Source organism: Rhinoderma darwinii, chromosome 13, assembly GCF_050947455.1.
Source record: "Rhinoderma darwinii isolate aRhiDar2 chromosome 13, aRhiDar2.hap1, whole genome shotgun sequence".
Taxonomy (NCBI): Eukaryota; Metazoa; Chordata; class Amphibia; order Anura; family Rhinodermatidae; genus Rhinoderma; species Rhinoderma darwinii.
This window is the reverse complement of record NC_134699.1, coordinates 50032233-50297156: the sequence shown is the minus strand read 5'-3', so window position 1 is coordinate 50297156 and position 264924 is coordinate 50032233. Positions and strand designations below refer to the sequence as shown.

At 44.0% G+C, this 264924-nt stretch overlaps 3 protein-coding genes across 9 annotated transcripts; 1 reads left to right on the top strand and 2 right to left on the bottom strand.

Moving 5' to 3' along the window:
• Positions 1–27669: 27669 nt before the first annotated feature.
• On the bottom strand, positions 27670–196360 carry NAT9 (N-acetyltransferase 9). 4 transcript variants are annotated; one of them, XM_075846501.1, is made up of 8 exons: positions 196174–196360; positions 93141–93269; positions 64825–64934; positions 64241–64378; positions 34551–34610; positions 34378–34472; positions 30294–30440; positions 27670–28167 (listed from the first exon to the last, which is right to left on the bottom strand). In XM_075846501.1, exons 2-7 carry the CDS (start codon positions 93260–93262, stop codon positions 30294–30296), a joined length of 672 nt encoding a protein of 223 aa, XP_075702616.1. In that variant the 5' UTR covers positions 93263–93269; positions 196174–196360; the 3' UTR covers positions 27670–28167. The 4 variants fall into 4 exon arrangements, with proteins under 4 accessions (XP_075702616.1, XP_075702617.1, XP_075702619.1 ...); XM_075846502.1 differs by lacking the exons at positions 93141–93269; positions 196174–196360 and adding exons at positions 69883–69963; positions 70052–70118; XM_075846504.1 differs by lacking the exons at positions 93141–93269; positions 196174–196360 and adding an exon at positions 70052–70070.
• SLC38A12 (solute carrier family 38 member 12) lies at positions 52670–90343 on the top strand. 4 transcript variants are annotated; one of them, XM_075846500.1, is made up of 10 exons: positions 52670–52729; positions 75326–75417; positions 77465–77586; positions 81487–81565; positions 83380–83467; positions 83568–83648; positions 85032–85131; positions 85751–85853; positions 86838–86931; positions 88682–90343. In XM_075846500.1, exons 2-10 carry the CDS (start codon positions 75373–75375, stop codon positions 89440–89442), a joined length of 1473 nt encoding a protein of 490 aa, XP_075702615.1. In that variant the 5' UTR covers positions 52670–52729; positions 75326–75372; the 3' UTR covers positions 89443–90343. The 4 variants fall into 4 exon arrangements, with proteins under 4 accessions (XP_075702615.1, XP_075702613.1, XP_075702612.1 ...); XM_075846498.1 differs by lacking the exon at positions 52670–52729 and adding an exon at positions 70108–70259; XM_075846497.1 differs by lacking the exon at positions 52670–52729 and adding an exon at positions 70108–70298.
• Positions 196361–225845: 29485 nt separating the features above from the next.
• GRIN2C (glutamate ionotropic receptor NMDA type subunit 2C) lies at positions 225846–252217 on the bottom strand. Its single transcript, XM_075846401.1, has 12 exons — positions 251816–252217; positions 248645–249231; positions 248341–248455; positions 248035–248246; positions 247715–247874; positions 247452–247605; positions 246801–246926; positions 245170–245399; positions 238728–238888; positions 238169–238356; positions 228209–228441; positions 225846–227158 (listed from the first exon to the last, which is right to left on the bottom strand). Exons 1-12 carry the CDS (start codon positions 252215–252217, stop codon positions 226115–226117), a joined length of 3612 nt encoding a protein of 1203 aa, XP_075702516.1. The 3' UTR covers positions 225846–226114.
• Positions 252218–264924: the final 12707 nt, after the last annotated feature.

Here is a 264924-nt window from a genome sequence, read left to right as displayed (position 1 = left end):
CGTCTAAGGCTGGGTTCACAGGAGCACATTAACGTCTGTAATGGACAGACGTATTTCGGCCGGAAGTCCCGGACCAAACTCAGTGCAGGGAGCCGGGCTCCTAGCATCATACTTATGTACGACGCTAGGAGTCCCTGCCTCTCTGCAGGACAACTGTCCCGTACTGTAATCATGTTTTCAGTACGGGACAGTAGTTCCACGGAGAGGCAGGGACTCCTAGCGTCGTACATAACTATGATGCTAGGAGCCCGGCTCCCTGCACTGAGTTCGTCCGGGACTTCCGGCCGAAATACGTCCGTCCATTACGGACGTTAATGTGCTCGTTAGTCAATACAAATGTTATTAGGAATTGGGAATTCAATGCTCCATATTCTGCGCAGCCACGTGTGAGATATCGGAGGCTGACTAATTAGATGACATAAAAAAGGAGCCCATGATGAACAACAATGGAGAAGTACTAATCACTTTCTGGGCTCTATGCTTTAAGATACAAGCCGCGCCGGCGTTTGACACATACAGATCTTTTGGAGATCGGAATGTGTCACGTTTACTAGAACTGATTGATACGACCGAGAGGAAGCACAATGGCTGCTGTTCCCCCAGCACTGGAGCGAGGATAACTAGATAACGAAGTACTTGCTGCTTTTTCAACAATTCAGGATTGGCAATGGCAGTAGAAGGTTTAACACATGATGTCTCCCTGGCAGGTTTGTAATGTAAAAAAGCTGCTTAAGGGGACAATTTGGGGCCTATAATTTCTTCCTGTTACACACTGAAGCACTGTTTCTGATATGGGGCTCAATGTTTTTAAGCAACACGTGCATTCAGCAGTCAAGGCTAAGGGCCTGTTCACATCACCGTTCGCTTTCCGTTCCGGGGTTCCGTCTGAGGTTTTTGTCGCGCGAACCCCGCAACGGAAAGTGAAAGTAATATCAATGGTGACTGAAACAGAAGCTGTGGTTTCAATGGTGACGGAAACATCGCTAATGGTTTCCGTTCGTCACCATTCCGTCAGATTTCCGTTTTAACGACTGAATCAATAGCAGAGTCGACTGCGCTATTGATTCCGTCGGAAAACCGGTTACCTGCCGGAATGGTGATGAACAAACCATTAGCGATGTTTCCGTCACCATTGATATCAATGGTGACTGAAACGGAAGCTGTGGTTTCACTTTCCTTGCGGGGTTCACCCGACGGAAACTTCTGACTGAACCCTGGAACGGAAAGCGAATGGTGATGTGAACAGGCCCTTACGCTGCGTTGTGGCTTCCGTTCTTGTGGTCCTCTAACTTCAGTTCTAGCGTATCTGTCAAAGTTTTTGTCAAAAAACCCATTGATTTCAGTGGGTTTTATTTTTGCATCAGTTGTGCGCAGTCCGGCTCCGTTCCATCAGATTTCTGTTTTTGACCGAAGGAATACCGTAGTCTGCTGCTCTATTGTTTCCGCCAGAAATGGCTAAAACCGAAAAGCTCCTTTCCGTCAGGTTTCAAACCGTGAAGTCAATGGATGACTGATACAAACTGATATGTATTACGTTTAACTGATACAAGCGGATGTCATAATGGATCTGGTTTCGTTTTTTTTTTTTGCACATGCGCAGACTAAAAATGAAAGCAAGAAAGATGCAAAGATAAAAACCGGATCTGTTATAACTGATGACAAACTGACACAAACAAAGTCCAGTTTACCGGGTCAATCAAAATGTTTGTTTTTGACATAGTTTTTCTACCTTCCATGGCATTCAGTCTGGCATCAGTGTCTGTTTTTAAAAATAAATAATTCAACAGATCCGCTAAAACTGATGCCACAACGCAGATGTGAACGAAGCCTTAGCCATAACCTCGGCTTTTTTGTTCAACTGCGAACACCAACCCTAATGTTCATGCAACCATACATGACAGATATGACAATCTCTGTATATTCCGTGTTAACTTACAGGTAAACCACTTTTTTTTTTTTTTTTATTTATTTTTAAAAAAAATCAGATTTTTTTTAAATTGAAGTTTCAAAGTTAAACAATGCAGAACCTAGAATACAAAACCTTTCCCTAACCCTCCCCCCATGCACCATCAGATATTACAAAAATAAAAGACATATGTGGTGAGACATATTCCAAACATCGAATAATCAATTCACCTGAGAGCAAGTACAATACAGATGTAAGACAGACATAGAACTCCCTTATCCCCCCCCCCACTCTCATCCCTTCCAGTATAAAAATGTACTCAAAATACAGTACAGAAAGCTTCAACCAGAGAAAAGCCATGAGCACAGTTTATGATACAGATTCCGATACACACAACCATGATCCCCATATGGAATCAAATTTTTTAAGAGCTTTACGCTTTACGTACACAGGTTTTTCCAACACAATTATTTTATTCACTTTAGCAATGAATTCGCTCCTAGTCGGCGGGGCGCCTTGTATCCAGTGTAATGCAATAAGATTTCTAGCTATGTATAGAAGCCTTGCAATAGCAAGCTGCCCCAGGACAGAAGTCTCAATATGTGTAACACAACCCAAAACACACTCCATAGGAGTCCCCTGAAGCGTAATCCTATAAGCATCCTGAATCGGCTTCAGCACGTCTGACCAATATGATGTTAAATGTGGACAGGACCACAACCTATGCAGATGATCAGCCTCATCTTCCGAGCATCTGGGACACGTAGAGTCACCCCCCGTACACCAATGTTGAAAAATAAATTTAGGGGTCTTATATACTCAATGAATAATGTATAATTGGGAGGGGCACCCAGATTCACTAAGAGAAACATTCGGGACTGCTTTCATGATATCTGACCATTGTTCCTCAGAGATGGGACCCATATCCTGCTCCCATTTTCGAGAAGCAATCCAGGGATATTTAACCATTTATCAGCTGTTGCGCGGTAAATTTTTGGATAGCCCCCGAGGTACCACTCCAAGTATGCAAGACAGCCAACAACCCATCTGTATGTATATTCAAATCAACAACCTTCTTTTGGGCATCATATGCATGTCTTAACTAAATATTGGTAAAAAGAACTTCGAGGCAACCCAAATTCCTCCTGAAGCTGTTGATCAGTTTTAAATATATCATCATGGAGCAGCTGCGAGGTAAACCACCTTTCAGTAATCTCGCAGGACTCTCCATAGGAGGTTAATAAATATATATAGCTATCACTTCCACTGTGGAGAAGTCATCTGAAAACCGCCAACATGATCTCAGAGGTTCAGTCACTTGTGCGCTCAGTTGCCCATAGCAACAGATCTGTCATGGAAACAATGAATAAAGATGCCAGATTTTCTAGAGCAGGATCTGCTCTTACAGTTGCTCTCCGTACTGGCACAAAGAGGGGGGTTCACAAGTGGGGGACACCCCTCTGACATTCATTTGTCCTGATGGGAAGCCAACTGATGTGCTTGAAATTGTAATACTAAAGGCTCCAAAATCCAATAGGTGGTCCTTAATTTCTGGGGCCTGTGTTCTGGCAGCCTAGGGCACATACAGGGTATAGGTAAAAGTAGTAAAAGCATAAAAAATAAAATGTTCACTACCGCTTTGCACACGTCTGTACACCTCTACTGAAATATTGGTAGGGAGCACATATATATTTGTTCCTAATAACACTTTGGAAAAAAAATGATTGAGAAACTTATGCAAAAGTTGTCACGTATTATTGAGGTCAATGCGTGACAAATTGAAGTGCAAATGCAATTGGATTTGTTGTCCGAATTTCAAATTGTTTAGGTCAGTGGTAGAGCAACCAAGCCTTGACTTTTGACTGCAATGAAGCAATAGGCCACTAGAGGGAGATGTAAACACAGATTTATTTATTTATTTAACCACTTGCAGACCGCCCATTGATGAGACGATCGGACGGACAGACGGACACTCGCTCGGACAGACGGACACTCGCTCGGACAGACGGACACTCGCTCGGACAGACGGACACTCGCTCGGACAGACGGACACTCGATCCGACAGACGGACACTCGATCCGACAGACGGACACTCGATCCGACAGACGGACACTCGATCCGACAGACGGACACTCGATCCGACAGACGGACACTCGATCCGACAGACGGACACTCGATCCGACAGACGGACACTCGCTCGGACAGACGGACCCTCGCTCGGACAGACGGACCCTCGCTCGGACAGACGACGGACACTCGCTCCGACAGACGGACACTCGATCCGACAGACGGACACTCGATCCGACAGACGGACACTCGCTCGGACAGACGGACACTCGCTCGGACAGACGGACACTCGATCCGACAGACGGACACTCGATCCGACAGACGGACACTCGATCCGACAGACGGACACTCGATCCGACAGACGGACACTCGCTCGGACAGACGACGGACACTCGATCCGACAGACGGACACTCGATCCGACAGACGGACACTCGCTCGGACAGACGACGGACACTCGATCCGACAGAGGGACACTCGATCCGACAGACGGACACTCGCTCGGACAGACGACGGACACTCGATCTGACAGACGGACACTCGATCCGACAGACGGACACTCGATCCGACAGACGGACACTAGCTCGGACAGACGGACACTCGATCCGACAGACGGACACTCGATCCGACAGACGGACACTCGATCCGACAGACGGACGCTCGCTCGGACAGACGACGGACGCTCGATCCGACAGAGGGACACTCGATCCGACAGACGGACACTCGCTCGGACAGACGACGGACACTCGATCCGACAGACGGACACTCGATCCGACAGACGGACACTCGCTCGGACAGACGGACACTCGCTCGGACAGACGGACACTCTATCCGACAGACGGACACTCGATCCGACAGACGGACACTCGCTCGGACAGACGACGGACACTCGATCCGACAGACGGACACTCGATCCGACAGACGGACACTCGATCCGACAGACGGACACTCGATCCGACAGACGGACACTCGATCCGACAGACGGACACTCGCTCGGACAGACGGACACTCGATCCGACAGACGGACCCTCGCTCGGACAGACGGACCCTCGCTCGGACAGACGGACACTCGTTCGGACAGACGGACACTCGCTCGGACAGACGACGGACACTCGCTCGGACAGACGGACACTCGATCCGACAGACGGACACTCGATCCGACAGACGGACACTCGCTCGGACAGACGGACACTCGATCCGACAAACGGCCACTCGCTCGGACAGACGGACACTCGATCCGACAGACGGACACTCGATCCGACAGACGGACACTCGCTCGGACAGACGACGGACACTCGATCCGACAGACGGACACTCGATCCGACAGACGGACACTCGATCCGACAGACGGACACTCGCTCGGACAGACGACGGACACTCGATCCGACAGAGGGACACTCGATCCGACAGACGGACACTCGCTCGGACAGACGACGGACACTCGATCCGACAGACGGACACTCGATCCGACAGACGGACACTCGATCCGACAGACGGACACTCGCTCGGACAGACGGACACTCGATCCGACAGACGGATACTCGATCCGACAGACGGACACTCGATCCGACAGACGGACACTCGCTCGGACAGACGACGGACACTCGATCCGACAGAGGGACACTCGATCCGACAGACGGACACTCGCTCGGACAGACGACGGACACTCGATCCGACAGACGGACACTCGATCCGACAGACGGACACTCGATCCGACAGACGGACAATCGATCCGACAGACGGACACTCGCTCGGACAGACGGACACTCGATCCGACAGACGGACACTCGATCCGACAGACGGACACTCGCTCGGACAGACGACGGACACTCGATTCGACAGACGGACACTCGATCCGACAGACGGACACTCGATCCGACAGACGGACACTTGCTCGGACAGACGACGGACACTCGATCGGACAGACGGACACTCGCTCGGACAGACGGACACTCGCTCGGACAGACGGACACTCGATCCGACATACGGACACTCGATCCGACAGACGGACACTCGCTCGGACAGACGACGGACACTCGATCCGACAGACGGACACTCGATCCGACAGACGGACACTCGATCCGACAGACGGACACTCGATCCGACAGACGGACACTCGCTCGGACAGACGACGGACACTCGATCCGACAGACGGACACTCGCTCCGACAGGCGGACACTCGCTCCGACAGACGGACACTCGATCCGACAGACGGACACTCGCTCGGACAGACGACGGACACTCGATCCGACATACGGACACTCGATCCGACAGACGGACACTCGATCCGACAGACGGACACTCGATCCGACAGACGGACACTCGCTCGGACAGACGACGGACACTCGATCCGACAGACGGACACTCGATCCGACAGACGGACACTCGCTCGGACAGACGACGGACACTCGCTCGGACAGACGACGGACACTCGATCCGACAGACGGACACCCGATCCGTCAGACGGACACTCGCTCGGACAGACGGACACTCGATCCGACAGACGGACACTCGATCCGACAGACGGACACTCGCTCGGACAGACGACGGACACTCGATCCGACAGACGGACACTCGATCCGACAGACGGACACTCGCTCGGACAGACGACGGACACTCGATCCGACAGACGGACACTCGATCCGACAGACGGACACTCGATCCGACAGACGGACACTCGCTCGGACAGACGACGGACACTCGATCCGACAGACGGACACTCGATCCGACAGACGGACACTCGATCCGACAGACGGACACTCACTCGGACAGACGGACACTCGCTCGGACAGACGACGGACACTCGATCCGACAGACGGACACTCGATCCGACAGACGGACACTCGCTCGGACAGACGGACACTCGCTCGGACAGACGGACACTCGTTCCGACAGAGGGACACTCGATCCGACAGAGGGACACTCGATCCGACAGACGGACACTCGATCGGACAGACGGACACTCGATCGGACAGACGGACACTCGCTCGGACAGACGGACACTCGATCCGACAGACGGACACTCGATCCGACAGACGGACACTCGATCCGACAGACGGACACTCGCTCGGACAGACGACGGACACTCGATCCGACAGACGGACACTCGCTCGGACAGACGGACACTCGCTCGGACAGACGGACACTCGATCCGACATACGGACACTCGATCCGACAGACGGACACTCGATCCGACAGACGGACACTCGATCCGACAGGCGGACACTCGCTCGGACAGACGACGGACACTCGATCCGACAGACGGACACTCGATCCGACAGACGGACTCTCGCTCGGACAGACGACGGACACTCGCTCGGACAGACGACGGACACTCGATCCGACAGACGGACACCCGATCCGTCAGACGGACACTCGCTCGGACAGACGGACACTCGATCCGACAGACGGACACTCGCTCGGACAGACGGACACTCGCTCGGACAGACGGCGGACACTCGTTCCGACAGACGGACACTCGATCCGACAGAGGGACACTCGATCCGACAGATGGACACTCGATCGGACAGACGGACACTCGATCCGACAGACGGACACTCGCTCGGACAGACGGACACTCGCTCGGACAGACGGACACTCGATCCGACAGACGGACACTCGATCCGACAGACGGACACTCGATCCGACAGACGGACACTCGCTCGGACAGACGACGGACACTCGATCCGACAGACGGACACTCGATCGGACAGCAGACGGACACTCGATCCGACAGAGGGACACTCGATCCGACAGATGGACACTCGATCGGACAGACGGACACTCGATCCGACAGACGGACACTCGCTCGGACAGACGGACACTCGCTCGGACAGACGGACACTCGATCCGACAGACGGACACTCGATCCGACAGACGGACACTCGATCCGACAGACGGACACTCGCTCGGACAGACGACGGACACTCGATCCGACAGACGGACACTCGATCCGACAGACGGACACTCGCTCGGACAGACGACGGACACTCGATCCGACAGAGGGACACTCGATCCGACAGACGGACACTCGCTCGGACAGACGACGGACACTCGATCCGACAGACGGACACTCGATCCGACAGACGGACACTCGCTCGGACAGACGGACACTCGATCCGACAGACGGACACTCGCTCGGACAGACGACGGACACTCGATCCGACAGACGGACACTCGATCCGACAGACGGACACTCGCTCGGACAGACGACGGACACTCAATCCGACAGACGGACACTCGCTCGGACAGACGGACACTCGCTCGGACAGACGGACACTCGATCCGACAGACGGACACTCGATCCGACAGACGGACACTCGATCCGACAGACGGACACTCGATCCGACAGGCGGACACTTGCTCGGACAGACGACGGACACTCGATCCGACAGACGGACACTCGATCCGACAGACGGATACTCGATCCGACAGACACTCGATCCGACAGACGGACACTCGATCCGACAGACGGACACTCGCTCGGACAGACGGACACTCGCTCGGACAGACGACGGACACTCAATCCGACAGACGGACACTCGATCCGACAGACGGACACTCGCTCGGACAGACGACGGACACTCGATCCGACAGACGGACACTCGATCCGACAGACGGACAATCGATCTGACAGACGGACACTCGATCCGACAGACGGACACTCGCTCGGACAGACGACGGACACTCGCTCCGACAGACGGACACTCGATCCGACAGACGGACACTCGCTCGGACAGACGACGGACACTCGCTCCGACAGACGGACACTCGATCCGACAGATGGACACTCGATCCGACAGACGGACACTCGCTCGGACAGACGACGGACACTCGCTCCGACAGACGGACACTCGATCCGACAGATGGACACTCGATCCGACAGACGGACACTCGCTCGGACAGACGGACACTCGATCCGACAGACGGACAGTCGATCCGACAGACGGACACTCGATCCGACAGACGGACACTCGCTCGGACAGACGACGGACACTCGATCCGACAGACGGACACTCGCTCCGACAGACGGACACTCGCTCGGACAGACGGACACTCGATCCGACAGACGGACACTCGATCCGACAGACGGACACTCGCTCGGACAGACGACGGACACTCGATCCGACAGACGGACACTCGAACCGACAGACGGACACTCGCTCGGACAGACGACGGACACTCGATCCGACAGACGGACACTCGATCCGACAGACGGACAATCAATCCGACAGACGGACACTCGATCCGACAGACGGACACTCGCTCGGACAGACGACGGACACTCGCTCCGACAGACGGACACTCGATACTACAGATGGACACTCGATCCGACAGACGGACACTCGCTCGGACAGACGCACACTCGATCCGACAGACGGACACTCGATCCGACAGACGGACACTCGCTCGGACAGACGGACACTCGATCCGACAGACGGACACTCGATCCGACAGACGGACACTCGCTCGGACAGACGCACACTCGATCCGACAGACGGACACTCGCTCGGACAGACGACGGACACTCGATCCGACAGACGGACACTCGATCCGACAGACGGACAATCGATCTGACAGACGGACACTCGATCCGACAGACGGACACTCGCTCGGACAGACGACGGACACTCGCTCCGACAGACGGACACTCGATCCGACAGACGGACACTCGATCCGACAGACGGACACTCGCTCGGACAGACGCACACTCGATCCGACAGACGGACACTCGATCCGACAGACGGACACTCGCTCGGACAGACGACGGACACTCGATACGACAGACGGACACTCGATCCGACAGACGGACACTCGATCCGACAGACGGACACTCGCTCGGACAGACGACGGACACTCGATCCGACAGACGGACACTCGCTCCGACAGACGGACACTCGCTCCGACAGACGGACACTCGATCCGACAGACGGACACTCGATCCGACAGACGGACACTCGCTCGGACAGACGACGGACACTCGATCCGACAGACGGACACTCGATCCCACAGACGGACACTCGCTCGGACAGACGACGGACACTCGATCCGACAGACGGACACTCGATCCGACAGACGGACAATCGATCCGACAGACGGACACTCGATCCGACAGACGGACACTCGCTCGGACAGACGACGGACACTCGCTCCGACAGACGGACACTCGATCCGACAGATGGACACTCGATCCGACAGACGGACACTCGCTCGGACAGACGCACACTCGATCCGACAGACGGACACTCGATCCGACAGACGGACACTCGCTCGGACAGACGGACACTCGATCCGACAGATGGACACTCGATCCGACAGACGGACACTCGCTCGGACAGACGCACACTCGATCCGACAGACGGACACTCGCTCGGACAGACGACGGACACTCGATCCGACAGACGGACACTCGATCCGACAGACGAACAATCGATCTGACAGACGGACACTCGATCCGACAGACGGACACTCGCTCGGACAGACGACGGACACTCGCTCCGACAGACGGACACTCGATTTGACAGATGGACACTCGATCCGACAGACGGACACTCGATCCGACAGACGGACACTCGATCCGACAGACGGACACTCGATCCGACAGACGGACACTCGCTCGGACAGACGACGGACACTCGATCCGACAGACGGACACTCGATCCGACAGACGGACACTCGATCCGACAGACGGACACTCGCTCGGACAGACGACGGACACTCGATCTGACAGACGGACACTCGCTCCGACAGACGGACACTCGCTCCGACAGACGGACACTCGCTCCGACAGACGGACACTCGATCCGACAGACGGACACTCGCTCGGACAGACGACGGACACTCGATCCGACAGACGGACACTCGATCCGACAGACGGACACTCGCTCGGACAGACGACGGACACTCGATCCGACAGACGGACACTCGATCCGACAGACGGACAATCGATCCGACAGACGGGCACTCGATCCGACAGACGGACACTCGCTCGGACAGACGACGGACACTCGATCCGACAGATGGACACTCGATCCGACAGACGGACACTCGCTCGGACAGACGGACACTCGATCCGACAGACGGACACTCGCTCGGACAGACGGACACTCGATCCGACAGACGGACACTCGATCCGACAGACGGACACTCGATCCGACAGACGGACACTCGCTCGGACAGACGACGGACACTCGATCCGACAGACGGACACTCGCTCCGACAGACGGACACTCGCTCCGACAGACAGACGGACACTCGATCCGACAGACGGACACTCGCTCGGACAGACGACGGACACTCGATCCAACATATGGACACTCGATCCGACAGACGGACACTCGATCCGACAGACGGACACTCGCTCGGACAGACGACGGACACTCGATCCGACAGACGGACACTCGATCCGACAGACGGACACTCGATCCGACAGACGACGGACACTCGCTCGGACAGACGACGGACACACGCTCGGACAGACGACGGACACTCGATCCGACAGACGACGGACACTCGATCCGACAGACACTCGATCCGACAGACGACGGACACTCGATCCGACAGACACTCGATCCGACAGACGACGGACACTCGATCCGACAGACGACGGACATTCGATCGGACAGACGGACACTCGCTCGGACAGACGGACACTCGCTCGGACAGACGGACACTCGCTCGGACAGACACTCGCTCGGACAGACGGACACTCGATCCGACAGACGGACACTCGAACCGACAGGCGGACACTCGATCCGACAGACGGACACTCGCTCCGACAGACGGACACTCGATCCGACAGATGGACACTCGATCCGACAGACACTCGATCCGACAGACGGACACTCGATCCGACAGACGGACACTCGATCCGAGAGACACTCGATCCGACAGACGACGGACACTCGATCCGACAGACGACGGACACTCGATCCGACAGACACTCGATAAGACAGACGGACACTCAGCTAGACGGACGGATTGCGTGTCTGTCCGAGTATCCGTCCGTCTGTCTGATTGAGTGTCTGACACTCAATAAGACAGACAGACAGACTCACTCTCAATCCGGCGGACACTCAGACAGATGGACACACAGACAGACGGACACACAGACATACACTCAGTCAGACAGACACACACTCAGACACTCAATTCGGCAGACACTCAGACAGACAGACACTCACTCAGACAGACATTCAATCAGACACTCAGACATACAGATACTCAATCCGGCAGACACTCACTCAGACAATCAATCAATCAATCAGACAGACACACAGACAGACACTCAGACACACACTCAGACAGACAGACAGACACTTAGACACACAGACAGAAACACACTCAATCAGACAGACACACAGACAGACACTCAATCAGACAGACACTCAATCAGACACACTCAGACAGACACTCAGACAGACATTCAATCAGACACTCAGACATACAGATACTCAATCCGGCAGACACTCACTCAGACAATCAATCAATCAATCAGACAGACACACAGACACTCAGACAGACAGACAGACACTCACTCAGACAGACACACAGACAGACACTTAGACACACAGACAGAGACACACTCAATCAGACACTCAGACACACAATCAATCAGACAGACACTCAGACACACTCAATCAGACGGACACTCAGACACACACTCAGACATTCAATCAGACACTCAGACATACAGACACTCAATCCGGCAGACACTCACTCAGAAAATCAATCAATCAGACACTCAGACAGACACACAGACACTCAATCAGGCAGACACTCAATCAGACACACTCACAGACACTCAGACATACAGATACTCAATCCGGCAGACACTCACTCAGACAATCAATCAATCAGACAGACACTCAATCAGACAGACACTCAATCAGACAGACACTTAGACACACAGACACTCAGACAGAGACACACTCAGACAGACACTCAATCAGACACTTAGACAGACACTCAGACAGACACTCAGACATTCAATCAGACACTCAATCTGGCAGACACTCACTCAATCAATCAATCAATCAATCAGACAGACACTCAGACAGACACTCAATCCGGCAGACACTCACTCAGACAGACACTCAATCAGACACAGACAGACATTCAATCAGACACTCAATCCGGCAGACACTCACTCAGAAAATCAATCAATCAGACAGACACTCAGACAGACACAGACACTCAATCAGACAGACACTCAGACATTCAATCAGACATACATACACTCAATCCGGCAGACACTCACTCAGACAATCAATCAATCAGACAGACACTCAGACAGACATTCAATCAGACACTCAGACATACAGATACTCAATCCGGCAGACACTCACTCAGAAAATCAATCAATCAATCAGACAGACAGACACTCAGACAGACATTCAATCAGACATACAGATACTCAATGATGACTGTATGTATTGGCCTGATGAGCAGCGCCGTTTTGGTCCCTTTTTTCTCTGTGGATTTGCAATACAGATACTCAATCCGGCAGACACTCACTCAGACAATCAATCAGACACACAGACACTCAATCCGGCAGACACTCAGACAGACACTCAGACAGACAGACACTCAGACAGACACTTAGACAGACACTCAGACAGAGACACACTCAATCAGACAGACACTCAGACACACACACTCAGACAGACACACTCAATCAGACAGACACTCAGACAGACACTCAATCAGACACTCAGACATACAGACACTCAATCCGGCAGACACTCACTCAGACAGACACTCAGACAGACACTCAATCCGGCAGACAATCAATCAATCAGACACACTCAGACAGACAGACACGCAGACAGATCCTCAGATGGAACCTCAGACAGGCACTCAATCAGACAGACAGGCAATCAGACAGACACTCAATCCGACAGACACTCAATCCGACAGACAGACACTCAATCCGGCAGGCAGACACTCAATCCGGCAGGCAGACACTCAATCCGACAGGCAGACACTCAATCCGACAGGCAGACACTCAATCCAGCAGGCAGACACTCAATCCGGCTGACAGACACTCAGAGAATCACTCAGACAATCACAGACAGACACTCAATCAGACAGACAGACTCAGTCACTCAATCAGACAGACAGACCCTCAATCAATCAATCAATCAATCAATCAATCAATCAATCAATCAATCAGACAGACAGACACTCAATCAATCTTCCCATGTCCTCTCTGATGCCCAATGTGAGGTTCTTCGTAAGAGACTGACATTTTCACCCACAAATTCTTTCGATTTTTTTACAGCTCTAAAAGACCTACATTTATTTTCGCTTAGGGGTTCTGGATCTTTGGAGATTACTAATGAGATGGAAAGGGAGGCCCTATATGACCTAGAGGAATTATCGCGTGAACAGACTGCCGAGACAACAGGTATGTTTCCAACATCTGTTTTATCCAGGTCCACAAGGTTACAGTAGAAGGACAATTCGGTCTGGATATAATAGGGCTAAACAAACATCACGCAATGACCTATTAAGAAATAAAGTCCACCGAACCGGAGAAACTGGGGTACGGTTTATAACAACATTTAATAGGAGAGGATGTGGACGATCCTAGAGCGACACTGGTCTCTTGAGATCCGAACCATCTTTGGCTCTTTGTCTGGCTGAGACCCCTGATGACGGCTAAGAGAAGTAGGAATCTCAGGGATCTCTTAGTCAAAAGCCATTATATACCGAAAAATAAAAACCCCTTTGGATCACAGGGACCGAGAGTGGGGTGCTACCCCTGTGGCGACTGCATAGCATGTCCTAATGTGAGCAGAGCAACGGATTTCACATCAGTGGATGGGAAAAGATCCTTCGCAATAAGAGATTATGTCAGGGTAAAACTTCCTTTTCCGTTATTTCACACCGAATAAGCACATCTGTAAATTGAAAACTGAGAGCATGCATGCATGGAAAAAGTACACCAGACAGACAAGTTGGTACACGTCCTCCCTCAGACAAGTAGGAAGTAAGAACTGAACTTTTTTATTGAACAAAGAAAGAAACACAAAACTCCTCCCTAGAGATGTGGGACATGCTTAAGCCCCATTGGCTCTATTCAGCTGTAAATTCTTCTGTACACTCCTCTTGCATTCCAGGGGCGGTGTCTCCATAGGCGTGCCCCTGATACAGGTTCCATCTTGTTTCATTTACAAATCTTTGTGTAATATACACACACATATATATATATATATATATACACATACATACATATATATGTAAGAATATTTGTGCAAACAATATACATGGTAATGATCCCTGACAGTCCCCCCTAAAAATATTATTATTCTATCCCCGAGTCTTGCCTAGCAATCTACCACTGACCACTCGAGCCAGACGGGTAGGGATTTTGGATTTCTTCACCAGCTTGAGACGAGCTACTCCTTATGAGTAACCCCCCTTTGTACCTGGACTTCCAAGGTTTCGGAGTGGTCCTAACTTTCCCTATTCTCCTCAGGATACAGGATGGTTGTCTTGGTATAATCTACAAACCGCTGCTGGTTGTAATATATATAATTAATCCAGTCCACATTTTTATTAATGGTAATAATTGTCGCACTATCACTTACTGTCCTAATGGGACTTTTACCCCTGCAGATATAACAGATCATGGGCGGCGTCTTCCCCAAACCTAAAGACACCCAGGTAACATAACCTCCGGGCTGTCATTGCTGCCATGTACTTCTTACATATGAGTGACAACAACCAGTGACCTTCACCTCACACCTCCACATAAAACTCCTCAGATTGTAATTTGCAGCACTGCAGCATATTTACATATATTATAATTATAAACCTCAGACAATATAAACAATAGGGCCTCAACTAATAATATAATGCTATCACCAATCTCATGCCATCACCCTCAGGTTTTGGGTCCCATCAATTAATTGCCAGTCCTGTACATCATCGTCCTCTTCTTCTCCTGTCTTCTATGGAGTCAGACTGCACAGTGGTGTCCAGTGGGGGATTTATTACTATCCTCCACCTGGTCACTGACTTATTAAAACACTTGATACTGCTGACTGATTCACTCAGGTCTTTACTTTGATCTTTGCTGATGTCATCGGGACTTGGTTTGGTCCTTCTCATCTGTCAGACACCGTCTCTCTTAGTATACGTCACCGGGCTGTACATAGCACCTCATGCTGTGAGCCTGGGGTGAGATCCCACGTAGACGGATTAGTGGAGTTTTATTGTGACTACCACAAACCCTCCGCATCTGTTCTCTTCCTCTGGCAAGTTACTTGTCTGTACGGCTGCTTAGAATTGTGACACTACCGTCAGTTCATGACAAACGCGTTGTACTGGCTCAGGCTGCACCTGCCGCATCTCAGTGATGGAGTTCATCATATTAAAAGTCTTTTAGTTCATGTTTACTGGCACTTGCCGGGGACCCCCAACCGTTAATTGTTAAAATAAATACTAATCTGGTGATATCATCATCCACATACACTATAAACGTTGTTCTAAGTACATACAGTAATAATGACAGGCCCTTAAACGACATCAAACAAACACCTTTATTTAAGAAAAACTTCTCTGTTCCACTGGACAGGGCACCTAGAAGATGTGTGATTACTGGGTACATTATATTTGAACTTGGTGTTTACACTTTCCAGCAGGATTTATACCTTATTCTCAGCTGATTACCTGGAACATCTCCTATTCACAGAAATATACACAGATTCCACATGTTTATCTGACAAGTGTCTCAAGCCAATTTTTCTCCCCCTACTCTGGTTTGTTTTACCCGGGAAGGCCTCTCAAGGTCTGTTCTCTTCGTGGGAGGCGGGTATGATAAGGTTGGCACCGGTCTGCCAGGACTGTTCTGTAGGCAAATCAAACAGCTCTAACAGAATTTAGCAGCATCAGCTGTAAAACCTGGGGCATACCAATTAGATCTTACCACATCGAACCTTGCAGTCTTGGGGCATATGTGAGGTCATACACCATCAATGCAAGTGCCATCAAGAGTGCCTTGGGTGGTACCGGTTTACCTTCCTTTATCCGTCCACATTCTGTCAGAATCTGGTTCTCACGCCTTCCGCTCCCAGTTGGACTCTTCCTGTGGAGAACAAGCTTTTCATTGTATAATCAGTAATTGATCTTAATCAGATAATTTGAAGAAAAACATTAACAAATAACATCTTTACATTAAACGTTCACATTGAGCAGTAACTAGAAGTGATACATGCAAACTCATTTTACTTCTTTATATATATCTATACATACACATATACTGCACAGAATTCTCTGCTCTAAAATGTTCCTTTCACAACAAAAATATTTTCAAATGGGAATCTACTTGCACTGTGAAGTTATCATTTACACAAACATAATACTGACGCCTCCAATAGTCCAATGCTAAGGCTGGTCCAGAACTTTGCATAAAACTTAACCTCAGTATTTAATATTCCCACAACACTTCTTGAATATCGTTATTAAACAAACTAACTTTGGGACAACATCTGGAGATCTGCTGACATCTTAGCATTGTACAAACACCAGCTCAATACTTGGGATAACCCTGTCACTACACACAACGTCTGCAGTGGGGAAGATACCGGCTGGGCTTCAGGCCCCCATGAGAACAGGTCTACACATACGAGCACATTGTCATACACTTCTACCTCGGGTAGTTGTATGTTCTGCAGTCGCTGGGACGGGTAATCTAGCCGGGCTGCACTTTTCACAGGTACCTTTGCTGTTTTACCTATGTGATGCCATGCGCACATCATGCCGGCTGCTACAAACCTAGTGGTGGCATTATTGTATCCAGGGACAAGCCAATTTACTGACACCTGGCCGCACATACCCTTGTTGTCAGTTCTGTCTTCTCTTGCTCTCTCAATTGGCTTACCCGATGATCCAATAAAGTTCCTACTACCAATGGGCCCATAATTGTGGGCGATGCCAAAAGCGTACCTAGAGTCAGTGTAAATGTCGGCCGTCTTACCTTCTGCCAGGTTACAGCCTCAGCGAGCACCTCCAGCTCCGCTCCTTGAGATGAAAAAGAAGGCGAGTGGTTTCTGGATGATTTACCTGGTGCCTCGTATCCTGTCTTGTACATACTGTATATGATGAAGTATTTCTACATTACAAATTTACATTAAAAACCCATGTCACATATAGATAGAACATTTCAAAGGGGGGCATCTTCATTCTCTAAAATAAAAACAAATGTTATACACTTCTCCACACTCATCTGATAATCCAGAACACTTTGAGAATCTCACTTTTATCAGGTTCTGTAAATACTTGATTAATACAAAAACAACTAAAAATTACTAAAATCTTTGCATTAAATTAACAATGTTCAGATAATTTTCACCTCCTTCCCCCCTAAATCTGTAAAGACTCATCTGTGAGTGACCTCGACCTCTTGTGTAAATTTGCTGGAGGGGGATGGTCTCTTACACCTTTTGTAGATCTCCTGGAACCAAATTCATTAATTCAAAACAAACCAAAATTGTACCTGATCAGTCTCTTCACCATTCCCCCCTTTGTGGACTCTGCGAAAGTAATGTAGCAGGGTTCAAAACTACATCTCAACATAACAAGGTCTGGCACTCTATCTGGGGGCTGCTAGTTTAACCCCTTGTAATACACAACAGCCTGGAACAAAAATGACTTTCTCCTGACAAAAATACATTTTATCTTTAAAATGACTTGCAACCATTTACCTGGAAAACATCTCCCATTTTCCAAAATCACATTTAGGTCGCACTATAGCACGTGCCTCATGTGTGAAAACAAAAACAAAACAATTGTAATTAGTTATTCAATAAAACGGAAAATATTATATCTGGTAATATTAATTACTGCAAACCAATAAACTGTATATAAAAATAGGGAACAGTGGGGGCACATACATTTTCAAGACCCTGTGTCTCACAATATCTGTAGTTTAATACATTTGAATTAACATCAAAACACATTAAATCTCATCACATCATAACACATAAATATGCAGCGTAACTTTTATCAACAACAGCGCATGCGCAAAGATAAGAAACTTTCCTGTACACAGAAAAAATAAACAGATTTTAACCCCATACACAAAACACTAAGAATTTTTGTTTTTAGACATTACTGCTGTTAAAAATAAGAGCATACAATATAGATCTAAAATCAGTGCAATATTGTAATCCCTTGTCTCAGTCCACGCCCTGTACAGCAGTCTGCTTTGCACACAGCCCCCCCTCCCCTCCCAACCGCATTCTACAGGAGGGGGTCACACACTCACTCCTCACAGCTTCTATTCTCACAATCTTAAAGGGAATGTGACGCTAGAAAAAAATGTATTTTTTTTTGTAGTTAAACAATTAGTGTGTAGGTGATTAAACATTGTTCTCATTTTTTTAATTTTTTTCACGAGTCAGGAAATATTATAAATTAGATTCTAATTTAGAATATTTCCCAGTGCTGGTCACTAGATGGAGCAATTCCCAAAATTGCAGCATTGCATGTGGTAAAGCAACCACATTGCTTTATGATGCAAAATTTGAGAAAACTCACTCGCTCTAGTGAGCTCTCAGAATCCCCCCTCCTTTATCCTGGCTAGTGCCGGGAGAAACGAGGGGATTGATCGGTCAAACCTCCTACACTGTGTGTCGCCATTTTTTTAGCTAACACACAGTGAAGTAGGTTAACATACACTAGTAAACACACAGTAAAACACTTACATACACAAAAATAACTTACCTGCTCCAGCCGCCGCCGCTCCCTCCGGTCCGTCTGCTACCTCCGCTCCAAGTGCACAAGTCCGGAAGCCGCGACCGGAAGTAGTAATCTTACTGTCCGGCCGCGACTTCTGGTCCACAGGAAAATGGCGCCGGACGTCGCACAGTTCAACTTGGACTGTGTGGGAGCGGCGCATGCGCCGTTCCCACACAGACGGCGTACAGCATAGTGGATGGAACGGGCCCCGTTCGCATTCACTATGGGACTGTATGTGCCGTATTCCATGTCTGTATGTGTCGTTAATCGACACATACAGAAATGGAAAAAAAAATGGCAGCCCCCATAGGGAAGAAAAAGTTCAAAAATAAAAAAAAGTAAAACACAAACACACAAATAAATATAAAAGTTTTTAGTAAAACACTAAAATCAAATTGATGTAAAAAAAATTTTTTTCGTGACACTGTTCCTTTAACAATTTCAATGCCGGCAAAACAACGTACGTATCTGCAATCATTCATCACACTATTGTATTGGAATTTTCCACGTTCAAAACATCAAACACATAATCTGTAACAGTGTCCAATCTGTCGGCCACATCTCTATATTATGATGACGTGTCTTCTCACCAGTGCACAGCGTGCAGGATGGAATCTAGAATAGAAGAAACACTGCAGCATATGTTACTGAGGGAAATTACAAAATTAACAAGGCTATCATTTCATACTGATTTGGTTGGGCCGGGCGTGACCTCAGCAGGGGTGGGGGGCAGCCTCTCCCACAGGAAGCACATTGCTCAGCTGTGAGGGAGGTTTTGCTGCCCACAATGAGGACACACTCATCATGAGGTACGGACGCCATTACAGGGCGGCGGCGGCTGGTCCTGTGTTTTCTAATACATATAACATACAATACCTTTCTTATTCCTAACTTCCATTCGCTTCACCAAATCATACGAATAGGATCGTCCGGGTACGGGTGATCCTGATGATTTGAATATGGACCGTAAACCATCCATTCTAACAGTCTATATTATAAACGTAATTTATATAACAATTTTCGGTCTACAACTCTCTAGGTCTAGCCGGAAATATTACAATTTCGCAGTCTGCAACTCTCTCTAGGTCTCACCAAAATATTACAATCTCCCAGTCTGCAATGTATTACATCTCGCTGGAATATTACAATCCCCCACTCTGCAATTTTATTAAATCTCCCAGTCTGCAACTCACAGGTCTTGCTGGAAAATTACTCACGACTTATCGTGCCCCTGTATAAAACAGGTTATATTTTCTATCTAGTCTTTAATTACCCCGAGGATGGTTAGTTGGGCGCGACTAATTTCTTACGGGTTTGTGACTTACCGTGTTATTGTAGAGGTGATCAGGCTCCTTCGGTGGGCAGTCCTGGGTCGTCTGTTTCACCCTGTGATTGTCGGTTGTCCGGATTCCGACATCCCCTCAAGTGTGGCCCCACGTTGGGCGCCAAATGTCAGGGTAAAACTTCCTTTTCCCTGTTATTTCACACCGAATAACCACCTCTGTAAATTGAAAACTGAGAGCATGGAAAAAGTACACCAGACAGACAAGTTGGTACATGTCCTCCCTCAGACAAGTAGGAAGTAAGAACTGAACTTTTTTATTGAAGAAAGAAACACAAAACTCCTCCCTAGAGATGTGGGACGTGCTTAAGCCCCATTGGCTCTATTCAGCTGTAAGTTATTCTGTACACTCCTCTTGCATTCCAGGGGCGGTGTCTCCATAGGCGCGCCCCTGATACAGGTTCCATCTTGTTTCATTTACAAATCTTTGTGTAATATACACATATGTATGTAAGGATAATATTTTTGCAAACAATATACATGGTAATGATCCCTGACACTTACAGCTCTTGCAGTACCACACGTGATTTACTACGCACTATGTGGATGTCCGAAAGTCTACATAGGTTTGACATCTAGAGACAGACACTCAGACACTCAATCCGACAGACAGACACTCAATCCGACAGACACTCAATCCGACAGACAATCAGACTGTCTGTCTGATTGAGTGTCTGTCTGGTTGATATTGCTTGTCTGATTGATTGCCTGTCTGAGACAGACAATCAGACAGACAGACCGACCGACACACACAATCCGACCGACACACACAATCCGACCGACACACACAATCCGACAGACACACACAATCCGACAGACGGGCACACAATCCGACAGACGGGCACTCAATCCGACAGACGGGCCCTCAATCCGACAGACGGGCCTTCAATCCGACAGACGGGAACTCAATCCGACAGACGGGCACTCAATCCGACAGACTGGCACTCAATCCGACAGACAGGCACTCAATCCGACAGACAGGCACTCAATCCGACAGACAGGCACTCAATCCGACAGACAGGCACTCAATCCGACAGACAGGCACTCAGACAGACAATCAGACAGACAATCAAACAGACAATCAGACAGACAAACAATCAATCACATTAAGACATCCCAGAAACTGACAATTTACCAGTCTACAGAGAGAGAATACAAACTGGTGCTATATCTGGAGAAACTGACAAACCCCAGAGAAAGACAGATCCTGAGCTCTACAGACTATGCGCCCACAACCTGGTCATCGAATCCAGGCGCCACAGAGATATCTGCAAGCCCAGGGAGAACAGACTGTGCCAATAGTGTGACCAGGAGGCTGTGGAGAATGAGGCCCACTTCCTGCTACCCTGCACCAAATAATCAGCAGTGAGGGACACTCACTTCAGGAGACTCTCTGATCTCTTACCGGACTTCAGCTCCATGGAAGAGGAAAAGAATCTATACATCCAGCTGGGTGAAAAGGAAAACACAGTGGGTATAGCGGCACAATGTCACTGCATGCCATAGACTGAGAAACATGATATGCTATGAACTTGTATACCCCGACCCTAGATGTGCCCCTTCGTCCCAACTCCTCAGTTCCTATCCCTAATTTCCTTATTCTTACTTGCTTTGGCAATGCTAATGTGTATTTGGTCCTGCCAATAAAGCTTCTTTGAATATATAGATATGAGAGATAGATAGATAGATAGATAGATAGATAGATATGGGAAAACTTATGACGTCATCAGAAGCTCCTACACAGAGAACAGATGCAGCGTGAAGGTGAACGGGAGCAGAACGGCTGATTTCCAGCAGAGCCGAGGAGTCAGACAAACCTGCAGCCTCAGTCCAACGCTCTTCAACATCTACATCAATGAACTGGCTACAGCTCTGGAATCCTCCTCAGCACCAGGTCTCTCCCTCAATGGCACCCAGGTGAAATTTCTGTTGTATGCAGATGACCTTCTGCTGCCATCACCAACCGAGAAAGGTCTCCAAAACAACCTGCAAATTCTGGAAAAATTCAGCTCCACGTGGGCACTACCCATCAATGCAAAGAAAATCAACATCATGGTGTTCCAGAGGAGAAACTCAAAATCCCCCAGGCACCCGACCTTCACACTAAATAACGCCACACTTACAGTGACCGACCGGTACACCTACCTGGGAATAGAAATCGACCAATCAGGAAGCTTTAAACAAGCTATTGAGATGCTGAAAGAAAAGGCGTGCAAAACCTTCTATGCCATCAGAAGAAAACTCTACCACCTCAAACCACCAGTGACGGCCTGGCTTAAAATCTTTGACTCCATAATTTCCCCAATGCTCCTGTATGCCGGTGAAGTCTGGGGTCCGGACACATACCCAGACTGGTCAGGGTGGGATTCCAGCCCAACAGAAATTTTCTGGACCTTCTCCAAGTCCATCGGAGTACCTCATTCTGGGCCCACCTACATAGCAGCAGGCAAAGTTTCTATCACCATAAAGCCTTGCTGTAAACCAGGAACATTTCATCCTGACGAAAATGTCACTCAGCGTGGCCTCACAAAAGCTGAAATCAAGAAGACAATAAACAAGGGCCAAGAGGAATATATTAGTGACTGGAGGAATGACATAAAGACATCCCAGAAACTGACAATATACCGGAGTCTACAAAGAGAACACAAACTGGCGCCATATCTGGAGAAACTGCTAAACCCCAGAGACCAACAGATCCTGAGCCGCTACAGACTGAGCGCCCACAACCTGCTCATACAGACAGACCTGCCAGCCCAGGGAAAAAACACTGTCAACAGTGCGACGAGAAGGCCGTGGAGAATGAGGCCCACTTCCTGCTACACTGCTCCAAATACTCAGCAGTGAGGGGCTTGCACTTCAGGAGACTCTCTGATCTCTTACCGGACTTCAGCTCCATGGAAGAGAAATTATATATCCTGCTGGGTGAAGAGGAAAACACAGTGGGCATACCGGCACAATATGTCACTGCATGCCATAGACAGAGAGACATGATATGCCATGGACTTGTATAACCCCGACCCTAGATGTGTCCTTATCCCCCAACCCCTCTTTCTTACTTGCTTTGGCAATGCTAATGTGTATTTGGTCCTGCCAAAAAATCTTCTTTGAATTGAATTGATAGATATGAGATAGATAGATAGATAGATATGAGATAGATAGATATGAGATAGATAGATATGAGATAGATAGATAGATAGATAGATAGATAGATATGCGATAGATAGATAGATAAGATAAGATAAGATGAGATGATTAGATAGATAGATATGAGATAGATAGATAGATAGATATGAGATAGATAGATAGATAGATAGATAGATAGATGAGATGATTAGATAGATATTAGATAGATGATAGATCGATAGATGAATAGATAGATAGATAGATATGTGATAGATAGATAGATGAGATGATTAGATAGATATTAGATAGATGATAGATAGATAGATAGATAGATAGATAGATAGATAGATAGATAGATAGATAGATAGATAGATAGATAGATAGATAGATAGATGATAGATAGATGATAGATAGATAGGTCAGGAAGTGGTTAATATTAATTAACAGAAGAGCAGATAGTCTCCAGATCTGCAATTTTGCGTCCTAAAACCCAACACCGTGCTATATAGTTCATTCTTTCACAAAAAAATGTGTTGTGATACGGCTCTTTGTTAACATTGCATTATAATGAACAATATGACAGCATAATCTCCAGTGCTCGTGCTTTGGTGATGGCCCAGTAGGGAGGACGGCGTAGAAACAGACAACTTGTCAATACTGATAATGGTCATTTTGATTATAACAAAATATAGTGGCGCTATATAGCGAATAGGAAATGGTGTCATTGGCAGTGAAGAAAGCGCCAGGATACCTGGTGGTGAAGTCCAAGCTTCTGTTGAAAACAGACAAGAAAAAAAGAACTTTACGGGTCAGTTCACACAACGTGTAAATACTGCGTTTTTTCCGCAACATAACCAATAGCAGCAAAGTGGATGATATAAAACAAATCTCATCCACACGCTGCATAAATACGGAGCAGAAAAAACAACGAAAATTGGTCTGTGGTGCGGAATTTTATTCCGCAGCATGTAAATCGTATTTGCGTAAACGCTACTTATTTATTGTGGGTTTTCCACATTGAACTCATTGGGGAGGTAAAACCCACAAAAAAATAGCAGTCGTTGCGTTTTTTGCGGCAGGTTCGTGGTGATTCTTCCGCAAAAAACACAACTTGGGGAAAATAACCAAAAACTCATACTTACCCAGAAGTCTGTGTTCTTCCCTCCAGCGCAACCTCCTGGAACGACGTTTCATCCCACGTGACTGCTGCAGCCAATCACAGGCTGTAGTGGCGATCACGTAGACTGTGACGTCATCCCAGGAGGCCGGCCTGCTAGCAGTCCGGCTAAGTGCTGCAGTTTTCCACAGCGGACATTTCTTTCGAAAAAATTGCCCCAGTTTGGTTCGGTTTTCCGTCCAGAATTCCCTGCGGCGCACAGGTCAGATATGCCGCGTGCTTTTACGCAGTGTATCCGCCCTGTGTGAACTCAGCCTAACACCATCTATGAATGACAATTTCTCAAGAGCACACCCGCTGAATAGTTGGATGCAGAATTATTGGAAGAAACTACAACGACATGTTAATTCCAAACAACACGAGAGACAATGAGCTAAATAAATAGTTTGCCAGGCTTTTGTTCAAATATATACTGGAGGACCATCTGCCAGCCTTGGGTCTCTTTCACACAGGCAGTATTCTGGATCCGTCTCACACGGACTCTAAATACTTTTATTTTTTCGTCATATCCCTTTTTCTAAAGTCTTCTGCACCTGAGAAACTTAATGGACGTGTGTTTTGAACCGGAGTAACTAGGCTACAGTGAAGCCACTCATCATTATGTCCTTTGAATATATCTTAGTGCAGGGGTCAGCAACCTTGGGCATTCCAGCTGTTGTAAAACTACAATTACCAGCATGCCCTCTCCAGCTGTTGTAAAACTACAATTCCCAGGATGCCCTCTCCAGCTGTTGTAAAACTACAATTCCCAGCATGCCCTGACAGCCTTTGGGTGGCATAATAAAACATTTAGCTGTCAGGGCATGCTGAGAGTTGTAGTTTCACAGCAGCTGGAGTGCTGAAGGTTGCGGACGCCTATCTTAGTGGATAAGAGTTCACTTAAAGAGGCTCTGTCTCCACATTATAAGTGCCCTATCTCCTACATAAGGAGATGGGCGCTGTAATGTAGGTGACAGTAATGCTTTTTATTTAAAAAAAACCATCTGTTTTCACCACTTTAGTAGCGATTTTAGATTTATGCTAATGAGTTGCTTAATGCCCAAGTGGGCGTGTTTTTACTTTAAACCAAGTGGACGTTGTACAGGGGAGTGTATGACGCTGACCAATCAGCATCATGCACTTCTATCCATTCATTTACTCCGCGCATAGGGATCCTTTTAGATCGCTATGCGCTGTCTTATACTAACATATTAACAATACTGAAGTGTTTAGACAGTGAATAGACATTCCACGGGATGTCTATTCACAATCTCTGCACTTCGTTACTGTTTCTGTGGTAGTTACAGCAGAGGAAGCGTAATCTCGCGAGATTACGCTGTAGATGACAGGTTACAACGAGATCACGCTTCCTCTGCTGTAACTACCACAGAAACAGTAACGAAGTGCAGAGATTGTGAATAGACATCCCGTGGAATGTCTATTCACTGTCTAAACACTTCAGTATCGTTAATGTGTTAGTATAAGACAGCACATAAGGATCTAACAGGATCCCTATTCGCTGCCTAAATGAATGGAGAGGAGTGCATGATGCAGATTGGTCAGCGTCATACACTCCTCTTTACAACGCCCACTTGGTCTAAAGTAAAAACACGCCCACTTGGGCATTAAGCTACTCATTAGCATAAATCTAAAATCGCTAATAAAGTGGTGAAAATAGATCGTTTTTTTTAAATAAAAAACACTGCTGTCACCTACATTATAGCGCCGATCTCCTTATGTAGGAGATAGGCCACTTATAATGTGGTGACAGAGCCTCTTTAGTACATCTGCATCGGAAAAAGCTTGCTCACAATGATTGGTTGCCTGGAAAAGCTAAGAGGGTGGGAAAGCCATTACATTCTGTAAAACATGTAGGGTCTGTACTCGGCAGGCTGACAGATATTAGTCACCTGTGTGCTAAAATGGATAAGAGTGAGGTAGAGGTACAAAAAAATATCACATACACCTTCAGCTCGCTGAGGAGGGATTGTTAGATGTAGCACAGCCAGAACCGTTGTGTTACCTGCAGATTTGGGGTGTTTTCCTTCCCTCTCCATCATTTCGGTTCATTTTCTCTCTGTGGGTGTGCTGGATGGACAGGCTTTTCCTGGCGTGGAGCTGGAGATCTGTGCCGAGCCCTACAGCTGAACTTTGCTGGTGAATTCCATCTTCTACTGCTGTGTGTCAAAGCACAGGTGACATTGTCCAGAAGTGTCCTAAAGCATGGTTTGTTTACACAGCCATCAATGATGGGAGTTATCCTGCTAGTAAACAGAATTACAATGAATCTAAAATACAGTGTAAAACTATTTCCAAAAACTACAAAAACGACAGCATACAATTTTTTATTTTTGTACTGCCATAAGACATAAAACTGGCATAGAACAGTTTAGTAACATGACCATATATTTCATATGCATAGCGGAAAAAAGTTTTCCAAATATTGATTTGTATAGTGCGTCCTATCCCAGCTATGCGATTCTCACGTAGAGGAGGAGTGGGTCCTGGTCCCTAACGGAAGAGGAGATGTGGCTTTCCATGTACAGTAACCTGTCCATTGAAACCAATGGGGGGCTGTGTAAACATGAGAGTCCCAGTCCATGCTAGAGGTGGCGCCACTTATCCAGTGAAATCAGAAATGCACTTGCATATTTCTTTAACCACCTCACCACTGACATCATGCAAATTTCCAGGTGAAACAAAATTCATTGTAAACCGTAAAATTGAAGATTGATTTGCTTTCTCTATGTAGCATCAGACAGATCCCCCGTATACCAGTAAGGGCACTGCCACAAGTAACCTCTTTTCTGCCTTGCAGGTTGTGCCCCCTAAAATAAAATAAAGAAATTGACTTTTACCACAGCATAATTTGCTAGAATCTTATGTATCAAGTATAAACACATGCATCTAAGAAGGATAGAGAATACCCTAATGCAGGGGTCCCCAACCCCCGGACCATGGACCAATACCGGGACGTGGATCATTTGGTACCGGGCCACGATATCATGTATCCACAGGGAATTCTGGGTGAAAAACCACACCAAACTGTGGGGCAGTTTTTCGCCCGGATTGTCTGCTGCATTTAGCAGGCCGGCCTCCTGGGATGACGTTTCATCCCATGTGACCGCCGCTATAGCCTGTGATTGGCTGCAGCGCTCACAGGGGCTGAAACGTCATCCCAGGAAGCAGGCCTGGAGGAAGAAACACAGACTTCTGGGTAAGTATAATATATTTTTTGTTTTCTTAGTTGCGTTTTTCACTGCGAACCCGCTGAAAAAAACCACAACTGCTATTTGTTGCGGGATTTACGTCCACATTGAATTCAATAGGGAAAACCTGCAACAAATGAGCAGCGTTTACGCAAATACATTTGACATGCTGCGGAATAAAATTTCCGTACCGCAGGTCAAATTTGGAGCGTGTGGATGAGATTCGTTCAAATCTCATCCACTTTGCTGCTATGGTTTTATTATGCTGCGGATTTTCTGCAACTAATTCCGTTGTGGAAAAACCGCAGTATTTACACAACGTGTGAACTGACCCTAAAAACTTTCTCATTTTTATTTCCATTTAATTGCAGTCTGCAGGGTGTTTTGTACTGCACGTGATCAGGTCTCCATAGCAATGCACTGATTTTGCCATAGAGCGCAATACTGTGATATTGCACTCTATGGCATAAGCGATCTAATGGTCGCAGGTTCAAGCCCCCTAGGGGGGCTAAGTAACAGTAAAAAAAAATCTTTAAAAAAAGTTTTTATTCAAATCACCCCCCTTCCCCTACATCACATAAAAATAAATAAACAATAAACAAACACATTAGGTATCCCCCACGTCCAAAAAATATTTATCCAATACAGTGAACGTCGTAGCAGGTTGCCACTTCAACCCCTCAAAAAATTGAATATAAAGTGATTGAAATGCCAGACATTCCCCAAAATTGTATTAATAGGTTTCCTAGTACATCGCACATAATATTAAATAGTACCATTTGAAAGTACAACTTGTCCGGTAAAAATTAAGCCCTCGTATGGCGAATGTGTCAACAAAAAATAAGAGTTATGACCTTTTGAAGGCGGGGAGGAAAAAACCAAAACATAAAAACGAAAATTAGTCCTGAAAGGGTTATTTTTGAAAAAAATATTTTTTTGTAATATAAACTAGTGCTAGGGCACTGTAATTTTATTCATATTTACAACATTCCTAAACATTTTAGATACATTACAATAGCATAAAAATGCTCTCAGATATCTCCTCTAAACCAACATCTCAAGACCCCCCCAGAAGAAAAAAAATAATAAATTATCAAAAAAATTAAAATAAAACCATAATTATACTATGTATGATATAATTAGGGTTACATTTCTACATAACAATATATCAGAGAGGAAAACTAATATTTGACTAAGAACCTGTTTATATTCTGGAGAGAGCAGATAACAAGGAGACACCTAAGGGTATGTGCACACGCTAGCTTCCTTTTACGTCTGTTCAGGAGAAAACAGCTCCGTAATTTCAGACGTAATTGCTCCTCCTCGCATTTTGCGAGGCGTCATTGACAGACGTAATTTGGAGCTGCTCTTCATTGAATTCAACGAAAAACGGCTCAAATTACGTCAAAAGAAGTGTCCTGCATATAATGTATATAAGAGTCCTGCACTTCTTTGACGAGGCAGTCATTTTACGCATCGTCGTTTGACAGCTGTCAAACGACGAGGCGTAAATGACAGGTTGTCTGCACAGTACGTCGGCAAACCCATTCAAATGAATGGGCAGATGTTTGCCGACGTATTGGAGCCGTATTTTCAGGCGTAAATCGAGGAATAATACGCCTCGTTTACGCCTGAAAATAGGTCGTGTGAACCCAGCCTTAGGTGTTTGGAAGGAAGACGTTTTGCCATCTGACTTCCAAACTTGGGTAAAAAAGTTGCCATGACTACAGTGTGCCAGCTCTCACCTAATGATGGGCATCAGATTCTCGATTCTGTTTCATTTCTCTATAAGATTCCACAGTTACTTGAAGTGAATGTAAAAGCCATTGCCGTTCTGTCTCGGTCACCTCCCAGTGCAGGGTCACCTCCTGAAATATTGAGCTACAGGACACCTGATAAAAGAGAGAACGATATACAGAATGACTGCAGATCACTGCATGTAAGCAATGTAAGTATATAAGTCCGCAGCAAATCCCGACCAAAAGTCTGCACCAAAAGGGTTTCATTTGGTGCAGATTATCGGACAAATTTGTCTCTGTAGAGAAGAAGGGAGGGGAAGGGATTAAAAAAAACAAAAACAAAAAACAAACAAAAAAAAAGCCCATATTCACCTCCCCTGGCGTTCTCATTCAGTCTCATTCAGACGCGTCCCTGCTCCCCCGTTTGGTCTGTGCTGCGGGCCTCCTGGGATGACCTTGTGTCTCATGTAACCGATGCAACGGTCACATGGGATGAAACATGATCCCAGGAGTCCTGCAGCACAGACAAGATGGGGTGGCAGGCGAGGCATGGCTATAGGAACGCCAGAAAAGGGGAATATAGGCTTTTTTAACCCCTTAAAGGGGTTGTCCAGGAAAAAACAAAAATTCTAAAAAGAGTCCCCCAGCCTTGGTTTGCCTTCCCTAATAGCCCCTATTAAACTTCTAACCAGTTTGTGTTTGATCTCCATCGTCACTGCTGCTATTGCTGTTTGTTTACATCCCTTGTTTCTGGGCCTGACTGTTTCCTGTCTTGTAACCCACCATACCCATGATCCCTTGCTGCATCTGAGGAGACAGCTTGCACCCCCCCCCAGCTATTTGCATACTGCCACGCCCCTCTATGTTCACAGGTCCTTCCCTGCTCTAATTCCAGGCAGCTCCCTCCCTGCCCACTGTCCTACACACTAATAATCATCATTATCCTTTGTGCCTCCATCTATCCCTGATCTAAGTACAGGCACCCATCTCCCTCCCCCACCCCTTTCACAGCCTGGTAAATGTAAGTCTGCCCACTCCACCTATGTCAGACATCTTGGTACACACAATCCAGCCAGCACATTTTCCTCACCTGCTGCTGGATCTGTTCCAAGAGAACCTGTATTAGGCCCTGTTCACATAGAGTTTTTTGCTGGCAGAAAATTATGCCCCAAAATTGTCTTGAAGTTTGAGGCAGATTTTGACCAGCCTGCATGCCGCTAGCCGCATTTTTTGTCCATGGCCATTGAGCGCCATGGGCAAAAACGCTCTCTCTGCTTCCCATTGATGTCAATGGGACGTCAGAGCTGTAAATGCCCAAAGAAGGGGTATGTCGCTTCTTTTTCCCGCGAACCGGTTTTACCACTCGCAGCAAAAAACCGCCTCCGCCTCACATTGAAATCAATAGGAGGCGGTTTCGGCCATTTTTTGGTGCGTTTTTCGATGTGGTTTCCGCGTCAAAACGTGTAAAAAATGTTCGAACATGCCTTCCCGAAAATGAAGCGACATGCCCTATCTTCGGGCGTTTACTCCTCTGACCTGCCATTGACATCAATGGGAGGCAGAGAGCGTTTTTCGATGCGTTTTTGCCTGCGCCGCTCAATGGCCGCGGGCAAAAAACGCTGTAAAAAACGTGGCAAACCGCGTGCAGGCAGATGAAAATCTGCCTCAAAATTCCAGACAGAATTTTTATGCTGAATTTTCTGCCTGCAGAAAACTCTTGTGTGAACAGGGCCTTACGGTGAAGCAAACACCAAACACTACTCCAAACAATGCTAAAACGTTGTTTTTTTTAAGATAGTTAACTATAAATGTATGTAAGGGTCTCTCACTATTATTTACACACACACACACACACACATATATATAAATATACTTACACACACACACACACACACACACACACACACACACACACACACACACACACACAGATCAAGCAATATAACCACATCCTGTTATTGATATGTATAGAGATTCCGTTTCGGATGAATTTTATTTGTACATTTTCTGCCACACAATGCCCTCTGTAGATAATGCCACACACTACCTTCTACAGATACTGCCACAGCCCCCCTGGGGGTTATGACAAACAGCCCCCCTGTAGGTAGTGCCACACAGACCCCCTTGTAGGTAGTGCCACACAGACCCCCTTGTAGGTAGTGCCACACAGACCCCCTTGTAGGTAGTGCCACACAGACCCCCCTATAGGCAGTGCCACACAGACCCCCCCTGTAGGCAGTGCCACACGGCCCCCCCTGTAGGCAGTGCCACACGGCCCCCCCTGTAGGCAGTGCCACACGGCCCCCCCTGTAGGCAGTGCCACACGGCCCCCTCTGTAGGCAGTGCCACACGGCCCCCTCTGTAGGCAGTGCCACACGGCCCCCCCCTGTAGGAAGTGCCACACGGCCCCCCCTGTAGGCAGTGCCACACGGCCCCCCCTGTAGGCAGTGCCACACGGCCCCCCCTGTAGGCAGTGCCACACGGCCCCCCTGTAGGCAGTGCCACACGGCCCCCCCTGTAGGAAATGCCACACGGCCCCCCCTGTAGGAAATGCCACACGGCTTCCCCTGTAGGCAATGCCACACGGCCCCCCCTGTAGGCAATGCCACACGGCCCCCCCTGTAGGCAATGCCAAACGGCCCCCCCTGTAGGCAATGCCACACGGCCCCCCCTGTAGGCAATGCCACACGGCCCCCCCTGTAGGCAGTGCCACACTGCCCCCCCTGTAGGTAATGCCACACGGCCCCCCCTGTAGGTAATGCCACATGGCCCCCTTGTACATAGTCACCTCCCTTCCTGTAGGGGACGGCTCCAGGAGAAGTCCTTCACTTCACTGTCCATATATGGACAGTGAAGTGAGGGACTTCTCCTGGATCGGAATCCTCGGCCACAGCGGTGGGGATTCCGCTTCAGAAGCAGTCCCTGACTTCACTGTGTCCATATAGTGACAGTGAAGGCAGGGATTTCTCCTGGAGCGGAATCCCTGGCCACATCGTTGGCTGCTGTGGCCAGGGATTCCACTTTAGGAAAAGTCCCTGACTTCACTGTCCATATATGGACAGTGAAGTCAGCAACTTCTCCTGAAGAGGAATCTCCGGCCGCTGTGTCCAGGGATTCCGTTTCAAGAGTAGGGGACCGCTCCAGGAAAACTCCCTGAAGTCACTGTCCATATATGGACAGTGAAGTCAGGGACTTCTCCTGGAGCATAATCCCCGGCCACAGCTTCGGCAACGCTGTGGCCGAGGATTAGGTATTCCTCCTCCTCCTTCTCACATGCGATTTTGGAGTTTTACATTTTGTTTTTTACGGCATTCATCGTGCAAATTAAATAACGCTGTATTGTAATAATTCAGACTTTTACGGACGCAGCAATACTAATTGTTTATTTTTTACATTAATTTAGAGGGAAAATGGGAAAACTTTTTTTTTTTTAACCCTACTAATAACTTTATCCATAAACTTTTTTTTTTTTTTTACACCATTTATGAGTCCCCCTAGGGTGCAGTGTGGCACTACCTACAGGTGGCTGTGTGACACTATCTACAGGGGGCATCTGTGAGTGCTGGGCTGATGGTCATTTTACTGTGAGTGGGGGGCTGATGGTCTTCAAGTGGTTTTCACCTCTGACCTTCAATTGAAATTAATAGGAGGCAGAAAAAACCTGTGGCGCTCGTTTGGAGTGCTTTTTGCCTGCGTCTTTTGCATTAGCTTCAATGGCTTAAAAAAACACAGACAAAAAAAACCCAAAAAAATAAGTCAAACAACGCTGTCAATTCAAAATCTGCGGCAGATTTTGAGGCAGATTTTTTCTGCCTTACAAAAAACGCTGTATGAACATACCCTAAGAATGTAGTGCTGCTTTTTAGCCGTTTTCTGTCTTTCTCTAAACAAATTTTGCTAGGGGTGCCCTGAGGAAATTTGTTTTTTTCCAGGGGTGCATCGAACCCGAAAAGTTTGGGAAACTCTGACTTACATAGTAGTTATACTTATAGGTGGCACTAGAGAGGCAGTTTTCTTTCTTCCAAAGGAGAGCTAATTTGCATGCAGCTCATACAAACACTCATATTACTTGCCACAGGGAAACACTCACCTCTTTGAAGTGCAATCTATTAAATAAATGAACACTTGTTAAGTTCTCTTGTCCTATTTTAGCCTGAAACGTAGAAATTCCCAGAGTAGTAGCACCTAGGACAGAAACAAGACTAGAGGTCAATTATGTTAAGTTCAAGCCTGTGACAAAACAGCAACAACTGCAGCACTCACCATAATACAACATGAGCCGAACAGACTCTACACCAAACCCTCTGCCACGGAACATGGGCTCTAGAATGTAAGAGAGGAGGGTAAGAGTTGAGACAAGACGTGGTACAATCATAACAATATAAACGCTCAATGTTGGGCCCCATGCACACGACCGTGCCCGTAATCATGGTTAGGAGTACGGGAAGACGACGGTCGGCCATAAAAATTAATGCGTCCATAATTACAGATAAAATCTACGGTCGTGGGGATGGGGCCTTACTCCTACTAAGTAATATGGAAACCTAATCTTATGAGCTTCAGACAAGTTTTATGTAGTCAAATCATTATATGTGTTTCTTGGAAGCCACCATTACAGCTCTCTGGTTTGCCACCAGCTTTCCCCGAACCCCATATTCACGAAAACAGATATAATTAATAGCTGAAAAGAATTTAGAGGTTAAAAGAAAAGTATTTGTATTCAAGGGGTTGCCCCACAATTAAATATTACATTTCTCGGTTAGATCAGGCAGGACATAATTTTTAAACTAAAAAAAAATAAAAATAAGCTTGTGTCTAGATATTGCTGTTACATACTTGTTACAGTGCCCCTGATGTTCTTAGGAGTCCTTCTTAAAAAGTCAGGAATTGTGACCTAATGTGACTAGTGTCAATAACAAAAAGCAGCTTCCTATTGGCGGACCTGCACTATAGAAGGAATCGCCAAGTCGCCCATGTCGAGTGGCACTGAGCACTTTAGGAGGACAATCTTAGATGGAATCAAAAGGGGACGCCATAACATTAAACCCACCGGCCTAATATTGTGTAGGTTCCCCTCCAGCTGCTAAAAAAAGCTCTGACCCAACAAAGGAATGGACTCCAAATGAACTCTGAAGGTGTTCTGTGGCATCTGGCATCAAGACGTTACCAACAGATCCTTCAAGTCTTGTAAGATACGAGGATTCAACTTGTTTTTCCAGCACTTCCCACAGATGCTCGACGATTGGATTGAGATCTGGGAAATTTGGTGGCCAAATCAAAACCTCTTTGTCATGTTTCTCAAACCATTCCGGAACAAGGGGGCATTATCCTGCTGAAAGATGTCATTAGGTAATACTGTTGCCAAGAAGGGGTGTACTTGGTCTTCAAAAATGGTTAGGTAGGTGGTATGTGTCAAAGTAATATCCACATAAAAGCCCCAGCAGAACATTGCCCTGAGAATCACACTGCCGCCCTCAGCTTGCCTTCTTCCCATAGTGCATCCTGGTGCCATTTTGCCAAGTAATCGACTCACCTGGCCATCCACATGATATAAAAGAAAACATGATTCAGGCCAATTTGTGGTACAGTAACTCTTCGGTGGGATTGGCCCAGATAGGCCAGCCTTCACTCCTCATGTGCATCAATGAGGTGCGCAATCTTGGGTGCCCATGAACCTGTCACTGGTTCTCTGGTTGTCCGTCCTTAGACCACTTTTGTTAGGTACTAATCATCGAAAACATCGCAATGTATCAGAGTACGGGCTCAATAGAATGTCTATGAGCGCTCACATGAGCACTTCTGCAGCTTAGTTTTAGCAATTGGTGGGGGTCTCAGTGCTCGGACCCCCACCAATCACAACTTCTGACATGTCACTATGACATGTCAGAAATTTGTCAAATGTTTAGTTACCCTTTAAGAGTGCGTTCACATATATCAGTTGTATCAGCATCAGTTTTTTTTTCTCCCTCAAGTGAATACAACCGATGCAAAAATGTATTAGCTGCCATCAGGCTTTTTCACGATTTTTACTACAAAACCATGAGTTGTCATAAATTTTTACCATCCGTTTTACCACAATGGTCCACAAAATGGTAGTCTAGGCTCTGAAAATGTGCCCCTGTACATAGTGCCACACAACCTCTGTAGGTAATACCGCAGTGCCCTCTGTAGATACTGCCACACGCCCCCCTGTATATAGTGCCACACACCCCCTGTAGTTAATGCTACATTTCCCTCTGTATATAGTGCCACACCCCCCGCTGTAGATAATGCCACGGTTCCCTTTGTAGATAGTGCCACAGCTCCTGTAAATACCACAGTGCCCTCTGTTGATAGTGCCACACCCTGTATATAGTGCCACACCACCCCCAGTATATAGTGCCACACATGCCCCTGTAGATGCCACACAGCCCTCTGTATATGCCACACAGCCCACTTGTAGGTAGCGCCACACAGCCCCCTTGTACGTAGCGCCACACAGCCCCCTTGTACGTAGCGCCACACAGCCCCCTTGTACGTAGCGCCACACAGCCCCCTTGTACGTAGCGCCACACAGCCCACTTGTAGGTAGAGCCACACAGCCCACTTGTAGGTAGCGCCACACAGCCCCCTTGTAGGTAGCTCCACACAGTCCCCTTGAAGGTAGCGCCACAGCCCACAGTCCCCTTGAAGGTAGTGCAACACAGTCCACAGCCCCCATGTAGATAGCACCCACTCCCCCTAGATAGCGCCACTATAGCTCCCTGGAGGAGCGAAATCCCCCTGGATTCTCCTGGCGAGGAATCCCGGGTCAGAGCTGTGTACGGGGATTCCGCTTCAGGAGTTGCCCCTGATGTCACTGTATATATTTGCCATATGGCCATACAGGGAATCCGCTCCTTCAGGGAGCTAGTGGCGCTAGTAGATAGCAGAGAAATGAGATACCTCCCTGCTCTGCTATAGTGGTATCGCTGCCACTGTAGCAGCCGCAGCAGCTGCTAGCGGCGCCGCCTGCCATGGGGGATCCTGTCCCCCATCCCAACGGGCGCCCTCATGCCCGGTGTCGCCGCTAGCAGCCGCTATGGCTGCTACAGCTGCAGCGACGCTACAGAGTGAAAAAGCGGCCGGGCAGAAAGGCGACTGCTGAGTCGCCGGGCCCGGGCGCTTCTGAAACAAGCAGGGGAAGGGAGCCTGCTGTGGTGATGCGCCATGTGCAACGGCACAGGTCGCACACCTCTAAGGCCGGCCCTGGGTGGGAGGGTAGTCGTCAGGGTCTCTGCCTGGAGCGGAATCCCCGGCAATGCTATAACCGGGGATTCCGCTCCTAGCTCACATCCACCTTCCCTCCGGGTGCTGCCGGAAGGTGGATGCGGCAGCACCCCACGTTCATCCCGCCACCATTAAAATAGATAGGATACGGTGCCGGACATCCCTTGGAGCCCAAAACCCTGCAGGTAACGTTTTTAGATCTGGCTCCCAGGGAGGCCACAACTGATGTCCTCCGTGCCAGAACAGATCCCATAGAAAACTATGGGATCCGTTCTAGCATCAGTTTGCCTCCGACTTTTGTTCAACACTCCGGAGGTAAACTGAAGTGGACGCCGGAGATATGAGAACGGCTCCTAAGTGAAGCAAAAAGGTTGTGACAGTTGTAGGTTATCCACAGGGTGTATAAAACTCCATGTGTTATTCCGAGCAGGTATTCGTTCTGATTCCAATTACCCGAGATCTATATCAGGAGGGGAAGACATTCTGCACTTGTAATGGAACTGCCTGATATGACATACTTACTGGTTGGTAATACTAAATTAAATTAATATGGTTTATCACGTCACAGTACCCAGAGATCAAACCGAGGAAACAGGAGAACTGGCTATTGCGCGCTTACTTTATGTAACCAGAAAATCACTTGCTATGTATTGGATTTTGAAAACCCACCAACACGTAGAAAATTTAAAGGGAGAGTAAAAACCCCCATTTAAATAGAAAAATGAGTATACGCTAAATGAGGCCGGCCACATCAGTATGAAAAAATCTGGTCTCCATTGTAACACCCTGCAGGCCTAGCATCGCCTCTCCTTTTCAAAAAGAAAATAGTTATCACTGGTTAACTGGATTATATTAAATGGATTGTGCTGGTGCGCTTAAGGGCTTACTCGGACGAGCGTGTATCACGTCCGTGTGACAGCCGTTAAAACAATGGCCGTCACACGGACTCATTTATTTCATTGGGGCCCTTCACATGACTGTTGTTTCAACGGAGTGCGTGAAGGGTCCGTGAAAAAAATAAGACATATCCTATTTTACTGCGTGTCACGCATCCCTCCATAGACTGTAGTCTATGGGGGACTCGTGACAACGTGCCCTGCACGGGTACACCTCGGATGTGAAAAACTGCAGTTTTTCAACTCCGAGGTTGTGACGCTCGTCTGAACGTAGCCTAACACTACAAATGACCTGCTTGTATTGTTTATGGTGTGCTGTCTATATGTAATAAATAAAACATGCTCTTTATAGGGAGAGTATAAACCATTTAATTCAAGGAATTGTCAATTTCCAATCTGTATGTTATGACTCACATTTGATGGTAATTTAAATATAACTTTTAGGATATGTTCACACAGAGTTTTTTGCAGGCAGAAAAATCTGCCCCAAAATTCCTTCAGGAATTTTGCCCTGCTTGCATTTTCTTTGCGGCTTTTTTTCAGCCACGGCCATTGAGCGCCGCGGGCAAAAAACGCAGTGAAAAATACTTTCTCTGCCTCCCATTGATTGAGATGGAACCACGGGAAGAAAGAGCATGTCGCTTTTTTGGGCACGGTTTCTGCGTCAAAAACAGCGCCAAAAACTCAGTGTGAACTAGCCCTTATCCACAGTAAACTACTTTGTTGCAATTGTAATTATTTTTGTTGACAATTTAGAGAGCATCTGCCATCAGAAAACCACTTCTCTGTCAGTCCCCTGGATACTGAGTTGATTGTCGAGAGAAGCTGCAATGGAAATAGAAATGGTCGCTCCGAATGTAATACATGGCTGCTCTTATCAGCTGATTTCCCCTCTGGCTAATAGATGGGGTTCCAAATGGGGACCTCCCCCCCCCTTCTATAATGTCCATATGCCAAAAGAGATCAAAGTTTGACTTATTATGTAATCTAATGATAACCACAGCAGTTTCCTGGCAATGACTAGTAGTGGGGGTGTTGGACTTAAAGGGGTTGTCCCAAGTTGACTCAAATTTTTTTTTTTAAACATTCTAAGCAGGAAATGAATTTTAAAACATTTGCTGTTAAAAAAAATTTAAAATTCATTTCCTAAGTGCCTTTTTTTTACACTTGATAACTCAGCAAGTGCTGGTTATCTTTTCTAAAAAGGGGCGTGAGCGGCTCGATGTCAATCAAGCCGCTCCGCTCTGCAGTGTGCGCGCTCCCGATGTTGCTAGATACTGTAGTTCTAGCAACATCGGGAGAATGTTCGTCTCAAGCGGGCATGGTAAGCCCGATTGAGACGAACTTACCGTGAATGTCAACAACACTACACTACACTACACTACATTCACCCCGTTTCGGCAAACAACTTCTCCCCCACCCTGTCACTACATGTAATGTTTGTAGCCGCCGTACCGGTGCTGCATCAGCACCCGGCGAACAACTAAAAATATATAAAAAAAATAAACTCACCTAAGACGTTCTAACGGCGCTCTGAACGGTCCCGTCACTTGCCATCTTCCCTCTTCTTGGCGCCGCTCGCATTCATAGTAACAATGCGTTGTGGCGCAGATGACGTAATCATATCAGGCACACGTGATTACGTCATCTGCACCCACCGCTCTGTTATTGTGAATGGGAGAAGAAAAGTGACGGGACCTTTCAGCTCTTCGTGGGAACGTCTTAGTGAGTTTATTTTTGTATGTATGTTGTCATGTATGTGTATATGTGCATGTATGTTTTCTTGTATGTATGTTGTCCTGTTTGTATGTGTATATGTGCATGTATGTATGTATGTTGTCATGTTTGTATGTGTATATGTGCATGTATGTTGTCATGTTTGTATGTGTATATGTGCATGTATGTTTCCATGTATGTATGTTGTCATGTATGTGTATATGTGTATGTATGTATGTATGTTGTCCTGTTTGTATGTGTATATGTGCATGTATGTATGTTTTCATGTATGTATGTTTGCATGTATGTTTGTTTGCTTGTATGTATGTTTGCTTGTATGCATGTATGTTTGCTTGCATGTATGTATGTTTGCTTGCATGTATGTATGTTTGCTTGCATGTATGTTTGTATGTATGTTTTCTTGTATGTATGTTGTCATGTTTGTATGTGTATATGTGCATGTATGTGTATGTATGTTTGCTTGTATGTATGTTTGCTTGTATGTATGTATGTATGCTTGTATGTATGTATGTTTGCTTGTATGTATGTTCTCATATTTGTATGTGTATATGTGCATGTATGTATGTTTTCATGTATGTATGTTTTCTTGTATGTATGTTGTCATGTTTGTATGTGTATATGTGCATGTATGTGTATATGTGCATGTATGTTTGCATGTATGTATGTTTGCTTGTATGCATGTATGTTTGCTTGTATGTATGTATGTTTGCTTGCATGTATGTATGTATGTTTGTATGTATGTTTTCTTGTATGTATGTTGTCATGTTTGTATGTGTATATGTGCATGTATGTGTGTATGTATGTATGTTTGCTTGTATGTATGTATGTATGCTTGTATGTATGTATGTATGTATGTTTGCTTGTATGTATGTTGTCATATTTGTATGTGTATATGTGCATGTATGTTTGCATGTATGTATGTTTTCATGTATGTATGTTTTCTTGTATGTATGTTGTCATGTTTGTATGTGTATATGTGCATGTATGTTTGCATGTATGTATGTTTTCATGTATGTATGTTTGTATGTATGTTTTCTTGTATGTATGTTGTCATGTTTGTATGTGTATATGTGCATGTATGTTTGCATGTATGTATGTTTTCATGTATGTATGTTTGTATGTATGTTTTCTTGTATGTATGTTGTCATGTTTGTATGTGTATATGTGCATGTATGTTTGCATGTATGTATGCTTGCATGTATGTTTGCTTGTATGTATGTTTGCTTGTATGTATGTATGCTTGTATGTATGTATGTTTGCTTGTATGTATGTATGTATGTTTGCATGTATGTATGTATGTATGCTTGCATGTATGTATGTTTGCTTGTATGTTTGCTTGCTTGTATGTTTGCTTGCTTGTATGTATGTATGCTTGTATGTATGTATGTTTGCTTGTATGTATGTATGTTTGCATGTATGTATGTATGTATGTTTGCTTGCATGTATGTATGTTTGCTTGCTTGTATGTTTGCTTGCTTGTATGTTTGCTTGCTTGTATGTATGTTTGCTTGTATGTATGTTTGCTTGTATGTATGTTTGCTTGTATGTATGTATGTATGTTTGTTTGTATAAATGTCTGTATGGCCATGTATGATACTGTCTGCCCTGTATCTAAGCCAACTTTGCCGCAGGCTTCTATACATGGTATAACAGTCAGTATCACACATGAAAGTGAAACTAAGCCTACGACATGTTTTATTTAATTTTTTTTTTTTATATTTTTGATTTTTTACAGGTTTGGTGTTTGGACTACGTCGGTTTCGAGGACTACTTAGATGACGCTTTTTTATTTCATCAATAAAATGGTTAATGAGGGTTGTGTTGGGGGTGCTTTATTTCAATAAAATATTTTATCTATATCTTTGTGTTTTATTTTCAAGTTTTATTACTATCACTTTAGTAATGGCCGCTGTCTGAGTGACAAGGTCCATTACTAAGGGGAGGCTTAGTGTTAGCCGGTGCAGAGGCTAACACTAAACACCATTATTACCCCGGTACCCACCACCACCAGGGGTGCCGGGAAGAGCTGGGTACGATCCAGTACCCGACCATCTATTGTGATGGTCGGGCTCCGGGGCGGCCGCAGGCTGGTATTATGAGGCTGGGAAGGGCCAAAAACAGTGGACCTTCCCACCCTTGTAATGCTAGGCTGCTGCTGCTGTGTTGTATCTGGCTGGTTATAAAAATGGGGGGGACCCCACGTCATTTTTTTTTTATTATTTATTATTTTTATTAAAAAGACATGGGGTTCCACCCAATTTATCATAACCAGCCACATACAACACAGTGTTATTAGCCTGGGAATGTACTAAGCCAGTGGCCCCTCCCACCCGTGTAATGCCAGACTGCTGCGGCCTTGTATATGGCTGGTTATTAAAAATGTGGGGGACCCAACGTCTATTGTTAAATTTAGAAAAAAAACGACGTGGGGGTCCCCCACATTTTTATAACCAGCCCTATACAACACAGCAGCAGCAGCCTAGCATTACAAGGGTGGGAAGGTCCACTGTTTTTGGCCCTTCCCAGCCTCATAATACCAGCCTACGGCCGCCCCAGTAGCCGACCATCACAACAGATGGTCGGGTACTGGATCGTACCAAGCTCTTCCCGGCACCCCTGGTGGTGGTGGGTACCGGGGTAATAATGGGTGGTTAGTGCTAGCCTCTGCACCGGCTAACACTAAGTACCGCCTTAATAATGGACGCTGTCAATCAGCCAACTGCCATTATCTAGGCACTAATAAAGTTTGAAAAAAAAAGACAAAGACAATTTTTTTTATTGAAATAAGAAATCCCCAACAAAACCCTCGTTAACCATTTTATTAAAATTTTCAAAAAACGTAGATCTACGCAGTAGTCCAACTAATCGAAAGACGTAGTCCAATCGGTACATCAAAATCTGCAACAACATTAAAAAAAAGTTATCAATGTGAACAATACCGATACTTATACTCACCTACACACACACACACAAACAACCACACACAAACATATACACAAACACATAAACACACACCCATATATTACACAAACACACACATAAACACATACACACAAACATGTACACACAAACACACACATACACATGTACACAAACACACCCATATATACACAAACACACATATAAACAAACACACAAATATACAAAAATACACACACATACACACAAACATGCACAAACACACCCATATATACACAAACACACACACACACACACACACACACACACACACATATATACACACACAAACACATGTACACAAACACACCCAAATATACACAAACACACACACAAACATATACACAAACACACCCATATATACACAAACACACATATACACACAAACATATACACAAACATATGTACACAAACACACCCATATATACACATACACAAACACACACATATACAAAAACACACACACACACACACACACAAACATATACACACAAACATATACACAAACACACCCATATACACACACATACACAAAAATATACACAAACATATACACATACACACAAATACACCCATATATACACTCACACATAAACACACACACACACACATATGCACAAACACATATACACAAACACACCCATATATACACAAACACACACACATATACACAAACACATGTACACAAACACACCCAAATATACACAAACACACATACAAACATATACAGAAACACACCCATATATACACAAACACACATATACACACAAACATATACACATATACACACAAACATATGTACACAAACACACCCATATATACACAAACACATACACAAACCCACACATATACAAAAACACACACACACACACACAAACATATACACACACAAACACAAAAATATACACAAACATATACACATACACACAAATACACCCATATATACACTCACACATAAACACACACACACACACACACACACACACACACATATACACAAACACACCCATATATACACAGACACACACACACACACACAAACATATACACACTTACCTTTAGCGGAGCGCAGACTTCTCCTTGCGACGGGTGCCTTTCCACTGCATCTTCTGCGCATGCGCCGAGAAGCGCCGAGATGCGCGTTCACGAGCAAATGACATCCTCTGCTCCGGACGCAGAGGATGTCATTACGCATGCGCGGCCACCGCTAAAGGTAAATAGCGGTGGCCGGGAACCTAGGCAACGAGCAGAATACAAAGAGGGACCGACCGCAACTTCAATCAAGAATAGCAAGAAAACGACATCGCTGGACGACGGACAGGTAATTAGAATTCTTCTTATTTTTACATGGGGGAGCTTTATAGCTCCATTTATCAACTTGGGACAACCCCTTTAAAGGGGGTATTTCATTTTTTTGGTGATGTATAACATGGCTGCCTGTCCTTAGGTGATGTATAACATGGCTACCTGTCTGTAGGAGATGCGGTCATGTTGTTAATGAGTTTACTTAGAAATTTTTTTAAAAATAAACTACTTTTAACCTGCTAGATACCTGGATAGTGTTGATTAAATGCCAGGGGTCACATGACTGATGCCAAGTTTACTTCTATTCAGTTAGCCCATGGATGCATTACACAGGACTAATCTTGGCTATACTATTTAAATATAATCACAGAACTGACGAATAAGCCATCAGCAGCTAGAACGTTAACCCTATTGAGGTCAATTTAAACAAGTAGTCACAGGAAGACCATCAATATAAATCGTAACCTTTAGAGCGGTCATGAGGATGTTAATCAGGTGTCTTCACCTATACAAAAGACAGCAATTCCAACAGCACTGTAAACGTAACCTAACTACATGTATAAGGGTGTGATATACCACATGCAAATTGTTACTAGAACCGTTACTACTTGCGGTTCAGGGGTAAATAGTGGGTCTGGTATGCCACTAGGGATATCCAGGTCAGGTTACCAATGCAAAAAAGAGAAGACCTGTCAACAAGGCCAAAACCCTGTCCTTTTACCCTCAACTAGTGCCACCCACCGACAGCCCTATTAGACGGGCTACAGACAGTCACCCTCACGTGCATCAATAACATGTATGTTTGAGGATCCTTCTCCTAAATTCTCTTACGGTTTTGCCAACATATCTCAAATCGGATATACACAAACAGATGTAGACAATTCCTGAAGTTTTGCAGTTAGAGAAGCCCCTGGCCACATGGACTCTCAATATACGGATCACTGTACATAGAACCAGTCTGAATAAAAGGACAAGCCTTACAGTGGCCGCATGGGAATGAGCCTTTACTTCCATTACTCTGTCACCATTACTCCTCCCTGTTCTTTAAGTTATTGTGGGCTGTTATGGTAACATGTTCTTTAAATCAGGGGCTCCCTAAACCCCGTTCTCCCTTTTTCGGCTCCCGCTGCTTCCCGGACAATTCCTAGTTAGGTGGTCGGGAGTTATGGAAACAGCCGAGTGCTCGCTGAGCTATGCTGTTTCCGTATCTTCCATAGAAGTTAATGGGAGTTACTGAAACAGCGTAGCATGGCTCAGCTGTTTCCGTAACTCCCGACCACCTAACCAGGAAGTGGCCGGGACGCAGCGGGAGCCGATTTAGGGGGCCCCGTTCCAGAGATAGGTGCAGGACTCAGAGGTGGGACCCGCATCTATCGGACATTTATGTAATATCCTGCGGATATGCCATAAATGTCAAAGATGGGAATGCCCCTTTAAGTAATGTTTAGTATTTTGTAATAATGTTCCATACACCTGAGGCCTCCGAGTCATATGTACACACTGTACGAATGACCCCATTCGGTTTTATTTGTGGTCAGCTTGATTAACCCCTTCAGGACTGAGCGTGTTTTGGCCTCGTGGACGAAGCCAATTTTTTCAAATCTGACGTGTCACTTTATGTGGTAATAACTTGGGAATGCTTTTACCTATCCAAGTGATTCTGAGATTATTTTCTCGTGACATATTGTACTGTATGTTAGTGGAAAAATGTGATCAATAAAATCACCAAAAACCACCAAACGTTAGAGAAAATTTGCAAAAATTAGCATTTTTCTTAATTTAAATGTATCTGCTTGTAAGACAGATAGTAATACCACACACAATAGTTACTAATTAACATTTCCCATATGTCTACTTACTAGATTGGCATCGTTTTTTGAACATCCTTTTATTTTTCTAGGTCGATACAAGGCTTAGAACTTTAGCAGCAATTTCTCACATTTTCAAGAAAATTTCCAAAACCTATTTTTACAGGTACCAGTTCAGTTCTGAAGTGGCTTTGGGGGCCTTATATAATGGAAACCCCAATAAGTCACCCAATTTTAAAAACTGCACCCCTTAAAATATTTAATACAGCATTTAGAAAGTTTCATAACCCTTTAGGTGTTTCACAGAAATTAAAGCAAAGTAGAAGGGGAATTTACAAATGTATTTTTTTTGTCGGAAAATCCATTTTAATCAATTTTTTTCTGTAACACAAAAGGTTTTACCAGAGAAACGCAACTCACTATTTATTGCCCAGATACTGCAGTTTTTAGAATTATCCCACACGTGGCCCTAATGTGGTAATGGACTGAAGCACAGGCCTCAGAAGCAAAGGAGCACCTAGAGGATTTTGGGGCCTCCTTTTTATTAGAATATATTTTAGGCACCATGTCAGGTTTGAAGAGGTCTTGTAGTGCCAAAACAGTGGAAACACCCCCAAAAAGACACCATTTGGCAAACTACACCCCTCAAGGAATTTATCAAGGGGTATAGTGGGCATTTTAACCCAACAGTTCTTTTGCTGAATTTAGTGGAATTAGTCCGTAAAAATGAAAATCTAAATTTTTTCCAATAAAACTTAGAAATGATCAGTTTTTTCAGGGAATAAAGAAGAAAAAACGGCCCAAGATTTGTAAAGCAATTTCTCCAGATTACGGCAATACCCCATATGTGGTAATACACGGCGGTTTGGACACACAGCGGGGCTCAGAAGGGAAGGAGTGCTATTTGGCTTTTGGAGCTCAAGTTTACTCAATTGGTTTTCGGGTGCCATGTCGCATTTGTAAAGCCCCTGAGGGACCAAAACAGTGGACACTCCCCAGAAGTGACCCTATTTTGGAAACTACAACCCTAAAAAGAATCTAGGGGTATAGTGAGCATTTTGATCCCATAGGTTTTTTGCTGAATTTAGTGTAATTAGGCCGTCAAAATTTCTATTGTTTTTTATTTTTTTAGGGTGTTCACCGTGCACTATAAATTACATTTAATTTATTCTGTGGGTCGATGCGATTATGGCGATACCATATGTATATAGGTTTTTTATGTTTTACGGTGTTTGCACGATAAAAATCACAGTTTTAAAAAAATTATTTCGTTTTTGTGTCGCCATATTCTAAGAGCCACAACGTTTTTATTTTTCTATCAGGAAAGCTGTGTGAGGGCTTGTTTTTTGCGGAACAAACTAGTTTTTATTGGTACCATTTTTGGGTACATGCGACTTTTTGATCCCTATTTATGCAATTATTTGGGAGCTGAAGTGACTAAAAATAGCGATTCCAGTATAGTTTTATTTATTTTTTTATGGCGGTCACTGTGCGGGATAAATTACATTATATTTTTATAGTTCAGGCCGTTACGGACCAAGTCCTCAAAGTCATCTTCTGTACCCGACCAGATCACCAGAATGTCATCTATATATCTCGCCCACATAGCTATGAACCTAGTCCACTCAGTATTCTCGTCCGAGAAAACAAAACTTGTCCTCCCACTAGCCCAGGATCAAATTTGCGCAGGTGGGTGCACATGGGCTTCACATAGCAGTGCCCGAGCTGGTGGAAAAATTTACCATTAAAGAGAAATTAGTTATTGGTGAGGACATATTCAATTAGTCGTAGTGCCAGAAGATTATGTTAGCTACTCCTGGTGTTTAAAGAGGCTCTGTCACCAGATTTTGCAGCCCCTATCTGCTATTGCAGCAGATCGGCGCTGCAATGTAGATTACAGTAACGTTTTTATTTTTAAAAAACGAGCATTTTTGACCAAGTTATGACCATTTTCGTATTTATGCAAATGAGGCTTGCAAAAGTCCAAGTGGGTGTGTTTAAAAGTAAAAGTCCAAGTGGGCGTGTATTATGTGTGTACATCGGGGCGTGTTTACTACTTTTACTAGCTGGGCTTTCTGATGAGAAGTATCATCCACTTCTCTTCAGAACGCCCAGCTTCTGGCAGTGCAGATCTGTGACGTCACTCACAGGTCCTGCATCGTGTCGGCACCAGAGGCTACAGTTGATTCTGCAGCAGCATCAGCATTTGCAGGTAAGTAGCTACATCGACTTACCTGCAAACGCTGATGCTGCTGCAGAATCAACTGTAGCCTCTGGTGTCGATGTGTCCTCGCTCGTCTGACACGATGCAGGACCTGTGAGTGACGTCACAGCGTGATCTCTGGAGAACACGGCTGTGTCTGCACTGCCAGAAGCTGGGCGTTCTGAAGAGAAGTGGATGATACTTCTATACACAACGCCCAGCTAGTAAAAGTAGTAAACACGCCCCGATGTACGCACATAATACACGCCCAGTTGTACTTTTACTTTTCAACACGCCCAGTTGTACTTTTGCAAGCCTCATTTGCATAAATACGAAAATGGTCATAACTTGGCCAAAAATGCTCGTTTTTTAAAAATAAAAACGTTACTGTAATCTACATTGCAGCGCCTATCTGCTGCAATAGCAGATAGGGGTTGCAAAATCTGGTGACAGAGCCTCTTTAAATAGTAAATAGCTGCTTCTAGGCCTTTATCATGTGGAATTGAACTATATAGGGCCTCCACATCTATTGAGGCCTGACATATGGTAGGTTTGTTCACAATACCATCCAATTTATTAAGAAGGTCAGTGGTGTCCCTGGTGTAAGATGGAAGTGCAAAGACAAAGGGCCACAAGTTTTGTCTATATACGTGCCTATTCTGTGTAAGATTGCCCATCCCAGATACAATCAGTCTACATTTAAGGGGTTCCAGCCCTTTGTGGACTTCTGGAAGCCCATAGAAGGCGGCAATGGATGGGAATTTATGGTACAAAAATTTTTTAATTTGTGACGATCAATCAAACCTTCCTCAAGTGCCCCTTTCAGGAGTACCAATAACTCATGTTGATATTTATCCATAGGATCTTTCGTCAAGATGTCATAGTTATTATTATGGTTTAGTAACGAAGTACACTTGATCTATATTGATCACAATTCAAAATAACTTTATTCCCCACCTTTGATGACCAATCCTCTACTGCTTGCTTTCATCTCCAAATGAGAATAATAAAGATGGTGTGGCTTGGTATTATTCTGTGCCCTCTAGTTCCTTTAGCGGAACATCTAGAAAGATGTCAATATTATGGTCTTCCCTTTTATGAGGAAGTCTCGCACTTTTTTTTTTTTTTTTACAATCTGTAAATGGGTCTCGACCAGGTACTGTATCATTATCTCCCAATAAATAGGCTAGAACCTACATTCCCTGTAAATCATCTAGAGGCCACATGTCAAACACAAGGCACGCCACCTTATTTTATGTGGTCCGCTGCATGTAAAAATCGGAATCAGGTTTTTACATGCAGCGCCACAGCCACAACAGCAGGACTTCTAAGTCCGCAAAAACAGGTGTTTTTTTTTTTGCAGTCCGGCAGAAAAAAAACACCGTCTGGAGTTTAGTTTTCCCAAAACATTGCACTGCGCATGCGCCAAAAAGGACATGCACAGAGTAAAGGGAAGAGTAGGCGGCCGCGGGCATATTTTTAATCTGAAAATATGCAGGCTGTGGCCAAGTGAATAAGTCTGAGTTAGTTCAGTGACGGAGGTGGACCACTCCAATCACTTGACCTCACGTCAGTGACGTGAGCTGACTGACTCAGGTCAGGTGACTGGACTGGTTCATTCCCGGGCCGGCACCGACCTCACTCAGACCGCCGCCGCGTACCCTGCTAAATGTGAGTTACATCTGGCAGAGCGCAAGCCTATGGGGGGCCTCCCAACCATCCCGGATTTAGCGGCACAGTTCCGGATTCCGGGTGTTGTCTTCGGCGGTCTGGGGTATGTCCCGCTGTCAACTGTATCTGCGTTCTCAGGACGCAGATACAATTAAACCCAATACTGAAGCAGGGAACCATCAGCTCCCTGCTTCAGCATTAGTTCAGAATGGAGGAGCAGAGTGAGCTCCTACACTCGCCGAGGATTCCCTGGGCACAGCGCTACTTTAAGCACTGTGCCCGGGGAAGCCCTGGACTTCACTGTCGATATATGGACAGTGACGTCAGTGGCTACTGATTGAGCAGAATCCCTGTTGCCGATGATCTGGCCAGGGATTCCGCTCCTAGAGGAAACCCATGCCGTCACTATCCACACATGGACATTGATGTCAGGGGCTTCCCTCTAGGAACGGAATCCCCGGACTATGCTCTGGCTGGGGATTCCGCTCCTAGAGGGAGTGATCTACAGGGGGGTGGCGCTATTACAAGGGGGGCAGTGGGGCACTCTGTGCAAGGGGGGGGCAGTGTGGCGCTCTGTACAAGGGGAGGCAATGCGGCGCTCTGTACAAGGGCGGGTGTTGGGCTATCTACAGGGGCCTGTGTGTGTGTGTGTGTGTGTGTGTGTGTGTGTGTGTTGGGCTATATACAGGGGGCTGTGTGGGTGTATGTGTGTGTGTGTGTGTGTGTGTGTGTGTGTGTCGGCCTATCTACAGGAAGCTGTGTGTGTGTTGGGCTATCTACAGGGGGCTGTGTGTGTGTGTGTTGGGCTATCTACAGGGCGCTCAACTGGGGCATTATTAACGTGTGGAGGCACGGTTACTGAGAGGGCACTTTTAGTGTGTCGAGCACAGGAGGATCATTATTACCATTGGGAGTACTGTGGATTAACATAAATCTAACTACTCCTTAACAGTTATGCGAGCTGTTACATTTATACAGTCTTAGGCCTCATTTACACGAGCGTAATATACGCGCGTGCGACGCGCGTGCTTTTCACGCGTGTCGTACGCACCTATATTACTCTATGGGGCAGTTTAGACGATGCGTGAATTTTGCGCAGCGTGAGTGCGTTGCGTAAAACTCACGACATGTTCTATAATCGTGCGTTTTTCACGCAACACGCACCCATTGAAGTCAATGGGTGCGTGAAAACAACGCATGCCACACGGACGCTACTGCGTTGCATGCGCGAAAATCACGCAAGAGCTGTCAAAAGGATGAATGTAAACAGAAAAGCACCACGTGCTTTTCTGTTTACAAACATCCAAACGGAGTGTCAAATTAGAGATGAGTACTGGGAAGACCCCAGCAGTTGGCAGGCACGTAATAATTACAAAAAAATCTAAGTGTACCGAGGCACACTGAAAGCCAATTTCCCAACTGCTGACTGATATTTTTTAAAAAGTAACTTTTATTAATTTTGCCACTAAGAATGTCCAGGTGGACATAAACAATAAGTACAAACAGTTAAAAGTTATAGCCGATATTGCTGCCACACACGCTCAGATTGCGCTCCGTCTGTATGTATTGCCAGACAGAGCACAGAGTACTAGAATTTGTCCAGTGACAGGTATAACAGCTAGACAGCTGCAGACTGCCGTGCTGAGACAGATGTAAGGTTAAATTCAAAGTTAGATTCGCGTGCTGGATTAGCTAGACAAATAGGGCTGTTTAAAACAATTTTAGCCCCCCCGACATGTTTCGCTGTCAACACAGCGTCCTCAGGGCTACTAGCCCCGTTTTGATCCCCTGAGGACGCTGTGTTGACAGCGAAACATGTCGGGGGGGCTAAAATTGTTTTAAACAGCCCTATTTGTCTAGCTAATCCAGCACGCGAATCTAACTTTGAATTTAACCTTACATCTGTCTCAGCACGGCAGTCTGCAGCTGTCTAGCTGTTATACCTGTCACTGGACAAATTCTAGTACTCTGTGCTCTGTCTGGCAATACATACAGACGGAGCGCAATCTGAGCGTGTGTGGCAGCAATATCGGCTATAACTTTTAACTGTTTGTACTTATTGTTTATGTCCACCTGGACATTCTTAGTGGCAAAATTAATAAAAGTTACTTTTTAAAAAATATCAGTCAGCAGTTGGGAAATTGGCTTTCAGTGTGCCTCGGTACACTTAGATTTTTTTGAAATTAGAGATGAGCGCACCGAACTTCACTGGGTTCGGCTGAACTCGTTTTGACCGAACCCGGCAAAAAATGTTCGGGTGGGTACGCGACGTCAGGAGACAGTCACTGCCCACGGTGCTGAAAGACTTAAACTGTTTCAGCACCATGGACAGTGACTTTCGATCGCCATATACATATACGTGTAAAAAAAAACAGAAGTTCTGACTTACCGATAAGTCCAGGCTCCTTCCTCCAGTCCGACCTCCCGGGATGACATTTCAGGCCAAGTGACAGCTGCAGCCAATCACAGGCCAAGCACAGGCTGCAGCCAATCACAGGCTGCAGCGGTCTCATGAACTGCCGCGTCATCCTGGGAGGTGGGGCCGGATGACAAGAGAGGGACGCGTCACCAAGGCAACGGCCGGGAGACCGGACTGGAGGAAGCAGGCAGTTCATGGTAAGTTTGAACGTCTTTTTTTATTCACAGGTTGCTGTATATTGTGATCGGCATTCACTGTCGAGGGTGCTGAAAGAGTTACTGCCGATCAGTTAGCTCTTTCAGCACCTTGGACAGTGACGGGCGTCGACTAGCCTCATCTCTATGATGGCGGCTGCGCGAAAATCACGCAGCCGCGCATCATACACGGATGACACACGGAGCTGTCAAATGCCTTTTGCGCGCGCAAAACGCAGCGTTTTTTGCGCGCGCAAAACGCACACGCTCGTGTAAATCAGGCCTTACAATTACAATAGGCCCTTTGAAGGCAACCAGAAGGCTGATGTCGCCCTCTGTGAAAATAAGTTTGACACCCCTGATCTAGAGTAACAAGTCCCTTGCATTTTCTAAGATTTACATTAGTGTATATATATTACCATTGGGGTGGGCATTGAGGCGAAACAAAAAAAAAAATTGGGCAGGCATTGAGGACCCCGTGGACCAATAAGCTGCCAGTATATGGCAGAAGTGCAGCGGACTCTGAATACTTTCGTGCTGAGCTGCTCACGGCTCAGCACTGACAGGCGCGAGTCAATGACGTCATCGCACCTGTCTGTGCTGAGCCATGAGCGACCAGCGTTATACAGTGAATAGTAGAGCAGGGAACGGACGTTAACCTGCTCTACTACAGGATTCAACTTTATCTGCGCCCTGTTCTGGAGTGACCCCCCCCCCCCATACCATTCACATAAAAACAGCTGAAAAATTTAGGTTACAGGATAACCTGCAGCTCCTTTACTCCTGTGCTCCAAGTAATAATAATTTCTGGTTGTGTTTTAGTATTTTTCAGCCTTGTCATAGGGACATTATGTATATTAAAATAACTATTCACATCAATGTATAGACATAGACACACAACTTTCAAAGCTAGTCAAGATATAAATATTAATGTTGATTTAGATGCACCAGTATGACAAGGTTGAACAAAGACTGATAAAGCAGGAAGTGTTGTCATGGGGGCAGGATTCTGCCAATTAACTTCTGAAACTAATAATTCTGCAATTTGAAATTGTCCCGTCCCCCCCCCCTACCCCCCACAATATTCATGTACACCTTTTTACATAGCTCTGGGAGTTCTCCATTATGGTGCACATAAAAGTGTCTGATGTGTGTAGGTTACACTATATAAAATGGACTTGAAATAGATAAATATGAACAGACTCTAATGATGATGTGTCCTATTTGGCATTCTATTCGCACACTGTAAAACTATTTTTCAGGAGATTGATGAGTGAAGTAAAAGCGTCTGGCAGTGACATTTATTAAGGCCGATGCTGCGCACGGTCAGGTGAAGGGAAAGCCAATTAGGAAGGTTTCGCAGTAGTCGAGACAATGCATGATCAGTGTGTGAATTGACATGGTGTGTGTTTTGTGTGATAAACGACAAGAGTCAAGACAAGTCGACAACAGAAAACAAGAAACTCTAGCCCTCGATTGCTACGTGCTATAAAGAAGAAGAGGGTAGTTACCTGTCAGTCACAAGATTCCCAGGATCATATAGTAAAAACAAGCACGTTACCTAAGAAAATCCAGATTTTTCCCTATGCTGCAGTGGATCTCAGATGAAACTAGTGCAGACAAATCGTGGAGGTATTACCCAAAACCAATTTCTATTATTTGTTCCTTTGACAACCCTAAACCATTGGAGCACAGCGGGGAAACCAGTACTGAAGTGGATATCTGCTGGGAATAGGATTCTAAATATGTTTTCTGCATTTGCAGAATCCACCCAAGGAGTTTTTTGTTTTTTTTATAGTACTTCTTTTACTTGAACTAAAGACTCAGGGAGTTTGAGGTATTTCGGTTGCGGAACAAATTTTCGAATCCTCCTCCATGTTTTTGTCTAGGTGAAATAAAGCACTCTTTTACCTCTTCATTGCCAAATTTCACTGCCCCATCCAGTCTGTGCGGTCTCCCCGTGTTCCTGATAGTCCATGAAAGTGAGGCACATTCTTGCAGCGGCTGTGTGACCTCGCGAAGCAGTCTTTTTACCCAAAGTCCTCAGAATTCTGCTGCAGCCTTCTCACAACACACGAGTGCCTCTGATGAATTTTGAACCTCCATGTGCCTCACATTAATAGTAATTAACCCCATCATGTTCCTCACAGTCATAATGGACGACATTGGGTTAATGTGTGAGGTACATGATGGGGTTAATTACTATTAAGGTGAGGCACATGGAAGCACTAAATTCATAACGCCTCGTGCCTCACATTAATAAGTTAAAGAAAGCAGTTTTTATTTTATTTTTTACAGCGTATACATCATAAATGACGCTATAAATTTGTTGTTGTGCAGGTTATTACGGTCGCCACGATACCGAATATGTGTATATTTTATGTACTGAGACTTTTATTTTAATGTTTATTGTAAAAACTGTATTTAAATAAAATAAATTAACATGAATTAAAAAAATGTTTTTTACTTTTTTATTTATAAACTTTAATGTACTGGAATATATCTATATACTGATAGGCAGTACACAGGTAGTTGTTGGGACATACCTAAGTAATGGGGAGTTGGTGACAGGGAATCAAGAGAAGGCAGAGTTACTAAATGGGTTCTGTAGCTCTGTATATACACGAGAAGAAAGAGCAGCTGATGTAGCCGGTGCCAGTGCTGTTAATATATCAGTTGATATACTGAATTGGATGAATGTAGAGATGGTCCAAGCGAAGTTAAATAAAATAAATGTGCACAAGGCCCCGGGACCAGATGTGTTACACCCTAGAATTCTTAAAGAGCTTAGTTCAGTTATTTCTATCCCCCTTTTCATAATATTTAGAGATTCTGTAGTGACTGGTATAGTGCCAAGGGACTGGCGCAGGGCAAATGTGGTGCCTATTTAAGAAAAGGGCTCTAGGCCTTCCCCGGGTAATTATAGACCAGTAAGCCATTGTGGGGAAAATATTTGAGGGGCTATTGAGGGACTATATACAGGATTATGTGACAAAAAATAGCATTATAAGTGACGGAAAGCACAGTTTTACTAAGGACAGAAGTTGTCAAACTAACCTGATTTGTTTTATTTAGAGGTGAGCAGAAGCCTAGACAGAGGGGCCGCTGTGGATATAGTGTTTTTGGACTTTGCAAAGGCATTTGACACTGTCCCCCATAGACGTCTAATGGGTAAATTAAGGACTATAGGTTCAGAAAGTATCGTTTGTAATTGGATTGAGAATTGGCTCAAGGACCGTATCCAGAGAGTTGTGGTCAATGATTCCTACTCTGAATGGTCCCCGGTAATAAGTGGTGACCCCAGGGTTCAGTGCTGGGACCACTATTATTCAACTTATTTATTAACCCCTTCGCGCTCAGGTCAGTAATAGTACGTCCTGCTAAGTAGAACGTTCGCGCTCAGGTCAGTACTATTACTGACCTGAGTAAACACGGCGCCATCTTTCCCCGGCGCGTGTCTGAGCTGTGATACCTGCTGTTTCCGACAGCAGGCTATCACAGCTTAGTGTGCAGGGACCGATCGCGGTGGTCCCCGCCGATTAACCCCTTAGAAGCCGCGTTCAATAGCGATCGCGGCTTCTTAGGGGTTAAGCTGCCATCGCCGGCCTGCTACACGATAGCGGGCCGTGATGGCTGCTATGGCAACCAGAATCCTAACAATGGACTCTGGCTACGCCATCGACGGAAGCCTAGTGGGTCCCGACAAAATCAGGACCCACTATGCTTGCTGTCAGCGAACAGCTGACAGCTCTAATACACTGCACTACGCATGTAGTGCAGTGTATTAGAATAGCGATCAGAGCCTCCTGCTCTCATGTCCCCTAGTGGGACAAAGTAAAAAAAGTGTGAAAAAGTAAAAAAAAGTTGTGTAAAAATAAGAAAATAAAAGATTTAAAAGTAATAAAAGTAAAAGTCCCCCTTTTTCCCTTATCAGTTCTTTATTATTAATAAAAATATATAAATAAACAAATAAACTATACATAATTGGTATCGCCGCGTCCGTAACGTCCTGAACTACAAAACAATGTCGTTATTTATCCCGCACGGTGAACGCCGTAAGAGAAAATAATAATAAACCGTACCACAATCACAATTGTTTGGTCACTTCACCTCCCAAAAAATGGAATAAAAAGAGATCAAAAAGTCGCATGTACCTAAAAATTGTACTGATCGAAACTACAGTTCGTTACGCAAAAAATAAGTCCTCGCACGGCTTTATTGATGGTAAAATAAAACAGTTATGGCTCTTAGAATAAGGTAACACAAAAAATTAATTATATTTTACAAAATGTATTTTATTGTGCAAACGCCATAAGACATAAAATAAAACTATAAACATCTGGTATCGCCGTAATCGTATCGCCCCGCAGAATAAAGTGAATATGTCATTTATAGCGCACGGTGAACGCTGTAAAAAAAATTGAATAAAAAACAATAGTAAAATTGCTGTTTTTTTAGTCACCACGCCACCTAAAAATAGAATAAAAACTGATCAAAAAGTCGCATGCACCCCATGAAAACTACAATGCATTCCTCAAGGGGTCTAGTTTCCAAAAAGGGGTCACTTTTGGGGGGTTTCCACTGTTTTAGCACCACAAGACCTCTTCAAACCGGACATGGTGCCTAATAAATTAAATTAAATAAATTAAATGTCACCTCTACTTTGCTCTAAATTCCTGTGAAACGCCTAAAGGGTTAATAAACTTTTTAAATGCTGTTGTGAATACTTTGAGGGGTCTAGTTTCTGAAATGGGGTGTTTGATAGGGGTTTCTAATATATGGGCCCCTCAAAGCAACTTCAGAACTGAGCTGGAAACTAAAAAATAAAATAAAAATGAGGCAATACTTCGCTTCTTACATTATACTGATAATGAGCCGTGCCCACCCCGAGATGACCCCAGTTTTGACCGTTTGTATAAACGGAGACCCCTATTAGACCGTTTCAGTGCCCGGTTTTCCCAGCATTCACCCCCGAGAAGTGTATTTCTATAGATGAGTCCTTGGTACATTTGAAAGGGAGGCTTCAATTCCGCGAGTACCTGCCGGGTAAGAGGGCAAGGTATGGCGTGAAGATGTATAAGCTGTGCGAGAGTGCATCAGGGTATACCTACAAATTTAGGATATATGAAGGGAAGGACACCAGTTCTCAGCCCCCAGAATGCCCCCCCTTACTGGGAGTTAATACAAAAATTGTGTGGGATTTGGTGCACCCACTGCTGGACCAGGGTTACCACCTCTACCTGGATAATTTTTATACCAGCGTCTCACTCTTCAACTGCCTCGCTTCCAGAAGTCCTGCGGCATGCGGCACTGCTAGAAGAAACCTGAGAGGCCTCCCTAAGACTCTGCTTGGGCAAACCCTCAGAAGGGGTGAGAGCAGGGCACAATCTAGCAGCAACATATTGTGTGTCAAGTACAAGACCAGGGAGATGCCACACCAGTACCCATGTACCTGTACGAGGTACCAATACAGGGACCCCCAAACTAGACTGCATCCTGGACTACAATAGGTACATGGGAGGGGTGGACTTGTCAGATCAAGTCCTGAAGCCTTACAGTACTTCTGGAAGCGGGGCCACAGGCATCGTACCAGGGCAACACTTTTTAGGAGAAGTTCCCCAAACTGGCAAGAAGGGAAAAAGTCAAAAGAGGTGCAGAGTCTGCTATAAGAGGGGGATAAGGAAGGACACAATATATCAATGTGACGCGTGTCCCGAAAAACCAGAGCTCTGTATGAAAGAGTGTTTTCAAATTTATCATCCATCCCTTTATTTTTAATTTACCCCAGTTTTACTCGCTCTGATCCACTTCGCACAGCTTACCCCTCCTCCTCTTTCCCCTCTGAGCCCTGCTGTGTGCCCAGGCAGCTGATAACAGCCACATGTAGGGTATTGCCGTACCCGGGAGAGCCAACATTACAGTTTATGGGGTGTAGGTCTCCGGTGGCACATGCTGGGCACAATATATCGGACACTGACATGGCATATATATAGAAAATTGCAAATCTCACTCTGCACCATCTGCTGCGCATTATCTTTTACACAATACCTGTGGGGTCAAAATGCTCACTACACCTCTAGATGAATTCCTTAAGGGGTGTCGTTTTTAAAACGGGGTCACTTCTCGGGGGTTTCAACTGTACTGATACCTCAGGGGCTTCTGCACACACGACTTAGCACCAGAAAATTCCCAGTAGGCCACATGGTGGTCCTTTCCTTCTGAGCCCTCCCATGGGCCCAAACGGCAGTTTATCACCACAAATGGGGTATTGCCGCACTCAGGACAAATTGGGCAACAAATTGGGGCATTTTATTCCTTGTGAAAATAAGAAATTTTGAGCCAAAACTACCTCTTATTGGAAAAAATTTCATTTTTTTGAATTCACAGCCCAATTCAAATAAATTCTGTGAAAAAACTGTGGGGTCTAAATGGTCACAACACCCATAAATAAATTCTTTGAGGGGTGTAGTTTCCAAAATGGGGTGAATTCTGGTGGGTTTCCATTGCTTTGATACCTTTGGGGCTCTGCAAATGCGACATGGCACCCGAAAACCAATCCAGCAAAATCTGGGCTCCAAAGAACACATAGCGCTCCTTTCCTTCTGAGGCCTCCCATGGGCCCAAACGGCAGTTTATCACCACAAATGGGGTATTGCCGCACTCAGGACAAATTGGGCAACAAATTGGGGCATTTTATTCCTTGTGAAAATAAGAAATTTTGAGCCAAAACTACCTCTTATTGGAAAAAATTTCATTTTTTTGAATTCACAGCCCAATTCAAATAAATTCTGTGAAAAAACTGTGGAGTCTAAATGGTCACAACACCCATAAATGAATTCCTTGAGGGGTGTAGTTTCCAAAATGGGGTCACTTCTGGTGGGTTTCCATTGCTTTGATACCTTTGGGGCTCTGCAAATGCGACATGGCACCCGAAAACCAATCCAGCAAAATCTCTGCTCCAAAGAACACATAGCACTCCTTTCCTTCTAATACCTCCCATGGGCCCAAACGGCAGTTTATGGCCACAAATAGGGTATTGCCGCACTCAGGACAAATTTGGCAACAAAATGGGGTATTTTATTCGTTGTGAAAATAAGACGTTTTGAGCCAAAACTACATCTTATTGGAAAAAAGTTTTTCTTTTTAAATTCACAGCCCAATTCAAATAAGTTCTGTGAAAAAACTGTGGGGTCTAAATGGTCACAACACCCATAAATAAATTCCTTGAGGGGTTTTGTTTCCAAAATGGGGTCACTTTTGGTGGGTTTCCATTGCTTTGATACCTCTGAGGCTCTGCAAATGCGACATGGCACCCGAAAACCAATACAGCAAAATCTGGACTCCAACAAACACATAGCGCTCCTTTCCTTCTGAGCCCTCCCATGGGCCCAAACGGCAGTTTATCACCACAAATGGGGTATTGCCGCACTCAGGACATATTGGGCAACAAAATGGGGCATTTTGTTCCCTGTGAAAATAAGAAATTCTGATCAAAAATGACATCTTATTGGAAAAATTGTCATTCTTTTAATTTCACAGCCCAATTCAAATACGCGCTGTGAAAAAACTACGGGGTCAAAATGGTAACAATAACCATAAATTAATTCCTTGAGGGGTGCAGTTTCCAAAATGGGGTCAGTTTTGGGGGATTCCTACTGTTTTGGCACCTCAACACCTCTCCAAACCTGGCATGCTGCCTAAAATATATTCTAATAAAAAAGAGGCACCAAAATGCACTAGGTGCTTCTTTGCTTCTGGGGCTTGTGTTTTATTCCACGAGCGCACTAGAGCCACATGTGGGACATTTCTAAAAACTGAAGAATCTGGACAATACATATTTAGTTGTGTTTCTCTGGTAAAACCTTCTTTGTTACAGAAAAAAAATAGAATAAAATTGAAATTCAGAAATAAAAACGAAATTTGCAAATTTCACCTCCACTTTGCTTTAATTCCTGTGAAATTCCTGAAGGGTTAAAAAACTTTCTAAATGCTGTTTTGAATACTTTGAGGGGTCTAGTTTTTAAAATGGGGGGTTTTATGGGGGTTTCTAATACATAGGCCCCTCAAAGCCACTTCAGAACTGAACAGGTACCTTAAAAAAAAGGCTTTTGAAATTTTCTTAAAAATATGAGAAATTGCTGTTTATGTTCTAAGCCTTGTAACGTCCAAGAAAAATAAAATAATGTTCTAAAAACGATGCTAATCTAAAGTAGACATATGGGAAATGTGAACTAGTAACTATTTTGGGTGGTATATCCGTCTGTTTTACAAGCAGATGCATTTAAATTCTGAAAAATGCTATTTTTTCTAAATTTTCTCTAAATTTTGCAATTTTTCTCAAATAAAGACTGAATATATCGACCAAATTTTACCACGAACATGAAGCCCAAAGTGTCACGAGAAAACAATCTCGGAATCGCTTGCATAGGTTTAAGCATTCCGACGTTATTACCACATAAAGTGAAATATGTCAGATTTCAAAAATGGGCTCTGAGCCTTAAGGCCCAAACTAGGCTGCGTCCTTAAGGGGTTATTGATATAGAAGATGGGATTAATAGCACTATTTCTATTTTTGCAAATGACACCAAGCTATGTAGTAATGTTCAGTCTATGGAAGATGTTCATAAATTACAAGCTGATTTGGATGCACTAAGTGTTTGGGCATCCAGTTGGCAAATTAGGTTTAATGTAGATAGATGTAAAGTTACGCATCTGGTTACCAACAATCCACATGCATCATATGTCCTAGGGGGAGCTACACTGGGAGAGTCACTTGTTGAGAAGGATCTGGGTGTACTTGTAAATCATAAACTAAATAACAGCATGCAATGTCAATCAGCAGCTTCAAAGGCCAGCAAGATGTTGTCGTGTATCAAAAGAGGCATGGACTCGCGGGACAGGGATGTAATATTGCCACTTTACAAAGCATTAGTGAGGCCTCATCTAGAATATGCAGTTCAGTTCTGGGCTCCAGTTCATAGAAAGGATGCCCTGGAGTTGGAAAAAATACAAAGAGCAACGAAGCTAATAAGGGGAATGGAGAAACTAAGTTATGAGGAAAGATTAAAATAATTAAACCTATTTAGTCCTGAAAAGAGACGACTAAGGGGGGACATGATTAACTTATATAAATATATTAATGGCACATACAAGAAATATGGTGAAATCCTGTTCCATGTAAAATCCCCTCAAAAAACAAGGGGGCACTCCCTCCGTCTGGAGAAAAAAAAGGTCCATTCTCCAGAGGCGACAAGTCTTCTTTACCGTGAGAACGGTGAATCTATGGAATAGTCACCGCAGGAGACCTCACAGCAGGGACAGGAGATGCTTTACAAAAGGCTTAGATCATTTCCTAGAACGAGAACATACCAGCTTCTATGTCAATGTGTGGAATTTTTGTTTCATCGCTTCGCTTTTTCCCATCCCTTGGTTGAACTTGATGGACATGTGTCTTTTTTCAACCGTACTATGTAACCGGAAAATGGTCATATGTGGTATGCCCTTCGATCACATCCTCCTGCTCATTTTCCTCTTGAATGCTGCGGTCAGCTTTGATTGCAGCATTCAAGTGAATAGCGGCGGAGATCAGAGGTTTTTCTGATCTCTGCTACTAGTGCTGGGATGCGGCTGTGTAATTCAGCCATTGCCCCGCACCGGACAAGTGTGCGCGCACGGCCAGCATGATGTGGCCGGTGCTGCACTAATAAGCGGCGGCGCCAGCACTGAACATAGAACATGGGGGTGTTTTGCAGTGCACCCGTCGGCCACATCACCTCATGCGCCGCACGCACACTTGTTGTTAGGAGCGGGGCAATGACTACTACACAGCCGCAGCCCCACTCTGACAACATTCATGTGTTACAATGCTTTGCTGTGCGGCCGCACAGCTTAGTATCAAAATACACTACTTAACGGTATTAAACCGTTTGAGGGTGCACGGCATTGAAATAGTATCGATATATTGACACATGGTACAACCCTACTCCATACTCGGCGGGTATTGGCTATATGATGCAGCCGACACCTCAAAGCAATGGCCGGGATTGGAGATAACTTCTATTCCAGCCGTTTAACCACTTAGAAGCCACAGTCAATAGCAACTTTGGAATCTAAGACATTAGAGAGAGGAGCAGGTCCCTCAGTCGGCCCATTGGCCCCTCTGCGACACGATCGCGGAGTGCCGATGGTTGTCATGTCAGCTTGGCTGGTCTACTGAAGGCCCCCAAGTCCGCCATCTTTGTGCTCCTCGTAAGCTGGTAAAAAACACAATATAGTGCAATACAGAAGTATTGCAGTATATTGTGCAAGCGATCCATCGTTCACTACTACAAGTCGCTTCTATTAGTTCCTTGGGGGACTATTAAAAATGTAAAATAATTGTTAAAGTATATATATATATATATATATATATATATAAAAATTCTTCATATTTTTTCCACTATAGTAATGTAAAAAAATTAACATATTTGGAATCGGCACGTCTGTTAAGGTTCAACCTATTATAATATATCATTATTTAGCACACATGGTGAACGCCGTAAAAAAAGGAGGAAAATTAAATATGCCAGAATTGCTGTTTTTTTTTGGTCCCCATGCCTCACATAAAAAATGAAATAAAAATGGATTAAAAAGTTGCACCCCAAAAAAGCACCAATAAAATCTACAGCTCATCCCGCAAAAAAAACAAGCCCTCACAAGGCTCAAATCGATGGAAAAATAAAAAGTTATGGGTCTAACATTTAGGTTTTCTTTTGTAAAAGTAGTAAAACATAAAAAAATTACAAATAGATTTGGCATCACCGTAATCGTATTAACGCGCAGAATAAAGTTAGTATTGTTTTTACCCAATGGAGAACGCCGTAAAAATGAAAAACAAATGAGAATTGGTTTTTTTACCATTCCACCCCATATAGACTTTTTTCCCCAGTTTCTTAGTATATTAAATCGGTACAACAAAAGATGTTGTGAAAGACTAGAACTTGTCCCGCAACAAACGTGCCCTTATACGGATATATCGATGGAAAAATTAAAAAGTTATGGCTTTTAGAATGCAGAGAATTTTTTTTTTAAATGGCTGCGGCAGCAAGGGGTTAATACAGAAAAGACTCTCAAGTGTACATAACCATGAAAGCGTATTTTAGTAGCTTACGTCTACATCACAGCCCCTTAGTCGTGAGAAACAGCTGTAGACCAGTGTCCCTTTATCCACCCTACTTTATACTTGGCTCTGTGAATTCAGGCAGGAAAATGTTCCTGATCATACCCAGGTTGCAGATTATTCATCGCTCCATAGAACAGGTTTCCACTGATCAAATGGCTGTTTTCTATACGCAACTGAAGACAGCGTTATCACATGCGGTTTGAGGCTTTTGTGCTGCTGCTCAGCCACGGAAACACTTTCCATGAAGCTCATAGTCAACAGTGCGGACGTGGCCTCCAGAGGTAGTCTAGAACCTAATGGTGGGGACTATGTTCACCCCTAACTCTGGCAACGTAGTTTACATACACAATTACCTGCAATCATGATCTCTATCTCCGCTAATGATGGGTTTTCAGTATCAACCATGAAGAGGTTAACATCTCCCACCATACACTCATCTTCTGGACATCCTTGATCCCATTGTTGTCTATCCAGTATGATGAAGGTGCACTCTAAAAAGTGAAACTGGATTAGGTTAGAATATCCAACTTTAGCATAAAGGTCCTCTTACGCCAGCCAATTTTGGCAGGTGAAATGAGCAATCGTTGATTGGCTTTCGTTTGCTCCTGTCACACGGAGCTATGGATGGGGACGAGCGGACGTTACTCCGATCACTCATCCCCATACATTATCATCAGGTCAGCAGCGCGTCAGGGAGATGTGTCGATAATGTTTTACTAAAACAATACGATCAGCAGATGAACGAGCGTTTGTTCGTTCATCGGCTGATCGCTGCCCTGTTTGCAAAAGGGCAATTATCGACAACGAGCGTCTTTGAACAATCGTTTGCCCGATAATTGGCCCGTGTAAAAGGGCCTTAACTCCACAAAAGATGTGAGCAAGGATGGGAGGTCAATGGGAGGTTATACATGACCTGGTAGAAGGCCTTATCCCTTACTGTCATTGTCCTCTCTCCAGCTGCGTTGCATGTCATGTTCCTGGTCCAGCGTCAGCGGATCAGAGGCTGTCAGTTTTTGCAGCTCTTCTGACTTCATCCATTCATGATACCTAAGAGCACAAGATGGAAAATTAGTTTTACAGGAAAAGAGTGCAATAGAAAAAGGTGACAGAAAAGTGAGGGGAGTATGAGGCTACATGGTAGTGATGAAGCTACACAGAAGTAAGGCTTTGTGTGGATCTATAAGTATTGCAGTGTATTATAAATGCGATCGGATAATCGCATAGTGAAGTCCCCTAGTGGGGCTAGTAAAAAAGTAAAAAAAAAAGTTTAATAAAAAGTGAAAAAATATAAAAATGAAAAACCCACTTTTCCCCCTTACAAACTGCTTTATTATTAACAAACAAAATAAAGTAAAAAAGTTACACATATTTGGTATCGCCGCGTCCGTAACGAACCCGACTATAAACTTATTACATCATTTAACCCGCACGGTGAACGTCGTAAAAAATAAAATAAAAAAACTTGCAAAAATTGCTGTTTTCTTGGAATCCAGCATTAAAAAAAATGTGATAAAAAGTGATCAAAAAGTCGCATCTACTCCAAAATGGTACCGATAAAAACTACAAGTCATCCCGCAAAAAAAAAGCCCTCCTACAACTGCATCGGCGAAAAAATAAAAACGTTACGGCTCTTCAAATATGGAGACACAAAAACAAATAATTTTGAAAAAAAAGTGTTTTCACTGTGTAAAAGTAGTAAAACATATAAAAACTATACAAATTTGGTATCGTTGCAATCGCAACAACCCGCTGAATAAAGTTATTGTGTTATTTATACCACACGGTAAACGGCGTAAATTTAGGACGCAACAAAAGTGTGGCGAAATTGCTGGTTTTTTTCTATTCCCCCAAAAAAAAGTTAATAAAAATTAATCAATAAATTCTATGTACCCCAAAATGGTGCTATTAAAAATTACAACTTGTCCCGCAAAAAAACAAGACCTTATACAGCTATGTCGACGCAAAAATGAAAAGGCTATAGCTCTTTGAATGAGACGATGGAAAAACGTAAAAAATGGCTTGGTCATCTAAAATAGGCTGATCATTAAGGGGTTAATTACGCATTCCCATTCTTCCTGCTTCCAGCACACATGGGGAATCTATTAAGCACTCTACGCCAGTTTTCTGGAGTTGAAAAGTAGCAATTTGCACAAAAATCGAGCGAGTTTTGCATTTTTATTGTGTGTTTGTAACTCCCCAAAAAGTTGGTGGAGCTTAGCGGGAGGGGCAGGGCTACCCGCGGCCCGCCAAACTTACTATCATTTACACCACAAATTGCTGTCAATTAAAGTGCAAATCTATGCCAGCTTTGACTTTCTGGCGCACAGACAGCCAGAGATGCGCCAAATTGAAAAGGAGGCGTGCACCTCCTAATAAGTTACTCCAGCGCTTTTCAGATTAGGACTGGCGTATGAAACGCCAATCTTAATAAATTCCGCCCATAAAGATCAAGAATTTTCTTCTTTTGTGCCTAATATATCCCACCCCTTGTAATAAGATAATCAATGTTATTCACTTCACCCTTCAGTGGTTTTAGGGTGCCTGTACATGATTCGGGCAAGCCGTGGTAATTGCAGTGCATCAGAGATTGGCGTGGCTAACCAGCTTTGTTTCAGGCAAGTACAGGTGAAGAACATAAAAACCATGTGCCTTACCTGTAGTTGCCGCGAGACCACAGCAATTCGCAGTAAACTGTGCGTTTTTTGCAACACGGTACTCAGTCACGCGACAATTACTGTGGCTCGCCCGTATCGTGTACTGGCACACTTAGGCTGGCCATATGCATTGGAACGATTGTTCAGCTGACAACTATTCTGAACGACTCCCCCATACACACGCGGCCGAACTTGCATGTGTTTTCAATAGAGAGAAGGAGTAAAGCCGCTGCCAATCTCCTCTTGCAGTGGCTGATCTCCTTACCAACAAAAGGATTGGACATGTTGAAATTCAACATGCCTGTCCTTTCTCTCCTCCGAAATCTGCTGTCAGGGGAGAGTTGGGATGCCGCCTTACACATTAAATGGTCGGCCGGCAGCGCAGAATTTAGTGGGTTTAGCCCATTCATCTTATGTGCATGGTCAGGCCTGGCCCTAGGATAGATGGCGCCCTGTGCGAAATGATCTTCGGCGCTCCACCCCATCATTAAAAAAATCTGCCTCAAAATTCCTTCAGCAACTGACAGCGTTGTGTGACCTTTTTTTTGTGTTTTTTCTTAAGCTGTTGAAGCGAATGCAAAAAACGCAGGAAAAAAAGCTCCAAACGAGCGCCACAGGTATTTTCTGCCTCCTATTAATTTCAATTGGAGGTCAGAGGTGGAAACCACTTGAAGACCATCAGCCCCCCACTCACAGAAAAAAAACCCACTCACAGTAAAATGACCATCAGCCCCCCACTCACAGTAAAATGACCATCAGCCCCCCACTCACAGATTCCCCTTGTAGGTAGCGCCACACAGCCCACTTGTGGGTAGCGCCACACAGCCCCCTTGCGGGTAACGCCACACAGCCCCCTTGCGGGTAGCGACACACAGCTCCCTTGTGGGTGGCGCCACACAGCCCCCTGTAAAGAGCGCCACACAGCCCCCTGTAGAGTGCGCCACACAGCCCCCTGGTAGGAAGTGCCGCACAGCCCCCTGCTATGGAGTGCCGCACAGACCCCTGGTATGGAGTGCCGCATAGACCCCTGGTATGGAGTGCCGCACAGACCCCTGGTATGGAGTGCCGCACAGAACCCTGGTAGGGAGTGCGCAAAGACCCCTGGTAGGGAGTGAACACAGCTCACAGGTAGGGAGTGCCACACAGACCCCTGGTTGGTGGTGTCCCACAGCCCCCTGGTTGGTAGTGCCACACAGCCCCCTGGTTGGTAGTGCCACACAGCCCACAGCCCCCTTGTAGGTAGTGCCGTAGTGCCACACTGCCCACATTCCCCTAGTTGGTAGTGCCACACTGCCCACAGCCCCCTGGTTGGTATTGCCACACAGCCCCCTGGTTGGTAGTGCCACACAGCCCACAGGTTGGTAGTGCCACACAGCCCACAGCCCCCTTGTAGTGCAAGGACTACAAAATGACCCTGATAGCTGGCGGGCAATAGACATTCAAAAAAGGACAACTCTGCAGGAGTACACAAAATACCCAGCTTTCCCGGCTATCAAATAAATGTGTGGAAATAAACCAAGATATAACTTTTATTTAGTCTAGCTAAAGAATTAATCCTTTTAGTTATATCTTGGTTTATTTCCACACATTTATTTGATAGCCGGGAAAGCTGGGTATTTTGTGTGCTCCTGCAGAGTTGTCCTTTTTTTGTAGGTAGTGCCACACAGCCCACAGCCCCCCTGTAGATAGCAACCCCCCCCCCCTAACCCCTTCCAGTATAGATAGCGCCACTGTAGCTCCCTGAAGGAGCGGAATCCCCATGTGGCCGGGGATTCCGCTCCTGGAGCGCTGCTTTATGTCATGTTGATGCTCTGCTATAGTGCCGTCGCTACCGCTATAGCAGCCGCAGCTAGCGGCGCCACCGCCCTCATGCCCGGTGTCACCGCTAGCAGCCGCTATGGATTTTTTTCTCTTAGAAACAGCGCCACTCTTGTCTATGGGCTGAATTGCTTGACAGGGGTTAAGCTGCAATACCAGACACAACCCATGGATTAGAGTGGCAGTGTTTCCAGAGTAGGCTATGTGCAATCCCATTTTATGGCCTGCGTTTGACTATGAGCCCCCGTTAGGCTGTGACGGATGCCCTAACAGTGGCATCCGTCACCTCCGTTTTTTTACTGCAGAAAATGGTGCATATTTTGCTTTTTTTTTTTTCCAAGTCTGTGAAACGGTGACATCTCCCCTGAAAAACGCCGCAAGTCAGTCCCCTTTCTGCACCAGGAATTGACGTGCTGCGGAATGAAAAAAACGCACAACAGGTGAATTTAGGGACGGAAATTTTACGCAGCGTGTGGATGAGATTGGTTAAACCTCGCCCACTTTGCCACTACTGCATTCCGCTGTGTATTTTCTGTCCGCCATTCCGGATGGAAAATACGCAGCAATTCCGTTACGTGTGGACAAGCCCTAATGGTATACGTATAACGGATATGTCATGTATTCTCATAACGCCCGTTCATGACACATTCCTTAAATGGACACCATTATAGTTTGTGGTGACGGATGCCGCTATTGTTTCCATTTTATGAATAGATATTGGAAATCCCACGACGTATGAATTATACTTATGCCATGCAGTGGCAGACTTCACCCATAGGCTTTCATGTTATAAAAGTATACCACGCGGGAATCCCACAGGATGGAACAGCGTGGCCTACTGCCATATTCCATACCTTAAAAAACGTAGGGCCAAAGCGCAGTATGCCCACAGCCGAAGGCTCTTTTGGACACGTTTTTACTACAGGATCCGTGGCAGAAATCCGAGGCGGACACTTGGATTTGTGTTGCGGATATTCAGTGTGTTATGCCACAAGTCCGCACTCGTTCACATCTGCGTCGGGGCTCCGTTCATTGGTTCCGTCGGAGCTTTCCATCAGGGGAAGCCATGAACAGAATACAAACTGAAACAAATGGAAACCATTGATTTCAATGGTGACGGATCCGGAGCAGGTTTTCCAACCATGACGCAGACGTGAACAAAGCCTTAGCCGAGGTCAATGGGACGAATCCAAATGGAGGGACTCCGTGAAAATGTGTGTTTGCCATGGAGAATGAAATCCATGTGATAATGTTCCCGTTGCTAGATAACAGTGTTGGGGAAACTCCATTCATTTGCATTGGAGGCAGATTTGTTGCGGATAGACAATTAAATATTTTGGTAAATCAGGAATGTGTGAACAGGGCCTAAATCAGAACCTTTTTCCTAATCATGTACAATCCCTTTGCTATAATGCAGCCAATTTTGTTATATAAAAGTTGACCACGATGTTTATTCACAGTTCCAGGCTTCAGTCATGACATTGCAGGGACCCTCATCATGTATTACAGTCACACGCTGGTACCTGGGTACGTGGTGCGTTTCATAGGGCACCAGCAGCACCCTGTGGCCCTTCAGCACGGTGTCTTTATTCACGCGCATGACTCTGTAACACACAAGAACAATGTGGTGTCAGTCACTGCTACAATGTGACAACGACATCCTGGCTACAGAAAACCGCTCGCGCCTCTCACCTGACTCCGACACCACCATTCCCTTATGCCCCACCCCCTTCACGACTTCCTCTCTCCAAACCCCGCCTCCTCCCGGCAAACAAACCCGGAAGCGTAAATATACTCCCAACTATGGTGACGTTTCTCATTCGTATTGGTCGATTCCACACGTGACCTGCTGGCAAGCCTCGCATGTGATTCAGACAGCCGGAAAACAGCAAGAGCAGCGGTAACCAGGGGCAACGGGGTACCGGAGAGGGGATGATTGGTAATTGGGGTGGTGGTATGGCTGCGCTTGTATGGGCAGTATCGATGTATTTGTATCTCATCTTTCAGCAGTAGCAGCAGGGTTTAGTGACACGTAGAAGTATCTGTGTGGATAGATTACTGCTGGGATTGGGGGATTGTTTGTTGGTGCAGATTATTACATATCTCCCAATGGCTGGCAGGGCGTTCTGGGATATGTAGTTCCCCAACAGCTGGAGATCTTGTCTCTGGCACTAAACCTCAATGTTCTCCCATATGCTTATCTTGGTAAGATCTGTATTATATATATATATATATATATACACACACACACACTTCATTCCCTTATTTGATCTGAATTGTTACATTGCTGGTGGAGATTTTTTTTAAGGGAACTTCCCTTTAATATTGGGAAATCACTGCTAAATATGAGTCTTGGATTGCCCTCTTATTTCTGAGGCCTGTCTTCTTTTGGGAAAGCTGGGTGGTAATCCATATGGCCGTCAAACCGTTTCCACAGGTGTTGTCATCCAGATTTTTACATAGTTCAGAGGTCAGCACGCCAGCTGTGGGGGAAACTACAACTCCCAGTATGCACTGACAGTCAAAGGCTTTATTATTCAGTCCATAGGCAGTCAGGGCATGATGGGAATTGTAGTCTTACGACACCTGGAGTGCCGAAGGCTGCTGATACCAGTTATTCAGCAATATCTTAGCAATGGATCTGGATATTCTGTGGTATAGGAAAGCTGGGTGACAGCCTGTGAGAGATATTATAATAGGTCATGTCATGCCGGACCTTGGCGGCAACAAGTCATGAGATCCTGATGTTACTGAAGGGGAAAGTCCTGTCGCTTTCTGCACTTTTACTAAGAGGGCTGCAAAACGTAAAGACTTTCTCAGTCAACACAAGTTACATCAGGGAAAATGATGTCTCAACCAGGAGTTTTTTTTACAAGATAAGTCCCCCATGCACACGAGCGTGATTATGGGCGCGGATGGTCACCCACATTTGCGGACCGTGCTCCCATTATAAAGTATCGGAGCACAGTCCGTAAAATAAAAAAATAGGACATGTCCTATTTTTTACATAAAACTTTCTATGGCCCGGACACCTTCCCGTAAATATAGGGGAAGGTGTCATTTGACCATAGAAATGAATGGGTGCGTAATTACGGATAAAATCTACGGTCGTGTGCATGGCGCCTAACCAAGTTGTGGGGCAAGTCCTGTAATAGAATTGTTTGCCTCAAAAAAGAACAGGAAAAAAGGGTCTTCTGTTCTCCCAACTGGTGGGACCAGACACTAGCCTGTGCTTTTTCTCCTCGTCTCTAATCCCAAAAAGGTTATCTCCAAATTGATGGCCTATACTTAGGATACGCCGTCAATATTCGATCAGTGGGGGTCCGACTCTCGGCACACACGCCGGTTAGCTAAAGGGCCCACGTGCTCTCACAAGCGCTGCAGCTTCTTCATTGTTTACATCAGTTTCGTTTCCGTTCGTACTTGCACATGCCGTTACTGTTGTCGTTGCTGCTGAGCAAGGTATTGCCGCGTTGTCCCAAGCATATGAATTGGACGGTTATACAACACCTCGCACAGCCGCTACGAAACTAGCGTCCTTAACTGTCCAAACCACTATGATAAGATGTTATTTATCCTGCAGGGTAAATGACAAAGAAAAAAACGCCTCAAAAAAAAAAGGGATCAAAAAGACTTCTGTACGCAAAAATGGTACCAAAAAACAGCTCGCCTCTCAAAAAAAACAGTCCACACACAGCTCCGTCAGCGGGAAATTAAAAACGTTATGGCTCTTAGGCTATGGCGACACACAACTACATTTCTTTTAACAAATTTTATTTGGTAAAAGTAGTAAGACATAAACTACGGTATATAAATTTGGTATCGCCATAAAAAGAGCCAGTACTTACCACACAGATCCCCGCCGTTCATGCGCCGCCGCTCCGTTCCCCCCCCCCGTTGCTGTGTATTGACATAGCTGCAGCAATGACCTGCCCGTAGACCCACGTGATCGCTGCAGCCAATCACTGGTCTCAGTGGGTATACGGCACAGGATCGCTAAGGCCAGTGCTTGGCTGCAGGGATCACGTGGGTATATGGGCACTGTCAATTCACAGCGGCGGGGAGGAGTGGAGCGGCGGTGCTGGAACGATGGAGCATCTGTGAGGTAATTGGAATTGGCCAATTTTTTTAATAACGAAAACCCCTTTAAATGGCGTCATAAAAAACTACAACTCGACCCACACAAAAAAACAAAAACCTCACACGGCTCTTTAAACTCGGGGAGAAAAAAAAACCACGAGACTGAAAAAACAAAACATTGGCTGCGGCGAGAAGCGGTTAAAGTGAACTGCACCAACTATAGACGACTGCTGGGACTTTGTACCTTTGTCTTTTCAGTATGTAAATACTCGTGAGTATATTTAGCCGCTCTCTTGTTGTGTTTTAGATATAGCTTCGGGTGATGAATAAGGCCACAACTATGCGTCCTGATGTAGGTCAATTATAAAGCAGTCATGTTATTGTTATGATGACACCGTAGTAAAGGGAATGTGAGTGGTAATAATAGAAGACGAGGCAGATGGCGATAATAAAATAACTCGTTCTACTTGTTCTGAATATTTTATATCACGAAATGAGGGGTTAGAATGAACCTGAATAATGATTATCTCGGATGCAATGGTGAGCCCTCCAGCCCGACCGCATAACCGAAGTAACCCGGGTAAGGCTTCGTTCACATCTGCATTGTGGCATCCGTTTTAGCGGATCCGTGGATATAAAAAAAACCTGACAGACTGACTGATGCCAGACTGAAGGTAAAATAGGTTTGTTTTTGACGGATCAGTTTACCGGATCAGTCAAAAAAACTTGCTCTTTTCTCTGTTTGTGTCAGTTTGTCATCGGTTATAACGGATCCGTTTTTATCTTTGCATCTTTCCTGCTTTCATTTTTAGGTTTCATTCACATCTGCGTCAGGGCTCCGTTCAGGCCTTCCGTCACATTTTTCCGTCAGAACAGAACCCTGACAAACAAACGGAAACCGTTGATTTCAATGATGATGGATGGTCTCCGTTGTGCAAGGGTTCCGTCATTTTGACGGAGGCAATACCGTAGTCTACTGTGATTTCCGTTTGTTTCAGTCAGGGTTCCGTTATGACGGAAAGCTCAGACGGAACGCCAGAACAGAACCCTGACGCAGATGCGAGCAAAGCCTTAGTCTGCGCGTGTGCAGAAAAAAACGGATCCGTTAAACGTAATGCAGAACTGATACAAACGGATGACATATCAGTTTGTATCCGTCGTCCTTTGAGTTCAATGTTAAGAAAAAAACGAAAGCTCTTTTCCGTAATTTTTGACGGAAACAATAGCGCAGCAGACTACTGTATTACTTCTGTCAAAATAACGGAAACCTTATGGAACGGAGCCTAAGGGTATGTGCACACACACTAATTACGTCCTTAATTGACGGACGTATTTCGGCCGCAAGTACCGGACCGAACACAGTGCAGGGAGCCGGGCTCCTAGCATCATAGTTATGTACGACACTAGGAGTCCCTGCCTCTCCGTGGAAAACATGATTACAGTACGGGACAGTTGTCCTGCAGAGAGGCAGGGACTCCTAGCGTCGTACATAACTACGATTCTAGGAGCCCGGCTCCCTGCACTGAGTTCGGTCCGGGACTTCCGGCCGAAATACGTCCGTCCATTACGGACGTTAATGTGCTCGTGTGAACCCAGCCTAACTGCGCACAACGGATGCAAAAATAAAACCCATTGAAATCAATGATTTTTTTTATGGGAACTTTAACTTCTGTTCTTGTGGTCCTCTGACGGATGCGCTAGAACGGAAGCCACAATGCCGATGTGAAAGAAGCCTAATCGGTTAGAACAGGAGTCGTCATCAACATACAAGAAAGGAGAGGCGCTATCGGCTATCACTTCTCTTTATTCAGAAAATACAGCCGCGGTAAACTGCAGAGAGTAAGGGTATGTTCACACGCTGAGAGGCATTTACGTGTGAAAAGACAGACTGTTTACAGCTGCCTCGTTTCACACGTAAATGCTCCTCGTAATTTACGAGGCGTCTGTGACGCTCGTAAATCTTGAGCTGTGCTTCATTGAGTTCAATGAAGAACAGCTCAAATTACGTGGCAAAGAAGTGCCCTGCACTTCTTTGCCGAGGCAGTCAATTTACGCGTCGTCGTTTGACAGCTGTCAAACGACGACGCGTAAATTACAGGTCGTCTGCACAGTACGTCGGCAAACCCATTCAAATGAATGGGCAGATGTTTGCCGACGTATTGTGGCACTATTTTCAGGCGTAAAACAAGGCATAATACGCCTCGTTTACATCTGAAAATAGGTCGTGTGAACCCAGCCTAAAGGCGCATGGTATCTGATTTACCTGCTACGGCCAGAGACACCACTGGCGGCAGCAAATCTCCTGTAGGAACAGAGGATCGGGAACGTTTAACTCTATCATGCCTATTCCCTCTTTCCTCCAATATCTGCTGTCAGGGGAAAGTAGCGAGGCCATGATACACATAATATTATCCGGTTCTGATGACTTTTATTCTATGCGTATCGTCAGCTGTAGCGCTGTGACTTCCAAGTCTTATGTTTTGTCAGATTGGACGACCTCCCAACAAGATCTTGGAGCCCCGTCTATACGATTCAGGCCGGTGTGAGATGGGCAGGTTATGGCTGTATTTTAACTTGCATATTACGGCTCCAAGACCAGGATCCCCTGTGGTTTGTGTGGACCAAACCTCGGTCACTATAGGGTTCAATGTTGGCCTTAGTCTAGTTGAGTAGAACGCAGGGGGTCCATGCTAAAATGTGTCTGAAAATTGACTAAAGGTGTATGATTTTTATGTTAGTAGGATAGTAGTCGTCCAACGTCCTTGTACAAGCCACGTGCCACCACCACATAGGAAGACATCGTCTGTAGAATCTTTTTAAAGGTGAAATCATTTTTAAACTTTTAATTCACTTTGATTTTTCTTTCCATTTTTTTATTTTGTTTAGGTTCCCCTGCCCCTTCTCCCCTACTTGACTCCTACCCCACCCCAGCCATGGCAGGTGATATCACAGATACAGGGGAGCTCTATTCTCCATTTGTAAGTATTATCATTATGCCTGTCAAAATGAATATGAATTTCTAATGACTAAAATGAAGGAGTGCAGGATTCTCACTAAACACAATGTGACGGATTATGTAATGAATAAGTTCTTAGATGTTCACATGTCGCGGTCAAACAGCATAAAAGCTTTCAAATGAGACCTGGATCGCAGCTCTAGCTGAGTTTGGGCATGTTCACACGCGTACTAAAAAACAGCTGAAAATACGGGGCTATTTTCAAGGGAAAACAGCTCCTGATTTTCAGCCGTTTTTTATTCAAACTCGCGTTGTCTAAAATGATTTGCGCCTTAGGCCAGAATTCTGGCGCAGCACCAATAGTAAATCTGACCCTATGTCTGGTGACGGGTGCTTGAAGGATAGTCGCCCAAACACCATCCACGTGACCCTTTTTGTAAATTTGCTTCAGACAGGACGCACATTTCTTTCTGGCTTGCGGTTTAACCATAGGGACACTATTTTATTTTCACTTCCTCAATTAAACAACTGTTTTCAGGACGTTTGCTCTCTCAGCTCCTTGGCCAAGGCCATTGGTTGCGTAAAGTGGCTGACTATGGCAGAACTTTATGAACGGCGTTGCTGACATCAACATTATTAATGTGCGGTGACCAATTAAACCTCATGATGTTTGGCTGCTATAGAAGTCATGCTACTGCTTGAATTGTATTCTCATCACATTTACCACTGCAGTTACCCTCTATGGACGTGTATACAGTTCCTTTAAGACTTTTTTGTTTTTTTAACTATAAGGCTGAGTTCACACGGGGCGGATACGCTGCGTAAAAGCACGCAGCATATCCGCCCTGTGCGCCGCAGGGAATTCCGGGCGAAAAAGCGCCAGCATCCTGGGATGACGTTTCATCCCGGACTGCTGCAGCCTGGGATTGGCTGCAACGGCAGTCACATGCTATGAAGCGTCATCCCAGGAGGCCGACCCTCTGACTTCATCCAGGCCGGCCTCTTGGGATGATATTTTATCCCATGTGACCGCCGCTACATCTGATGATTGGCTGCAACGGTCACATGGGATGAAACGTGCCCTTGTAGACACTGCCACAATTCCCCTGTAGATTGTGTCTACATATAATGTGCCAGTGCCCACAAAGTGCGACACATTGCCAATGTAGACAGCTCCACAATGTCCCCTGTAGATAGCGAAACACCCCCCCCCCCCCCCCCAGTAGATAGCGCCACACACCACCCACAGCAGCAAACACCTTGTGTAGACCACTACAAGTGGAATCCCCAGGCAGAGCATTGCCGACACTATGGCCTGGGGATTTCCGCGTTACAAAGCCCCTAACTTCACGGTCGTTTTTTACCGTCGTGAGAATATAGCTTAACATTTTTCTAATAAACACTTATTAAATTGTTCTTCTTGTATGCAAAACAAGAGAACATAAGGAGTCGTAAACGATCAATAATATGAAAATGAAAAAGTCTCAAACTTTATTCGTACAAAAAAGTACACAATACAAAAATACACAATTAAAAAATTGTAGATGATCCAATATGACATTGGACTGTATAAGAGCCACCCAGGACCAATGTAGTTAGCAGGTTATTTATGGGACTAATGCATAGAACAGGTATGGCCAGGAAATTTTTTAGTGTATTAGTGCCATGCACTTTTCTGGAGAATACAAGGTGTAAGGATGCTTCTATGTATATCCACTATACATAGAAGCTGCAAAGTGCCTCTGTAATCTGAAACGGTCAGTGAGCGAACAGCGGCGCTGCTTCTATGTAATGTGGATACATAAAAGCTGCAGCGCAAAAATGAAATAAGATTTTTAATAAATGTAGATTAGAAAAATGTTAAGGATCACAAAACAAATACAACACATAAAAACAGACCTAAAAAAACAAATGCTATCAAAGGTTTACATAGCCTTTCATCATTGTATGTGATTGTATCCGGTGGATATGTCATCAGTTGTCCGGTAGATCCCTTATTCACTCCAATTGTGGTGTAAAATGTTTTTTTCCTTTTCAGATTGAATTTATAAAACTTGTTTTCCATGTAGGTCGGACTGATATACATGTTTAACTTAATTGTTGGCACAGGCGCCCTCACAATGCCGAAGGCCTTTGCCAATGCTGGCTGGCTGGTGAGCCTGATCCTCATCATTTTCTTGGCATTTATGAGGTGAGTACACCGTGCTGCATCGTTCAGTTCCCTTGTGCCGCCCAAGCAGGAGCTTGTGTGACTGTTCAGTGAGTACACGAATATATACCTTGATTTGAAGAGGTTTTTTGCCATGATAGATCCTCTTTAAAGAGAACCTGTCACCAGTATTTCACCTATTAACCACTTCCTGACCTGGAGCTTTACCCCCCCTTCCTGACCAGGCCCATTCTTAAAGGGAAGGTGTCACGAAAAATGTTTTTTTTATATATATAATATTGCTTTTAGTTTGATATTAAAATAAATTGTATTTATTTGTGTTTTACTTTTTTCTTACTTTTACTTCACTATGGGGGCTGCCATTTTTTTTTTCATCTCTGTATGTGTCGATTAACGACACATACAGACATGGAATACGGCACATACAGCCCCATAGAGAATGCGAACGGGAGCCGTTCCATTCACTGCTGCGTACGCCGTCTGTGTGGGAACGGCGGATGCGCCGCTCCCACACAGTCCAAAAGGAAGGTCTTCGGCAGAGCGACATCCGGCGCCATTTTCATGTAGACCGGAAGCCGCGGCCGGACAGTAAGATGACGACTTCCGGTCGCGGCTTCCAGCGACATGTTCAAGGCAGCGAAGACACAAGGTATAGGAGCGGAGGCGGCAGGAGCAGGTAAGTTATGTTTGTGTATGTTCATGTTATACTGTCTGATTACCACTGTATCTAATCCTCCTACACTGTGCAGTCGCTCAGAAAATGGCGGCACACTGTGTAGGAGGTTTGAAGATTCAACCCCCTCCTTCTCCTGGCACTAGCCAGAATAAGGGAGGGGGGATTGTGTGAGGACACTAGAGCGAGTGTGTCTATCCCAAATTTGCAGCATAAAGCAATGAGGTTGCTTTACCACATTGCCAATGCTGCAATTTTTGGAATTTCTCCCTCTAGTGACCAGCACATGGAAAGGTTATAAATTAGGTGATCTTTTTTTTTTACATCTGGTGCATGCCACTGAGTAAACTCACCTGAATACATATTTAGCAGCTTCTACCGACTTCAACTATACCAAATATGTGTGCATTTCTTACACGCTGGGCGCAAGGTGGCGCTTACAAAGAATGGTGCGCAAACTGGCTTTTAGAGAAAAAAAATTCCAAAGCTGGTTCGCTGACACAATACGACCATTACAGATGGTGTGGCGTTTCCAGTCCACAAAAGCTGATGGCCTATCCTCAGGATAGGCCATCAATATCTAATCAGTCAGGGACCGACACCCGGGTCGATCGGCTGTTTTGAAGGGGCCACGGTGCTTATAAGAGTGCTGCTTCCACTTCATTTCCTTTACTGCTCATACTGTGAATCGCGGACACACTTGTAGCGGCGGTTCACAGAATTACAGCCTTCTACCATTCAAGTGTATACTGTAATACTGTGAACCGCCGCTACAAGTGTGACCGCGATTCACAGTGTGAGCAGTAAAGGAAATGAAGGGGAAGCGATGATGGTACACAGCCCCCCTTGTAGGTAGTGGCACACAGCCCCCCTTGTAGGTAGTGGCACACAGCCCCCCTTGTAGGTAGTGGCACACAGCCCCCCTTGTAGGTAGTGGCACACAGCCCCCCTTGTAGGTAGTGGCACACAGCCCCCCTTGTAGGTAGTGGCACACAGCCCCCCTTGTAGGTAGTGGCACACAGCCCCCCTTGTAGGTAGTGGCACACAGCCCCCCTTGTTGGTAGTGGCACACAGCCCCCCTTGTAGGTAGTGGCACACAGCCCCCCTTGTAGGTAGTGGCACACAGCCCCCCTTGTAGGTAGTGGCACACAGCCCCCCTTGTAGGTAGTGGCACACAGCCCCCCTTGTAGGTAGTGGCACACAGCCCCCCTTGTAGGTAGTGGCACACAGCCCCCCTTGTTGGTAGTGGCACACAGCCCCCCTTGTAGGTAGTGGCACACAGCCCCCACTGTAGGTAATGCCACACAGACCCCCGCCCCTGTAGGTAATGCCACACAGACCCCTCCCCTGTAGGTAATGCCACACAGACCCCCCTGTAGGTAATGCCACACAGACCCCCCTGTAGGTAATGCCACACAGACCCCCCTGTAGGTAATGCCACACAGACCCCCCTGTAGGTAATGCCACACAGACCCCCTTGTAGGTAATGCCACACTGCCCCCCTGTAGGTAATGCCACACTGCCCCCATGCAGGTAATGCTACACAGCTCCCTTGTACATAGTCACCCCCCATAGATGGCACCCCCCCCCTACCTTCCTGTAGGGGATGGCTCCAGGAGAACTCCCTCACTTCACTGTCCATATATGGAGAGTGAAGTGAGGGACTTCTCCTGGATCGGAATCCCCGGCCACAGCGTTGGGGATTCCGCTTTAGAAGTCCCTGACGTCACGGTGTCCATATATGGACAGTGAAGTCAGGGACTTCTCCTGGAGCGGAATCCCCAGTTCCCGGCCACTGTGTTGCCGAAGCTGTGGCCGGGGATTGGGGATTCCGCTCCTACAGGGAGCAACAAAATACCCTCCTCCTCACATGCACTTCGCACTATGAGGTAGAGCGAGGGACGGAAGACACGGACGTCACTCGGAACTCACTCAAATGATGGCCGTGTATTACCCGACCCCATAGACTTCTATGGGGGCCGGGAGAATGGCCGAAAATAGGGCATGACCTATATTTTAAAGGCCCAGTTTACGGGGCCATCAAAAAATCGGTCATGTGAATGGCCCCATTTAGGGTCTATTGTTCCTACTGCGGCCGTGTGACGGACGTTTTTTGAACGGCCATCACATGGCCAGGAAACACTGTCGTGTGAATAGGGCCTTATCCTGTGGATATGCCATCAATTTTTGTGGACTGGTAAACCCCTTTGACACCCCAAAAATGATTATTTTATGGAAAGCAGACCCCAAGGTATTAATTTAACGACATATCAAAGATCTTAAAATCTACCGTGTAAATTGTCTGCAGCATGCAGATGAGTTTTGTAAACTCTTATCTACTTGCCTTGTACTGTAATCCGCTGCAGACTTTTCCTGCGCAAATCCGCAGGTAAAATTTGCAGTGAATCCGCCACATCTAACGTACCCCTAAGGCCCGATTCACACAGAGCTTTTTGGTGCCGATTTTGACGTGGAAACCGCATCGGAATCAGCACCAATATACAACCGAAAGTTGTTTTTTTTCCCCGGGCGGCTGGGAGGCAGAAAAAGCGTTTTACGCCCGTGTTCCTCGATGGCCTCAGGCGAAAAACATGGCAAAAAAGTGCTGGCAGGTGAAAATCTGCCTCAAAATTCCTTCAGGAATTTTGAGGCAGATTTTTTTCTGCCTGCAAAATACTCCGTACAGGTTGTCCGACCAAAGATCGCTATGTCCCATAGCCTGCACCGCAAGTAATGAAAGTCAATGTGGTCGCGTTGCGATCTGCAAGTAACTGCGACACGACAGTTTGGATTTCTTGCAACTGTTATGTCATGGCAACTTGCGCGTTATATGTGTTCTGAGCTCCGTTTCTCTGTTACAGAGCTCCAAATCTGCTTCCCTTTACGCAGTCATAGTGTTCAATGATAAAATTCTGGCTCCACACAGCCACCACTAGTGGGCGCTTACTTCGTAGAACTTTTATTATTGAGTTTGAGAGCTGTAAAAATCCAAATGCAGTACATTTTAAAGCGATTTTCCCCCAAATATATTATCATTATGATATGCTATAACTAACTGGTGACTCGGAATCCGACTGCTGGGACCCCCAGTGCTGAGACTCCTTGGCTATAGCTCATTTTTGTCTGTTTCATATAAATGTTATTTCAACAATCACTTTTTTTGTCATTTGTCTGACTGACACAATTTTATATTTAGATGATCCCTACTCTGTTATAAATGACAACTTTGTGGTATTCCTCTGCTCTAGCTATATGACAACAACTTTTGTTGTTGAAGCTATGGCTGCTGCCAATGCCCAGCTGCGCTGGAAGAAATGGGAGAAGGAGGTGGTGAGTTCAGTCCCTGTGACCTTTCAATGTGCCTGCACATTAAATGCTAAAACTTTTCCGTATACGCTGTGCTAAAATGGTGCCACTAAGAAGAGCTACAGAAGGGGAAGCCGGGAGCCTCGTACAGCACCTGCAGGCCTGTTCTTGTGAGCGGCTGCAATGACGAGCTTTCTAAATGGAAGCAGGCGCATTCTTGCAGTCGCTTACTAAGGCCCCATGCACACAACCGTAAAAAAGCTCCGTAATCTGGTCCGCAATTACTGACACATTCAGTTCTATTGGCCGCGGACACCTTTCCGTATCGATAAAGACAGGTGTCAGGGCCGTAGAACTGTACCGCAAAAGATAGAATATGTTCTATCTTTTGCGTTTTACGGGCCATGCTCCCATACTTTGTCGGCCTTGCCTGCAATCGCGGGACGTGATTATGGGAGCGGCCGTCTGCATGAGGCCTAGCTCCCTGCTCTCCCCATTCACTCTAGCCATTCTGGATATTACAAAGTGTTAGCACTTCATATGCTGACACTTTGTAACATACATTAAAGGGTTCAACAAACTTCTGACATGTTATAGTGACATGATAGAAGTTTTGGTTGGTGGGGTCCGAGCACTGAGACCCACAACAATTGCTAAAATGAAGCGGCACAAGTGCTCGTGTGAGCGCTCAGCCGCTTAGTTTCTGTTCAGCTTTTTTTGAAAATCGATGTAGCGGTGTATGGACTCAATAGAAAGTCTATGAGCCTGTACTCCGCTACATCGGCTTTCCGGAAAAAGCAGAATAGAAACGAAGCGACTCAGCACTCACACAAGCACTTCTGATGCTTCATTTTAGCAATCGGTGGGGGTCTCAGTGCTCGGACCCCCACCAATCAAAACTTCTGACATGTCACTATGACATGTCAGAAGTTTGTTGAACGTTTAGTGACCCTTTAAGATTCGTACAGATATCTTTTTAAAGGTTATGTGCACCTTTGCAACCATTTTTGTCTTTATTCCAACGCATCTTAAAAAATAAAAAATAATAATATAAGCAGGTATGCAATTTTTCTTCTTAAAATAAAAGGTTTTCTCTAGTTTTGACCATACAGCTTATCTGCAGACCTTAAGCGCACCTCGGTTGATGCAGCTGCATCTCCATGGTTGCAGACTACAAACAAACCCTGTCTGTAGTCTGATCCTGCAGTCATGTTACTCCTCCTTACCCCCTCTGCCCCCTCCTCCTCCGCACTATAGAGGCATCTGTGTTCAGAGCAGGTTAGTGTTATTCACACAGGCTAAAGTACTGAGAGAAGGGAAGGTTAATAGTGCGAGAGGGAGCAGGCTCTGCATGAAAAACCTACGGAGCTCTGAACTTGCAGCTGCACAAGAAGGCATGTCCGAGAAAGTAGAGCTTAAATGTAGAAGACAAAATGAACTAACATGTTATAACGCAAACCTCTATCCACACAAATGCATTTCTAAAAATATTTTTTTTCAATGGCAGAGGTGCACATATTCTATAGGCCTATTACCTATGTTTATTTAACCCTGCATAATACATGTATTATATTTAATAGTGTTTTTTTGTTTGTTTTTCTCCTTCCAGAGTTCAAAGACCTTCAGTTTGGAATATGTTCAGTTACTTCATTTGGGTCTTCTTAGAGTTCTAGCAAACATCACAGGAATCTCAAGTGATCACATGAAAACCATAAGAGAAACCGGATGTGAAAATAACGGACAAAATAGGGCTAGGCAGTTATTGAAGGGTTAATGTATAAAGTCGTATATATCGGTCTTGTCTTTGACAAAGTGTTTTGTTGTTTTTTTTTCAGGAAGCAGATTCCTCTGAAAACTCTGATAATGAATCTCTGTCTACTGACGGGTATGAAAATTCTGAAATCCGGCCAATCCTGTCAGTGCGTGAGTATCTATCTGGCATATGTAGGGGCGATGTCCCTTGTTGGGAAAGTTTTAAATATTAAAGTTATATTTCTTTTTTTATTTATATATTTTTCTTCAGAGCGTCGTGGCTTGTCTGACCCTTACGAAATTATAGAGCGGGTGGAAATGGGGCAGATGGCTTCTCTGTTCTTTAATAAAGGTATGTATTTTAGTAAGAAGAGCTGACCCGTTTAATATCCCACAGATAGAACAATTTTCCGATATACTTTATCACAATATCTGCTATAACTTTTTTTTTTTTTATGCCAATAGGTGGAGCTACTTTTTTGTTAACCATATAGAAATGTATTTGCATTACTCCATTAGGGGGCAGTCACACGCGGCAGATTTTGTTGGAGAAATTTTTTATGAAAATCAGTTCCGTTCATGTGAACAGGGTCGTTTCTACAGCAGCTGCCTGGATTTCTGCAAATTCCATTCAGATGAATGCAACGGATTTTCAGTCGCAGAAAGAAAATGTCTGCGACAAAATCTGCCGCGTGTTAGGGCTTGTTCACAAAGTGCAGATTTATTGCGGATTATGCATGGATTTTCAAAACAAAACCCAGGAACGGAAGCTAAACAGAAGAAATATATAACGGAAGGCCTTATAGTGTCCCCACTCTTGGATCAAAGTCTGGTTTTGGCTTAAAAAGTGCATGCAAAATCTGCACTGTATGAACAAGGCCTTATGAACTGAATTACTGAGCAGTGAACTTTGTTTTTTTGGTTAATAGAAGTATAAACTATGTCATCTGTATTCTACTTGAAGTTAAAACAGATTTCTGAAATCCCCATTACTGAGGCTTATTTACCATAATGTGACTGTTGCTTTAGCGGCATGTGGTCTACGGTGATACGGTCCTTTCAGTAATGCCTAATATCAGTTATCTGTAGGCATGTGGGGGCCCACTGACACCAATAATACATAGGGGGTCTAGTCATTCCATTATCTATGGGAACCCAACATGTTAGGATAATCTTCATGTGAAACATTTAGTACTTCCCATTGTTAGAACTGGAAGATTCCTTGAATGGCTGAGTTTTTATCTGAGCATCTTTAAGGAATTGAAGCTTGTATTGTTATTATATACATTACATACATACTAATGCATTATGTTTATTACTGTGCTTATTAAGGGTCAGTTTTTTGGTGCAGATTTTGACGCGGAATCTGCTTGAGCGCCCAAAAAAAACGTCCCAAATCACTCCCATTTATTTCAGTTGGAGGCAGAGGCCTTTTTGAGGCAGATTTTTTTTTTCTGACTGCAAAAGAGCTCTGTGTGAACTAGGCCTAACTGTTTCATTTTTATATAACAGGGGGTTTCCTGTTACAAGAGATATTTTAAATTAAAATTCATCGAAAAATTCAGGATTAGTTAGTCTAATATACAATAATTTAGCAAAAAAAACTTTCTATAGTTTAAAGAAACACAAAATCCCAAAGACCCCTGTTAAATGACCTCTACTGAATCCATTTTGGGCATCAGGAATAGAAAATGTTACTTGAGTTTTCAGTCTTCATACTTTTTTTTTTTTACAGTTGGTGTAAACCTGTTTTATTTCTGCATCATTGTATATCTGTATGGAGACTTGGCTATATATGCAACCGCGGTACCTCTGTCTCTTGTTCAGGTCACATGGTAAGTAACAATGGAGAGGGACAAATCTTTATAAAAGTGACGAAAAAAAACTTGTAACGAAATACTCTTGTGCTCGATTCATCTTGGGAAAGAAGACCTCCAGCACCCCACCCTATGGTCTGTCAAACTTAGGACTTTGAATAGGAGCAGAGCTGCACTACTGCAGCTATTTCATGACCGGCGCTATCTGCTTCCGGCATGGACGTCCGGAGGCAGCCGGATCGGCTTAATGGTGCGGGGTCCGGGTGTCGGACCACCATAGATCATGTACTGATGACCTGTCCGGTGGATAGGTCATCAATTATCCGGTAGTGGACAACCCCTTTAATGTATTTCATTTTCCACATATTTTCTCCTTGGCGTTCACCCCGTGCTACTTGGAGTGAATGTCTGAGCAGACCTTAAATCCTCTTAGGAGCTGGTAATCCCTCTGTAAATGGTTAAGTTATACCATTTGTCTTCTATACAAGACCGTGGCAAAAATCATGGAAATGCTAGCCGCCCGTAGTCCTTGGGGCAACTGAGAAGCCTAGTGTATCAGGGCTACAGCCTTCACTCATACGTAGGTGTCTGTCGTCAGGGAAACCGTAAAATTATGTTCCTTTCTACTTTCTTTTAGTTTTTCTGGGAATGAATCTTGTGGAACTCAGGCAGGAGAAAAAAATGATACAGACCCCTGTTGGGGAAACATCAGACGGATTGATGCTTACAGGATCTATCTGGCAAGTTTTTGTTTTTTTCCCCCACTATATCAAATAATGGGCAGCAAATAATACAATCTATGGGGACATACGGCAAAATATGGTTCTAAATTGACCTTACTGTGCAAAATTGTTCTTATTCTCAGAGGGGTTTTCCCAGAAAACTGTTTCATGAGAGGTCAATAGGGCCGGCTGGACAAATCAAGCCAGGTCTAGGAGCAAACTCGAAGGCCCCACGCACACGGCCGTGCCTGTAATCACAGCCCGCGATTGTGGGCATGGCCGCCTGTCGACGGCTTCTGACAGCCACCCGGATTTGCGAGTCGTGCTCCCATATAAAGTATGGGAGCACGGTCTGTGAAAAGCAAAGGATAGGGCATGTCCTATCTTTTGCGGCGGCTTTCTATGGCCCGGACACCTTCCCGTAAATAAACGGGAAGGTGTCAGTGGACAATAGAAAGGAATGGGTCTGTAATTACGGACGATTTTTTTCGGTCGTGTGCATGGGGCCTAAGAGTTAGGAGCCAACAACAACACGCTGTAGGGCTAGGTCCACACAACCCGTATGAGCGAGCCTAGCCTTACATACGACTGGAGGTCCCCCCCAGTACTTAAAATAGTTCTCCTCTTGGTAGTTATAGCAGTGCCTCCCCTCTGGTAGTAACAATTACGTCCAACACTCCCCCCCCCCCCCCCCCCCCCAGATAGCACCTGACCCTGGCCTTGAAATCTTATGAAGTGCAGGGCAGTAAAACCCAGTTGCCAAGGCAGATTTTCTAGCTGTCATAGTGACTGGCCTTGTATTAGGGCATAATAAAGTGACCAATGGAGTCCAGACAATAGGACCTCCAAGGACTTTAGAGTGGACAGGATTTCGTCCCTGTTGCTGCATTGTCAGTCTCCATTAAAATAAATGGGGTTAATGGAACACTAGAAACGTTTAGATAAGCCTCTTAGCATAACATGGAAATCCATTGCTATTCATGTTTTTTTTGTTTTTTTTAGGCTGTGTTCACTCTGTTCCTTGGGCCTTTTACCTTCTTCAATGTGCAGAAGACAAAATACCTCCAGATTTTGACGTCCCTTATGAGATGGATAGGTAAGGGCGGAAACAGATAGTTCTACATTGTATGTGACATTATATTCTCATTTATACTATAGAAATAAATGTAGTCTGCGCCACCAAAATACCAGCTGTAATTTGTGGCATTTCTTTGTATTATCGCCTCCATTAATTAGTAAGGCAATTGTGAGTACTGAGCCTTTAACCCCTTCCCGACATTTGATGTACATGTGCGTCATCTGTGGGGGGGTTATGGAGTCGGCTCATGAATCCTCCATATGAAGCAGGTGTCTGCTGTATAATACCGCTGACACCCTGCTCTAACGATCAGGATCGGAAATCACTGATTCTGACCGTTTAACCACTTTGACGCGGTCAATAGTAGCATCTAAGCCGTTAGACAAAAGGGTTACCGCCTCTGTTAACCCATTGGGTCCCCCATGATGCAGTGAATTTTCAAGCGATCAAGCAATCCCATTTAAAAAACACAAAAAAACATAATACTTGGTATCACGGCATCCGATGTGATCTAAAATATAATGTTATTTATCCTGCACGATGGACAGTAAAAAAAAAACACTAACTGCCAGAACTTCTTCTCTTTGGTCACCTCACCTCCGCCCCCCCCCCCAAAAAAAATTTGAATATACCGACTAGTTTAATGTTATTGGGGTATCTTACTAATGTAAACGTGTTGGTCATGGCATCGGGTTTCTTTCGATTTCTCGTGTGTGTAAGATCCAATGATCACAAGCATTGGTTTTAAAGGGCCATAACGTGGTTTAGGGCTGGTTTATATTTCCTTTAAATTCTATAGTTACCTTTTATTATAAAAGAGGTTAAATAAATATAAAGGAACACTCCATCCAAAACTGATACAATATGTTATGACTAGCGCAGGGCCTGAGGGGGGTGTCTGATATGCAAATTAGGCCTTTTACTGTCAAGTGGGCGGTTACCCCTTATCTAGTGACAGGTGTTACCCGCCTACTTGACAGTCAAAGGCCTTATTTGCATATAGGGCACCAAAGCTAACGGCGCCGATATCTCAGCAACGGTGGGGGCTAGAAGAAAAAAATTAAAAGCGTCGGAATCTGTGAGGCATCTGCGATCAAACGGGGATGCCAGCTGCTGTTCTTTCGGCAGGTGACAGGTTTTCTTTAACTTTTTAAGAAATTCCTAAAATTAGGTCTCTGCTAGATCTCTAAATTGAGCTGCCAAAGATAAATAGCAACAGTTGCCTGTTCCTTTCTGAGATTGGCAAAGAAATACTGCAAAAACTCTTTCTGATCCTTCTCGTATGTTATTAAAATCCATTAACTTGCAACTTATCAATACTAAGTGCCCGCAGGCAAAAGGAGATTAAAATCCTCAAGCAAATCCATAAACCAGATCACGTTTTAAATGTCACATAACACGTCCTCCCCCACCCCACCCACTTGGAACACGCATGCCTAGGAAAATGCACATAACCCTTTATTGCTCACGCTGGTAGAGAGGGGGCTCTGTCCTTGCAACACTATGGGGAGGAGAGGTGCTAGTGTCAGGGGCCTCCTTTTCCAGTGATTTATGGAGCGGATAATGAGTTTTCACAGCTTTACTGCCACTTTGTTCTCATCTGAGTCAGTCTCATAAATCCTGAAGACAACAGTTTAACTCTTGACTGCCCATAGCACACAGTAATATCTCTGTGGGAACGTGAGCAAGGCCTCTCCAAAACCTATAGGGAACAATTTTCTCTTCTGATCCCATAACTTAACCGCTTTTATTTTATATATCACTGCAGCTTTCATCATCATGATTGTGATGGCACTCATCCGGATCGGTGAAGGCAAAGGGGAAGGTAAACCCCCTATGGCAGATGTCTCGGGGATCCAAAATCTTTTTGGAGTGTGCGTGTATTCATTCATGTGCCAACATTCTCTGCCTTCTCTGATCACGCCGGTGTCCAAGAAGAAACACCTGACCGGACTTGTCCTCCTGGACTACATCCTGGTCCTGTCTTTTTACAGCCTCCTTTGCTTCACCGCTATATTCTGCTTCTCCTCTGGGAGCCTGATGGACATGTATACTCTTAACTTCAGCGGTTGCAGTCCTTTTGTGCCTGTAGTGATCGGCTACTTCCTCGGATTGTTCCCAGTGTTTACAATCAGCACCAATTTCCCAATCATTGCCGTCACACTACGAAACAACTGGAAAACTCTTTTTCATCGGGAAGGAGGCACATATCCCTGGCTTGTGGACCGTATTGTGTTTCCTCTCATAACACTGGTGCCGCCAATCATTGTGGCACTTTGTACAAACCACCTAGAAATCCTAGTGAGCATCACAGGTTCCTATGCAGGAAACGGCATCCAGTATGTTATTCCAGCGTTTCTAGTGTTCTGCAGTCGCAAAGACTCTGCCCTGGTGTACGGACCCGATAGTAGAAATAAGCACCGATCTCCTTTTAAACAAGTGGGCTGGGTGTGGTTTGTTCTTTTCTGGGCAGTCTCATGCTTTATATATGTCACTGCCAACATAATCCTGACTGATGGTAACCTGTAAACATTACGAGTTGGGGGTCATCATGGCCTAAGCAAGGCGGCGATGTGCAGGACACAAGAACGGCCCTTGTTTAATTACATACTGCCGCAAGTTACATGGGCTGGCCCCATTCTCAATGGACATATCCTATTCTATTATAATGAACACTGTTAAGACTGTTTGTTCAGAATCTATTGCTGAAATCATCATTTGAGATAATTGTATTGAAAACAGTTTAAAGGCCCTTTTGCATGGCCCAATTATCGGGCAAACTCATAGAACGCTCGTTGCCGATAATTGTCCAGTGTCAACAGGGCAGCGATTAGCAGATGAACGAGCAAACGCTCGATCATCTGCTGATCATATCGATTTAGAAAAAGTAAAACATTATTGTTGTCGGCAGTACATCTCCCTGTAAACACGGGGACGCGCTGCCGACATGATATTAATGTATGGGGACGAGCGATCGGAGTAACGAGTGATTGTCCCCATACTAGCGCCTTGTGAAAGGAGCAAACGAGCGCCGATCAACGAGCTGTCTCATTGATCGGCACTCGTTTACGCAGCCCAGGACGGGCCGTGTAAGAGGACCTTAACAGTGCCTTGTCTTCTTTCTGGCAAATAAAGGGTTTAAAGTCATTGCCTGTCCATGAGGTGCCTATACTGCACTGTCATGTCAAAGGGACAACTCTTGCCTCTATTTATCCAAAGGGAATGCAGGCGCACCTTGTGCCTTTGACCAACGTTACAGCTGTATAGGATTCTTGTATATCGGGTGGTCTGATGCACGTGGAGCTATATTCTCTAGCACAACCTTGCTGTGCTCTGTGACTAAAGGCCGGCATTAAAGACTTGCTACACTGTGTACAGTGGTTAGCTAGTTGTTTGTAACCACAATAAAATTAAGACATTGGAGATTAAATTTGTGTATTTTATTGAAGGACTTCCTTTAAAAAAAAAACAACCTTATACGCTATACTTGCACAGCACGTGCCCATGGCATACTGATTACAGACGCTTCTGCCACTGATTAGATTCCTCGCCACCCCCCACCTTCTCATCTCCCTCCAACGGCAGAGGTGATTTATGAGTACATTACTCTCAGCCCTGATGAAATCTGTATGTGGAACAGCTTTGCTTGTTTTGTACAGAATATATACTGTGTTGCGTTGATGTTCATGGTCTTTTTATTCTTGTGGCATACAGTTGGTGATGCACAATGACAATTATTGTGTGTCATATATGAAGAATTAGTTATCATGTAGTGTTTGTGTGCGTTCTCTAACTGTACGCTGTAAAAGCTCTGCGCTCCGTGAAGACTGTTACAGGATGGTTTCTACTTAGTTGCAACAAAGAGCTGGTACTTCTATAAGACTTCGTTCACATCTGCATCAGGGCACCATTCTGACGTTCCGTCGGAGCTTCTTGTCAGAACGGAACCCTGACTGAAACAAACGGAATCCATAGGTTTCCTTTTGCACCACTATTGATTTCGATGGTGGCAAATCCGGTGCAAATGGTTTCCGTTTGTCACCGTTGTGTAAGGGTTCCGTTGTTTCGACAGAATGAATAGCGCAGTCGACTACGGTATTGATTCTGTCAAAACGACGGAACCCTTGCACAACTGAGACAAACCAAAACGATTAGCACCGGATCCGTCACCATTTCAATGGTGATGCAAACAGAAACCTATGGTTTCTGTTTGTTTCAGTCAGGGTTCCGTTCTGAAGGGAAGCTCCGCCAGGACGGAGCCGTGACGCAGATGTGAACGAAGCCTAACACATTTTATTTTTCCTGTACCAGGAAATGTATCAAGTCGGCAGATGGACGCAATCACGTGACATAGAAAAAAAATTGACAATATGCAGCATGAAATATTGTATTGTGACCTATATAAAATAATAGAAATGGGGATTTATACATTTCTATTCTACAATTTTTAAGGCCACACATTGCTGGTGTCCTATTGGGGTTTAGAATAAAGCTATGTAATAACTGAAATTTTTTGTTAGCCATGGGTAAGTTCATGGCATAGTATTGCCTTTGCCAACGTACTTCCATGCTGTTAAATGTCCAGCTCTGGACAATATTAGTGGTCTGGTGTGGCACAACCGAGCATTGAGGAGGGATCCAGTCAATCCCTACCCTTCTGTAAAGGGTTAGGGACTGGCTATGTTTTTTTTTAACCCAGTCCTGAATGTTAGATTAAAAAGGAGAAAGGATATTGTGCTGACTAGTGAAAGCACCTAAGGCCCAGTCAAGGCTCCAAGTCTGGAGTCCTAAAATGAGCAGCCCCTATGGAGGATGTTTTTATTCTTTGAGCCTAGGTAGGCCTCAGGCATGGACTGGAGTCTTGCATCCCGGCGTCTAAGAATTAAAGAAGTTGTCCCACTGTGACAATTTTGTCACCTAGCCACAGGATAGGCGATAGTGTTTGATCGTGGGGGGTCCTACCGATCACAAAAATGGGTGTCCCAAGTCCCCTGTTTGAACAGAAAAATGTGGTCACGCATGCGCACTTCTTCTCATTCACTCTATGGGACTCCTGGAGATAGCCAAGTACAGTGCTCGGCTATTTTCGGGAAACCCATAGAGTGAATGAGAAGCCGTGCACATGCGTGACCAAATTTTTCTGTTCAAACGGGGGACTTGGGACCTCCATTCTTGTGATGAATGGGACCCCCGGCGATCAAACCCTTATCACCTATTCTGTAGATGTTATGGTGGGACAACTTCTTAAACATCATATGTGTGGATACCTATATATAAATTTGATAGATATGGGTGAATAGAAAGTGTACTTTCATTGGAAGGTCTGGATTAACATGTTATTTGATCTTGGACTTTCTAATCTGGAAGCAGTGACTGGTTTGTTCTCCCAGATAGAATCCTGTAGTAGGCATTTACTAGGATTAGGTTTAACCATCGGAACCTTGGCAGGGGAATAAGTTTTTTGTTTTGCTTTTTACTTCAGGCATTATGGTAGTAGTCACGAACCGCTAAAATGGCCTGGGATCGGAGATAACTCTGATCCCGGCCGTTTAACCACTTAGATGCCGCGGTCAATAATTATTTTTATATATATATATATATATATAAGATGTATCTCTGCACTTTCAGCCACATCCGTCAGTGGACTGCTCTGATGTCTCGACTGTCAGCGCTTACTGTGTCCTTCTGATGCCTTCTATAACCCCTTTCACCAATCATAGCTAAGTTGGTCAACTTAGATATGATTGGTAACAGGGTTATAGAAGGTGTCAGAGGGACACTGAAAGCCAAGCCATCAATGCTGTCCACTGAGGCAGGGGTGGGATTTTTAACATGTTCTCGGTCTTGCCGACAAAGACATACGTGCCGGGCTGGGCATGCTGTACATAAAACATCACCTGAACCAGTCTCAGTACATAAATACAGCACCAGAACAAAGCTCTGTACATAAATACATAACCAGAACTAAGCTCAGTACATATATGTAATACCAGCACAAATACAGCTGAATACAGAGGTCATATGCAAATTCAATTGACCCCACCCATGTAAGTTTGAATGGCGTAAAACTACAGTTCCCAGTATGGCCTGAACAATGGTAACGATATGCTGGAAGTTGCTATTTCCCAAAAAAAGAATGCTACCTCCATCATCTTGCAGCAGATCATACAGCGACTACAGGACTGATACATCGCTGTCAGTGGGAGAATAAACACTTAGTGACTCACAGGTGGCGTCTTCTCAGATTGGAATCGTTCTCTCTTTTCTTGCTCATCCGGTCCAGACTTCCATGACTGTCTCCTGGCCATGACCCATTTTTGCAGACTTTGCCACTCAGTTTTTTTAACATTCTGCACCTGCGGTATAAACAAAGATAAAATTATCATGGTGCCACACCGTATGCTCCTAAATATAACAGCACCCCTGTATATAACGGTACCATACACTGTGCCCCTGAATACAATTGTGTTAAACACTGTAAAGTAAAGCACCACACACACACAGTGAGTGCCCCCTGCAGATAGTGCCACTCAGTGCCCCCTGTCAATAGCGCCACACACGGAACCCCCTGTAGATAATGCCATTCACAATGCCCGCTGTAGATAGTACCCAATATAGAGCTTCCTGTAGATAATGCCCCTCAAGAACCCCCTGTATATAGTAAAAAAGAGCGTAGCTGCAGCAGTCCAGTAGTGAAAAAGGCATTGGTATTTATTCACCAAGCATAAAAAACTTGCAATGTTTCAACCCTAATGGGGTCTTTATCAAGCTTAGTGCCCCCATTCTGCTTAATTGCCACTCACTGCCATTTTCCTGTTGCTCAGTATGGAGGGGAATGGGGGCGACCCAAGTTTTGTGAACGGTCCAGGGCCTATAGTACACTTAATTCGCCAATGGATGGTGGGGATGTGCTTCAAAAGAGGGACGCCAAAGATGTCTGGGCAGCAAACTCTACAGAGGCAGCACAAAGCTGAAAGAAGTGTTCATAGAAGTCTGGGCCGAATGAAGAGGAAATGGAGAACGACTCCAATCACAGAAGCTGTTGCCTATGAGTCACTAGATGTCATTGTTTATTCTGCCTCTGATTTCTCACTGCAGCAATATATTCTGCATTCCTGTTTGTGAAACTTCCAGAAACATGTTGCTTGTGATATGTTTCTCTTTTGAAAAAATAAAGTTAAAGACGGTTAAAAAAAATAAAAAATGACATCACCTGGCTTGCAAAAAAATTGAATAAAATGTGATCAAGAACTCGCTTGTACCCCAAAATGGTACCAATCAAAACTACAGATTGTCCCACAACAAATAACCCGCTCCAATGGAGAAAAAAGAAAAAAAAGTTCGTTCTCTCAGAATATGACGACACAAAATGTGCAGTGTTCCAAAAGTGGATAAGATCGGGCACCATTTATCAGTATGACACTGGCCACATATCTATGAATTATTATTTATTTACCCAATTATTATACCACCTGACTATGCCCCTGATGGACTCCGCACAGATTACATATGCCCCTGCATTATAAACTAAAATACCAGCAATACCCAAAACAGGACTATTACCAAGCAAAATCTGCGCTCCAAACGCCAAATGGCGCTCCCTCCCTTCTGAACCCTACAGCGTGCCCAAACAGCACGTCCACATATATGGCATCGCCATTCCTGGGAGAACCCGCTTAACATTTTATCAAGTATTTGTCTTCAGTGGCACAAACTCGGTACAACATATTATGCACTAAAATGGCATATCAGTGGAAAATTGCAATTTTTACTTTGCACCATCCGCTGCACATTAACCCCTTTACGCACTATGACTTAATAGCACGTCATGGTGCGGGGGATAATGTATGTTGCCGGCTCACGTGCTGAGCCTGCTCCATACACTGCGGGTGTCAGCTGTGTATTACAGCTGACACCCAAGACTAAAGGACAGGAACAGCGATCGTGTTGTTACAGAAACCTGTAAAAATAACAAAATACAGGCTCTGCGGTACATACGAATCTGTTCAGACAGTGATGACTGAAAACACCTGCGATCACTGAGGAATACATTCTTACAACAGGGAAACCATCCAAGGATTATAGATGATCAGATCTACAGAGCGACAAGAATTCCAAGGAGCAACCTTCTGGGGTACAAAAAGGAGGAAGACAACAGCAGGGTGCCCCTAGTGGTCCTATACGAACCCCAAATTAACATCTTGAGGAAAATTGCTGCTGATCTCCAACCTATATTTAACAAAGACCATAAACTGAACGAAATATTCCCGGATTTACCTCTCCTTGCATACAACCAGCCACCAAACCTAAGAAATCTCCTGGTCAGAAGTCCCTCTCATCACCATCAGAGACCGGCATCTTTCCTTGCAACAGTAGAAAATGCAAGACCTGTACCAACATCTGGTCATCAAACACCATCCAGATACCAAACACCATCCACATACCAAACACGCAACAGGACTATAAAATCACTGGCTCGTTCTCCTGTACATCCTCCAATGTCGTGTGCATGATCCTGTGTACAAGGTGCATAGATAAAGGAATCTACAATGGAGAAACTAAACAAAAACGACAAACCAGGATGAATCTTCACAGACATACAATAAAACAGGAGGTGGATACACCCGTGGGAAAACACTTCTCTGGACCTGATCACAGTTTGGCCGATTTAAAGAGGCTCTGTCACCAGATTTTGCAACCCCTATCTGCTATTGCAGCAGATAGGCGCTGCAATGTAGATTACAGTAACGTTTTTATTTTTAAAAAACTAGCATTTTTGGCCAAGTTATGACCATTTTTGTAGTTATGCAAATGAGGCTTGCAAAAGTCCAAGTGGGCGTGTTGAAAAGTAAAAGTACAACTGGGCGTGTATTATGTGCGTACATCGGGGCGTGTTTACTACTATTACTAGCTGGGCGTTGTGTATAGAAGTATCATCCACTTCTCTTCACAACGCCCAGCTTCTGGCAGTGCAGCACTGTGACGTCACTCACAGGTCCTGCATCGTGTCGGCACCAGAGGCTACAGATGATTCTGCAGCAGCATCAGCATTTGCAGGTAAGTAGCTACATCGACTTACCTGCAAACGCCGATGCTGCTGCAGAATCATCTGTAGCCTCTGGTGCCGACACGATGCAGGACCTGTGAGTGACGTCACAGTGCTGCACTGCCAGAAGCTGGGCGTTGTGAAGAGAAGTGGATGACACTTCTATACACAACGCCCAGCTAGTAAAAGTAGTAAACACGCCCCGATGTACGCACATAATACACGCCCAGTTGTACTTTTACTTTTCAACACGCCCAGTTGTACTTTTGCAAGCCTCATTTGCATAAATACGAAAATGGTCATAACTTGGCCAAAAATGCTCGTTTTTTAAAAATAAAAACGTTACTGTAATCTACATTGCAGCGCCTATCTGCTGCAATAGCAGATAGGGGTTGCAAAATCTGGTGACAGAGCCTCTTTAAAGGTCCTAATACTGAAGGGTCATTTTAAGAACAACAGAGAAAGAAAAATTTGGGAATTCAAGATGATGATAAAATTCCAGTCATTGACACAAGGCCTCAATCTAACACCAGGATTTATGAGCCACTACATGGACACACATCACATCCCCCATCAGACTGACTCCAGATCCCTTATCTCCTAAGACATCACCCCTATAACCTCAGTTTTATTGCCCCGGCTTATCTTAATGATGTATCACCTCATGTACTAATTGTCTTTGTGTAACATCTTAAATGTGGTGCTTTTTTCTAAGTCATTCATTTGTTAATTTGCCTGAAGAAGGAGCCTGTGCGCTCTGAAAGCCGCATATAGAACCTTTATGGTTAGCCAATAAAGATATCATACCTACTATACTTTTGTCTTTTTTGACACAAAGGTATTTAACATGGCAAAAAAATGTGTAATTTTCACCTCTGCTTTGCTTTAATTCCTGTGAAACGCCTCAAGGGTTAAAACACTTTGTGAATGCCGTTTCAAATACTTTGAGAGGTGCAGTTTTCAAAATTAAGTGATTTATGGGGACTTTCTAATATATAAGGCCCTCAAAGCCACCTCAGAACTGAACTGGTCCCTGAAAAAATAGACTTTTGAAATTTTCTTTAAAATATGAGAAATTGCTGCTAAAGTTCTAAGCCTTGTAACGTCCTAGAAAAATAAAAGGACGTTAAAAAAACAATGCAAACAAAGTCGACATCTGGGAAATGTTAATTAGTAACTATTTTGTGTGGTATTACTATCTGTTTTACAAGCAAATATGTTTAAATTTAGAAAAATGCAAATTTTCTCTAAATTTTAGTGTTTTTCAGAAATAAATAGTGAAAAAATTTGGTTGAAAAATTCAATATCATAAAGTACAATATGTCACGAGAAAATCTCAGAATCGCTTGGATAGGTAAAAGCATTCCAGAGTTATTACCACATAAATTGACACGTCAGATTTAAAAAAAAATCGGCTGTGTCCTGCAGGTGAAAACAGGCTGGATCCTGAAGGGGTTAACATAAAAACTTGATTTAAACCATAGGTCATTTTCTAATGACATATTCCCTTTAATATGTTTTTTTTTAAATGTTGTCATTGTCATTACAACCTCTTATGGTAGAGCATAGACCAATTCAATTACTCCGAGATTAAACTTGCCTATATCAATAAAAGAATTGCCTTTACTCTGCACATCAATTATGTTGTACAGTTGCAATTATTACCGAAGATATGAGTTTTTTCACAGCTAAAAAAAGGCAAATTTTTCCAGCCTTTCGTTCATAAGAGGCATTTTATCCAATTCTAGAATTTAGTTGCCCGCCTTTGAACCCTATGTTGTTTTCCTATATCCTTCTTTTTACCACGTGGAGCCCGTAATATGATGTGCATGGGACGAAGCACCATAGAAATAAGAGGATACGGTGTGTGGACTGTGGTTGAGCACATACATGGTGAATATAATTACATATTAGCGTCTTCCACTGTTCGGATGTCGATTCTGCGGAATCTAAAAAAATTTGCAACCCTGCATGCTACGTATCCGATAGCTCCTATTTGCAAAGGAAGTGGTACCCATAATCACAGCATGTTAGTATACAATTCCCTAGTATAATTAATTACAATGGCTCTAAAAGGTAGAGCTTCACTTTAATATTGTGTTACTTTTTATAATTACCAGTTAGGAAGTTAATGTGATGCACTTTATTCTTGTAGGTATTCTGTTTAGTGAACATCCTGTAGCGCACCTGCAAGCAGTCAATTTTACTTATTGTCTATACTTTATTCTCCTTTTATGCAGTAAACGCGCAGATGGCCAGAACCGCAGACACAGGAGAAGAGATTAAACTTGGCGCAGTCTCCTCACCTCACCTGCTATTGACCTGGCACACACTTTTAAAACAGAGCTGTCGCTTCGCCAGTATTGAGTGACAGGGCGACTGCTGTTTTAACTGTGTGACATCACGCAGACCTGCTGTCTCCCTCCTAGAGTTGGAAACAAAATCTAAAATGTGTTAAGTGAATCACTATTACACTTGCTAAGGTGCTGTTCTCGGATCGCCAGCATTTTTACTTAAGTGTTTGTCAAACTCATTCATTTGGTTTTACTGAAATGTGAAGTTTGGGCACTCTAGATATACTTGGCATTAGTAAGGCGTTATTATTATATATGATTAATTTGTAAATTTTTATTTAGTTTTTTAATGTATGAGTTGGACACCTGACAATCGCTATATAGGTCTTTTTTTTATGTTCAACATTTCGAATAGATTGGAATCCATTCAAAATCAGATTGGAAACTGATGAATCACCCAAGTAAGTTCAGGCTTTTGCCTGGCAACTAGTTCTACAAACAGCGAGTCAGACTAAGACTAAAAAGCAGCACTGGCACATAAGCTACTTTAGCCCACAAATGCCAGTTAGTGCCCTACATTGTCAACAGCCCAGATATACTGTGCATGTTACACATCCTAGTATCATACTTTGTCCAGTGTCATACAGTAGCTACCTAAAGGCATAATGTTTAGTAGCCAGCCCCTTCAATATACAAGTTGTAATAGAACTATAATGGACTGGTTACTGCAAAGCCCAGTGAAAAAAAAAACACCCAGACAGCACAATTCATCTTCCCATGACTGGATAATGTTTATCGTGACTGGTCCTAGAATACACAGGGATAGTTCGGAGGTAAGGCAACAGAAGTCAATACAAAAACATACCAGTGAGGGTAGTATGATGAGCTGGGGATTCAGTAGCAGGAAGACTTAGTCAGACAAGCTGAAGTCTGTAACGGAGGTCAGGCACAACCATGATGTGGAAGCGTAGTCAGGAACATTGGCAAACAATCCAGGGGTCATGTAACACATCAAGCAGATCTGGGATGTAGTTCTGTGGAATAAGCATGAAAATGAAGCCAAGACTTCCGGTTCCAGCGCTGGGATGTGAGGACGCGGAGAGAGAGTTCCGGCGCCCGTATAGCCACATACCTTACTAACAGGACACTGATCCGCAGTTTGCAACCCTGCGGCATGGCTACAGCAAGCTGCCACCCAAGCTACGCAGTTTGTCCTTCTGGCAGTCAAACATTTTTTGAGAAGCCGCAGATTCCCGGCTAGGAAGCGGACATGACGCTTATTGCAGAGTGAGATGGGACACACATGCTGAAAGTTAGCGGTTCAATAGTGCAGTATATTCCTGCACGGGAACTTTGGCGGCATCCCAAAATTTTCTTTCTGAGGCCTTGCATCCTTGGCTCCTCTGCCTCGTTTCTGTGCCCACATGACTCACTGGACTCACCAGGAACAGACTGCATTTCACTAACTGAGTCTGGGTTCCTTTTTCTGGATATGTTTGAACTTTCTAGGCTATCGCAATGCCATTTCCCCAGTGCGCTGGAGCCACCTTTGTGACTCCATAGCCCAAATAGACCCTTTGAGCATCATGGGACTTACATATCACATCTCTGGAAACACAAGTGACATCCGTTGCTGGGACACTTCCTGTGCTTTTCCCTGATCTACCCCAGGGGAACCAGCACCGCTGCAGAGAGCTTGACTTAACTCTCAACCAGCTCAATTAGACCTCTTGCCAGTGAATAGACCTTTGCTCCCGATTCATGGACTGGTACTTATTACGGAGTGCACAAAAGCCAATTCATGGTGCATGTACATAATGATCAAGACGGGCCTGAATTTCCCACTCCTGACACCCAAAGGGGGCTTCCAAGAGATATTCAGGAGTCAAGAGACGCTTTTAATACTGCACTGTTATTGAATTACAAGCTTCTGTCAAAACCGATAGCGCTGATATCTAAAAGACACTTGAAACAACAATCTAGGCTTCGCTTTCATGCATGCAATTCTACATTGACCAGCAAGCATCCTGTATAGAGAAGACGGATATCTTTATTAGAGGATGAACACGAAATGCTGTCATCGCGGGGGAAAAAAAAAGCGGTCAACCAAACTGAATGATATTTAAAACCGTTCCAGTCAGAATAACCTCAGAATGGTCGTATTCCCGAGGCGGTGAAAGTAGCCGATTTACACAAGCTGTGCGAGGAAGACCTACCAGCCATGTTAGGCCTAAGACATTGCTGTAAAGTGGAGAGAGCCCACCGCATAGGTCCGGATACAAATTTTGATAAAACCCTCAGAGGATACTTATGCCACCACGACAACCTGTCCTGACAGGACCCCAAAAAGTGATCATGCGTTACTTGGACTGGATAATGAGAAGGTTGAAATTTTGAAAGCCTTCAGGAGGCCGGGAGATGCCCCTCGACTTTAGGTATTTGAGCGTTCAACTTTTTGAGGACTACTCAGCAGAGGTGGCAAAACAGAGAAAGAACTTCAGCAAAGTCTGCACAGACAGTGGGAACAAGGCATTAAGTAATCATGAAGAAAAAATAAGTTGTGTAAAAGACAAATAAAGGCTGCAAAGATTGTTGCCAAAGAAAGTAGAAATAACCCAAAAATATTTTTCAAATACATAAATAATAAGAAATTGAAAACTGAAAGTGTCAGGCCTCTCAGAAATAATCTGGATGTAATGGTGGAGAATGAAGTAAAGTCCAATCTATTAAACACCTTTTTCTCTACTGTATTTATTCAAGAAAACCCAATGTCCGACGTCATGATTAGGGATAAAGTAAATTCTCCATTAAATGTCACCTGCTTAACCCAGCAAGAAGTTCAGCGCCTCCTTAAAAACACTAAAATAGACAAATTACCAGGTCCGGATGGTATACACCCCCGCGTTCTGCAGGAATTAAGTACCGTGATAGACAGACCCTTATTTATAATATTTAAGGATTCTATCATGACTGGGTCTGTATCATAGGACTGGCGCATAGTAAATGTGGTGCCAATATTCAAAAAGGCGTCAAAAAGTGAGCCTGGAAAATATAGGCCTGTAAGATAAACGTTCATTGTGGGTAAAATATTTCTGGGTTTTCTAAGAGATGCTATTCTCGAGTATCTCAATGAGAATAAACTTAACGCAACATCAGCACGGCTTTATGAGGGATCGGTCTGTCAAACTAATCTGATCAGCTTCTATGAGGAGGCAAGTTCTAGACTGGACCTGGGTAAGGATGTGGATATTACGTATCTAGACATTTCAAAGGTGTTTGACACTGTGCCGCATAAAAGGTTGGTATTTAAAATGAAAATGCTGGGACTGGGGGAAAATATGTGTAATTGGGTCAACAACTGGCTCAGTGATAGTAAACAGAGGGTGGTTATTAATGGTATATCCTCAAAATGGGTCACAGTTACCGGTGGGGTTCCGCAGTGGTAAGTATTGGGCCCTCTTTTTAATATGTTTATGATCTTGTAGAGGGTTTACAGAGTATAAGTTCAGTATTTGCAAATGATTCTAAGCTTGGTAAAGTAATCAACACAGAGGAGGATAATGTAATACTACAGATGAGGATAATGTAATACTACAGAGGAGGATAATGTAATACTACAGATGAGGATAATGTAATACTACAGAGGAGGATAATGTAATACTACAGAGGAGGATAATGTAATACTACAGAGGGATTTGAGGAAGTTGGAGGTTTGGGCAGAGAAATGGCAAATTAACTTTAATGTGGATAAATGTAAGGTCATGGACAATACATCTACCGTCAGCAACCAGTGCCAGGCAGCTGCTGCCAAGGCAAATAAAATCATAGGATGCATCAAAAGAGGCACAGAGGCTCATGACAAGAACATAGTTTTGCCTCTTTACAAATCACTAGTCAGACCACACATAGAATATTGTGTACAATTTTGGGCACCTGTGTATAAGAAGGACTTGGGTGAACTAGAATGGGTGCAAAGAACGGCGACCAAGAGAAATAAGGGTGGATTGTAGTACCAAGAAAGGATATCAAACATGGGGATATTCAGTTTATAAACAACATGGCTTAGGGGCGATCTAATTACAATGTACAAATATATAACTGGACACTACAGGGATCTTTCTAAAGATCTTTTTACACCTAGGCCTGTAACTACGTCTAGAGGAGAAAAGGGTTCACCATCATCAAAGACGGGGATTCTTTACTGTAAGAGCAGTGAGACTATAGAACTCTCTGCCACAGTATGTTGTGATGGTTGATTCTTTGAACAAGTTCAAGAAGGGCCTTGATGGATTTTTCTTTTTTCAACCTTGTAACTATGTAACACACCTGTGCCCACTCTGTTCAGTATGCTGTGGGTTACACTAAATGTATTATGTATCATGTGCGAACTTTGATGCAACCTACGCTTTACTCTCTCTCTTTGTAAGGTGTCATTGTTACAACACTATTAATGTAAATGTCCTCTCAGTCTTGCTCCCTCTTTTGCAGAGTGATCAATGAGGTTGGATGCAACCAAGAGCTCCACAGTTTATATGAACTAATTTTACCAAGAAATTTGGAAGAGGTTAGAGAAATTTCCATCAAACATACAAATATCAGAATAAAAAAAAAAAAAATTACAAATATTTAAATCTCAGCAAATGACGACAACAAAAAATTGGACCCTACTGCATTGCCACTTCCATCTACAGTGATGTGAAGAGGTCTGATTGGTCACAAGACATGTGTCCATGTTTGGCCATCTATGAAGATATTTTGAATGTGACCTTGAGCAAGGTGCTCACAGTTTCCTCCAAAAGCCAAATATTTCTATGGTGATGCAGAGTGTCACACAAAGAAGCAAGTTTTAGAAAGCTACGGCAGTACAAGGGAAACACAAATATTTTTCACATAACAACCAATGTCATACCTTTTCCTCCTAATACAAAAAAACTGACCATTGCGGCAGAACACTGCAGCAAACTTTTATTGCCTGCTTTTCTAGGTTGGTTTTGCGTGCCCTATCAGTGCCAGTTACTTGGCACCAATAAAATGTAAGCCATAGGGTCCCTATATTGACAACCTCCAGTAAAGCTCCCCATATACACTGACAGCCACAGCCCTCTATATACAGTGAAGTCCACAGGCCTACCCACCATATACAGTTTACTTGCCAACTTTTAGTAAGGGACCTCACTCGGAAAACATTTATAGACCCCAGACCAAACTCCCTAAACAAATAGACACCAGACCCATAAAGTAATACCAACCAAACCCCCGAATTAAATTAATACTCACCCCTGCAGTCCTCTTTTCTCCCGCCCGCCACAACAGAAAACGTCCCAGAATATGGAAGAGGACTGCAGGAACAGGGAGAGGTGAGTATACTTTAAAGAGGACGCGGTAGTCTCCCGGACAAGAGTAAGCATGTTGGAAATACAGTCAAATAAACACATGCCCGCATAGCCAGAAGAACTCACCTCCTACCTACTCTAGTCTCCTCCTACACGCAACCCACAATGAGTAGCTTCACTGACGGAGGCTGCCGGCTGCATTATTTATGTCACTTCCAAGGCAGAGTAGACATAATTAAAGTGTGGCTCCAGTGACTTAGAATGCCAGCTCTCCCCGTAGGGTTGAAAGATGCTGCAAGAGGGGCTCGGTGGGTCAGATAATAAGGCAACTATCAGACACTGAAGCCTCACAGGCAAAGCTCCTGTTGCTTCTTCAGTCATAATGGTTCTCCAGCTTTCAGAGGAAGGTGGAATGCAATATGAAAGTGTTACGTCCATTGGGTTACTCCAACAATTTGACTTGGGGCCAACCCTAAGGGCGTTATCTAAGTAGCCTTCTCGGTCTTTACCCTTTAACTCCTAAACAGGGATCTGGTCTTCACTGTGGGGAGGCTGCCAGGTCGCTTCCTCTTGAGGTGGTCACAGTGGAGTAGCTGCTGGCCCAGCGGACCAGGAACAGGCACTGACAGATAGTGGCTTGATGGATGAAATCTTCAGGCTTGTCGCCAATAGTTGGAGGCAGATTGGTAGTGGTCAGATGGATGGAAACGAATAGTGGATTGCTGGACACCGATTGATAGTGGATGACTGCACATAGGCAGGTAGCGGTAGCTGGATACAGGCCGACAAAAGATAGCCATATCGGAATGGAATCAGAAGCACGCAGGAACCTTTTCAGGATACAGCTCGGTTGTTCCAATGTTGCTTAGACACCAGGTGGATTGTGGAGGCGCCTTAAGTACTCCAAGAGCAAAAAATAATTAGTAGAGGGATTTTGAATTTCACTCGTGCTGGCCCTTTAAGAGATGGCACTAGGAACATTGCGGCCGTGAGCAGAGGAACACATCAGACGCTGTCAACCTAGACGGGGAGCAGTGCCAGGTCGCGGGAAGGGAACGCGGGCGACCCGGTGGCAGGGACCGCTGGCAGGATCAGAACCTGCTGCAGACGTTCCAGAAGGCAGCTTTTTATTTAAGTATTTTCTTTGCTATGTTGCTGTAAATACCTTTTAGATTCGTTTTAGTCTAAATGTTGCTAATTGTTATTGGTGTATTGCCATTCGGAACTCTATTTAATTGTGTTATTTTGCTTTGTACTCAAGATGCCAGTCTGTCTTTTAATTGTGCCCACACACACACACATGTGAAAGCAGGGGGCAAAACTCAGCAGGGAGCGGATAACATACCGAGGAAACCAAATTACACTAGACCTATTTCTCTTCATATGTGTCTCCGTGACAGGGAATCACAGACAGGTTCCTGCTGCTTTCCGAGTCCCACATTTAATCTCTGTCACAGACGTCTCACAACTATTTTCATCCCTCGCTCTGTCTTTGTCACCATCTGTCCTACTTCACCTTCCCCCTAGTTTATTCCTGTGCGCCTGCCTGGTGGACCGTGGAATACAGATAGTTGGAGCTCACACACTTCTACCCCAACAGTCCATCAGTCCTCGGAATCCCTAAAACCAGGTATTCTCCTAAGAAGACCGTCAGTCTGTGCTTTATGCGCTGTCACTGCATTACGGGGTCTTAATTACTGATCTGTATTCACTAATGATATGCAGGAAGAAGTCTCCATTACATAAAATGGTTCGATACCTAGCTAAAGAGATTTTAGGTAAAACCGTCACATGTCCCTGTGATTTCAAGATTTTTCAACCAATAATCAGATTGCATTCTAATGAATGCTAACAAAACCAAGAATAAAACCTGTGTTCGTGCATCCCTTCAGTGACTTACATAGAAGAGAGGGGGGCCCCAAAGATCAAATTAGGCCCCTCATTATCGTACGGAGTTCTACTGCTCAGAACAGACGGGCCTGGTATTTCTTTCCCCCTTCTCCACGGACCCCATAGCAGGCGTATAGTCTGCCTCTATGATATGTACATCCTTACATCCCCTTCCACCCTCTGTGTTACCATTGTCTGTTTTTAGGAAAACGGGAGTTGGATGAAAAGGGGAATGACTGAATACGTTTTGCCAGCTTTCCATTATGAATCAATGGTCTACTCTTTTAGTCCACACCACAAATGCATGAAAAAGTGCTATCTTTGCTGTTGATCATTCTTTTCCTTGTGGTGTCATCCATGCCTCTGGCACAACCTTATAGGCATATAGCCAGTGCAGGCCTGGGGGCCATTGTTAGGCCCCGGGGCCTTTGTTATGCCCCCAGCTGCCATGGAAACCCATTGGCGGCCCGCGATCACATTTGCGTGCCACCGATGGGTGACAGAGGGAGAAGCTTCCTTCCTTTGTAAACCACTTAGATGCCTCGGTCGCTATTGACCGCGGCATCTAAGGGGTTAAACGGTCGTGATTGAAAGAAACTTTGATCGCTACCGTTAGAGCAGGAGCCCGGCTGTCGTCATGAGGCAGCCAGCACCCACTCCAGCACCCACTAAGCAATCAATGGATCGCAGCTTCTAGCCCCCTAGTGGGACAAAAAAAAAAAAACCCTTAACTTTATAATATAATATTTTTAAAAATAGTAAAAAAATAAAACCAATAATAGATATATGGTATTACCGCAATCCTAACAATCTATTATTTTGAAAAATTATAAATCTCAAAGTGATTCTCCAGAAAATGTTTGTTTTTTTCCCCCTAAAGCATTCAGCTAAGACCGTAATTTTGATCCGCAATTACAGACCTTAATTGTGGATCCAAGTACGGATCCATTAATTTCTAGTGCCCATGGACACCTTCTTGTATATTTACGGGAACGTGTTCGGGCCGTAGAAATGACCTGCATTTGGGATTTTACGAACCGTGCTCCCAAACTTTATAATGGAAGCACGGCCCGCAAATGCGGGTGACTGTCCGTGGCTGGCCGTGCCCGTAATCACTGGCCGTGATTACGGGCACGGCCGCGTGCAGGGGCCTAAAGTAGTAAAACAGAAGAAAAAAACTACATAAATGTGGTACCACTGTAACTTATATAAAAGTTATTTAATAAATTCTATGTACCTTACAATGGTATTACTAAAAACGACAACTTGTCCCGGGAAAAACAAGCCCTCATACAACTTTATTGACCGAAAAATGAAAAAGTTACAGCTCTTGGAATGCGTCAATGAAAGCATGAAGAAAATCACTTGGTCCTGAAAGCCCATATAGGCTGTTCCTTATGGGATTAACCAGCCTTCGGTATACTATCTGCTTTGAGCGGCCCACCCGCATAAAAGATCATTTTTACGCAATTTTGGGTGGTTGCCTCAACAAGGCTTCAATGCAGTTGCTTTATGTCCAGGTCCGATTTTACATCTATGCATAGTAGGCACAGGCCATAAATGTCTGGTTTGGAAGGGGTGCATCCTACTGGCATCATGAACTTGACTCTACAAATATCTAAAACACTGGATGGATCACTGGTGCCTGAGCAGCCTCAAAGAGATACATTTAAAGGGGTTGTCTGATCACAACAGCCTCTGTTCATATGGCATATGCCATATGGACATCAAAGAAGAGGGTCACCGCTCGTAACCCCCTTCCATGAGACAGAGCGGAAAACTGATAGCAAGCAAGGTCTCCCACTGCGGCGGACTCAGACCATCCATGTATGGCAGACATTCATCTAAATGGCCACCATGTAATGCTACATTTGCCAGGGGCCTAGGCAGCTGCCATGTAGCACGTTTTGTTTTTTTGTTCTAGTTACTGGAAGTCTGCTTTAAAGGGAGTCTGTCACCAGAAATCAAAGCAGCAGCAGAGTAATATAGTGTAGCCTCGCCTGAATCGAACGCCGGTTTCATTTTTCAGTGGCTCCGTTGCGGCGATAATCACTTTATTCCTTATATGCAAATTAGCTTTTTTGGAGCAACAAGGTTGTCACCGTTGTACTGCGCATGCGCTGATTACGTCACACTACACCCGGGTGTAGTGTGACGTAATCGCGCATGCGCAGTACAGTCGAAACTTCAGACCGGTGAAACTTCAGAGATGTACTGCGCATGTGCTAATTCGGAAGCAGAAGCGCGGGCGCACTCATGCAGAAAACAGCGCCATGCGTGATCGCGGTTTCTACACTTCCTGACCCTGTCAATCATAGAAGGGAGGGAGGGCCAGGCTGGGGATAGAAGGTAGAGCAGTTTGGAGCAACGGTAACGCCCTCGTTGCTCCAAAAATCTACTTTGCATATAAGGCTGGGTTCACACGACCATGTTCGGATCGTAATGGACGGAACGTATTTCGGCCAGAAGTCCCGGACCGAACACAGTGCAGGGAGCCGGGCTCCTGGCATCATAGTCATGTACGACGCTAGGAGTCCCTGCCTCGCTGCCGGACAACTGTCCCGTACTGAAAACATGATTACAGTACGGGACAGTTGTCCGGCAGCGAGGCAGGGACTCCTAGCGTCGTACATAACTATGAAGCTAGGAGCCCGGCTCCCTGCAGTGTGTTTGGTCCGGGACTTGCGGCTGAAATACATTCCGTCCATTACGGACGTAATGTGCTCGTGTGAATCCAGCCTAAGGAATAAAGTTATCATCACTGCATTGGAGCCACTCAGCTGAAAAATGTAAAACCATGTTATAGTAGCCATTTTACATTGCATGGCACCAGGTATTTTAGAATCATGAAATATATAAAGACCAATCTAATAAAGCAAGCGGGTTCACCAGTAAAGACTCCAACTGTAATAAGCCGGCGCACTTCAGAGGATCAATACTAAACAATGGAGTATTGATCTGTGCACCGGCTTACTCTATAATGGGGCTCCCGGCTTGCTTTATTATATTGCTCTTCATACTAGATGGCCATTGTGTCAGAGACCGCTTTGTTACTCGTATGCTCTGTGTGTTTTCAGGCTGAAATGCATTTATAATGGCAACTCCGTGTTCTACATCTTTCCTCTGTATGTAGAATTTAGTCTCCCTCCACCAGCTGCCATTCAATTGTCTGTAGCTGTAAGTTCACGGTCGGATCACTCAACGTGGTATAATGAAATATATTAAATATTAGTGCATGCATTTAAGAGTCGGTGAAAATGGCAAATTGCGCCAAATGACCTTTTATCTTCCACATCATACCTGGCATACTTAATAATCATACTAATATTTTATGGCAAAAAAGGCGCACATCTTTACTAGATTTCCACACGTGAAAAGGTAAGTGGCCGTCTATGTAATTTGCCATAGTGTGTTAGATTTTTGGTACCCCTTTTATTTCTTCTCTCAAAGTCATGTGTTTTGGCTTCTTGGGGACTGAACCTCCTAAACATTGCTCCCGCCCTTTCTTATAGCAGTTTCCTGTTTTCGAGATTGGAAAGTGATTGTTTTTAGTCCATACTGTTAATAGTGACCAGCCTGCCAACTTAACCCCTTCCCCCTGCTTGCATTCTGGGCCCCAATGACCAAGCCGTTTTTTTAGTTTTCCATCGTCACATTCGAAGAGCTATAACTTTTTTGTTTTTGCGTCGGCATAGCTGTAGAAGGGCTTGTTTTTTGCGAGACGACTTGTAGTTTTTATTGGTACCATTTTGGAGTAGGTGCGATTTTTTGATCACTTTTTATCACTTTTTTTAAGTCAGGATTAACAGAAAACAGCAATTTTTCCATTGTTTTTTACGGCATTCACCGTGCGGGTTAAATAATGTAATCGCTTTATAGTCAGGGTCGTTACGGACGCGGCGATACTAAATATGTGTAACTTTTTTCCTTTATTTTGTTTTTTTTTCTAATAGTAAAGCATTTTGTAAGGGGAAAAAGTGGGTTTTTCATTTTATTTTTTCACTTTTTTTTTAAATTAACTTTATTCAACTTTTTTTTTTTTTTACTTTTGTACTAGTCCCACTAGGAGACTTTAATATGCGATCATCCAATCGCTTTTATAATACACTGCAATACTTTTGTATTGCAGTGTATTACTGCCTGTACGTTTAAAACGGACAGGCATCTGCTAGGTCATGCCTCTGGCATGGCCTAGCAGGCATTCACTACAGGCAGACCTGGGGGCCTTTATTAGGCCCCCGGCTGCCATCGGAGACACAGACACTCAGCGATCTTATCGCCGGGTGCCGGTGGGATGAGAGGGAGCTCCCTCCCTCTCTCCGAAACCACTCAGATGCGGTGCAAGCTAATTAGCGCCGCATCTGAGGGGTTAAACGGGTGAGATGGATACTAATATCGATCTCACATGTTCGAGTAGGGATGTCCCCAGCCCTCCGCTACCTTGGGTAGCTGAGAGCAGGGAGATTTAACGGCTCCCTGCTCTGTTTACTTATCCTGATGTAGCGCCGTGAAACGGCTATTGCATCAGAATAAAGCCCATTAGTGGCCGCTGTGAAAAGGCTAATCGGCGGTCATTAAGGGGTTAAGTTAAGACTTCTGGCTTACCCCCTTGCCGCCACCGCAGCCATTCAAATTTTTCATTTTTTTATTTTCGAATTTTCCTCCCCACCTTCCAAAAGCTGTAATATTTTTTGTCCTTCTGTCAACATATTCGCTTGTTTTTTGCGGAACAAGTTGTAGTTTTTAATGGCTCTGTTTAATGTACCATGTAATGTACTGGAAAATTGAAAACAATATTCTTTGTGAGGTGAAATTGGAAAACTGCAAATGCTCTGTTTTTTGTGTTCAAATGACATGTTAACTTTATTCTGTGGGTCAATACCCTTAGGGTATGTGCACACAAAATAAAAACGTCTCAAAATACGGAGCTGTTTTCAAGGGAAAACAGCTCCTGATTTTCAGACTTTTTTTAAGCCACTCGTGTTTTTCATGGCGTTTTTTGCGTCCGTTTTTCTATAGAGTCTATGAAAAACGGCTGAAGAACTGACATGCATTTCTTTTTGGCGGCTGTTTTTTTACGCGGCCGTTTTGAAAAACAGTCGGGGGAAAAACAGCCCGTCGGAACAGAACACAGTTTTTCCCATTGAAATCAATGGGCAGATGTTTGGAGGTGTTCTGCTTCCGATTTTTTAGCCGTTTTTCGGGACGTTTATGGCCCAAAAACTGGCTGAAAACACTCCGTGTGAACATACCCTAAGGGCGATGCCCAATGTATATAATCTTTTTTATGATATTCTACTTTTAAAAAAAAACAAACTATTTGAATGGGACAACTTTGCAATACTGTACCTCGCACGCCTGCTACAAAAGTAACAGCGTGTGCAAATACGAACAGAAATGATACCTATGTAAGCAATGAAGTGACTGCAGCACTCGTGCGAGCACCGCGGCGGCCCCTTCAAACAGCGGATTGGTGGGGGTGCTGAGTCGGACCCCCATGATAATATTGATGGCCTATCCTTCGGCCTACGCTTTTTTTTTGTATGGAGTAGCGTGGTAGACTATGCTAGTCCATATAACGGAATCCCTTGGAAAAACATTAACTGCGCAGTATACTTTTCGGATTCTATAGGCGACGTATGCCACATTTCACAGGCACCCGTTTAACGTATACATCGTGGAATTTTCAATATTCATACATGACGTATGCGTTAAACGGATGCCTGACATTCACATCTCTCCCTCATTGGCTATAAAATTTCTGTATACATAATCAAAAGGGTGAATGGGGCCTCAATTGGAATAAATGGTTCTCTAGTTCTCAGCTGTACTGTTAGTGCTTATTCACATGAACATTGAATACATCCTTGTGACGGCCGTTAAAACGGCCGCCACACGGACGCATGTATTTCAATGGGGCCGTTCACAGAGCCACTGTTTCTACAGGCCGTGTGAAGGGTCCATTGAAAACTAGAACATGTCCGATTTCCTTCCATTTTCACGGATCCCTCCATAGACTCAAGTCTATGGGGATCCGTGAAAACGGGTCCCACACAGGTAAAACTCGGATGTGGAAAACGGCCGTTTTTGACATCCAAGTTTCCCTACATTCGTCTTTAGGCCCTTAGGCCCCATGCACACAACCATATTTTTCATCTGTAATTACGGACCCATTAATTTCTGTTGGCCACGGTCACCTTTCAGTATTTTTACGGATGGGTGTCCGTGCTCAAAAAAATATAGAACCTGTCCTATTCTTGTCAATAATTACGGCACCTGACTCCACCATAGAAACCTACGGGCGCTTCCATAAATATATGGACGGCTATGGATGTTGATCCGTAAACCGTCCATATTTACGGAAGCATTGCTATGTAACATGTTGGTGACATCATTAGCAGCCTCCCCCTTTTTTTTTTACGGATCCATATAAACAGATCAACTATGGATGCATCACGGACGGTATTTGTGGATACCGTTCCTTGTATACGGATAAAATACGGATGATTACTGATCCGTATTAATGGACAGTATTTACGGATATATGAAAATACGGTAGTCACAATGTTTTTTATAGAGTCTCAGCAATCACCTGAAGTTACTGTATATCAAAGTAAAATAGCGTTACATTTCAAATGAAAGAAAATTAACCAGATGCAGAAATATGAATGCATTTCCCAATTAATATGCAAATCCTGTTAATGCGAAACGCGTCATAGCGAGGATATATCATTTATTGTAAAGGTGACTGTTCAGAGAGGCGTCGGAATTCAATTATACACTACAGTGAATATATATATATATATATATATATATATATATATATATATATATATATATATATATATTCTATGCATCTTCAAGGCACTGTACAATAAACCACATGGCTAATGACCTGCAGTGACACGGGTGCTGCGGCTTCCAGTCTCCTTCTGCGCCAACGCTCCGTATAATGAAGCCGCTACATGCTGTAATGATTTATTACACTAATGTATAATTAATCACCTGAACATTTAGCTGCTTGGAGGTGGCTTGATTTCCTTATATACATTTGTGTCACAAACACAGTACGTGGGGTTTTATTCACTGTCACATACAGCAGTATAAGGCCCACGTACATAATTGGATCTTTACCTGTCATACTGATATCTGCTATATCGCAGAATTGCATATTGCACCTGTATTAACTGTCCATATTACGGAAGACCGGTTTTAGGCCGGGTTCACACGGGTCGGATACGCTGCGTAAAAATCACAGAACGTATCCGACCTGGCAACCCGCAAAACCTTCTGTCCGAAAAACCGCACCACGTTGTGGTGCAATTTTTCAAATGGAATTTCCGCTGCGGAAAAAAGTGCTCATACTTACCCCCTCTGTGCGTAGTCAGGCCTCCTGGGATGACGTTGCAGGCCATGTGACGCAGCCTGTGATTGGCTGCAGCGGTCACATGGGATGAAACGTCACCCCAGGAGGCCAGACTGCAGGAAGAAGGAGAATGTTCTGGGTAAATATGTTTTGTCTTTTCTGGAGTTGCGATTTTTGCGGCTTAATCGCTGTGATTATGCCACAAAAATGGCAACACTTGGCTTCCTGTTGCGGGTTTTGCATCCCCATTGAATCCAATGCGAAAAACCCACAACAGAAAATCAACAATAACACAGCATAAATTGACATGCTGCGGAATTAAATTCCGCAGCACAAGTCAATTTATTAACGTTTATGCTTCAGGTTTTTTCCGCAGCGTGGGCATGACATTTTCTAAATCTCATCCACTTTGTTGCTACTGTAAATGCTGCGGAATTTCCACTCACAATTCTGTTGCGGAAATTCCGCAGCATTTCCACTACGTGTGAACCCGTCCTTAAAGGGAAGGTGCCACGGAATTATTTTTTTTTATATGTTATTGCTTTTAGTATGTCATTAAAATAATTTTTATTTATTTGTGTTTTGGTCTTTTACTTCTCTATGGGGGCTGCCATTTTTTTTTTTCATCTCTGTATGTGTCGATTAACGACACATACAGAGATGGAATACGGCACATACATCCCCATAGAGAATGCGAACGGGAGCCGTTCCATTCACTATAGCGTACGCCGTCTGTGTGGGAACTACGCCGTCTGTGTGGGAACGGCGCATGCGCCGCTCCCACAGAGTCCAAAAGGAAGGTCTTCGCAGAGCGACATCTGGCGCCATTTTCATGTGGACCGGAAGCTGCGGCCGGACAGTAAGATGACGACTTCCGGCCGTGTCTTCCGGCCATATGTTCAGAAGCAAGGACTAGGAGCGGAGGGAGCGGCGAGAGCGGCAGGAGCAGGTAAGTTATGTTTGTGTGTGTGTATGTTCGAGTTATACTGTGTGATTACCACTGTATCTAATGCTCCTACACTGTGCATTTGCTCAAAAAATGGCGGCACACATTGTAGGAGGTTTGAACATTCAATCCCCTCTTTTCTCCTGGCACGAGCTAAGATAAAGGAGGGGGGATTGTTTGAGGACACTAGAGCGTGTGTGTCTTCTCCAATTTTGCAGCATAAAGCAATGAGGTTGCTTTACCACATGCCAATGCTGCAATTTTGGGAATTGCTCCCTCTAGTGACCAGCACTTGGAAATGTTATAAATTAGAATCTAATTTATAATATTTCCTGACTTGTGAAAAAATTAAAAAAAATTAGAACAATGTGTAATAATTTATATACTAACAGTTTAAGGCTGGATTCACACGAGCGTGGCGTTTTTGCGCACGCAAAAACGCGGAGTTTTGCGTGCGCAAAAAACACTTACCAGCTCCGTGTGGCAGCAGCATACGATGCGCGGCTGCGTGCTTTTCGCGCAGCCGCCATCATTATGACACTCTATTTGGATGTTTGTAAACAGAAAAGCACGTGGTGCTTTTCTGTTTTCATTCATCCTTTTGACAGCTAATGCGCGAATCACGCTGACTTCAATGTGTGCGTGATTCACGCAAAACGCCCAAAGAACGGACATGTCGTGACTTTTTTTCAGCGGACTCACGCTGAGTAAAAATCACGAACATGTCTGCACGGCCACATAGACTAATATAGGTCCGTGCAAATCACGCGCGTTGCACGGACGTTTTTCCCGTTCGTCTGAATAAAGCCTAACTAAAAAAAAATTTTTTTTTTTCCTAGCGACACATTCCCTTTAAGGGGTTGCAAACTGGGCCACCTGACAAAGGGAACTCCAGCAGCAAACTAAAACCACCCAGTATTGTTCAGCATTATATGGGGTATTATTTGGGATTTGAATTGCAGCATCATGCGGGATCCACGTATATATTCCAATATTATAGACTGGACCAAGAGACTGAGGGGATCCTTCCACTAACCCTCTCCCCTACAAAGTATGAGCAGCCAGATGGATGAACAAGCATTGGGCATTCTTGCCCCAAATGGGGAACATATAATGGTACAGCTGTAGTTAAGTTTATCTTGCCTCTGACAACTTGCTGCAGCGTGATATCACACAACAAACGTCATTGAAAAAATCAAGTTAAAGTTTATTGCCACTTTGTATTTACTGCATGAAGGCTCAAGATAAAGATGGCTACATCTGTATACACCAACTCATGGAACGGGCCCCATTGCCATAGGGCCCTGTCTTCATGTATTCTCTTGGGCCAGACGCCCCATGTATTTACTGTCCCGAACTTAGACCACCATAGAATGCTATGGTAATATGGGCAGTTAATGAGGACCTGATCGTTCTCCTGTATGTTATGTATTCACCATAAAATAACAATTCTGGAATACCCTGTCTTAGAACTTTGCGTTGTGACGTTTCTCTGTTATTCTGTAATGGCAGGAAGGAGGTGATGGGAAAGTGAGCCCTAATCTACCTACCGCCCTGTCCCTGCCTACTTGCAACGACCCGCCCTAGGCGACGGGGTACAACTGGGCGGCGGTCCCTACGCTGTCTAAGTGCACAGGAAAACAAACAGGGAACACGCAAGGGAAGGGGCAGTAGCCACGGAACGCCACGAGGAAACGGAGCGGCGAACGAACAGTCAGGACCAGGACGAAGTGAGTACACCCAAGCGGCACGGAGACAGAAGCAAGCCAGGGGCAAAGCAAAGCAGGTCAAGCGGAACTGCAGCAAGGCAGAAGCACGGCCGAAGCAGGCTGGAGCAAGCAGCAGTGAGGCCAGGAATCCAGAAGAATTACAAGCACTGAGGGAGAGAACAGGGCAGGTAATAAAGGACAGGGGGCGGAGCTAACTCCGACAGACCAGGCCGCGATAGGCTCTCCCACTCCTGAGCCTGCCACCCTGGTTGGTGGGAGATGGTGTCAGTCGAACAGGTCTGGCCTCAGGTGTGGATTGATTAATCCCAGGAGTATACCTAGACGTAGTACCTGGCAGATCCCTAACATATTCCTCCTGGAAATGTTTGAATAAATCATCTGGGTGTTACCACCCCCCAGATGTCCCTATACACTCGGACACTGTCCAATTTAATGGGAGATGGGTGGCCAGGTACGGGGTTATTGAGAATAGGACATGTTTTCTGACCCAAGTTGTAATGATAGGGGTAGGGAAACGGACAAGTGAGCCCTAATCTACCCGCCACTCTGTCCCTGCCTACTTGCAACGACCCGCCCTAGGCGACGGGGTACAACTGGGCAGCGGTCCCTACGCTCAGTAAGTGCACGAGACAAACATACAAGGGAATATAAAGCAAAGGGAAAGGGGCAGTTGCCCACGGCAACACCGTGAGCAACAGAGTGGTGAAAGAGCCAAGTCAAAACCAGGAGAGCACGAGGTATCAAACGCTGAGCAGAAGAGTAGTCAGAAAGCCAGGGTCAGAATGGAGCAGGATCAAATTGTTAGGAGCTGTAGCTGGGCCAGGAAACCACACGGAAAGAATCACAAGCAAAGGAGGAACAGGAAAGGCAGGTATAAATAGACAGAGGGCGGGAGCTAGCTGAGTCTGGCCAGGCTGCGATAGGCTCTCCCACTCCTAAGCCTGCCAGCCTGAGTGGTGGAAGCTGGAGTCAGTCTCAGAGAGATAGACTCAGGTGAAGACTGATTACCTCTGGAAGTTAACCCCGCAGCTGGACCTGGCAGATCCTTTACACAAGTAGTAGAGCACGCCACCGGGCTGCTGTATAAAACACCAAGTAATACACAATAATAACGGCACTCATGCTTTGTGGCATTTATGCTACGCTCCATAACCCAATTTATAATCCTGCGCCCCCTTCACCTACACCACAGATTTTTCTAAATCTGGTCCATTTAATTTTCAATGAATGTAACTGGCATTTGAAAGATGATGATATCAAAGAAGACAAAGGAAGTGGATAATAAGATTAATGAAAGCACAAATGATCCATATTTAAGTGGATTTTATTCCTGTAGTCGGGTGAATATTATAACATACAACATAAGTGGGCGTCAAAAATAAAACTCCCTTTCAGCTCCTTCCCTGCAGGTATGTTAAATTATGGATATGAAATTATGTTGAGTTAAATAACCATCAATGATTTAATTTAATGCAGATCTGAGCATGTGATTTATTAGACTAGACAGAGTATTCTTTTACTTCTATCAAATTGTCGGTCGTCATGACTCTAAGTAAAGACATTAAATGGTCTATTACCTCATATTGCTTTTTAATTGTGTTTCCATGTATGTCATACGGTTAATGCATTGAATGCATTATAAAATTAGTAGTAAATAGTGTTCGCGGCATCGGACGGTGGGAGTCGGCACGTTTTCGCTCTTATGACCGCCCTCATGTGATGTGACCTGTTTCTTTATGTTGTTTTTGGTCGTGTTATTGCATGCAATTTTTCTGGGGTGTGTGATTTGGCTGATGGGTGCTTGTGTATTTTTTCTTTTCTTTCAGGCCAATACATGTGTTTGGTCTGGATCTTGGGGCACTCCTGGGCTGACATTAGGCCAGACTTTTGCCGGCTCAGGATAGCCCGAAAGTGCGTGATCCTGCAATTGGCTCGTATTCCGGGGCATGCTGTGGAGTTGGGTTTTGCCTGAATTCCATGCGTATATAGTGGAATTATGTAGATAGTGCCACACAGCCCTGGGAGACCCCCCCCCCGCCTTGTAGATAATGCCACACAGCCCCGGGAGCACCCCCTTCTAGATAGTGCCTCCCCCAACAAATAAAAATCTTATACTCACCTAGCCCCGTTCCCGCAATGAACGGAGCGGCTCCACAGCCTCCTCAGCAGCCTGAGACGGGACTCTTGCATAGGCCGGCGCGATGATCACGTCATCACGATGGCCTGCACAGGGATCCTGTCCCTGTATCTTATAGGCTGCAGGCCTAACGTGGCCGGGGATTCAGCTCCTAGTAGCAGCTACAGAAATGCAATCTACAAGGGAGGGGAGTTGCGCTATCTGCTAGTGGTTGTGGCTCTATCTACATGGGCACTTTATTGGGGGGCTGGCACTATGTGGGCACTCATTACATGTGGGCACTGTGGCACTGATGTGGGCACGGTCATTAAATGTGGCACTATGTCACTATATGTAGGCACTGTGGAACTATATGTGGGCAGTGTGACACTATATACCAATCACGGTCGTATGAATCCGGCCTCAGGCCGGATTCACACGAGCGTGTGCGTTTTTGCGCGCGCAAAAAAACGTGCCGTTTTGCGCGCGCAAAATGTCGATAACAGCTCCGTGTGTCAGCCGCGTATGATGCATGGCTGCGTGATTTTCACGCAGCCGCCATCATTATGAAGCTCTGTTTGTAGGTTTGTAAACAGAAAAGCACGTGGTGCTTTTCTGTTTTCATTCATAATTTTTACTGCTGTTGCGCGAATCACGCGCATCACACGGAAGTGCTTCCGCGTGCTGCGCGTTATTTTCACGCACCCATTGACTTCAATGGGTGCGTGATGTGCGAAAAACACACAAATATAGGACGTCGTGAGTTTTACACAGCGGACATACGCTGCGTGAAAATCACGGACTGTCTGAACGGCCCCATTGACTAACATAGGTCCGTGCGACGTGCGTGAAAATCACGCGCGTTGCACGGACGTATTATACGTTCGTCTGAATAAGCTCTTAATGTAATTTATTTAACACCCCATGGTGGGGCCGGTACTGCACAGGGTCCACACTTCAAACACTATAATATAATCTCACCACAGAGTGCCCGCTCAGCGCTATCTGCCTGGCCCTGCTGCATTTTACACTGCTCTCACCTGCAATGTCAGAGACCGGCTGAGGGGGTGACGGGCAGAGGTCGGATGTTAGTGTATGCAGTATATAATCGATTATAGATTCTGTTAACCGGTTCCCTGCCAGGGAACACAGAAGTTATAATCAATTAGATAGACATTTTTCCAATTATATTTCTGATAAAAAAAAGAAGAAAAAAAAAAAAGTAGTATTTGCAGAGGTTAAAAGTTGTGAAGTTACGTACAATAATTATAGCAATATATGTTAAAAAGTTATTTATATAAAGAAAATTTATTAAATTATGTCTTGGTATTACTGTTAAATAAACAGAAGAAAATAAGAAAATCGAAATTCAAATCGAAAATCGCCCAAAGTGTTGAAAAAAAAAATATCTGGATTTTATTTTTTGCCAAAATCTCCCACCCGTACCTGTAACTAAAGGTTAATAAGAGTACACGGGTGGCCTAGCTGTATTTTTACATTGCACACAGAACTGATAAATGTTCATTGTCGATGGGGATGTGGCAGTGTGGGGGTTTGTTGGTTGCGGGGTAGGGGGGCCCAGTCAAATGTTTACTATGGGGCCTAGTCTTTCCTAGTTAGACCCATGGCTGTATATACAGACTTGCAATGTCCAAGGGCACCAGACTCTCGCCGACCGATCCAAATACATCCACACAACATTAAAAAAAAACACACACACACACACACACACACACACACACACACACACACACACACACACACTGTGGCACACCTCCCTCCTCCCCCAAAAAGCTATATTATATTAGGGTGCAGAAATCGGAACACAGTGGCATCTTACGCGTCGTTAGAAGGCGGGACCCCAGAAATCTTCATTTCAGACGTCTCAATCCAAGGAGGCTATATGTTTTCAAATTTACATGAACTCTTCCTAAACATATAAAGGATTTTATAAAACGGTATATATTTGTTTACTAGACTAATCCAGTGGGACAACAATGGAGTATTACTTGTATTTCCATGCCATTATATTGAACGTATATTGAAGAATAAATCTTGCTAAAAAGTCCCTGCGTCTTATAGTCGGCAGTCAAGGGACCCGGCTGCGCAGGGCCCCCTGATCGCTTCCTTCTTTAAAGAGGCTCTGTCACCAGATTTTGCAACCCCTATCTGCTATTGCAGCAGATCGGCGCTGCAATGTAGATTACAGAACCGACAGTAACGTTTTTATTTTTAAAAAACGAGCATTTTTGGCCAATTTATGACCATTTTTGTATTTATGCAAATGAGGCTTGCAAAAGTCCAACTGGGCGTGTTTAAAAGTAAAAGTACAACTGGGCGTGTATTGTGTTCGTACATCGGGGCGTGTTTACTTATTTTACTAGCTGGGCGTTCTGACGAGAAGTATCATCCACTTCTCTACACAACGCCCAGCTTCTGGCAGTGCAGACACAGAGCGTGTTCTCGAGAGATCACGCTGTGACGTCACTCACTTCCTGCCCCAGGTCCTGCATCGTGTCGGACGAGCGAGGACACATCGGCACCAGAGGCTACAGATGATTCTGCAGCAGCATCGGCGTTTGCAGGTAAGTCGATGTAGCTACTTACCTGCAAACGCTGATGCTGCTGCAGAATCAACTGTAGCCTCTGGTGCCGATGTGGCCGACACGATGCAGGACCTGGGGCAGGAAGTGAGTGACGTCACAGCGTGATCTCTCGAGAACACGCTGTGTGTCTGCACTGCCAGAAGCTGGGCGTTCTGAAGAGAAGTGGATGATACTTCTCGTCAGAACGCCCAGCTAGTAAAAGAAGTAAACACACCCCGATGTACGCACATAATACACGCCCAGTTGGACTTTTACTTTTCAACACGCCAAGTTGGACTTTTGCAAGCCTCATTTGCATAAATACAAAAATGGTCATAACTTGGCCAAAAATGCTCGTTTTTTAAAAAATAAAAACGTTACTGTAATCTACATTGCAGCGCCGATCTGCTGCAATAGCAGATAGGGGTTGCAAAATCTGGTGACAGAGCCTCTTTAACTCCACACCGATGGTGTGCCGGCACTTCATGGAGCGTGGAGGGGATGGCGTTTGGAGCGGAGATGAGATACGCTGTTTCCGTAACTCCCATAGAACTTAATAGTAGTTACGGAAACAGAGTAGCTCGCATGCTACGCTACTTCTGTAACTGCCATTCACTACTTTGGGAGTTATGGAAACAGCGTAGCTCAGCGAGTTACGCTGTTTGCGTAACTCATCCATGTATTGCAGTGTATTGTACCAGCTGATCCCTAGGGGAACTAATAAAATGTGTAAAAAAAAAAAAAATTTATGTCGTTGCGTCCATAAAATTCCGAACTATTACAATATAGCATTATTTGACTCGCACGGTGAATGGCGTAATAAATAAATAAATTAAAACCCCAGAATCGTAATTTTTTTTTTTAGCGCTAAGGTGACCAAAAACCAAAACTAAAAAGTAATTTAAAAAAATCGTATGTACCAAAAAATGGAGTCAATAAAAACTAAAGCTCGTCCCGCAAAAAATAAGCCCTCACACTGCCCAAATCGATGAAAAAATTATAAACGTTATGGCTCTCAGAATATGGTGAAACAGAACAAATTTTATTTATTTTTTCTTTGTAAAAGCAGTAAAGTATGAAATGTTTTCCCATTTTCTGTTGTCCAAAAGCTGGGTGCATCTTAGGCTATGTTCACACGGAGTATTTTGGGGGAGGAATATCTGCCTCAAAATTCCGTTTGGAACTTTGAGGCAAATTTTCCTCTCCCTGCACGCCGTTTTTCGCGCCGTTTTTCGCCCGCGGCCATTGAGCGCCGCGGGCATAAAACAGCGCGAAATACGCTTTCTCTGCCTCCCATTGAAGTCAATGGGAGGTCAGAGGCGGAAGCGCCCGACGATAGGGCATGTCGCTTCTTTTTCCCGCAAGGCAGTTTTACTGTAATGGGAGGCATTTTCAGGCTGTTTTTGCCGAGTTTTGCGACGCAGTTTCCGCGTCAAAAAAATCGACAAAATACCCCGTGTGAACATAGCCTTATAGTCCGAAAAATACGGTACATTCCTAGTTCAAAAGAACAAAATATTTTAAAAAAAATAACCTTTTATAAGCCTCTTTCTACACTTCATGTTTACTGAGTCTTTTTTATCACAAAGTTTAGATGGCTGTTCGATTTCCGAGCCATCACTCCATCACTCAGTGCCCTCAGCTGCCACGCTACAGTGCTTGGATATGAAAGATAGTCCACTCTGGTAACACATGCCAACACTGAACTACTCCCCCCAGCCTAAAGTTAATGAACTCTGCTGAATAGATACACTGTCAGTTTAGCTCTGAGTGATTTCGACTTGAGGAATGATAACTAAATCCCTTTTTATGATTTACCCTCAGGGTCACAGCAGATTGAATGGTGACCATTAAATGATTTACTAGCTAAGGGGGGCAGCTGCCTCTTATGTGTTAGGGAGGAAATACTTTCCAAGAATGGTTACGTGTGACACCCGTCTATGATCGTTCTGTTATTATGTGCAGTAACAGACGCGGTTGTCACAATCAGATGATAATTTTGTATTCATGACTCATTTGTCATTGCAGATATCAATAACTAGTCCATACTGCATTCTCATTTCTGCCTTTTTATCTGTACAGACGACGTAGTCTTCTCTTACAAAGAAATTTGTTCTCCATTGGTCATAGCTGAACAACAAATAGATTTTTAGGTTCTATGAACGCTCATCTGCACGATCATCGCCCAGTGTAAAACCCCCTTAAAGGGGCCCTGTCACCACATTATAAGTGCCCTATCTCTTACATAATAATATTGGCGATATAATGTAGGTAACAGCAGCGTTTTTTATTTAGAAAAACGATTTTCACCAAGTTATGAGCAATTTTAGCTTTATGCTAATTACTTTCTTAATGCCCAACTGGGCGTATTTTTACTTTTGACCAAGTGGGCGTTGTGGAGAGAAGTGTATGACGCTGACCAATCAGCATCATACACGTCTCTCCATTCATTTACTCTGCACATAGTGATCCTGCGTTGTTCACTATGTGCAGTCACTTACACCCACATTAACGTTACTGAAGTGTCTTGAGAGCGAATAGACATCACCTCTAGCCAGGACGGGATGTCTATTCACAATCTCAACACTTCGGTAACGTTTGTGTGGGACTTACAGCACAGCAAGTGTAATCTCGCGAGATCTCGCTGTAAATGACACAGCACAGCAAGCGTGATCTTGCTGTAAGCTAAGTCCCACACAAACGTTACCGTAGTGTCGGGATTGTGAATAGACATCCCGTCCTGGCTGGAGATGATGTCTATTCACTCTCAAGACACTTCAGTAACATTAATGTAGGTGTAAGTGACTGCACATAGTGAACAACGCAGGATCACTATGTGCAGAGTAAATGAATGGAGAGAAGTGTATGATGCTGATTGGTCACTGATTGGTCAGCGTCATACACTTCTCTCCACAACGCCCACTTGGTTAAAAGTCAAAACAGAGTTGGGCATTAAGAAAGTCATTAGCATAAAGCTCATAACTTGGTGAAAATAGATTGTTTTTCTAAATAAAAAAACACTGCTGTTACTTACATTACAGCACCGATCTCCTTATGTAAGAGATAGGGCACTTATAATGTGGTGACAGAGCCTCTTTAACCCCTTCCCGCTCCTTGACGTACTATTACGTCATGGCAGCTGTATCGTTCGCGCTCCATGACGTAATAGTACGTCACGGGAGTAACGGCCGTTTCGGCCGTCCTCCCGACACATACAGGAGCTGTGACAGCTGCTGTCTTGTTCAGCAGCTGTCACAGCTCCTACAGCGGGGACCGATCGCTGTGTCCCCGCCGATTAACCCCTTAAAAGCCGCGTTCTATAGAGATCGCGGCTTTTTAGGGGTTAAGCTGCCATCGCCGGCCTGCTACGCGATAGCGGCCGGCGATGGTGACTATGGCAACCGGACACCAAACAATGGCGTCCGGCTATGCCATAGACGGAAGCCTAGTGGGTCCTGACAACGTCAGGACCCACTATGCTTCCTGTCAGTGAGTAGCTGACAGTTCTAATACACTGCACTACGCATGTAGTGCAGTGTATTAGAATAGCGATCAGGGCCTCCTGCCCTCAAGTCCCCTAGTGGGACAAAGTAATAAAGTAAAAAAAAAGTTAAAAAAAGATGTGTAAAAATAAGAAAATAAAAGATTTAAAAGTAATAAAAGTAAAAATCCCCCCTTTTCCCTTATCAGTCCTTTATTATTAATAAAAATATATAAACAAACAAATAAACTATACATAATTGGTATCGCCGCGTCCGTAACGGCCTGAACTACAAAACTATTTTGTTATTTATCCCGCACGATGAACGCCGTAAAAGAAAATAATAATAAACCGTACCAGAATCACAATTCTTTGGTCACTTCACCTCCCAAAAAATGGAATAAAAAGAGATCAAAAAGTCGCATGTACCGAAAAATGGTACTGATTGAAACTACAGTTCGTTACGCAAAAAAAAAGTCCTCGCACGGCTTTATTGATTGAAAAATAAAAACGTTATGGCTCTTAGAATAAGGTAACACAAAAAGTGAATGATTGTTTACAAAACGTATTTTATTGTACAAACGCCATAAGACATAAAAAAAAACTATAAACATCTGGTATCACCGTAATCGTAGCGCCCCGCAGAATAAAGTGAATGTGTCATTTATAGCGCACGGTGCACGCAGTAAAAATAAAAGAATAAAAAAACAATAGTAGAGTTGCTGTTTTTTAGTCACCACGCCACCTAAAAATAGAATAAAAACTGATCAAAAAGCCGCATCCGCCCCAAGAAAACTACAATGGATTCCTCAAGGGGTCTAGTTTCCAAATTGGGGTCACTTTTGGGGGGTTCCCAATGTTTTGGCACCACAAGACCTCTTCAAACCGGACATGGTGCCTAATAAAAAAGAGGCCTCAAAATCCACTAGGTGCTCCTTTGCTTCGGAGGCCGGTGCTTCAGTCCATTACCGCCCGAGGGCCACATGTGGGATATTTCTCAAAACTGCAGAATCTGGGCAATACGTATTAAGTTGCGTTTCACTGATAAATCCTTTTGTGTTATAAAAAAAATGGTATAAAGAGGATTTTCTGACAAAAAAAAAAATGTAAATTTCACCTCTACTTTGCTCTAAATTTTTGTGAAACACCTAAAGGGTTCATAAACTTTCTAAATGCTGTTGTGAATACTTTGAGGGGTCTAGTTTCTAAAATTGGGTATTTCATAGGGGTTTCTAATATATGGGCCCCTCAAAGCAACTTCAGAACTGAACTGGAACCTAAAAAAATAAATAAATGAGGCAATACTTCGCTTCTTACATTATACTAATAATGAGCCGTGCCCACCCTGAGATGACCCCAGTTTTGACCGTTTGTATAAACGGAGACCCCTATTAGACCGTTCCAGTGCCCGGTTTTCCCAAGCATACACCCCGAGAAGTGTATTTCTATTGCTGAGTCCTTGGTACATTTTAAAGGGAGGGTTCAATTCCGCGAGTACCTGCCGGGTAAGAGGGCAAGGTATGGCGTGAAGATGTATAAGCTGTGCGAGAGGGCATCAGGGTATACCTACAGGTTTAGGATATATGAAGGAAAGGCCACCCCCAAACCAGACTGCATCCTGGACTACAATAGGTACATGGGAGGGATGGACTTGTAAGATCAAGCCCTGAAGCCCTACAGCGCTATGCGGTGTGGTATAAGAAGCTGGCCGTGCACATCATACAGATGGCATTGTACAATGTGTACGTGCTACATCGATGTGCAGGCCAGAGGGGAACTTTCCTGGAATTTCAAGAGGTGATTATCAAGAACCTAATCTTTAGGGACCAAGAAGGGGGGGCACCCAGTACTTCTGGAAGCGGGGCCACACGCATCGTACCAGGGCGGCAACACTTTCCAGGGGAAGTTCCCCAAACTGGCAAGAAGGGAAAAAGTCAAAAGAGGTGCAAAGTCTGCTATAAGAGGGCGATAAGGGATGACACAATATATCAATGTGACACGTGTCCCGAATAACCAGAGCTCTGTATGAAAGAGTGTTTTAAAATTTATCATACATCCGTTGGTTTATAATTTACCCCAATTTTACTTACCCTGATGCACTCCGCACAGCTTATCCCCCCTCGTCTTTCCCCTCTGAGCCCTGCTGTGTGCCCAGGCAGCTGATAACAGCCACATGTAGGGTATTGCCATACCCGGGAGAACCCACATTACAGTTTATGGGGTGTAGGTCTCCGGTCAAAATGCTCACTACACCTCTAGATGAATGCCTTAAGGGTGTAGTTTTTAAAACGGGGTCACTTCTTGCGGGTTTCAACTGTACTGGTACCTCAGGTGCTTCTGCATACATGACTTCGCACTAGAAAATCCCCAGTAGGCCAAATGGTGGTCCTTTCCTTCTGAGCCCTCCCATGGGCCCAAACGGCAGTTTATCACAACAAATGGTTGCGGCCCTCAGAACAAATTGCGCAACAGAATGGGGTATTTTATTTCTTGTGAAAATAAGAATTTTTGAGCTAAAATGACATATTATTGGAAAAAATATATATTTTTTTAATTCCCAGCCCAATTCAAATAAGTTCTGTGAAGAAACTATGGGGTCTAAATGGTCACATTACCCATAAATGAATTCCTTGAGGGGTGTAGTTTCCAAAATGGGGTCACTTCTGGTGGGTTTCCATTGCTTTGATACCTCTGGGGCTCTGCAAATGCGACATGGCAGCCGAAAACCAATCCAGCAAAATCTGGACTCCAAAGAACACACAGCGCTCCTTCCCTTCTGAGGCCTCCCATGGGCCCAAACGGCAGTTTATTGCCACAAATGGATTATTGCTGCACTCAGGAGAAATTGGGCAACAAAATTGAGCATTTTGTTCCCTGTGAAAATAAGAAATTTTGCTAAAAAATTACATCTTATTGGAAAAAATTTCATTTTTTTAATGTCACAGCCCAATTGAAATAGGTGCTGTGAAAAAACTGTGTGCTCAAAATGCTAACAACAACAACCATAAATGAATTCCTTGAGGGGTGTAGTTTCCAAAATGGGGTCACTTTTGGTGGGTTTCCATTGCTTTGATACCCCTGAGGCTCTGCAAATGCGACATGGCACCCGAAAACCAATCCAGCAAAATCTGGACTCCAACAAACATATAGCGCTCCTTTCCTTCTGAGCCCTCCCATGGGCCCAAGCGGCAGTTTATCACCACAAATGGGGTATTGCCACACTAAGGACAAATTGGGCAACCAAATGGGGTATTTTGTTCCCTGTGAAAATAAGAAATTTTGATCACAAATGACATTTTATTGGAAAAAATTACATTTTTTTCATTTCACAGCCCAATTCAAATAGGTGCTGTGAAAAAACTGTGCGGTGAAAATGGTAACAACAAACATAAATGAATTCCTTGAGGGGTGTAGTTTCCAAAATGGGGTCACTATTGGGGGATTCCTACTGTTTTGGCACCTCAACACCTCTTCAAACCTGGCATGCTGCCTAAAATATATTCTAATAAAAAAGAGGACTCAAAATGCACTAGGTGCTTCTTTGCTTCTAGGGCTTGTATTTTAGTCCACGAGCGCAGTAGGGCCACATGTGGGACATTTCTAAAAACTGCAGAATCTGGACAATACATATTTAGTAGTGTTTCTCTGGTAAAACCTTCTGTGTTACAGAAAAAAAAATGAATAAAATTGAAATTCCGCAAGAAAAATGAAATTTGCAAAGTTCACCTCCACTTTGCTTTAATTCCTGTGAAATGCCTGAAGGGTTAAAAAACTTTCTAAATGCTGTTTTGAATACTTTGAGGGGTCTAGTTTTTAAAATGGGGTGTTTTATCAGGGTTTCTAATACATAGGCCCCTCAAAGCCACTTCAGAACTGAACAAGGTACCTTAAATAAAAGGCATTTGACATTTTCTTAAAAATATGAGAAATTGCTGTTTATGTTCTAAGCCTTGTAACGTCCAAGAAAAATAAAAGAACGTTCAAAAAACGATGCCAATCTAAAGTAGACATATGGGAAATGTGAACTAGTGACTATTGTGGGTGGTATAACCGTCTGTTTTACAAGCAGATGCATTTAAATTCTGAAAAATGCAATTTTTTCTAAATTTTCTCAAAATTTTGCAATTTTTCACCAATAAACACTGAATATATCTACCAAATTTTACCACGAACATGAAGCCCAATGTGTCACGAGAAAACAATCTCAGAATCGCTTGGGTAGGTTTAAGCATTCCCACGTTATTACCACATAAAGTGAAATATGTCAGATTTGAAAAATGGGCTCTGAGCCTTAAGGCCAAAACTAGGCTGCGTCCTTAAGGGGTTAAGTGTTTGTGCCAGCACGGGAACACTGGGTAGCAGCAGCATTTAGAAGTTACCTATATTATCAGCCAATGAGCGACGTCGGATGCTGCTGCTAACCAGCTTTCCTGGAGCTGGTATGGTCACTAGTTGTGCCTGTATGAAACATCATGAAATGCAGAACCCTACACACGCGCAGCACATCAAGTCATTGTTTCTCCCAGTTTTATAGTGTGCCTTTTGTGTTTCTACCCCTCTGTCCGTGCTACTTGCCTCACAGGTGCTGGTATAGCAGAGGAGAACCGAAGAGGAAGTGGTGTGCACCGTTAATGCAGTTAAGAAGCGGGAGTGTGGTTCGGGAGCTGTGCAAGAAAGTCTGGCAGCAAGGAAAGCAGCAGCTTGGTGCAGAGAGAAACAGCTGAAAGTGTATCTGTCGGAGTGATTGCAGTGCTAGGAAGCTTCTAACCATGGGGCCAATGAAGAAGCACAGAAAAGGAATCTGGCCTGCCTAATTAGAATCAAAGGAAATAATCGGAGTGAGTACTGGAATACTGTTTGGACAGGGAGCCTAAGTAAAAGCTCAAAGTGAACTTATAAGGATAGTGCCCCCAGGGTGTGGAAAAAGTGAGGATTTACAAGAAGGTGGGATACTGTGGTGCATGATAATAGGACTAATACAGAAGAGAAGACCAACGCAATAACAAAAATAAGTTATAAACTGTTGTGTGAATCCCAAATCAAGACAGCAGGTTTATTGTTAGAATACTGCTGTATGCAATAGGAAGGAGAACAGTTCTCAATCTTGGCCTCCATCAAGAATCATATTACAAGGCCATTCATTTCATTGTATGCCGTGGTTCCTGGGTGCCACATCCTTTCTTATTCTCGTCTAGGGTCTGTATTAATGCCCCTTTGCACACCACGATGCACTATTGCATCCTGGTGCAGGCTGCAGGGCGTGATGTATGGAGCTCGCTCACGCGCTGAGTGCGCTCCAAACGCGGTGTTTTACAGCTGACACCGGGACTAACGGCCAGGAACAGCGATTGCGCTGTTCCTGGCCGTTTAACCCCTCAAATGCTGCGGTCAATCGCAACCAAACTATTTGAGGTGTTTAAAAGTGGGGGGCAGCCCCCTCCGACAGCTCATCTCCCCCCTGCAACGTGATCGGGGGGGGGGGGGGTGGCAATGGTTGTCATGGCAGCCCAGGGGCCTAATGAAGGTACCAGGACTGCCGTCACTCTGCCTCTGTTAAGCCCTGCTTGTCGCTTAACAGAAGCCTGTAAAAATGACTATACACTGCAATACATTAGTATTGCAATGTATTGTACGAGCAATCACTGGTTCAAGTCCCCTAGGGGGGGGGCTAATAAAACGTGTAAAAAAAAGTTTAGTAGTAACATTTTTTTATTTCTCTTTTTAAAATTAGAAGTCCAAAAAAACAAAAACAAAAATAAAACCTTTTCCCATTTTTCCTCTAAAGTAATCTAAAAAACAAAGAAAAGTTAACAGAAATCGGTATAGCTGCATTCTTAAAAGTCTGAAATATCACAATATAGTGTTATTTAATGCGTACGGTGAACGGCATAAAAATTTAAACCGACAAAATCGCTGTTTTTTAGTCAACTTCGCACTAAAAAAATTGTATTAAAAAGTGATCAAAAGGTTGTAAGTAGCAAATAATGGTACCAATGAAAATCACAGCTCGTCCCGCAAAAAATAAGTCCTTACACCAAAGGTTTTTTTTTTTAAAGTAGTGGAATATAAAAAAAGACCACTATATAAATTTGGTATCACCGTAATCGTACTGAGCCACAGAATAAAGTTAAGTTGTCGTTACCGCATGGTAAAAGCCGTAAAAAATGAAACCCAAAAAAACAATAGAGGAATCAGTATTTTTCCATTTCAGCCCGCAAATAATTTTTTTTTCAGTTTCCCAGCACAATATTTATTTAGGAGGCCTACGGTACTTTAAATGCTAACAATAGAAACTCCAACTCCTCCCGCAAAAAATAAGCCCTCACACCACTCTATTGACAAAAAAATAAAAAAGGTATGGCTCTTGGAAGGCGAGCAGTGAAAAACGAAAATAAAAAAATGGCTCAGTCCTGAAGGGGTTAAGGAGGGATCTGGTCTGGTATTTATTTAGAAGGTCTGTTTGTCGGTTTCAAGGGGGAGTCTAGTCTGGGGTCTGTATTTTTTAGGGGGCTGGTCTGGAGTCACTAATTAGAGAGTCTGGTCTGGGATCTGTATTAATGGGGATCTGGTCTGGGGTCTGTATTTGTTTAGGGGGCCTGGTCTGGGGTGTGTATTTAGGGGGTCTGTATTTGTTAAGGTGGTCTGTTCTAAGGGTCTGTATTAGTTTAGGGGGTCTTTATTCATTGTGGGGTGTAATAAAGAGTCATATGAACTATTTGGGGTTTAAATGTAGTAGGTTTAGGCATGTCCTACGTAAATGGGTGGAACATGAAGACAAACTTTAGTGTGTATTGTATGTGTAAGCTTGCATATGAGTGCAGGTGTGTCCATATATGTTGTATCCATGTGTGTTGTTTCCATGTATGAGTGCGTCGATGTATGTGGCCAATAAATGTTTTGGAACAAGTACCAATTCACATAACTCCCCTTTTCCCAAGATGGAAAGATAGACCTTACTTTTCCAAAGATAGATCTTCTCCCTTGTTCTCCTATATGGGCAGACAGTTCGTGAAATTTCTTCCCTCCTAGATATTCCATGATTAACTATGAGTGATATTATTGCAAAGTGGAAGCATTTATGAACCACAGCAACTGGCAGACCGCGTAAAGTTACACAGTGGGGTTGCCGACTGTTGACGCGCATCATGCATAAAAGTCGCCAACGCTCTGCTGACTTACTCACTGGCATTAACATCTGCACAAAAAATGTTCGAGGGCAGCTGTATGCAAGTCTTACATCACCAAGCACAATACCAAGCGTCGGATGGAGTGGTGTAAAGCACGCCGCCACTGGACACTGAAGCAGTGGAAACGTTCTGTGGAGTGATGAATCACACTTCTTTATCTTGCAGTCTCATGGACGAGTCTGGGTTTGGCGAATGCCAGGAGAATGTTACCTGCCTGACTGCATTGTGCTGTAAATTTTGGAGTAGGAGGGACAATGATATGAGGTTGTTTTTCAGGGTTTGGCCTAGACTCCTTAGTTCCAGTGAAGGTAAATCTTAATGCTTCCGCATACCAAGACATTTTGGAAAATTATATGCTTCTAACTTTGTGGGAACAGTTTGGAAAAGGCCCTTTTCTGTTTCAGCATGACTGTGCCCCAGTTTACAAAGAAAGGTCCATAAAGGCATGGTTGGATGAGTTGGATATGGAAGAACTCTACTGGCCTGCACAAAGCCCTGACCTCAACCCTATTAAACACCTTTGGGATGAACTAGAATGAAGATTGCTAGCCAGGTCCAACATTAGTGTCTGGTCTTATTAATGCTCTTCGGAATGAATAGGCAAAAATTTCCACAAAACACATTCCAAAATCTTCTTGAAAGTCTTCCCAGAAGAGCAAAAGCGGTTTTAGCTGTAAAGGGGGGACCAACTCTATTAATGCCTATGAATTCAGAATGCGATGTAATCAAAGCTCCAGAGTGTGTAGGTTTCCCAATATTTTTGTCAATATAGTGTATATGTATTGTAAAACGGGGCCTTCCAGTCAGTCTTGTAGCCAATCAGGCAGATTTACACATACAGTTGTCCAGAGTTTATTGTGCAGTCACAGACAGTAATTAAACAGGCTTCGCTTTAGCAGGAAATGTAGAAAATAAAAGGTCCTTAGTTTCAGGATAACACACAACTCAAGTTCAGGGCTTCTCACCAAGCTTTGTAGGTTCAGTCCATATCTGCTTGTTCTTTGCACCCTGGTAAATTCAGGCTTTGCACTCCCAGTCTGGTCTTTCTGCACACACTGCTCTCTGGCAGTCTTCTTCATTAGTCTCTCTGGACACACCTGGACTCCAGGTTCAGGTAGACAACACCAGACATGGAGTATGGAGTGACCTTCTTACATATTCATTCACCCATAAAACCAGGACCCAAACTCCAGTTACTTACATTACTGAGACACGAAGCCTCAATGACACATATCTGCCATCAACTACTTTACCCACTGATTGTTTACATATCCCCCTCTGCCAAAAGCCGAGGGGCTTGGCACCTGCTGCCACCAAACAGTGGACCCTTGACAGTGCATCTGCATTTACATGTAATTTACCAAGTCCATGTTCCACTACAAAATCAAAGTTCTGTAATGCTAGGAACCAACGTGTCACCCTAGCATTATTTCCCTTATTTTGACTCATCCACTTCAATGGTGCATGGTCTGATACAAGCCTGAACTTTCTGCCAAGCAAGTAATATCTTAAAGAGTCTAGTGCCCACTTGATTGCCAGACACTCTCTTTCTACAATAGAGTAATTTTTCTCACATGAGTGGAGTTTTCTGCTCATGTACATGACTGGATGCTCTTCTCCATTAATTTCCTGAGACATGACAGACCATAACCCAACCTCGGATGCATCAGTTTGTATTATAAACTCTTTTGAAAAACCTGGTGCTGTCAACACATGTTGTCTACATAATGCCATTTTCAACTCCCTAAATGCTTTTTCTGCCTCAGCGGACCATTGTATCATAACCGACTTTTTACCTTTTCTAAGATCAGACAAAGGAGCTGCTATACCGGCAAAGTTAGGCACAAACCGTCGGTAATCGCCAACAATGCCCAAGAAAGCCTTCACTTGCTTTTTTGTAAGAGGACATGGCCAATCTTGTATTGCCTCTACCTTATTGACGAGGTTTAATCATACCTCTTCCTACAATGTAGCCCAAGTACTTCGCCTGTTCCATGCCAATGGGTTGGCAGTAAACCCCGCATTTCTAAGTGAATCTAACATGGCCTGAACCTCACTTAAATGGCTTTTCCAATCTAGGCTAAAGATCACAATGTCATCTAAGTAGGCTGCTGCAAATTCCTTGTGTGGAATTAATATTTCATCTATTGCCCTTTGAATTGTGGAAGGGGCTCCTTTCAACCCAAAAGGCATTCTGATATACTGAAAACACCCATCAGGAGTAGAAAAAGCAGTTTTTTCTCGAGCCTCTTTTTGCCAAAGGTATTTACCAATACCCTTTTGTGAGGTCTAGAGTTCTTATGTATCTAGCCGGTCCTAACCTTTCAATTAGCTTGTCCACCCGGGGCATAGGGAAGGCATCAATTTTTGACATCTCCTTAAGTTTCCGAAAATCATTACAGAAGCGCCAGCTTCCATTTGGTTTAGGGACTAATACAATTGGGCTAGACCATTCACTTTTAGATTTTTCAATTACCCGTAACGTTAACATTCTCTGGATTTCTTGTGAGATAGCCCCTCTACGGGCTTCTGGAATCCTGTAAGGTTTTACCTTCACTTTTACCTGTGGCTCAGTAATGATATCATGTTCAATAACATTAGTGCAACCCGGCAAGCTGAAGAGCATGTCCTTATTGTGTTGCAAAAATTCCTTACTCTCTTGTTTTTGAGAACAAGACAAAGTATCAGGAATTTTCACCTTATAGAATTCTGGGTCAGGACCAGGGGCAGAGCAAGCTAGTGCTGGCAGGGACTCCCTTTCTCTCCAAGGTTTAAATCGAGTTTACATGATATATTTGCACTGGTTTCCTTTTGCCAGTCTGATGCACTCTATAATTGACATCTCCAACTTTTTCCAGGATCTCAAAAGCTCGCTGCAACTTAGCCAAGAACTTGCTCTCAACGCTAGTATTAAAGGAACAGTGTCACGGAAATTTTTTTTTTTTACATCAGTTTGATTTTAGTGTTTTATTAAAAACTTTTATATTGATTTGTGTGTTTGTGTTTTACTTTTTTTTATTATTTCACTTTTTCTTCCCTATGGGGTCTGCCATTTTTTTTTCCATTTCTGTATGTGTCGATTAACGACACATACAGACATGGAATACGGCAGCTACAGTCCCATAGTGAATGCGAACAGGGCCCGTTCCATCCACTATGCTGTACGCCGTCTGTGTGGGAACGGCGAATGCGCTGCTCCCACACAGTCCAAGTTGAACTGTGCGCCGTCCGGCGCCATTTTCCTGTAGACCGGAAGTCGCGGCCGGACAGTAAGATTACTACTTCCGGTCGCGGACTGACTTGTGCACTTGGAGCGGCGGTAGCAGATGGAGCGGACGGACCGGAGGGAGCGGCGGCGGCAAGAGCAGGTAAGTTATTTCTATGTATGTTCGTGTTTTACTGTGTGTTTACTAGTGTATGTAAACCTACTACACTGTGTGTTAGCTAAAAAAAATGGCGACACACAGTGTAGGAGGTTTGACCGTTCAATCCCCTTGTTTCTCCCGGCACTAGCCAGGATAAAGGAAGGGGGGATTCTGAGAGCTCACTAGAGCGAGTGAGTTTTCTCAAATTTTGCAGCATAAAGCAATGTGGTTGCTTTACCACATGCAATGCTGCAATTTTGGGAATTGCTCCATCTAGTGACCAGCACTGGGAAATATTATAAATTAGAATCTAATTTATAATATTTCCTGACTCGTGAAAAAAATTAAAAAAAATTAGAACAATGTTTAATCACCTATACACTAATTGTTTAACTAAAAGAAAAATACATTTTTTTCTAGCGTCACATTCCCTTTAAGACCTGGTCACCTGGCTTGAACCCTCTAATTCTGGCAGAGCGATTGTATATACTTTGTTGAGCTTCTTGCGTGCTTTGTAGGTGTTCCTTCATTATTGGCATCACCTTAGAAATTCTTTCCTGCATTTGTGCAATATGATCAATTACACTTTTATATGGGGTGGCTTCAGACTCCCATGTCTCCTTAGCTACATCAAGCAGACCACGAGGGTGCCTACAATATAGCAAATCAAATGGGGAAAACCCAGTAGAGGCCTGCGGAACTTCCCTGATTGAGAATAACAAATATGGCAAAAGACAATCCCAATCTTTACCATCGTTTTCAACAGCTTTTTTTTATCATTGCTTTGTAGAAAATAAAAGGTCCTTAGTTTCAGGATAACATACAACTCAAGTTCAGGGCTTCTCACCAAGCTTTGTAGGTTCAGTCCATATCTGCTTGTTCTTTGCACCCTGGTAAATTCAGGCTTTGCACTCCCAGTCTGGTCTTTCTGCACACACTGCTCTCTGACACACCTGGACTCCAGGTTCAGGTAGACAACACCAGACATGGAGTATGGAGCGACCTTCTTACATATTCAGTCACCCATAAAACCAGGACACAAACTCCAGTTACTTACATTACTGAGACACGAAGCCTCAATGACACATATCTGCCATCAACTACTTTACCCACTGATTTTTTACAGTATATATGTCACGGGCCCCATGGACATTAGAGACTGTCACAAGGCCAAAAGGGGATGGTGTGGACCCACTTTGCCGTCAACGGATTTGCCGTGAGGTGTTCACACTTTAACCTCCGTATGGAGATGTGGACTTGGCCGCTAATATCCCCAGGTTGCTAGCCCCAAAGTAGTCTCCATTTGCAGCATAGACAGATAATGTACAATGACAGTAGACAGATGAAAGGTTCAAACTAAGGCGTAGGTCAGGGCAGGCGGCAGATGTTTACTCGTGCTTCAGAGAGCCAGAGGTCAGGGCAGGCCTCAGACAGTGATGGTCAAGTTCAAGCAGGGTCAGTAACAGTAAGGGTATGTTCACACGCAGTGAGCAAAAGCGTCTGAAAATACGGCGCTGTTTTCAGGCGAAAACCGCTTCTGATTTTCAGACGTTTTTGTAGCAACTCGCGTTTTTGGCTGCGTTTTTTACGGCCGTTTTTGGAGCTGTTTTTCAATGGAGTCAATGAAAAACACCTCCAAAAACGTCCCAAGAAGTGTCCTGCACTTCTTTTGACGAGCCGTCATTTTACGCGCCGTATTTTGCCAGCGACGCGTAAAATAAAGGCTCGTGGGAACAGAACATCGTAATTCACATTGAAAGCAATGGGCAGATGTTTGTAGTTCTTGACTGTAAAAAAATTGGGAGGAGGACATTTTATTTAGTAGATAGGAAGGATTTGGCCCCAAAGAAAAGGTCATCAGAGCCTCAGCACGGATGCGTCATGTGAATGGGGCCATACAAAAATGTGTCCACAAAAATGCGGATAAATTGCGCACACAAAAGCACGGTCGTGTGCATGAGGCCTATCAGTATAGTGGTATTATTCAGTCACTATGTGGTGGTTATATGTTGAAGGGGCGGTAATATTTGGGCTTTGTATAGTGGTATTATTGGTAATATTGGTCTTTGCATAGTGCGTTTTGTTCAGTAACAGTATGTAGGTTATATTTAATCACTGTATGATGGTAATATTTGGCCCTGGTATAGCAGCATCAATGTTATATGATAACCATATATGTATATAAATAATTTTTTAGGGAGATGGGCGACATATACCTTGGAGCTTGTGTCCCTGATCTTTTAAGACCCTAGCAAGGCCCCTGATCTATGCAAAAAGCTAATGTATTTAGTGGGTGTGGAAAAAGAATAGAAGATCTGCTTCAGCACACCACACATTGTCCTCTCACTACACACTACACACGGATTGACTACACACGGATCCTGGTCTACATCAAATTAGGTTTCGAGATATAGTCCTCTGTGTACATACTGTATATATTTATAAACTGATTGTGTGGCAAACAGTTTTAAAATTCTGGGCCGGAGTAGGCCCACACTTTTTACCCTGGTCACCATCAATCCTTGTCTCCAATCGGGCTCACAAACGAATTTCAGAGACACACATACTGTACACACTAATGCCCATTCTTACAGTAAACCCTATAAGCTGGACTCCTGCTGGGTCCATACAGAATAATACGATATTACTATTTCTTATTAGCCCTGCTCAACTTCTTTCCCCATTCTTACCACAGGTTTTCCTTTGCCATTACCTCATATACCTGATGCCTTCATACAAGATTCATTGGTTCCAACACCCACATTGCTTACCAATGCTGCAACCTTGTACCTCAATATTTATGCTTGATGATTATTTGTGTTAGATGTTATAACAACTCTTTAGTATTCTCCTTAATTGAATGCTCATGTTTTTTTTTTGTATATAGTTTTACAGCCTGATGAAGAGTTAATACCCAAAACGTTGCTATTCCATATGATGAATTAAAGTTCACCAGAGGCGACTCATGGTTCTGAGTATAAATTTGTGAAATCGCTTGAAGCATACCCCATACCTGGACTGCTGTTACCATTATACTACTTAGTATGTATAATTGGATGGGAAGTGGCCAGCCCACCCGAAACACGCACCCACACGCTGCCTGAACTCTTTGCCAATGCTGGGTATCAGTGATCCAGAGAGTGTGTGTCTATAAGGCTCTATTCACGCTGTGTTTGCAGTTTACCTCCAATGAAAGGCTGGTATACGAAAGGTATAGGCATACAGTGGGATACGTCGCTTGAACCCCTGGGCAGAGTGCTTTATGAAGTGCTGTTCCCAGGGTAAGCTCCTGAAGTCACTGTCCCTATGTGGGCAGTGATGTCAGGAGATTTGCGATGCCGGAAGTCCCTGGCCAGAGCGACGGAAAAGCTCTGGCAGGAGACTCTGGGTCCTGGGGAGGCTCCTGATGTAATTGTCCATGTATGGACACAGATGTCTGAAGCTTTACAATAACAGGGTACACGGCCAGAGCTTCGTACGCTCTCTGCCTGGGGATTTCGGCCATGGGGAAGCTCCTGTCATCACTGTCCATATATGGACAGTAACATCAGGAGCTTTTAACACCGGTTCCGGGCCAGAGCATCGGAAGCGCTCTGACTGGGACTTCGGTCCTGGGGTAGCTCCAGTACTAGCACTGTACTATCTGTAAACATAAACAGGCCTCCAGTCACAGGGCATTGGACTTGCCCACCAGGGAACGGATGGAACATTTGGTGGACCCGCCTGGGCTTTATGGCCAAGTAATACAACTATTTCTTGTTGCTACCCCCCGTTTACAAACCCTTGTGGTACTTCCAGTGAAAGTCTGAAAGTGAAGACCCCCACACCAAAATACTCCTGTGGGCAACATAAATGGGAGGAGCTCCACGGAGCAAGTGTCCGTAGAGAAAGCAGCCAACCAGTCCAGACCCTAAAGTTGGCTGGCCGACTTTTTATAATACGACTACTGGCTCGGTTTAACGTCATCCTCCATGCTGCATATGAAGGCAGCCCTGATATATCTGGGGATAGATTTTCACTCTCCCTATTGTCATGCTGCTCTCTTACTTCCCCCCACTAAATTACAGCCACTGCTCCTCTCAACATGCAGGCCCACCATATTACAATCACTGCTCCCTTTGCTGCAGTTTTAGGTGGACATATTCTTTAAAGGTCATGTAAACTTTTGATGGGCATTTTTTTATTTTATTTTTAAACTTTATAGTTACTTTATTCAAAATTTGTTTTACTTTTTGAGATACAGCTGCTCTTTATTGTCTATGCAGAGCAGCTGTATCTAGTGCTAAACCCTGCTCCCGCCAGTCCAGCAGACCTGATGGGTTCAGTGTTAGCGGGTCATGCGTATCTCTGACACACAGGATCCACCGGTTATCCATCACATCTAAGTTATGAACTCAGATTTGATAGATTACAGGTGGATCCTGCGTGTCTCTGACACGCAGGACCTGCTGACACTGAACCCGTCAGGTCCGCGGGATTGACGGATTTAGGTCAAAACAAAAGATACAGCAGCTCTATATAAAGAATACAAAGCAGCTGTATCTCAAAAAGTAAAAATAATTTTTAATAAAGACTAATTATAAAGTTACACCAAACACACTGACTGACTGACCTGTTTATATATATTTTAAAAAATGCCCATCAAAGGTTTACATAGACTTTAAGAGTTGGCCATGGATTCTTTACTAAATATGGTGTGTTCTTCCGCTTTCGGGGGAGTTCACACTGAGTTTTTTGGAAAATCGGAAACCGCACCGCAAAACGCGCCAAAAAACGGCTGAAAATGCCTCCCATTGATTTCAATGGGAGGCGGAGGCGTTTTTTCCCACGAACGGAAAAAACGGCTCGCGGGAGGAGACGGGACATGCCCTATCTTCAGGTGTTTACGTCTCTGACCTCCCAGTGACATCAATGGGAGGCAGAGAAAGCTTATTTCGCTGCGTTTTATGCCCACGGCGTGCAGGCAGAGGAAAATCTGCCTCAAAATTCCAAACAGAATTTTGAGGCAGATTTTCTGCCTGCAAAAAACTCTGTGTGAACCCAGCCTTAAACACAACGAGCTGAGGTAATTTTCTTGTGACACATTATGAAACAAAACGGCAAACTGAATAAAACAGAAGAGGGTGATGCATAACACAACTAATGAATGTCATCAGAGAAATCATGAATACACGGGGTTTCCGCGTCAAAAAACTCGGCAAAATCAAATGGGAGGCGTCGGCGTCTTTTTCCCGCGAGCAGTAAAACTGCCTCGCGGGAAAAAGAAGCAACATGCCCTATCTTCGGGCGCTTCCGCCTCTGACCTCCCATTGACTTCAATGGGAGGCAGGAGAAAGCGTATTTCTCGCTGTTTTATGCCCGCGGCGCTCAATGGCCGCGGGCGAAAAACGTCGCGATAGTCGCCGCGAAAATCGGCGTGCAGGGATAGGAATATCTGCCTCAAAGTTCCAAACTGAATTTTGAGGCAGATATTCCTCCCCCAAAATACTCCGTGTGAACATAGCCTTAGTAAACCTAAAAAACCTAAACAGAAGACAGGAAGATTAGAGAAAGAATAGAAGTTGAAATGGACTTGACAGCACAGAGGTTGTTATTATTATTGTGATTCATGGAATTGCAGACAATCTTTGCTGTGGATCTCTTGAGAGGGAAAATAAATCATGTAGGTTGGATGACCTATTGTATTGAAGATAAGCGGTGCTAGAGGTTGCCCCGCAGCGCCCCCTCCCCCCACCAATGTAACTAATCTGGCAAGCTGAACATGCATGTTAATAGGGGGGGGTTACTGATTTTCATTAATGACTGGAGATCTTTTGCTGACCACTGTGGCCGGCATTAGGGTATGTTCGCACAGCGTTTTACGCCTCGAATTACGGCTGAAAAACGCCCCAAATACGCCTACAAACATCTGCCCATTGCTTGCAATGGGTTTTACGGTGTTCTGTTCCCACGAGGTGTAATTTTATGCGTCACTCTAAAAATACAGCACGTAAAAAGACGCCCGCGAAAAAAGAGTGCATGTCACTTCTTGGGATGTTTTTGGAGCAGTTTTTCATTGACTCCATTAAAACGCACGACATGTCCGTTCTTTGTGCGTATTTCGCGCATCACGCACCCATTGAAGTCAATGGGTGCGTGAAAATCACGCACACCACACGGAAGCACGAAAGCGTGATTCGCGCAACAGCAGTAAAACTATGAATGTAAACAGAAAAGCACCACCTGCTTTTCTGTTTACAAACATCCAAACGGAGTGTCATAATGATGGCGGCTGCGTGAAAATCACGCAGTTGCACATCATACGGGGCTGACACATGGAGCTGTCAAGTGCCTTTTGTGCACGCAAAACGCCGCGTTCTTTGCGTGTGCAAAACGCACACGCTCGTGTTAATCCGGCCTTACAGTGTGTGAGTCTTTAGGGTATGTGCACACGATAGCAGGCATTTACGTCTGAAAAGGCAGACTGTTTTCAGGAGAAAACAGCTGCCTCGTTTCAGCCGTAAATGCTCCTCCTTGCATTTTGCGAGGCTTCTCTGACAGCCGTAAATTTTGAGCTGTGCTTCATTGAGTTCAATGAAGAACGGCTCAAATTACATCTGAAAGAAGTGTCCTGCACTTCTTTTGACGAGGCTGTATTTTTACGCGTCGTCGTTTGACAGCTGTCAAACGACGACGCGTAAATGACCGGTTGTCTGCACAGTACGTCGGCAAACCCATTCAAATGAATGGGCAGATGTTTGCCGACGTATTGTAGCCCTATTTTCAGACGTAAAACGAGGCATAAAACGCCTCGTTTACGTCTGAAAATAGGTCGTGTGAACCCAGCCTTAGGCCTCATGCACACTTCAGTTTTTTCCTCCAGGGTGCTATCCGTTTTTGTCACTGATAGCACCCTGAACCCATTCATTTCAATGGCCCCATGCACACTTCAGATATTTAAACGGATCCGTTGTTCTGTTCCGTGCAAAGTAGAGCATGTCCTACTTTGCTCAGTGATTCAGTGACCGTGTGGCCCATAGAAGTCAATGGGTCAGTGAAAAAACGGATGGCACACGGAAGGCTTCCGTGTGCCGTCCGTTTTTGACGGATCCGTTGCCATAGCAACAGCTGGGTGAGCAAAAGTTCACAGACTCACAGACTACAGTAAACATTCATTCCTGAAGATAGGCTCATATTTTCACTCCAAAACACCCAAAAAACCAAAGCAAGCCGAGCAGAGTAATCTCAAACTGTTTTCTATGCTCTGAAAGCTGCAGAAAACAGCACCAAAAACTTCTTGTAAACTTTCTATGGGTGTTTCCTGGGACATGTGACAGGTTCAAATGAAGTTCACATCCGTTTTTTAAACGGAAAAACGGAAGCAAAACGTCCGTGTAAAACGGAAACACGGAACGGAAACGAAGTGCACACGGAAACAAAAACGGACACACGGATCCGTCAAAAACGGCCGAGAAAACGGTGATGGAAGTGTGCACACTTCAGTTTTTTTCCTTCAGGGTGCTATCCGTTTTTGTCAATGGGGCCATGCACACTTCAGTTTTTTTGACGGTCCCGTTGCTCCGTTCCCTTCCAAAGTAGAGCATCTCCTACTTTGGTCCGAGAATCCGTGACCGTGAGGCCCATGCAAGTCAATGGGGCCGTCAAAAAAACTGAAGGCACACGGAAGGCATCCGTGTGCCGTCCGTGTGTGACGGAGCCGTTGCCTAGGAACTGCCGGGCGGGCAGAAAAACATTAGAAAAATATTACACTAATCGGCAGCCACTTGTCTCTATCAATAACTGATAGAGAAAAGAGGCTGCTGATTAAAAATAAAAAGCATTTCATACGTACCCGGTCGTTGTCTTGGTGAAGAGTCCCTCTTCTTCCTCCAGTCCAACCTTCTTTTGTGACGCGGCAGCCTGTGATTGGCTGCCGAGGCCGCGGCAGCCTGTGATTGGCTGCTGCGGCGACATGAATTGAACGCTGGAGGCTGGACAGGAGGAATGTAAGTATGAACTTATTTTTTTTATTACATTAAAATTGTATTTTCCGCGCGCCGAGCATGGTACTGTCACCCTGGACAGTACCATGCTCGGCGCACGGAAACGGAAACACGGAGTGCACACGGACACCACACAGCCGCTAAAACGGGTTCACGGGCCCGTCAAAAGCGGCCGTGAAAACGGTGACGTAAGTTTGCACGAGGCCTTAGTGTTCCAGGCTTCTTCAGTTTACTGTGAAGTTGAATCTTTATTAGCAGCTGTTTCTTCTGGTCACTTTTTTAGGTGGTCATTTTGCGGAATTTGTTTACACTAAGGGCGGATTTACACGAGCGTGTGCGTTTTGCGCACGCAAAAAACTGCGTTTATGACACTCTGTTTGGATGTTTGTAAACAGAAAAGCACGTGGTGCTTTTCTGTTTTCATTCATACTTTTGACTGCTGTTGCGCGAATAACGCGCGTCCCACGGAAGTGCTTCGGTGTGGTGCGCGTGATTTTCACGCACCCATTGACTTCAATGGGTGCGTGATGCCCGAAAAACGCAGAAATATAGGACATGTCGTGAGTTTTATGCAGCGGACTCACGCTGCGCAAAAATCACTGACAGTCTGCACTGCCCCATAGACTAGCATAGGTCCGTGCGACGCGCGTGAAAAACACGCGCGTTGCACGGACGTATTACACGTTCGTGTAAATCCGCCCTAAATGTAAGAAGAGCAAACATCTCTAGAAAATGGGCAGTCATTGAGATCGTTGCACAGTGTTTCTTTTCAGCTGCTATACAAAAATGTTACTGCTGAGCAGGTGCAAAACCCACTGGTTTGTCTTGTTAGGATCTGTTCACATCTGTGTTGGGGTCCCGTTCTGACGTTCCGTTGGAGCTTTCCGTGAGAATGGGACCCTGAACAGACACAAACTGACACGAACGGAAACCAGGAGGTTTTCGTTTCCATCACCATTGATTTCAATGGTGACGGATCTGGTGCCCATGGTTTCCGTTTGTCTCTGTTGTGCACCGGACCCTTCGTTTTGCCGGAAGCAATAGCGCAGTCGACTACGAATTAGGGCTCATGCACACTTCAGTGAAATGCTAAAATGTGCTATACGTTTTTTCCTGTCCGATAAGTTTCACTTATTCTGTTCAATGGTCCGTTAAAAAAAGGGTCTGCACACGGAAGCCATCCGTGTGTGGTCCCTTGTTTTTCTGATCCGTGTTTTGCAGCCATATAACATGTCACGGATGTGTGCAGGAGCCCTAAAGTTGCAAACACTTTGTTTTTCTTATCTTGATGATTAAAATAGGTTTCCATTTCCATAGGGAAAAAAGCTAAACAAATCATTCTGCTTGATACCGGTTATTAGTATGCAGTGCATTGTGGGAGCTCAGAAGATAGTTATCCAACCAAAGAGAAATATTAGGTAACATGTCTGACAGCAGAACTACATGAAACAAGACGAATCAGTGCCAAATAAATGGGGTGTACTCTACACTGTCTGGTAATGTTATAAGGACACTAAATATGGCTGGTAATGTTATAAGGGTGTTAAAGGTGGCTGGAATGCATGTAGTCTTGGTCTCCGATGTGTTTTCAATGCCATGTCCTTGGTGGTCAGTGGCAAATTCAACATCAGGCCCAGTGGCCTACAAAGAAGAGAAAGGGCGCCATAGCAAAGATCAAAATGGACCAAGTTTTGTCCCCAAGGACAGGGTGGCATTTTCTTCCCCATCCACATCCTTTCATAGTGGCATATTGTGTAAGGCTGAAAAAAAAGTCCATTCAGTTCATACTATTAAAGGGGTTTTCCACTTTCTGACAACTGATGGTCACCAGTATATGATCAGTGCATGTCCGACACCAGGACCCCCCACACCGATTCGCCACTCTGGCTGCCTCCGTGCATCGGGTGTTTGGTACGGTATGCAGTAGTTGGAGCTGGAAGCAGATGGCTCCGACCACTGCATAGCGGCCGTACAGCAGAGCTGCAGCTCTGCTCCTATTCACTTAAATAGGAGCAGAGCTGCAGTACAGCAGCTCGACCACTATTCTTTGGCGTGAGCCATCGCTTCCGGCAAGATCATCCGGTGCCCGGAGTGGCGGATCGGTGCGGGGTCCGGGTGCCGGACACGCACTGATCATATATTGATGAGCTATCCGGTGGATAGATCATCAGTTCTCAGAACGTGGAAAACCCCTTCAATCTGCTAATTCACATCAACTCAAGGAACAAGAGTTGCCCATTTTTGTATCTCCTCCCAATGGTTATATAAATAAAATTCACACAGAACGGAGACATTTTCCGTTTTTTTTTTTTAGAAACAAACACTACCATATACTACACTACGCTACACTACACTACACTACCATACACTACACTACCATACACTACACTACCATACACTACACTACACTACCATACACTACACTACCATACACTACACTACCATACACTACACTACCATATACTACACTACGCACCCTATCATAGCTGTGCAACATCATACTCTGGTAGACTGGTGAAATAAAATGCTTCGGTTATACGCTAGAGGGAAATGTACGCAGCACAGCTGCAGTACCAAACAATCGGGAAGCTATATTAATACTGTCTAAAACAAAACGGAAAATACATTTAGAGGAGACAGGCAGAAGATGCGCCAAATTTATCACTGTGGCGCAGGCTGTGTTATACATTTGGCACATCTACCTAGAGATTAAACGGTTTTCTATTTGGGTGGTTTACTTTATACCACTAATTTACAGAGAGGTAAACGTATACTAACGGTAGTGTGAACTTAGCCTAAGTGCTACCATATATATCACCTTTCATTTACATATTGCTCTGGACATCTAGGTCTTCTGTAGAATCAGGTCTTTATTTTGATATATAAAATGCTCACACAATTCAAATTGTAATATCCCATCAGCTACTGAATCTTTCATAGCTATCAAGGGATTGACATTGACCTTGAGGGTGAATGATAGATCATTCCTCACACACTGAATTTACAATGTCCTGAGCCTTACTCCATTAATATACAGAACTGCACTGGAGGTTTGGCCAGTCTTTCCTCTATATTTCATATCCCTGTAATATGCTACAGGCAGGTGAGGGTCAGCGAGTGATCGAGGAAAACTGCAGAAAATGAACAGATGTCTCATTCTTATGCTGGGATCAAAACTACACTGGAGAAGCATAGAGTGAAAATAGCAAGAAGAAGAAAAAGCTTATATTATAATACTTTGTGATACCACAGAAATCCCGAAGACGTTCTAGAAATGGAGACCAGTTTACCAGTTGTTGACGTAAAACCATGACAATCTTTATATATATATATACACAGCACACAAGAAAATGGCGACAGCACACTGCGAACACTAATGCCACCTAAGCCACTAAATATAAATAAATATGCATTACTGCTAAATCTACTTACAATAGGGAGATTCTTAGCGTACATTTTGATCAAATTGTGTAAGCCCATCTGCCACGACAAGGCGACCTCTGTAAGGTGGGAACCTACGCTGCACATACACCCAGAACTGGGACTAAACCTACATATTTTTGGGGATGGTAGGAACCAGCATTAATCTAATTAAAATCACCCAGGGCAGAATGGGAGGAGTGCAAGAACAAAAATATATGTATATATAAATGGCTCTCAGTGTGTATGGTGCAACTTTCTAATTACTTTTTATTAAAAATTATTTCTACTTTTTGAGATACAGCTGCTTTGTATCCTGTATACAGAGCAGCTGTATCTTGTGCGGAGACCTGAATCTGTCAGGTCCGCGGGACTGACGGGTTCAGTGTCAGCAGGAGAGACACGCAGGATCGGGTTGTTACCGTTCACATCTAAATTCATAACTTAGGTGTGATCGATTACAGTTGGATCTTGCGTGTCTCTCCTGCTAACACTGAATCCTCCTGTACAGGATACAAAGCAGCTGCATCTCAAAAAGTAGAAATAATTTTTTATAAAAAGTATTTAGAAAGCTGCACCAAACACACTGATACACATTTTTATTTAAAAAAAAAATAATAATTTCAAAGGTCTACGTACATAGCCTTTAAATACACATAAGTGGGTTTCTCTGTCTAACACAAGACTCCTCAAGTTGCCAGTTTTAGATAGTTGCTAAGATGGACCTCCTTTTGCCGGAAGAGTGCTCCTTAGTTTGTTAGTGTGTTACAAGGGCAGAAATAAGGCTAATTTAGTCTACTATGTATGTATGTATATATATATATATATATATATATATACACACATATACATATATACACATATACACAGACAGAGGGAGGTGCTGTGTTTGGTTCTGGCTGTCCACAATGCACGTGTTTGTAATACAACTGAAGAAGGAGCAGACAGTCTTGCAGAGATTCCATATGGCCTGGTGCCTAATTCTGACAGATTAATACGAGGTGACCTTCCCAGTGATAAAGAGAATACAACTTTCACAACAGGATGAGCGCAACCATCGATATCTGCCACCGGCAATGATAATCTGCCTTCACTTCCTTTATCAGGGGACTTCTTGCTGCCAAGTAAAATAATGGCATATTTTTCTGTAATCGCTGGTATAAAAATCTTGATTGTAACATTATATTACTTTCTAAGATTAAATATATATTTATCCTTAGAAGGTCTTGGGAGCTTGCTGTGATATCACCAATCTGCTCCTCATGTAAATGGCAGGTTGATATATGTTGGCAAGTGGAAGATTATGTACTATACTATAAAAACAGCTGAATCTTTACTATTATGTTCTGAACATAATGTTTATTGTTCTAAGGCCCAGGGTTAGGCTGGGTTCACACAGAGTTTTTTGACGCAGAAACCGTGCCGCAAAACTCGCCAAAAACCGTCCAAAAATGCCTCCCATTGATTTCAATGGGAGGCGGAGGCTGTTTTCTCCCGCGAGGCGGTTTTACCAGAAAGAAGGGTCATGCCCTATCTTCGGGCGTTTACGCCTCTGACCTCCCATTGACATCAATGGGAGGCAGAGAAAGCGTATTTCGTGGCGTTTTATGCCCGCGACGCTCAATGGCCGCGGGCAAAAAAACGCAGCGAAAATCTGCCTCAAACTTCCAAACGGAATTTTGAGGCAGATTTTCCGCCAGCAAAAAAAACTCTGTGTGAACCCAGCCTAAAAGAGGTTTTCCCATGAGGGATATTTATGACATATCCACAGGATATGTCATAAATGTCAGATAGATGCAGGTCCCACCTCTACCAGGGGCGTAACTAGGAAAGACTGGGCCCCATAGCAAACTTTTGACTGTTAGTTTGTCCTACAAAAGACATGTATCCCCTATCCACAGCATAGGGGATACGTGTGATCGCTGCGGGGGACTGAAAGTCCCCCGAAGTTCTCCATGAGAAATCTCAGACTTCCGGAGTCTGCGCAGTTAATAAAATTGAAAAGGAGCACTAGTCACGCATGCGCACAAGTTCTTTGGTGCACAATTCATTTCTACGGAGCTGCCGACACAGACCCCGGAAGTCCGAGATTTCTCCTGGAGAACTTCGGGGGACTTTTGGTCCCCCGTTCTCCTTATTGCTGGGCGTCTCAGCGATCACACATGTATCCCCTATCCTGTGGATAGGGGACACATGTCTTTGTAGGAACAACCCCTTTGTGTTCAGTAGCGTCGCGCTGTAATAGCCATAGCGGCTGCTAGCGGAGCCTCCGGCCATTGGGGGGGCCATGCCGGTGGGCGGCACAGGCCGCCTCATGATGCGGGCCCCGTAGCAGCTGCTATGGCTGCTACAGCGGTAGTTACGCCACTACCCGCACCTATCCCTAGAATGGGGCCCCTAAAACCCGCTCTACCTCTTTATGTTCCGGCTGATTTCCGACCATGAAGGAGAAACGTTGAGCTATGTTGCTTCTGTGGATATGTCATAAATGTCCTTCATGGGAAAACCCCTTCAAGGGAGACTTCAGATACAACATAATGAGCAAATTGCCCTGTGGTATATCAGCCAACAAAAGTTGTTGTTGACTGTGACACAATTCTGTCCTTATAAGAAATAATTGTATGCAGCAGTTACAAAATGTAAGAATAACCAGAAATATGTAAAAGTGGTGTCAAGGAGCCCACTGGCGCTGGGCATCACATACTAATAGTTATGGCTGAATGACTGGGTATGCAGTGGTTAATATTTAACAAAAGTGGTCCAAGGAAGGACAAACTGGCGACAGGGTCATGGGTTAGCAAGGCTCAATGATGCACGTGGTAAGCGTAGGCGCAGCACAAATTGCTGAAAACGTGACTGCTGGCTATGATAGAAAGGTGACAGAACACACAGTGCATCGCAGTTTGCCAAGTGCTATAAATTGGCTGAGAGATGTATAATGCTTTGCCAAGTCAGTTTGCCATTTCTACTGTAAAAGTAACCGTAGTTAGTGCCACCACTGTGTTCTTTTTTTTTTTTTTTGTATAAAAGTTTTTATTGAACATACCACATATATACAACAAAAGAATGGCATTGCCCACCCTTTGAAAAAGTGAACAGTATTACAGAGTATGTCATTTAGGTTTTATCACATTGTAACTTGCGGTTCATACAAAGTTTCCTTAAGCGTTTACATTTCAGACATTCTTAACTACATTTTCCATTAAACCTTTGCAAAATGCTGAAACATTTAACATTCCAACTTTGGCAGACAATGTGAAAATCGCTCTATTCTGATATATCTTTCCCCTCTTCTCTCTTGCCAGTGAACTATCCTCTCATTTCCATTTAGACTCTCAGCTCTACAGTCTTCAGCCTTCCTAATTGCCCTTTAATCTCTTCTGTGAGATACCATTTTGTGTACTGAAATCCCGCTACTACCTCCCCAATTTCTGAATCAGATAACTGCAAAAGAAAAGGTCTCCATTTTTTAAAGAACCCTGCCGTCTTTTTCTCTTTAGATGTAATTGCCTCATTTCTATCTGATTGGAGGCAAACTTTCAATTGTTGAATCAGCTGATCCATTGTGGGTACGCTGGATTCCAGCCACATCCTTAAGAGACACCTTTTGGCCACCACCAATATCACATGTGCCAATGGCGGCACATATGAAAGAGTCCCCTCTTCCCCTGTCTCCAGTGAAGCCACCGAATGAAAAAGAAGCAGCATGGGTGTCTTCGTTAGGGTACATTCCCAGAGTTTTCGGATATAATCAAGTATTACATCCCAGAACTCTTGTGTAATAGGGCATAACCAGATGCCGTGATATAAATCAGTGTGTTGCTGGTTACATTTGGGGCATGCATGCATTCTGCGCGGATTGTTAGCATTTGCTGGTATGTTAAAAGCGTATATAGCCGCATGCATCAGTTTGAACTGGGTCTCCCTCCATATTTCATTGATGACATGCTTTCTCACCACCTTCCATCCTTCCAACATGTGTGTGTTAATGTTTGGTATCTTAAGAATGCGTCTCCAGTATGCAAACAGGTCTTTCGAGTTAAGTCTCACATATAAATCTTTAATTGTTTTATACAGATCTGATAATGTGTTCCTAGTCTGTCTTTCCCCCACCATCTCATCAAATCGGTTATCGATCACTTCTCCTTCCAGATTCCCCACTCTGGTAATACAAAACGATTTGACCTGCAGATATTGGAGATAGTGTGTTGGTAATATACCGAATTCCTCTACAAGTTCAAGTAACGTTTTTAGTCTGGGTTCTGAGGCATGTAAGATATGACCCACTGTTGCAATGCCCTGCTGTTTCCACTTATTAAACAGGCTACTGGACTGCCCCGCCGGGAACTCTACATGTGACCATAAAGGTAAGTATTTTGACAGTCGGAAGGATAGACCCTGCTTTTTCCTCACTTCCTTCCAGCACATAATAGTGTCTCTCAGCACTACAGAACCCTTTACATGTTGCGGAAGAGCGCCCAATTTGGTATGTAAAAGAGCCACGAGGTCACATGTTCCCGCTAGCTCCGCTTCTATTGTGTAGTTAGAATAGTGATTTGTGTGGTGTATCCAGTCCAGGACATGTCTAAACAAACTAGCAATGTTGTAGCCCCTAAAATGTGGAACATTCATCCCCCCCTGCCAATGATATCCTTGCAATTTAACCAGTGAAACCCGTGAGCGTTTCCCTGACCAAATAAATTTAGATATGGCTTTGTTAAAAGCTTTGACCTCCGTATGTTTCAATAAAAGTGGCAAGGTCTGTAGCGGGTAAAGTAACCTTGCAAACGAGATCATCTTCACCAGATGACATCTGCCTAACATTGAGAGCGGCAGGGAGGCCCATCTGTCTAGTTCTGATTTTATTTTATGAAATAGTGGTCCGTAGTTTAGGCGATATAAAGATCCCGCAGTACTCCCTATCTGAATCCCCAAATATGTAATGTGGGTTTTTGCAATTTTAATTCCTGACTTTTGAATTTCCAAATCTCTTGAATGGTTATGGGGTGTTAATCCCAGCAACTCACTTTTGTTTGGATTAATTTTTAGTCCCGCAAACGTCCCGTACTCCCGAAATAATTCAAAAATGTTTTGTAAGTGCTGGGCTGGGTTCTTGAGAAACAGCAAGATGTCGTCTGCGAACACTGCAGTTTTCACTTCAACTCTTCCCACTTGTATGCCCTCAAACTTTTTCCCATGCTCCAAGGCATGAATTAAAGGTTCCAGTGCTAAGTCGAACAATAACGGTGACAAGGGGCAGCCCTGCCTCGTTCCTTTATGCAGTTTGAACACTGGTGACCTGACTCCCGGTGTGCATACCGTTGCAGTGGGATTATTATACAGAGTGTTAAGGTATGTTCTAAATCCCCCCTCGATGAAAAATGTATCCATGACCATGTTCAACCAACGCCATTTCACATTATCGAACGCCTTTTCAGCATCTAGTTGTATGAGTGCTGCCTTTTGAAATAACGATGGCCGGGCCTTAATCTCATCCATCACTCCCAGGACCTTCCTTATATTAGTAACAGCCGCTCTGCCCTTGATAAAGCCAACCTGTGATGGTCCTATCAGACACGGCATCAGCAATGCAAGCCTGGCTGCCATAATCTTAGATATTAGCTTGATGTCTTGGTTTATGAGTGAAATGGGTCTATATGCGCTTGGCTGCAATACATCTTTCCCTGCTTTCGGGATCACCTTTATATATGCCGTGTTGGCTGCGTGTGGAATATTTGCACCATTCAGCAACGAATTGAAGTAATCCAACAGTGTCGGGGCTATCTGTTCCTGCAATATTTTATAAAATTCTGCCAGGTAACCGTCAGGTCCCGGCGCCTTCCCATTTGATAAAGCCGCAATAGCCGATTGCAACTCTTCCATCTCTATTGGAGCATTTAGGTTTTCCAGCTGCTCCGCTGATAATGCAGGTAAGTTTATTTGTGTTAAAAACTGTGCCCCTGCTATATCATCTGTCGTGTTAGTAGTTTCGTATAACCTTTGGTGAAAGGAATGAAAAATTTCGTTTATCTTTCTGGGATCAGCGTGAGTAACACCTCTGCAATCTGTCAAACGTGTAATGTGCGTGTGTGGTCGGAATCCTCTGGACAATCCCGCGAGCATTTTCCCTGCTTTATTGCAGAATCGGAACAGTTTAGCCTCATAGATAGATCTACCCAATCTTTCCTTTTTTTCTAACCATGATTCGAAATGTTGTTTGGCTTCTACCCACTTCTTCTGATTTTCCGGAGTCGCATCTGCTAGGAAATTAGAATAGGCCCCCCGTAGAATGTCGCTACATTCTCTATATTTTTGAAATGTTTGCTTTTTCTTGTATGTCATATAAGATATCAGTCTCCCCCTTAGCACCGCTTTGGCCGCTTCCCAGTACAACACTTGGTCAGTTCTATGTGCTGCGTTATCAGTGTCATATTCCATTGTTTGGAAGTCTTCTTCCCCTGCTAGTGTTGATGGAAACCTCCACTGAAAATCCCCCCCTTTAGTTTGAGTGTCCATCAGCACTAACCTCACCGGTGCATGATCCGATATTACCATATTGGTGATGTCAATTTGGTCTATTCTCTGTAGTAAACTCGAACTCAAAAAAATATAATCTAACCTAGACCACGATTGATGGGTCGGTGAGAAATAAGTAAAATCCCTATCGTCTGGATGTGAGTATCGCCATCCATCACTCAACTGTGTGTCATGTGAGAGATCTGGCAAAATATCATCAGTGGCTAAGTTCGTAGTGGGGACCTTTCGTTTTCTATCTTCCGCTACATGCATGACTGAGTTGAAGTCACCTCCTACAATCTTCTGAACACAGGTGTCTGCTAGGATTGTGGCCTTTAGATTTTGAAAGTATATGCGATTGCTGGAGTTTGGTGCATACACATTATATATACTCAATTCGCCCATTTGAGTATCCAACAATACATGTAGCAATCTTCCTTCAGTATCTAAGGATTTCGAGCGTAATGTGGCTGTGAAGTTTTTGTGAACTAGCATTATTACCCCATTTTTCCTGCCTTTTGCTGGGGATCCATGAACTTCTCCCACCCAAAATTTCAGCATACGAAAAAAGTCTTTCTCCTCCAGGTGTGTCTCCTGGAGAAGAGCCAGATCCGCTTTTAGTTTGTTGAGATGTCTCAAGACCAAGGATCGTTTATGTGGGGACTGGAGTCCCTTAACGTTCCAGGTCACTACTCTCATAAAACAATAGAATGTATTGTGTTTCAATAGTTGATTTCATCCTATTTATAGAGTCTGTACTGTGGTATATTTCACCGCCTAGTTCCCTGGTAGAGAGATGTGAACGTTCATTTAAGCCTTCATATGATATGTGTATATGTCTGCCTTTAACCCAACAACCCCAACTATGGTAAACTCCCTTCCCTTTCCCCGGCTCCCCCCGGGGCCCCCCCCTTTCTCCCACCTTTACTTTTGTGACTTCTCTTTTTTCTGACATGTGTCCGTCTCGAACCTGCCGTCAGATGTGTTTATCGTATAACAAGCTTAAACCATAACAATAACAAGATACCTTTTGAGATGCATTCACCTCTTACTTGAATTGGCATTTGCAAGTATAGTGACACCCGCTTATAACTAATGTCTTCCCCATCTTGTCAGGATCTATCTGTCCACTCAACAGGAACAATTAGTAACAGTCCCGTGACATACTCACTGCACGTTCTACCCTCTTGGCCCAACATAATCTTGCCACCTCTGGGTCTCTACCCATGTCTCAGGGTTTGATGAAGTCTCTTTTCTTTGGGAGACGATCCACTTGTATGGGCTCCATGCTGTTGTGAGTTTCCTGCTGAGGCTTCTTCTGTACGTGTTAGAGGAGTAGATTCCTTTAGTAGATCTCTGAATACCGCTTCCGCTTCTTGATGTTCCGTGTAGGTCTGCAGTGTGCCACTTGGCGTGGTGACTTTCAGTATTGCCGGATATTGAAGCTGGAACTTTATTCCTTGGTTATGGAATGCCGTACAGATCTTGCTAAACAGCTTACGTTTCTTTGAAACTTCTGCCGAGTAATCTCCGAACAACATCACAGTGGCGCCATTTAATTTTGTCGGTCCCCTACGTGCTTTGTACGAACGCAATAGCGCTTCTTTATCCGAATAGTCCAGATACCGCACAATTACTTGCCTTGCTCTTTTTTGTGAGTTCTGTGTTTGTTGTGAGTTTTGCCTGTCTGGGCCCACCCTGTGCGCCCTTTCCACTTTACATGGCCCTTCCATGTTCAGTAGTTTCGGTATCTCATATTCGCAGATGCGTCTCAGCTGTAAAACAGGCACCGATTCCGGGATACCAACAATTCTGATGTTGTTCCGACGTGACCTATTTTCAAGATCGTCAATTTTAGATAGCATCCGCTGTTTTTCTGTCAGAAGCTCCTGTAACTTTCCATGCGTCAGCAGCATCATCTTCCAGCATGGATATTCGTTGTTCCGCTTCATCTAGTCGAGCTCCATGTTGGGTAATGTCGTTTTGTATCGATTGTAACGAGGCAGATATTGTAGCTGCTAAAGTGTCCTGTATGTCCGGTGTTATTCGCTTTGCTACCTCACTGGCTAATTTCTTATAATTGATCATTGCCGCTCCTGATGTCGATTCCTCTCCTTCCCCTTCAGACTCTGCTTCATCATGATCTGATGCTGACCTGTTAACCGGCTGTTTCTCCTGCTTCTCCTTTCTTGTATTCGGCGGCATGTTTTGCTCTCTGTCGTGGGGTATGTGTTCTTCAGCTATTATCCTAGCTTTTCTTGTCTCCACGCCGTCTAGCTCGGGGCGGGGCCTGTGGGGAGCAATGGCGTTTTCGGTCCTTCCACCAGCTACCACTGGGTTTGGCGCCAAAAATAGTCTCCGGTCCGGTTTCTGGTCCGAGATGGCCCTCAAATCTCGTGCTACCACCCCTGGGTTTCTGGCTTTCTCTCCCGGTTTTTATAAAGGTCGTCACCGCTCCCCTTTCTCAGACGCGTGTCGCGTTACAATGTCCGACTCCAAAATCGCTGTGTAAGTCAGCGGGATTATATCTATCAGCTCACCGCTGTCTTCTCTGCTGCCTTGTCAGTTAGGTACCTCTTTCGTTGTCTGTTTGTTGTAGTATGTTAGGCATGAATGTCGCTTTTTTGCTACGGCAGGTCCGGAGAGCTCTTTTCTCCCTCCTTACATGTCAGCGCCGGAACCGGAAGTCACCACTGTGTTCTTGGAAATCACAGGGTTCCAGGAAACCACTTATATATACTGAGATTCTAGTCACAATGTAACTAATGTTGATGTTTGGCTTGACAAATTTAATCAAATAGATCAGGTAGCATGTATTTTATGTATAGTATATACAACGTGACATATATATCCATTTTGTAGGGAGTTGTAATAGGGTTGCCATAGAGGCAGTGGCATCACGAGTACTGGGCATCCACTGGACTTTTGGCCCGCTACACCAGATCCCTGGTAGAACGCCGCCATCAACTGTTGAAATTTATAGCAGCGCAGGGAGCCATAGTCACGCTACAAACGTAAACCGTAAGCAGGTTGTGAACAGAGCCTTATCTTTCCAGTAGCAGACAGAGAACATGAACATATGATTCTGTGTATTAACCGTCCCTGCACCTTGTCACAAGTTGACTAGCCAGTAGGCATTCGTCAATTAAATTGCCCTTAACCTTTTCCCTGCCATATCTCATACGTCCTAGCAGGGAAGGACCTCCAGTAGCCAAGAATGTTTCTGATATGTCCTAGCTATTAACAGCTCTTGCTCAGGCTAGTTCGCAGCTAGAGATGAGATCTATTTATTGTTTTAATGCCAAGAATCTTAGCTTTGCAAATGATCAAACAAAGATTGCAGCTCTAGCTTTGATTTGGCCTAAATTAAAACAGTTTGAAGTGAGAGCTGCATATATTTGCATCTCTCACTTCAGCCCATGTGGAGAGGGGGGGGGGGGGGGTGCAGCAGGGTATATCCTGGCAGCATGCAGGGAAAGGAGGGGAATGTGGCATCATTCTTCCGTCCCTGTATGGCTGTAATGACCCCAGGGGGAGGGGTAACATGAACAGTTGTTTATATTATCCCCCCCCCCCTTATCATTTAGAGAGCATACTTGCTCGTCACATATGAGAGGCCTTTTTTTTCAGACAAGGAGTGAGAAGTTGATCTCATCTGCACCTTATTAGGCAGTTTATTGACTCCATATCTTGGACGTTTACCAGTCTCTGTTTCACCACGTAAAAGAAGTCCCACCAAACACTTGCACACACACAAACATCAATAAAGATTATACATTTTACTCTTCCGCTATCCTGTTCATACTCGATCTTTAGAGTAAAATCCACTGACTGCTTCTTTAGCGATACCCGTTACACGCTACAGTCATAGCGATAACCATTATCACTAGAGAGAAATGTTTAATACTTTTCTAATGAATGGAATAGTTTTCCATCAGTCAGAATTTTTTTTTAATTCACTGACGGTTGCCCAAAACCTTAGGACTCATGCACTCACACCTTAGGACTCACAAAACCTTAGGACTTGGCCATTGTACGGATCCGTGAAACACGGACCGCACACGGATGGCTTCTGTGTGCAGTCCGTTGTTTCAATGGACCAAATGAATGAAAAGGCCGAGTCTGTTCCGTCAAAAACGGATAGGAGTAGGACCTGTCCTATTTTTGTCGGAACGGCCACATGGTTCCTGACAATTTTCTAACGCGATTGTGCTACTTTGATGCAGTTTTTTTTACGCTGGTTTAGCCTGGCCGGAGATGTGCCACCAAAATCTACAGCGAAAAACTGCGGTAATTCCCACGGCAAAAAGACAGTGTCATTCGGCATGTGTGAAGCTACCCTACTTTTTTTTTTTTCTTTTTTAAATCCATTCTTGGCTGTGGCTTTAAAAAGTGCATAAAAAACGTAATTAAAATTGCACATGTGGGGCGTGGCTTAGCGGCATATGTGAAAGGACGCAGGAACCGGAGCTCCCGCTGCCGATATCCTGAAAACCATCCTGGGACTCCATTATACTAACGGAGACATACCTGTGGTGAGAGGGGAGAAGGAGGTGATCCTGCAGGCACAATTCTGGATCCATCGGAGGCTGTGATGACCCAGTCCAGGAAATCAAAGGCGGCAGAGGACGGTGAGCTGGGGCCGCAAGATGGCGCCGACATGTGCTCGTATGCAGAGAGCAGGGATGTGAGAGGGGCGGCGGCATCCAGGTTGGAGCGCTTTGCCAGGAAGGCCCCTATGAAAGCTGATGCGGGTGGAGGGATGTCGGATGGAGGGAAGGAGCAGGCTGGCCGCTCAGGGTCGAGATATGAGCCGTTGCGAGCACAGATGCAGTCAGAGGAGGAGGAAAATGGAGAAGACGCTTCAGGCGGTTCAGGAGGAGGATCGGATAGAGGCAGGGGCGTAGCTAGAGGCTCATGGGCCCCGATGCAAAAATTCTTACTGGGCCCCCCCCCCCCCGCGCAAACTTCTCATGGCTGACGGTCCGCTTTCAGCTGCATCGCTGGGTCTCCTAAGTGACCCAACAATGCAGCACTAGCAGCCGGGGCGTCACTAAGGCTGGGTTCACACACACTATTTACGGACGTAATTCGGGCGTTTTAGCATTGAATTACGTCCGAAAATGCGGCTCAAAAGCGTCGGCAAACATCTGCCCATTCATTTGAATGGGTCTTACGATGTTCTGTGCCGACGGTCATTTTTTTTTACGCGCCGCTGTCAAAAGGCGGCGCGTAAAAAAGTGCCTGTCACTTCTTCAGACGTAAATGGAGCCGTTTTCCATGGACTCCATGGAAAACCAGCTTCAATTACTTCCGTAATGGACGCAGCGAAAGACGCCTGCACATGCCATTACGGCTGAAATTACGGTGCTGTTTTCTCCTGAAAACAGCACAGTAATTTCAGCTGTAACGGACTCTGCCGTGTGAACATACCCTCAGGGCTTAACATGTCAGGGGAAATAGCCCCAATACATATGTGTCTGCCCCAAAAAAAGTGTGTATATGAGACAGCATAGCATATCTATAGCACTACGACCCTATAAACTATGGATAGGATTAGATACAGTGGCTCAGCAGACAGTATCACACATGATAGGATTAGATACAGTGGCTCAGAAGGCAGTATCACACATGATAGGATTAGATACACAGCTCAGCAGACAGTATCACACATGATAGGATTAGATACAGTGGCCCAGCAGACAGTATCACACATGATAGGATTAGATACAGTGGCTCAGCAGACAGTACCACACATGATAGGATTAGATACAGTGGCTCAGCAGACAGTACCACACATGATTGGATTAGATACAGTGGCTCAGCAGACAGTATCACACATGATCGGATTAGATATAGGGCCCAGCAGACAGTATCATACATGATTGGATTAGATACACAGCTCAGCAGACTGTATCACACATGATTGGATTAGATACAGGGCCCAGCTCGCTGACATTGCGTCTCCAGCGCTGGACCCAGGATAGGTAAGAATAATAATTTTGCTTCTTTATGTGTTACTGATTATTTTTGTGTGTTTGTGTTTTTTTTTTACAGGTTCGGTTGTTGGACTTCGGATTCGAGGACTTCAATGACGGCGTTTTTTTTATTCTCAATAAAATGGTTAATGAGGGTTGTGTTTTTTTATTTCAATAAAATATTTTTTCTATGTGCTTGTATCTTTTTAAACTTTATTATCACCGCCTTAGTAATGGCCGCCGGCTGATTGACAACCTCCATTACTAAGGCGGGCTTAATGTTAGCCGGTGCAGAGGCTACACTAACCCCCATTATTACCCCGGTACCCACCGCCACCAGGAGTACTGGGAAGAGCCGGGTACAAACCAGTACCCGACCATCTGTAGTGACGGGCAGGCACCGGGGTGGCCGCAGGCTGGTAGTATTAGGCTGGGGAAGGCCAAAAACAGTGGCCCTTCCCACCCTTGTAATGCTGCCTGCTGCTGCTGTGTTGTATCTGGCTGGTTATGAAAATTGGGGGGGACCCCACATCGTTCTTTCCAATTATTATTCTTTTTTATAAATGACGTGGGGTCACCCCCATTTTCATAACCAGCCAGATACAATAAAGCAGCAGCAGGCATTACCAGGATGGGAAGGGCCACTGTTTTTGGCCTTTCCCCTCCTGATAATACCAGCCTGCGGCCACCCTAGTGGCCGACCATCACTACAGATTGTCAGGTACTGGATCGTACCCGGCTCTTCCCAGCACCCCTGGTGGCGGTGGGTACCGGGGTAATAGAGGGGGTTAGTGTTAGCCTCTGCATCCGCTAACACTAAGCCCCGCCTTAGCAATGGATGCTGTCAATCAGCCGGCGGCCATTACTAAGGCGGTAGTAATATAGTTTAAAAAAAAAACACAAAGACATTGAAAAAATATTTTATTGAAATAAAAAAAAACCCACAACCCTCATTAACCATTTTATTGACAATAAAAAAAAAGCTGTCATCGAAGTAGTCCTTGAATCCGCCGTAGTCCAACGACCGAACCTGCAAGAAAACACACAAAAAATGATTAGTAACACGTGTGTTAGGGTATGTGCACACACACTAATTACGTCCGTAATTGACGGACGTATTTCGGCCGCAAGTACCGGACCGAACACAGTGCAGGGAGCCGGGCTCCTAGCGTCGTACTTATGTACGACGCTAGGAGTCCCTGCCTCGCTGCTGGACAACTGTCCCGTACTTAAAACATGATTACAGTATGGGACAGTTGTCCTGCAGCGAGGCAGGTACTCCTAGCATCGTACATAACTATAATGCTAGGAGCCCGGCTCCCTGCACTGTGTTCGGTCCGGGACTTACGGCCGAAATACGTCCGTCAATTACGGACGTAATTAGTGTCTGTGCACATACCCTAAGGCTTAGATACAGGGCCCATGTGTGATACTGTCTGTGGGACCCTGTATCTAAGCCTACCACAAGGTAGGCTTAGATACAGGGTCCAGCAGACAGTAATCTTATACAGTATAAGATTACTGTGTGCTGGGGCCCTGTATCTAAACCTACAGTGTGGTAGGCTTAGATACAGGGCCCAGCAGACAGGATCACACAATCTGTGATCCTGTCTCCTGGGCCCCCTAAGCCTGCTACATCGTAGGCTTAGGGGGTTGTGCAGTCCCTAAACATTGATGGCCTATCCACAGGATAGGCCATCAATAGCTGATGTGTCGCCCGGGACCCGCAAATCAGCTGTTTTGAAGGGGCCGCAGCACTCGTACGAGAGCTGCTTCCCCTTCATTTCACTACTCGCCCACACTGTGAATCGCCGACACCGATTCACAGTGTGACCGGAATGAAGGGGAGCAGCTCTCGTACGAGTGCTGCGGCCCCTTCAAAACAGCTGATTGGCGGGTCCCGGGAGTCAGACCCCGCCAGTCAGGGCTAACCTTACCTTCCTCTTCGGCCGCGGCGGGAGTTCTGTAGTCTCGATGCTGTGCGCGGCGGCATAGCGCTGTGACGTCATGCGCTGCGCACAGCGCTTGACGTCAGGACCTCCGCTGCGATCCGGAACCAGGAAGGTAAGTAAAGTATGTTACTATAGTAACAGGGGCCCGCGGCCCGAGTTACTATAGTAACTTTTTATTGATGTGGTGCGGGGGGCCGTGGGCCCCCCTGGCTTCGGGGCCCGGTCGCAATTGCGACCGCTGCGACCCCTATAGCTACGCCAGTGGATAGAGGCACACAGAGTCTGGACAAACCTGGCCCCACGCTGGCAGATGTCTTCTCGGCGGTAAGCCTGAGTAATACCACGCTTGCTAAGCTTACCTGCCAGGTGGGGGGGATTAAGGAGGATCTATCTATCATACGCCATGATTTGCATAAGGTGTCAGAGCGCACAACAGCGGTGGAGGGCCGAGTCAGCGACTTAGAGGATAGAATGCTGCCCATGAGAAGGGATGTAAATGCGGTGGAGGTGGATATTACGTATCTTCTATCTAAAGCTGATGACCTGGAGAATCGTTTAAGACGAAATAATGTGAGGATGGTGGGAATACCTGAAAAAGTGGAAGGGTCCAATCCGGACTCCTTCTTTGAAAAGTGGCTATTGGAGGTGTTTGGCAAAGAGTCGCTGACCCCACTGTTTGCGGTGGAAAGAGCTCAGAGTGCCCACGCGTCCTGGTCCACCTGGACGGCCACCGCGGCCTGTTCTGGTAAAGCTGCTTCATTATAAAGATAGAGATCTAATTCTTCGACAGGCCCGGGAACGGCAAGACATACGGGTGAACGGTGTGAAAGTGTCATTTTATCCGGATTTCTCTGCAGAAGTTCAGAAACGGAGGATGCAATTTCTGGACATTAAAAGGCGGCTGAGGAACCATCGGGTTCAGTATTCCATGCTGTAACCTGCTAAGCTTCGGGTGGCGGCGTTGGGATCCATGCAATTCTTTGAGAATCTGAAAGATGCACTAAGATGGCTGGACAGTCACGAAGATCGCCTACGGCAGGATCGAGAGGAAGCGGCGGCGTGATCAACAGGTGGATGGCTGAAGTGGGGACTCTGCTATGAAAGGAGGAAGATGAGTCGCACAAGGGAATAAGGCATTGTTTTATGCATTTTTTTTTTTTTAAATTCTTTATTTTCATGGCCGACAACCATATTTTTACATAATAAAAACAAGATTACAGCAAATACAGAAAGGAAAATGTAGCACATAACCAATAATGAAGATACATAGTGTTTAACCACATACTGAAAACCTCAAGGGAGGTATAACCACATGTAACATCTCCCACTTGATCTGATTGACATTCCCCTCTGAGAGAAAGGAGCAAGAGAGACTAAGCGAGATAAAGAAAGATAAATGAGAAGGGTAAAAGGGAGAAGGAAGGGGCAACACTCCCCACCGAGGAGATCCTGCAGCACCCAAGAAGATCCATTGCGGGTTATCAACCAACTTCAAACCCACCCAGAATGTCTTTATAGGTGTCAGTGTCCTGGAACACTATCCAAGGGGACCACGTTAGGCAAAACCTAGCGTTAGTATCATGAATGCTTGAGGTCAGATCCTCCATGTGCATTAAGTCGTTGACCTTCGAAACCCAGAGGGACAGAGTAGGTGGGGAGACGTTTTTCCATCTTAATGGAATGCAATGTCTAGTGGCCATCACTAAAAAGTGAAGCAGCGAGCTTTTGTAGATATTTGTTGGGATGTCACAGTGATTTAGGAGGAAGAAGGCCGCGTCCAAACGAGAACTGGTATCTGTTACCTCGGAGATCACTCTCTTCATTCCTTCCCAGAATTCTGCGAGCAGCGGACAAGACCAAAAGGTGTGGATGAGGGTACCATCTTCCCGCCCGCATCTCCAGCAAAGAGGTGAAACGGTTGGGAAAATACGATGTAAACGGACCGGGGTCCTGTACCATCGCGAGAGCAGTTTAAAACTGGCTTCTTGGTAACGCGAGCTGATCAAGGTTTTATGAGCCCAAGTAAGGATGCGGGTACATTGACTTGCGGTAAAGATGATGCCCAAGTCTGCTTCCCACTCCGCGATGTATCCTGGTGGGGGGAGATCCGGCGGGTTTAGAAGGAGATGGTAGATCGTGGACAGTGTGTAACGGGCTGGCTCGGAGCCAACACACATCTCCTCCAACGGGGATCTAGACTCTTGAAATAAAGCCGGAGACGATAATGAAGAGAAAAAGTGGCGGAGGTGAAATATGCGCCAATAGCCCAGAGGTTGGAGTTCAGGCAGATGCGACAGCTCCGAAAGGGAGAGCCACTCCGCGTTCTTAAGGAAGTGCGCTGCCCTAAATATACCAGACGTGAACCAAGCCCGGAAGACCGAATCTGTCAACCCTGAAGGGAAAGCAGGATTCCCCAGAATCGGAAACATGGGGGAGCAGATGGGCAAAAGGCTTGATCAGACCTTATGAAGAGAACAACATCGCAATGTGGGGCTGATAGTGGGATGTTGGTGAATGGATTTAAGAAGTCCGCTTTGCAACCACGGAACCACCTGAAGAGGGGCCTCCGTGAAGCTTTGCTCAAGACCCACCCAAGACTTGTAGGGGGCGTGTCTACACCAATCCACAACGCGCGCTAGGTGAGTTGCTATGTAGTATGAACGAATGTCAGGAAGTGCCAGTCCCCCCGACTCCCGTGTCCGACACAAGAGCGTTCGACTAAGGCGTGAGGGCTTACCATTCCATACAAAGGAAATTTGTAAAGAGTTGACTGCTTTGAAGAACGAGGGTGGAATTGCTATAGGCAGCGCTTGGAATAAGTAAAGTAATCGGGGAAGAATATTCATTTTAAAAATAGTGCAGCGACCCATCCACGTGAATGTGCCCCTCCTCCATCTGGCACAATCCGTTTTCACTTCGGTAAGAAACACTGGGAAGTTCAAATTAAAAAGCTCCTTAAGATCCGCCGGGATGCGCACTCCCAGGTATTTGAGCGCCATCGAGTTCCATTTAAAGCTAAAGGATTGTTCCAGTGTGCGTAGAAGGGAGGAGGGGATGGAGACATTCATGGCCTCGGATTTGGAAAAGTTTATTTTAAAATTGGATATACTGGAAAAGCGACGAAATTCCTGCATCAGATTCGGGAGGGAGATAGACGGGTTAGTCAGGAAAAACAACAAGTCATCTGCGTATGCTGCAACCTTGTCGACCCGAGCTCCCACCTCTAGGCCCTTAATGTCAACGTTCGCTCTGACATGCCGTAGGAATGGTTCCAAGGTCAGGATGAAAATCAAGGGGGATAAGGGGCAACCCTGTCGAGTCCCGTTGTGGATGTTGAATTCTTCCGAAAGGATCTCATTCACGCGTACCCTCGCAGACGGGCAAGAGTATAACGACATTATCCATCCCATCATTTGTGGACCAAGACCAAGCCGGAGAAGAGTTTCCTCCATATACGTCCAATTGACTCTGTCAAATGCTTTTTCAGCATCTGTTGACAAGAGCATAAGCGGAACTCGAGATAGTTTAGCCTTATGAATGAGATTGATTGCCCTTGTTGTATTATCCCGGGCCTCTCTGCCCAACATGAACCCTGCCTGGTCAAGATGTATGACACCGCTGAGTAATGGGGCCAAACGCCCTGCCAAAATCTTTGCAAAGAGTTTGACGTCTGCATTAAGAAGGGAAATCGGCCTATAACTTGCGCATTGAGAGGGATCTTTCCCTGTCTTGGGGATCACTGCAATATGTGCCCTGAGCGCATCAGGTGGGACGCGAGCAGCGGAAGAGAAAGAATTCAAGGACGCTAAGAGATGCGGACTAAGGACAGCGAGGAATTTTTTATAATAGGGAAGCGTAAACCCATCAGGTCCAGGTGCCTTACCAGAGGCGGAGTTCTTGAGAGCGTCGGATAGTTCTGGCGCGGTAATTGGGACCTCTAGTGCATTGAGAACCACCTCAGACAGGGAGGGGAGGCCCGACTCCGCAATATAGGACTTAATATTTGCACGGAAATCTCTCGAGAGCGTGGCCGGATTGGTAGAGTCGGTGTCATAGAGTGAAGCATAAAAGACACGGAATTGCGACGCTATGTCCAAAGGCAGATTAACTAGAGTGGTAGGCGAGGTTGTAATAAAAGGTACATACGTGTGCGCTTGTTGGAGGCGCAATGCTCTGGCAAGAAACTTGCTACATTTGTTTCCGTACTCATAAAAGTGCCGTTTGCATTTGGCGAGAGTTGCCTTCGCCTTGGAAAGGAGTAAGGTGCGTAGCTCCTCCCATTTTTGAATTAGCGCCACTTTGCATTCCAGTTCGTGGGACCGTTTATGCGTGAACTCCAGTGCCTTAATTTCCGTTAGGAGCCGGGTAATGGCCACCGCGCGCTCCTTTTTCAACCGGGACCCATGCTTAATGAAGGTACCCCTTACCACACACTTGTGGGCCTCCCATAGTACCCGTGGATTCGTATCTGAGGAGTTATTAGTGACGAAGTAGTCGTCAAGCGTGCGCGCCACGTCAGAAGAGGCCAGGGAATCCTGGAGAAGCGAGGGATTGAGTCTCCATTGGGATTGATGCAATATAGGAGTTTGCAAAGTCAAAGACAATGTGACAAGGGCATGGTCAGAGAAAGATATTGAGTCAATGTCGGCCGCTTGAACGGTTGGAAGAGACCGGTGTTTGACAAAGAACAAGTCCAGTCTGGAGTAGACATCATGAACAGGCGAGAAAAAGGAGAAGTCTTTGTCTGCTGGATGTAGTAAGCGCCACGTGTCCACGAAGTTGTGTTCGTGAAGCGTGCGTTTAATACGGCGCAGCTGGGAGTGTGGGATTGACGAATGTCCCGTTGAAACATCCATGGTAGGCTCTAAAGCAACATTGAAATCCCCCCCCAAAACGATGGTACCCTCTCCAAACTCCTCCAGCACATCCAAAAAGCCGATCAAGGCAGAACCTTGTCCCACATTGGGCATGTAGAAGGACGCAAAGGTATAAACCTGGGAGTCTATGTTCCCCTTGACTAAGAGCATTCGCCCCATCACATCACTGCGAGAGTCCAGGAGTTCCCATGGTAGAGAGCGGGAAAGAAGGATACTCGTCCCCCTGGATTTCGGGTCAGGGGAGAAACTATGATAAGCGTGAGGAAACCATAGATTAGACAACTTGAAGGGTTTCTGCTCACTCAGATGCGTTTCTTGAAGAAAAGCTACATGCAAGTGTCTAGCCTTCAACAAGTTAAACAGAATGGATCGTTCCCCAGGACCATGCAGACCCTTGACATTCAGAGAACCTATCCGCAGCTCTTTCTGGGATTGACTTGCCATGTCCCCGGCGGGGAGAGGGGAGGGGGAGGGGGCAAAGAGGGTAAAAGCGAAAGACCAAGGGAAGGAGGAGGGAATAGAACAGGGGCCCAAAGGCCGGCTCCTTATCGGTGTGGAAACCTGTGGAGAAAAAGTTAGTAACAGAACGGGGATAGGGAGAACCAAAGGCACAGTGGGGGGGGGGGGGAGCCCCATGCAGCAGGCAGCACAATAACATAAACAAATTCAAACTCGTCCGATACCGACCAAGAGATGAGTAAGGGAGGCAACGACACTTTATAGACCCTGGCTCTGCAAGCAGGGCCCTATGTACAATGACCAATTACCTTTTCCCCAAGAACAATAGTAAATAACCACAAAGAATACCCATTCAAAATTATCGTATACGTGTGATATCCACCAACTACCGTTGCCTACGATGAGGGCAGTAAAGCTAAAGGGACATTTGATAGGTAAAAAGGGGGAGGGAAAGGGGTACACCTAGGCGACAGACGAGTGCGGAGGAACAAGGAATGGGAGAGGCGGAAGAAGGCTGAGAAAGTCGATAGAGGCGTATACATCCCTTACCCCATTAGTGTACCCGTCAGCCAATCTTATAACCTATTAGTTAACAGGAAAAGAATTCAGCCCTAGAAAATACATTAAAACAGCCCGATATACAGTAATGGAGACTGGCGAAGTAGTGTCGACAAGGTCCAGACCACTGTGCCATTCCCCATCCGATCACCGTTAGGAGAGCGGGAGGGAGAGGGAGGGTAGGGTAAGGGAGGGGGGAGGGGATCCAGACACATATTATGCAACAAGACATGATAAAAATGAGGGGGGGTGAGGGAAGCGACGACAAGGAACAACGGAAGGTTACAATGTAAGCCAGTGTATATCTACGTTTCTGAGTATAGTTGTGGAATCAACTGCTGCATCATGAGTCCCAGGGGAGTCTCAGCGCTCCGCTGTAGTAGAAGCGAGGCAGCTCTCAAAGTTCCGCTAAAAGAGAAAAACCCCTTCTTTGGAGTGGTTGTTAAAGGCACCTGTGACAGAGAAAAAGAACCACTAGGCACTGTAGGGGGCAAAAAGATACTAGGTGCAGTCAATACGTTGCCACGTGGTCAAGGCGAAATCTCCAGAAGGGAATCCCGTCAGGCCTCTGGCGGTATCGGCAGCGACAGGTCCGGTTGAGACCCCGGTGTCTCTCGGAACGGGGGCCTGATGCGGGGTAGGCAATGGCGTCTATTGCGCCGACGTTGAGGCGGTTCAGGCCGCTCCAATGCCAACCAATCCGGTACCGGAAACGGCTCAATCTGTAGGAACCTGAATAGTGCATCCAGATCCGAGAAATGGCGAAGAAGAAAAGTAGATGCTTCTTTCCTGACGACCACGTGGAACGGGTGTCCCCATCTATAGGTGGCTCTTGTTGCTTTGATCTTTTCCAATAATGGGTGTAGGAGACGTCTCATGTAGAGTGTACGCGGGGAAACGTCCGGATAGACCGCAACCCTGCAGCCATCAATGGACACCGGCCCATGTGACCATGCTCCTCTGACAATTAGATCCTTGTCAGAATAGTAATGTAGGCGGCATAGGACGTCCCGGGGATTTGAAGGGTCGTGCGGGCTGGGACGGGAGACTCTGTGAACACGGACTAGTAAGAATGTAGCGTCTAGAGGTCTATTGGTGACCGTATTAAAGATGGCGGTAATCCTGGTCGAGAGATCTTGTTTTATGCATTTATATGTTGGTCTATAGTTGGGCTGAAGTCTCTATGTCATTGATGGCGGGAGGAGAGGAAAGTGCTGTCAGTTCAAGGGCAGAATTGGATATAGGAGTCATAAAAATGCTACTTGTTTATTGAGGAGGAGGTGGCGGGAGGTTCTTGGTTCTTAAGGTTAAAATTGTGGAAAAAGGATGTGTTTCTACAAAGTGAATGGGAAGCTGTATGGTCATAGTGGTGAAGTTTTCTTCGCCAGCCCGGGCCCTCTTGGGAGGGTATGTTTATGGAAAGTTGGGTGGGATAGGGTGGTGGGAGGGGAGCTGTTTTGGAGGGAAAGGGAGTTTGAAACGCAGTACGCTCTGATTGCCACTGGATGTAATGGAAATAGTCACTGTCAAATGCAAGAAATGTCCAGATGGGGGGTAGGGTAAATCTTTTGTCCTGGAACGTGAGAGGTATGGGGGAGGTGGCTAAAAGGCGAGCTATAGTTGACTACCTGAAAGGGCAGTCTGCTGGGGTGATGGGCTTGCAGGAAAACTCATCTTACTACTGATACGGTGCAACAGGTGCATAGGGTTTGGATCCGGCACAGCTTCCATTCCTTTCATTCTACATACTCGAGGGGGGTTAGCCTCCTGGTTCATAGGGATGTACCGTTTAGCTGTTTAGATTCCTTTAAAGATAGGGAAGGTAGATATGTCGGGGTGCATTGTAAATAGTTTAACTGGGAATGTATAATTGTGGTGCTGTATGTGCCTCCCCCGTACTCTGTGGTTCCGATAAGGGAGGTGTTGGAGAAACTGGCTGGATGGCCTATGATACCGACTATATGGATGGGAGACTTCAACAACATAATGGATAAAGGGTGGGATACATTTCCAAAAGGGGGGGGGGTGGGAGATGTCTGTCTGACGAGGTTTGCTAAATACATGACGGAAGTTGGGCTCACGGATATTTGGCGGGCAAAGTGGCCATCTACTACGCAATACTCGTGTGTATCATCTACATATGGATCACTGTCCCGAATAGACCTAATGTTTAATAATGGAATGGGGATGGAATGTGTGGAAGGGGTGGAATATCTACCACGATCGCTGTCTGATCACTCCCCGATGTTATTAAAGATCCGAACAAGTTCGCAGATGGGGGGGTTGAGAATGCACTGGAGGCTAAACCCGTTCTGGATACGCTTGGTGGGAGAGGAGACAATAAATACGAGCCTGCGAGAATACTTTGAGTTAAATAAGGGTACGGTCCCTACAGATATTCTATGGGATGCTATGAAGGCGAATACAAGGGGGGTGTATATACGGGAGATCACGCTCATAAAAACTAAGACACGACAAGTGGGTCAACATCTGACAGACAGGGTGACAACAACAGAGGAGAGCCACATTACTAATAACACTGCGGAAACGTTATCCCAATGGAAGGCTGCTCAAAAATTGCTTAGGGAACATCAGCTGGAACAAGCAGCTAATAAAAGATTGTTTTTGCAACAAAAATACTATGAGGAGGGTGAAATGACGGGCAGACTGTTAGCAAATATCGCACGGCCGATGCGGGAGAGTGCGTTCATTCACCAGTTACAGACAGCAAATGGGACTCTGGTTGGAGAAACAGGGGATATATTAGGTGTGTTGACATCATTTTATACGGAACTATATCGCACTAAGGTGGACTATCCGGAGGATCTTCTGTCAGAATATCTGGCAGAAATAAACCTGAAAGCACTCTAGTATTCCTCGATTTTCAAGAAAAAAATTTATTTATTGTATTCAATACGTGAATTCGTCATATGGTTTATGGCGATTTTGTTGGACGTTTCGGCCTAACCTAGGCCTTTATCACAATCGCTATAGATACAAAAATAATAATCATATAGTACATATACTGTACAAGGTGATACATCAAAACACAATAAACAAAATGAATAACAAAATTGCATATAAAAATAATATAATGGCAAAATCCATTTCTAGCAATGGTATAAGATATAGAAAATGGCCATAATCAACAATAAATATGTACATCATGATAACGGTAAGTATTGTGACAATATGCAATTTTGTTATTCATTTTGTTTATTGTGTTTTGTTGTATCACCTTGTACAGTATATGTACTATATGATTATTATTTTTGTATCTATAGCGATTGTGATAAAGGCCTAGGTTAGGCCGAAACGTCCAACAAAATCGCCACAAACCATATGACGAATTCACGTATTGAATACAATAAATAAAAAAAAATCTTGAAAATCGAGGAATACTAGAGTGCTTTCAGGTTTATTTCTTGGATCTTCATTGTGGGTTTTCCAGCCCGAACCTCTACAGCACCAATATAACGCAAATTTTAGGAGTGCATCCTTACATATTGATAAACATTATCTGGCAGAAATGACATGGGTTACTTTAGGGGAGGAAGAGAGGGAAGGGTTGGAGGAGTCAATTACTTTAGAGGAAATACAGGAAGCGGTGAGTTCTATGGCAAATGAAAAGGCCCTAGGGATGGATGGTATACCCACTGAATTGTATAAAACATATGGAGAGACGGTTCTGCCAGAGTTACTGGAGGTGTTCCAGGATAGTTTCGCCAGAGGGCGCTTACCGCAGACGATGTATGAAGCTGCTATAGTTGTAATTCCTAAAGATGGGAAGGACCGGACGCAACCTGACTCTTACAGACCGATATCTCTGCTGACCGTGGACATTAAAATTTTAGCTAAAGTACTGGCTAACAGGTTGTTGCGAGTAGTGACTAAAATTGTGGGGATGGATCAGTCGGGATTCATGCCATCGCGCTCTACAGCAGTTAACTTGTGTAGACTTTTCTTAAATTTGCAGACAGATGCTCCGGATGCACGGTGTAGAGCAGTGCTGTCTTTGGACGCCGCCAAGGCGTTTGATAGTGTGGAATGGGGTTACTTGAGGGCTGTATTGGACCGGATCGGCTTTGGAAGTAACTTTATAAAATGGGTACAATTACTATATAAGGAACCGGTAGCTAGGATCAGAGCAAATGGAAGGATGTCGGACTCTTTTAGGTTGGAGAGGGGGACGCGACAGGGATGCCCACTTTCCCCGCTACTATTTGCGCTGGCAATTGAACCCCTAGCAAATATGGTAAGACAACATCCGGGGATAGAAGGGTTTCGTTGTGGGGAGCTGGAGGAGCGCATAGCACTATATGCGGATGATATCTTGTTGTTCCTGGGGAGATAGATTATTCATTGCCAGTGATAATGACGGTATTGGAGCGGTTTGGCAGATTTTCAGGGTTAAAAATTAATTGGAACAAGTCGGTGTTGCTGCCACTCCAGCCAGTAGATACGCCATTGATGATTGGAGGAATTGAGGTACCGTGTGTACGGAAGTTTAAGTATCTGGGAATTACGGTATCGGCAAGGGTACAGGACTTTGTTGAGTTGAATGTGATACCATTAGTGAATAAATTAACAGATAGGACCAAAGTATGGCTTGGGTTACCACTGTCAGCGCTGGGACGAGCAAATCTCATCAAAATGATTCTGATGCCCCAGGTTCTTTATGTTGTGCATAATGCCCCAGTGTGGTTGCCTAAATATTGGTTCAGGAGAATACATAATTTGTTTAGGGACTTAGTGTGGAAAAGGGGGATCCCCAGGATTAAAATGGAAAAGCTACAACTACCAGCAGAACATGCTCCAATTATATGCCCTTATGGGATAATCCATATCTATGGGAATTTAATATTTTAGAAGGATTTCAGGATTGGGAACAAGCAGGGATCAGACATGTGCACCAGTTGTATGAAGAAGGTACTCTTAAAGAGGCTCTGTCACCAGATTTTGCAACCCCTATCTGCTATTGCAGCAGATAGGCGCTGCAATGTAGATTACAGTAACGTTTTTATTTTTAAAAAACGAGCATTTTTGGCCAAGTTATGACCATTTTTGTAGTTATGCAAATGAGGCTTGCAAAAGTCCAAGTGGGTGTGTTTAAAAGTAAAAGTCCAACTGGGCGTGTATTATGTGGGTACATCGGGGCATTTTTAATACTTTTACTAGCTGGGTGCTCTGACGAGAAGTATCATCCACTTCTCTTCAGAACGCCCAGCTTCTGGCAGATCACGCTGTGACGTCACTCACAGGTCCTGCATCATGTCAGACGAGCGAGGACACATTGGCACCAGAGGCTTCAGTTGATTCTGCAGCAGCATCGGCGTTAGCAGGTAAGTCGATGTAGCTACTTACCTGCAAACGCTGATGCTGCTGCAGAATCAACTGTAGCCTCTGGTGCCGATGTGTCCTCGCTCGTCTGACACGATGCAGGACCTGTGAGTGACGTCACAGCGTGATCTGGCAGAAGCTGGGCGTTCTGAAGAGAAGTGGATGATACTTCTCATCAGAACGCCCAGCTAGTAAAAGTAATAAAAACGGCCCCGATGTACGCACATAATACACGCCCAGTTGGACTTTTACTTTTCAACACGCCCACTTGGACTTTTGCAAGCCTCATTTGCATAACTACAAAAATGGTCATAACTTGGCCAAAAATGCTCGTTTTTTAAAAATAAAAACGTTACTGTAATCTACATTGCAGCGCCGATCTGCTGCAATAGCAGATAGGGGTTGCAAAATCTGGTGACAGAGCCTCTTTAAGCTCTTTGCACAATTACAGGAAGAGTTTGGACTCTCACATCGGCTGTTCTACCAATATCTTCAGTTAAGGCATGCGGCGCAGGCTCAAGAGAGGCTGGTGGACTTGAGTTGCTCCACTATGAGAGGGATGGAACAGGTGCTGGGGGCACAAGACACTAAAGGGATTATTTCGGTGCTATATAGTACGCTACTCTAGAAATTCCTAGGAGATCCGCTGGTGGAGATCAGACGTAAATGGGAAGAGGATGTAGGGACTATAGCAGATGAAGAATGGGAGGAAATACTTGGATCGTCCAAAATACTCTCTATTAGTGTAGTGCACAGGAGGTCACAACTCTTTCTGTTACATAGGGTGTATAGGACGCCTAAGGTGCTATGGCAAATGCGAATTAGATCAACAAAGGAGTGTCCTAGGTGTTTGTTTGATGGGGCGGACATAAAACATATGTTTTGGAGCTGTCCAATACTAAATGTCTATTGGAAAGAAGTTAAAGGAATGGTATCTAGAGTATATGGTAGAGATTTCCCACTGGAACCTAAGATCTTTTTATTGGGCTGTATGGGGGAGGAAGGAGGGGATGGAGTGGAATTGCTGGCTATTAAAAAGGTCCTGTATCACGCTAGGAAACTAATTGCAAAATATTGGCTGCAGGCGGATCCCCCGGAGGTGTCTGAGCTGGTTGGATATGTGAACCACACGGTATCACTGGAACACCGAATATATCTGAAAAGAGGGGCAATTCATAAGCATGAGAAGCAATGGGGTAAATGGGTGAACACCTATGGTAATGCAGTACACTAGATGAGATTTGGAGGTGGGCTGACACACTTATATTGTCAAGGTATCACCAGTTCCCTGTTTGATATGCAGGAAGGATGGAGGAGGTGGAGTGACGAATCAGGAGACAGAGGAGGTACTGCGAGGGGGGGGGGGGGAAGTTAGGTTGACAGGGGTAGGGACAGGGACGTATGTGAAGATACAACCAAAGATGATGGATACATATTATAATGTAACTGCAGGAATTTTGCATTAAGCACGAGATGTTATGTTGTTAGTTTTTTTCCTGTTATTTATTATCGGAAATGCAAAAGCTGTATAACGAATGTTGTATTCTCAATAAAAACTTGTTTGATTTAAAAAAATAAAATGGCACATGTGAAAATACCCTTAGGGTATGTTCACACATAGCGTAAACACTTTGGATCTTCAGCAACGGATTTCATTGTGGATAATCCGCAGCATAATACAGTAGCAGTGGAGTGGATAAAATTTGAACAAATCTCATCCACACGCTGCGTAAAAAATCTGCCCAAAAAATTTTTCATAAATTGACTCGCGGTGCGTTTTTTTTTAAGAATAAGCTTTTTTTTTTTTTTTGTAACTGCTGTTTTCTGCACCGGACATTCCGTCTGAAAAAACGCACATTTTGCGGGTTCCAGGGCAGATACGCTGTGTACTTATGGCCTAATGGTTCAACTAACAACAAATAACGATCACCAATTAATTATAAAATATCCAAGCAAAGTAAATCTCTAAGAACACTGCATAGTGCAGCCATAATGTGGGTGAATTTGTGATTTGAAGCATGTTATATGACTTTCGGTGGGCCATTAGTCATTTCTGACAGCCATGTTTGTAGAGCTTGTAGTTCCTGTCTGTGGGTTTGTTGTAATCTTTATCTCAGGCCGCTCTGTACATTTATATTTATTTGTGATAATCCTCGCTGATGTTAAAGGGGTATCATGGTTTTAGCAATTACAGATTATTCTCTGAATAATAAAGTTTAATAACAATTTTCAATATGCCTTCTGTATCAATTTGTCATTTAGTAGGAACCTTCATTATTTACTTCCAGTAGCTAAAATTCTGTCCATGGTCATGTGATGGACACAGGTGCTGGGATCGTTAGAAGATACAACTCTGATACATATACCGTAACTGTAACGAGCCGTGCACCTGTGTGTCCATCATATGACCAGGACAGATATTTTTTTCCTTGGAAATATGGGTTACTTTTGCAGGGTAATCATGTTTTTATACACTTTTATGAACAACCTATAAAAACCTCTAAGCAAACCAAAGGCGTAAAGAGGGGGTCCCTAAAATACAAGTAGACAACCTAAACGCGAACCATAAGGGAACATAGCATCCAAAGAGAAGTATGCAAAAAATATGCAAAAATTGAAAATCTTTATTAAATACAATAACATAATACAGAGTAAGGCCCCATGCACACGACCGTAAAAAATGTCTGTAATTGCGGACCCGCCCGGTTCTATTGGCCGCGGACACCTTTCCGTATCGCTACGGATACGTGTCCGTGCGGTAGAACCATGCCGGGAATTATGGAGCATGTCCTACTTTTCGATTTTTATGGGCCGTGCTCCCATACTTTGCCGTAATTACGGGCACGGCCGTGTGCATGAGGCCTAAAAGAATCGACCATACAAGGAGATATGTGACCTCACTGTTTCTGTCAAAAACCTGGTGGCCTACAGAAACAATGTACCATCAGTAGCCAAGAGCTACTCAAATAACCCAGAACAATCAGAACATACTCCGTGAGCAATAGAAATAATGACGTTCCCACATATGAAAATATATATAGTAATGCTGACTGGGGGTATAGCAAGTATTAGATCAAACTAAATGGGTAGCATAAGAGCATATAATTAAATCCAAATAATGATAAAATGACACACCAGAAATACAGCAGAAATTTAACACGTACCGTGAGACATGGTGGGCAGTGGGACAGGCAACGTCTGGTGCTAGCAGAAAAAACAAACGCCTCGACACGCGTTTCGCACTACAGACCGGCTTCGTCAGTAGGGGATGTTTTTTATATTTTTAGTTTCTTCCAAAACTATTAGGCTGGTCGTATACGTAGCGGCCGTGCGAATTGAAACCATGTGCTTCACCTATACAAGCCGTGCAGCTGGTAAAACCACGGGCAGGCTGGAAACAAATAATGCGCTTACCGCAACTCGGCCGCAGTGTGTGCATGTAGCCTAAAAGTGCACGTACGTGTTGCAGCCAGAGTTGTCGTTTTGTTAATGCGGTAAACATATTTGGAAATCACAGTAGAAAGGAAAGTTCGTGTTTCCAGTCTCCCTGTGGTTTCAATTCGCACGTCCGCTGCATATACAGGCAAATTTGCGCACAATACGCATTGTGTGCGTGTGGCAATAGGGTGTCTCCACATGTATAATGGCGAAGCAAACAGCGACAACATTCCCAAAGAATTGCTCTCTGTCTCATCATTCTGCACCCTGTGAATACACCCTTACATTGCAATTACAGAATAGTATGAGTATATAAACTGTGGTAATGATTACTAATGAGGCTAGTTAATATTATGTCTTACTTGCCATACATTACTTGATTTCACCCTGATCCTACAGGCTAATGTGGGAATCTACTAGTCCAGCTGGATTCAATGTACTATTGACCAGAATGATCTGAGCCTATGAGAATAGGAAGACCACCAACTCAAAGCAAATTGATAATGGGTGTGTTAGATAGAAGCTTGGCCTCTTTGGCTGGGTTCACATTGCGGGTTTTGTTGCATTTTTAGCATGTGACTTTTTGTTATGATTGATGAACTCCCATTGGGGGACATGGGACATCATCTACCAAAAAAACCCAAAAGCAACTGCATGCTAAAAATGCAACAAACACACACCATGTGAACGCAGCCTTGCAATACATTTACTAATCCGGATGCATATGTGGACACGTCAAAGAAATTCATTTAAAGCGTTATCTTTTTTTACCCACCGTTGGAACCCCTTTTTTATCAGGGGAGTGGTGCTGGAAACCAGAGGAACACGCATTACGCAGGGGAAATTATTAGACAGCAAACAAATCCCTCAGATCGAATTCCAGCAGCGAATCACAGGTTGTAGCGGCAGTCACATGGGATTAGACATTATCCCAGGAGGCCCGGCCTGGATGATGTCATCCCAGGGGGATGGCCTGCTAGCAGGCCGGCTAAGGGTATGTTCACACTGAGTGTTTTCAGGCGTATTTTGGGGCAGTTATGCCTCGAAAAACGCTTGAAAAAATTGAAGCACGTAAAAAGATGCCCGCGAAAAAGATGTGCATGTCACTTCTTGGGTCGTTTTTGGAGCAGTTTTTCATTGACTCTATAGAAAAATAGCTCCAAAAACGGCCGTAAAAAAACGCAGCGAAAATCGCAAGTGGCTTAAAAAGCTTCTGAAAATCAGGAGAGGTTTCCCCTTGAAAACAGCTCCATATTTTCAAACGTCTTTGATTTGGTGTGTGCACATACCCTTAGTGCTGCAGTTTTCCACAGCGGACATTCCGGGCGAAAAACTGCCCCACAGTTTGGTGCACTTTTTCACACGCAATCCCCTGTGGCGCACAGGGCTGCATGCTATCCGCGTATCCGCCCCGTGTGAACACAGCCTGAGGGTATGTTCACACGAGCTATTTTCGGCCGTTTTTCGGGCCGTGAACGGCCCGAAAAACACCTAAAGTAATCGGAAGCAAAACGCCTCCAAACATCTGCCCATTGATTTCAATGGGAAATACACCATTCGGTTCCGGCGGGGCACAGTTTATGTGGCCGTTTTTCAAAACGGCCACGTAAAAAAACACCCGCGAAAAAGAAGTGCATGTCACTTCTTGGGACGTTTTTGGAGCCGTTTTTCATTGACTATATAGAAAACCAGCCGTAAAAAACCGCAGCAAAAAAAGCGAGTTGCTAAAAAACGTCTGAAAATCAGGAGCTGTTTTTCCTTCAAAACAGCTCCATATTTTCAGATGTTTTTTGCTAAGCGTGTGAAAATACCCTTAGGGTATTATGTCTGAAATGACAGACTGTTTTCAGGAGAAAACAACTCCGTCGTTTCAGAGGTAAATGGTCCTCCTCGCATTTTGCGAGGCGTCATTGACGCCCGTAATCTTGAATGAAATCTTAAATGAATGGGCAGATGTTTGCCCACGTATTGGAGCCGTATTTTCAGACGTAAAACGAGGCATAATACGCCTCGTTTTCGTCTGAAAATAGGTAGTGTGAACCCAGCCTTAGGCCTCATGCACACGACCGTAGAGTTTTTCTGGTCCGCAAATTCCAGGACCGTGTTCCATGAAATGTCCTCCGCAGTTCAACCGTATGTAATCCGCTAAATGCGGATAAAAAAAAAAGCCTAGGTAAAACAGGATGAAGACAGAACTCATTCCCGGTTGTCGCCTAGCAACACTTCCGCAAATCCGCAAACTGCGGTTGACACACGGAGGTGTACCCGCATTTTCCACGGGCCAATTGACTTCTATGGGCATGTCCGCATCGAATTTGCGGGCCGTAATAAGACATGTCCTGAGTTTGTGCGGCACGGATTTGCGGACATGTGGGGACCCGTGAAAACACGGATAGTGTGTATGGGCCCATAGAAATGAATGGGTCCGCAATTCTCCCGTGGATTTTCGGGGGAATTGCGGACGCAAAAACACGTTCGTGTGCATGGGGCCTTAGGGTAAAATCACACACACAGAGTTTTGATAGTTTTTTTGGTGCCGTTTTTTGAAACAAAGCCAGAAGTGGATCTAAGGACGGAATCACACGAGCATGTTTGGTCCGTACACAGTGCAGGGAGCCGGGCTCCTAGCATCATAGTTATGTACGATGCTAGGAGTCCCTGCCTCTCCGTGGAACTTCTGTCCCGTACTGAAAACATGATTACAGTACGGGACAGTTGTCCCGCAGCGAGACAGCAACTCCTAGCATCGTACATAACTATGATGCTAGGAGCCCGGCTCCCTGCAGTGTGTTCAGTCCGGGACTTGCGGCCAAATTATATTCCATCCATTACGGACCGAACATGCTCGTGTGAATCCAGTCTATGGCCGGATTCACACAAGCGTGTGCGTTTTGCGTGCGCAAAAGGCACTTAAGAGCTCCGTGTGTCATCACCATATGATGCGCGGCTGCGTGATTTTTGCGCAGCCGCCATCATTATGGCACTCCATTTGGATGTTTGTAAACAGAAAAGCACGTGGTGCTTTCCTGTTTACATTCATAGTTTTTACTGCTGTTGCGTGAATCACGCGCATCCCACGGAAGTGCTTCCGTGCAGCATGCGTGGTTTTCACGCACCCATTGACTTCAATGGGTGCGTGATTCGCGCAAAACGCCGAAAGAACGGACATGTAGTGACTTTTTTTCTGCTGACTCACGCTGAGTAAAAATCACGCACATGTCCGCACGGCCCCATAGACTAATATAGGTCCGTGCGACGCGCGTGAAAATCACGCGCGTTGCACGGACGTAATTCCCGTTCGTCTGAATAAAGCCTAAAGGAAAGAAAAGGTGTAGAGAAAATTGACTGATGCGTCTCCATTCTTTGGTGTCCACTCCTGTGTTTCCCCCAAAAAACGGAACCAAAAACTGCATCAAAACTCTGTGTGTGGTGGTCCGGGCCTTAGGCCCCATGCACACGAACGTGCTTTTGCAGCTGCAGTTCCCCCGAAAATCCACGGGAGAATTGCGGACCCATTCATTCCTATGGGGCCATGCACACGACTGTGGTTTCCGCAGAAGGAACTGGCATGTCTTATTACGGCCGTGTTCTGCGGTCCAGGCTCATAGGAAATAATGCACGCGGCCATGTGCACGGCCCGCGATTTTCAGGCGGCTTGCGGGTGACACTCTGCCCCTGGCCGACCCGAAAATCACGGTCGTGCACATGGCTACGGTCCTGTGCATGAGGCCTTAGCCCTTAGGCCTCCTTTACACACAGAATTTTTCGGGCAATTTTAACTGCATCAAAAAAGGCTTCTAAAACCGCCAGCGTAATTAAAATGTAACATGCTAACATGTAACAGGTTACGTTTTTCATCTGGTGTCATATTATACATACATTTTTTAAGTCCGATAGGGAAACCTATGGAAAAAATGCCTGAAAAAACGCCATACACAGAGCATGCTGCATTTGTAAAAAACGCCACTTACCACAAAATTTCCTCAAAAACGCTACAAACCAAAACGCAGTTGTTTCTATTGCTTTTTATAATTTACTAAAGACTTTAATGTAACATCTGGCCGCACTAAAAAATATGCATTAAAAAAACGCAGCAAAAAACGCCCTTGAACACACAGCAAATGGGCGCGTACGTCAATTGCTGATTGATCCTCCTGTACACTATTTTTGTATGTAGACAACACCGAAATCCTACCTGTTTTTTTAAATATTTTATCATCTGGTAAACTGACCATAAAACAAACAGTTTAATGTAATTAAAGCATATAAATAATTCTGGGGTTTCACGCAGCAGTCTCTCACCTCTCCGCTCACCACTGTTTGTCCTTGGTCCTCTTAGAGGGAGGGGGAATGTAGACAGACGTTATGGGGGTGGGGTGACAAAATTCTATTTGCATATGTAATTTATATGCTAATTAGCGGAGGGATGGGACAATAAATGTTCAAGACAAAGATTTTAATGGCAATTAGAATTTTTCGGGCTCTCGTTCCAGTAACACGTGCAGGTTGTATATTGTACAGAAGTAACGATTGTCATGTCTAGTTAATGACCAATAATGATGATTTATCAATCATTTGTAGGTCTACAGAAACGCCAATTATAGGTTTGAATGTTTATGTGACTTAATATATGTTTTTTTTCCCCCTGCGGACAGTGGTTATCGGGATTTTATACTACGTGAACTATGTAAAAATAAAAATAAAAATAAATCTCTATATCAAGGCTGTCCAGTGTTCTTTTTTCATATTTGTAACTAGTAATGATATTATTAGCCTTGATTATAATTGCTTCTTCTGGGATCATACAGCTAAACTTAACCAGATATATTGTGCTCAGCTTGGAGTAAACATGGACACTCCTGTCTAATCACAGACTCGGGCAAGGCAGTAGCATATGAGGTCACAGTCTAACCTCAAATTCGGGCCCGGTTATGGTTAAAGTAACTATGCCAAGGAACAAGAAACACTTGTGGTAGTATAGCAGATTTATGAGCCGTGAGTGACAAAAAGTGCATTACAGAAAATAGCGCACTCTGGTTGTCACCTGCTTCCGTAGAGTTGCCTCATTAAAGGGGTTTTCCACCGCCGATCAGCTGTTTTGATGGGAGTGCAGTGCTTGTACGAGCGCTGCTTCCCCTTCATTTCTTCTTGCTCACTGTGAATTTTCGACACGCATTTAGCGGCGGTTCACAGGTCAATACAGCCTTTTTTCCCATTCACTTTAATGAGAACAGGCTGCAATACCTGTGAATCGCCGCTACATCCGTGTCGACAATGTGAGCAAGAAGAAATGAAGGGGAAGCTGCACTCGTACGAGTGCTGCGGCCCCTTCAATACAGCTGATCCGCGGTGGTCCTGGGAGTCGGACCCTAACTGATCAGCTATTGATGGCCTATCCTGAGGATAGGCCATCAATTTTTTCTGGCAGGAAAAATCCTTTAAGGGTATGTTCACACGCAGTGGTTTCAGGCGTATTTCGGGGCGTTTACGCCTTGGAAAAACGCCTGAAAAATGGAAGATGAACGCCTACAAACATCTGCCCATTGAAATCAATGGGAAAAACAGCATTTGCTTCATATGGGGCATCTTTTTACGCCTCTGTTTTAAAAAATGGAGCGTAAAAAGACACTCCGTAAAAAGAAGTAGCATGTCACTTCTTGAGGCGTTTTTTGGAGCTGATTTTCCATTGAACACTATGAAAAACGCCTCAAAAGAAGCCTGAAAAGAAGCTCCAAATTAAATGAAGCTTCATTTTCAGCTTCAAAAACACCTGAAAATCAGAGGCTGTTTTCTCTGAAAACAGCTCCGTATTTTCAGAAGTTTTTGAGTTTGCGTGTGAACATACCCTAAACCCTCAGACGCAGCCAATTTTCATTTTTTCATTTTAATTTTTTCCTCCCAGTCTTTCAAAAGCCATAACTTTTTATTTTTCTGTCAACATAGCCGAGGTTGTTTTTTTGCAGGTAGAGTTGTATTTTTTTCACATTTAATGTACTATACAATATACCGGGAAATTGAAAAGAAAATTTCTGTGATGTGAAATGGGAAAAAAACAACGATTGCACCATAGTTTTTTTGGATTTAACTTTTACGGTGTTCACCATATGGTAAAAACGACATGTTTACCTTATTTTACGGGCCGATACAATTATGGCGTACCAAATTTCTAGCGTTTTTTTTATGTTTTACTACTTTTACAAAGCAAAAACAATTTTTTTAACTGAGAGCTGGGGGTTGAGATAGATATCAGTACGATACGGGTGAGAATGGGGATGTATAAAGCAATGCCAACAACAAGGCCTTCCCTCAGGGCGCAGGAGCAGGTAAGCACCAGGTGCAGTTGTGTGCTAGCCTTTCATCACTCCTGGGCTACAAGTAAGGGTATGTGCACACACACTAATTACGTCCGTAATTGACGGACGTAATTCGGCCGCAAGTACCGGACCGAACACAGTGCAGGGAGCCGGGCTCCTAGCATCATACTTATGTACGATGCTAGGAGTCCCTGCCTCTCCGTGGAACTACTGTCCCGTACTGTAATCATGTTTTCAGTACGGGACAGTCGTCCTGCAGAGAGGCAGTGACTTCTAGCATCGTACATAACTATGATGCTAGGAGCCCGGCCCCCTGCAGTGTGTTCGGTCCGGGTCTTCCGGCCGAATTACGTCCGTCAATTACGGACGTAAATAGTGTGTGTGCACATACCCTAACAGAGTGGAGTGTTTTCCAGGACTTGGCCCTCAAAGGGGTTGTCCCAGAATCAAAAATTATCACCTATCCACAGGAGGTGATAGGTGATAATTGAATGAACTCAGGGGGCTCCACCATTGGGACCCCCACCGATTGTGACAATGGGGGTCACAAACTCCCTGTTCCTTCTAAAAAATGTGGTCGATAAATTCATTGCTTATTTGTGAAAAACACCAAAATTTAGAGAAAATTTGAAATTATGATTTTTTTAAATTCAAATGTATCTGCTTGTAAGACAGATAGTAATACCACACAAAATAGTTACTAGTTAACATCCCCCATATGTCTACTTTATATTTGCATTGTTTTTTGAAAATCCTTTTATTTTTCTAGGACGTTACAAGGCTTAGAACTTTGGCAGCAATTTCTCACATTTTTAAGAAGATTTCAAAAGGCTATATTTTCAGGGACGAGTTCAGTTCCGAAGTGGTTTTGAGGGCCTTATATATTAGAAACCCCCATAAAACTCCCCATTTTGAAAACTTCACCCCTCAAAGTATTCAATACAGCATTTAGAAAGTTTCTTAACTCTTTAGGCGTTTTACAAGAATTGAAGCAAAGCAGGGGTGAAATACAAATTTTGCCAAAATTCATTGATACTACAGTGTTGTCTGTAACACAGAAGGTTTTACCCGGGAAATGCATCTCAATATTTATTGCCCAGATTCTGCAGTTTTTAGAAATATCCCACATGTGGCCCTAGTGCGCTACTGGACTGAAGCACAGGCCCCAGAAGCAAAGGAGCACCTGGTGGATTTTGGGGCCTCCTTTTTATTAGAATATATTTTAGGCACCATGTCAGGTTTGGAGAGGTCTTCTGGTGCCAAAATAGTGGAAACCCATTAAAAGTGACCCCATTTTTGAAAATACACCCTCAGGGAATGTTTCTAGGGGTACAGTTAGCATTTTGACCTATTTTTGCTAAATTAATTCGAATTAGTCTGTGAAAATTAAAATCATTGAATTTTCGCAAGGAATAAAGGGGAAAAAGCACCCCAACATTTGTAAAGCAATTTCTCCCGATTACGCAAATACCCCATATGTGGTAATAAACTGCTGTTTGGACCCACAGCAGTGCTCAGAAGGGAACGAGGGCCATTTGGATTTTGCAGCTCAGATTTTGCTGAATTGGTTTCTGGGGGCCACGTCGCGTTTGCAGAGCCCCTGAAGTCCCAGTACAGTAGAAATTCCCCAGGTGTGATCCCATTTTGGAGACTATACCCCTCAAAGAATTAAATTAGAGGTGTAGTGAGCATTTTGATCCCTTAGGTGTTTTATAGATTTTATTAGAATTGGGCCGTGAAAATGTGTAAACATGTAGATTTAGCTAAAAAAAATTCATTTCCACAAGGAATACAGGAGAAAAGACACCCCAAACTGTGTTACACAATTTTCCTGAGTAGGGAAATACCCCATATGTGGTTGTAAACTGTTATTTGGACAGACGGCAAGGGTCTAAAAGGGAAAAAGTGCAATTTCATTTTTGGAGTGGAGATTTTACTAAATTGATTTTTGGGGCCATGTTGCATTGTGCTGAGGTACCAGTAAAGTGAAAACCCCCGAGAAGTGACCCCATTTAGGAAACTACACCCCTCAAGGAATTTATCTAGAAGTGTAGTGAGCATTTTGACCCCAAAGGTTTTGCAGAAATTAGTACACTGTAGATGTTAGATTGAAAATTGCCATTTTCCACAGATATGCTATTTTAGTGCCCAATGTGTTGTGCCCAGCTTGTACCACTAGAGACACACACCCCATAAATTGTTAAGCGCTTCTCCAGAATACAGTAATACACCATATGTGGTCATAAACTGCTGTTTGGGCACACTGCCAGGCCCAGGAGCCGCGCCATTTGGCTTTTGGAGCGCAGGGTATATGTAAGCTGTGTGGAGTACATCACGGTATATGTAAGCTGTGCGGGGTACATCAGGGTATATGTAAGCTGTGCAGAGTACATCAGGGTATATGTAATCTGTGAGGAGTACATCAGGGTATATGTAATCTGTGCGGAGTAAATCAGGGTATATGTAAGCTGTGCGGAGTAAATCAGGGTATATGTAAGCTGTGCGGAGTACATCAGGATATGTGTAAGCTGTGCGGAGTACATCAGGGTATGTGTAATCTGTGCGGAGTACATCAGGGTATGTGTAATCTGTGCGGAGTACATCAGGGTATGTGTAATCTGTGCGGAGTACATCAGGGTATGTGTAATCTGTGCGGAGTACATCAGGGTATGTGTAATCTGTGCGGAGTACATCAGGGTATGTGTAATCTGTGCGGAGTACATCAGGGTATGTGTAATCTGTGCGGAGTACATCAGGGTATATGTAAACTGGGCGGAGTACATCAGGGTATATGTAAACTGGGCGGAGTACATCAGGGTATATGTAAGCTGGGCGGAGTACATCAGGGTATATGTAAGCTGTGCGGAGTACATCAGGGTATATGTAAGCTGTGCGGAGTACATCAGGATATGTGTAAACTGTGAGGAGTACATCAGGGTATATGTAAGCTGTGAGGAGTACATCAGGGTATATGTAAGCTGTGAGGAGTACATCAGGGTATATGTAAGCTGGGCGGAGTACATCAGGGTATATGTAAGCTGTGCGGAGTACATCAGGGTATATGTAAGCTGTGCGGGGTACATCAGGGTATATGTAATCTGTGCGGAGTACATCAGGGTATATGTAAGCTGTGCGGAGTACATCAGGGTATATGTAAGCTGTGCGGAGTACATCAGGATATGTGTAAGCTGTGAGGAGTACATCAGGGTATATGTAAGCTGTGAGGAGTACATCAGGGTATATGTAAGCTGTGAGGAGTACATCAGGGTATTTGTAAGCTGGGCGGAGTACATCAGGGTATATGTAAGCGGTGCGGAGTACATCAGGGTATATGTAAGCTGGGCGAAGTACATCAGGCTATATGTAAGCTGTGCGGAGTACATCAGGCTATATGTAAGCTGTGCGGAGTACATCAGGCTATATGTAAGCTGTGTGGAGTACATCAGGCTATATGTAAACTGGGCGGAGTGCATCAGGCTATATTTAAAGAGGCTCTGTCACCAGATTTTGCAACCCCTATCTGCTATTGCAGCAGATATGGCGCTGCAATGTAGATTACAGTAACGTTTTTATTTTTAAAAAACGAGCATTTTTGGCCAAGTTATGACCATTTTTGTAGTTATGCAAATGAGGCTTGCAAAAATCCAAGTGGGTGTGTTTAAAAGTAAAAGTCCAAGTGGGCGTGTATTATGTGCGTACATCGGGGCGTTTTTAATACTTTCACTAGATGGGCGCTCTGAAGAGAAGTAACATCCTCTTCTCTTCAGAACGCCCAGCTTCTGACAGTGCAGATCTGTGACGTCACTCACAGGTCCTGCATCGTGACGGCCACATCGGCACCAGAGGCTACAGTTGATTCTGCAGCAGCATCAGCGTTTGCAGGTAAGTCGATCTTACCTGCAAACGCTGATGCTGCTGCAGAATCAACTGTAGCCTCTGGTGCCGATGTGGCCGTCACGATGCAGGACCTGTGAGTGACGTCACAGATCTGCACTGTCAGAAGCTGGGCGTTCTGAAGAGAAGAGGATGTTACTTCTCTTCAGAGCGCCCAGCTAGTGAAAGTATTAAAAACGCCCCGATGTACGCACATAATACACGCCCAGTTGGACTTTTACTTTTAAACACACCCACTTGGACTTTTGCAAGCCTCATTTGCATAATTACAAAAATGGTCATAACTTGGCCAAAAATGCTCGTTTTTTAAAAATAAAAACGTTACTGTAATCTACATTGCAGCGCCTATCTGCTGCAATAGCACATAGGGGTTGCAAAATCTGGTGACAGAGCCTCTTTAAGCTGGACGGAGTGCATCATTTCAACATAGGATGATGTAATAGTGGGGTAAATGAATAATCAAATTAATTATCCATGGATAGTGACGTACGCTTTGAACAGTGGCGGATTAAGTACACTGCAGGGAGCCGGGCTCCTAGCATCATAGTTATGTACGATGCTAGGAGTCCCTGCCTCTCCGTGGAACTTCTGTCCCGTACTGAAAACATGATTACAGTACGGGACAGTTGTCCTGCAGCGAGGCAGGGACTCCTAGCGTCGTACATAACTATGATGATAGGAGCCCGGCTCCCTGCAGTGTGTTCAGTCCGGGACTTGCGGCCGAAATACGTTCCGTCCTTTACGGACCGAACATGCTCGTGTGAATCCAGCCTTATGGCGACTTCTCCTGATGATTGCAGCGTTTCCGGATGAGAAATCTTTGCCCCTCGATTCTGCAGCCATTTTCAGCGTCTATAGCAACACAAAAATTCAGAAACTAAACACACTAAATTGTTTTATACCCCAGACCAAACTCCTAAGCAAATTAAGACCAATAAATTCAGTCCCCAAGGGGTAACTAAACTTTTAAAAAACATTTGGTGTGACATAGAGATATGTCAGAAGTTTTGATCGATGGGGGTCTGAGCACTGAGACCCCCACCGATCACTAAAGAAGTGCCTCAGTGAGGGCTGTTCCACTTAATTTCAGATAGTCTTTCCTCGGAGCGGTGTACGGACTCATAGACTTTCTATTGAGCCCGTACACCGCTTGCTCGTCTATCGGAGGAAAGACGATCAGAAACAGAGTGGCTCATCACTTACCTGACCGCTTCTGCCACTTTGTTTTAGCGATTGGTGGGGTCTCAGTGCTCAGACCCCCACCGATCAGAACTTTTGAGATGTCACTATGTCAATTTTTTAAAAAAAAGTTTAATTACCTTTTAAGCAGTCAGACACCTCCCCCCAGTGCGTCTGACTGACTGCTGAGTGCTCTATGGGAGGGTCTGACTCTTATGGCGCTGGGGGGGGGGGGGGGGGGAGGAGTTATCCCCCCATAGAACCCTCAGCAGTGACCCCCCCCCCTTGCAGTATAATAACTACCTAGGGCTCTATGGGGGAGATTATACTGAGCATCTAACTGATTGCAGAGGGCTCTATGGGTGGGAAATAATTTCACACACAAAAATTTAGAAACTAAACACCCTATATACAATTCACACTAAGGGTATGTGCACACGTAGTGACCAAAAACGTCTGAAAATACGGAGCTGTTTTCAAGGGAAAACAGCCCCTGATTTTCAGACGTTTTTTGAGCAACTCGCGTTTTTCACGGCATTTTCGCTGCGTTTTTTACGTCCCTTTTTGGAGCTGTTTTCATTGGAGTCTATGAGAAAATGGCTCCAAAAACGTCCAAAGAAGTGTCTTGCACTTCTTTGACAAGGCAGTCGTTTTACGCGTCGTCGTTTGATAGCTGTCAAACGACGACGCGTAAATTACTGGTCGTCGGCACAGTACGTCGGCAAACCCATTCAAATGAATGGGCAGATGTTTGCCGACGTATTGTAGCCTTATTTTCAGACGTAAATCGAGGCATAATACGCCTGAAAATAGGTTGTGTGAACCCAGCCTAATACTACACACTATATATTCAAACCACACACACTACACGCACACACTTACACTATATAGACTTACATTATACACACTTTAAACTCTATACACACAGCACACACTATATAGACTTACACTATATAGACTTACACTATACACACACACTATATAGACATACATTATACACACAGCACACACTACACAATATACTCACATTATATGCAATATACACTCACACACACACACACACACACATTTAAAGAGGCTCTGTCACCAGATTATAAATGCTCTATCTCCTACATAATCTGATTGGCGCTGTAATGTGGATAACAGCAGTGGTTTTTATTTTGAAAAACGATCATTTTTGAGCAAGTTATGAGCAATTTTAGATTTATGCTAATTAGTTTCTTAAAGACCAACTGGGCGTGTTTTTACTTTTGACCAAGTGGGTGTTGTAAAGAAGTGTATGAGGCTGACCAATCAGTGACCAATCAGTGTCATATACTTCTGAGGCTGGGTTCCCATGACCTATTTTCAGACGTAAACGAGGCGTATTATGCCTCGTTTTACGTCTGAAAATAGGGCTACAATACGTCTGCAAACATCTGCCCATTCATTTGAATGGGTTTGCCGACGTACTGTGCAGACAACCGGTCATTTACGCGTCGTCGTTTGACAGCTGTCAAACGACGACACGTAAAAATACAGCCTCGTCAAAAGAAGTGCAGGACACTTCTATACATTATATGCGGGACACTTCTATACATTATATGCGGGACACTTCTATACATTATATGCGGGACACTTCTATACATTATATGCGGGACACTTCTATACATTATATGCGGGACGCTTCTATACATTATATGCGGGACGCTTCTATACATTATATGCGGGACACTTCTATACATTATATGCGGGACGCTTGTATACATTATATGCGGGACGCTTCTATACATTATATGCGGGACGCTTCTATACATTATATGCGGGACGCTTCTATACATTATATGCGGGACGCTTCTATACATTATATGCGGGACGCTTCTATACATTATATGCGGGACGCTTCTATACATTATATGCGGGACGCTTCTATACATTATATGCGGGACGCTTCTATACATTATATGCGGGACGCTTGTATACATTATATGCGGGACGCTTCTATACATTATATGCGGGACGCTTGTATACATTATATGCGGGACACTTCTATACATTATATGCGGGACACTTCTATACATTATATGCGGGACGCTTCTATACATTATATGCGGGACGCTTGTATACATTATATGCGGGACGCTTCTATACATTATATGCGGGACGCTTCTATACATTATATGCGGGACGCTTCTATACATTATATGCGGGACGCTTCTATACATTATATGCGGGACGCTTCTATACATTATATGCGGGACGCTTCTATACATTATATGCGGGACGCTTCTATACATTATATGCGGGACGCTTCTATACATTATATGCGGGACGCTTCTATACATTATATGCGGGACGCTTCTATACATTATATGCGGGACACTTCTATACATTATATGCGGGACGCTTGTATACATTATATGCGGGACGCTTCTATACATTATATGCGGGACGCTTCTATACATTATATGCGGGACGCTTCTATACATTATATGCGGGACGCTTGTATACATTATATGCGGGACGCTTCTATACATTATATGCGGGACGCTTGTATACATTATATGCGGGACGCTTCTATACATTATATGCGGGACGCTTCTATACATTATATGCGGGACGCTTGTATACATTATATGCGGGACGCTTCTATACATTATATGCGGGACGCTTGTATACATTATATGCGGGACACTTATATACATTATATGCGGGACACTTATATACATTATATGCGGGACACTTATATACATTATATGCGGGACACTTATATACATTATATGCGGGACACTTATATACATTATATGCGGGACACTTATATACATTATATGCGGGACACTTATATACATTATATGCGGGACACTTATATACATTATATGCGGGACACTTATATACGGGACACTTATATACATTATATGCGGGACACTTATATACATTATATACGGGACACTTATATACATTATATGCAGGACACTTATATACATTATATGCAGGACACTTCTTTCAGACGTAATTTGAGCCGTTCTTCATTGAACTCAAGGAAGCACAGCTCAAAATTTACGGCTGTCAGAGAAGCCTCGCAAAATGCGAGGAGGAGCATTTACGTCTGAAACGAGGCAGCTGTTTTCTCCTGAAAACAGTCTGTCTTTTCAGACGTAAAAGCCTGCTAGCGTGTGCACATACCCTCAGGGTATGTGCACACACACTAATTACGTCCGTAATTGACGGACGTATTTCGGCCGCAAGTACCGGACCGAACACAGTGCAGGGAGCCGGGCTCCTAGCATCATACTTATGTACGATGCTAGGAGTCCCTGCCTCGCTGCAGGACAACTGTCCCGTACTGAAAACATGATTACAGTACGGGACAGTTGTCCTGCAGCGAGGCAGGGACTCCTAGCATCGTACATAACTATGATGCTAGGAGCCCGGCTCCCTGCACTGTGTTCGGTCCGGTACTTGCGGCCGAAATACGTCCGTCAATTACGGACGTAATTAGTGTGTGTGCACATAGCCTCATTGTTCCAGGCCAGCTTCTTTCACTGCACAATCACACTGTGCTGTGGATCATGCTGGGCTGGAACAATGAGGGTATGTTCACACGGCCTATTTACGGACGTAATTCGGGCGTTTTTGCCCCGAATTACGTCTGAAAATAGCGCCTCAATAGCGCTGACAAACATCTGCCCATTGAAAGCAATGGGCAGACGTTTGTCTGTTCACACGAGGCGTATATTTACGCGCCGCTGTCAAATGACGGCGCGCAAATAGACGCCCGCGTCAAAGAAGTGACCTGTCACTTCTTTGGCCGTAATTGGAGCCGCTATTCATTGACTCCAATGAATAGCAGCGCTAAATACGGCCGTAATTGACGCGGCGTTCAAGCGCCTGCACATGCCTGTACGGCTGAAATTACGGGGATGTTTTCAGGCTGAAACATCCCCGTAATTTCAGCCGTTACGGACCCCCGCCGTGTGAACATACCCTGAGAAGTGTATGAGGCTGATTGGTCACTGATTGGTCAGCCTCATACACTCCTCTGTACAACACCCACTTGGTAAAAAGTAAAAACACGCCCAGTTGGTCTTTAAGAAACTAATTAGCATAAATCTAAAATTGCTCATAACTTGCTCAAAAATGATCGTTTTTCAAAATAAAAACCACTGCTGTTATCTACATTACAGCGCCAATCAGATTATGTAGGAGACAGGACACTTATAATCTGGTGACAGAGTCTCTTTAACACACTATAAACGCTATACACACAGCACACACTATATAGACTTACATTATACACACCACACTTACCATAGCCTCTTCCTCTTCCTCTTCTTCACTAACCCCATATGTAACACAGACCCCAAAATATCATCGTTTCCGCTGCATTTACAGGGTCTACCAGTGGGGGGTGCAAATGATGACGTGGGGTTTTAGGTGAAGAACTGCTGCACATATAAATTAGTCTGGGCTGTCGTTTTGCATTATTGCGTTCCGAGAGTCAGAACTTTTTATTTTTCCGTTGACGAGCTGTGTGAGGCCTCATGCACATGAACGTGCTTTTGCGGCCCCATTAATTTCTATGGGGCCATGCACACGACCGTGGTTTCTACGGTCCGTGTATGGCCCAGGAGCCCGGACCGCAGAAAGAACGGGCATGTCTTATTACAGCCGTGTTCTGCTGTAATAAGTATTTGTTAGTATGGCCTTTTTCGGTGTTTTTGTATATATGTCCCCTTGTTTTTATCTGTTTTGTCTGTGCATCAGGAGCTTTTTGTTCCAGTTAGGGACTCGCAAGTCTGGGGATCCTTGTCGTGGATTGCGAGCTTGCGTCCTTTTGGCCAAAATGATCACTAATACCCCAGGTATTTTTCATTATTACTTATATTTGCTTCTTTTGGACACAGCCGGGTCTTTGATGCTGGGAGAGCATGGTGTGTTGTTGTTTGGCATAGCAAGCAGGGCAGCCCGCTCTATGAATCATCAAGGCGTCACAAATAGGCTTCTACCTGGCTATACACGTTGTGCCTCATGACGTACACACTATCCCTCCATGTTTCACACACTTGCACCCCATTATTCATTTATTTTTATTGAGGCACTTTACTCATTACTGCCCCCTATATTTCACTTATATTATTACACTTGCATATAAACTATTCATTTATTATTTCTTACTACACATCCCATGCACCACACACCACTCCCCTCAAGACTAGTGGGAGTGGCTATTATTATTTAAAGCACCTGCTCACTCTCCTTCATCAGCGTTTCTGACCTGGCTGTGTCCATTTGTAAGTATGGCCTTTTTCTGTGTTTTTGTATATATGTCCCCTTGTTTTTATCTGTTTTGTCTATGTTTTCTAATACTATCCAAGGATCACGGACAAACAGGAGGGATCCACATGTGAACATTCCATGGTGGATCCCATGAGGATTTTGGCGGGAGAATATCCCGCCAAGATTGCCAGCTGATTTTAGGAAGTTTATGCATCTGGAAACAGCTGGGCGTTATTGGTTGGCTCGCGGGTCAATTGTTCGCTTTGCCTTGTGACAGCCGGTCACTGGATTCTAGTTAAATTTATGTGATCTTTATATACTATTTATAATCAAGTACAATGGCTGGATGCTTGTCAGCTTTTCAGCCCTTGATGAAGCAAGAAAAGGCGCACTTGACCGCCCAGTGGCAGACACAGACAGCTCGGGCCCCTGCGCAAGAACAGTATATGGGGCCCCATATACTGTTCAAGATCTTATTATAGATCACCCCTTTATGTCGCTCTAACAATATATCAGTATATGTTAGCCATAAAATGTATTAGCTCAGGCATTTACATGCAATCTAATAGAGAGAAAAAGGCTGCTTGAAGGTGACAGTGGGCCCCTTACTTACTGGTGCAGCTGCACAGGTTTCACCAATGGTATGTTTGCCCCTGTGCACGCCCTTCCAAAATGTATGTGTTTTACTTATTGTCATGGCCACTTTTTAAAAAAAAAGTTGGGGTAAAGTCGATCAATAGGTGCGTGGACTCTCTCACTGGTTAAGTTGGTTTCGGGCTCGTGGCTGAACTCCTCTAATTTGATGGTACACATTTGGTTAATAAAGTTAAAGTATTTATTGACCCCCTTCCACAAACATATGATGTCCCGTCTGTTATTTATAAAATGAATGTGTTTGTTTTTCTCCACACGGTCTACATATGAGACATCACCCTCCATTCACCTCCAATGCGCCTCTTCTCTTACTCACCAATTGCTGGAGGCTGACAGATGTCACTATTTTCAGAAAAAAGGAGATCCTGCTCCCGGCCTCCGCTGTTCTGTGCGTTATGTGATAGAAAACAGATGGATTCTTTTCACACACTATTGGACAGTCGGAGTGCTGGCAGCTGGCAGCTGGATGTTGCTGACAGCTCTCTATTCTCCTTGGTCCTGTGCAGATCTACCATGCTCCCATTCAATAGATGGGCGCTAGTGATTACATACCCTGGGTGTGCCAACATTTGTGGTGTCAGGAGAGGGACCTTTTCTAAGGACATTAGGGAAATGGACTAATACTGTCCTAAAGTTAGACAGGATAAAAATAGACCAGACAGGCAGAAACTGTGCCAAATTATTCGCAGAGGTGCACGCTGTATGATACATTTGGCGCATTTTGCTAGACATGTTGCACCCTTTTCCCTGCCTTAAAGGGCTTGTCCACACACACACACACACACTGATGGTCTCATGGGTCCCTCTGATGCTTTTTTTTTTTATAACCGGTGTCATCGTGTATTGCCCATAACAATGTCTCATCACCACAGTGTGATGTGACATTGTTATGGACGACAGACATGACCCCAGATAATAAATAAAGAAGCATTAGGCTGGGTTCACACGACCTATTTTCAGGCGTAATGGAGGCTTTTTACGCCTCGAATTACGCCTGAAAAAACGGCTCCAATACGTCGGCAAACATCTGCCCATTCATTTCAATGGGTTTGCCGATGTACTGTGCCGACGACCTGTCATTTTACGCGTCGCTGTCAAAAGACGGCGCGTAAAATTACAGCCTCATCAAAAGAAGTGCAGGACACTTCTTGGGACGTTTTTGGAGCCGTTTTCTCATAGACTATTGAAAACAGCTCCAAAAACGGCTGAAAAAACGGTGCGAAAACGCTGTGAAAACGGCGTGAAAAACGAGAGTTGATCAGAAAACGTCTGAAAATCAGGTGCTGTTTTCCCTTGAAAACAGCTCCGTATTTTCAGACATTTTTGGCTCAGTGTGTGAACATACCCGAAGGGTAGCCGAGAAACAGTCAGTGATGGAGTAGCCAAGAATCAGTAATGTAAGTCTGTGGTCTGTATTTTATGCACAAGATTTATCAAAACAGAAACCCCTTCAATGAATGCATTTCTTTACATTATACGAATATTGAGCCCGTTATAACACATTGAGTATTGGGGACAGAACTGCCATGATAAAATGTTGGGACCCATACAGTTCAATGATCAGGGGCCCCCTGCGCTCATTACATTATAACCTTTTTTATCCAGATACTTGGCATATGCAAATTCTATGATACACAAAGGATGTATAGCTCCCCACTACCGACACAGAATTTCCCCCCCGATACATAACATCTAGGCTAGGGCTCCAAACCAAGACCAGCTGGTCTATGAGTTACAGGAAAATTGCAGCATTATTTTCCTAAGGCGGATTTCAAACACAAAGTTTTGATGTGTTTTCATGGCGATTTTATTCACGTTTTTATGGCGTAGCCAGATGTTACATTAAAGGCTATGTACACCTTTGTAAAGCAAATTTTTTTTTACTGTATTTTTTAATAAAAAGGTGTATCAGTGTGTTTGGTGTAACTTTATAGTTACTTTTTATTAAAAATTATTTTTACTTTTTTAGATAAAGCTGCTCTGTTTTCTGTCTACAGAGCAGCTGTATCTAGTGCTATTCACTGAATCCGTCAGTCCCGCGGACCTGACGGTTTCAGTGACAGCGGGTCCTGCGTGCCTCTGACAAGCAAGATCTACCTGTAATCTATTGCATAAAGCCTTAGGGTAAATTCACATGTAGCAGTTGAGGTGTGGTTGAAAACCGCATTTGAGAAAACATGCGGTTTTAAATGGTCGCCAATTTTTTTTCCCGGGTGAAACACATTTATTTGATATGTTTTAGCTATGAAAACTGCGGCCAATTACTGCATCACAAAACCACGACAAATTGTAAAGAAACTGTGTGCGTTTTTTTGTAACTGCACCTCAACCGCTAAGTGTAAATATACCCTAAGGGAACAAAATAGTCACACCTCCCTCCCCCACACACAAAAACCTAGAACGAAAAATCTCCCACACATAATGTTTACAACAAAGCCGCCTCACCCTAAACAAATTAACTATTAGGCCCCATGCACGCGAACGAAAAAACGCCCAGAATTACGGGCCCATAGACTTCTATTGGCCACGGGTACCTTCCCGTTTGCGTATGGGAAGGTGCTCGTGCCGTTGAAAAAATATAGAACATGTCCTATTTCAGGCCGTAATAACGGCACGGGCAGGCCCATAGAAGTCTATGGGGCTTCCGTAATTACGGGTGGCTACGTGTGTGCACCAGAAATTACGGGAGCGTTGCTAGGCGACGTCAGTGTATAGTCACTATCCAGGGTGCTGAAAGAGTTAACTGATTGGCAGTAACTCTTTCAGCACCCGGGACAGTGACTACCGCTGGTGTTAATAGTGTTAAAAGTTAACTTACCCAGAATTCCCTGCTTCTTCCTCCAGTCCGGCCTGCCGGGATGACGTTTCATCCCATGTGACAGCTGCAGCCAATCACAGGCTGAAGCGGTCACATGGACTGTCGCGTCATCCAGGGAGGTCGGTCTGGATGTCAAAAGAGGGACACGTCACCAAGACAACGGACGGGGTACGTATGAACTTTTTTACTTTCAGATCGCTGAGGAAACTACCCGAAAGGGCTGCCCCTTCTCTCTATCCAGCACTGATAGAGAGAAGGGGCTGCCGATTAGTGCAGAGAAAATGGGTCCAATACGTGTGACAAAGGACCCATATTTACGTGAGTATTTACGGGAGGAAAAAAATATGTTTGTGTGCATGAGGCCTTAGGGTTTGTCCACACGTAGCAGAATTGCCGTGTTTTTTTTCGGATGGAATTATGGAAAAAACGCAGCAGAATACAGAAGCAGCAAAGTGGGTAAGATATAACAAATCTCATCCGCACGCTGCGTAAAAATTCTGAGCAGAAATTGACCTGGGCTGCGTATTTTTCGGACCGCAGCTGTGGAAAGTGGACAGAATTCCTGCGTTTTTCAGAGGAGATATCTCCATCCCCCAACAATGATAAAAACGCAGCAAAATATGCACCATTATCTGCCGTAAAAAACGTGCGTTTTTCCGAAGCGTAATTACTGCATCTTTCAACGGAATTGCTGCAGAAATTTTCTCCAGCAATTCCGTTGTGTGTGCACGAGCTCCAAGAGTCTCTTCTCAGGCTACACATTACGTTTTTTTGCAGCGTTTTTTGGGCCATTGCTTTATAACTACGTCACTGGCCACAGTTTTGTGAAAATCGCTGCAACATAAACGATATGACCGTAACCTGTGATTAAATAAATCCCCACACACATAGCGTTCACAGCCAAGTCACCTCCACAACAATGTATTGTGAAGTCCCCCTCCCCCATCGCATTTACAGTCAAATCCTCCCTCCCCACAAAAATAATTTATACAGACTCCTCACCCCACATAATATGTAGTCAAGTCCCCCCCCTCCCCCACAAAATCCCCTCCCCCCACATATAACACTACAGTAAAGTCCCCCTCCAAACAAAAACAATTTATACAAACTCCTCACCCGACATAATATTTAGTCAAGTACCCCCCTCCCCCATAAAAAATGATTTCTACAAAATCCCCTCCCCCCACATAACACTACAGTAAAGTCCCCCTCCCAATAAAAAACATATATAAAAATATCCCCCCACATAACACTCACAGCTCCCCTACTTACACAGCAATACTCACCAGTCCTGAGCTCGTGGAGGGATCTCAGGGGTCACACGTTGCAGGCAGGAGGAGAGCTGTGTGTATGACTGCTCCTCCCCGGCCCTCTCTTCCCCTATCCTCCCGGCCTGTCTGCTGGGTAAACACTTCAACAATCCACGATGTTCTCCTCACAGGCAGAGTGTATGGCGGCCGGCTGCATTATATGACGTCACATGTGACGTATAATACAGAGCACACACGGCTCCTGTCCCCTGCGCCGCCCCGTCCCCGCCCCCTGAGCGGTGGAGTACATGGCCAATCCGCCCCTAGCTCCAAGTTTTATCATTTACGCTCCAGTCCCAGCGTTTTAAATGTGATGGGGTATATGGAGTTCTATTACCTATGGCCCTCCAGGTGCGCTCCCTATTGCCCTCCAGGTGCGCCCCTCTGCTGTGAATTCGCCACTTTAAGGTCCCCTCTGTGTCGTCCCAAAATGGCCACAGCGCTTTACAGACTGAGTCTAAAACACTCCCTTTGTTCTCGAATTGGCCAGAGCTGCTCAGGTGAGCAGTTCTGGCCAATCCGAGAACAGTGGGAGTGTCTCAGACTCGTATTCTAAGAAGCGCTGCAGCAATGTGGGGAGAACACAGAGGGGACCCCGAAGCGACGGATACACGGCAGAGGGGCGCAACTTGAAGGCACCAAATAATATAACTCCATATACCCTGTAATATTGAAAATGTTATCATGGGACTGGAGGGTCGTTTTAAGGATGATGCCTAGTTTGGGCCATAAAGCGGTATCCTGGTTTCAGCAAATAATTGTTATCCTTTGTAGAATGAAAAGTTATAACATTTTTCAATATACTTACTGTATTAACTCCTCATGGTTTTAAAAACTCTGCTTGCTGTCATTTAGCAGGAACCTTCATTATTTACATTGAGTGGATATATATCTGTCCATGGTCATGTGATGGACACACAGGTGCACGGCTCGTTACATTTACATGTACGTGTATCAGAGTTCTGTCTTCTAACCATCCCAGCACCTGTGTGTCCATTACACGACCCTGGCGACAGATGTATTACCTAAAAGTGACATTAATGATATATATATAATCTCATCCACATGTTGTTGAACATTTTCTACACGGAAAACTTTTTTCAATTAAAGGGTATGTTCAGACGCTAATCGTAAAACGGCTGTAAAATACGGAGCTATTTTCAAGGAAAAACAACCTCTGATTTTCAGCCGTTTTTTACCGCCATTTTTGGAGCTGTTTTTCTATTGAGACACTGAAAAACTGCTCCAAAAACGGCTCAAGAAATGACATGCACTTCTTTTTTATGGGGCGTTTTTACAAACGTCTGCGTAAAAAAACGCCTTGTGGGAACGAAGCGCCGTTTTTCCCATTTAAATCAATGGGCAGATGTTTGGAAGTGTTCAGCCCCCATATTTTTAGCCGTATTTCAGGGCGTTTATGGCCCGAAAAATTGCTGAAAATAGGTAGTGTAAACATACCCTAATAGGGGTGAAAATGTGCAGCAAAAGTTATGCGTGGATACTGCTGTAGAAACGCTGCGGAAAATCTAGGACGAAAGTTTGCACCAAATCGTATTTAATTTTCCTCTAAATTTATGCTACTGAATATACATATCATACATGTAAATGGGGTCGTTTCTACAGCACGCACGAGGATTCCTGCAAGGCCCATTAAGATGAATGAGACAGTTGCAGAAATTTCTGTAACAGATCTGCCGCGTGTCAATTCACACATCGCGATTTGGTGCAGATGTTGATGCAGATTTTTGTGGCAAAATCAGAAGTGGATCCAGGAGGAAGGATAAATATAATTTTTTGCTTTATATTTCCTGTTACTTTTGAAACCAAAGCCAAACCCAAAATCTGTAACAAATTGCAATGTGTGAATATAGCCTTAGGGTATGTTCACACACAGTAGCAAAATACGTCTGAAAATACGGAGCCGTTTTCAGGCGAAAACAGCTCCTGAATTTCAGACGTTTTTGTAGCAATTCGCGTTTTTCACGGCGTATTTTATGGACGTTATTGGAGACGTTTTTCAATGGAGCCAATGAAAAACGGCTCCAAAAACATCCCAAGAAGGGACATGCACTTCTTTTTCGCTGGCGTCTTTTTACGCGCCGTATTTTGACAGCGACGCGTAAAATTACACCTCGTGGGAACAGAACATCGTAAAACCCATTGCAAGCAATGGGCAGATGTTTGTAGGCGTATTAGGGGAGTTTTTTCAGGCGTAATTCGAGGCGTAAAACGCCCGAATTACGTCTAAAAACACTGCGTGGGAACAAACCCTGAGACTTAATTGATGATATGTCCTGTGTGTGCAGTGAGAACTACAGAGATGCATTTAAAAGTGCACGAGCTCTGCATAGATGGAGGGTGGACCCTGAAAATGATTACCTCCGGTGGGCCCTGTCTGATGCTGTTAAAGAGGCTCTGTCACCACATTATAAGTGCCCTGTCTCCTACATAATCTGATCAGCGCTGTAATGTAGAACAGAGTTTTTTATATAGAAAACTATCATTTTTGACGGAGTTATGACCTATTTTAGATTTATGCTAATTAGTTTCTTAATAGACAACTGGGCGTGTTTTACTTTTGACCAACTGGGCGTTGTACAGGGGAGTGTATGACGCTGACCAATCAGTGACCAATCAGCGTCATACACTTCTCTCCATTCATTTACTCTGCACATAGTGATCCTGCGTCGCTCACTATGTGCAGTCACATACACCCACATTAACGTTACTGAAGTGTCTTGACAGTGAATAGACATCAACTCCAGCCGGGACGTGATGTCTATTCACAATCCCGACACTTCGGTAACGTTTGTGTGGGACTGAATGACAGCAAGCGTAATCTCACGAATCATTATAGTTAATTGTAGATAATTTTAGATAATTATAATTATTTTATATTTATAATGAAAAAATATGGAGCAGTTTCAGAAGTGAAATAAAATTTAGGCGACATTCAGACGAACGTGGCCAACCTCGGACGTGAAAAACTGCTGTTTTGCATACAATCTTGATTTTGGCTTACAACCACTGACGAAAAATACTGACCAAAATACTGCCGTGTAAGGGGGAGTTCACAGTGAGTTTTTTTACGAGTTTTTTGACTCAGAAACCGCGCCGCAAAATGCGCCAAAAAACGGCTGAAAATGCCTCCCATTGATTTCAATGGGAAGTGATGGCGTTTTTTCCCCACGAGCGGAAAAACCTGCTCACGGAAAAAAGAAGGGACATGCCCTATCTTTGGCCGTTTACGCCTCTGACCTCCCATTGACATCAATGGGAGGCAGAGAAAGCGTATTTTACTACGTTTTATGCCTGCGGCACTCAATGGCCGCGGGCAAAAAACGCAGTGAAAAACGCCACGAAAATCGGCGTGCAGGCAGAGGAAAATCTGCCTCAAAATTTTGAGGCAGATTTTTCTCCTGCAAAAAACTCTGTGTGAACCCAGCCTTAGAGGCCTTAGGCCTCATGCACGCGAGCGTAGCCATGTGCACAGTTGTGATTTCCGGGTCGGCCGGCCACGGAGTGTCAGCCGCGAGCCGCCCACAAATCGCGGGCTGTGCACATGAGCCCGGAACGCAGAACACGGCCGTAAGAAGGCTTGCCCGTTCTTTCTGCAGTCTGGGCTCCGGGGCCATGCACGGACCGTGGAAGCCACGGTCGTGTGCATGGCCCCATAGGAATGAATGGGGCCGCAATTCTCCCGTGGATTTTCGGGGGCATTGCGGCCGCAAAAGTACGTTCGGAGGCATTGCGGCCGCAAAAGTACGTTCGTGGGCATTGGGCCTTAGGCTATGTTCACATCTGTTCTATGTTTTCCGGTATTCTGCTTTGTAATTGGAACAGAATAATGGGGAAAAATCGGAAGTACCGGATCGGCCTAATAACGCAAACCGATAGCACCCAATGGAACCTATTGACTTTAATAGGGTCAGTCAGGATTCCATTATGGTTTCCGTCATCTTGCTGGGCAAAATAACACTGACTAGCACTGAATGCCCGAAACTGCGATGGAGGCAGAGCCTTATGTGACAAAAGCAGAAGACGAATATCATTGCCCACAATGAAAAAAGTAACACTCAATGGAGAGACGGTTAATGATCACTTTATTCAAGTACATCTAAGAACAGAAATTGGACTCAAGGTCTTAAGTCTTTTCCTTCAGAATAGAAACTGCTCGCTTACAGTACAAGGATTCATGGATTTCATGTATAATTAATAATATTAGTCTCAGACGAGAGGGTAAAAGCTGCCACTTTCTGACAAAGGTTCATGTAATTGAGAACCTTCAGCATTTGTACGTGTAGATGAATCCTGGTCGCCCTTTATTCCGACATTATTATATTGCCAAGACCAATAACTATGGATGTATCACACTAATGCAAAGACATGGTTGGCCGAAATGGTTCTTTACAATATGGGCAATGCACGGTGTGGATGGATGATTGTATTTTTTAGGATAGTTGAGAATTATCTCTTGATTAAACTTAACTGATAGCATATGGGAGAAAATATAAAGATTCATTAACCCTTCACAAGACAGAATTAACCCCTTAAGGACACGGCCAATTTGAGTTTTTTCATTTTAGTTTTTCCCTCCCCGCTTTCCAAAAGCCATAACTTTTTTTAATTCTTCGTCAACATAGCCATAGGAGGGCTCATTTTTTGCGGGACAAGTTGTAGTTTTTCATGGCACCATTTATTGTACTGCATAATGTAATGGGAAGCTGAATTTTTTTTTATCTGTGGGGTGATATGGGCAAAAAAACAGCGATTACGCCATTTTTGGGGGGTTTTGTTTTTACGGAGTCCATTAGGCGGTAAAACGTACATATTTACCTTATTCTACAGGTTGATACGATTACGGCGATACCAAATGTATATGTTTGTTTTATGTTTCACCACTTTTAAAAACAAAACTATTTGCTAAAAAAAATGTTTTGTGTCACCATATTCTGAGAGCGTTAACTATTTTATTTTTCCATTAGTTTAGCGATATGAGGGCTTAAATTTTGCAGGGCGAGCTGTAGTTTTCACCGATACTACTTTGGGGTACATGTCGCTTTTTGATAATTTTTTATTTCATTTTTTTGAAGCGCTAAGGTGACCAACAAACAGCAATTTGCATGTTTTAGATTTTTTTTTTACGCCATTCATAGAGCAGGTTAAATAACTTTTACGGACGCGGCGATACCAGTTATGTTAACTTTTACTTTTTACCATTGCTTTAGGGAAAAAATGGGAGAAGGGGGGTTTTTGAACTTTTCATACTTTTTTTTGGAACATAAAAAAACAACTTTAACTGTTTATTACTTTTTTTTTTTATTAAAAGGGGATTTATTAAAAGTCCCCTAGAGGACTTGAACCAGCGTTCGTTGGATCGCTTGCATGATATACTGCAATACTAATGTATTGCAGTACATCGTGATTTTGACAGTCTCCTTTGAAGCTCTCAAAGGAGTACAAAGATGGCAGACCTGGGGGCCTTCATTAGGCGTAGCGGGGGGGGGGAGACCCGATAATAATCTTTGATTCCGCCCATTGCAGTGAGGCGTAGGCTATTTAACACAGCCGTCACCCGCTGAGTATGGAGCGAGCTCAGCCCATGATCCCGCTGAATGCTTCCCCTTAACGGCTACCGCGTACCAGTACGTGACATGTCGTTAAGGGGCTGGATCTGTCACTAGTTTAGTAATGCCCGATCTCCTAACTAAACGAATAGGCGCTGTCAAACTGTTATTCCCACAAAAATTGTGTCCCAAAACGTTTATTATTTTAAAAGTTATGCGCTTTTTTCCAAATATGCAAATGAGACTATACTAGCCAAAGGGTCGGTAACACTGGATGAGCGCTGAGGCCATGTGTTGAAGGAGCTGCAGCCAGAAGTGTTAACACAGCGTGATCTCACGATTGAAGTTGACATCATGCTATGCACGGAAGGGGAGAAGCTGTAGGATGCTGATTGGACATCATCATAGAGACAACACAAACACCGCCCACAGAGAAAGAGCACCGCCCCTTTGGCTAGTTAAAGAGGCTCTGTCACCAGATTTTGCAACCCCTATCTGCTATTGCAGCAGATAGGCGCTGCAATGTAGATTACAGTAACGTTTTTATTTTTAAAAAACGAGCATTTTTGGCCAAGTTATGACCATTTTTGTAGTTATGCAAATGAGGCTTGCAAAAGTCCAAGTGGGTGTGTTTAAAAGTAAAAGTACAACTGGGCGTGTATTATGTGCGTACATCGGGGCGTTTTTATTACTTTTACTAGCTGGGCGTTCTGATGAGAAGTATCATCCACTTCTCTTCAGAACGCCCAGCTTCTGGCAGTGCAGACACAGCCATGTTCTCGAGAGATCACGCTGTGTCGTCACTCACAGGTCCTGCATCGTGTCAGACGAGCGAGGACACATCGGCACCAGAGGCTACAGATGATTCTGCAGCAGCATCAGCGTTTGCAGGTAAGTAGCTACATCGACTTACCTGCTAACGCCGATGCTGCTGCAGAATCAACTGAAGCCTCTGGTGCCGATGTGTCCTCGCTCGTCTGACACGATGCAGGACCTGTGAGTGACGTCACAGCGTGATCTGCCAGAAGCTGGGCGTTCTGAAGAGAAGTGGATGATACTTCTCATCAGAACGCCCAGCTAGTAAAAGTATTAAAAACGCCCCGATGTACCCACATAATACACGCCCACTTGGACTTTTACTTTTAAACACGGCCACTTGGACTTTTGCAAGCCTCATTTGCATAAATACAAAAATGGTCATAACTTGGCCAAAAATGCTTGTTTTTTTAAAAATAAAAACGTTACTGTAATCTACATTGCAGCGCCGATCTGCTGCAATAGCAGATAGGGGCTGCAAAATCTGGTGACAGAGCCTCTTTAAACCTCATTTTCAGATTTCAAAATAAGCTCATAACTTTTAAAATAATAAATGTTTTGGGACAGAATTTTCACTCGCATTATCAGTGTGACAGCGTCTATTAGATTAGCTAGGAGATTGGGCATTACTAAAATAGTGACAGATCCTCTTTAAAGGAGTTGTATTAGATTTAAAACAAAACCTGGCTGCTTTCTTCCAGAAACAGCACTACACAGCCCACAGATAAAAGGTGATTTCTGGAAGGAAACAGCCATGTTTTTTCTCTCATACAACCTTTTAACATATCCAAATGCAATATGATCAAACGACCTGTCCAGCAGCTGTATTTTATGTGCTTATAGTACTGTATTAAATATGTTGGTTTGCATAGAATTATTTACGTCACAGACAAAAAAGTAAGAATCCAGGAAGCTCCACCCTTTGGTTGGGGTCACATCGCGCGGTCAAAATGCAATTTTAGACATGAACCATGGCAAAACCGTGCTACTGTGCTGTAATTCTGTTAAACTCCACGGTTTGCGGCAAAAGACGGTTTTTCACAATGACGTGAGGACCCAGCATTAAATTAGATCTGCAGTTACAAAGTCTTGAATCTGTCTTTTCAGTGATCACATGGGCTGAAACGTCATCTCTGGAGGCCGGACTGGAGGAAGAAGCAGGGAGTTCTAGGTAAGTATGAACGGGTTTTTGTTTTTTTACACGTTGATTTATATTGTGATCGGTAGCACTGTCCAGGGTGCTGAAAGAGTTACTGCTGATCGTTTAACTCTTTCAGCACCCTGGACAGTGACTATCCCTTGACGTCGCCTAGCAACGCTCCCGTAATTACGGGTTCACACACGTAGTCACCCGTAATTACGGGAGCCCCATAGACTTCTATGGGCCTGCCCGTGCCGTAATTACAGCATGAAATAGGACATGTTCCATATTTTTCAACGGCCCGGGCACCTTCCCGTACGCAAACGGGAAGGTACCCGTGGCCAATAGAAGTCTATGGGCCCGTAATTACGGCCCGTGATTACGGGCGTTTTTACGTTCATGTGCATGGGGCCTAAGGGGGGACATGATTAACTTATATAAATATATGAATGGCACATACAAAAAATATAGTGAAAACCTGTTCCATGTAAAACACCCTAAAAAAACAAGGGGGCGCTCCTTCCGTCTGGAGAAAAAAAGGTTCAATATCCAGAGGCGACAAGTCTTCTTTACTGTGAGAACTGTGAATCTATTGAACAGTCACCGCAGGAGCCGTCACAGCAGGGACAGGAGATGGCTGAAAAAAAGGCTTCGATAATTTCATAGAACAAAAAAATATCAGCTCCTATGTCAATGTGTGGAATTCTTGTTTGAATGTTGATCCAGTCTGATCGCCACTTTAATTTTTTTTCCTTTTGGGGCAGTTTGTTTAATGTCTTATTTATTTTTTATTTTTGTTAACCCTCCCCTGGATCAATAAGGGTAAATCAAAGGTTTATATTTTACCCATATCCCTTCCCTTCTCCCATCCCTTGGTTGAACTTGATGGACATGTGTCTTTTTTCAACCGTACTAACTACGTAACTATGTAAAGTCATTTTCCAGTTAGAATCATTTGTTGAGTAGCTAGACAGTATGATCTTGTCCATAGACACACAGTGACCACAACTATAATGGAATTTGAATGCATTTGCACCTCATTTTCATTGATAAAATCATTCCTTTATACTGTTGGTAACTGATCAGTCCAGTGGGCGGTCCTAATCATCGATTGACAGTTATCTCTTTGATCGACAGTCAACCATTGAGTAGAGTCATCCACTGGATTCCTAACCCCAGAATTAGCATGGCTATAGATCAATAATTTAGAAGTTACATATCTTTATAAAATGATATATCAATCTGCTCAGCTGCTCCTGCTCTATAACATGCTGCCTGCAGTTGGAAGTGCATTTTAAAATGTGACAGGTTCCCTTTAAATGCCTATAATCCATATGTAACACCTAGATACCCCACGATTCTACTGAACCTAATTCACATTATCACAGATCCCTATAGTGCTGTAGGTTTGGTTTGGTTCAGTAGAATTGGATGGGGGGGGGTGTAGGTGTTGCATCCACATTATGGACAGTTAAACACGGGTACAATATGCCTGTCTGAATGAGGCCAAATATTGTACCATAGCTATGTAACAGACCTCCGGGTATCTGTTTCCTACTACTGATTATTCTGTACATTGCTAATAAAGGTCAATGTAATGACGGGGGGTAGGGAAACGGACAAGTGAGCCCTAGTCTACCCGCCACTCTGTCCCTGCCTACTTGCAACGACCCGCCCTAGGCGACGGGGTACAACTGGGCGGCGGTCCCTGCGCTCAGTAAGTGCACGACAAACATACAAGGGAATACAAGCAAGGGAAAGGGGCAGTTGCCCACGGCAACACCGTGAGCAACCAGAGTGGTGAACGAGCCGAGTCAAGCCAGGAGTGTGCGAGGTACCAAACGAAGAGCAGAAGAGTAGTCAGTAAGCCAGGGTCTGTATGGAGCAGGATCAAAATAGAAGGAGCTGTAGCTGGGCCAGGAAACCACACGAAAAAGAATCACAAGCACCGAGGGACAGGAAGGGCAGGCTTAAATAGACAGAGGGCGGGAGCTAGCTGAGTCTGGCCAGGTTGCGATAGGCTCTCCCACTCCTAAGCCTGCCAGCCTGAGTGGTGGAAGCTGGAGTCAGTCTCAGGGATGTAGATTCAGGTGCTGACTGATTAATTATGGGAGTTAACCCCGAAGCTGTGCCTGGCAGATCCTTACAGTCAATGTACAGTATAGGGTTTTGAATCTCCAGTCTGCACTGTATAAACTGTATATATAGAATATATATTTTTACATATTTTCTATATATTACACAGTAGCTGGGGCTCATGGCTTTACATTTTTGTCAGTGATTGTGCTTTAGACTGTATATAATGATCTTTGCATAGGACTAGAGGCCATGAAGATCATATTTGCATATTTTTACCTTTAAGAATGGGAAGAATTTCAATCAGTTTATCATAGATTATCTGATTGTTGATACTTAGCTTCGTCTGGTCGCACAGGGCGCCGGCCGCCATGCTGTAAGGGGGGCGCCAGCGGGTGAATCTATCCTGCTCTGCGGCTACTGCTCGGGGGGGCCAGCGGGTCAGGTGTCACTCACTGACCTCACTATTGGCTTCCCCGCGCCGCGACTACTGCTCCCCCGCCTCGTCTTACGTCCTGAGTGATGATCAGGCGTGATGACATCACTCAGGATGAAAGGCAGGGAGGAGACGATCTTACCATGCGTTCCTGGTCTGGCGATTTCCGCAGGGCTCCACTCCAGCTGCATCAGCAGGCACAGTGCACTGTAAGAAGCCCAGCAGGTCAGTCAGACTGTGGGCTCTGGTTGTATGGGGGCACCGATGGGGGTTTAAAAATGGCAAATGGGCAGAGGATTCAGTGCCACCTTGGTGCCAATTTGCCACTTATTGCCCTGTTGAGTGCCCCTTCAATGCGCATTTGCCATTTATTGCCCATTTATTGTTCTAATGTGCTAAAGGGGCAGTAAATGGAAAATATGCATCAAGGGGGCATAAGGATACTAAAGGGGAAATAAGTGGAAAATGGGCACCAAGGTGGCACTGAATGACACTGTTAATAAATGGCAGATGGGCACATAGTTCAGTTGCTCCATAGTGTACATTTACCATTTGTTGCCTTTTTAGACCCTGTGCACATTACGTTAAAGGGGTTAAAAAGAAATTCTGTTGAAGCAGTAGAGGAGAAGTTAAAATAAAAAAAAAAGCGTATACTTACCTTTCTCCTCCCAAACATTCCTGCGCTGGGGGCTCCCATCACCTCTGTTCACTGTTTGTATACAGAGCAGCTGCAGCGGTGATGTACTGTCGACGTGATGTCACCACTGCAGCCGCTCTGTATACAAACAGAGAACAGAGGTGACGTGAGCCCCCAACGCAGGAACATCTGGGAAAAAACGGCTGGGGAAATATACGGCCACGAAAAAGAAGTGCATGTCACTTCTTCAGCCGTTTTTGGGGCCGTTTTTCATAGACTCTATAGAAAAACAGCTCCAAAAACGGCTGTTAAAAACACTGCGAAAAACGCGACTTTGAATAAAAAACGGCTGAAAATCAGGAGCTGTTTTCCCTTGAAATCAGCTCCGTATTTTGAGACGTTTTTTATTTTGTGCGTACACATACCCTTAAAAACACTAGTGTTTTTGTAAAGTTCTTTTTAAACTACAGGCGCTTTTGATGCGTATTCATCGCTTTTTTTGCACGCCTTCGGCGTGTTATTTTTGACGCTCAATCAGAGCTCTCATTGACTATAGAAATTACAAAGAAGAAATGGAGACAGCACTACCGAATTTTCAAAGTGAAGATCCTTTTATTCCACGGTGCAACGTTTCAGCTCAATACGAGCCTTTCTCAAGCATGAGAAAGGCTCGTATTGAGCTGAAACGTTGCACCGTGGAATAAAAGGATCTTCACTTTGAAAATTCGGTAGTGCTGTCTCCATTTCTTCTTTGTCTTGACTGAGGGGTCACTCGGACTGTGACCCAGGAGATGTGCACCCTCTTGAAAAATTTATCCTGTGCTGCTGATCTATTCCTGACTATAGAAATTAGGTGCGATTTTGGCACATTTTCGGTGCGTTTTACGTTCAAAAGAATTGACCTAACGCTTCTTTTTTACGCGACACATTTTTAAACAAAATGCGTCGTATGCTTAAACCAAGCATTTTTTACGCGTTTTTCGGTGTGACAAATGCACAAACAAAAGAACCGAATGCCGACAAAACTTAACAATAATAAATGGAGTGGGGGGCACCAAAGGGCAATTCCGCACAGGGCACACTATAGCCTAAGGCCGGCCCTGCCAATGACGCTCATCCTCCCACATCCATGGCCCATCAGCCCTCAACTAGCGCCACTTCTGATGATATGAACATTAAAAAAAAACAGAAGGAATCTAATGCTTCTAAAGCTACACATGGATTGTACAATGAAAGATCCTCCACGAGTATAATTTATGGTTGTCTCTCAGGTTGCTTTGTAATATAAATGGCACATAAATTTTTATTACAATAATATTCACCTCCGCTAATAATCATAAAGCTTGCATTAATCATGATTATTGGCCAATTAGTGGTTGCATAATTATGGTGGATATATAATCATGTGCTCAGTCAGTTATTTGGGATACTGAATGAACTATTGAGGAGACACCGAATTTCTGGTAGTAGAAATTTTTGCTTTTTGTATTGCTTGTGATACTTTGAGTTCATAGGGGGGAAAAAATCGAAATACACCACTAATAATTCTCATTGAAATAATAATTTAAAAAAAGTTAGATTAGGGATTAGGTATAAAAATTTATTTCTCGATAACTAATCTCTTTTTGGTTATTTGCTTCTTGACTAGACATTTAGATTAGTTTGGCCTTTTTTTTTTTGGACTCTTTGTGGGTCTAATTATGGTCCTTGTATAATCATGTGTCTAGTAAGTTGTTAGGGATATATAATTGACCATTGGACAAACCCAGGGGCATACATAGAAGAGAGGTGACCCTATAAACAATCAAAATTGACCTGTGATTATGGTGCCTGACTTTTCCACCCAGAACAGAAGGGCTCAGTGTTTATCTCCTCTTGGGCCAATTCTCTATCCCTTTTCTTGCTTACAATATGGTTTCTCTGAAGAAAGGGGTGGATTAAAGGGGGAGGGGCAATGGGGGCAATTGCTTCCCTTCCAGAGCACAGCGCTAATTTTTTTGTAATCGTCCGTGATGTATTAATTTATCCAATAGATAGCATCTGATTCTGACAATACTTACCTTCCTCGCTCCTGCAGCTTCTCTCAACAGCGCACACAACATCCTGACGCTGCCAATGTTAGGACCATGTGTGCGGTGGTGGCAGCTGAAGAGGAAACTGGTAGCGAGGAGGAGGGTAAGTCTGGTCTGAGATCATCTCTGGCCTTTGGTCTGGGGTTGTCTCTGGGATCTGGTCTGGAGTCGTCTCTCAGGTCATTCCTAGAGTCTGGTCTGGGGTCTGAATTAATTTGCAGGTCTGGTATGTGGGCTGATTTAATTTCGGGGATCTGGTCTGGGGTCTGCATTAAATATTGCAATGTCAGAATTTATTTATAATGCTACAAAGACTAGCAATGACTGAAGATGCAAGGCGCCAACGATCTCTGGGCAGGAAACTATGTAAATCAAGAGAAGTTGCCGTGGCAGTCTGGATAAGATGGAGAAGAAAAGGAAAGAGAATGACCCTAGTTAGAGAAGACATCACCGGTGAGTCACTGGATTTATTGAGGATCTGTCACCTCTCCTGACATATCTGTTATAGTAAATACTTGTATTCCTCATTAACAATTAACCATTCTAGAGCATCTTTGCTTCAGTCTTCAGCCCCTTTCACTTTTTTCACATTTTGTTATGTTGAGGCCTTGTGCTAAAATTATTTAAAAAAATATATAAAGTCCCCCTCATCATTCTGCACTCATTTACTCCATAATGACAAAGTGGAAACAGAATTGTAGAAATTTTTGCACATTTATTAAAAATAAAAACCTCAAATTTTGAATGGACATAAGTATTCAGACCCTTTGCTATGTCACTTGAAATTTAGCTCTGGGGGCCTCTCATTTCCCTAGATCTTTGAAATGTTTCTACACCTTGATTGGAGTCCACGTTTGGTGAATTAATTTGATTGGTTATGATTTGGAAAGAAACACCACTGTCTATATAAGATCTCATGGCTGACAATGCATACCTGAGCAAAACCAAGCCATGAGGAGAAAAACAACGGACTGTAGAGCTCAGAGACAAGATTATGTGGAGGCACAGATCTGGGTACAAAAAGATTTGTGCTGCACTGAAAATTCCAAAGAGCACAGTGGCCTCCATAATTCTTACATGGAAGAAGTTTGGAACAACCAAGAGTCTTCCTAGAGCTGGCCGCTCCACCAAACTAAGTAATAGGGGGAGAGGGGCCTTGGTAAGAGAGGTGACCAAGAACCCAATGGGCACTCCGGCTGAGCTCCAAAGATCCTGTGTGCAGATGGGAGAAACTTCCTGAAGGTAAACCATCACTGCAGTAATCTACCCATCTGGGTTTTATGGCAGAGTAGCCAGAAGGAAACCTTTCCTCAGTAAAAGACACATGGATGCCTGTCTGGAGTTTGCAAAAAAACACCTAAAGGACTCTCAGATTGTGAGAAACAAGATTCTGTGGTCTAATGAAACCATGATTTAACTTTTTGGCCTCAATTCTAAGTGTCATGTCTGGAGGAAACCAGGCACTGCTCATCACCTGCCCAATATCATCCCTACAGCCAAGCATGGTGGTGGCAGCATCATGCTGTGAGGGTGTTTTTCAGCGGCTGGGACAGGGAGACTGGTCGGGTTGAGGGAAAGATGAATGGAGCAAAGCACAGAGATATTCTTAATGAAAGCCTGATCCAGAGTGCTCTGGACCTCAGCCTGGGCTGAAGGTTCACCTTCCAACAAGACAATGACCCTAAGCACACAGCCAAGACAATGCACGTATGGCTTAGGGACAACTCTGTGAATGTCCTTGAGTGGCCCAACCAGAGCCCTGACTTGAACCCAATAAAACATCTCTGGGAGATCTGAAAATGGCTGTCCACCGACGGTCCCAATCCAACCTGACAGAGATTGAGAGGATCTGCAGAGAACATAGTTACATAGTTAGTGCAGTTGAAAAAAGACATATGTCTATCAAGTTCAACCAAGGGATGAAATTTCTACACATTGACATATGAGCTGATATTTCTTCATTCTAGGAAATTATCTAGGCCTTTTTTAAAGCCATCTCCTGTCCCTGCTGTGACCAGCTCCTGCGGTCGGCTATGCCATAAATTCACCGTTCTCACAGTAAAGAAGACTTGTCACCTCTGCAGAATGAACCTTTTTTTCTCCAGATGGAGGGAGTGCCCCCTTGTTTTTTTAGTTTTTTTTTTTTACATGGAACAGGTTTTCACTATATTTCTTGTATGTGCCATTAATATATTTATATAAGTTAATAATTCCCCCCTTAGTCGTGTCTTTTCAAGGCTAAATAGATTTAATTATTTTAATCTTTCCTCATAACTTAGATTCTCCATGCCCCTTATTAGCTTAGTTGCTCTACTTTGTATTTTTTCCAACGCATGGGGCATCCTTTCTATGAACTGGAGCCCAGAACTGAACTGCATATTCTAGATGAGGCCTCACTAATGCTTTGTAAAGTGGCAATATTACATCCCTGTCCCTCGAGTCCATGCCTCTTTTAATACACGACAATATCTTGCTGGCCCTTGAAGCAGCTGATTGACGCTGCATGCTGTTATTTAGTCTATGATCTACAAGTACACCCAGATCCTTCTCAACAAGTGACTCTCCCAGTATAGCTCCCCCTAGGACATATGATGCATGCATGTTGTTGGTACCCAGATGCATAACTTTACATTAAACCTCATTTGCCAAGTGGACGCCCAAACACTTGATGTTTCCAAATCAGCTTGCAACTTACGAACATCTTCTATAAACTGAATAATACTACATAGCTTGGTGCCATCTGCAAAAATAGAAATAGTGCTATTAATCCCATCCTCTAGATCATTAATAAATAAGTTGAATAATAGTGGTCCCAGCACTGAACCCTGGGGTACACCACTTATAACCGGGGACCATTCAGAGTAGGAATCATTGACCACAACTCTCTGGATACGGTCCTTGAGCCAATTCTCAATCCAATTACAAACTATACTTTCTAAACCTATAGTCCTTAATTTACCCATTAGACGTCTATGAGGGACAGTGTCACATGCCTTAGCAAAGTCCAAAAACACTTTATCCACATCGGCCCCTCTGTCTAGGCTTCTGCTCACCTCTTCATAAAAACAGATCAGGCTGGTTTGACAACTTCTGTCCTTAGTAAAACCGTGCTAGCTGTCACTTATAATACTATTTATGGTCACATAATCCTGTATATAGTCCCTCAATAGCCCCTCAAACATTTTCCCCACAATGGATGACCATATCTACATTCATCCAATTCAGTATATCAACTGACATATTAACAGCACTGGCACCGGCTACATCAGCTGCTCTTTCTTCTGTTTTATATACAGAGCTGAAGAACCCATTTAGTAACTCTGCCTTCTCTTGATCCCCTGTTACCAACTCCCCATTACCATTATCTAGGGGTCCTACATGTTCAGACCTTGGCTTTTTTGCATTTATATATTTGAAGAATTTTTGGGATTTGTTTTACTATCCTTGGCCACCTGCCTTTCATTTTGTATTTTTGCTGATTTTATTACCTTTTTGCAGATTTTATTAAGCTTTTTATAATTTACAAAGGCTACAGCTGTACCCTCAGATTTGTATTTTTCAAATGCCCTTTTTTTTTTGTCATGTATTGCCCTTTTCACAGAAGATGTAAGCCATGTGGGGTTTAATTTTAGTCGTTTATACTTGTTACCTCTAGGAATAAATTTTGCACTATAATTATACAAAGTAGATTTGAAAATCTCCCATTTATCATTTGTCCCATTATTTGACATTAGTTCTTCTCAGTCTATATCCTGAATTGCAGCCCTCATCCTGGGGAAATTGGCCTTCTTAACCCCTTCCCGACATTTGACGTACATGTACGTCATGGAAAGCATTGACTTCCCGCAAAATGCCGTACATGTACGTCAAATGTTTGGCACCGGCTCAGAAACTGAGTCGGTGCCATCATCACCGTATCTCAGCTGTATCTTACAGCTGACATCCGACTGTAACGGCGGGGACCGAAATTAGCTTCGATCCCCGCCATTAACCCCTTAAGTGCAGCGCTCAAACGCGATCGCTGCACTTAAGGTGTTTGCAGCTCATCGGAGCCCCAGCAATGAAATTGCCGGGGTTCCGGTGGCTGCAATGGCAACCGGAGGCCTAATACTGGCCTCCCGGTCTGCCTAGCACCGAAGCCGGTCAAGATCCGCCCGGCGGCGGAGCCTGATCGGCTTCCGTAGCTGCCGGCAAGATGGCGCCGGGTCAGGAGCTGATCCGGCGTCATCAGCGGTGGATGTCAGCTGTACTGTACAGCTGACATCCACCTGTAATGGCAGGAACCGGAGCTAGCTCCGATCCCTGCCATTAACCCCTTCGATGCAGCAATCGAAAGCGATTGCTGCATCGTAGCGGTTACTAGCAGATCGCCAGCCCTGACAGGCAATCGGGACTGGCGACTGCTGTTATGGCAACAGGAGACACAATGGTCTCCTGCTCTGCCATTACGGAAGCCTATTAGGCCCCGCCGGGAGGCGAAGCCTAATCGGCTTGCTGTCAGTGAATGACTGACAGATCTAATACATTGCACTACATAGGTAGTGCAATGTATTAGAAAAAAAAATATCTGACCGTTGGACCTTCAAGTCCCCTAGTGGGACTTGAAGAAAAGTGTAAAAAAAGTATAAAAAAGTGTAAAAAAAAGTGCAAAAAATAAAAGTTTGAAAACAATAAAAGTTTCATGTAATCAAATAAAACACAATCCCCCTTTTACTCTTATCAAGTCCTTTATTATTGAAAAATAATAATAAACCATATGTATTTGGTATCGCCACGACCGTAACGACCGGAGGTATCAAAATATTATATTATTTATTGCACGCGGTGAACAGCGTAAAAAAAAACGTAAAAAACGTTACCAGAGTTTCTGTTTTTTAGTCACTTTGCCCTACAAATATTAGAATAAAAAGTGATCAAAAAGTCGCACGTATCCAAAAACGGTACCTATAAAAACTATAGCTCGTCCCGCAAAAAACAAGCCCTCATACACCTCCGTCGACAAAAAAATTAAAACGTTATGGTTCTCACAACTTTGCGACAGAAAAAAAATACATTCTTTTTACAAAAGTAATTTTATTGTGAAAAAAGTTGTAAAACATAAAAAAATGCTATAAATTAGGTATCGCCAGAATCGTACTGACCCACAGAATAAAGTTAACATGTAGTTTATAACGCATGGTGAACGCTGTATAAAAAAACCCGAAAAAAGCTGTGCCAGAATTGCATTTTTTTGTTTACCTGGCATCCCAAAAAATAGGATAAAAGGTGATCAAAAAGTCGCATGTACCCCAAAATGGTACCAATAATAACTACAGCTCATCCCGCAACAAACCAGCCCTCATACCGCTACGTCTATGAAAAATAAAATTAGTTATGGCTCCAATAAGTCAGGAAATAAAAAAATAAGCAGTTGTGCCCGAGGGGAACATTTCTTCTGTTTGAAGAGGCGATTTATCAAGGACCTAAAATTAGGGAACCAGGAAAGAGAGGGCCCAAACATATCCGCTGGAAGCGACGGTGCCCGTATTATACCAGGACAACACTTCCCAGCAAAATTCCTCAAACTACAAAGGTGCAGAGTGTGGACCAAAAGGGGGATAAGAAATTACACCATTTATCAGTGCGACACTGGCCTGTGCGGAAAGGATTGCTTCACAGCGTAACACACATCTATGGATTATTAATTTTTTTTCATACCACCTGACTATGCCCCTTATATACTCCGCCCCGCTTACATGTACCCCCACATTATAAAACACCAGCAATACTCAAACAAATTTAGTACCAAGCAAAATCCGCTCTCCAAAAGCCAAATGGTGCTCCCTCGGCTCTGAACCCTACAGCGTGCCCAAACAGCAGTTTCCTTCAACATATATGGCACCGTCATACCCGGGAGAACCCTTTTAACAATTTTTGGGGTGTGTGTCTCCAGTGTCATAAGCTTGGCATGACATATTTGCCACTGAATGGCATATCTAGGGAAAAATATAAATTTTTAATTTGCACCATCCGCAGTGCATTCATTTATGGAAAAGACCTGTTGGGTGAAAATCCTCACTACACCTCTTAATAAATGCCTTGAGGGGTGCAGTTTCCATAATGGGGTCACTTCTCAGGGGTTTCTTTTTATTATTTCACATCTGAGCCTCTGCAGTTGTGAACCAATACTTTGTAAATCGCCAAATTAGGCCTCCACTCCGCATGGTACTCTTCATTCCTGAGCCCTGTCATATGTCCAGGCAAAAGATTAGGGCCACATGTAGGGTGTTTCTAAAACCGGGAAACACTGCATAATAATTAGAGGGCTGTCTTGTTATGGTGGCACAAGCCGGGCACCACATATTGGCATATCTATGGAAGAAAATCCCATTTTCACTCTGCAACATCGAGTGAACACTAATTTCTACAAAACACCTGCAGGGTTAAAATGCTTACTACACCCCTTGGTAAATGCATTGAGGGGTGTCGTTTCCAAAATGGGGTCACTTCTGGGGGGTTTCCACTGTTTTGGGCCCACAGGCGCCCAGAAACCAATCCAGCAACATCTGCACTCCAAATGGCGGTCCTTTCCTTCTGAGCCCTGCCGTTTGCCCAAACAGCAGTTTATGACCACATATGGGGTATTGCCGTACTCGGGAGAAATTGCTTTACAAATTTTGGGTTCTTTTTTTCCTTTATTTGTTGAGAAAATGAAAAAATTTGCGCTAAAGCTACGTCTTATTGAAGAAAAAGGACTGTTTTTATTTTCACTGCCTAATTCTAATAAATTCTATGAAACGTCTGTGGGGTCAAAATGCTTACTACACCCCTAGATGAATTCCTCAAGAGGTGTAGTTTCCTAAATGGAGTCCCTTTTTGGGCGTTTTCATTGTTTTGTCCCCTCAGGGGCTTTGCAAATGTGACATGGCCTCCGCAAATCATTCCTGCTAAATGTGATCTCAAAAAGCCAAATAGTGCCGTTTCCCTTCTAAGCCCTGCCGTGTGTCCAAACAGCCGTTTATTACCACATGTGGGGTATTGTTTTACTCGGGAGAAATTGCTTTACAAATTTTGTGTGCTTTTTCTCCTTCAGTCCTTCTGGAAATGAGAAAAAATTAGCTAAACCTAGATTTTTTTTGAAAAAATTTAGATTATTATTTTCAGGGCCTACTTCCAATATTTTCTGCAAAAAAACTGTGGGGTCAAATCGCTCACTATACCCCTAGATAATTTCCTCAATGGGTGTAGTCTCCAAAATGGGGTCACTTGTGGGGGGTTTCCACTGTTTTGTCCCCTCAGGGGCTTCGTAAATGTGACATGGCCTCCGCAAACCATTCCTGCTAAATGTGGACTCCAAAAGCCAAATGGCGCTCTTTCCCTTCTAAGCCCTGCCGTGTGTCCAAACAACCGTTTATTACCACATGTGGGGTATTTTTTTTACTCGGGAGAAATTGCTTTACAAATTTTACGGTGCTTTTTCTCCTTCAGTCCTTGTGGAAATGAGAATAAATTAGCTAAACCTACATTTTCTTTGAAAAAATTTAGATTATCATTTTCACAGCCTACTTCCAATAATTTATGCAAAAAACCTGTGGGGTCAAAACGCTCACTATACCCCTAGATAATTTCCTCAATGGGTGTAGTTTCCGAAATGGGGTCACTTGTGGGGGGTTTCCACTGTTTTGTCCCCTCAGGGGCTTTGTAAATGTGACATCGCCTCTCAAACCATTCCTGCTAAATTTGAGCTCCAAAAGCCAAACGGCGCTCTTTCCCTTCTAAGCCCTGCCGTGTGTCCAAATATCCATTTATTACCACATGTGGGGTAGTGTTTTACTCGAGAGAAATTGCTTTACAAATTTTGCGATGCTTTTTCTCCTTTAGTCCTTGTGGAAATGAGAAAAAAAATCGCTAAACCTACATTTTCTTTGAAGAAATGTTGATTTTAATTTTCACGGCCTACTTCCAATAATTTCTGTAAAAAACCTGTGCGGTCAAAATGCTCACTACACCCCTAGATAATTTCCTTGAGGTGTCTAGTTTCCCAGATGGGGTCAATTTTGGGGGATTTTCACTGTTTTGGCACCGCAAGAGCCCTTCAAACCTGACATGGTGCCTAAAATATATTCTAACAAAAATAAGGCCCCAAAATCCACTAGGTGCTCCTTTGCTTCTGAGGCCGGTGCTTCAGTCCAGTAGCACGCTACGGCCACATGTGGGATATTTCCTAAAACTGCAGAAACTGGGCAACAAATATTGAGTTGCATTTCTCTGGTAAAACCTTCTGTGTTATAAAAAAAATTGTATTAAAAATTTATTTCTGCAAAAAAATATGAAATTTGTAAATTTCACCTCTACTTTGCTTTAATTCCTGTGAAATGTGTAAAGGGTTAAGACATTTTCTAAATGCTGTTTTGAATACTTTGAGGGGTGAAGTTTTTAAAATGGGGTGACTTTTTGGGGGTTTCTAATATATAAGGCCCTCAAAACCACTTCACAACTGAACTGGCCCCTGTAAAAATAGCCTTTTGAAATTTTCTTGAAAATGTGAGAAATTGCTGCTAAAGTTCTAAGCCTTGTGAGGTCATAGAAAAATAAAAGGATGTTCAAAAAACGATGCCAATCTAAAGTAGACATATGGGGGATGTTAATTAGCAACAATTTTGTGTGGTATTACTGCCTGTCTTACAAGCAGATACATTTAAATTGAGAAAAATGCTAATTTTTGCAATTTTTCACTATATTTTCGTGTTTTTCACAATTAAATACTGAATGTATCGACCAAATTTTACCACTATCTTAAAGTCCAATGTGTCACGAGAAAACAGTCTCAGAATCGCCCGGATAGGTGAAAGCATTTCAACGTTATTACCACATAAAGTGAAACATGTCAGATTTGAAAAATGAGGCTCTGTCAGGAAGGTCAAAAGTGGCTAAAGAGGGAAGGGGTTAAAATTAAGTGTTTTTGCCCTCCCAGCCTGTGTTTGTTTTTTACAGTATAGGTAAAATGTAACTATATTGTGATCACTGTTACCGAGGTTTTCACGAACATTGACATTCCCAACAAGCTCTGCATTATTAGAAATGACCAGATCCAACAGAGCTTCACCTCTAGTCGGGTCTTCCACAAACTGACCCATAAAATTTTCCTGCAACAGTTTGAGGAAATGTCTCCCCTTTGCAGTTGAAGCCGAACCATGACACCAATTAATATCCCGGTAATTAAAATTGCCCGATCTATCTGTTTATATAGCTGACCTTCCATCTCCTCAGTTATATTGGGGGGTCTATAGATTACACCAAAAGTAATTTTTTCAGTGTTTACCTCCCTTTGAAACCTTGTGGGTGGAATTACAACCTCCTCACAATCCTCACCCTCTAATGTCTCTTTCACACTCCCGTTCATATCACTTCTCACATACAGACATACACCACCGCCCTCATATCACTTCTCACATACAGACATATACCACCGCCCTCATATCACTTCTCACATACAGACATACACCACCACCTTCATATAACTTCTCACATACAGACATACACCGCCGCCTTCTTATCACTTCTCACATGCAGACATACACCACCGCCCTCATATCACTTCTCACATAGACATACACCACCACCTTCATATCACTTCTCACATACAGACATACACCACCGCCTTCATATCACTTCTCACATACAGACATACACCACCAACTTCATATCACTTCTCACATACAGACATACACCACCGCCCTCATATCACTTCTCACATACAGACATACACCACCGCCCTCATATCACTTCTCACATACAGACATACACCACCGCCCTCATATCACTTCTCACATACAGACATACACCACCAACTTCATATCACTTCTCACATACAGACATACACCGCCGCCTTTCCTATTTGTCCTGTCTTTCTGAAACAGTGTAAAACCCTGTCGATTTACAGCCCAGTCATGAGAAGAGTCTAGCCATGTTTCAGCAACACCAACTATATCTATATGTTCCTCTAGTACCAAGGCCTCCAGCTCCCCCATTTTGCTTGCTAGACTTCTGGTATTTGTGAACATACACTTTAACTTGCCTTTCAAATTGCCATGTTTGGTATCAGAAATGTAATTATTTGACATTATTTACCCTGGAACTCCGGCTCCAGTCGTGCAGACATAATGCAAACTGTGCACTGAAGAAAACCTCCAATCTTGCTGTCCATTATCCCAGTTACAAATAAACAGTGAACATTTGAAAAAGTAAAGAAGAAGAAGAGTACTTACAGGGTCTTTAACTCCCCTTTTCAACTCCGGTATAATAACTCCACTTGTTAAACAAGCAACTTAGTCCACCAAGCCTAAATGAGAGCAAGCTCAACAATGAGTCCTGCAGGTTAATTTATATCACCTGAGAGAGCAATTAACCCCTCCCCCTAATCAGTTGCACAGCAGGAAATAAGCCGAGAAGAAAAAAAGGTTTTTAAATTGTGTCAGATTTGCAAGCTTCTATTTGCAAGCACTCAATTTATTTATCACGCACAGGAACACAGCAACACAATCAGGTTTAATAACTCCTGTTATTACACAAGCCACATAGTCCACCAGCCCAAACAAGAGCAAGCGAAAGGGAGAAAATCCCCAAATCCAGGTGTGCAGGCCTTGTGGCATCATACCCAAGAAGACTGGAGGCTGTTATCACTGCCAAAGGTGCTTCAACCAAGTCCTGAGTAAAAGGTCTGAATACTTACGTCAATGCAGAATTGTAGGTTTTCCTCTTCAATAAATTACCAAAGATTACTGACATTCTGTTTTCACTTTGTCATTATTCGGTATTGAGTGCAGAGTGATGGGGAAAAAAAAATCTTGCATTTTTTTATTTTAGCACAAGGTGTCAGCATAACAAAATGTGAAAAAAGTGAAAGGGTCTGAAGACTTTCCGAATGCATTGTATGTGTAGACCAGTGTAGGCCACTATATGGTAACTGTATGGCCGTATTATTGGCGCGTTGATTGTGTGGTTTACACAATAAAGTGAGTAACGAAGGGTATGACCAGAGGCGAAATTTGCTGCAGTGTGTGCCGCTGTTTTTCTGCCTCACCTAGATTTCAATCGTGGATCCACCTGTACAAGTTCTCTCCTCCCAATAACAAAGTGGATGGAACCAATTAGGCCTAGATTCCTTCTCCCCAAGGGCCCCATAGCAACCACACGGTCTATGGTACATACCCCTTTTGCGTAAACCTTAAAGAGGCTCTGTCACCAGATTTTGCAGCCCCTATCTGCTATTGCAGCAGATCGGCGCTGCAATGTAGATTACAGTAACGTTTTTATTTTTAAAAAACGAGCATTTTTGGCCAAGTTATGACCATTTTTGTAATTATGCAAATGAGGCTTGCAAAAGTCCAAGTGGGTGTGTTTAAAAGTAAAAGTCCAACTGGGCGTGTATTATGTGCGTACATCGGGGCGTGTTTACTACTTTTACTAGCTGGGCGCTCTGATGAGAAGTATCATCCACTTCTCTTCAGAACGCCCAGCTTCTGGCAGTGCAGATCTGTGACGTCACTCACAGGTCCTGCATCGTGTCTGACACATCGGCACTAGAGGCTTCAGTTGATTCTGCAGCAGCCTCGGCGTTAGCAGGTAAGTCGATGTAGCTACTTACCTGCAAACGCTGATGCTGCTGCAGAATCAACTGTAGCCTCAGGTGCCGATGTGTCCGACACGATGCAGGACCTGTGAGTGACGTCACAGCGTGATCAGGCAGAAGCTGGGCGTTCTGAAGAGAAGTGGATGATACTTCTCATCAGAGCGCCCAGCTAGTAAAAGTATTAAAAACGCCCCGATGTACGCACATAATACACGCCCACTTGGACTTTTAAACACACCCACTTGGACTTTTACTTTTAAACACACCCACTTGGACTTTTGCAAGCCTCATTTGCATAATTACAAAAATGGTCATAACTTGGCCAAAAATGCTCGTTTTTTAAAAATAAAAACGTTACTGTAATCTACATTGCAGCGCCTATCTGGTGCAATAGCAGATAGGGGTTGCAAAATCTGGTGACAGAGCCTCTTTAAAGAGACTCTGTCACCACATTATAAGTGCCCTGTCTCCTATATAAGGAGATGGGCGCTGTAATGTAGGTGACAGTAATGCTTTTTATTTAAAAAAACGATCTTTTTTCACAAAGTTAGGAGCGATTTAAGTTTATGCTAATGAGCTTTCTTAATGCCCAAGTGGGCGTACTTTTACTTTCGACCAAGTGGTCGTTGTACAGAGGAGTGCATGACGCTGACCAATCAGCATCATGCACTCCTCTCCATTCATTTACACTGCACTAGCGATATAGATATATCACTATGTGCAGCCTCATACACAAACCCTAACATTACTACAGTGTCCTGATAATTAATACACATGAAATCCAGCCTGGACGTCATGTGTACTCAGAATCCTGACACTTCTGAATCTTTTTTTGTGAGATTCCGGCAAGTGAAACCAAATCTCGTTTAGCTCCGTGATCTCGCGAGATTTCGTATCCGTTGCTGGAATCTCACAAAAAAGATTCAGAAGTGTCAGGATTCTGAGTACACATGACGTCCAGGCTGGATTTCATGTGTATTCATTATCAGGACACTGTAGTAATGTTAGGGCTTGTGTATGTAGCTGCACATAGTGATATAACTAGATCGCTAGTGCAGTGTAAATGAATGGAGAGGAGTGCATGATGCCGATTGGTCAGCGTCATGCACTCCTCTGTACAACGCCCACTTGGTCGAAAGTAAAAGTACGCCCACTTGGGCATTAAGAAAGCTCATTAGCATAAACTTAAATCGCTCCTAACTTTGTGAAAAAAGATCGGTTTTTTAAATAAAAAGCATTACTGTCACCTACATTACAGCGCCGATCTCCTTATGTAGGAGACAGGGCACTTATAATGTGGTGACAGAGCCTCTTTAAATGGTCACTAACTTTTTAACAAACTTTGCAAAAAATGCGGCTTACTCCACTTATGAGGCAACTTTCCTCCTTCCCCTCTTAATTGTTCACTCACTCGGAATTTACATCTTTTTCCGTCTCCTCAAGATGAGACAAACTATCAGTTCATTGAGCGATCAGGTTACAACTGTCCGTAAAAGTCTATGGAGAGGAGAGTGGGGAGGAGGGAGCAGACAGAGAGAGGCGGAGAGACACACCGTCTCCTCAAGATGAGACAAACTATTAGCTGACTGAGCAATCATGTTACAACTGTCTATAGAAATATATGGAGAGGGGAGGGGGAGGATGGATCAGGAGCAGAGTGAGAGAGGGGCAGAGAGACACACAGAGATGCTGCAGCAGTATCATAGTATAGTAAGTGTTCTATGTCACCCCAACGCTGGATTCATAGCTACACTGTTTATTATTGCTGTATAATCTCCTCCATGTTGTTGCAGTTTCTATATTTGTGACTGGGGAACAGGATGTTCTCTTCTCTTTGTATGCCAGACATGATAGCAGTTAGGCTCCTCCCACTAGCTCAGAGATAACTGAGAATTAGAGAGACCCTGCAGAGGTGTCAACTGCTAAAACATGCAGAATACAAGTGATATAATGGCCAGAAATCGCGTTATTTCTTATGTACACACATATGACAGCTTATTCTGAAATGTTAGGTATGCTTTAAGTTTCAAGGTAATGGAAATTATTACTTTTATTTTTATTGCTTGTAATACTTTAGTGTCAAGTATTGAAACACAACATTGATATTTAATCTTGGCATAAATAAAATTAAATATAGGTATAAAAATAAGTATCTCTGTAACTGATATAACTAAGCACAGGGTGAATGTGCCTCATCTGTATCTGTACTTCAGGATTTCACTTGATTGCTTGCTCTTGCTACTTGACCAGATAGCTGGACTTTGTTTTTACGCTTTAAAAAAAAGGTAGTTGTTTTTTTGTGGAAAAAAATCATAAGAGCTACAGTGTAAAATAGGAGAATCCCTATGAGCCTGGAACATCAAAGGCACTGTAACTATCCTGAATATTACATTTTTTTCCCTACAAGAAATCGAAAATCCCAGTCAGATTATCCACCTCCGCTAATGAAAACAGTATTTAGTGATGAACATGTTTGCTTTCTTTCAGAAAAAGAGCCATACCTGACCATGGGTTGTCTGGCGTTGCAGCGGAGTTCCATTGAAGTGAATGGGGCTGAGATGCAACACCACACACAACCTGTGGACATGTGTGGCGCTGTTTTGGAAGAAAGCAGCATGTATTTCTAATACTGTACAACCTGTTTAAAGACCATGTACACATTTGCAACTATGTTTTTTCTAATTGTTCTAACACATCTAATGAAGCAACTATGCAACTAGTCTTGATTAAAAATGTCCTTTATTTTGTGTATACAGCTCCTATGCAGAACTATGTGTCTCCAGTCTTTCTTTTTTATTTTTTTTAGATGCATTGAAGCAATAAAACAAATAGTTGCAAAGGTGTACATATACTTTTAGTGTCAACTGTTGCATCGCCTGGGACACCTAGGGATTTTACTTTTCAATAAAAATATGTGAAAGTGGTTTTCCAGGATTTTAAAATTGATGGCCTCTCTATAGGATAGGCCATCAATATTAGATTGGTGGGGGTTCCTTCAAACAGCTGCTCTGCGGACCCCCGTCAATCCTAAGGATAGGTCATCAATTTTAAAATCCTGGATAACCACTTTACTTCCTTCAAGCAGAATTATATCTAACCTAAGGCCTCATGCACACGAACGTATTTTTGTCCACCCGTAAATACTGGTGTAAATACAAGTCCTTGGTCACACATATTCGACCCGTATTGCACCAGTATTTACGGACCCGTGCCCGTAAATACGGGTCCGGTGTCACCAGTATTCCACCCGTATTTACGGGCACGTTTTTGCTGCAAAATTGCACTGCACTAATCGGCAGCCCCTTCTCTCTATCAGTGCAGGATAGAGAGAAGGGACAGCCCTTTCCGTAGTAAAAGTAATTCATACTTACCCGGCCGTGGTCTTGGTGACGCGTCCCTCTTGACATCCAGTCCGACCTCCCTGGATGACGCGGCAGCCTGTGATTGGCTGCAGCGGTCACATGGGCTGAAACGTCATCCCAGGAGGCCGGACTGGAGGAAGAAGCAGGGAGTTCTGGGTAAGTATGAACGTCTTTTTTTTTTTTTTTACAGGTTGATCTATATTGTGATCGGTAGTTTCTGTCCAGGGTGCTGAAAGAGTTACTGCCGATCGTTTAACTCTTTCAGCACCCTGGACAGTGACTATTTACTGACGTCGCCTAGCAACGCTCCCGTAATTACGGGTTCACACACGTAGTCACCCGTAATTACGGGAGCCCCATAGACTTCTATGGGCCTGCCCGTGCCGTAATTACGGCCTGAAATAGGACATGTTCTATCTTTTTCAACGGCACGGGCACCTTCCCGTAAGTATACGGGGAGGTACCCGTGGCCAATAGACGTCCATGGGCCCGTAAAAACGTGCCGTAATTACGGCCCGTAATTACGGGCGTTTTTACGTTCGTGTGCATGGGGCCTAACACAGGTACTAATATACTTAAATGTAATATTTTCTGTTTTGCTCTAGAATCCTGTAACCATTCAAAACAATGGCACGTTTTTTGCCACGGTTTTTGCCTTTGTTTGGTGGACGGAGTCAAGTATGGTGACGGTCTGAGTGAGACATAGGACCTGTCCGAAACGCCTGAAGTGAGGTCAGGTGACTTAAAGGGCTTTTCCCATCAAGGAGATTTAGAATATATACACAGGATATGTCATAAATGTCAGATAGTTGCGGGTCCCAGATCAATCTCTAGAACGGGGCCACCTAAACCCCATTTTACCTCTTTGTGTTGTGGCTGAAGCTTGTGATTTCCGACTATGAATAAGAAAACAGCGTAGCTCGCATGCTACGCTACTTCCATAACTGCCATTCACTACTATGGGAGTTACGGAAACAGAGTGGCTCAGCGGTCTATGTTGTTTTCTTCTTCATGAAATCAGCCGGAACACAGAGAGGTAGAACAGGGTTTAGGGAGCCCCATTCTAGAGATAGGTGCTGGTCCCAGAGGTGGGACCTGTATCTATCTGACATTTATGACATATCCTGTGGATATGTCATAAATGTCCCTGATAGGAAAACCTTTTTAAGTAAGTAGGAACAACTTTCTGCTGCGAGTTCTTTTCAAAACGTATTAAAGAGTTGACCGCTCCAGACGGACCGACGCAGTAGCTACATCATCAATACCGCCTAACATCACACGCTTTACCAAAGAGAAGCAGTTCCAGCCATCACATTAGGGGTGAGTTAATTAAATGTTTGACCAAATATATCAGGCGAATTTTTTAGCTGATAATTTTGTATGGCCCGCAAATGATGTTATAAATATCCAAATGGCCCTTGGCAGAAAATAGGTTCCCCACCCCTGCTTTATAGTATAACATTTCTGGTCCTTGAGAAGTGATTTAGAGTTATAATATTATATTGCTGTAACGTATAATTAAAGTCACCTTTGCAACACCATTAGAAACAGCTTAGTAACTTTCTAAATACATTGTATTATTTATCTGGTACTGATCCTTATTTACAATACATTATTATTTTCCTGAATTGCATTAACAAGTCTACAGGCTTCAGAGCTGAAATCTCACAACAGTCCTTGCCGCTGTGATTTGTATTCTGGGAAGCCCAGTCTTTACACCAGGTCTCTGTACAGCAAATATTAAGAAAAAACTAACTGTCCTACTGCATTATAGAATCTTATCTAAGTTGTAAGGCATCTGATGACAAGCTTGTTAACGGTTTTCAATAGCAACCAGTAGAACTGTGGTTGTAGCGCTAACTGTAATAAAGGTTGTAATGCAGGATCAGTGCAAAATAATTAAAACAGAATACTTACAAAGTTCTTCAATGATTTATATAGATTATATCTATATATGAGCTGTAAAATTGTGTACAAAGGTGGACATACCCTTTAATGTAAAGTGACCATATGATAGGTCGAATTCATGCCTAACCCATTCCATTGATAACTCTATAAAAGCGTTTTTGTTTAGGTATAAAGAATTTCACAGACATATATATATATATATGTCCTGCACCTGATGGTCAGCAGTCAATTATATTCCTTTAAATCTGGCGCAGTTCTTATTGTCATAATACACACAGGTATTCCATAAATTCACACTTCTGATTCCCAGCTAATTCTCCTCCATGCTTCAGTAGGCTGGTGGGTTCTTGCTCTGCCACCTGGAAATGTTCCTAAAGATGAAGAGGAAGGATTCGTATTATTTCCCATGTGGGAATAACACACAGTCCTTCCTAGGGTAGCCATGCTAAAAACAGTGTGCCTGTCTCTGTTGGTTAAGGTGGATGGTATGGCAAGAGGGGGGATTGTCTCCTGCAACCCTGCTTCATGTTGGGAAGACTTATAGGCAGAGGCATTACACGATTTACCGCCTCTATGCCTCATAGGATAGCTATTGCTGCAGAAGGGGCACGCATGGGAGGTATGAGGAAGAGAACAGTAAAATGGCCTACCACATCTTTGGTGTAGCCTCCAGTCTTCCCTTTGAAGGGAATCACACAACAGGTAAGGCCTTCTTGATACTCGCCTTGGAATAGGGGATGGGCACCAAGGTCTGCAATGTGGAGAGGCTACTGTAGAAGTGGTGGGTGCCCTGTGCATTGGCTCCAGTCTTTTACTTATTGTCAGGTGGGAAATATCAGAAGGGCCACTACCAATGCCTAGTTTTGTCTCCTGTATGCTTCCATTCTGTGAGATGAGGGACACCTGTGGAGTATTCTCCTGACATAGGAACATATGTGCTGTCGTTGAGGTGGGCTCTATCTCCTCCAGTGGAAAGCAAGCCGCATGAGATGGTTGCAATGCAGGAGAAATAAGTGGTCCACTTGGTGTATGGTGTACAATTGCCACTGGTTTGGCAATGGCGCCACACTGAGGAGAAGAGATGGTTTGTGCTGGCTGCTGTGATCCCTGCACAGAGAAAGCAGCTTGAAGACTTGCACTACGCTGTCTCCATGTACGTAGAGCATGAGATGCAGTCTCCAGGGAACCTCCAACTCCCGAAGAAGAAACCAGATCCCTTGCTGTTTGCAGTACCCTCAAAACATTGGCCGGTACTGGAGTCCCCGTCACATCTGGATCAGGACATGCAGGACCACGGGAAGGACTCTGAACACCACGAAAACAACTGTAGATCCCCTACAAATTTAAGAATAGAAGTCAGAAAATTGATTTACTAAAGCATTATTTTATGTATCAAGTCCCACATTGTATTTTTGTATCTCTTACTATATCTATGCAAATCAAATCTTTATCTCCACTAAACACAGATAAAAAAAAAAGTATTCAAATGAGTTCATAACTTTTAAAGGCAGATGAGCATATTAATTTGGTAAGATTCTTACAAAGTATTAATAAAAAATAACGTTAATGTAGGAACTATAGGGCTACTTTAATAAAATTATTTTTTTTCTCTTTTATTTTATTAAAACTTCTTCCCCAATATAAAGTACATTGCAAAAATTTCCAGAAGTGGCATACTTAGGAAAGGGGGAGAATGCATAGCTGTAATGAATCGGGGTAGGGAGACGGACAGGCGAGCCCTAGTCTACCCGCAACTCAGTCCCTGCCTACTTGCACGGCCCGTCCTAAGTGACGGCGTACAACTGGGCGACGGTCCCTACACTCAATAGGTGCAAGACAGACAACACAAGACAAGGGCACACAGGAGCAAAGGGGGATGTTGGGGCAGTTGCCCACGGCAACACCGTGAGCAACAGGCAGAGTGAACGAGCCGAGTCAAACCAGGAGAGTACGTAGTAGCAAAATCAGAGCAGGAGAATAGTCAGTCAAGTCAGGGTCAATATGAAACAGCGGTCAATCAGGAAAATAGCAGGAAACGCAGAGCCAGGAAACAAGACAATCACAGGCAAGGAAAATGCTGCAAGTGAAGGTATAAATAGACCAAGGGCGGGAGCTAGAACCGTCAGGCCAGGCTGTGATAGGTTCTCCCTCTCCTCAGCCTGCCAGCCTGAGTGGTAACAGATCGCGTCACTCTAGCAGGCCTTGGAGCTGATGAAGGCTGATAAACCCCTGGCGTCGACACAGAACCTGTGTCTGGCAAACCCTTTACAATAGCAAAGATCAAAATGGGCCCCCCATTATGGTGATGGGCTTTGCCATCCAGGACAGAAAAGTCTGCAGTTTGTTTCCCTCCCACCATGCCCCTTATTTTAACATCCTTCTTACCCGACTGATTCCTAGTAGACTCTGTTCCACACAAGAACTGGGTACACAGTGTCTCATCCTCCAGTACACAATGTGTTCCCAAGAGAAGACTAGAAGACTCAACCCCATTGCAACCAGTAGCATGTAGAAGACTCCAGCCATGTTATCAATGTCCAGTTTACTGCTGACCGCTTCATTCTTCTCATTTTGACAAATGCCCGATAACCACACGGTCTCCAACCTCTGAGTGTCACCTTTAAAAAAAATTAGACAATTACTTAAATCATATAGATACAGTAGAAAATATTTAGCACCTACCCACTTTCATTTGGGACGATCTACCAACTGACTATGGCCTGTTGGGCTGTTACTAATAAATAACACGAAGGTGTTAGCAGTTGGGGCATTATATTATAGTTCTCATCATTGACATATTCTGTGCTTTGTATGAAGCCGTTTGATCTGGATTCCATGAATTTGATTATTAAACGTCTTACAAAGCTGTGTCTAACTTTGTCTGGAGAAAAAACGGTTTCTCCATTGGCATAGAAGTTTCTACTGTAAGTGAGACATGGAACTTTCTGCAAGAGGATGTCCTTATAGTGGATTTGCTGAACAATTTTACAAAGGGTTTAGATGACTTTCTCAAAATTTGTAATAAAGTCTTGAGATTAATCCATGACCCAGGTATTCTGATTTCATATTTGGAATCAGGAAGGATTCCCCATCCTAACTTCGGGACAAACTGGCAACTACCTCATATGAGTTTTGTTTTTACCTTCCTCTGGATCAACACTTCTGGGAAAAGATTGAACTTGATGGGTCCTTTTCAACTTCAATGAATATCTTTCTATGTCATTATGTTCCCCAAGGTTTACGACATGTTACATTTTAGGCTTCGTTCAGATCTGCATCGAGACTCCATTCATGGGTTCTGTCTGAGCTTTCCGTAAGGGGAACCCATGAACGGAATCCAAACTGAAACAAACAGAAACCATAAGTTTGCGTTTGCATCAGCATTGATTTCAATGGTGACGGATCCGGTGCAAATGGTTTCCGTTTGTCAGGGTTGTGTAAGGGTTCCGTTGTTTTGACTGAATCAATAGCGCAATAGCTCATTTTGAAGAATGAATTCAGAATTACATGGTTAGAAGGTTGAAAAAAATAGCATCAAGTCCAACCTTTTATGCTAACGAAACCTAGTTGATCCATAGAAAATCAAAACTTCCCCGACATAAATCAACTTACCATAGAATGGAAAAAATTCCTCCTAACTACTACAAGCAATTAGACAGCGGACTCCATGTGCCGCCATACAGAATCCTCTGCCATGACCACGAGGCCTTATACTTCCTTATTATAAAATATCTTATAAAGTCACCTAATTTTACCTCTATAAATACATAGTCTGGGCACGAATACTGAATCACAGAGAATTGACGTTTCTATCACAATTCATCATCTTTGTTCTCTCCTTCCAGTACTGAACTCTGGCATTATGGGGATGTGAAGAGGAATCTTCATTCTATCTGTCATTGACTTGTAAATTCTTGTTAGTAAATTCAGTAAACAGCACATTAAGGGCAACAATGAGTACCAGGCAATAAGTGTGAAGTGATCGCCATGTAATGTCGCTGCATAAAGTTCCCCTGGCCACCAGGGAGATCTGTGGACCATAACGGCTCATTCAGACGAGCGTGTCCCTCGTCCGTGTGCTGTGTATTGAAATAACGCACAGCAGACGGACCCATTCAATTCAATGGGACTATTCAGACATTAGTGAGTTTTCACGCAGCGAGTGTCTTTTCTGTGAAACTCACTGCATGTCCTATATTGGTGTGTTTTTGCGCACATAGTCGCCCATTGAAGTCTATGGGTGTGTGAAAACCACGGACAGCACATGGACGACCTCTGTGTGCTGTCCGTGTTTCACGCATCAGTTACAAAGAAATGCAGAGAAAAAAAAAAGTGCTTGCACGGATGTGAAAAACGCATGCTACACGCAAAGACACACAGACACGACATGTAGGAAAAACGCTGCAGATTTGTTTACGCGCGCACATCGTCTGAATGTAGCCTAAGAGGCACCATGGAAGGGCATTACGTTTCCTGGAAACTTCAAAATGAAGGTCTGAGAGATGCAAACTTCCAATAAAAAGTGACAAATTGATCCGACTTTTTTAAGAACGAGGTTGAATTACAAGCACCTTCATTTTGCAATTTTAAAGAATTGGCCTATTTATACTAGATTGATCTTGTGCAGTTTGTCAAAAAGCTCTTAAAAATGACTCTACTGAAAGAAAGTTCCATGTGCCGTCTACTATACAAATGAATTTTCGTCTGGACCCGTGATTGATAGCCAGAGCTTCAAGATCTATATGTAGGATGTAAAAGCAATTCAACTTGTAAAATAGTGTAACCCTTTTTTTATTGCAGTCTCTTTTTATTAAACGTAATCCTAGATATTTCCTATGCATAGAAATGGAAATTACAGGACAGTACACTATTCACTACTACGAATCCTGCTGATTGTATACAAAGGCTGTGTGCAAAAACCCTGTATGAAGGCACATGTTTCCTTATTATGGAACCGTAGGCACTTTGTGTGCTGCCATATGGCACCTCTACTAGGAACCTAAAAATAATGGTTTTAAGGGAGTTTTATACAGGACAATTATCGTGCAGACGAGCGTTAATATAACTCTTGTTGACGATAGTTTCCCTGTTTACACAGCGCAATTATCAGCAGATGAACGAGCAAATGCCCGATCATCTGCTGGTCGTATAGTTTTAAAAAAGTGAAATCGTCGGCGGCAGCGCATCTCCCAATGTAAACAGGGGGACGGCTGCCGACATGATAATAATGTATGGAGACGAACGATCGGAGTAACGACCGCTCGTCCCATACATAGCTCCGTATGAGAGGAGCAAGCGAGCGCCGATCAACGATGTCCCGTTGATCAGTGCTTGCTGCACCGGCCGCTTATCAGCCGGTGTAAAAGGGCCTTTAGGAAAGAATACCTGTGTAAAATGCCATGCATTGGAACATGCCACCATTTTTTTTACATTTTATACAATACACAAAGGAACAGTATGGGCCGACAGCCCTATGAGGGTATGAATGCCATATTACGGATCTGTTCAACACCGATCTATAATACACCCATGCTCATAAGGCCTTTTGACTAGAAATAGATATTAACAATATAACTTTAGTTTTACACTAAGTTTTTGTCAGAATGAGCAACATTATACGACCTAGGCTTAGAAATCATAGCCATAGTGGTTAGTGTCATAAAGTAGAATGACTTTAAACATTACCTGAGTAATTTCCATAATTTAGTTTTTTACAAGTAGGGTCATTCTGATTATAAGGTTGCAGGAAATTTATATTCCAGTCAGCGCATCTCAGCAACTTGTTTGAGTGCCCTATTAACAGATGGCTGCAGTACTGAGCACCTGTATTCTGCTGATGGCGCCTGCAGGACAACTGCCAAGAATTAGAATTCCCCTCAGGCCTATTTGATTATTATCAGAGAACAAGAATCAAAACAATGTACAGTATTAGAGAATTGCTTAAGTTCCATAAAATATCATTTAAGGTGGCCCCAAATGTAGAATTTAAATTTAGAATCTAAATTGCAGAACCGGCTCTAGACACTTTATTTTTTTTTTATTGAAAATATAAAACATATTCAAATATTTACACAGTGCCATTTAAAATTTTACAAAGAAGTAAAAAACCTTAACTATGCTATACATAGTACAACTACCCAAGTTTACGTTGATTTATCCTGAAATCTGCTTATCCATTCCTGAATCCGGTTTGTTGTCAATAAATCAATGTTGCATAGGCCTAGTATTATTCTCAACTTCAGTCCACTCATCAAAAGACAGATCGATATCTTGTTCAGACCACTTATCATGGCGATAGTTAGTGTAGGTTTTCTCTAAAGGCCACAACAAAACATCATAAATTCTATATATACATTTCTTAGATGATGGAGTTGCAAGACTATTCTCAAGAATTGACCGGTCCCTAGAGGTACACCGTCGTATAAGATCTTGAGATTCACACTGCAGTGCATGTCTAAATTGTACATATTTATAGAAATCCCTTTTGGGAATATTAAATTCCTTCTGGGTGCTCTCAAAGTCCTTCATCCCAGTGGAGGAAAATATCTGATGAATTTATTGGAGCCCATTAATTACCCATCGACTAAGTTTATAAAATTGGGGAGAACTTTGAAAATCCTTTTAGGCCAGTAATCCTCCTAATTTCATCCCACACCCTCTAAAATAGATAAAGTGTTGCAGACAACATTTGCATTGAGGAGAATAAATTAGCTTCTAATGCAGTTAGCCAGGAATTGCCCTCCCCCCCAGGATCCTCTCCTTTAAAAACAGACCCCAACCACCCACTTTCCTACCTTCCCCATGATCGTTAATCTGGCATAGTTGGGTGACATAGAAATAATACTTGAAATGAGGTACGACAAACCACCCCAGTCCAATCTAGAATAACGCTAATCAATTTGTATTCTTATTCTATGGTTAGGCCATATAAGTTAAATAGAAATACGTGTAAGAATTTTGATCCAAGAATCAGGTAACCGTATCGGGGAGTTTTGAGAAAAAAAGAAAATACAAAAGTTGAGGTAAAACAACCATGTTTAATAAGCATACTTATCCCATAGAAAAAAATGAAAGATGCTTCCAAAAGTTAATTTTAGTTTTTAACTTCTTAATATAAGGCGTCAGATTAAGTGAAGTAAATTCTTCAGGATACGAAGGCATGTCAATAAGATACAGTACAGTTGTGAAATTACAAGTACTTTGCAATGGAAATAGCAAAATCTAAGTATATATAAAAGAGTAAAAGCCAGCAATATAAATAACAATTATAAGTGTAAACCAAAAACATATGAAAGGTAACATAAAAGGGTATACACAGAAAAGCATCAAGAACAGATTATTGATATTACAAGTGAAAAGAGTACAATACAGGGCAAGGCAACCAGATCAGAAAAGGTTCAGAGACGTAGACAATACGGAGATGGTCCGAGAAGACCAAAGTTTAAGGAACTGTTCATGTGACTGTTTAGTATCCCAACTGGAGAGTTCCCCCAACCAATACATTTCCTCATATCCACATATGGATAGTCAGGGGGTCCTTATTAAGCCAGTGAAGCGGAATAAGTAACTTAGCCATCATAATTATGAGTGTGGGTAAAGTGTGTTTGCAAAGGATGCAGTCTAAGTTAGGAAGGATGAAAGTAGGGGTAAGGGTAATATTTGTGGAACATATACGCTTGATGTGATCAGCAAGGGAGGCCCATAATAAAGATAAAGAGTGACATTCCCACCAAATATGATAAAGGGACCCTGGAGAGAAACCAAATCTCCAACATACATATGGAAACATTTTGGATAAAACATCTGGACTTCGATACCACCTAGTCATAACTTTGTAGGAGTTTTCCTACGTTTGGATATAGTGCGAACACCATATGAACGGGATATGATCTGTCTGACCTCCCCAGCAGAGAGGGAGATTTTTTACATCTTTCTCCAAGGATAATAGGAACGACATTTTTTTCAAAGCATTTGCAGCGAGTAATTTGCCATATAGCATGGATAGCATACGCTTGGGGTGTTTAGGCAGTCATAGAAATGTCTCATACCGAGCCGCAAGGAAACTACTACAAATTTTAGCAAAGTGGTTGTACTGCGTAGTGGACCACATCTTAAGTTGTGAGAGCAGGATAGACTGAGTCTTGTGGGGGGACTGGATGCTTAGCCAAGAGGTCGCCGATAGGAACTTGCCATAAACCCAAAGGATCGTCTAATTGATGATCCATTAAATAAGGTAATAGGTTAGCAGGAGTAATGGGGATTGGAACTATATCATCATTGTATGAGAACAAACAAAATTCCAGCTAATTCCTTTAGTAAGGAGTCATTTGATGACCTCCGCTTTAGTGTCGAGCTCCCCGTAAAGCAGGAGTTAGAAGTTTGTAATGCTATTAACCGGGACAGTGCTTGTTCCAAATGCGTGCGAAGTTGCACAGCATGGTAGTATAGGATAATATCAGGTAGCCCAAATCCACCCAATTCTTTCGGTAGCGCCAATTGTCTAAGGCTAGGCAGGATTTGGATTATTTTCTTTAAATGAACTGAGTGAATAAGTGACGCACCTGAGTGAATAAGGATGGGGGGGGGGGAGAAATATGGGCGCAGTTTGAAGAAGGTAGAGAAATTTGAGCATTATATAGGATTTTAAAAGGTTCTTACACCCCATCCATGAAACCATAGGAATATTCAAATCCTTGAGTTGGGTATAAACTGATTTGAGTAGGGGTAGGTAATTTAACGCAAAGACCCCTGAGATGTCGCTGGAGAGTTTCATGTCTAGATAAGTCATATATATAGAGTCTCCAAATATCTGACATAAGTTGAGAAGGGCTGGGAATGCTGTATGAGGATCGGTGATGAATAGCAGCGTATCATCTGTGAAAGCTGCAACCTGGTGTTCAATACCACTTGCTTGCAGCCCCTTATGTCTGGGTGCTGGCGAATATCTTATATAACCGTTTCTAAAGTAAGAAAAAAAAGTGCGGGTAGATAGAGGGCAACCTTGACAGGTACAATTCACTAGGTGAAATGGAGAGGAAAGCACCACCGTTAAGGGTATGTGCACACACGAAATATAAAACGTCTCAAAATACGGAGCAGTTTTCAAGGGCAAACAGCTCCTGATTTTCAGACTTTTTTTTAATCAAACTCACGTTTTCTGCTGCATTTTTAATGGCCATTTTTGAAGCTGTTTTTCTAGAGAGTCTATGAAAAACGGCTCCAAAAGCACTTTTTTTTGTGGCCGTTTTTTTACGCGGCCGTTTTGAAAATGGGCAGATGTTTGGAGGCGTTCTGCTTCTGATTTTTCAGCCGTTTTTCTGGACGTTTACGGCCCGAAAACACTCCGTGTGAACATACCCTTACAGAGACTCTAGCAGATGGAGAGGTATATAGGATAAGAATAGCATCTATGACTTGTCAGTGAAAGACAAATTTCTTAAAATTGAAGGCCATGAAGTCCAAGTCTACTCTGTGGAAGGCTTTTTCAGCGTCAGTATCAAGTAGGACCAAAGGAGTAAACGGACATGATGTGGATGAAAAAACTGCATTGCAAGTCAATTTATTAACTTTTTCTCAGCAATTATTTTCCGCACTGTGTGGATGAGATGTGTTCCACTCTCATCCACTTTGCTGCTACTGTAAATGCTGCTGATTTTCCGCGCACAATTCCGTATGCTACCTGGGAACCCAGCCTTAGGGCCCTTTTACACCGGCCAATTATTGGGAAAATGAGCGTTCACAAAACACTTGTTCCCGATAATATTGACGGCAAATATTATTGCTGCCGACATAATAGAAATGTTTGGGGACGATCGATCTGAGTAACGAGCGCTCGTCCCCATACATTACTGATTGTGAAAGAAGAAAAGGAGTGCTTTTCTCTCGTCGATCGGCACTCGTTTACAAGGCTGTGTAATAGGACCCTTGCTGTCAGATTTCCCCACAGATAAGAGCTGATCGCTGGGGGTCCCAGCAGGGGAACACTTCGTGATCTGCTGATTGCCAGGGGAATCTTCTAAGAAGCAGAGATTGTCTAACGCGGACAACACCTTTTAACTATGAGAGAAGTATATGTGCAAAACAAACTATATAAGATACCAGGAATTCATACAATGCATCAGCTTCACTAAAATGAACAACAAAAATCTTATGAAAATGCCACGACATAGCCAATGCATGTCCTTATAACTTCACCTGCCACCATACAGCCAGTATACCTGGCAATGCACTTACACAGGTGAGACAATGCGCTTAAATGAGTGTTCTCATGTATGAGTATCAAATAGCACATTTTATGATTCCGCCTCATACTAGTGTCTATTGCATAATACAGTTAGAGTCACTAGTGCCCTTAGGCTTTCTTTACAGATGCAGTTTTGGTACAGTTTGTTTTTTTAGCCAAAGCCAGCAGTGGATCCAAAAAGAAGGACAAGTATAAGGGTATGTTCACACGGCCAAATTACGGACGTAATTCGGGCGTTTTACGCCTCGAATTACGTCCGAAAATGCGCCTCGATAGCGTTGGCAAACATCTGCCCATTGAAAGCAGTGGGCTGACGTTTGTCTGTTCACACGAGGCGTATATTTACTAGTCACTGTCAAAAGACGGCGCGTAAATAGACGCCCGCGCCAAAGAAGTGTCATGTCACTTCTTCAGACGTAAATGGAGCAGTTTTCCATGGACTCCATGGAAAACCAGCTCCAGTTACGTACGTAATGGACGCGGCGTTCAAGCGCCTGCACATGCCGTTACGGCTGAAATGACGGGGCTGTTTTCTCCTGGAAACAGCCCCGTAATTTCGGCCGTTACGGACGCTGCCGTGTGAACATACCCTCAGGGAAAGAGAAAGTTGGAGATTGAATATGTATCTGCATGTGTTCTGGATTTTCCCACAGATTTCAACCTTTGCATTGCCCAGAGTGGAAGCCCCTAGCCCCAAACTTTTACAGATTAGCAGATCCAAAGATGTCTTCTGATTGGCCACAGTGGAGCTGCCCACCCCAGGTGGAGTTTAATCTCTGTGGTCCCTGCCGATCAGGAGATCCATGAGTTTCGGGCTCCTCCTATAGTCTTTTTGCAAGTACAGGTCCTGAGCACAGGTTTTCATGACCTTCAATGAGTCATTCCTTGGACAGAATTCCAGGTGAGTCATGTCACTAGCTGCTCAGGACCCGTGTATGGAATAAGGCTGTAAGGAGCAGCTTGGATCTTCTGATCGATGGGAATACATATAGTAGGTGAGACTTAGCTTCTGGGGCGGGCGGCACCGCTTTGGCCAATAGCTGTATTTTCAGCTTTTGCCCTAAGTATTATTTTAAGTGGCAGGTCCACATTCACAACCAATTTTTTTTTCGATGTATCTAAAAAAAGATGAAACAACTAAGTAAATAGTCTTATTTAAAAATCTCCTATTGTTCACAGTCTGCAGCTCCTATGCAGATCAATGTGTCTCCAAGATAACAGACTACAAACAAACCTGTGTAGTCTGATCCTACATTCATACTCCCTTCCATCTGTCCCCTTCTTCTTGCAAACATACATTTGATAGAACATAGCCTTTAGGCTGGGTTCACATGTCCCGTTCAAAATGCGTTTTTTTTTGCCGTGTCTTGACCATGATGTGTAATCAATGGTCAATCAAACTTCCAAGGGGAATGGTAACGCAAAGTTGATAATTTATTCATACATTTCTCGGTAAAACATATGTAAGGAGAACTAATAAGTTCTCTTAAGCAATGTCTGTGTGATACATTTTAAAGGAACAATCCATGTAAAACGGATACACTTTATTATACTTAGTGCAGGGCCTGAAGGGGCGGAGCATGACACAAGGACTAAAAAAACAAGAGAGACTATCTGTGGCATGCTGCATCCCACAGGCCCTGCACTAGGTACAGAATGGTTCTTTAAAATGTTGCAATACTCGACTCAGCCTACACTAAAAGGCACATGCGGTGCACCGTATCGGACTTGTCTTACATGGGCTCCACTTTTGCAAGACAGAACTCAAGATCTCTAACTGTTAACTTGTAGCACATTGATAAATCTCAGACTCTAATGCTTCATGCACTCGATAGTGTGCGCCGGCCGAGTCACGTCAGTGATCTGTGGTAAGATAGGACATGTCCTATTTTTCCACAAATCGGAGAATCACTTTTCACAGACCCAATTCACCGGCTAAAATGAATGGGTTCGCGAAGACTAAAAACGTCCCGAATGGCACAGAACTGGCATAAGAATTGTTACTTCTTAGTAAATAGATTCCCCCTTTAAAACTGTTAACCGCCAATGGGATGATTATGTAAGAAACATCTAGAAGGGACATCATAGAGGCGGACACATACCATCTCCTAGAAACTGTAGAAGTGCCAGGTCAATGGGACGCTTCCACCGTGAGTTCTTCTGTAGAGCAATACCATATCCTGTTGTAGCAAAGACTTTCCCACTTCCAATGGTCACCAGCTTGCACCCTTCATCCTTACCCGCCATGTAATTCAACACAGCTGCATCGTAGATGAAGGCATCCAACTTCCTGTGTAAAAAAACACAAGTCCTAAGATGACAACTGGCAATACAGTGTGTTACAAGAAAATAATAATAAAAAAAAAGCTGGCCGAGAGAGGAGAGAAGGTAGAACATAGCACTATCCAGAGCCAAACCGGTGCAGTATATAGCCAGTTACTACAATAGGTGGACAGCGGTTTCAGAATTGTTAGCCCTCCCCTGTGCAAAATATTGAAACCATGCCATCTGTCATGTAGGGCTTGGGGAGGATAGGGTGAGTAAGTTATAAAAAAGACAAATAACCTTTTATCTCAAGATTGAACTAAAATATTATTTCCACTTCAACAATGAATTCAAATTGGATTGATAATTCATTACAATGTATAATATAGTTCTCACCCAAACTTTAAACTGGCAAGAGCATCTTCCACTGATCGCTGGTTGTATCTCACCATGTAACTGTGCATGTCAGGATAGTTCGTGCGGATGTTGCGCTCAGTGCTCCCGTTTGGGACTGTGCCAAATCGGAAAGGTGGGTAATGCTCTTGAGGCTTCTGGAACTGCAGACACAGACAAGATTATATGGCTGTTAAAAATAAATATAATTTTTTTTAACCAAACCGAAATTAAACATTTTAGGCAAGAAAAGCAACCGGTAACATGTTAAAGTGTAACTAAACGTTTGACAAACTTCTGACGTGTCTTAGTGACACGTCAGAAGTTTTGATTGTTTGGTGGTCCGAGACCCCCACCATTTGCTTAAACGAAGCGGCAGAAGCGCTCGTGTGAGCACTCAGCCTCTTCGTGTCTGTCCGCCTTCTTCCGGAAATCAATATATCGGAGTACAGGCTCAATAGAAAGTCTATGAGCCCATACACCGCTACACCGGCTTTCTGGAAAAAGCAGAACAGAATTGAAGCGGCTTAGCGCTCACACTGGTGCTTCTGCCACTTCGTTTTAGCGATTGGTGGGGGTCTCAGTGCTCGAACTCCCACCAATCAAAACTTCTGGCATGTCACTTTGACATGTCAGAAGTTTGTTGAATGTTTGGTTGCGCTTTAAGGGGAAAAAAACAATGCTCCACCTTTAAATTTCTGTGTACAACCAATTGGAAGCTGTGTTTGAGCTTCTGATAATACTGATGCTGCCCGGGTACGTTAAGGGCTTACCTTTAATACATTTGTAAGGAAATGGTACCTGTCACATAAGAAAATACTTTACAGTAGGCTCCAGTCACACAGTGAGACAATCAGCGCTTCCTTATTTTATTTCTTTCCTGTTGTTTATATAGCGCCAACATATTCCGCCGCGCTGTACAGAGATTGTCGTCATTCACATCAGTCCCTGTCCCTAATGTAGCTCACAATCTAATTTCCTGAGACAAACTAGCACACGAGGGTCAATTTCATAGGAAGCGGTATGTGGGAGGAAACTGGAGTACCCCGAAGAAACCCGCACAAACACAGGGAGAACATATGAATGCCATATAAGATAGTGAGATGTGGAGCTAGGAGAGGAGCTCTAGGTCTTCGGACCTTGGAGAGGAGCTGCAGGACCATAGAAGGGTGGCCAGCCGACCCTACATTGAGAGTTGTGTGGAGAGGGTGGAGATTGAGGGATATGGAGAAATGATGTTTTTAATAGGAATACGGGACTAAGGGTGGGGGAAATGGCAAACTCTGAAACCTTATGTTGGGCAACAAGTGTGCTTGTCCCAGCTTAGTCATGTGCTGTGTTTAAGGCCTTATTCAGACAAACGTTGTATATGTCCGTGTTCTGTCCATTAAAAAAAAACGGACATCGCACGGACCTATGCAATTCAATGGGGCTATTCAGACGTCCGTGATTTTCCACACAGCGTGTTTCCGTTGCGTGAAACTCACTGCATGTCCTATTTTGGTCCGATTTTGCGGACCATGTCGCCCATTGAAGTCAATGGGTGCGTGAAAAACACAGACTGCACACAGACAACATCTGTGTGCTGTCCGTGTTTTTCACGCGCCAGTTGCTAAAAAAACAATGGGGAAAAAAAATAGAAACACTGATGCCCCATGGAAAGCACACGGAACTAAAATGCATTAAATACGGTCCGCTTTTTGCGGAGGCCAAATGGACACGTTCGTGTGAATCAGGCCTAACCGTAACATTACCTTGCCGCACACTACTGTAATACCATCTTACTATGTCATATCATGTTCTTGAATCCAGAAAGCTAAACTTACCGTGCTTCTCTGGGAACATTTACCCGTTGAAGCCCCCTTAATAACGATACATGCAACCTGTATTGCATTTCTAATTCCATCATTAGATTCCCATACACAATGTGTACGTTGCTATATCAATGTTCACGATCCTGCAGCAGCAGGCAGGATAATAAGTCTGGACGATTAACAACGAGTGTTAATGAGAGCTTAATCACAAACATAATGAGGAATGTTGGGGTTTTTCACCCCTCCCAGGAACGTTGCAACCTGCCTTTTATTTCCATCCTGCTAATGCTTCTCTTTGTCTCCTTCGTTTAAGCTTCAATTAGCTTTCTATATCAATTTCTTTTGCGTTTTAATTTATGTTTACCCTGTGTTTATTATCTTCTGCCTCTCTTTTCCTATTGATCTCCTATACATTGTTCAGCTACCTCTGAACGATGTATTGCACTAAAGGAATATGGTATGGACTACATTGGGCACTGTCTGTAAAGGTACTTTTACACGTCCCGACCTGGGCTGTGTAAACGAGCGCCGATGGAGACAGCTCGTTGATCGGCGCTCGTTTCCTCCTTTCACAAGGTGCTATTTATCTAGGCACTGTATGGCACTATCTGGACAATGTATGTATTATTTACTTTGGTAATGTAAGGCACTCTCTGGACAATGTGTGCAAACCACATCGGTTTTTACAAAAATGTTGCAGTTATGCCGTAATTATGAAAATCATGTCGTGGCAAACTGTGAAGAAAAAAGTCTAATGTAAGTATACCCTAAGGATGTAGGCTTTGCATAAAGTTGAATGTAGAAAGCTTTCCGGCAGCATGATCAAAGCCAGCATATGAGGTTTCACAGCTGTTTTTCTGGACCTAGTAAATATAACTGGCAACATTAGGCTGGGTTCACACGTCGCAGCAAAAATGTTTTTATTTTTTTCATAGAGCGAACAAGACAATCGAGGAGGTCCCACAGATGCACAATTGGGTTCAAGTCTGGCAAATAAGGAGGCCAGGGAAGTACTTGGAAGTCTTGGTCGTGCTCTTACAACCACTGTCGGAACATTTCTGGCCGTGTGACATGTCGCATCGTCTTGCTGGAAGATTCCATCTGCCCCAGGAAGACAAACGGCATGTATGGGTGGACGTGAACTGCAACGATGGATTAATATCCAAATCAGTCCAGAGTGCCTTCCACATGGATGAGTGGGCCCAGAGAATGGCATGAAAAAGTTCCCCAGACCATAACACTGCCGCTACCAGCTTGTGTTCTTCCAGCAATGGTTGCAGGGTGTTTGTCCTCTGATGTTTCTCATCTGACACGCCAACGTCCATTGTTTCGATAAAGCAGAAAACGTTACTCATTGTAGATGGAACGTCTATGGCCGCGGCCAGTCGTTCTGACTTACCCCTCGACGGCCACGGCCATGGACATGTGAGTTCCCTGCAGCGTCGTACCCCTGTGAGGCGCCGGCACTCACTTCCTGGTATCGAGACTATCTCCCGGAGGGCGCGCGCACCGTCTTAAAGGGCCAGTGCGCGCATAATTGCAGGAAGTCTGAATGCTACTGGTCTATAAAAAGGGCTCTGCCCTCTTGTTCTTTGACTGAGCGTTGTTCGTTACCCAAAGTTTGTCTTGCAAATGGTCTCCTAGTGTCTTCCAGTTTCCAACTGTTCCCTGTTCCTGTATCCTGTGTCCTGTATCCCGTGCTATCCTGGTCAAGTGCTGTGCCGAGCTGTTGTCATGTTGTGCTGTATTCCACGACTGTTCTGCTACGCCACGCCTGACGTCTGCCTGCTGCCTCGTCCCAGCCGAGCCTGCCTTGCTACTGTCCGAGTTGCCACAGGTGCCCTTTCTGGACTATAGACTCTGTACTATACCTGTTTGGCCAGCTGCCATCCCGCTACGCGGTACGGCCCAGTGGGTCCACACCCGCATCGTGACAGTAGAAGTCAACCCTTTGCCAATCATCGGTGGTCCAATTTAGATACTGCTGTGCAAATCGTAGCCTTATTTTCTGATGCATAAGAGCAGTGACCATCCGTCTGCTTCGGAGCCCCATACACTGTTGTTTTAGAGACACGTCTGGTAGCCCCCTGGTTGATTTTCACGGTGAGCTGCTCCACTTTAGCGTGTTGTTCGGCCCTCGCGCACCTTCGTAGCGGTCGTTCACCTCTCGCATCGATGACCGTGGTGCTCCGCAGTTTCCTTGTCGGGTTATTCCCAATGATGCCAGTTGTCCACTCACAATACACCACAGCAGAATCCGAACAGTTCACAAACTGCGCTGTTTGAAAAATACTGCCACCCTTGGCCCGAAAACCATGGCAACAATGAGTGATATGTGTTCAGACAGCCTATCGCACACCTTATATACCCACCAAGCCAGCCCACGACACATCACTTCCTTCATTGGCTACGCACTGCTGACCTCGAAAGTAAGAGGTGGTCATAATAATGTGACTCGACTGTGTATTTGGCATATCTTTGGCTGTCCCTGTGACAGAAATGAAAATCTATGCCTTCTATGAGCAAATGTAGATTTGCGCCATAACTTACACCAGTTTCTGGCATAAGTTCTGATAAATCTGTCGTTCCAATGGGGAGCCCACCCCCTTATCTAAGCCCCGCACCATTTTCTAGACTACTTCCAGAAAGTGTGCCAAAATGTGGACTTTTTTACTGAAAACAGAAAACTGGCATAAACCGGTTTATATATTTGCCACAATGTATTTGGAATGTTGCCAACTCTGTGGCATTTACGAATGTCACTATGTTTTAAACTGCCTATAAGCAAGTATATTTGCCATTTTAATCATTTACTGTACATTCAAATATTTCAATAAGGGTACCAACACGCAACACATTTGTTGCAGAATTTCCGCAGCAAAATACGCATTTGTGTAAGGGCTCGTCCGCACGTAGTGGAATTGCTGCGTATTTTCCATCCGGAATTGTGTCCAGAAGCATGACCTAGCAGGCATACACTACAGGAAGACCTGGGGGCCTTCATTAGGCCCCCCAGCTGCCATAGAAGACAGACACTCGGTGATCTTATCGCCGGGTGTCAGTGGGATGAGAGGGAGCTCCCTCCCTCTCTCCAAAACCACTCAGATGCGGCGCTCGCTATTGAGCGCCGCATCTGAGGGGTTAAACGGGTGAGATCGATACTAATATCGATCTCACCCGTTCGAGCAGGGATGCTCCCAGCCTTCAGCTACCTCTGGTAGATTTAACGGCTCCCTGCTCTGTTTATTTATTCCGATGCAGCGCCGTAAAAAGTCTACTGCATCGGAATAAAGCCTATTAGTGGCCGCCGTTAAAACACTATGGGGCGGTCACTAACGGGTTAAGCCCTTCCTATGCTTTGTTATTTTGAATTCCAGTTATACAGTGTTACTATTACTGTGGCATTCGTGCATTACTTTCCATTTATCAACATTAAATTTCATCTGCCATTTACCTGCACAGGCTGCCAGCTTATCAAGGTCTTTCTGTAATAATTCAGTATCAAAAGCTTTTGCGAAGTGCTATATAAAAAGCATCACCAGCATCCAGGTTTGACCTTCTTAGTAAAAATGTGAGAGAGCTCCAAATCCCCTGTTTCTCTTCACAAATCATATCACTATGGGTGTCTCCAGCCACCCCGCGTGGACCTTAAAGGGGTTGTCCACGACCGGACAACTGATGACCTATTCATCGGATAGGTCATCAGTAAATGATCTGTGGGGGTCTGACACCCGGACCCCGAACCGTTAAGCCGCTCTGGCTGCCTCCGGCACCTGACGTATACGCTGCTGGAAGCAGATGGCTCTGTTCACGGAATAGTGGCCGAGCTGCAGTACTGAAGTATTTAAGTGAATAGAAGCAGAGCTGCAGTTCGGCAGCATGGCCGCTTTGCAATGTACAGAGCCAACTGCTTCCGAATAATGTGCCATAACATTTGGTGCCCGAAGGTCACCGAAGCAGCTGATCGGTGCGGGGTTCGGGTGTCAGACCCGCACCGATGATATACTGATGACCTATCCGGGGGATAGGTCATCATAGTACAGTGGAAACAAGACAAATGTCCATCAAGTTCAATTAAGGGATAGGAGAAGGGAAGTGGACAACCCCTTTAATAAAGACAGATTTATTGAGTTCAATAGGAGTTTTGTAAATCCTTATGCAGTTCGGCAGCACAGCTGCTATGCAATGTATGGAGCCAACTGTTTCCGGCTCCGTACATTGCATAATGTGCCATAACATCTGCTGCCCACAGACCACCGGGGCAGCTGATCGGTGCAGGGTACGGGTGTCGGACCTGCATCAATGATATTCCGATGACCTATTTGGTGGATAGGTCATCAGTTGTCCGGTAGTGGACAACCCCTTTAATGAAGACGGATTTATTGAGTTCAATAGGAGTTTTGTAAATCTTTATTCAGTAAGCTCACCATACTGGTGGTTCCACGCAGCCCGAATTTCATCATTCAAATCTGTGGAGGATTTGGAGCTCAATATCATAAAAACAGAGATTTAACGCTTATTAATTTAAATTAGGAAATTAATCAGCACGGAATTTTGCACTTATCTGGGCAAAATAATTAAACAATTGAACGACTTTAAGGAAGCGAGAAGCATGTTTAGACACCACTCACCTTCCTGTCACTCAAGCCAGACACCGTGTCTATATATTGCTCCTGAATCATAAATGCAGCAAGATTGGCTGTGTAACTAGCCAAAAAAATTACAGCAAAGAATGCCCAGACCAGCACCATGATTTTGCTGGTAGTCCCACGGGGATTCTGTATAGGAACTGAATTATTGAAGACTAGTGCCCACAGCAGCCATAAGGATTTCCCTATGGTGAAGCTTGGACCTCCTAAACCTGAAAAGACAAGTAAGAACGTTATCTCTTATTCCCGTCCATCTCTTATCATTTTCTCACATCAGCTCCTGTCCTTTGCTGCACTTCAGAATCATTGATCTTTGTAGCCATCATTACTCACACCGGTGATCTTTCCATTCAATGCCTTAAACCTTCAATCTCGTTATATTTATATACGTGTATATATGTATACATATATATATGTACGTACGTACGTACATACATACATATATATATGTGTATATATATATATATACATATATATGTACGTATATATATATATATATAAATATATATACATATATATCTATATATATATATGTATGTACGTGTATATATATATATATATATACGTATATATATATATATATGTACGTATATATATATATATATATATATATATGTACGTACATATATATTTATATATATATATATATATATATATATATGTACATATATATATATATATATATATATATTGTATATATATATATATATATATATATATATATATGTACATATATATATATATATGTGTGTGTATATATATATATGTACGTACGTACGTACGTACGTACGTACGTACGTACGTACATATATATATATAATGTATATATATGTATATATATTCATACATAGTAATTAATGATATTACTTTCAGCACACATAGATTTACACCAGATTATGTGAGAATCAGGATGGTTCAATTGCATGCCTAAAATTCTAATTTTCATAAAGACAATCTTGCGTGACTGTGAGAAATGTAGTCATCCTTAGCAAGGTTTGCAGTGTATTCAAATGAGGCTCAGTGACTATTCAAATGAGCCTCGGCTTAATTATTCATATTAGTTATGAAGCTATTTATACTTGGAAGGCCAAGAACATAACAAACATATGCCTGAAAATAACCTTCTTTCGGAAGAGAAAACTACCGATCTAAAACACTACTGTAAGTGCTACTGGTTGGCAATACAAAACAATCAGTCTTTATGATCAGACCCTTAGGCTACATTCAGACGAGCGTAGGACGTGAAAAACTGCACTTCTTCACGTCCGAGGTGCACCAGTGCGGGGCGAGTTGTCACAGATCCCCTATAGACTAGAGTCTATGAAGGGATGTGTGACACGCAGTAAAATAGGACATGTCCTATTTTTCACGAACTCTTCACACACTCCGTTGAAACGACGGTCATGTGAACGGCCCATTGAAATACATGAGTCCGTGTGACGGCAATTGTTTTAATGGCCGTCACACGGACTACAGATACGCTCGTCTGAATGAGCCCTTATACTTTCCATTCATACTTCCGAGGCAAAATATACATTTTCTTTTGCTGTTTTTGATGTAACTTTTAAACCTCTATGATCAACAATTATTACAGAAAATAGTTATCCTCTCACGTTTTCCATTGTTTAGATCTTGATCATATCCCATTGGGCTGAAATACTCAAAGATGAATACAGTCACTGCTACAACAGATAGACACATGACAAACATCATCATCCAGACCGCTGGGCTGTATGGCTCTGTAGAGAGAAGTAAGAATTTATGGCTAGTCCACCATTCAATATCCCAACACAAGAACAATAAATACCTTATTTAAAAAACGAAAATATTTGTCCACAAGTCCAACCTTACAGAATCTCGATGAGAGACCTAACAAGGCTCAATAAGCAGAAATCCTAGCATCACAAGGTCAATATAAGGGTCCATAATACACACTTTCCATTTGTAGTGTCAAGAAAAGGATAACAAGAGGTTGTGGAAGTTGCAAATAAGTAAAGAAGACATCTTAAATCTGTTGGGTTTTCTTTTTCTTACTCATTTCCTCTTCCAAGAGTCCGATGTACAATCATTATGAAAATTGTATTATATTTTTGAACCATAGATAATAGAATAACAACGGTTCAACTTTTTTTTTTTTTTAGATCCGGGGCTTAGACGAGTTGTGGAAATTCTAACATTTTGCTTGAAATGACTTTCTACAATAAATATTTTTGTAATCATGATTTATGAAGAAAGATTATGGAGTGGTGGTCTATAGATCTCACCTAGGAAAGCGGAGGGGGACACAGTTCCATTGCTACGTGACACCATGACACTGATTCCAGTCTCTACGAAGGGGACTGAGAAATCCACAATCTCTGAACGCTCCTCATTTATAGTGAGAGACCCAATAGCAAGGTGAGCACGCTGGTAATAAACCTGAGAGGGCATGGAATAAAGGAATAGTCAGCTGGTGGTAAAGAGGGGAAATAGGATAGTATATAGTTGGTGAGGAGAATACAAGTAGTATGTATGCCAGCCTACTCACCTCTCCTATCATTCCATTCCACACCCCTCGCACCATTTTCCCATGCTTGCCATTTGTCACAAGGTAAAGGTCATACGAGAACTTAACTGTACGAGCCAACTTCTTCAAGATGTCAATACAGAAGCCTTTACAGCACAGCTTAGAGTAAGGTTCACCTGAACTGCTGGGGTATAAAATATAAGAACTATGTAAGTAAAGTTTTACAAAAGGACAAACATAAAAGGTAGTAAGGTAAAAAGTCTGTTTTATGAATAATTATCCCATGACATCACTATTCTTCCCTTCCTCTGTATGGTTTGCTGTTGACTGATCCTCTGTACCTTAAGGTCAAGTTGCTCTGCTTGCGGCAAGGTACTGTATTCCGTATGCAGTCTCCTGTGACTGGATCTGTGTTCTCAACGATAACAAATGGTCTCTCCTCTAAGGTGGCCACAGTTAGGTGACGAGTATCTGACACAAGTTGTTGACCACGGCCATATCGTGGCCATACTGGGTACTTCATACGTATTATACCACGTTCCCACCTGCCAACCTAGAAAGGGGGGGACGGACAGATTTATTTGGCTGTTCACAGTTCTAGCAACCACTACCCAGGTAATGCTAGGGAAATGTAGAAAAGTGCTTACCTCCTCCCATACCCGTTGTGGTGTCAACGTAATGACCAGCATAGATGGATTTAGTAGATATCCCTGGGTATTGAAGGATAGGTCCCTCTCCTGCCACATTATATTCAGCATATGTCTAAGAGATTAAAACAATTTGTAGTAAAGCAAAATGAGAACAGAAAGAACACACATATCAAGAGATTGCGGACAATAAAGGGCAAGAAATAAAAAAGGACCACCTGACAGATCAAAGAATTCTAATAAAATATCATAAAATATAAAATTGAACTTGTCATGCTAACTATTTTTTTTTTTTAACATGTACCTATACAAAGTGTCATTTCCTTGCATTTGTCCTGGTGTCAAACAGGTTCCTCCAGGATCGGGCAGCTCACCATGTTTCTGCAAATAGTTCCTTGCTGCTGCGGAAATTACTGCAATTCCATCCTGAACCTTTTGCCGTAGACTCCTCTGCCAACCATCAGTCACCACGCTAACAAGTCCAACAGGGAAGAAGTCAGCAGGGCGTTCTGGAGATCCAATTGTGAAACTTGGTACAATCCAGATAAAGTCTGGTCCAAGTAGTCCAGCTTCACCAGCCATCAGGAACAACTCCTCAGCCTCCTCTCTGGAGCAAAACAGTAGGAGCACAGGGGCTGAAATTTGTCTGAGAACTCTCTGGGTCCCTCTTGGGCCCGTTCCCGGCTCTAGTATCAGTTCATCTTGAGGACCCCAACCTGGTTGAATAGCTTCACACAAAGCTCTGACTGTCTTCAGGAATAACCGGTGACCAGGATAATGACTGGTAATAACAGAGAATGGACCAAGGTCATATTCCTCCAACACTTTGAATATAACAATGAGCTGCTGGTCCAATGAGGCCGCCATCTGCAGGAAGGAAGATCTTGGCTCCTGGGGAAATAATGAAAATATAGTTTTATTTTTGAATGGTGACATTAATGCAAAAAAAAGAAGTAATAAAAGTGGTCATATTGTGACATCCATTATTTTAAGGAAAAACTTATAAAAAGGAACAATGAAAGTTATATACAGAAATATAGCGGACGTTAGTCAAAGTTAATGAAACAATTCTATAACTTTTGCCATGAAGTAACCCTTATTTCCATGTACTGTGATCTGGAGAGAGAAATATAGAAGCAGATGCGTCATCAACTGTGAAACTACTTGTTTCCTTTCATTTCTTCAAAGCTGATGCTCTGTCGTATGCAAAAATAAACTCACTAATTAAAAACAAACTAAAATGAAATTCAGAATCAGAAACAACATTAAAGCACAGGTAAAAAGATATTTAGTGCAGGCGTCCAAAAACAGAAGATTCATTATAAGTGTCTGTTAGGATGGTGGGGACTAGGGCGTAGTGCAGGAAGAAGAATCACATCATTGAATCCAAACATCCAAAATATCCATGAAGAGGACATTGACGAGAGTTTGTTTCATGTAAAAGTGGGGAGGCGATGCTGTTTTATGGGAAGTATTAAAATAGTTAAAGGGGTTGTCCACCACCGGACAACTGATGACCTATCCACTGGATAGGTCATCAGTACATGATCTGTGGGGGTCCGACACCCGGACCCCACACCGATCAACTGCTCCGGTGGCCTCTCTGCACCAGATGTACATGCCGGAAGCAGTTGGCTCCGGCCACGGAATAGCGGCCGAGCTGCAGTACTGCAGTATTCAAGTGGATAGGAACAGAGCTGCAGTTCGGCAGCACGCCTGCTATGCTATGTACGGAGCCAACTGCTTCCGGCTCCGTACACAGCATAACGTGCCATAACATTCGATGCCCGCAGGCCACCGGAGCGTCTGATCAGTGTGGGGTCCAGGTGTCGGACCCGAACCGATGATATACTGAAGATCTATCCTGTGGATAGGTCATCAGTTGTCCGGTAGTGGACAACCCCTTTAAAAGGGGTTGTACAAGATTGGAAAAATATAGCTGCTTTCTTCAAGAAACACACCTGTCCATGGTTTGTGTCTGGCATTATAATTTAGCTCCATTTAAGTGAATGTGGCTGAGCTTCAATATTGCATACAACTTGTAGACAGGCGTGGCACTGCTTTTGGAAGAAGGCAGCCATGTTTTTCTTATTCTGAACAACCCCATTAACAAGTGGGTGATCAGGCATAATGATGTTTAAGTCATAGTGGTGGCCCACCAGCCAAGACCCATGCTAGCAGTGGCATACACAAAAACACAAGAGAGGGGACCCATGGCAAAGATCAAACAGGGCCCTCCCTATGGTGCAGCTTTTATTGCCGCCCAGGATGGAAGGTCCAGGTTTCGCCCCCCCCCCCCCCCCCACACACACTTTAGACAACCTTTCTATGACGCTGTGGCGGATCCCCACCCCAATTTTTGGCTAACAATGCATTTTCTCTAGAAATAGAATTCCTGCCTAGACCTTTTTACCCAATGGCAAAGGGAAGTGAGCAACATGACTGGGTCCCCTCTCTCCAAGCACCCCATAGCAACCTTATGGTATTTAAGTCCTTGAATGCTAGTCTATAAATGCACATTCACTTACTCTTAGCCCAATGCCCACAGTCTAGGTTTTATATTGTGAATTCACACCACTAAAAAGTACTTCAAACATTATTATTGCCCGTGAGCGGTCTGTTTACTGGACCGGTCTCCTGCTATACTTTTACTCTTCTGCAGCAAGACGCAGCCAGTGACATCCTCCGAGGTACCATTTACCACATACCACAATCCAAAAAGCACTAACATTTTCCTTTTAAAAAGGTGGCAATTTGATCAATCCTACAGTAATAATCTTTGGGTTTACGGTAATGATCCAATTATTTTGGACCAATGTATAGGCCATGTGGTGCAATAGAAAAATGCAAACATTATCATTTCTGATATTTCCAGTTGGAGACGCCAGAACAAGAGCTACAGTTTTAGCCTAGATGATCAATTAAATCTGTTCAAATTCCGACAATAGAATTTTATTGTGTCCATTAACTTGATGTGACCATGATATAATATCCGCAAGGCAGCACAGCTTGCTGCAAATGTCAAGGATGGGCTGAAATGTTGTCCCACCATTGCTACACTATAACCTGTTGCCGACGTCGCACAACAGTACATACCAGAATGTTACAGTATAACCCCCCCTGTTATACCACCGCTCAGATATAAAGGAGAAGCACCGTGCTACTGCGAATTATTGGATCAATACAGAACTGATGAATAACAACTATTGAGCATGTCATACATTTGGTTATCCCTAGAACCTTGTTGTTGAACGTTTTTTTATTTCAGTGCACTATAATAAATCAGTAATTTAACCTGCAGTCCTATGTAAAACCACGAAAGCCACAAATTACGCTAGAAAGGGTAAAGATAGTTTTTACAACAACAATCGGTGGTAAAGTATTGCAAGCAATAACCAGAAACTGATAAATATAATATGGACAATATCCTTTCCCACAAATTGCTTTGGGGAATGCCAACATCCTATGAGCTTACCTTTGTACTCAATACCACAGCAGATCCTCCGCTGATGCTAATGATTGGCACAAGTGTCTGAGAAGAGATGAAATCTAGGATTTGGGCCACAGCCTCTGTTCCAATTTTATCCTGAAACACAACTGCATGGGCTCCTTTTAATGCCAGGCACAGTTGGCGCAAGAGTGGTCCAGGGCCGCTATCATTAACAAGCACATTAACTGTGTGAATGTCAAGAGGAAGAGTTAAAGACCCATCTGGAATCAGGGGTCCTACCAACTCCATCTGTGGAAATGACCCACCAAATACCAAAGCAACATTCACCACAGGTCCTCCAGCTCGGGGAAGCAATGTTTCCATTACTACAGCACCACAACCAAGAGCGCCAAGAAAAAGCCATCCAAGCGACTGGGCCACGGACATGGCAATGGTGGAACCTGCAGGTAACAAGATAGATATGTGGTATTTATACATTTTAATGGAAAATGGAATAGTACTTAAAATTGTAGTTGTAGGGTTAACCCCAGGACACAATAGTCTGGAAGGGTTTGCTAGGTTATAGGGGATCAGGATGTGGCTTAAAATCTGTATAGTGTAGTATAGAAACCCTGTATACGTGATGGGGGTTTTATGGGACATACAATAAAAAAGGATGAATAAACATTGTAAAATAGCAAAATAATCCAATTGTGGAGTTGTATTAGTTATATGGAAGTTTTATGTGCTATACATAGAGTAACAATACCAAAGCGTAAGGCAGCATCATGTAGAAGAAGAGGCTGTAGGCCAGGTGGGTACGTGAGAGAAGGTTGTAGGAATGTAGTCTAATAAGGGAGGGGGCATGATGTGAGACAGGATGAGGGAGGACATTGGGACACACAGAAAGCACTACGATGTATTTTTAGTTATCCCTTGAATTATTCATGGGTGGATGTGGCAGCTGATCCTGTGACTCCTGTCTAAGTAGCAGACGTCATATTGAGATCGTGCCACAAAATCAGATCTAGATCCTAAACTCAAATAGAATTGAGCCGAAACCTGAACCGCACATACTGGACACCCTATTTACAGGAACTCTTTCTTGAGAAGCATGGAAGACAACTACATACTTCTTAATGCTCAACTTCCAGCTGGATCGTGTACCATGTCTAATATACGGGCCTCGTCGAGTTTACATCTGACCTATGGCCGTCCACCACAACAAGATCTGTGAAGGATGGAACTATCTCTACCAAGACGAGAAGAAGGATAAACTGTAGAGGAACTTTCGAAAGGACCCAGAAATATCATGACCCTGAAGTAGGCCTTCTCTATCAATACATCAACTCAAATAAGTCATCATTATTTTTACAAAGCATTATAGCTAAGCATCAAGTGAAAATGGTTGAGGACCAAGTCCAGTCCATAAGCTTTTGACCACAGCATGGCATCTACCCGCAGAATATCTTTAGAGGACTATGGCACAATGTCAGCTTCTCTGCAGGTGACACAGCGCTTGAAGCTACTTTGGATCCTGGCATAATAATCTAGGTGCCTCAGATGCACAGCTCAATTATACGGACTCCACTCGAATGTGGTAGAAATGATGTTGATTCTGCAGGAATGTGGCAAAGTGCCATGCACGGGCTTGAGGGCATGGCACAATGCGGTGGGCACAGCAGAAATATGGCAAACATTGCACAGAAACATTGGCAAATTCAATGATTTGTCTTCACCAGTCTTAAGATGCACAGCTGCTTTAACGCTTTCCTCTTTCTAAGCAACCTGCTGCCAGTATGTCCCATAGACAAAAGGTTGGGGAAAAAAATGGAATATGGGTAAGGGAATGACAAGGGTGGGTAGAGAATGGGAGAAGGAATAGGTAATGGAAGACAGTAATAGCTCAATCATCAGGAACATCTGTCCCAGCCAGGTAATGTTCATCCCTCACCTGCCCTGTGCCAGGAGCCGCACAGGATGATGCCAGAAGAATGTTATATAGAGCGGAGCTCGCAGAGCCAACTGCAAAGATAACGGAGCACACGAGACACATCTAAACACAGGGAAGGGGAAGAAGACAAACAGAACTACAGAAAAGACAACTGAAAAACTATAAGGAGAAAGAAGGATCAGCGCAACAAGGAAAATGCCGAGAGGGAGGAGGTGGGACAGGGTGAGGGAAGAGCGAGAGGAGGGGGAATAAGGATGAGAGAAGGAGTGAGAAGACAGGGATACAGTGATGGGGAGAACGAAGAGAGAGAGAGAGAGAGAGAGAGTAGATAGGGGAGGAAGGTAAGATGGGAGAGCAAGGAAAGAGTCAGTGGGGAGGAGAAAAGAGACAGGTATCAAGAGTATGAAGAGAGGCATGAAAGAAAGGACAGAATCAAGGACAGAGCCAGAGAGGGGAGCTCTATATCACTCACATGAGCACTGCCTGTCCCTGGCTGGGTGTCACAGCTAGTCTACTCGCAGTCTCTGCTCATCCAAACATCTCATCCTTCTGATCTCGGAAGGCTTTTTTGACATATTATGCTCCTTACCTTTTGTATTATATATGGGGGCACCGTGTGGTCTTCTTCTGCCAGTGATTCTCCCCTGACCCATCTCATCTTTGCCATGTCTCTTGCTGGGATTTATAGCACTGACTTCTTTTCGCTTTCATGGCCATTTCTTTTTGACCAACATTTTATTTCAATAATTTCTGTCAATATTCTTCATGTTTTGTGAAGAGCGTGTTTTATTTCTCGGGTCTGGCACTCCGTGACTCAGGACTGTCTCTTTATTGACTGCACCATTATAGGTCACTACTCGGGATTTGTGCTTTCCTTCTCTTTCCATTTTCCTTTTTTCCAACTTTTTTAAAAACAGGTATTTTCTGACAGTCATTATATATGTGTGTGGGCATGTATATAAGTAGCTTAGTGTCTGTTTTATTATATATATCTATATATATATATATATATATACACAGATGTAGCAGTGCTAAGTTAGTCATTTGGCACAGTTGGGCATGATATCATGATGTGTTCATTTACATTCGACTACAGTGCACAATACACAAAGCCCCGTAAAAAAGAAACGTTTGCCTTAAATGAACCTTCAATTGTATATTAGGAAATTGGTTATAAAGCAATTCCCTAATACACCAGAATAGCTAGTAAATGGCACTTGCACCAGTAGAAGCAACCACTTGGAATATAATTTGGCCACTTCTGCTCACCCCTATTACCCAAATCACAAGCCATATGGACTGGTTTGAAAAATAGGAGTATATTAGGGAATAGCTGTACATGCATTTATCCAACATAGACGTGAACGTTCCTCCGAGGCTCTACAGTCCTGCTACATCTACATATAATATGCTCTATATGTTTTACTATGTGTCAATTAACATACAGTATATAACTGTGCTATTGGTGCCATTATTTACAGCTTCTCGCTCCAGTTAATAAATTATTACCCACCCTATAATATAGACTGATGGATAATACGCCTCATTGACTGCACCTGTATGTACAATATAGCTGTATAATGTAGTTCACTGTCTTTTATTATTGTACATGAGAATCTGTCACTTTGGTATGTTTTACTGACAGTTTTCAATTTTGCATTGTATTTTCATATTTTAGAGAAAATAAAAAAAACAACAGGAGTAGGACAGATGGCACGGTCTAATCCTGTATGGTTATTCTGTATATTTATATCATCCGTGCAGATTTTACTATACAGACAATGTCAGTGAACTAGCAGACTGCATAGTATACCCCCAAATGGCAGCTGCTGCTTATTTCTGGCCTCACTTCAGTCATCACAATTGTTGTAATAGTCCTATAACATGGACTATTTGGTGTGTTTACATAGTACGGCTGACTGATAAGAGTTTATTATCCATAGCTTTCAATGATTGTAGTAGAAGTGTAGATGCTACTTTTTGTACAACGTATTTATAGAGCCCACTTTATGGGAACAGTCGCCTCTTAGTCATTTCTTTACAGAGCCTTAGAAGAGTTTTAAAGGTGTAACGAAACGTTAGACAAACTTCTGACATGTCAGAAGTTTTGATTGGTGGGGGTCCGAACACTGAGACCCCCACCAATCGCTAAAACTAAGTGGCAGAAGCGCACAGGTGACCGCTGAGCCGCTTAGTTTCTGTTCGGCTTTTTCTGGAAATCAGTGTATCGAAGTACGCGCTCAATAGAAAGTCTATGAGCCCGTACTCCGATACATCGGCTTTCCGGAAAAAGCCGAACGGAAATGAGCGCTTCTGCAGCCTCGTTTTAGCGATTGGTGGGGGTCTCGGTGCTCGGACCCCCAGCAATCAAAACTTCTGACATGTCTCTATGACATGTCAGAAGTTTTTCAAACGTTTAGTTACCCTTTAAGAAGCCTGCGTCGTAATGGGGAAGCCATGTCAAGGCGTCTTTAACAGTTTGCCTCTACCCACAGCAGAAGCTATTATTGTATACTATTTCCAATTACACTTTGTTTGGACATCATATAAGGCTACATTCAGATGACCGTGGTGCACCTCGGACGTGAAAAACTGCCATTTTTCACGTCCGAGGTGCACCCATGCGGAACGCGTTATCACGGATCCCTCATAGACTTGAGTCTATGGAGGGACGTGTGAAAACGCAGGAAAATAGGACATGTCCTATTTTTCCACGAACCCTTTACACGGTCCGTTGAAACAGCATGAGCCGTATGAGCGGTAAAAAACCAGCTATAACAAAGGAACGGCAAAATAGAATTCTCATCAGCTCACCAGGAGAGGACAACACAAGGACAGATATTTACAGGTGATATTTTTGAATGCAGGTCCTCAGACATATTAATATGTCCTCTGTGATTCACAAGGTTATAGCAATAAACTAAATGACTATTACAACATTTTTTCTAGTCTGCATTTCAATTTTGCAGTTCCCACAAGTATTCAATAAGAAAATGGAGGTAATAATGAATGTTTGCGCATATTGATTCCATTGCGGTTTATTTCTCTGTTACCCGATGATATGTAACTAAACAGATGCATTTGGTTTTGTTCAACAGTTCAACAGTTTGTAAAGATTTGTCTCACAAATACAGTATAATCTCAACCCTAAACTGTGCCCTGCTAAATTCTGAAATGTGGTATACGGTCGGAAGATGCCATCCACAAACGTCTGCTCTTAAAGGGGTTTTCCCATCAGGGACATTTATGACATATCCATAGAATATGTCCCACCTCTGAGACCCTATATATAGAACGGGGCCCCCTAAACCCTGTTCTACCTTTTTTCGCTCCCTCTGCCTCCCGACCACTTTCTAATTATACGGGCGGAAGTTATAAAAACAACGTAGGTCGCTGAGCTGCACTGTTTCCGTAACTCCCATAGTAGTGAATGGCAGTTACGGAAGCAGCGTAGCATGCGAGCTACGCTGTTTCCATACTTACCATTCAGTTCTATGGGACTTTCCTGAAACAGCGGAGAGTATCAACATGGCCGCCATTACAGCTCTTACACCCAGCCCGAAAAGAGTGCTGAACAGCAAATCTAGAACAACAACCTAAAAAATGGAGTCAATACACAGCTTTGACTAATAAAAAATAACTTTTATTGATACAAAACATAAAACATGGAGACAATTCACCCCCGGACGAAGGCTCCTCCGCCGAAACGCGCGTCGGGTGTGACGCCAGACAGCAGGATAGCACACTATGGGTAAGGTTCTAAACATTTATTTACATGCCTTCTCCCACACTGAGGTGTGGATTGGTTAGGCATTTCTTTACTCCTTCATGTTTACAACCATGCACTATGTTTAAAGACCCTATATATCTATTTAGATTGGTTTATCTAGTCCCCCTTTGGTGCTATCCTACAGAGTATTACACTCCTATATTTACACATTGTTGTTTATATTTCCTGTCTGGCTTCCAATTTTTCCACACTGTGGTAGTCATCCTTGATTTTAACATGTGAATTGTCTCCATGTTTTATGTTTTGTATCAATAAAAGTTATTTTTTATTAGTCAAAGCTGTGTATTGACTCCATTTTTTAGGTTGTTGTTCTAGATATTCTAGGAGTCATAGCTATTTGTATATATAGTCATAGGCACTATTGTATGCCCCTTTTTTCCTCACTATACATGATACCACTTATGGATATAATTTAGGGGAATTCAGGTTGTCCTCCACCTTGGTTGTGAACAGCAAATCTGCCTAGTTTAGCTGGAAATTTGTCAGGACTCATGGAAAGAGGTGTAACAACTGGGGAAAATATACTATTAGCCATTCTGTTTATCCAGAAACAGCTACTACCAAGAAGACTAAGTAGAATTTCCTATGGAAGAGGACAAACCGTAGACTCTTTAGAGCTTATTTTTTATTGAAAAATGCTTTTTAAAGGCTATGTAAACTTTGTCTATTGCTCCAGTGTGTTTAAATGTAAAAATTTAGCAACTTTGCAACCGGTCTTGTTTAAAAATGTCCTATCATTTTGTGTCTACAGCTCCTATGCAGACCTATGCGTCACATGGCAACAGACTACAAACAAACCCTTTGTAGTCTGATTCTGCACTCATACTCTTTTCCATCTGTCCCGTACGTCTTGCTAACCAAACATATGCATGTTAACAAGAAGTAGGGAATAGATGGAAGAAAGTATAATTGCAGGATCAGACTCCTAAAAGTTTGTAGTCTGTTGCCATGGAGACACATGATCTTGAACTGTATACACAAAATTGTAGTACATTTTTAATCAACACTATTTGTCATAGTTCCTTTATTTTTAATTTTAGATGCATCGGAGTAATATAATACAAATTTCCCATGAAATAACAATTCTGGAGCACCTTTTCTTAGAACTCTGCATTGTGCTGTTCCTCTGTTATTCCTCCTGTAAATGCATGCATAAATTGACAATTGGGTGTTGACATAAAGCAGTCTGGCACGGTCAGCAGTTATTGGACAAGGTCAGTGTTTAGGGACACATTTCTTTGATAAGGGGGGTGTTCCAGGATTAGATTTCACGGGGGAGAGCTGGCAGGTCCTCTTTAAGCGATAAATGCACCTGAAGGTACTACTACCAGTTCATAACTTTTCATTAAGCAATAGTCATGCTCTTCCTAAATTAACTCTTCTCTCAAGTTTTTTTTTGCCTGAGACACCTGCGTCAGGTTGACTCATTATTATCCCACCACTGCTTTTAGTACATCATTAGTCACAAGTACACATCAATCTTAATCGCAACAAGAAAATAGAAAATCACCATAATTTTTTCCTGATTTTATGCAAAATAAGAGGCATCTATCGGATTTTGGAAATTGTAGTACTGATATCATGAATGTTTAATTTATTATTTAATCATTTCTCCTTATGTTAATATTATTGAAGGACGAAACAATCAGAAGAGAATTAACAGCAGTTCGGGTCCCCTCTCTATGTACAATGCCTTTTCATTGACTGTTCATGCGCTGGGACGCTACTATGTAATATTTTCCCTACATCTTTTATTATATAAAAGACAATTTGCCATCAATAGAGTTTCTGGGCCCCATGAGAAAACAATTTTGCCCCCCCTTTCCCTTCTGTAGTCAAGGCAGGGGCATACCGAGACATTTAACCTAGGATAGTACAGGAACCCTACAGAAAACAGCTCACACGAGGCACACGCAGCTAATTTTTCAGGATAGCCTAGGCAAATTAATGATACTTCTTAAACTACTCCATTTATATATAAAGACAATAGCACCATGCTGTGCCCAAAACAATCTGTCACAGCCTGCACACCTAATACCACTATACAGTTTACTGCCCACATAATCGCAACATACATTGCTAATTTGCCCATGTGGTATTATATCCATGGTGGTCCAGGGTGGTCTATGAATTAATGTAATTTCTGGTAGTCTACAGTGATTTAGAGTTTAAAACGACCCTCCGGTCGAGAGAAAATTATAAATGTGATGGGGTACATGGAAGTAATATCAGCTGGTGCCACTCGAGTTGTGCCAATATGCCATAGATCCACCGTTTTAGGGTCCCCTCTGTGTTGTCTTAAAATGGCCACAGTCTAAGACAACCCCTCTGTTCACGGATTGGATAGAACTGCTCAGGTGAGCAGATTTGGCCAATCCGAGTACAGTGGGAGTGTCTCAGACTCATAGACTAAGAAGCGCTGCAGCCATATTGGGATAGCACAGAGGGGAGCCTAAAAGGGCGGATCCATGGCAGAGGGGCACAACTAGAGGACACCAGGTAAAATTACCATCATATTTAAAATGTTGTCCCAGGATCGGCGGGTCGCTTTAATGCATTTTATTTCTAGTGTTCTAAGGTGGCAACGGAGTTATTGGTAACATCTATGCTGATCTAGGGTGGTGTATGCGTTAATTGTAATATTTTTTAGGGCGCAGTTACACATGGAAGATTTTGTTGCAGAAATCGTCTGCGACTGAAAATCTGTTCCATTCGTCTGAATGAAACTTACAGAAATCCATGTACTTGCTGCAGAAACAACCCAATGAAGATGAATGGAACTGATTTTCAGTTGCAAACATTTCTGCAACAAAATTTGCCATATGTAGCTGCACCCTTACTGGTCTCAATTGATGTTAGGGGTAATGCTAGTCTAGGTTGTTGAAGGGGTTAATAGTCAATATACCTACTCATTTCATACCTGGTGTCCAGTTGTAGTGTAATATCTATCTCTAATTATATAAAATATGTTTTAGGGACTTACTAAAGGAGCTTAGTTCAGTTATTTCTGCCCCCCTCTTCATAATATTCAGAGATTCTCTAGTGACTGGTATAGTGCCAAGGGATTGGAACAGGGCAAATCTGGTGCCTATTTTCAAAAAGGGCTCTAGGTCTTCCCTGGGTAATTATAGACCAGTAAGCTTAACATCAATTGTGGGGAAAATGTTTGAGGGGCTATTGAGGGATGTAGTAATGTTCAGTCTATGGAAGATGTTTGTGAATTACAAGCGGATTTAAACAAACTAAGTGTTTGGGTGTCCACTTGGCAAATTAAGTTTAATGTAGATAAATGTAAAGTTATGCATCTGGGTACAAACAACCTGCATTCATCATATGTCCTAGGGAGCGCTAGACTGGGGGAGTCACTTGTTGAGAAGGATCTGGGTGTACTTGTAAATCATAAACTAAATAACAGCATGCAGTGTCAATCAGCTGCTTCAAAGGCCAGCAGGATATTGTCGTGTATTAAAAGAGGCATGGACTTGCGGGACAGGGATGTAAAATTACCACTTTACAAAGCATTAGTGAGGCCTCCTCTAGAATATGCAGTTCAGTTCTGGGCTCCAGTTCATAGAAAGGATGCCCTGGAGTTAGAAAAAATACAAAGAAGAGCAACAAAGCTAATAAGGGGCATGGAGAATCTAAGTTATGAGGAAAGATAAAAATAATTAAACCTATTTAGGGACATGATTAATTTATATAAATATATGAATGGCACATACAAAAAATATGGTGAAATCCTGTTCCATGTAAAACACCCTCAAAAAACAAGGGGGCGCTCCCTCCGTCTGGAGAAAAAAATGTTCAACCTGCGGAGGCGACAAGTCTTCTTTACTGTGAGAACTGTGAATCTATGGAATAGTCACCGCAGGAGCCGTCACAGCAGGGACAGTAGGTGCTGCAAAAAAGGCTTAGATCATTTCCTAGAACAAAAAAATATTAGCTCCTATGTGTAGAAATTTTGTTTCATCCCTTCCCCTTTCCCTTCCCTTGGTAGAACTTGATGGACATGTGTCTTTTTTTAACCGTGCTAACTATGTAACTATGTAACTACGGACTGTACACAGAGATGGATATATTGTAAAGAAAGAACCAAGGGCTTGAAAAATTGGACAATCACAATTTCAGATACCATAGAAAACAAATCCTTCAAACCATTTATAAGTAAATAGATTTTCTCCAGATGTTTTCTATTAACACTTCATTACACAAGTCTGAAATGATGCCGGGATATGAGGATATGAATTATGTCTTGTCATCTGGACCAGTCCGATTTAATCTACTTCCAATAAGTAACCAAAGAGTAGATGCACCTCCAGCTCGCCTACTGTGTAGGAAATATTGATATTCTATTTCTTCCTCTCCCATTTATTAAACTGTATCTCCACCACCTATTATTTATCATTATCACGGATCTACTGCCGGTAATTGATGTATTAGTATGAATGACCTATTAGAAATCTTATATGTACTATAATATTATCATAGTGGAAACCATGAAGTGTATTCATTCTTTAATTTCTCTTTTCCATTTGTGCTGAGCAAATAAATGTAATGTATTTATGTTCAATGCAATATCTAGCTATTAGGGCGAGTTCACACATTGTGCAAATACTGCGGATTTTCCAAAACGGAATTAGTTACGGAAAATCCGCAGCAAATACAGTAGCAGCAAAGCGGATGAGATAAAACAAATCTCATCCACGCTGCGTAAATACAGAGCGGAAAAAACACTCAGAAATTGACCTGCGGTGCTGAATTTTATTCTGCAGCATGTCAATTGTATTTGCGGAAACGTTGCTTATTTGTTGCCGGTTTTCCCCATAGAAATCAACCCGCAACAAATAGCAGTTGTTGTGTTTTTGCGGCGGGTTTGCAGCGATTCCACCGCAAAAAACGCAACTCTGCAAAAAAAAAAAGAAATCATATACTTACCCAGGAGTCTGTGTTTCTTCCTCCAGGCCGGCCTCCGGGAATGACGTTTCATCCCATGTGATCGCCACTGCAGCCAATCACAGGCTGCAGCGATCTCCAGGGATGAAACGTCACCCCAGGAGGCTGGCCTGCTGGCAGGCCGGTTAAGTACGGCAAAAAACTGCACCGTGGTGGATACGCTGCGTGCTTTTACGTATCTGCCCCTTGTGAACTTAGTCTTACAAAGCTAGCTATACACATGAGACGAAAGTCACCTGAACCCACCAATTGTGGGGAGATTGGTCTTGGAACTAGCTTATGTGGGGCCTCCTAACTTAGATGTTGGGGGAAAGAGCAATCAGACATTAGATTTCAACATGCCTGAAATCCTTTGTTCCTGTGGGAGCAAAGGCGTAACTTGAAGCTCCTCGGCCCCAATGCAAAATCTATAACAGGGCCCCCACCTACCATATTTCATTTATAATACTAGTGTCTTCTTAGGTGGCTGCGTACGACTGGGCCTGGGTATGACTGCTACCTCTGCACCCCTATAACTACGCCTCTGTGTGGGAAATATTTTTCCCCCTCTACATTGAAAAATACATGCTCGCTTGGCGAAGTTCAGTCTGCATGTTTATTTTTGGGAAAGGAAGAAAAGCGCTGAGCCCATAGCTATCTCATGTGTATGGCCAGCTTTCGTTTTACCTGTCCCCAGGGTGACATTTTTGTATTAATTTTTGGCCATATAATTAGTTCTATCAGTGTCATCCTCCTTTTCACAACATTTACATGAAAATTGGGAAATGCAATAATTTCTATATGATATGTATAGATTAGTAAAATGCCTAGGTGTGTATATTTCATGACATCTAGATGGTGCAGTGTGTCTGAATGCATAAGGTTGGGCTGCCTAGGACCTTGGGTCTACAGGGCGACATCTCCAGCTCAGGTGATATGCTCTTATGCCTTGGGCTTGGTTAAAACACAGTGGGGCCATTGTCCAAAGAAACCAATCAGGATGCTGCTTTAATCTTTCAGAGGGCCCCTGAGAAATGAGAGCTAGAATCTGATAGGTTGCTATGGGTAACTGCTCTTCTTTTCCCTTTGCAATAGTTTTAATAAATCTCTTCCTGTGTGTGAATAAAATTTCATAAAATCCAATTCACACATGTGAACACTGTGGGGTTTAACCCCTTCCCCTCGCCAATCTGTAGATATACGTCCTAGTTGCGGCTGCCCTGTGCAGCCATGTCATATCTACAGTCTTAACTTTAATGACAGATCGCGTTGCATAGCGCCCTGCCATTACAGAGATCGGCCTGACAGAGAGTCAGCCTAACTCTCCTGAGGTGCAGATAGCTAAAATAATCAGCTCCCTCTCACAAAAGTGCTAAACACAGCGCTAAAATTGAGTGCCGTTTACTACTGGGACCCGATTGCAGGAAACGTCTTTTCTGGAATTGGGCCGTGGCCAGGGAAACCCGTGGCTACCAACTGTGACATGGAAGAGAGGAGCATGCTGGGAGGACATGATCTGTGTCCTTCCATAATTCCTCTATATACAGATCAGGCCTTAGATCATACCTCCCAACCTGTAGTTTTGTAAAGAGGAACACATTTCTCCTCTGTTAAGCCACGCCTCTAACCCCGCCCATTGCCCCGCACATACACACCCGGTTCAGCCCACACAGTACAATGCTCCCATAGAACCCACTACACAGTAGAATGCCCCTATAACTGACGCCCACACAGTATAATACCCTATAGCTGCCATCCACACAGCATAATGCCCCCATAGCTGCCCCTAGACAGTATATTTCCAAAGCTGCCCCCACACAGTATAATGTCCCCCATAGCTGCCCCCACACAGTATAATGTACCCCATAGCTGCCCCCAGACAGTATAATATCCCCATAGCTGGCCCCACACAGTATAATATCCCCATAGCTGCCTCCACACAGTATAATATCCCCATAGTTGCCTCCACACAGTATAATATCCCCATAGCTGTCCCCACACAGTATAATGTGCCCCATAGCTGCCCCCACACAGTATAATGTGCCCCATAGCTGCCCCCACACAGCATAATTTCGCCCATAGCTGCCCCCACACAGTATAATGTCCCCCATAGCTGCTCCCACACAGTATAATGTCCCCCATAGCTGCCCCCACACAGTATAATGTCCCCCATAGTTGCCCCCACACAGTATAATGTCCCCCATAGCTGCCCCCACAGTATAATGTCCCCCATAGCTGCCCCCACACAGTATAATGTCCCCCATAGCTGGCCCCACACAGCATAATGTCCCCATATGCCTCCCACAGTTTAATGCCCCCATAGTATCTCCCATACAGTATAATGCCATAGCTGCAGTGAATCGCTGGCCTCAGTAGTCATGGCAACATCACTGCTGAGGCCAGCGATTGGCTGCAGCGGTACGTGACCGCTTCAGGATCTAAAACATCATATATTACAAATTAATGGGGTTTTCCCAC

Coding starts and splice junctions, on each gene's coding strand:
- SLC38A12 (XM_075846497.1), top strand. Junction 77,587..81,486: donor ATTTTCTTGGCATTTATGAG/GTGAGTACACCG, acceptor CCTCTGCTCTAG/CTATATGACAACAACTTTTG. Junction 81,566..83,379: donor GGAAGAAATGGGAGAAGGAG/GTGGTGAGTTCA, acceptor TTTTTTTTTCAG/GAAGCAGATTCCTCTGAAAA.
- GRIN2C (XM_075846401.1), bottom strand. CDS start 252,217: ATGTCCGTGGCCCAGTCGCTTGGATGGCTTTTTCTTGGCGCTCTTGGT. Junction 248,456..248,644: donor GGAAATGACACTTTGTATAG/GTACATGTTAAA, acceptor TTAATCTCTTAG/ACATATGCTGAATATAATGT. Junction 247,606..247,714: donor GGAATGGAATGATAGGAGAG/GTGAGTAGGCTG, acceptor ATGCCCTCTCAG/GTTTATTACCAGCGTGCTCA.
- NAT9 (XM_075846501.1), bottom strand. CDS start 93,262: ATGTTAAAAAAACTGAGTGGCAAAGTCTGCAAAAATGGGTCATGGCCA. Junction 64,935..93,140: donor AATCTGAGAAGACGCCACCT/GTGAGTCACTAA, acceptor TTGTGCTCTTAG/GTATCATGAATGGATGAAGT. Junction 64,379..64,824: donor CTGGAGAGAGGACAATGACA/GTAAGGGATAAG, acceptor TTCACTTTTTAG/AGTGCACCTTCATCATACTG.